The sequence below is a fragment of the Podarcis erhardii genome, assembly GCF_964252035.2.
Source record: "Podarcis erhardii genome assembly, chromosome: 7".
In the NCBI taxonomy this organism is placed as follows: Eukaryota; Metazoa; Chordata; class Lepidosauria; order Squamata; family Lacertidae; genus Podarcis; species Podarcis erhardii.
This window is the reverse complement of record NC_138511.1, coordinates 86,702,152-86,904,696: the sequence shown is the minus strand read 5'-3', so window position 1 is coordinate 86,904,696 and position 202,545 is coordinate 86,702,152. Positions and strand designations below refer to the sequence as shown.

At 49.1% G+C, this 202,545-nt stretch overlaps 3 protein-coding genes across 6 annotated transcripts; 1 reads left to right on the top strand and 2 right to left on the bottom strand.

Annotated features, from left to right (window-relative positions):
* The first annotated feature begins 14,339 nt into the window (after positions 1-14,339).
* ACTN4 (actinin alpha 4) lies at positions 14,340-150,274 on the top strand. 4 transcript variants are annotated; one of them, XM_081868792.1, is made up of 21 exons: positions 14,340-14,582; positions 85,949-86,063; positions 88,271-88,390; positions 99,141-99,227; positions 101,186-101,273; positions 103,892-103,970; positions 106,489-106,570; positions 110,436-110,521; positions 120,751-120,843; positions 121,809-122,039; positions 123,609-123,756; positions 133,552-133,702; positions 136,733-136,841; positions 136,952-137,092; positions 138,977-139,159; positions 139,321-139,455; positions 140,853-141,032; positions 142,432-142,578; positions 144,756-144,821; positions 146,376-146,534; positions 147,739-150,274. In XM_081868792.1, the coding sequence occupies exons 1-21, from the start codon at positions 14,442-14,444 to the stop codon at positions 147,895-147,897; spliced, it is 2,700 nt and encodes an 899-aa protein (XP_081724918.1). In that variant the 5' UTR covers positions 14,340-14,441; the 3' UTR covers positions 147,898-150,274. The 4 variants fall into 4 exon arrangements, with proteins under 4 accessions (XP_081724918.1, XP_081724917.1, XP_081724916.1 ...); XM_081868790.1 differs by lacking the exon at positions 144,756-144,821 and adding an exon at positions 144,302-144,382 and having other exon boundaries at positions 14,341-14,582; XM_081868789.1 differs by lacking the exons at positions 110,436-110,521; positions 144,756-144,821 and adding exons at positions 109,461-109,546; positions 144,302-144,382 and having other exon boundaries at positions 14,341-14,582.
* Positions 150,275-153,639: 3,365 nt separating this feature from the next.
* On the bottom strand, positions 153,640-168,746 carry LOC309346120 (galectin-7-like). The gene is made up of 4 exons (XM_081869823.1): positions 168,614-168,746; positions 158,678-158,766; positions 156,058-156,271; positions 153,640-153,926 (listed from the first exon to the last, which is right to left on the bottom strand). Exons 1-4 carry the CDS (start codon positions 168,635-168,637, stop codon positions 153,747-153,749), a joined length of 507 nt encoding a protein of 168 aa, XP_081725949.1. The 5' UTR covers positions 168,638-168,746; the 3' UTR covers positions 153,640-153,746.
* A 9,281-nt stretch (positions 168,747-178,027) lies between these two features.
* LOC309346176 (galectin-4-like) lies at positions 178,028-195,427 on the bottom strand. The gene is made up of 10 exons (XM_081869911.1): positions 195,310-195,427; positions 191,654-191,742; positions 189,603-189,804; positions 187,905-188,045; positions 187,137-187,193; positions 185,102-185,137; positions 183,751-183,780; positions 182,898-182,986; positions 181,150-181,309; positions 178,028-178,307 (listed from the first exon to the last, which is right to left on the bottom strand). The coding sequence occupies exons 1-10, from the start codon at positions 195,352-195,354 to the stop codon at positions 178,161-178,163; spliced, it is 996 nt and encodes a 331-aa protein (XP_081726037.1). The 5' UTR covers positions 195,355-195,427; the 3' UTR covers positions 178,028-178,160.
* Positions 195,428-202,545: the final 7,118 nt, after the last annotated feature.

Below are 202,545 nucleotides of genomic sequence, written 5' to 3'. Positions count from 1 at the left end.
AACCTACAAAGGACTCTATAAGGGCTCTTGTGTCCCCCATAAGGGAATAAAGGCAGATTTTGGTTTATTACATTCTGTACATAAACAATGGTCTTATATCTTTTCTGATTTCCGCTGACACTATTCCTACGAGAAAGGTCTTTTTTCTGAATGTAATAACTGTAAATTAACACACACACACCCTTAAACATTTTGTTTTAAAAAAAACCAACGTCAATTGCATTTTGTAATCTGTCTTGATTCCCGTCTGGGAACTCTACCGAATAAAGCTTCTCTCTGGCTGGCCGTGCTACTGGGAACTGGGCCCAAAACTTCAGGAATCCCTCCAGGAATAGGGAAGAAAGACCTCACTGTTCCCTGTAAGCTGACTCTACCTGAGTTGACGTGGGAGAGAAAATCAAGGCCCCCACTCTTCTCCACCTCCCCAGGCAAGACTTGCTGAGAATCGCCCATGCCGGTTTTATGGGTGCGGCTCAGAACCTGCCCAGGAAAAGTCATCTGGCATGAAACAAGTTGTCACCTTCCTGCTCTGCTATTGATATTTCAGTAATGCGGTTGTCAGGAGAGAGAGAGACTGCGGATTTCTCTACGCTCGCTGCAAGCCTCTTTGTATCTGGCACTATTGTCGTCATTCTTTCTTTAAAACTTTTTTTTGGGTGGATTATTCCTTATAAAGGGGTACAGTCATACCTCGGGTTCAGACGCTTCGGTTTGCGTGATTTCAGGTTGCGCCGAACTTGGTAGTGCAGAGTGTTAGGTATGATACTACGTCCAGTCTGGTATGGTTTGCCGGTGTGATAGGAATTTTGAGGTCTTAGATTTATGTTAAATGTTCATAAGTGTCCCAACCAAGCATGTACATAGATCAGCACAGGAAGACCAACCTGAAACCCTTTTGGATTCCCAAATGTTTTCTCTGCAAGGTCAAAGGAAAATGGAAAAGCCTCCCCATTGTCTTTTCCTTCGCAAATCCTGTCTTAAGGGCACATTTAAGATAAGAATAGGGTGTGAGCCTGTGACATGGCTCAGGAACTAAGTATTTATCATTACAAAAGACTGGCCCGGCTCCCCAGGGTATCCAATCAAGTGAGCATTAACAGATAACCTGCCAGACAGGAGGTAATCAACTCAGCACTCAGATTTCTGTTGTAGACCACCCCTTTTGTGATGTAGGTGTGATGTGTCTGGGGGCTGGTCTTGAGCTACACCCCTTCTGTGATGTATGTATGATGTTTCTAGGGATGGCCTTGGACTCCAGGGTGGGAAATTTAAAATGTCTATATAAGGGCGGGCACACCTGAGTTCTGGGTCCTCTTCCTTCTCCTGCGTGTGAGGGGAGCACCCTGTTGCAACAGTTCAATAAAGATCAGGCTTATGAGCTGCTTTGCTTCTCAATATTCTCTGGTTGGCCTCTGTTCTTTTCTCCGACCAATGGAGAACCTGCAAAGGAGTCTATAAGGGCTCTTGTGTCCCCCATAAGGGAATAAGAGCAGATTTCTGTTTATTGCACCAGGCTATAAAGGCAGGCCTGAGCTAAGCTCTGATGCCTCCCATAAATTACACTCTGGATTCTGTGACCTGAATGATTTTTCAAGTCTTGGGGGTGTTTGGGTGGGGAGCTGCCTCTCTGCCTGGTCCCTGTTTACTGAAGATGAGATGTTGGCATCTTAATGGTCTGGTTTAGTCTGGTCCCAATCCTGTGTGGACAGAGCATGATCTTTGTTTGGGTGGCTGGTTTTGATCGCCTGCATTCCACAGTGCCGTTCCCCTGAGCTTCATCACTCTCTGGGTAACACCCACCCATTCTGTCTGCTGACTGATCAACCCAGGAGCCTCCCTTTTCGAAGAGAGGTTAAGATGGTACAAAATGCCAACCCAGTGACACACCATTGTAGGTAACAACCCCCAGTCCTTTGTTTCGTTTACGTTACCCGCCTTCATTCCATCATTCCGCCCCAAGTAGCGCCAAAGGCAAGAGTCGACACAACCAGGTTGGGTTGTTTCAACCTGAGACAATACAGCACAGGTCACAAGCATCCCATTCAGAGTTTCGCCTTCGTGACGGATGCGAGAGGTGAGCAGCGGATGAAGGAAGAGAGTTTGGCCACAGCCTGCCTGATATGAGCAACCACTTTGGCCAACCCTTCATCCTCCCTCCCTCTAGATGGGTGTTGAGCGTTAGGAATTGGGATCCCACGAAACTCAGAATCACGGCCAACTCCCTGTTTCTTGGTGATGCCGATTTAGGAGTAAAGCCTTGCCTTCTGCCCTGCTCGCAGGTGCTTTTAATGTTGTTGTTGTTTAGTCATTTAGTCATGTCCGACTCTTCGTGAACCCCTGGACCAGAGAACGCCAGGCACTCCTGTCTTCCACTGCCTCCCACAGTTTGGTCAAACTCATGCTGGTAGCTTCGAGAACACTGTCCAACCATCTCGTCCTCTGTCGTCCCCTTCTCCTTGTGCCCTCCATCTTTCCCAACATCAGGGTCTTTTCCAGGGAGTCTTCTCTTCTCATGAGCTGGCCAAAGTAGTGGAGCCTCAGCTTCAGGATCTGTCCTTCCAGTGAGCACTCAGGGCTGATTTCCTTCAGAATGGAGAGGTTTGATCTTCCTGCAGTCCATGGGCCTCTCAAGAGTCTCCTCCAGCACCAGAATTCAAAAGCATCCATTCTTCGGCGATCAGCCTTCTTTATGGTCCAGCTCTCACTTCCATAAATCACTACTGGGAAAACCATAGCTTTAACTATACGGGCCTTTGTTGGCAAGGTGATGTCTCTGCTTTTAAGATGCTGTCTAGGTTTATCATCGCTTTTCTCCCTTTTACTGGGAGAAAAGCAAACAATCTACCTGCCAATATTTCTCTGATGAAAATATGGATGTCCTGTTCCATAATAATAATAATAATAATAATAATAATAATAATAATAATAATAATTTCATTGTTTATACTCCGCCCATCTGACTGGGTTGCCTGAGCCGCTCTGGGCAGCTTCCAACATATATAAAAACATAATAATAATAATAATATCTTTATTGTCATTGCCCCCTCTCAGGGACAACGAAAATTACTTGGCTACTCCATCCACCCAGGTAGGGCACTAGCAAAAGCATTAAAGAAAACTTGCCTATACAGAGCTGCCTTCAGATGTCATCTAAGGTTGTATTGTTACCTATCTCCTTGGCTTTGAGGCCGCATAGCTCCAACATTTCTCCAATGAAAATAGAGATGTCCTAAGGAAAAGCGAGACATTCCGGGAACAAATCAGAAACCGGGACGGCTTTTGTAAATCTGGGACTGTCCCTGGAAAATAGGGACACTTGGAGGGTCTGCAACAGAAATGGGTTTTTAAAATAATAATAAAATAAAATAAACCTAAGTGACCTGCACTCTAGAGCAGTGTTTCCCAACCTTGGGCTTCCAGCTGTTTTTTAACTACAATTCCCATCATCCCTGACCACTGGTCTTGCTAGCTAGGGATGATGGGAGTTGTAGTCCAAAAACAGCTGGAGGCCCAAGGTTGGGAAACACTGCTCTAGAGCAGTGTTTCCCAACCTTTTTTGGGCAAAGGCACACTTGTTTCATGAAAAAAATCTCGAGGCACACCACCATTAGAAAATGTTTAAAAAATTAACTCTGTGCCTATATTGACTATATATAAAGTAACTCTCTTTAATAGGAACCAAATAAACACAAAGAAAGTATTTTATAATTACTTTATTATGAAATAGTAAGTACCGTATTTTTCGTCCCATAGGACGCTCCGTCCCATAGGACGCACCTACTTTTTTGAGGGGGGAAATAAAGGAAAAATTTTTTTCCTTTATTTCCCCCCCAAAAAACCAGGTCGGGGAACAGTGGGATGGCGGTGCTGCGCCTCCCCGCTGTCCCCCGAGCTTGTGGGGCTGGCCCATGTCTGCCTGGCGCGAGGGGCGCTCTGCTTCAGGGCGCCCCGCGCGTCCGGCGGCAGGCTACAGTCCGCAGCATGGGGAACCCTCTGTTTCAGGGCGCCCCATGCGCCCCCCGGGTGCGCAAGGCTTGCCAACACGAGCGCGGAGCACAGGGCGTCCTCCGAAGGGCGCCCCGTGCTCCGCGCTGCCAGCTGCCACCCGCAAGCCTTGCGCTCCTGGGGGGAGATCCCCCGGGTGCGCAAGGCTGGCCAACACCAGCGCGGAGCATGGGGCGTCCTCCGAAGGGTGCCCCGTGCTCCGCGCTGCCAGCTGCCGCCCGCAAGCCTTGCGCTCCCGGGGGGAGATCCCCCGGGTGCGCAAGGCTGGCCAACACCAGCGCGGAGCACGGGGCGTCCTCTGGAGGGCGCCCCGTGCTCCGTGCTGCAGGCTGCTGCCCGCAAGCCTTGCGCTCCCGGGGGGAGATCCCCCGGTGCGCAAGACTTGCCAACACCAGCGCGGAGCACGGGGTGGCCTCCGAAGGGCGCCCTGTGCTCCGCGCTGCCAGCTGACGCCCGCAAGCCTTGCGCTCCCGGGGGGAGATCCCCCGGGTGCGCAAGGCTTGCGGACACCTGCGTGGTGCACGGGGCGTCCTCTGAAGGGCGCCCCGTGCTCCGCGCTGCCAGCTGACGCCCGCAAGCCTTGCGCTCCCGGGGAGAGATCCCCCGGGTGCGCAAGGCTGGCCGACACCAGCGCGGAGCACGGGGCGCCCTCCGAAGGGCGCCCCGTGCTCCGCGCTGCCAGTTGACGCCCGCAAGCCTTGCGCTCCCAGGGAGAGATACCCCGGGTGCGCAAGGCTTGCGGACACCTGCGTGGAGCACGGGGCGTCCTCTGGAGGGCGCCCCGTGCTCCGCGCTGCAGGCTGCTGCCCGCAAGCCTTGCGCTCCCGGGGGGAGATCCCCTGGGTGCGCAAGGCTTGCGGACACCTGCGTGGAGCACGGGGCGTCCTCCGAAGGGCGCCCCGTGCTCCGCGCTGCCAGCTGACGCCCGCAAGCCTTGCGCTCCCGGGGAGAGATCCCCCGGGTGCGCAAGGCTGGCCGACACCAGCGCGGAGCACGGGGCGTCCTCCGAAGGGCGCCCCGTGCTCCGCGCTGCCAGCTGACGCCCGCAAGCCTTGCGCTCCCGGGGAGAGATCCCCCGGGTGCGCAAGGCTTGCGGACACCTGCGTGGAGCACGGGGCGTCCTCTGGAGGGCGCCCCGTGCTCCGCGCTGCAGGCTGCTGCCCGCAAGCCTTGCGCTCCCGGGGGGAGATCCCCCGGGTGCGCAAGGCTTGCGGACACCAGCGCGGAGCACGGGGCGTCCTCCGGAGGGCGCCCCGTGCTCCGCGCTGCAGGCTGCTGCCCGCAAGCCTTGCGCTCCCGGGGGGGAGATCCCCCGGGTGCGCAAGGCTTGCGGACACCAGCGCGGAGCACAGGGCGATGGGATGTGGGAGGGAGCTCGCTCCCCGCCCCGCGTGTGCTCGCCGCCGCCGCCCCGCCTCTCGCCGCCCGACTCGCCCGCCTCCCTCCCATGGCACACCAGCCGACGTCCCGCGGCACACTAGTGTGCCGCGGAACACCGGTTGGGAAACACTGCTCTAGAGTATGATCCTCTTATCAGCCTCAGGGCCACTCTGCAGATAAGAAGATGTGGAAAGGGCAAGCAAATCAGTATTTCTCAAACTTGAGTCTCCAGCTGTTTTTGACTACAACTCCCATCATTCCTTACCACTGCTGCTGCTAGCTAGGGATGATGGGAGTTGTAGTCCAAAAAAACAGCTGGAAAAAATTTAAGGACTATCTACAAAAACATTATAAGTTGTATGAATGCTAAGAAAATGCACCTTTTAGGAAATCTTAGCCCCAGCAATAGCAATTAGGTGAAATGAAAATTAAGGTACAAGAAATTTGAGGTGGAATTAGGAAATAATTTTATTGTGTTTTAATTAAAATATATAAGAATTGGTGTACAATATTTGGAATTTGATAACATGATAATTTGAAAGATACAATAAGTTATGAAATAAGATGACAAATTGCTGAAGTCTGTATTATAAATAATGCAAGGTCTGGAGGATGTGGGGAAGTCCAGTAGATTTGATAAAAGGATTACGGAAATTTGAAACTTTTATATTCTTTTTCTTTTATCTGTTTTTCTTTTCTGTATCTCTGTATCCTGTAAAATTAATAAAAATATTTCAAAAACAAAAAAAAACAAAAAAACAAAAAAACAGCTGGAAACCCAGGTTTGGGAAACGCTGGTAGCTAGAGCATTCGAAAGCCACTGCTCCAACCACTCAACTCCACTTCTGTAGAAGCTGGCTCCTGCCCCCAGGGGGAGAAATAAAAAAGTCTGAGAACCCCCTGCATTGATGGATTGAGAAATCCCAACCAACATCTAAACACACACACACACACAAAAACACACACAAACACACACACACACACACACACACACACACACACCCCTCTGGAATGTTTAGCATCTTGGCTGACAGGAAAGGCGAGGGCTTGACCCTGGCTGGACCACTAAGTGGAAAACAAAACGGGGAGGGAGGGGGAGAAGAATAGCCAAGAAAAAATGTTGGAATTGCAAACAGCAAGGATTTGCCGCTGGGGGTGGGGGCGGGGAGGGGGAGAATCCACAGCCAAGTTTGGAACAGCCCGAAATGTGTTCATTTGGTCAGCGGCCAAATCCCCAGTCCCTCCTGGAGAATCTCCACATCTGGAGACGGCCTTTATATGGCCGCCTAATGGAAGCCGCCTTCCCCCTTTTCGCAAGCTGCAGAAATCGCAGCCGCGCCAACACGCCAGACAGTCTTGGCCTGCGTAAAACAGGCGGTGGGGTTGGGGAAACAGCTATGTGTGATCTGCAGCCATCTGGCTGTCGGCAGCGAGTGACTTTCCAGACAGGCTGCGCTCACACAGATCCAGGTGAGACCACCTGAGCTTTGGGTGCAATGGCCTCCAAACCGAGCGCTAGATCCTGCATGCAAGGGGATCCCACGGAGGTAGCCTAGTGGGTCTCTTGCCTGTCTTTTTACCCCATCAACGCTTGGAAGAACTTCCCCCCTTTTTTTTTTGCACCCCTAAAGGTAAAGGTAAAGGTAAAGGACCCTTGACCGTTAAGTCCAGTCGCAAACGACTCTGGGGTTGCAGCACTCATCTCGCTTTACTGGCCAAGGGAGCCAACGTTTGTCCGCAGACAGTTTTCCTAGCATGTGGCCAACATGACTAAGCTGCTTCTGGCAAACCAGAGCAGCGCACAGAAACACCGTTTACCTTCCCGCCGGAGTGGTACCTATTTATCTACTTGCACTTTTTGGCGTGCTTTTGAACTGCTCGGTTGGCAGGAGCAGGGACTGAGCAACGGTAGCTCACCCCGTCGCGGGGATTCGAACCACCGACCTTCCGAACGGCAAGCCCTAGGCTCTGTGGTTTAGACCACAGTGCCACCCACGCCCCATAACCACCCCCAAAAGAATAGCGCAGAATACGAGGGGTTCCTCAGTTTTAGCCTCACAACAACAACCCTATGAGGAAGGTCGTCCTGACATATAGTTACTTGCCAAAAGTCACCCGCTGACTTCCTTTTTCCTTTTCCTTTTGGATAATTGTTGTATTAAATTCTTAAAAAGTATAAACATGTAACAAAAAGCAATTTCGAATCCAAATATAGAGTTTACACTGAATCTCCTGGCTCCCCCCCCCCCAGCATAACTTCCATGGGTCCTAATGATAGTATTTACAACTGCATATCAATACTTTTCCAAATTTTTATCCTTCCAAGTACTTTCTGTTACTTTACAAGTGTGGTTAAAATCTTGCCAATGTTTTAACCTGCTTACAGTGGTCTCATAAATAAATTATAAACTTTCCCCATTCTTTCTTAAAGTTCTTGTCTTCTTGATTTCTGAGCTTCCCAGTTAATTTTGCCATTTCGGAATAGTCCATCAACTTGGTTTGCCTTTCTTCTCTGGTTGGGGTTGTTGTCTCTTCCTTCCACCTCTGAGCTAATAGCATCCGTGCGGCTGTTGTGGCATACATAAACAATCTTTTCTGCTCCTTTGGTATCTCAATACCTATAATTCCTAATAAAAATGCTTCTGATTTTTTAGCAAAAGTTATTTTAAACATTTTTTTTATTTCATTATATATCATCTCCCAGAATTTTTTTGTTTCTTAACATGTCCACCACATATGATAAAAGGTACCAACTGCTGAGAGGGATGCGGGTGACGCTGTGGTTTAAACCATAGAACCTAGGGATTGCCGATCAGAAGGTCGGCGGTTCGAATCCCCGCGACAGGGTGAACTCCCGTTGCTCAGTCCCTGCTCCTGCCAACCTAGCAGTTCGAAAGCACGTGAAAGTGCAAGTAGATAAATAGGTACCGCTCTGGCGGGAAAGTAAACGGCGTTTCCGTGTGCTGCTCTGGTTCGCCAGAAGCGGCTTAGTCATGCTGGCCACATGACCTGGAAGCTGTACGCTGGCTCCCTCGGCCAGTAAAGCGAGATGAGCGCCGCAACCCCAGAGTCGTCCGTGACTAGACCTAGTGGTCAGGGGTCCCTTTACCTTTTACACACAACACTGCATGTTGTACATACACACCTTAACTTTGGCACACAATCTGTGTTACTCTGAGATGATGTCCTTTTCATGATGAGGCTGCTCCAATCCCCCCTGACCCGGGAACGCTGCAAAGAAGGTTTCTAATGCAGGTTTAATTTGTCCAGGTCTGAGCTGCTTGCTGCTCCTTGCAGATGTGATCACGACCGCTAGACGCCTGGGTCCCTGGGCAGCTATCCCTGTGCTCCCTTGCGGGTCTGTCCAAGGGATTGTGTGACTACGCAAAATGGAATGCACAGCGAAGGAATGTGCTGCTGAAGGCCTGAACTTCTGTGCAGGTGGACGGAACTAATTGGTTCCTATTGCGGGACTTTCTGCACCGGCTTCCTATTTTGGAATGTCTCCCGGGGGCACTCAGCTTACTGCTGGATGTGTCAGTGGTAGTTTAGAATCGTTTCCGCACATATTTAGAGCAGAACATGTGCAAACGTTCTCTGGATAAAGCTAGCTGGCATTTCCAGAAATCAGGCAGAGAAATGCTTTGTGTGTATTTTCTTTTTTGACCTCTCTCATAAAACTGGAAGTTGGGACAATCTGACGAAGCTGAATGTTGAAGGATTCAGTGCCGATGAAATAAAGCGAACCTTTTTCGGAAGCCGAACATCTAACGTGGCTTCAGCTTGAGTGCAGCCAATCGGAAGCTGCACCTTGGTTTTTGAACCGTTTCGGGAGTTGAACGGACTCCTGGAACAGATTAAGTTCGAGAACCAAGGTACCGCTGTATATGAATGTATGGTGATGTAACAGTGGAGGGACGTGGGTGGCGCTGTGTTCTAAACCTCAGAGCCTAGGGCTTGCTGATCTGAAGGTCGGCGGTTCAAATCCCCGCGACGGGGTGAGCTCCCATTGCTTGGTCCCTGCTCCTGCCAACCTAGTAGTTCGAAAGCACGTCAAAGTGCAAGTAGATAAATAGGTACCACTCCGGTGGGAAGGTAAACAACGTTTCCATTCACTGCTCTGGTTCGCCAGAAGCGGCTTAGTCATGCTGACCACATGACCCAGAAGCTGTATGCCGGCTCCCTTGGCCAGTAAAGCGAGATGAGCGCCGCAACCCCAGAGTCGTCAACGACTGGACCTGATGGTCAGGGGTCCCTTTACCTTTAATGTAGCAGTACTTTTTATCTCCATTCTCACTCACTTTTGTCTTCCTTTCCCCCCTCACTCTAACTTTTTATAAATGAAAAATTTCTAATAGAATATTTATAATATTATAGGTAAAAGAGCGGTGTCAGAATAAAAAGCTGTCCATGGCTCTCATCCTGGATTGTCATGATCAGTCATGCTGGTGGATAGAGGATTCGACCACATCCTTTCGTGGCATAAAACTGAGGTTACAGTTTAGGGAACCTAGCATAGACACAGATACTGAGGTTACAGTTTTAGGGAACCTGTGGTTAAAAAACCCCTGCTTTTTTCTGCTGGTGACCTGTTGCTTCTTCTGCTGCTGCTGCCTAGAACTTGTTGGGACGAGACGCTTTTCTTGTGCAAAGGGCAGCTAATTTCTCTTTCCAAACCGAGGACCACAGGATCTACTCGGGTGGTTGGAGACAAGAACGTCATTGATGCAAGAAGGGTTTGCCTCCAAGTAGCCTTTTTATTTCAAGTAACGCAGGCCATGCATATTCATACAAAGGAAACATCTTTCTATCAAATCAGACTGTCTAACTCAGAGTTGTATTGGGTGGCGAACCTTTTCCCGACTGGAAAATGTTTCCTTCTAGGGAACCTTCTGGGAACCACATTCCCGTTGGCTGGGTTGTGTCAAAAGTGGGCAGAGCAACAAACATGCAGCCTAGGACCCACGTATCTATGTGACCGCCTCTCCTGGTATGCCCTGTGGAGGACCTTAAGGTCTACAAATGACAACATTTTGGAGGTCCCAGGTCACAAGGTGGTTAGATTGGTCTCAACTAGGTTAGATTGGTCTCAACTATTTTCAGTACTGGCCCCGACTTGGCGGAACGCTCTGTCACAAGAGACCAGGGCCCTGCGGGACTTGACATATTTCCGCAGGGCCTGCAAGACAGAGCTGTTCCGCCTTCCGCCTGGCCTTTGGTTTGGACTCAGGCTGACCCTTAGGTCTTCCCTCCCCTTGTGGTCTTGATTTATCGGCTACTTTAAAATGAGACTGCATTTTAAATTGCATTTTAACCTGTATTTTAAATTGCCCCCCCCCCCCGAGAGACAGCATGCTGTAGTGGTTAAGAGCGGTAGTCTCGTAATCTGGTGAACCGGGTTCGCGTCTCCGCTCCTCCACATGCAGCTGCTGGGTGACCCTGGGCCAGTCACACTTCTTTGAAGTCTCTCAGCCCCACTCACCTCACAGAGTGTTTGTTGTGGGGGAGGAAGGGAAAGGAGAATGTTAGCTGCTTTGAGATTCCTTCGGGTAGAGGTAAAGCGGGATATCAAATCCAAACTCCTCCTCCTCCTCTTCTTCTTCTTCTTCTCTTTTTCCCCTATTATGTTTTTCCTGTGATTTTATTGGTGTTAGCTGCCCTGAGCCTGGCTCTGGCCGGGGAGGGCGGGGTATAAATAAAATTTATTATTATTAAACATAAATTTTACTTTTGCACTGTAGGCTAGTTTCTGCAAATGCTTTTTTTAAAAAAATAATATTTATTAAAGTTTCAAAAATGTTACAGAGGTAACAAAGAAAAAGAAAAGAAAAAAAGCAAAAAGATACAAAGTACAGAAAAATAAAAACAATTAAAAACACTTCAATCTTTCCATGTTTCTGCAAATGCTCACATGCCCCTGTCTCTTCTACGTCCAGACAAGCAGGAGGCATGATCAGGGTTCAAGGGCACATTCCAGCCAGGCGAAAAACACTTGGGGTGCAAAGGAGGTCCTTTAGGAGGAGTTTCAAGGGCCACATAAAGAGAGATGGGGGCCACATAGCCCCCCAGGCCCAAGACTCCCTGACCCTTATCTATTCTCACTGGCAGTGGCTTTCCAGGGTCTCCAGGTTCTTTCCTATCACTTTCATAGAATTGTAGAGATGGGAGTCCAACTTGGTACCTGGTTGTTTTTAAACTGGGTGTTATGTACTGAGTTGAATAGGATCCAAAATGCAGCAGTCTGATTGGTCCTAGAACAATAGGATTCAGAATGCAGCAGTCGGATTGGTCCTAGAACAATGCAGCAGTATGATTGGTCTGCAGGAGCCACCCAATCCAGCTCCAGGTGGAAGTGAATCCACAACCTGATTGGCCTACAGGAGAATAACGGAATCAGCCAATCACGTGCAGCCCATTCTGTAAATAATGTATATAAAGCAGATACTTTGGGAAACTTTCATTCCTCCTCACTACTATAAGCTGAATAAAGAGCATGAAATCCACTCTCGACTCTGAGTATATTTCACTGGGGATCCAGCTGGATTAAATTTTAGACCTTCCCTCATGCAAAGCACAGGCTCTGCCCCAGTTACGTTTCCTTCTGAGGCCATCATCCACACCATACATTTAAAGCGCTATGATACCGCTTTAAACAGCCATGGCTTCCCCCAAAGAATGATGGGAGATGTAGTTCATTAAGGGTGCTGAGGGCTGTTAGGAGACCCCTCATCTCCCTTCACAAAACTATAATTCCCAGAGCACTTTAACCATCAGTCCCTCTTTGCAGGGACCTCTGGGAATTGTAGCTTGTTGAGGGGAATAGGGGGTCTCCTAACAACTCTCAGCGCCCTCCACAAACTACAGCTCCCAGAATTCTTTGGGTGGAAGACAGCTGAAAAGTGTTTTCATAGCGGTTTCAATTTATGTTATGTACATATATTATTTTCAATGCAAGTTGGCATTACTGAGATGCAGGAAAACCGAGTCTCCAAGCTGGGTGTTCATCAGTATGCGGATGATACCCAGCTCTACCTCTCTTTTAAATCAGAACCAGTGAAGGCGGTGAAGGTCCTGTGTGAGTGTCTGGAAGCGGTTGGAGGATGGATGGTGGCTAACAGATTGAGGTTGAATCCTGACAAGACAGAAGTACTGTTTTGGGGGGACAGGAGGCGGGCAGGTGTGGGGGATTCCCTGGTCCTGAATGGGGTAACAGTGCCCCTGAAGGACCAGGTGCGCAGCCTGGGAGTCATTTTGGACTCACAGCTGTCCATGGAGGCGCAGGTTAAATCCGTGTCCAGGGCAGCTGTGTACCAGCTCCATCTGGTACGCAGGCTGAGACCCTATCTGCCTGCAGACTGTCTTGCCAGAGTGGTGCATGCTCTGGTTATCTCCTGCTTGGACTACTGCAATGCACACTCCGTGGGGCTACCTTTGAAGGTGACCCGGAAACTACAACTAATCCAGAATGCGGCAGCTAGACTGGTGACTGGGAGCGGCCGCCGAGACCACATAACACTGGTCTTGAAAGACCTACATTGGCTCCCAGTATGTTTCCGAGCACAATTCACAGTGTTGGTGCTGACCTTTAAAGCCCTAATCAGCCTCGGTCCAGTATACCTGAAGGAGCGTCTCCACCCCCATCGTTCTGCCCGGACACTGAGGTCCAGCGCCGAGGGCCTTCTGGCGGTTCCCTCGTTGCAAGAAGCAAAGTTACAGGGAACCAGGCAGAGGGCCTTCTCGGTGGTGGCACCCGCCCTGTGGAATGCCCTTCCAGCAGATGTCAAAGCGATAAACAACCACCTGACATTCAGAAGACATCTTAAGGCAGCCTGTGGAACACCCTCCCACCAGATGTCAAAGAGAAGAACAGCTGCTAGACGTTTATAAGACATCTGAAAGCAGCCCTGTTCAGGGAAGTTTTTAACGTATGATATTTTACTGTATTTTTGGTTTTTATGGAAGCCGCCCAGAGTGGCTGGGGAGGCCCAGCCAGATGGGCGGGGTATAAATAATAAATTATTATTATTATTATTATTATTATTATTATTATTATAACTTATCTGCAGGAAAAGAAAGTGCCCTCCTGCCTCCTCAAGAGCCCAAACTAGGATGTTAAAATAAATCACTATTGAGATTATTTGTGCAAGGTGCGGCTGTTTGCAGGGAAAACACATTTAAAATTCGATTATATTGATATTTGAGTGCGGGCAACGGTTTTCCAGCCAATGTGGTGTGGATATTATAGATTTACTGATAACATGTTATCTAGTTGCTGTGTTGGACAACATTAATAGGTACTAATTTCATACCCACGACATGGGATGTTAATTAAGCTCACTTCATGAATATTAACAATCCCGTGGTGATTAAACGTTATCTGTTTATAATTAACGTCTTTAATTTAGAATGCTTTTCATGAGGCGCTGCCGCTATTGCGGGGAAAAAAAGTCGTATTAATCATACAGAACAACACGTATGATATAATAAAACCGCCCATGAACGTAAGAGGCGGATTTGGGCGCGATTTCCCTGAGGTGAGGGAAGGTGGGGCCGAGCCCACCCGCGCATGCGCGCCGAGATCAACACCCAACCCTTGCCGCTCCTCTGAGCGACAGAAGCGCGAGGGCCGAGCAGAGGCGGAGCGTAGAAGAGCCAATCGGGCGGCTGGGCGGGTGTGGCCACCCCCGCGCGTGCGCAAAAGCCCTCCTGTTAGCGGCCGCTCTTTTAAAGAAGAAAGGAGTGGGCGGGTCCCGCTTTTTGTTTTTGTTGTGATTGTGGGCGGGTCCTCGCTGGGTTTGCCGCCGCCCCGCCCTCTTCCTTCCCTCGCTAAAAAAAAATAAAAAATCCTTGCAGGAATGCGCATGCGTCCCGCGGTCGAGGGGGGCGTGTCCGAGAGGGCGGCCGTGCGCAGGCGCAGCGGCTCCTCTGGGCAGCGGCGGCGCCCGCGCGTCGTCAGTTGGGTCAGTGCCGCCGCCTCGCACGGAGCTGGGCGCTCCTTCTCCCTCCGACGGAAGCCGCTCGCTCCGCGCCGAAGCTCCCGCGCCCTAGCGGATAGCATGGTGGATTACCACGCCGCCGGGCAACCCTCTTATCAGTACGGCGGCAACGGGCCGGGCATCGGCGACTACATGGCTCAAGAGGACGACTGGGACCGGGACCTCCTGCTCGACCCAGCCTGGGAGAAGCAGCAGCGCAAGGTGAGGCTGCGGAGAAACAGCCTTAAAAACGAATAAAGAGACAGGGGCGAGGGGTCCTCTGGGCATGGGCAGAGTGCTGCTCCCTTCGCCCCTTCTCTCCTTCTCTAACTCAGGGCTGGGGGGAGAAACAGCCTTAAAAACAAATAAAGAGGGGCGAGGGGTCCTCTGGGCATGGGCAGAGTGCTGCTCCCTTGGCCCCTTCTCTCTCTCTCTTGCCTCAGGGCTGGGGGGAGAACCTTAAAAACCAAAAGAGAGGGGCGAGGGGTCCTCTGGGCATGGGCAGAGTGCTGCTCCCTTGGCCCCTTCTCTCTCTCTCTTGCCTCAGGACTGGGGGGAGAACCTTAAAAACCAAAAGAGAGGGGCGAGGGGTCCTCTGGGCATGGGCAGAGTGCTGCTCCCTTGGCCCCTTCTCTCTCTCTCTTGCCTCAGGACTGGGGGGAGAAACAGCCTTAAAAACAAAAAGAGAGGGGCGAGGGGTCCTCTGGGCATGGGCAGAGTGCTGCTCCCTTGGCCCCTTCTCTCTCTCTCTTGCCTCAGGGCTGGGGGGAGAAACAGCCTTAAAAACAAAAAGAGAGAGGCGAGGGGTCCTCTGGGCATGGGCAGAGTGCTGCTCCCTTGGCCCCTTCTCTCTCTCTCTTGCCTCAGGGCTGGGGGGAGAAACAGCCTTAAAAACAAAAAGAGAGGGGCGAGGGGTCCTCTGGGCATGGGCAGAGTGCTGCTCCCTTGGCCCCTTCTCTCTCTCTCTTGCCTCAGGACTGGGGGGAGAACCTTAAAAACAAAAAGAGAGGGGTGAGGGGTCCTCTGGGCATGAGCAGAGTGCTGAGCCCTTGGGCCTCTTCTCTCTCCTTTACCTTAGGACTGGAATTATTATTATTATTATTAGGTGGTCTCATGCACTCCTTCGTCGTCCCCGGGGGCTCGTGCGCGTGCGTGCGTGTCTGTGTGAATCGTGCAAGTTTAATTTTTTTTTAAACGGGAGAAAACTAAAGCTCCAGAAAAGGAGGTCGCGGGGGTGGGTTGGGGAGAGAAGCTTGCAAGTCTTGAGTTAGGAGAACGTGGCGCGATCCTGAGTGGGGTTTTTCCCGTAGGTGGTGGTTCTTCCCCGCATTGGGCGAGCAAAAAATAAAATAAAATGTTTCCGAGGGTGGGGTAGGAATGGGCATCGGGAAAGAGGCTTCCACGGCCTGGCCTGGAGCAGCGATCTTCAGCCTTTGCAGACACCAGGAGATCCGCCTTGAACCCGAGCGTGCATTTTGGGGAGCCATTTCTCCACCTTCCTTGACATACCTTTGCATGGTGGCGGCGCTCCTGTTGTGACCACCAGTGGCTTAGAGAAGGTAGAAGTGTGGTTTGTGGGGGGAGTCCGAGGTAAGAGATTGGGGGGACCAGTGGGTTTTGATGGGGTGTACTGGGATCAGCGGTGGAGGCAGCAGCAGATTACACACTGGAGGGCATCTATATAATAACGCCAATAGTAATTATTATTTGTGGCTTACCACTTTGCTTTGGCCTTGAGGAACTTACCTTTCTCCACCTTTCCCTTCTGTTCCTCCCCTGCCTGTCTTCCTTTTTAGTTTGTGTAGCCCTGGCGATAGGGCCTGTCTGGTGTGTGTGTGTTTTTTAATTGCCCTGAGCTGCTTTGGGAGACAATGGCTGTCTGCGTGTTATTTATTGTAATCTCGCTTTCCAAAGTGCACCAGGTGTTGTACAGATAATAAAAAAAATGCGCTTACCTCTGAGTCCTGTGTGAGCTTTTGGCTGCTTGTGCCCTAAAGGGAGAGGCGTTCCTTTGCGGGTGGGGGGGGGATAATATGGTGGGGAGAGGGGTTTTCAGTGCCTGGGTGTGTGATAATGTTGTGATGTGAGGATTGGAGGAGGCAGAGAAATGGGGCATGTGGGGTTTTTTCCATAGAGGGGTGCAGGGGTTCCTTGCCAGTGGGGTGATGGGTGGACAAAGGGCAGCCCAGGGTGGGTATAGGAGCCCCAACGTAGACTGTTATAGGGATACAGAGAGCCCATGTGTACTCTGGTCTGCCAAATAGTGGTTCTGAATCTGGATTCACGGTGTGTGGGGGTGTTCAGTGGATCCTGGGAGTGGAAATGAAATTGCATGATCTAGGAATATGACAAAGCACACCAAAGGTAAGGTGTAAGGGGAAGCTAGAGGGCCTGTTTTGCCCTGGGCAGCCTTAGATGTGTCTAGTTCTGTGCAGGTCTACTCGGAAGCAATCCATTGAGACTTTCCCCCTGGATAGGTGCTGTTGCAGGACTGCAATTGCCTTCTATGAGCAGCATGTGGAGGATTGTGGGTGGCAGATAGGTGTTACGGGACCGAGACTTCTGGGTATGGGGTTTGTTGGCTTAGGGGGCTGGCAGTGTGCTTCGCGAGGTGTGGGTTCTGGACAGGAGAAAGCCAGGCGCTGCATTTTGGGGGCATAAACCAGAAGGGGCAAAGAGTTGGCTAGGGACTGGAAATGAATAGGGCACTAGCACGTGCTGATCCTGGTTTTGATGACGCGGAGGACGTTATTTCGCGGGGATACCTTTCTATTTCATGTTGGGGTGGCAGTGGCAGAGTTCTTAGGAGGAGAGCAGGGAGCAAAACGTTGGCCGGGGTGGTGGTGAGGTCTGTGGGGGTGCTGCTTTCTAGGTGCTGCTGCCAGCGATGGAGAGTTGGGAGGGCAGGTGTGGGCCTAGAGAAGAGAGGGCACACAGGATGCAGCTTAGTCACTGTTCAAGGTGGCTGGAGTTTGCTTATGGAAATGTTGATGGAGGTGGGGGGGGGGTGAGCAGGGAGTGGTAGGAAGAGGAGGAGAGGCAGTGCTGGGTGGGGCAGCTTAACTTGCCTGGTGAAGAGCACGTGTTGCCAGCCATCCCTCTCCCAGCATTCTCCCTTGATTGATTCATCCTGCAGAGGGGGATGGGGAAGAGCCGCTGGAAGGAATGACTGCTGCTTCCCGCCTCCCCCCCCCCCAATCCCTCTTCCCTCCTCAGCTGCTGGGGAAGCGTTTTTTAATTACAAACTGGCTCACCACAGAAAACCCCCCTGGGAGATCTGGGCTGCTCAGTAGTTAGCATCCCCATACATCACACACCATTTTTATGGGTGATGTGTATGTTCTCTTCCCTGGGAGCAGTTCTCTCCCCACACCCCAGACTGGGGTGGCTTGGCCATTAAATGCTGAGAAAGAAGGGGAAGTTCTACCTCATATATACGGGTTTTCCACCCACTGCCCCCTTTCTCTGCCCCCCCCACTCCCCGCCTCCATCCTAATGTGTCTGGACTCTATTAGATTGGAAGCCTGCGGCCAAGGACTGTTCTTTTCCAAAAAATGTGCAGCATTTAGACATTTTAGGAGCTTCATAAATTAATGACAATAGTGCAAACATTTGCTGCCTCGGGCATTGCTCATAGATGATTGGTAAATTTAATTCCCCTGCCCCCCTGTAGTTAAAAGCCACTTCATTGCGTGGTTTTATTGGACAAGTCCAACAAGTCCAGCCCTTGAAAGCCGGGCCTTCAGTTTCCCCTGCTGTTGTTAGCCAGCTCCCTGAGGTCAGCTGTCATGTCCAGTAGCACTGACTTGCATTGATTGTGCCTGCCCCCCCCCCCCCGTCATACTGGGCTGCCAGGGTTTCTGCTCTCATATCTGCGGCTTGTGATGTGGAAATAGTCGTAGGGGCAGACTGAATTCCCCAGCTGCCTGTGCTGTTTAACTGTAGCAAATCCCTCTGCAGTTTGCTCAGTGTTAAAGCCATGTGCTTTGTGTGTGGCAAAGGCTTACATTAACAGACAGCCTCGTTTATTGCTTTACGTATCCTCCCCACCACCACCTTGTGCCTCTCAGATCTGAGAAGCGCATGTGTGTGTATGTACAATGTCTACAACCTCTGTCAATTGCATAGTACAGTATGGGTGTTTCAGTCGCAGGAGTAGCTAACGTGTCTCCAGACCACTGGCCATGCTGGCTGGAGTTGAAAGAAGTCTGTTGTCTTTCAGCGTAGTCGCTCCTGTTCTAGAGGAAAAGGTCTGCTGCATCTGGGAGACGAGAGTTGGGAATTTGGGTGTGTTTGGTTCTGCTGTTTCCACGATGATCTTGCCCTAGCACCCCCTCCTTTTACAACACTAACCTACCTTACAGGGTCGTTGTAAGCATTGCTAGAACGAATGTGTGCTAATACTCCAGCAGCACTTTACTGTATATAATATCATTTAGTGTTACAATTATTGGGAGGGAATACACAAGGGTGCTTTCTAAAAAGCCGTATCTTTATACCGATCAATAGCAGCTGTGTGGCGATTTCATCTTCCAATAACCTCTTTTTTTTTTTACCGGACTTAACCCTCAAGCTTCTGGTCCAGCTTTCCTCCTTCCAATCTGCAGAGGCCAACGTTCCTCACTTTTGTCTTCAACCTCAAGTCATGTAGAATTTCTATTATAAAATCCCAGTTACCTTGCTGAGTGCTAGGAGGGGCAAATCTCCCCCTCTTTCCCCGCCAGTCCCCAGCGCCTGCGAAATTTCTCCAAGACTTTGGAAGAATATCCTGGCTGTTGCGGACGTTGCGTTTGTATCGTCCAGCAGAGCATTTGTGCTCTGGATTTGAATGGCAAGCGGTGGTGGGCCATCTGCTATTTAGTTTAATTATCTTAATTGCACGCTGTCTTAAGGCTCAGCTAAGAACAGCGGAGCCAAATTCAAGGAGGCATGGGACTCTGTACAGGCTCTGAGTTGGCAGGAGGAAAGTCCTTGCGGGAATATTTTTTTTCTGAATAGAATGAGCATGTGTTGCTCAAATACATGTAACAAGCCTCAAACTTTCAAGACCCTCCCTGCATGCTCAGCTCCTCGGCCTCCCCTCCCCTCAAAAATATCTGGGCTGAAATCAAGATACCAGAGAGTAGTAGCCACTAGACTTAATGGCACGGCTTGCTGTGTGAGAGCCAAGCTCAGTGCTCCTAATGACTTTCCCATGTTCTCTAGCATACTTGCGGCCTGGAGGGAATGTATATGTGTCTTTCCGAAAGCCTGTTCACGTAACAGTTGCTGGGGAAGGGAAAGGTGCGGCCTCTTAAACGCTGAACGGTAGCATCGTGCTCCTCCCGCTACACCTGGCGACACAGGCTTTGAATCAACCTTGTCACTGTGACGTTGCACCTGAGCTATTTTTATGGGGCAGGCGCAGCCAAGAGCAAAGCATGCCAGGCAGCATATGGCCTCCATGCCAGAGGAAGGGCTTTCAAGGTGTCGTCGCACAGATGATCTATTCCTTTCTCCGCCTTCTTCTCCCCCCCCCGCCCCCAGAATGGAAAACTTGGGTTGAAACTTGCACATGTTCAGCAGTACACACTTGGCAAGTGAAAAAAGAAAGCTGAAAAATAAAATAAAATGGAGGCAGAAAAGGGGTGGGTGTCTGGGAATTCCCCCCCGCCCCGCTATCCCACCTGCCAATGGGTTTTGATCATAAAGGATTTGGGCGTTAGGTGTGATCCCTGGAATATAACCCCCGTGTCAGTTGCAGGTTTATTGTAATTTCTTCCTCTGTGGTACCATTTCAGGCTGAAAATTGATGGGTTGAGTTCATGTTGGAATGCTTGTTCGCAGAAAATTCCCCCTTGCACTTTTTTTTTTTTTAAATGCATGTAGAGGTGTTGTACGGAGGTTTGGCTATGAAAACTTCATATGTTTGTTTGCTCCATGCAAGGCCTTTCAGACATGTGTCCCCACCCTTTACCCGCCTGCAGCCTAAAGTGCTGCACTGCAGCATTTTGATAGTTGTATAAATGAGCTCTCTTCCCCCCCCCTCCGATAAGCTGGTGCCCTGAACTACAACTCCCACCTGCTGTGCTGCCTGGTGCTACTGGTAGCAGTTGTTGTCCGGAACATCAGGACACCAGGTATGAACCGGGGGAAACTGACATGAGCTGCTCCTCTCTTTGTTTTTCCGAGGAAATTCTTAACAAGCAACTGAGCCATAATAGCCGTCTCCCTCCCATCCTTGGTCTGGGACAGATAAAAGAAAAAGGGGTGTGTTGGTCTGTTGCCACATTCAGGCCATGCTCAGAGCTTGGAATGTCAGTGAGGAGCCCAAGCCATAACTTGGCATTTGCATAGGAGTTTGTTTATTACCCTGATATTGCAGGTTGGAGGAGCAGGGTGGAGGTTTGTCTAAGACCCTGCAGGGAGGTACAAGCTGGGATGGGCTTTGAACTGGAGAGATCCTGACTCCTAGTCCCTCTGTGGCTTTCCGTTCGCCTCTCCTGAGCCTTTCCGCCCGGCCGAGGCTCCTCAGCGACTTCCTGAATTGCCCTGATGTGAGCAAACCGAGCCTTCCCTTTGTGAACCGGATGTGCAGTTAGGTAGCCATCTGGAATCGATTGTCCATAGCCATTTCAGTCCTGCTGGGCTGTAGCTCTGCACCATGTTGCTCCCGGGCCCCGAACTCTTGTTCAAACATTGTTATGGCAAAAGTGTTTGGCCAGAGAGACTCCTACTGCTTCTGTGCTGATCGCACTTTGATAAACATCCTTTAAGTCACATTCTCAACCAAAGCTCCGATTTCTTCTATTAAAAAAAACAACAGCAACCAAAACTGCTCTGGTTGTGTGCTTGGAAGTGGAAAATCTGACTTTCTTTCCTCACGTGGCTGAAAGATGGGGGAACGTCAAGCTTGTAATGGTCATTTTTACCCCAAATGCTGAGGAAACTGGTTATTCCACCCCCCCGCACAAGATGACAATTTTCCTTTCTTTTTTTTTTACAGGTCCCAAACTTAGAGGTTTAGCTATATTTGAGATTTGGAGCTTGCTTTGGAAGCAAAAGGTGCATGATGTGTTCTGCTGCAAATTCTGGGTTATGTTGCTTTTTAAAGTGACAAATGGGCACCTTTCTTAGGGCAGCATGAAAGAGCGATCTGGGAATGCTGAGTCCACAAAGGTCAAGGGAGGGTGTGTGTCGCCACCCTATCAATTTCTGTACGTCAAACACTAGTGCCAATATTTGAACAGCGGGTGACATTCCTGTGTCGTGTGGCTTCCTGTTGCTTGTGGTTAGGCACGCAATATCTTCAAGTGTATATGAGTCATTAGTTTAAGGTGTGCTGGATTGGGACAATTCACCCCTGTTTCTCTGTCTTGATTGCTTCGTATTGACAAAGGTAGCTACTGTCTGAAAGGGTTGGACAAGGCCTGCAGCCCTTTTACGTGATCCAGAAACGATCTTAATGTGGTTTGCAGATTTATTACATACCAAAGAACGGTGCAAAGTTTCTTGTCCTCAAAAGGTGCGGAGGGAGAACGGCTGTTGATGAAGAAGGTTCAGAAACATTTGTTTAAAAACCGTCGCTGATTTCAAAACTTGTGAGACGATTTGAAGGGCTGATTGGTGGTCTTTAACCAGCCTTGTATGGGGCATGGGTGGCACTGTGGGTTAAACCACAGAGCCTAGGACTTGCCGATCAGAAGGTCGGCGGTTCGAATCCCCACGACGGTGTGAGCTCCTGTTGCTCGGTCCCTGCTCCTGCCAACCTAACAGTTCGAAAACACATCAAAGTGTAAGTAGATAAATAGGTACCGCTCCGGCGGGAAGGTAAACGGCGTTTCCGTGCGCTGCTCTGGTTTGCCAGAAGCGGCTTAGTCATGCTGGCCACATGACCCGGAAGCTGTACGCCAGCTCCCTCGGCCAGTAAAGCGAGATGAGTGCCGCAACCCCAGAGTCGGCCACAACTGGACCTAATGGTCAGGGGTCCCTTTACCTTTACCTAACCAGCCTTGTAAATTTGCCTCCCAAGGTTACTACCTGCTAGTAGCTGATAGAGGAGGGATGGAGGAGACCTGCATTGCTAAGGTGTGTGTGTGAAGGAGGGTTTTGTATCTCTGTCTCTGCAGCAGCCCGCTTGGTTTCTGTGTTGAGCTGAGAGGAGGGATGGAGTTCTGCATCTCAGCCATGCCAGCCCACTCGCCCAACTGCATGCCTGTGGCCGCCTGGCAGGTCCTTAGATACTTCTGATTGTTGTGTTTAATTTCTGAAGAGGTTGTTAGTTCTTGAGAATGGAGGATTCCTTCTCCCCTCTGCCTTGGACGTTGCAAAACACAGCAGGCAGACATTGTAACACTTCCCAACACTGAATTATTGCTGAGTTGATATGAAACAGTTTCTGGTGCAGTTTAGCGGCAGCAACACGCCACATTGTAGAGAGGAGAAATGCAAGTTTGTATCTCCTTTGGCACACAACTTGGGGAAATCCGCTGCCATTTACTTGGCAAAAGTAAAGGGTGTTAATTCTGTTTGGAAATCTGGCAAAGGTGCAATCAGGTTGTGCCTTGTGAGCAATCCTGGGGTGTTGGTGTTTGCCTACCCTTCTGTTCCCATTTGCTTGAGCTTTTCAAGGCCACAGGAAGGCAGAGCTGGTGCTGCTGATGCCAGTGTTCAAAATCGGCGTTTTGCTGCTGGCGTGGGTCCAGTTGCGCCTACCGTATTTTTTCGCCCTATAGGACGTACTTTTCCCCCTCCAAAAATGAAGGGGAAATACGTGTGCGTCCTGTGGGGCGAATGCAGGCTTTCGCTGAAGCCTGGAGAGTGAGAGGGGTCGGTGTGCACTGACCCCTCTCGCTCTCCAGGCTTCAGGAAGCTATCCGCAAGCCTGGAGAGCCCGGCGGGAGTTCTGGGGGCTGGGGAATTTCCCCCCCTTTATTTTCTTTATTTCCCCCCCAAAAAACTAGGTGCGCCCTATGGCCCTATAGGGTGAAAAATACTACATGGAGATTTACGTGTGCTAAGTTGGCAACCGCGATTTAAAAACCCTCTGCCTTAGTCCATCGTTAATTCCATTTCCGCTGTGTGTGCTTCCCTTTCTTGCGCTGGGACAAGTGAATTGTTGTAAGAGCTATCTACAGTCGAGAAATGTGGCTGAGATATTAGAACCACAGAATTGTAGCATTGGAAGGGACGCCAAGGGTCATTTAGTCCAACCCCCTGGTGAATAGATATTCCATTGTGGCGACCGACCGCAACCTAGATTCAAGGTGCCATTTTAGCTTATATACCCAAGTTTAACCCTGCCTGTTGCTATTCCTGGCTTACATGTTGCCATCCCAGGTTTCAGTTCAGGGGGTGAAGTCCTCTGGATGTTGGACTCCATCTCCCATCATCCAGCATGGAATTATCAGAGACCACTAACACTTGGAGGGCCACACCACAGGTTCCCCATCACTCCCGATTTGAGTTCAGTGGGCCAGGCACGCTGGGTTTGTTCTGGTGGAAACAGACTGGTTGGGGGGCCAGTTGCCATTCACCCACGAGGCAGAGGTGGGTAGCAAATGGCACATCTGTGTATACCAGGGATGTCCCTTGCCTTTAACCCCCCCTCATGGAACTCCCCCCCCCCAAGATTATCAACCCCTAAAAAAACTGGGCTCTTCTCCCTTAAAAAAGCCCAACAACTTTGAGCTGAACCCCAAATAGCAGTTCTTGGTCCCAGGACTTTTTAACCAGCTTCTGGCAAGCTCTGTGAAGCCAGTGACCCTTTTAAATGGTTCAGTCTTCTCCTGAAACATAAAAGGGTGCGATGTCTTGAAGGATCTCCCCCAGGTAATGGTTTAAACTTGCTCATGGTATCTTCTGGAGTGGGGGGGGGGGCAGTGAGGTGCTGGAGTTCTGAAAATGGCCGTGTAAAGTCACTTTGGGAAGTTGTGTGACCACTTGTGAGGTTTGCAAGCTGTGTGTGGCTGTTACGTGTCTGGTTCTCAGGGAAAGTGCGGGGGGGGGGGAGTGGGTCTGTGCTGGAATGTGAGCTATGCACAGTTTCAATAGCATTGTGTGACTGTTTGCATCTCCTGTGTTGTCCTACCGAGACTGTTGCAAATAAACAAAAGCCGGTCTGCATTCCAGCTTTGTGTTTTCACGAACTTCCCAATCTTGGAAGCTTTTCTGTAAGGAAAGGGGACAAAACGAGCGACTGCTGGCTGGTTGTACCTTGCTAGGAAAAACGCTGGCTTCTCAAGCGTACTAACCTTTCTCCTTCCATCCCACCCTTCCTCTTGCGAGGCAACGGTCGTAAATTGTCCTTGTACGTCGGAGGATCTGCTTCCAACTTTCTGGTGGTTTGGAAGCCATAGCCAAGCACTGCATGAAAAGCTTTTCTTTTTCCCTGAGCTGGTTGGACGGGCTGGCAGATGAATCATCTCTTATTAGCTTGCCTATGTAACAAATCATGATTTAAATTTCACTCGATTGGAGCATATCCAGAAAGCCAAGTTGTCCCGACTGAGGCGAGTTGCATATGAGCGTCTCTTGGGCCGCCAAGTTACAATACTTGGCCCTAGAGCTCCCGGTCGAAGAGGTCTGTGGTTAAATAGCTGCCTTGTCTAACAGTTTGAGAGTCGGCTCTCTGTCGCTTACCCCTTTGCTGCATGCTGACAAGCCACATTAAAGCGTTTTGCCAGATGACGATGCGTGTGCGTGCAGGATTTCTGCAAGAATAGATTAAAGGGATGTAAACAACTGGTTCCAAGGGAACTGGATCTTGCACAAAGAGAAGACTTACCGGAGCTATGAGTTTATGGCCTTGTTGACAGTAAAAAATCACTAGCCTTTTTGATCACTTGTTACTTAGCTGCAGTGTTAGAAATTAGCCAGGTGCCAGGTGCATTTTGCGACTAGATCGGGTTCCATTGCGACCAGGTTGGCGATGGACGTCTCCATCTGGCTGGCTCTTCTTCCAGCTTTCTTCAGCAGGTCAGCAGAAGAGCTTATATCAGGGGTCAGCAACCCGTGGCTCCGGAGCCGCATGTGGCTCTTTTACACCTTTGCCGCGGCTCCGGGGCGGATACTAGCGAGGGGAGGAGGCGCATTGTGTGCCCCAACACTCCCCACTGTTTTAAATGTTGCAATGGTTTTGCGGCTCCCAGTTGTTGTTTTTCTTTGGTCCAAGTGGCTCTTTTTGTCTTAAAGGTTGCAGACCCCTGGCTTATATACAGTGGTGCCTCACAAGACAAAATTAATTCATTCCGTGAGTCTCTTCGTCTTGCGTTTTTTTTGTCTTGCGAAGCACGGCTATTAGTGGCTTAGCGGATTAGCGCGCTTAGCGGCTTAGAAAAAGAAAAAAAAAGGAAGCAAATTCGCAAGGCGTTTCGTCTTGCGAAGCAAGCCCATAGGGAAATTCGTCTTGTGAAGCACCTCAAAAGATGGAAAACTCTTTCGTCTAGCAAGTTTTTCGTCTTGCGAGGCATTTGTCTTGCGGGGCACCACTGTACTGCATTTATATCCCACCTTTTTCTCCAAGAAGTTCACCCCCCTCCTCAGTTAATCCCGACAACGGCCCTGCAAGGTAGGTGAGGAGGCTGTGACGGACTCCGAGGTCGCCCAGTGAGCTTCGTGACCGAGTGGGGATTCGAACCCTTATCTCCCAGGTCCTAGTCTGGCACTCTAACCATTACACCGCACTGGCTTCCTAGAGCCCTTCTGCTATGGAGCAGCTCTGTAAATTAAGCAGTTAAATAAATATGGGGGACACAAGATGTCACCTAGAGAAGGAACTGAAATATTTTCCCTTTTTTATTTATTCTGGATTGTTTTTGTTTGATGTTTTAATGTGCTGTGAACTGCTTTGCACATCACAGCCTTGCTTTTTGGAGAGCCTGCTTCTCCTTGGCGACATCTCATTGTGCACATGCAATGTTGAAAGGTCTGGAAACCTGTGGGTGGGGCCTGCGCTGTGGGTCTCTCCCTGCCCTCCTGAATTGGCACCATTATGATTGGCTTCACCCATGTTCCTTTGAGGGCCTTTTTACATTACAGCCATACCATGGGCTGAACCCACGGAAAACAACAAGTGCTGTCGCACGGAAAAAGGGGGGCTAAATTGTGGTGGGACCCAATTGGAACACATCAAGTTTTGCCTGATTATTCTAACTCCACCCCGGCCAGGGGCTGTTCACATGCCAGGACAAACAAATTCAGCAGGTGCAGAAGAGAAAGCAATTAATCCAAATGGTCTAATAGAAATGCCAGTGGATTTGGAGTAATTAGGCCTTCATTGGCGAAATCTGTTGCAATTTCTTAAATGACTGGTTCCAGTAACCTACTGACTTTAATAAGGGCAACTGTCCTTTATGGTCCTGCACCCTAGTCCATGGGGAGGGGGAGGCAACACTTGCAAACCTGAAGTTATACGACAAGGGTAGGCAAACAAAGGCCCAGGGGCTGGATCCGGACCAATCGCCTTCTCAATCCGGCCTGTGGATGGTCCGGGAATCAGCGTGCTTTTACATGAGTAGAATGTGTCCTTTTATTTAAAATGCATCTCTGGGTTATTTGTGGAGCCTGCCTGGTGTTTTTACATGAGTAGAATGTGTGCTTTCATTTAAAATGCATCTCTGGGGCATAGGAATTTGTTCTCCCCCCCCCCAAAATGTAGGGACAGTGAGGGACAGTGGACTAGCCCCCTGCTGAAAAAGTTAGCTGACCCCTGTTAATCGAGATCCAGTGCAGTGTAGTGGTTAGGTGGTCAGACACGGATCTGGGTTCAAATCCCCACATGACCATGAAGTTTACTGGGGCTTACCTTGGGGGCTACCTCACAGGGTTGCTGTGGAGGATTAAATGTGAAGGAGGAGGGGGAAATCCCGTGTTGTATTTTGAGGTCCTTGGAGAAGAAGGTGAGCTATAAATGCCGGTACTACAAATAAATAAAAGCAGAGGTTGGATGGCCATCTGTCATGGATACTTCAGCTGAGATTCCTGCATTGCAGGGGGTTTGGACTGGATGACCCCTGAGTCCCTGATCTGGTTGTATGATTCTATGAAAATCAGGATTGTTTTAGGACTGTTGCAGAGAAGTCTAGCTACCCTTCCTCTCATCCTTTGCAACATGCCAAACTCTTGGAAGTTGCAAACTGGGATACCTACTGGCTAGACCAATATTTCCGATAAGTCTGCAGAATTGACTAGCCTTATTTTCTTGAATTTCCCCTTTTTAAAAGAATTTCTGGCCTGAAACCAGAGCCAGCTTTCTCTCCCCCCCCCCTTTTGACAAAAAGGGCTTCCTTCCCTGAAATGATTAACCCCCACCGCAGGCGAGTGGGTTACTCCCAAGGCTACTTGTGACCAGGGCTCACCCTCGGAGAAAGTAGTAGAAATCGTTGAAGGATTACACAAGTTTTCCATCCTGCCCCCCCCCCCCGGAGGAGGCTGCTGTGAGTGGGCTGTCCCAGCGCAGCCGCCCTCTTTAGTCATCTCCTTAATTTCAATGGCATTCCGCATTTTCCAGCGTGACTTCAAAAGAGCCCTTCTCTCTGAGTTTCTCCCTAGCTCCTTGCTTCATACTGGTGCGCTGCTTCGCCGTAGTAATTCGAGAGGTGCCAGAAGATATACAGCTGCCACATACATTGGGAGTGGAAAGTGCCCCTCCTCCTGCTCAACTTCTCTCCCCCCCCCTTTTTTTCTTTTCTTTGGCTCTTTCAGTTGGATGCCTGCTTCCTCTCCATATAAGGAGAGGGCTGCGAACATGAAAAGCCACATTCGTTCACAAGACAGGTAGAGCAACTTCTTACACAAAGATCAGATATATCGCTTTTTGAATACTCCCTCTGTTCCGAGAGCCTTTTTTTTTTTTTTTTTTTAAAGTTCTCATCTCCTTTGCCTCATATTCAGATATCTTGTTGCAGCGGGGGAAGAAAGCCAAAACCCAAAAGTTGAAGCGTGTGTGTGTGTGTGTGTGTGTAGTGGACAATTGCCAACAAACCAGAGTGACCCAATCAGTCTGCTTCTCTTCCCGCAGCCCCACAGTTAGGAACTTGGTTCTCCAGGCTTGACGATTCAGTTTCACAGCCTTAAGAACATAGGAAGAGTCTTCTGGAAGAGGCCAATGGCCCATTAGTTCAGCACCCTCTTCTCCCAGTGGCCAACCAAGATGCCTGTTGAAAACCTGCCAGCAGGATCTGAGCACAGGAGCAACTCTCCACTCCTGTGGATCCCAGCAACTGGTACTCAGAGAACCATTGTTGTGGATCATAGCCATCCTGGCTAATAGCCATTGATAGTCTCCTCTTCCTCCGTGAATTTGTCCAATCCTCGTTTTTTCCTTTTTTTATTATTTCATAGTTTATAGTTTTTATTTCATTTTAATACACCCCATACAAAAAGAAAACATGAAGATACACAAATATCCATCACCTCCCAACAACTAAAGAAGAAGAAAATAAAAATAAACAACAACAACACCAATACATTGAATATTACTCATAATGCATTGTAACGAGAGCCAGTGTGGTGTAGTGGTTAAGAGCGGTGGACTCGTAATCTGGTGAACCGGGTTCGCTTCCCCGCTCCTCCACAGGCAGCTGCTGGGTGGCCTTGGGCCAGTCACACTTCTCTGAAGTCTCTCAGCCCCACTCACCTCACAGAGTGTTTATTCTTGGGGAGGAAGGGAAAGGAGAATGTTAGCCGCTTTGGGACTCCTTAGGACAGTGATAAAGCGGGATCTCAAATCCAAATTCTTCTTCTTCTAATGTAATGTAATGTCCAATCCTATTTTAAAGCCCACCCCAAGTTGGTAGCCATCCATGTCTTCTGTTCGAAGGAAGCAGTGCTCGGAAATAAAATAATTTGTGAAGCAGACTTTGACCCCGTTGTTTGCGCCAAGGGTGCAACCTAGAAGCATGCGAAGAATCAGGAAGTACAAGATCTGCCAGATCCGGGACCAGCGAGACTCGGCCTTTAGGCCTTATTTGGTTAGATGGATGGATACTGCTTACTGGAAGAGTTGTGGGAAGTGAATCACTGGCTCAAGTATACCCTTGCTCTGTTCTTCCTTCTGGTTAGGTGGGATGCTTCAGTCATCTGTATCCCAGATACCCCTGAAGCCAATTCATTTTGGGGTGGACAACAGGGGGTGGGGCAGTCCCAGCCACAGATGAACATGATAATCATTCCTTTTTTTATTATTATTATAGAATATTTATTAAAGTTTTCAAAAAATAATACAGTGCAGAATAAAAAGAAAAAATAACAAAAATACAAACAATACAAAATAAAAACAATTAAAAACACATAGAATTTCCATTACTTATTTTCTTTTGACTTATTTTCCAGACCTCCTCGTACCTCCCTTTTTTGTATTCCAATTCAAATTGTTAGTTCAGCAAATCCTCACCATTAGTTTTTACTTATTTCTAAACCTTTTTTTTCATATTCTCTTAAGCATTACAGCTGGAAACCACTTAATTTCTGTCCAACATCATTCTAACATTCCTTAATCTTACAATATTTCTGTAAATAGTCTTTAAATTTATTCCAGTCTTCTTCCGCTGACTCTTTTCCCTGGTCTCGGATTCTGCCAGTCCCATATAGTCCATCACCTTCATCTGCCATTCTTCCAGAGTGGGAAGATCTTGTGTCTTCCAGTATTTTGCAATAAGTATTCTTGCTGCTGTTGTGGCATACATAAAAAAAGTTCTGTCCTTCTTTGGCACCAATTGGCCGACCATGCCCAGGAGAAAGGCCTCTGGTTTCTTCAGAAAGGTATATTTAAATACCTTTTTCATTTCATTATAGATCATTTCCCAGAAAGCCTTGATCCTTGGGCACGTCCACCATAGGTGAAAGAATGTTCCTTCAATCTCTTTGCATTTCCAACATTTGTTATCGGGCAAATGATAATTTTTTGCAAGCTTGACTGGGGTCATGTACCACCTGTATATCATTTTCATAATATTCTCTCTTAGGGCATTACATGCCGTAAATTTCATACCTGTGGTCCACAACTGTTCCCAGTCAGCAAACATAATATTATGTCCAACATCTTGTGCCCATTTAATCATAACAGACTTCACCGTTTCATCCTGAGTGTTCCATTTCAACAGCAAGTTATACATCCTTGACAAAATCTTAGTTTTGGGTTCTAACAATTCTGTTTCTAATTTTGATTTTTCCACCTGGAATCCAGAACATGATAATCATTCCTTGGCCCTCACCTGGCGGGCAAAGTCATCTGTGAGCCTAAGACTGCAACTGCCCATGAAAATGGCATCTGTGTGCCTCATTCTTTCCTCTCTCTCCCCTGCACAACATTTATTGCAACCTGCCCTGTGTCTTAATGATGTGCACCCCCCCCACATTATCCAGCGATGTGGGTGCTGCTGAAATAGTGTTGTGATTCTGTTAAGCGCATGCACTTGCCATTTTGGTGTTAGCTGCCTCTTTCCAACCTCAGACCCGCCTCCTTTCATCCCAGGCTCATATCCCAGGTTCAGATGAGCCTGTATTTGGCCCCATGTCCAGATGTTGTGTCCCTGCAGCATCTCTGCAACTTTCCCTTTGTCCCTCGGGCGGCTTCAGAGATGAGGGCTGTGGGGCAACAACACAGACGGCAGGTGATCAGGCTGGGGAAATATCCAGCCAGCAGAGGCTCGCTGTGTTATTACATTTTTTATCTTGATCTTCCCCTGGGGAGTATATCGTTCTCTCCTCCCATGTTATCCTCACTTAACACCTTGTGACGGAGATTAACCCCTTTCCCCAGGATGATTAAACAGGCTATCCTTGCATTTTCTATATCTAGATGTGAATGGACTCGTGTTCAGTTTTAAATGGTTTGTGTGTTCTCCGCCCCTCTAGTTTGACATGGTACATTGCAGGCTAAGCCAGGATCCAGAGTCCTGCCTACTATTCCATGCTTGCAGCCCTTTGCACACCCTGAAAGCTGCTCCTGAGACCCCAGGAGACCCTCCAGAGAGGGTTACCTCCAGCAGAACAACTGAAGGCAGCCTTCACCAGCCCTGGTGCGTGCCCGACGAGTGCTTCAGACTAAATCTCCCATCAGCCCCGGCCAGCACAGCTAAATCAGTAGCTGCGGTTGGTGACTTCTGTATTTTACCCTGTGAACCGTCCTAAGATCTTACAGTGAAGGGCGGCATATAAATCTTAACAAATTAAATAAATAAAAAAATCTAAAAGCTTCATTCTGTATGTCGTTAAATCAGCGGTGGGCTCATGCAGGTGCCTGGGATAAGGTTTTTGCCTCCCTGTCTCCTATAACCCAGCGGCAGAGCAGTCCCACAGCCACTTGCAGGCTCTTTGTTGTGTGGGCCCACTCATAGCGGAAGAGGGATGCCGACCCTGAATCACTATGATGGGGAAAGAGTGGGTTCTTAGAGCAGAAGCTCTCTTGGGCTTGCAACACTGGCCTTTCTTCAGCGTGGGGCTTAGAAGGCTTCTGTGGTCATGGAAGGAGATGGGGAAAGAGAGTCTGGGGCAGGGGTCAGCAGACCTTTTCAGCAGGGGGCCGGTCCACTGTCCCTCAGACCTTGTGGGGGGGCTGGACTACATTTTGAAGGGAAAAAAATAACAAATTCCTGTGCCCCACAAATAACCCAGAGATGCATTTTAAATAAAAGCACACATTCTACTCATGTAAAAACACGCTGATTCCCGGACCGTCCGCGGGCTGGATTTAGGTGGTGATTGGGCCGGATCTGGCCCCCGGGCCTTAGTTTGCCTACCCATGGTCTAGGGCAGTGTTTCCCAACCTTGGGCCTCCAGCTGTTTTTGGACTACAATTCCCATCATCCCTTGCCACTGGTCTTGCTAGTCAGGGATGATGGGAGTTGTAGTTCAAAAACAGCTGGAGGCACAAGGTTGGGAAACACTGGTCTAGGGCATAGGTGGGCAACCTGCTACCCCTGTCTGCCAATAATGATGATGATGATGATGATGATGATGATGATGGTGATGATGATGATACACATGGCCCCCAGTGCCTCCTGAAGCTGCCCCAGTCTTCTATCATTTCTGTTTGTTTCTTTATTTTTCTTGGCTTTTAAAGGTGTATTCCACTTATTTGATAAAATTATATACACACAAACATATGGTTCCCCCTCTCTCCCCCCCCCCCACGCCTGGCCGGGGGGGTGGGAGGAGGAGGCTTTTTTCCTTACCTGTCTGAGAACCAATTGCATACACAGCGTAGAAAGTCAGAAAGGAATCGCTTCCACTTGCTTTCCAAAACAAGTAGCTGTCCTGGTCTGTTGCACTAAAGCACTCCTCCCTTGTGAGTAGACCTGCATCGGGTTGGGTGTTCTAATCTGAAGTAGTGCCGTTTGTGTTCTAGGTTGGTTAGTTTTGGAAACGGTTGGGCTCTGCCCACTGCTGGCATGCAGCCTCCAAGGGAATAGCGTCCTCAGCAGAGAAAAAAAGAAAAAGCTTGCCCAATCCTGACCTAAGAGTTGATCTCCTCTTACATACAGCGTTGAAACGGGAGAGGTCTGCCCAAGCACCTGCATGAATGTGGCCCGATGCATCCCAGGGCCAGTGCACAGTTTGTGCGGTGCCATATGATCATTGCAGGAAACTTAAGGAATTGCTTCCTGTTGTGCGTTGGGGCTGCAGCGGAATAGAAAAGAGAGTGAAATAGCATTCTGTGAGTGTCACGTGTCTGTTCTGCTCATGCATGGATAGCATTGAATGCAGCCCCTAACTTAGAACGGTAGCAGAATTCAGTCTATAGAATTTGGGTTACTGTGGCACAGCGTTTCGACGCTATTTTTAAGCACAGAGTGTTAGCGGCTCTGTCTTCGCTGACTCCCCTGCTTAGGCGGCTCGTCCTCACTCCGGACATGGAAAAGGCTGCCTTATATCCTGAGTCAGTATTCTAGCTCTCCAGGGCTTCAGCACAGCTTCCCCTCGAGAGGCCGGGCCCGGAGCCTGGGAATTCCTGCATGCAAAGTGGTTCTTTCCAGCTTTCGGATCGTGGTGGAACGGGTGCCATTCCTGCAAGGCTTGCACACGCAGTTATCCCGACTACTGGGAATTTCACCCCTTCTCTTTCAACCTGATACTCCCTCAAATGTCCTTCATAAAAGAGGGTCAGGTACGGACGAAGCGATGGAACAGTAAGCGGAGGAATTTCCTTCTTGTCTTCTCTCCCCCCGCACCCCCCCCCGCCATTCTGAGTTGCAAATTCCGCTGGGATTTAATTTTCCTCCAGCAGGACAATGCATCTGTGGCTTCCCTTGGCAGCCTGTGGAAATAAGGTCACTTAACTCTAGTCTGTTGGCCTTTCCTGTTCAGGCTTCAGATGGTTTCGTGTGCTTGTCAAATACTGCAAGGCGACGCCAGAGTACATGCACACACAGAGAATGGCAGCTACCCCACTTTCCCTACCCGGCCGCAAACCAACAAAGATCCCTCTCCTTTCTTCCTCCTGCTACAGGGCTTCATCTCTTCTTAACAGACGCCAGTAAATGGCTCATGGCAAGTCAGTTTCTGCCGAATACGACATTTTGTGTGTGTTGTGTTTTGATTTCCCCCGAGTTCTCCTGGCTGCCGCTCCCCCTTTTTGTTTCAGAAGGACATGCCAGTAGAGGATGAACTGTTATCTACTAAAACTTTCATAGCTGGATTTATAATTCAAAGCGTTGCTTCTGTACGGGGCTCTGTAACCTAAATCCGGTTGTGCGTTCATTCCCTTCCCCGTCACTCTCTGCTCCTTTTTAAACACTCTTTCGCTTCCTCTCTTCCCTCCCCCCCCCCAAGCCACAATCTCCTGGCAAGCGGAGAGAATTACCGCTTGATTTCCCATGATGTTACCCTGCAAATATTGTTAAATTATATTTAGATCTGGAAATCTGCAGCTTGGGAAGAAAGGAAAGATCCTTGTTCTGCCCGGGGTGGTGGTGGAGGAATCCTGAGAATGTTGAAAGTGCAAACTGGGAAAAAAAGGAAAAGAAACGAAAAATCCCAACAGTCTCAAACCAGCTGTGACTGTTGCCTTTCTTGAAATGCAACCAGCAGTTAAGGCATCAAAGTGCAGAGCAAAATATAACCCCAGCTGAAAAGAGGGCAATTAGCTCTGATGGTGGTTCTTCCTTAATTGAACATATTGCGTATCACAGACCTCCCCCCACCACCGACATGTCAGCAGGAATGCCACCTACAGGGCTCCCCCAGCTTTGTATACAAAGCAAACCGAACATGAGAGATTTGGTGTTGCGCAGGATGCCACAGTGGGGCGGGGATTGTGCTGAAACAACCCCAGTTCTGGATTGCTTGATGAGAAAGATGCTTCATTGCAACCTAATGTCCTCTGTCTTGCCTTTTTGCGCTTGCAGGAAGGGTTTCCATAGAGGCAGGGGGCGGGGGAAGGGTTTTTAATCCTCCCCATCTCGACTGCCCCTTGGCTAAGCAGCACGCTTGCAAAATGCTTTGCCCATTGCAATTCCTACATTTATCTTCGGCAAGGAGGCTCATCTGTATACAGTGGTACAGTGGTGCCCCGCAAGACGAATGCCTCGCAAGACGAAAAACCCACTAGACGAAAGGGTTTTCCGTTTTGGAGGTGCTTCGCAAAACAAATTTCCTATGGGCTTGCTTCGCAAAAAGCCGCTAAGCCGCTAATAGCGCTAAGCCGCTAAGCCGTCAATGGGCTTGCCTCGCAAGACGAAAAAACCGCTAGACGAAGAGAATCGCGGAACGGATTCTTTTCGTCTTGCGAGGCACCACTGTACCTCGGGTTACATATGCTTCAGGTTACAGACGCCCCTAACTCAGTAATAGTGCTTCAGGTTAAGAACTTTGCTTCAGGATGAGAACAGAAATCGTGCTCCGGCGGCACAGCAGCAAAATAAGCACAGGGAACCTGCAGGGAAAGCAGCTACCTTATACAGTGGTACCTCGGGTTACATACGCTTCAGGTTACAGACTCCACTAACCCAGAAATAGTGCTTCAGGTTAAGAACTTTGCTTCAGGATAAGAACAGAAATCGTGCTCCGGCGGTGCAGCAGCAGCAGGAGGCCCCATTTGCTAAAGTGGTGCTTCAGGTTAAGAACAGTTTCAGGTTAAGAACAGACCTCCGGAATGAATTAAGTACTTAACCCGAGGTACCACTGTAGTTGGATCCAGTAGCTGTGCATGAGGGTTATTTGTGAATTTTGGGGGGAAGCATGTGTGTGATTAAGGGTTATATTGAGCCCGATGGGCAGAGTGGATCATGTCTCAAAATACGCATGCGGAGGCGAAAGGGCGTGCACAACCTCTTACAAGCGTGGCTACAAAAAACAGCTAGCTCACCAAACATCGTACGAGCCCCACCTGTCGCTGCACAAACATCGGTTGTCAGCGGCTGCAGGTGAAAACACGTGCACAAAACCTCTTTCCCCCATTTACGGAAACTGTGGGCCAAAATTACTCTCTACTGATGAGTAGCCAAGTGACTTAGAATCGTAGTGGCAAAGATTTGGCCTTCTGTGCAGTGGACGGCAGAGATGGAAGCCGCGGGGAGTGGCAGGGCCTTTCAAAGACACCGAAATTGCCTCCTGGGCATGAGTGCTGGAAACATAAATTGAATCCAGCAGGAAGCCCAGCGTTGTGCTCCACATTCTGGGTAAACTGAAACAGCTTCAATTTTACAGTGGAGCTCAAAAGGCACTTAAGTAGTAGAGGCAGAGCTTTTTAGTCTCCTGCAACAATTTCTGTGGTCCCTTTATGTGGGACTGATAGGTGTATGCAGGTGAACACACCCACACCTGACAGGTCCACCCACAAGGCTGGTCAAAACCAGCAGTGCCACCCAGTAGGGTGGACCAACCCATTTCAGGCTGTACCACAGCGGGAGTGGGAGCAATGGATAAAAACAGGAACCGGTGCCTGAATGGCTCTGCAAGACTTTTTTGAAGCGTTGGCCCTGGCTGTGAGGGTGGGGTGCCATTTGGGCTCCATAGCAAACAGCAAAATTTCCTGGGCCGGCGCTGAGCTTGATGGATTTGCCAGAGCGGCAATGACATGTCTGGAGGAAGGAGTTGGCTTCCTTGCAACGGGCAGCAGGGACTGCCAGAGAGGCAGAGGTTGATGGAAACAGTATCAGAAATAGAGCAGAGGTGCAGGATGAGGCTGGGCTAGAGAGCACGGTCTTGCTGCTAGCACAAAGGAAGCTTTGACCGCAGACATGCCACTCTGGAAAAATATTGTGCTGTGTGGGCATGCCTCTAGTGTGCGTTGTGGGGTTTCCCCCTTTACTTCAAAAGCAAGCCGGCTTCCGGAGCTACTCAGGTGTAACCCAGCTGCCGTGTTGCCACGGCTGCCATGCTGCTGGTCTTGGCCCAAGGGGACACCGCTGAGCCAAGCGTGATTTCTTCAAGCCGGCCCTGGCATGAGGTGCGGTGGTTTGCCTCGGGCGGCAGATGTTGCCCACCAGCAGATTAAAAGGCTCACAGGTCTGACAGCTGTGGCCTAGCCCACTGGGAGGTTCCTGCCCAGCTCAACGGGGCTTGTGCAGGAGAACCTCCCAGTGGCTTGGGCCTCCTGGTGATTGGCAGGTGCAATGTGGATTTTCTGCTTCCTCCTGCACCCCACCATCTTAAACTGGATACTGTATCTTTAAACCTTTTTTTTAAAAATGAAGAAAATTGCTAAGTAAAAACCCTGCTCTGCAATGAATGCTGAGCATTACAGGCCTTTTCCTGTTTTGCATGCTTGGCACCCTTAAATGCCTCTCCTGGCAGAAGTGCCAGCCTGTTCAACTGGGCTCCTTCCACGCTTCCAGATCTCCCCTTTCCCCCTCTTCCATGAGGAAAAGGCGGAGGAGGCAGCCTTCCGACAAGTGGCACTTCACATGAGCCTGACGCTAGTGCAAACTGGCTGAAGTGCCTTGGCCGGCGCTGCTAAGTGCTACTGTGTGGGAGGCTTCAAGCTTGCCATTTGAATTTCTCCAAGGCCAAAGGCCGGGCGACTGGCCATCTTGTGGCAGGGAGGGGGCACGGGGAGCAAATACGCTTTGCCAGTGAAATGGTGGCTAGGAGTAATCTTTAGCATTCGCAGTGCGTTTTGAGGGTTCGGAGCCCTCGCCGCAATTTTGAAATCTCCCGGAGCCGAATTTCAGCACGTTGTACGGCAGTACCTTGGGTTAAGTACTTAATTCGTTCTGGAGGTCTGTTCTTAACCTGAAGCACCACTTTAGCTAATGGGGCCTCCTGCTGCTGCTGCCGTGTCGCCGGAGCACGATTTCTGTTCTCATCCTGAAGCAAAGCTCTTAACCCGAGGTTCTATTTCTGGGTTAGTGGAGTCTGTAACCTGAAGCGTATGTAACCTGAAGCGTATGTAACCCGAGGTACCACTGTATAAGGTAGCTGCTTTCCCTGCAGGTTCCCTGTGCTTATTTTGCGCTGGAGCGGTGAGGTAGGTTCGCTTTCATTGGGAAGGGTGCGCCCGACTTCAGAAAGCCGGAGCCTCCCTTCGGAGACTCCTGCGCTCTTAAAAGGGAATGGCGAGCACACCTGTTGCAAACTCTCTGGTGCTGCGGCACAATGGCGGGGCTGGGAAGTGATTCACCCCAGCGCAGCTTCTGTTTCAGCGCTCTCTGCCTCTCCCTTTGCAGCTACCCTTTGTCTCCCACAAAAGCAGTTTCCTGCCGCCGTTCCTCGGCTAAATATCGCAAAAGTAGACTCAGGCTGCAGCCTAATAAGGCAAAGGAATGATGGGAATCCTCTGTGTCTCGCCTTCCCCTTGAACTCTTCTCTGTGGCTTCAAATGTGGGGAGGTGGGGGCATTTTTTTTTTTAAGGGAACAGAAGTATGCCAATGAAATTTCTGCGGTGAAACTCCCCAGGATAATCCCTTAGGCAGCTGTTGCATTTATTTTCTGCTGGGGTGCACAATTTATTTTATACACACACACACACACACACCATATTTTTTGCTCTATAAGACTCACTTTTTCCCTCCTAAAAAGTAAGGGGAAATGTGTGTGCGTCTTATGAAGCGAATGCAGCTATCCCAGAAGCCAGAACAGCAAGAGGGATTGCTGCTTTTACTGCGCAGCGATCCCTCTTGCTGTTCTGGCTTCTGAGATTCAGATTTTTTTTTCCTCTTGTTTTCCTGCTCCAAAAACTAGGTGCGTCTTGTGGTCTGGTGCGTCTTATAGAACGAAAAATACAGTATGTATAGAGGGGGGGGAGGGGGAAGCCGTTTATAGGAAGTTTCAGAAGCTACCTGCAGTCCACGTGCTAAAGAGGTACCATTTGCTGCCAGTCCAAAGCGGGCTGGTGAGGGACAGGGCAGAGCTACCACCATGCCACAGGAAGTGCCCTTTTTATGAGCTGCTTCCTGTTTCCTGTCCTGTCTCCCACAGAGCAGTGCACACATCATGCCTTGATCCCTGGCTAAGGGTCCTGGGTCTGTATCTGGAGCAGAATGAGGGGGTAGAATGCGCTGTACCACTCCAGAGCTTGGGCAGGGGATTCCATTTTTCAACGCTAACCCCCCCCCTCGAAGCTTCCTCACCAACAAAAGCATCTATATTTGCTGTTTTTATTTTATTTTATTGCACAGGGCGCTTTTACTGAAGGACGGTGTAGGAATGCAGATAACAATAAAGGGGGAAACTCCCGGGAAATGGGAAACTACCTGAATGTTGGCTTCTGTATACATTCAGAAGTATGTAGGATTTCTGCGCACCTGACTGCCTTTCACACCAGTGTGTTGCTGTGGTTGGAGTGTTGGATGAGAACCTGGGAGACTAGGGGGCAGATCTTTACCTAGCCACGAAGCCCACTGGATCACTTTGGGCCAGTCACTGCCTCTCAGCCTAACCTACCTCACAGCTATGTAGTGGGGGGGGGGACACGGGGGGGGACCATGTACGCCACCTTGAGCTCCTTGGAGGAAAAAGGAGACATTATTTTTATTATTATTTATTGAATTTATATACCGCCTTATACCCGGGGGTCTCAGGGTGGTTCACAGAATTAAAATCAAGATATAAAACCACAAAATACATAATAAAAATAAAAACAACAACCCAATAGCCCCCCCAAAAAAAACACATTTTAAAAGGGCGTAGGATGTAAATCAGATCAATCAAAGGCCTGGTTTAAAAAGGAATGTTTTTGCCTGGGGCCTAAAGGTGTATAATGAAGGCGCCTGGCGAACATCCCTGGGGAGAGCATCCCACAGATGGGGAGCCACTGCAGAGAAGGCCCCGTTCTTGTGTTGCCACCCTCTGGACCTTTCGAGGAGGAGGCACACGAAGGAGGGCCTCAGAAGAAGATCTCAGGGTCCGGGTAGGTTCATATGGAAAGAGGCGGTCCTTGAGGTATTGCGGTCCTGAGATATAAATGCAATAAGTATATATAATAAGTAAGCAGTCTGTTCTGCCACCACATTCTGCTGCATGTCTCGGTGGAACGGACTCCCCTGAGAGACGGTGGACTCTCCTTCCTTGGAGGTTTGTACGCAGAGGTTGAATGGCCGCCTGTCATCTGTGATCTACTTGGGATTCCTGCATTGCGGGGGGGGGGGGGGGTTTGGACCTGATGACCTCTGGGGCCCCACCCAACTCAACAATTCTATGTCGGCTTCTCTTTCTGGTAGCATAGGCTAAGCAGCTGTTTGGACAGCGTTTCGTAGAGGACTGCCATGAAAAGCTTGCCTACTCCTATTCCCCCTTCCCCATGTTCAATATAAAACATAAGTTGATCTTCTGTGTATGATTCCAAACGGGCAGCGTGTTTTCTCACGGTGCATTAACTCCCGCTTCTGCGGTGACATGGCTCTGCTGGCTTGGATGCAGGGGGGGGGGGCTGACTGCAAAGGTCCTGCATGAAATGAGCTGCGGATGCAAACATCTCGCTGCCATCGCCCACCCAGCTCTATCAGTCTCCTGCAAATGCCGCTCATCAAAGCAGATCCAGAGATCTGGCTGCCTCTTTAGCTAGGGAGCTCATTAAGGCTTGATGGAGATGGAGCCTGGGCAACCTGTCACAGACTAGGCTCTCTGGCCTCTGTTTGCACCCAGTCAAGCTGGCGTAACAGCTTTGCCCTTTTCCGAGCACTTCCATCTCTTTCCAAATGAGCTGCAAACATCTTATAACAGCTTTGCAAACAACCTTCTGGGCAATGGGGCAGTTGCTTAGAATTGTAGACTTGGAAGGGGCTCTACAGAGAGTCCGACCCCCTGCAATGCAGGGATCTCAGCCTAAAGCATCTAAAGCTTAACTGTGGCTTTCCAATTTGGGAGTCTCCTGTGCGCTCGGCTAAATAGAGCCTCCAGCTACAAATGCACTATATCTTTTGAGTACAGTGGTGCCCCGCAAGTCGAATGCCTCGCAAGACGGAAAACCCGCTAGACGAAAGGGTTTTCCGTTTTGGAGGTGCTTCGCAAAACAAATTTCCTATGGGCTTGCTTCGCAAGACGGAAATGTCTTGCGAGTTCCTGCGGGTTCCCCCCCTTTTTTCTAAGTCGCTAAGCCGCTTATCAGCTGATCCGCAAAGCCGCTTAACAGCTGATCTGCTAAGCAGCTTATCAGCTGATCCGCCAAGCCGCTTATCAGCTGATCCGCTAAGCCGCTTATCAGCTGATCTGCTAATCCGTTAATAGCGCTAATCCGCTAAGCCGCTAATGGGCTTGCTTCGCAAGACGAAAAAACCGCAAGACGAAGAGACTCACAGAACGGATTCTTTTCGTCTTGCGAGGCACCACTGTACCAGATTCCGAGAGCTAATGAAAGAAAGCAATTGATTTCACTTCCTGCTTGTGAACTTCCAGTGTCAAACTGTTGGCTTTTGGAAACTTTAGGTGGACTTTTGGGACCAATGAGGACATCAGTCACCCATGATTGGTTGTGATGGGAACAGAGAGCCTTAGCATGCTTCTCCCCTTCTCTGGCATAATCTGAGGGCCAGAAGTTTTCCTGATTGACTGCAGTTCAGCATGTTGTCCGAACCCTAAGCTGTGGCTGGCCTTAACTATGGTTTGCTTAAAACAAGTCTGCTTCATAACCCATGGTTTGGAATTGGCTTATTTCAAACAAGCGGGTAGTAAATATACTGTGACTTGCTTCAAACAAGTTTTAGTTAAGGTTAACCACAATCTGTTAGGTTCGGACAAATTGGCAGCCTGCTGTTAATCAAAAACGGAAGCAAAAGCTTCTGATCTCTTTGTGGCTGCGCTGGAGGAAGCTGAGCTTGGTTGTGCAGAAGCCCAAAACTCACTGTGGCTTCATCCTGTCACAGTGAGCCACACAGGCTGTTATCAGGCATAAAATTCCTAGATCAGATCACCCATGCCCTCTTAGGAGTATTGTGGCATGGTTGTGTTAGGCTTTAAAATGTTTTAATATTCTTTTAATACTCCGTTGGTTCTGATTGTAGCTTTGGACGGGCATTTGCCCAGAAAAATAAATAGGTGAGGGGGTATATTGACACCTTTTAGCACAGCCACTGGTGAAGCAGCATCCAAAATTCACCAGGTGCCAATCGCATTTTGCGCCTGGAAGCGGGTGGCGCTGTGGGTTAAACCACAGAGCCTAGGGCTTGCCGATCAGAAGGTCGGCAGTTCGAATCCCCACGACGGGGTGAGCTCCTGTTGCTCGGTCCCAGCTCCTGCCAACCTAGCAGTTCAAAAGCACATCAAAATTCAAGTAGATAAATAGGTACCGCTCTGGCGGGAAGGTAAATGTCGTTTCTGTGCGCTGCTCTGGTTTGCCAGAAGTGGCTTAGTCATGCTGGCCACATGACCCGGAAGCTGTACGCTGGCTCCCTCGGTCAGTAAAGCGAGATGAGCGCCGCAACCCCAGAGTCGATCACGACTGGACCTTATGGCCAGGGGTCCCTTTACCTTTACCTGTCAGCCTCTTGCGACTGAGTGAAGATGCCCGGGTGCCAGGATGGCACCTGACATCTTCACCAACTGGAGGTGTATGCCTGGGGATCCTTGGATCTTGCCTGTTTTCGCACATTAACATCCTGTAGAATTCTGTCCATTATATTTTATCTGCACAAATCAGATTGAATTTCAGGAACCCCAAAGGTCCTCTTGAAAAATGCAACTTCCGAGCCGTCTGGCCCCAAATTGGCAACTGGGCATTCCGTTTGGGTGACTGTAACCCTGGTTTAAGGAGCCGTTTGGCACCTAGATATATGAGTTTCTAACACTGTGCTGAAGATAGCCTGCAAGTTGAGAGGCCATGAAATACGACTGCAGTCTTTTACGTGGAAAAGGACTCTTGAACCGACGCTCTTAAAGCAGGAGAAAGGAGCCGCTGCCTCGTCCCACACCAGTCTTTAGCAAGCCTTCATCGCTTCCCCACAAGTGGCCTGTAAACACAGGGGTGGGGAGCCTTTTTGCAGCTGGGGCTGCATTTCCTCCTGGGCCACCTGCCAGTGGTAAGCAGCTCCAGAGGCAAAAGCGGGTGGAGCAAGAAATACACCTTTTACCTTCATAGAGGAGGCTAGTCCCTACACTCACTCGCACAACCCTTTCTGCCCTCCATGCCCAGAAGCCAGCCAAAAACACCCAAGGCCAAAGCGAAGCAGGACCACTGGGGTCTCGACTGAGAAGAGGGGGCTTAGCTGTGCAGGGGATGCGGCGTGGCAGATTTCTGAGGGCCAGGTAGTGAGGCTTGGAAGGGCCACACCCTACCCCTTGGCCTGAGGTTCCGCACCCATGTGTAAAATGTCTCACACCTGTTCAGTTTAAGGGGCATTTGGGACAACGCCTTGCCTCTTTTCCACTGAAGCTTTTGTTCTTAGGCTTGCTGAGGCACCGGACAGCAAAAGCAGCTTCCTGCCTCTGGAGGCCTTCAGAAGAAGTTCCCTAAAAGACAACTTAATGGTCCTGTAAAATGGAAGTAAGGGGAGCAGAGCGGAGGTGGACCTTTTGGTACCTGGGGCAGAAAAATCCGTTGATTGAGATGGCCGCCTCTGAGCACGCGCCAGAAGAGGTTCACCGTGTTTTAACGGCAACAACGAAACCTTTCCCCGCTTTTCAGTTCATGCCAATCTTTTTAAATCACCGATTTAAAGCCTCCTTATTCTAAACCTTTTGCACTCACTTTCTTTTCACAAATCTGTAACGGTACCCGTACCTCCAAACCTTGACCCCACACCCTGTTTTTGTCTTCGCCATCTCCAGTTGAGCACCATGCGACTTAACCTTTGCAGAAACCATGCCGCCCGGCCCTCTGTTCAGTAATCTGATTACTGTGCAGCAAATCTTCTGCATGTGCCCCCCCTTCCCTTGATAACTTCACCATTGGGCTGCCTTTTAGAAATGCAGAACTCAGAGCCTCCACCTGCGCTGAGATTGAGTGGCAGGTTCCGATGTCTTTGTTGAATCGGGGAAATATCCAGCGTTTGTGGTCAAATGAGCCTTAGTCATGAATTTTCCGGCAAGGGGGGGGGCGCAGAATCCTTCTCATCCAGCAACTAAAAATAACAGTAAATAACTCGTGCCACGAGGTCAGCTGCTTCTCGGCTGCATAACTGCAGGGATAGCTGCATAATGAGTCAAAACTTTCCTTAACCTCCCCGTTCCGCAGGGTGCGAGATGGATCAGCTTCATGAACCTCCACCTACGGAGCAGGCCTGAAACAGCAGCCTCTCCTAATATTCAGGGGTATCGTGTCTCTGGCAGTAGAGCCTTCATGCCTAGTGGCCTGGGATAGCTCAGTTGGCAAAGCATGAGACTCTTAATCTCAAGGTTGTGGGTTCGAGCCCTGTGTTGGAGAAAGGATTCCTGCATTGCAGGGGGGTTGGACTAGATGACTCTAGTGGTCCGTTCCAACTCTACAGTTCTATGATTCTAACGCTGTTGTAGGGCTGGGGGGGGGGACCAGTTCATGTTCCCGAACTTTCATGCTGATGATGTCTCTCATGTTGGAGCCACCCAGGGGGGCTGGCGCCACCCAGTCTGACGCGTGGCATATAAATAATAAAATTATAACAATAAAAATAATAATGAACCACCTGGTAGAATGGCTATTGCTGGATAAGGTTCCTGGAGGGTGGGTGCCAAATGGCAGCCGGTCGGTTTTTAAAACTTATTTCACTCAACTTTTTCGTTCCCATTTCGAAAGCAGTTTGCAAAATGAACCCCAACAAAAGAGCTCTCAAAGGCAAAAGCAAACAGCACAGCAAGAAAATGAGTTAACAGGTGGGAAGCTGTAAGGTCTCTCTGGTTTACGGAGTTTCACAAGACAGAGAAGACCTTGTAGTGCAGACTTGCCACTTCCTAGGAAGGCCCTTGGAGCAGGGCTTAGTCAGACCATCTTACATGCTGGCGGGGGCTTCTGTGGGAGAAGGTATTCCTTATGATGCATCAGGTCCCACTATTCTGGCCTGACCAAGATGGAATGCTTTGGATAGGAGCAAGGAGTGTTCTGCAGCGGCTGGTGTCACTAGGGTCACCAAAATGTCCCCAACCGCACCCATATTTACTTTTCCCCAAATAAAAGTAGCCTTGAAGTCACTTTGCCAAGTACGTTGTATATACATTAACTCAGTATTTCCCAACCTTGGGCCTCCAACTGTTTTTGAACTACAATTCCCATCATCCCTGACCACTGGTCTTGCTAGCTAGGGATGATGGGAGTTGTAGTCCAAAAACAGCTGGAGGCCCAAGGTTGGGAAACACTTAACTAATAAGTGAAGAGCCATTCATCCATTCTTTGCTATGGGGGTAGGTGATAATTTGCCCATAATTTGTGTGTGTAATATATCCATGTGCATAAAAAGCAATATATGGTTCCTCTCCTGTTATAATACCGACAACATGCATTTTTGCTCATCAAGTACATCTGAAACTCTGTCCCCTGGATTATGTCGCTGTCTAGGAACGAAATGATGCTCTGGATGGGGAGAGCTCCTAGCTGCTGTCTGCAGTTTATTTTTATTGTGCTCATCTGTGGGATTTGCCCAAAGAAGCACAACATGCTTGTGGTTTTCCTGACAGTCAGAAAGAGCAGAAAATATACACTTTGTCATCTCAGGAGTTTTGCAGGTTGTGGTTGTAGGTGGGTTGGGGGTTTGTTAGTTTTTTGGATTCCAGTTTCAAAAAAAGTTTATCTAGAATCCTGTACTACCGTGGCAGAGCTGGTCCAACCAGCCTTGAAGTCCAGTTTGTCCTGCGTTTCCCTTGGTAACTGTTCCCTGAGGACCTAAAGCCCAGGGGTTGCAAAAGGGCATATTTCACAGGCAAGGATGGTGGAGCAAAAAACAAAGCAAACGAGCCCGCTCTGGAAAGATTCCCTTGTGACAGCATTTACTTGAGGCTCTTGATCTTCCACTGTCTTATCTATTGCTCTGATCATAGCATTGCAAATCATCATCATCATCTTTTTATTAGTATGCTTCCTTTCCATAGTTGAAACTATGCTCAAGGCGGCTTACGACATGACAAGATTTCCATAATTACAAACATAGCAGAAGTCATAATACAGTGGTGCCTCGCAAGACGAAATTAATCCGTTCCGCGAGTCTCTTCGTCTTGCGGTTTTTTCGTCTTGCGAAGCACGGCTATTAGCGGCTTAGCGGCTATTAACGGCTTAGTGGCTTTAAGAAAAAGGAAGCAAATTCGCAAGAACTCGCAAGACGTTTCGTCTTGCGAAGCAAGCCCATAGGGAAATTCGTCTTGCGAAGCACCTCAAAAAACGGAAAACTCTTTCTTCTAGCGAGTTTTTCGTCTTGAGAGGCATTCGTCTTGCAGGGCACCACTGTAAATAAAACACATCAAAACGTACACAACCAAATGGAAACCATTTCCACGTAAATCATAGGATCTAAGACTAAAGATGCAACAATAATATCAATAACAGCAACAAGCTCTCTCAACACCCCGTAATCAATACTCCAGCCCAAGAATCTGTTCAACAGCTTTTGTAGCTGGAGTCAGTCCGCAGTCCATGCCTTCCAGGCCAGATGGGAAAGGGCCAGTAAGGCAGGGTGCAGGACTTCCAGGGCTCACAGCCAAGATGGTCTCATTTAAAACAACATGCATAAAAATTAAAAGCAATTTAAAAGCAGCTGCAGTCCTTGTGAAGCCTGTCAAGCCCCGCCCCAATCCAGGTGGAAAGAGGCAAGGGCAGGCCTCTTGTACATAGCTGCGTCAAAATCGGGAATGCTATGAGAGGGGAGCTAGGCCTCCCTATGTCGTCGAACTGTAGCAAGATGCCCTATGAGTGGCAGTGTTTAACCCGGGAGCTGGCCACTGGACGCTGAAAGCAGCCCTTTGCCAGCCAACCCACCCAGCTGCTGACTCAGAAGCAAGAGAAGTTGAGGTTAGCTGAGATTCCTGCATTGCAGCGGGTTGGACTAGATGACCCATGGGTCCCTCCCAGCTCTAAGATTCTAAGTGTGTGACAGGGTGGCAGGCAGGTGGACTGCTCTGGGGAAGGTGAGGCGGGGCTGGCCCTGCAAAAGCCAGTTGCCAACCGGTAATCTAGCATTTGGCGTTTGGAGTGAAGTGAAAGATTGTGTAGGAATGTGACACTCCTGTTCTGGCTACAGCAGTACGTGATTTTCTAAGGTGTTCTACAAAAGCCCTTCGTTTCAAAATCTGTGCATGCTTCCTGGTTGCAACCATGGTAGAAGGTGCATTATTTCGGCTTTGTGCAGAAAGGAGGAAGCAAGTGGTATGGATTTGCCAGCGGAAGATCTCAGGTTCATCCCATGCAGGTGGCAACGCCCAGTTTGATCTAGACAAACGTTAGCTCCCTGCTAAGAATTCACCGCTAGAGCAAAGGGGTTAAACTGAGCCTGGTCTGATAGACTACTAACTGAGCCTTTCAAAAAAGATAAGAAAAGTTGCTCGCCAGCCTGTCCACGCGTAAATTTCCATGCTGCTGGTGGGTTTTCCCCTCTGTAAATTCTTGCAGATCTTCCACTTCCTGGTTGTCTGGAATTACCTGAACAAGTGGCTGTCCCCAACAATTGCTGGAGAGTCTTGCTCATCCACACACAATCCTGTGAGATAGGTCACCATCCCCGAGGTCGGTCCGGATCCCTGTATTGCAAGATAAGAGAACTGAAGCTGAGTCCATGTTTGAGAATGAGCTTTGAACCAAGGTCCACGGATAATATTGTTCTGGTAGTGGCGACGAAGGCCTTAGCAGGTTGGCTAAGCGGCCCCAATGTCACAGAGAGCATGGGCCAGACAGGAGGGCCACTATCCGCCCTTTGCTGCGACACTCTAGGAAAGGAAACTGGACCTGAGGAAAGGAAGAGTAGACACAGGGTAGCCAGCATGGTGTGGCTCTGTATGTTTTTGGACTCCAGTTCCCATCATCTAGCATGGTTCTGGATTATGGGAGTTGGAGTCTGAATGGCTGCCTCAGTAATAGGCAGTGTTAGAAACTCAGACCTACAGTGGTACCTCGGGTTACATATGCTTCATGTTACATACGCTTCAGGTTACAGACTCTGCTAACCCAGAAATAGTGCTTCAGGTTAAGAACTTTGCTTCAGGATGAGAACAGAAATTGCGCTCTGGTGGCGCGGCGGCAGCAGGAGGCCCCATTAGCTAAAGTGGTGCTTCAGGTTAAGAACAGTTTCAGGTTAAGAACGGACCTCCGGAACAAATTAAGTACTTAACCCGAGGTACCACTATATAAGCTAGGTGCCAAATGGCTCCTTAAACCAGGGTTACAGTCGCAAAATGGAATGCCTAGTTTTTGATCTTGTTATTTCCAGCACACACCTGTACATTAGTCCAAACTAAGCTCTAATTAACAGGAGAACCTCTGCTTCTTAATGGTGGCGTAGGAGGGTAAAAGTCGTCTTTTTCAGTAGTTCCTGAAATTCATTCTGATGGTACAGATGAAAAATCATGAACAGAATGCTAAAGGATGTGCTGTTAGTATGCAAACAGGTAAGGTCCAAGCATCCTTAGGCATTCACTTCCAGGATTCGTCAGACGCAGTCCTGGCACCCTGAGTATCTTCGCTCGGTTGCAAGTGGCCAATAGCCAGGTGCAAAATGTGCCTGGTGAATTTTGAATGCTGATAGTGGAGGAAGCAGAAACCTTGGCAAGGAGGAAGAAGGGATAGTGGGCCTGTGGCTGAAGGGAGCAAGGTTGGAAGGAAGAGAAACTAGGGAACAAATGGTCAGATGAGAGGCAGCCATGGCCAGGACTGAAGACTGGACAGGTGCATGGTGATCTTAAATTAACCAGCCAATTTTTTTTGGCCGCAGGCCTTTAGCTAATATTGGAAGGTGAAGGCAAATGCCCCCGTTTTAACCCATCGTTAAAAACCCGTCCTTCATTCTGCATGTTTATTTTTATTGAGTAATCTAAATTTCCACGGAGCTGAATTAAACCAAGCATCTTTTTTTATATTTAGAATATTCCAATAAGGGTTGGGGATGGGGAAGAACAATATTCTCTCCTCTGCATTCCCCACCCCATGTCTGCCCAGTGCCATCTGTCTCTGTTTATGGAATCCTCCAGACTGGAGTTTAAAACTTGGCAAGTGTGCCTGCACTGTGGTGTCTGACCTTCTTGATAATTGATGCTTGTAGCAAAACAGTCAGAGAGCTGGCAAAAAAAGAGAGAGGCCCGCATTGCTTGCTTTGGGAATATGGTGGGGGGGTGGATACCATTTTTGGGTGGTGGGTTAGTCTTTATCTGCTAGTTCAGCAGAGTTTGCAGTAGACCTAAATAATGTCAGCCACCTGTGCGAAAAAGGAAAGGGGTGTGAAAATTGTGATGCAATTCACTATTCAGACAGGTAGCTTGTCATGTGCATGTAGGAGAAATCTAAGGAGGAAATCTAAGGAGTGGAGAGCCAGTGTGGTGTAGTGGTTAAGAGCGGTAGTCTCGTAATCTGGTGAACTGGGTTCGCTTCCCCGCTCCTCCACATGCAGCTGCTGGGTGGCCTTGGGCCAGTCACACTTCTCTGAAGTCTCTCAGCCCCACTCACCTCACAGAGTGTTTGTTGTGGGGCAGGAAGGGAAAGGAGAATGTTAGCCGCTTTGAGACTCCTGAAGGGGAGTGAATGGCGGGATATCAAATCCAAACTCTTCTTCTTCTTCTTCTAACCAAGTTTGAGTTCTTGGCAAGATGCTGATTCGAGTCCACCTCTGCTGGAGATTACCGTATTTTTTGCTCTATAAAACTCACTTTTTCCCTCCTAAAAAGTAAGGGGAGATGTGTGTGCGTCTTATGGAGCGAATGCAGGCTGCGCAGCTATCCCAGAAGCCAGAACAGCAAGAGGGATTGCTGCTTTCACTGCGCAGCGATCCCTCTTGCTGTTCTGGCTTCTGAGATTCAGAATATATTTTTTCTTGTTTTCCTCCTCCAAAAACTAGGTGCGTCTTGTGGCCTGGTGCGTCTTATAGAGCGAAAATACGGTGATTTCAACTCCATGCAAGTGTCTTCATGCTTCCCAAATGGAAAGGGATGCTTACCTTTAAGGAAGCCCATTGGGAGCCATTGTGGGGCTGCTAAGGCTGCTTTTTCAAATTGTTAGTAGACCTACCTTTTCCGCTCATGCTAAGGAGGGTCACTTGTGGATTAAAAGGGGACAAAGACTTCCCTCTGGTCCCCTCAAAGAGATATTTATTGTCCATAGGCGGCAAGGGGAAGATGTGTTTGCACACCTGCAGTTAAGGGTTCAGCTTCCCCGGATTTTGCCCAGCGCCTATCCGGAGAACTAGATCAAAGTGGAGGAGCAACAGTCACTAGTCCTGTTCTGCGCATGCAACAGCCTTTATTGCATCTCCTTCTCTCTTTTCTCCCCGTCTCTCTCCTCCTCCCAAAACATTCTTCTTTGCCAGGAAATGTTGCCATGCAAAGGCATCGGATGTAAAGGTTTGGTGCAGCTTTTATTTTATTTCTGTATACAGTGGTGCCTCGCAAGACGAAAATAATCCGTTCCGCGATTCTCTTCGTCTAGCGGTTTTTTCGTCTTGCGAAGCATCCCTATTAGTGGATTAGCGCTATTAGCGGCTTAGCGGATAAGCAGATTAGCGGCTTAGAAAAAAGGGGGGGGGGAGTCGGAAAAACTTGCAAGACATTTTCGTCTTGCGAAGCAAGCCCATAGGAAATTCGTTTTGCGAAGCGCCTCCAAAACGGAAAACCCTTTCGTCTAGCGGGTTTTTCGTCTTGCGAGGCATTCGTCTTGCGGGGCACCACTGTACAAGAATTATGTTTCCTTGGCTCAGACACCCCCCCAGTATAGAGCACAGTACAGCTCTAGTTAGAAACTGTGACGGTCACTGTGGTTGTGCTAGCCAATCTCCACGGAATTGCTCTTCATCATCCAGAGGTGGAGAAAAATCCAAAACTGCTCCCTTGACTGCCATAAGAACTTAAGAAGTGCCTTGTTTGATCAGACCAGCAATGTCCTACCTAATTCAGCATCTCCTGGTCCATGAATAGGCGCGAGCAAGGGGCATTCCATTAGGCACTATAGCAGGCAAGAGAACTTCCCAGAGGACTTTGCCCATGGACCAGATCCTGTCTCTGTTTTTGATACCCAGAGATCCACCCTCTGATTCAGGTGTCTCATCAGTACAGCTGCTTGGGCCCAGTTCTCAATGCGTATTTATGGATTAAATTGGGCATTGCAGGGGCCTTCTACGTTATCTTCCAGGCAAGCATCTATCTACTAAATTGTTGAATAAAAGGTAAAGGGACCCCTGACCATTAGGTCCAGTTGTGGCCGACTCTGGGGTTGCGGTGCTCATCTCGCTTTATTGGCCGAGGGAGCCGGCGTACAGCTTCCGGGTCATGTGGCCAGCATGACTAAGCCGCTTCTGGCGAACCAGAGCAGTGCACGGAAATGCCGTTTACCTTCCCGCTGGAGCGGTACCTATTTATCTACTTGCACTCTGAGGTGTTTTCGAACTGCTAGGTTGGCAGGAGCAGGGACCGAGCAACGGGAGCTCACCCCATCGCTGGGATTCGAACCGCCAACCTTCTGATCGGCAAGCCCTAGGCTCTGTGGTTTAACCCACAGCGCCACCCGCGTCCCTTAAATTGTTGAATAGGCAAGGCTTATTTCTAGCTCCTTTACCAGTTAAATGCCCTGCCTCCGCTTCTCTTCTCTTTTTTGGCTTAAAATAATATCCAAACATTTTGAACACAGAATTCAAGAGAATAAAATTTGTCTGGCTGGACGAAGACTGTCGTAAGGGCTGGAGACTAAAAGAAAGTAAGCAAAAATTCTCAGGCAGCTGAACTGCTCCAAGTGCCCTGTTCTTTGCTTCTGTGCAGTGTTTCATAGCATGCCATTAAACAGTGCTAGAAATCTGAGAGCTGAATGGCTGGCTGTGGATTTTTTAGTAACCTTTCTAAAGTTGTAAATCATTTTGAAATCTAGAAGAACAGGACATTGGGTCACACAGTGGCCCAAGAAAAGTGCCGCTAGTATATTGTCAACGTTCTCTTTTTTTAAGGCAGTACAAAATGGCTTTTTCTCTGCAGGGTTTGGAATAGCGTGCTCACGGAACGGGTCTGCTAAATGACTGGCGGCTCCTAGCCCCCGGATGCACCCCACAAGCTGCAGCGAGGGGTGGAGCATTTAGCTCAGGGGTCAGCAACCTTTTTCAGCCGTGGGCCGGTCCGCCATCCCTCAGACCATGTGGTGGGCCAGAATATATTTTGTTTTTTTTAAAAAAAATATTTATTAAAGTTTCAAAAATGTTACAAAAATGAAAAAGAAAAAGAAAGTAAGAAAAATACAAAATACAGAAAAATAAAAACAATTAAAAACATTTCAATCTTTCCATGTCTTGTCTTTCATTTACTTGTTTCCCTGACCTCCTCACACCTCCCTTTTTTGTATTCTAATTCAATTAGCAGTTTCAGCAAATCCGTTCCATTTTTGCTTTTATCTTAATAATTTGTCTTAATATATTGTAACTTTACATTCTCACCTATTCATAATCCAATTTTACCTAATTCTATAACATTACTGCTAAAACCACATAACTTCATTCCCGCATCCTTCTAACATTCCTTAATTTTGCAGTGTTTCTGTAAATAGTCTTTAAATTTCTTCCAATCTTCTTCTACCAACTCTTCTCCCTGGTCTCGGATTCTGCCAGACATTTCCGCCAGGGCCAGACTATATTTTGATTGGGGGGAAAGAACGAATTCCTATGCCCCACAGATAACCCAGAGATGCATTTTAAATAAAAGCACACATTCTACTCTCGTAAAAACACCAGGCAGACCCTACAAATAACCCAGAGATGCATTTTAAATAAAAGGGCACATTCTACTCATGTAAAAACACGCTGATTCCCAGACAGTCCGCGGGCTGGATTGAGAAGGCCTTAGGTGCCTACCCCTGATTTAGCTGTCCAAATCTAACCAGTAAAGTGAGAAACAAGTCTTTTGAATTAGACTTTTGTGTTCTCCGAAGGACACGATGGAGCTGTGCAATGATAATGTACCTGAAAAGTGCACACAGGTTCGTTGTGTCTGTTCCTTTTGTGGGGTGCTGACTGGCCACCCCCAGGTTTGCTTGGGGCTGATTTGAATGCCAGTGCTGTTCTCCACCCACCCCTTTGATCTGGACTGGAATGGGTCTTCTGTTCAGAGGTAGTTTGCCTCAGAATCCCAGTTGTGGGGATGTACACTGAGTAGATGGGAGAGATACAGCCCTCATTTCCTTTTTGCAGACCTCCTGTGAGGTTGGCCAAAATGGATATTTGGGTCTGATTCAGCAGTGCTGGGCTTGCCAGCAGGTAGACTGAACATCTGAATGAGTCCTTTTTTCTCGCTGCTCATTCCTCCTTTTGACTGCAGGGCAGTTAAACACCACATAAGAATCTTTTTTTAATTCAGCATTATAGTGGTATGACACTTATATAGCTTTGCTGCTGCTTTTAAAAAACAATAAAATCCTATTTGCAGCTGTGCTCAGACCTTTGTGCAGCCCAGAATGTCTAAACCAGATTAGCCGGGAATGGCTTTAAACTGGTTTGGCAAAGATGAGGTGAATCTCATCCTTTGCAGAAAAATACAGGACCTCCCTCCTCCATATGGTCGGCTGGTAGCCAGAATGGCCGGTCTTTCATTCTAAAATTCAGCTCTGGGGTTTCAATCTCCAATCTCAGCAGACGCACGCTCATTAAGGTGAATGGAAGAAGCGCCTTCTGAACCTGTGATGTTAATTGGGCAGGCTTATGGGTAATTTAGAAGAAGAAGAAGAAGAGTTTGGATTTGATATCCCGCTTTATCACTACCCGAAGGAGTCTCAAAGCGGCTAACATTCTCCTTCCTCCCCCACAACAAACACTCTGTGAGGTGAGTGGGGCTGAGAGACTTCAGAGAAGTGTGACTGGCCCAGGGTCACCCAGCAGCTGCATGTGGAGGAGCGGGGAATCGAACCCGGTTCCCCAGATTACGAGTCCACCGCTCTTAACCACTACACCACACTGGCTCTCCAATTTATACACCCCTCGCCCTAAATCCAAATTCCTTTGCTTCTAAGCCTACATTCTGTCCTTGGAATAGTGCCAATCTTGCTCAGGGAGTAGCAGAGTGCTGGACTTTGAACTTGGACTTGCTTCAAACACCATGTTCTTCCTGTCGCCTTATGAGGCTTCAAACTTTCCAGAAGTGAAGGACCCACCTCTCAGCGAGCCTACCTTTTGGAGAGCCAGATTTTAGTGTTTGTTTGTAGGGTGAAGTGCTGCTGTTGCAGCAACTCATTTTACGACATGGTCCCAGCCGACCATTTGAAGACCAGCAGTGGAGCTCTCCCCTTGTCTCCTTCCTGCTCACCCCCTCTAGATCTGTTCCAGGGGTTCCCCCAACTCCTTGGAGCGCACTTGTGGAGGAAAGAGGGGGAAAGCCCCATTGCACTTGTGGGAATCCCTTGCACTGATTTGATGGGTCCTGTTAGTTGAATTCCACCCCAGTGTTTTGATCAGCCATCGCAACATCCCTGCAGTTCCCACAATCCCCAGACATTGGCCATTCTGGCCGGGGCTGATGGGACTTGGGGAGTCCAATGGCATTTGGCATGCAGCAGGCTGAGCCGTGCTGCTCCAGAAGGCCTACCTGCCGTCTTGGTTCTCCTGTCTGTAAAACGGGAGCAGTAGCCTTTGGGCAGATTGTGAGTGTGGACAAATCGTCCAGACAAGTAGGTCATGCCATACGCTTCAGGGACCGACGATTGTTGTCAGCGCACAAACACAACCCCAGTTTGGATGAGAGGAGAGCGCCTTCTCAGCTTCATGTATATTCCTTTTTTTAAAAAAAGTTTTTTATTAGTTATTTTCACATAACAAATTATTCAGCAATTGTATTTTTCCCCCATTTACCCCCCCATGACTTCCCTCAGTTCCTCTTTCTGATTTATTTTCATATATTGTTCTCTGCATTATACAAAAGTGTAAAAATCTCTAAATTTTCTATCTATTATGTTAACAAATAAATTCTGCATGTTTATTCAAAACCTGCCAAGGAGTCCAACTCATTGTGTTGGTTTTTTAGGTACTTTGTAAAAGGTTCCTTTAAAGGTTTCCTCTTTAAAGTCACAGTTGTCCTTACAGTTGTCCGTTTAGCCAATTCAGCATAATCCATCAATTTCTCTTGCCACTGTTCTTCTGTCGGGGTTTCTTCATTCTTCCATCTTTGTGCTATTAAGACCCTTGCCGCCGTTGTCGCATACATAAATATGTTTTTCATTTTTCTTGGCGGGTCTTTCCCCACAATCCCTAACAGAAACGCTTCTGGATTTTTTACAAATGTTAATCTAAACATTTTCTTCAACTCATTATATATCATTTCCCAGAATTTTTTTATTTCTCTACAATCCCACCACATATGATCAAAGGTCCCTTCTTTTTCCTTACATTTCCAACATATATTTGAACCTGTTTTATACATTCTTGCTATCTGTACTGGTGTTATATACCATCTATACATCATGTATGGGGATGCGGGTGGCGCTGTGGGTTAAACCCCAGAGCCTAGGACTTGCTCATCAGAAGGTCGGCGGTTCAAATCCCTGCGACGGGGTGAGTTCTCATTGCTCGGTCCCTGCTCCTACCAACCTAGCAGTTTGAAAGCACCTCAAAGTGCAAGTAGATAAATAGGTACCACTCTGGCGGGAAGGTAAACGGCGTTTCCGTGCGCTGCTCTGGTTTGCCAGAAGTGGCTTAGTCATGCTGGCCACATGACCCGGAAGCTGTATGCCGGCTCCCTCGGCCAATAAAGCGAGATGAGCACTGCAACCCCAGAGTCAGCCACGACTGGACCTAATGGTCAGGGGTCCCTCTACCTTTATACATCACGTATATCCCTTAAGACCTAACTTTTTACCAGGGCGGGGGGGAGCAGAGCTGCTTGAGCAACCGTCTCCCCAGCTTCAGGCTCCCAGAGATCCCATTTATTCCAGTGGCTCATTCGGCACTTGTAGCTGCGAGAGGAAGTTCACTAACTTCCGGCTAGTCTCTCTGGCAGGCCTGCGGTTTCTGCAGGTAGACAGACATACTGTTTTAAAGCTTTCGGAGGAAGTCGCACAGTCACTGCAGCTTCCTCACCCCCCCCCCCACCTCCAAAAGATGAAAGAGGCTGCTGCGAACGTAGGGCTTCCGGGCTCGTGTTTTGGCCAAAGAAGACTCGTTTTATCTTTGTACATCCTGCTGTACAAACCGCGGGGAGTCCAAAGTACTTTTGCAAGGACGCATTATCTGCCCACCCGTAGGAAGCTTCGTGGCACTGGCTTTGACCAGGAGGAACACCTCTGAGCATATTGCAGATGAGGCTGGGTTGCCAAAGGCCATCTAATGAAGTTCAGGGCAGAGGCAACGTTTATACAGTGGTGCCCCGCAAGACGAACGCCTCGCAAGACGGAAAACCCGCTAGACAAAAGGGTTTTCCGTTTTGGAGGCGCTTCGCAAAACGAATTTCCCTATGGGCTTGCTTCGCAAGACGAAATGTCTTGTGAGTTTTTCTGACTTTTTCCCCTCCCCCCCCTTTTCTTAAGCCGCTAAGCTGCTTATCAGCTGATCCGCTAAGCCGATTTGCCGCTAAAAGCCGCTAAGCCGCCAATAGAGCTAATCCAGTGTTCCACAGGGCGGATGCCACTACCAAAAAGGCCCTCTGCCTGGTTCCCTGTAACTTGGCTTCTCACAATGAGGGAACCGCCAGAAGGCCCTCAGCACTGGACCTCAGTGTCCCGGCAGAATGATGGGGGTGGAGACGCTCCTTCAGGTCTACTGGGCCTTTGAGGCCATTTAGGGCTTTAAAGATCAACATCTTGACATTTCTGCTTGCTTCTTTAGTTATTATATTTATTTATCCTACCTTCCCTCCAAGGTCCTTGAGGCAATACATTGCTGTCAAATTTCTTACCTCCACCAGCTGGCAAGAAAGGCGGGTCGTGAAAACGAGTGTCAAAATCCAGGGCAAATAGGGGGCAGCTTCAGCATTTGCTGAAAGCTGTATTGCCGTGTTTCTCAAACTTGGTTCTCCAGCATTTTTTGACTACAACTCTCATCATCCTTAACCGTTGGTCCTGCCTGCTAGCTAGGGATGATGGGAGATGTAGTCCCAAAACATCTAGAGGGCCGAATTTGGGAAACACTGCGTATTGTGAAGGTGCCAGGGAATTGCAGAACTTTGGCGCTGCCACAGAAAACGCCCTTTCCTGGGCCACTCCCCAAAAACTTATTCAGGTGGCAGAACTACCTAGGGTCCTCTTTGCACAGTACTTCCCTTCTCATTTTATCACACCAACCCTTGGAGGTCGGTTCCAGTTGCTCCCAGCGTCCGGCTGCTTTGGACTACAACTCCCATCAGCCCCAGCCGGCCTGGCCAGGGGTCAGGGATGATGGGAATCATAGTCCCCAAATATCAGGAGGTCCCCTGGTGGTGGAAAACTAGTAGGCTTGAGAGAGCATCCGGCCCAAGTGGATCAAGTTGTCTTCATGGCTGAGCATGCATTAGAAGTAGAGTTGCCAGAGTCCAACCCTAGGCCTTAGGGAATCCTGACCATTTATTGGCCATGCTGGCTGTGACTGATGGGAATTAGACTCTGGGACTCTGGGAACATTTGGAGGCTCACAAGTGCCCCCCCTTGCCATGGGCCAATACCGTATTTTTTGCTCTATAAGACTCACTTTTTGCCTCCTAAAAAGTAAGGGGAAATGTGTGTGCGTCTTATGGAGCGAATGCAGGCTGCGCAGCTATCCCAGAAGCCAGAACAGCAAGAGGGATTGCTGCTTTCACTGCGCAGAGATCCCTCTTGCTGTTCTGGCTTCTGAGATTCAGAGTATTTTTTTTCTTGTTTTCCTCCTCCAAAAACTAGGTGCGTCTTAAGGTCTGGGGCGTCTTATAGAGCGAAAAATACGGTATCTTTCTCTGCCCCCACACCCTTTCTGTGTTGAATTCTGTCCTACATGGTGGGCATTATATAGTGCAACCCTGTGAAATGCTTTGCACGCTCTCAAAAGTGCTATATGAATATATCTGTGATGGTGCTGATCGACTTATCACGTCTCGAATAGCGGCAGATTTCAGGAGGAGTGTGGGCAGCATCTGACAAGGGGGTTTGGCCTTGACCTAAATAAAGCTCTCCTCCCCTCCAGATACGGCTTGGGTTAGAGGTAGGTTTGTGTTGTGTGTGCGTTTTTGTATGGTTTTTTTTTTTTTTTGGCCATTGCTCACTAGATGGAACAGACTGCAGGCTTACCCTCCCCGCCCCCCATTCCCCATCGCTCACGCTCCTTATCTCTCTCCCCGTCACCATCCATTATCAAGGTAACTGCTCTACCGGCTTTCTCCGCTTTTTAATCTGGCTGATCCAGGCCAGGGAACCTGTCACAAGATGGTGTGTGTGGCATTTGTCACCCTCCTGCTGGCTGGCTGGGACTCCAGGCCCTTCGCCACACGCCCCTGGCAGCCTGCCTCCCCTCCATCGTGGAACGAGATTTCGTCTGTCTGCTCCTTCTCGTTCCACAATGGAGGGATCTCTATATACCATCTTGGCAGTTTCCTGAGCACAAAAGGGACCGGCACCCTTGCCAATGGAAGCTTGGACTTGGGTTTGGGGAACGACATGCACAGAGGAAGGAGCTATTCTCTATGCAGGTAGTCCCAAATGTCTCCACCTTGCCCCCCCCCCTTTTCGTATGGCCAGGAAGTTCTGTAAATTTCCACCAAGCTATCCCATGTAAGCAACTTCGAAATTTAAAATTCTGCATTTTGAACCCTTCAGATTTCCATGTTTGTTCTCCCGCAGCTGGTCAAGCCAGCCTAGCCTTGGCTCTTATCCATTCATTGTGTGCTCGGAAATGGTGGCAGTTACAGAATAAAATTTCCAGTAACTGGGGGGGAAGGGCAGCCTTTGTTCTCCTTCCCTGTTGATTTGCAGAGTAAATTTTGGGAAAAGAAATCAAGGGAGCTTGCTTGGTTTATGATTTCTGCCCCCACTGTTATTCCACGCTTCCACCCAGAAGCTCAGAACAAGTGACATACAGATTTCTTGCATTATCTTTTTTTAAAAAACAACAACCCACACAACAACACCTCAACAGCCCTGTGTGGTAGGTTAATAATAATAATAATAATTAATACATTTTATTTGTACCCCGCCCTCCCTGGCCAGAGCCGGGCTTAGGGCGGCTAACACCAATAAAATCACAGTGAAAACATAATAGGGGAAAAGGGGGCGGGGGAGAGAAGAAAAAAACCCAATTTAAAATACAGTGGTACCTCGGGTTACATACGCTTCAGGTTACAGACTCTGCTAACCCAGAAATAGTGCTTCAGGTTAAGAACTTTGCTTCAGGGTGAGAACAGAAATCGGGCAGCAGGAGGCCCCATTAGATAAAGTGGTGCTTCAGGTTAAGAACAGTTTCAGGTTAAGAACGGACCTCCGGAACGAATTAAGTACTTAACCCGAGGTACCACTGTATAGGTTAAAATGCAATTTAAAATGTTAGACTCCGAGTGACTGGCCTAGGCTTGTCAAATGAGTCTTGTGGCTAAGTGGGGTTCTGAAACGTGGGGCTCCCTGGCTCTAGTCCAGGGTTTCCCAAATTTGGGTCTCCAGTTCATTTTGGACTACAACTCCCATCATCCCAGTGGTCAGGGATGATGGGAATTGTAGTCCAAAAGCAGCTAGAGACCTAAGCTTGGGAAAGTTTTCTCTACTCCACTACATAATGCTGGCCTACAGAATTCATGCTTCAGGATCCCACTTTTCTTTTTGCAGAAGAAGCAGTTCTCTAAGAGTGGGGTAGATGGAGAGAATAATGCGGCAGGGACAGCGTTCAAAATGCGCCGGGCGCCAGGTTGCAACTAGACATTCCTGTTTGGCCACTGTTAACCCTGGTTTAAAGAGCCATTTGGCGTCTAGCTTATATAGATCTGCGGGGGCGCGGGTGGCGCTGTGGGTAAAACCTCAGCGCCTAGGACTTGCCGATCGTATGGTCGGCGGTTCGAATCCCCGCGGCGGGGTGAGCTCCCGTCATTCGGTCCCTGCCCACCTAGCAGTTTGAAAGCACCCTTAAGTGCAAGTAGATAAATAGGTACTGCTTTATAGCAGGAAGGTAAACGGCGTTTCCGTGTGCTGCGCTGGTGCTGGCTTGACAGAGCAGCTTCGTCACGCTGGCCACGTGACCCGGAAGTGTCTTCGGACAGCGCTGGCCCCCGGCCTCTTAAGCGAGATGGGCGCGCAACCCCAGAGTTGTTCACGACTGGCCCGTACGGGCAGGGGTACCTTTACCTTTACCTTATATAGATTTAAGTTTCTAATAACACTGGGCCGCGGGGAGAATTGCTGTAAAGGAATGCAAGAAGGCCGTCCAGAATTTACACAGCACTTTGCGAGTGTCCAGAAAGCTTCGCCCATGTGATTTCGGCAGGGTGAGAGAGCCATGACTTGCCTGAAGCCGCGTTAAAAAAAGGGAGGAAACCAGGTTCAGATCTGTAGCCTTGCACCCCACCAGCTCTCCGTAGACCTGGTCGGGCTTATGCCAAGTGTGCTTTGCATGGATGAATCCAGAGCAAAACGGTTGACCCTTTGCCATGGCAATGAAGATTATGCATGCTCACGAAAGCGAGCTGGCAGTTTCCATGGCTGTTCCGTAGCGAGGCATGTCAGGCAGGGAGTGGGGTGGGGGCCTTTGCTGCTCTCGGGAAAATGGCAGGGCCCCCGGGCGGAAGAGCGATTCAAACAGTGCCCAAGAGGTGCAGACAGGCAAGGAGTCGGCATTTTCCCTCACCCCACAGCAACTGAGCCTCACTGTTCCTTGGAACCGGGAGCTAGTCTAACATAAAAGGCAGCCAGCCATCTCTCATGGAAGGAGTCTCCCGGATGATGCAGCTGGTAGATCTCCACAGAGCAGCTGGTAGATCTCCACAGAGTGGGGTTTCTGGATTTGCAAGCACGGGAGGGAGAGGAGGGGGTGTTGGACTGGCTGGCAAGTTAAACCTAAAAAGCTTTGTCCTCCCAAATGCGTTTGACAGATCTTCCCGTCTCTCTCAAGTTAGGTATGAATCATCCCTCGCCTCTCCTTTTTCCAGGCAGTGGGGCAAGTACAGGCAGGTTGTCTCTTGGCAGACGAAATTTAGGTGTGTGGACCATTCTTTTCCCCACCAATCCACTGCCCGGCTCCACAAATTGCCCTTGCAGTCTCTCTCTCTCTGGTGTGGCAGTGCGGTTCATTTAGCTCAGGGGTAGGCACCCTAAGGCCCGTGGTCCAGATGTGGCCCAATCGCCTTCTCAATCTGGCCCGCGGATGGTCCGGGAATCAGCGTGTTTTTACATGAGTAGAATGTGTCCTTTTATTTAAAATGCATCTCTGGGTTATTTGTGGGGCCTGCCTGGTGTTTTTACATGAGTAGAACGTGTCCTTTTATTTAAAATGCATCTCTGGGTTATTTGTGGGGCATAGGAATTCGTTTATTATTTTTTTTCAAAATACAGTGGTACCTCGGGTTAAGTACTTAATTTGTTCCGGAGGTCCGTTCTTAACCTGAAACTGTTCTTAACCTGAAGCACCACTTTAGCTAATGGGGCCTCCTGCTGCCGCCGCGCCGCCGGAGCACGATTTCTGTTCTCATCCTGAAGCAAAGTTCTTAACCCGAGGTACTATTTCTGGGTTAGCGGAGTCCGTAACCTGAAGCGTATGTAACCCGAGGTACCACTGTATAGTCTGGCCGACCACATGGTCTGAGGGACGGTGGACCAGCCCATGTCTGAAAAAGGTTGCTGACCCCTGATTAGCTGCAGGCTGGCATGCCCAAGTTTCTTCCGGCCATATGACCAAGGCTGGCTACTTTGAGGGACCTGGGGCACTTATCCCAGCCTTCCAAATAAGTCCTGAAAAGTTTCATGTGCGTAGGCAGGCTGGCAAGTCATTTGTGCCGTGTCAGCGATCTAAGAAGAGTGGGTCGGGAGTCACACGTAGTACAGCGCCTTGACTGGGTGCCCAGGTAGAATTCTTGCTTATCACAGGGTTTAGAAGCCTGCCCTGTCTTGAATTGCATTCTAGGCTGTACACATCACTTCTCCTTGAAATGCGTTTGCCTGCCCTTATTTGTGCCCAGAGAGTGCGTAATCCAGTCATGTGCTTGCACAACTACAGTGTGGAGGTAGTAATGAAAAATTAGCAACCAGCTGTGTTCTGAGTGCTTTCTGCCGCGCCGCACGCTTAGGCACCCCAAGTCAGCTCTGATCGCGGTGTGTCCGTTTTGTGCTTTCTAGGTTTTTGCCTTTGTACAGTGGAAGTGTGGATATGAGAGAGAAAGATGCATGAGTTTCCAAACACAGGCCTGACCCCATAATTCACAAAAGCAGGAGTCCTCTTGATGCAAGGAGAAGCAGTGTGAGAACTGACCCTCCGGTCGCCCAGATTGATCCACTGAATTCCACCCAGCGGAGCTGTGAATATGAACGGCTCTGTGCTTCCCAACCTCAGACCTGATCTCCCCTTCTCATGCCGTATTCTTCTCCTGCCTCCTTGGGTTATTTTAGATCTGCTTGTGAGGAACCGCTTGCCTCCTCCTGAAATAGTAGTGGGCCTTCAAAATGGTCCCCCGTAGCCTCTCGAAAGCAGCCCAAGGAGGCTGGTGATGTTGGTGTGGCAGCAGGAATGCTGGGGCGAGGAGGCTGCTGGGGTGTAGTTTGCTTCCTGGCCCGTTTCGAAGGTAGGAGCTAATCACAGGGCTTAGCGGTGTTGGGTTTCAGCATGTTCAAATGAGCAACAACTGGTTATTCCTCCTCCCTCCCTCGGGGGTTTGCATGTGATCCTACAGGGAGGTCTCTCCGTGCCTCCAGTTGCAGAATCCTTCTGTCAGAGCGGAAAGATTTGGGTGGGATACAAGGGTAGGGGCCCGGGGTGCGGGAAGGCCAAATTAGGGTCCGAGAGGCTGACACCCATCCCGTGCCACACCCCTAACATTACATTACCCAGAGGGGGTTCCACCCAGATGTGTCACATCAGGGCAGTTTTGGGGAGGTTCCCCCCCTTCCTCACTTTCTGGGTTTTCCGTGGCTAAGCAAGCCAATCTCTGGCTCCAGTGTCCTGAGGAGGACCTGGCGAGCTGGTGTCCAGGGGACGTAATAATCCTGGAAGCAAGCCTTTGAGTCAGATGGGGCTCTATTCCGAAGGGACTTAGCACATCTTGTGGGGGGTTTTATTAGCCACATAGGCCATAGGTAAAGGGACCCCTGACCATTAGGTCCAGTCGTGGCCGACTCTGAGGTTGCGGCGTTCTTCTCGCTTTATTGGCCAAGGGAGCCGGCTTCCAGGTCATGTGGCCAGCATGACTAAGCCACTTCTGGTGAACCAGAGCAGCGCACGGAAACACTGTTTGCCTTCCCGTCAGAGTGGTACCTATTTATCTACTTGCACTTTGATGTGCTTTCAAACTGCTAGGTTGGCAGGAGCTGGGACCGAGCCACGGGAGCTCACCCCGTCATGGGGATTCGAACCGCCGACCTTCTGATCAGCAAGTCCGCCGACCTTCTGATCAGCAAGTCCTAGGCTTTAACCCACAGCGCCACCGCGTCCCTTACATAGGCCATACGCAATGACAAATAAAACGGAAGTTTAAAAACAGATTTCGGTTGTGTGAAGCAGAGAGGTAGAAAAGGCAGCTTATAAAAGGTGGCTGCTTTGTGCAGCGGAGCCCCTCGCCTGTCAGCTTTCAGCATGGCCATTCTTTGAATGGGGGGGGGGCAATGAGTTTGGCTACACCTGTGGGACCTCCCTGAGCTGCATTAGCCCTTGAACAGCAACGGAGGCTATGGCAGACTCTGACTCCTTCCCCTTTAAGGCAGATCAGCTGCTTATTCTGAGATGCAGGTACATCTGTGGCTGGCTGAGGTGCCCTGTGCCAAGGGGTCCTTTGCTTTGCTGAGGGGGGGGGGTCCTAAATCTCGCTTGTGCAGGAGAGAATGGCTAAGCATGATGCAGCAGAGTGACAGACGGCGGTCTGCATTTTGCTCCTCGAGTCTGACGGGGAGATGGCTCAAGGGGCCTTTGTCCGGCTGAGCTCAGGTGCAGAATAAGGGACTAGTGCTGGGGCCCAGATGCAAAACCGCAGGGGCTAAATTTAGTTACAGGTCTGTCAGTGGCCTCCCAGATGTGCCACACTTTCTAAACAGGAAGCTGTTTGCTTTTTTCCCCAGCGACTATTTCCAGTGTAGGTGCTTCCTGCTTCCCCTTTGGCTTCTGCGAAGTTTCCGCCGCTTTCCATTTTGGGCCCTTTTTGATGGGCGACTTCAGCTTTGCTGCCCACACGGAGCTCTGAACCCAAGCCGTAGCTGTCCATTTCTGGGTATTTCTGGACGGAGCATGGAGCAAATTAAGCTGCCCTCTCCCCCGAACGCCAACCCACGCTTGCTGTGTGCTCGTGACCCAGGTCACACTTTAAACCGACCCTTAAAAATGCAACAAGATCCGTCTCCTCTTTGCCCGCCCCTGTTCCTGCTGAACCTCTTTCCTAAAATACCAGGGTTCTTGCTCAAAACCAGCACTTGCCAGGAAGCTGGGTTAAAAGAGGGAAGGCTTGCAAAGCCACTTCCACCCTCCCAGTCCTAAGATAGTTCCAGTTACAGATAGGTAGCCGTGTTGGTCTGCCATAGTTGAAACAAAATAAAAAATAATTCCTTCCATTAGCACCGTAGAGACCAACTAAGTTAGTTATTGGTATGAGCTTTCGTGTGCATGCACACTTCTTCAGATACTCATACCAATAACTACCGTATTTTTTGCTCTATAAGCCTCACTTTTCCCCTCCTAAAAAGTAAGGGGAAATGTGTGTGCGTCTTATGGAGTGAATGCAGGCTGCACAGCTATCCCAGAAGCCAGAACAGCAAGAGGGATTGCTGCTTTCACTGCACAGCGATTCCTCTTGATGTTCTGGCTTCTGAGATTCAGAATATTTTTTTTCTTGTTTTCCTCCTCCAAAAACTAGGTGCGCCTTGTGGTCTGGTGCGTCTTATAGAGCGAAAAATACGGTAACTTAGTTGGTCTCTAAGGTGCTACTGGAAGGAATTTTTTTTTTTAAGTCCTAAAATAGTTCTGCAATCTGGCATGGAAAGCTGGGGTAGAAGCTCCAGCCCCTTTTCCAGGTACACAGGTTTTGCTCCCTGGGTTTTTTTGGAGCCCAGGTCCCAGAGAGGCAGAACTGGGCTCTGCAGTCGCCGCCTCGGGAACTGCGTGTCCTGGAAGAGTCAGAAGTTGCCGGGCAACGCGAGCAGATTATCTGCAGGTCCTTTCGCTGACCTTTCCGGGTTAACGGCACAGCCACGCTTGCGCAAAGCTGCCTTTTGCAGAGGACGTGGGGATTTGTGAACTTTTTGCTCCACCTCTCCTCTCATAAAAAGGTCCAGTCGTGACCAACTCTGTGGTTGCGCGCTCATCTCGCTCTATAGGCCAAGGGAGCCGGCGTACAGCTTCCAGGTCATGTGGCCAGCAGGACTAAGCTGCTTCTGGCGAACCAGAGCAGCGCACGGAAATGCCATTTACCTTCCCACCGGAGCGGTACCTATTTATCTACTTGCACTTTGACATGCTTTCGAACTGCTAGGTTGGCAGGAGCAGGGACCAAGCAACGGGAGCTCACCCCATCACGGGGATTTGAACCCGCCAACCTTCTGATCGGCAAGTCCCAGGCTCTGTGGTTTAACCCACAGCACCACCCGTGTCCCTCCTCTCATACCCCACCCTTAAAGCACTGCCACCAAGACCCTGCTCATTCCTCTAAGTCCAGATTGGAGGCGGATAACTCAATTTGACTGAGCAAACCTCCCAGAAAGCTGCCTTATAGCACATCAGATCATTTGGCCCATCTAATTAAGTTTTGTCTACACCAGGGCTTCCCAAACTTGGGTCTCCAGCTGTTGTTGGACTACAACCCCCATCATTCCTAGCTAGCCGGACCAGTGGTCGGGGATGATGGGAGTTGTAGTCCAACAACAGGTGGAGACCCACATTTGGGAAACCCTGGTCTACACTGACTTTCCAGAGGCTTCCTGGGATTTCAGACGGGACATTCCCGGCTCTTCCTGGAGATTTCATGGATTGAACTTGAGATCGCAGATATTCCTTCCCCTGGGCTGTGGCCATTCCTTAATCTCCCGCGGTTCAGTAGGTGACACAGTTTGGGGCCTGTCATCTTTAGAGCTGCATAAGCCTGCTGCAGTTTAGTAAGCCATCTTTTAAATCCCAGGTGTGAGAGGACAGTATATGCTAGACTCTTGTGACAAGGAGGCCCTGGCTTCAGATCTCCCCAGCCCTGAGGCTCGCTAGGCAGTCTTTGGCTTTTGGTGACATGGAAAGCTGCCTCATTGTAGCTCAAGCTGTTTGTCCATATGGCCTGGTCCTGTCTCTTCCTCTGCCCAGGCTGGCTGCAACTCTGGGAGGGTCTCTGGCAGCGAGAAGTCTCTCCCATTACCTGCCGGTTGAAATCCGCCTAGCTGGAGAACCTGAGACCTTTCTGCATGCAGAGCGCCTGCTCTACTATTTGTTGTTTGTTTATTGTTATTATTATTAAATTTATTATTTTACTTATTAAATCCCAATCCCACCCTTCCTCCCGAAGGAGCCCAGGCTGGCTAGCAACAATGCAGCAAGCAATAGAATTAAAAAATGAACTTGAAAACACCTGCAATATCCTAACCGCTGCTAATTTCTGGGCTGCCAGGAAGAGCCAGTGTGGTACAGTGGTTAGAGTCTCTACAGCAGCCTTTCTCAACCTGTGGGCCCCCAGATGTTGTTGAACTACAACTCCCATCATCCCTAGCTAGCAAGGCCAGAGCTCAGGGATGATGGGAGTTGTAGTCCAGCAACATCTGGGGACCCACAGGTTGAGGACCGCTGCTCTCCAGTGTTGGATTTGAAATGAGGGTTCAAATCCCCACTTGGCCATAAATCAGCTCACTAGGTGACCTCAGGCCAGTCAGTCAGCCTCGCAGCCAAACCTACCTCACAAGGTTGTTGTGGGGGCTGAAATGAGGAGGGAAGGACCACGTAGGCCATCCTTGGAGGAGAAGGTGGGGAATCAGTGCAGAAAACCAAACAAACTAATCTTTCAGCCATCACCTAAGAATACATTGCACAAATAGGGGGCCGCCACCGAGCAGGCCCCGCCATTTTCATTTCATGTCACTTTTGTGCACCGCCGTTCTGTATTACTGTACGGATCCTGCCGAGCTGTACCGTGTAACTGTGGGGATGTAACAGGACACCCCTGGTGTAAACTGACAGGAAGCACCTTGCGGGAAGGGCGGGGTGCAGGCATGGCAAGATAACACCGGAGCCGGCTTGGTGAGTTTGAGCAAGGGAGGGGCCCCTTAAGACTTCCAGCTTGCGGTTTCCTTATCAGCTCCTTTTATTTCTTCAGCCTGTCCAATGGATGAAAAATTCCAGGGAGGAAATGCCCGGGTAGGGCACAGATTGATGGTTTTCCTCCCTTCCTCCCCCCACCCCACCCCGAACAGCTCCAGGTCTGAAATGGAGAATTGGAACTCAACAGAGAAATCTGCTAGGAAATATTTTCTTCCAGAGCAGTGAGCGAAGCACGGCTCAAAAATTTAATAGCACCGCAGGCAAACGCGCACAGCTACAAATCAAAGGTCCGAGATTCAAAGGTCGGAATGTAGCCGATAAAAAAAAGTGCTGCTGTGTTCGGCTTATGAAACAAGTTGCACTCCTAGGCGCTTGGGTGTGGGTGGGTTCGGGGTGATCTATCCGAAGGTTACGGAACATCTTCCGGTATGTGGCCCAGAAGTGCAATCTGGGAGCCTTGCCAGCCCCTTCGCTCCTGATTTATGCGGCTCCGAAGCCTCCGAAGCTTTCGGCCCCTGGATTGCCTAAGATACACCCACCTTCCTTGTCGGGGGAATAAAACGGATTAATGTTTGACGAAGCACACATACAAATGACATTGCAAAGGTTTTTGTGTTGTTGTTTTTTTAAAAAAAACACCTTTAAAATTCATGCAGACCTTCCATTTTCTGAAGCCCGCGAAACATTACTGGGAGCCTGCAAAGTTTTAATTCCGTAGCCAAAACATATTGCTGCTCTTTACCTACCTTTTAGGTCTATTAATTTTCTGAGCCTTTTTTTTTTTATCTGAAAGTTGCGGTTTCTTCTTTTTCTGAACGATAAAAGTGGAGCTCTGCTGTTTCTAAGCCCAGATAATAAAAACTTTACCCTTCCCCATTTTTTTTAACCATTTGATCATTTCAGTTTTCAGCTTTTGAAACATGCCCCTCCCATTCTTTTCCAGCTGGCAGAAAGAATCCTCTGTCTACATTTCCCTGGATGCTAAAAAGCAAAAAGACAACATTAAATCATGTGTAATGTTTATGGAAATACCGTATTTTTTTGCTCTATAAGACTCACTTTTTCTCTCCTAAAAAGTAAGGGGAAATGTGTGTGCGTCTTATGGAGCGAATGCAGGCTGCACAGCTATCCCAGAAGCCAGAACAGCAAGAGGGATTGCTGCTTTCACTGCGCAGAGATCCCTCTTGCTGTTCTGGCTTCTGAGATTCAGAGTATTTTTTTTCTTGTTTTCCTCCTCCAAAAACTAGGTGCGTCTTATAGAGCGAAAAATACGGTAATTATTATTGTAACCAGAGTATTTATACTTTCAAATTTCGGAGGTGTGTGAAACAGTATGGCTATGTGTTCCAAGATAGACATTATACCTGAACTCTGCCACCCAAAAACCCTCACAGGGGGTGTAAGTCAGATCTCCCCCCTCTGACCCCCACAATTAATAATAATAATAATAATAATAATAATAATAATAATAATAACCCCGCCCATTCTCTAGGCTGTCCCTGATAAGTGTCCTGGAGTAATTCAGATTATTCAGTGCAAATTTTGTTTTTGTTTTTTATAAATATTTATTAAGATTTTGCATAGTAAAACAAGTATCACAATCAGACAAAACAGAAGAAAAAGACAATCAAAAACAACACAATCCTACAAGTACAATAAAACACAATAAAAAGCATAGGCGAAAAAAAAAGAAAAAATAGTAAGAAAGAACTAAAAACAGAGAAAAAATAAAAATCTAGTTTTTTGCTTATTGTCTTTATAACCTTCTTTCCTGACTTCCTCACATCTCCCTTTTCTGTGTTCCCCTTTACACAATCAAATTCAGCAGTTCCTTACCCTCTTTCCAGTCTTATTCAATATTATACATTTCAACCCATTATGTCTTCGATTTTCCTTTCCTTTTAAATCCATTTATCACATGTTCTTTATAACTTAATCCCTTATATCATTTGTTTAGTTTCGACATAATTTTACTCTGGTCTTTTCACCCTTTTTTCTTAAAACATTTTTATTCAGTGCAAATTTTGGTAAATTAATTTATCAAGTCCACAATGATAAGTTGCTAGCCTCCCAGTTATTTGTACCTAAGTCTCCCCTCCCTCCCTCAAACTTTAGTAACACTTCTCTGTGAATTACCTGGAGCCAGTGATTGCTCACCTTAGTTTAATCAGAAGCTTGGATCAAAATATGAAGGACCAGGCTGTTTGGTTTATGAGCATGGCTACTGGTATGCAAGCTTGACTCCATGGCCAAACCCTTAATTTGTGGCTGTCACATTCCCAATAACTGCAGCTTCCTGCAGGGAATGCTCATCCAATTTGCAGATGACACCAAACTGGGAGGGGTGGGCAATGCCGCAGAAAACTGGGTTGAGGTTCCAGATGGCCTTCAATGATTGGAGAACAGGGCCAGAACTACCAAATGAATTTCAGTAGTAGGGACAAATGCCAGGTTCTGCACTTCGGCAGGAAGAACCAGATGCACGTATATAGGATGGGGGACGCCTGGCTTACTAGCAGTCCATGTGAAAAGGCTCTAGGGGTCTTGGTGGACCACAAGCTGAACATGAGTCAACAGTGTGATGCAGCAGCAAAAATAGCTAATGCTATTCTAGGCTGCATCAACATATACAATCAGATCCCGCAGTGCCCTGGTCTCATGAGGCAGAGTGTTCCACCAGGCCGGGGCCAGTGTTGAAAAGGCCCTGGCTCTGGTTGAGGCTAATCTGACTTCCTTAGGGCCCGGGACCTCTAGGGTGTTGCTATTTATGGACCTTGAGGCTCTCCATGGGGCATACCGAGAGAGGCGGTCCCGTAGGTACGAGGGTCCTAGGCTGTGAAGGGCTTTAAAGGTCAAAACCAGCACCTTAAATTAACCCAATTCAATGCAGAAATTTCAACTAAAGCATCCATGACAGATGCCTGTCCAACCTCTGCTTAAAAACCTCCAAGGAAGGAGTCCATCACCTCCCGAGCGTGTCTCTTCCACTGCTAAACGGCCCTTACTGTCAAAGGGTGTTGAGGACCCTCGTACCTACGGGACCGCCTCTCCCGGTATGCCCCACGGAGGACCTTAAGGTCCATAAATAGCAACACCCTAGAGGTCCCGGGAGAGCAAGACTATCCCGGCTTCAGCAGAGAGGGAGAGCTGCGCAGCGCCCATTCAGCGAAGCGGGAGGGGAAATGGAAGGGGCTCCATTTCTCCTGCCACTTCGCTGAAGGGGCGCCGAGCAGAGAGGGGGAGATTTTCCCCCCTTGTTCTCCCCCTCTAAAACAAGGTGCATCCTATGGTCGGGTGCGTCCTATAGAGCAAAAAATACGGTAATTCTTGCATTGTGAACAGAATATGAAGCTGGAACATTGATGGTGGCTGTTTCAGACACCCTGAGGTCCCACCTTGAAAAAAGTTGTGTAAGGCCCAGAAATTGAGTTTTACAGCTCCGGACTGTGGACGGGGTTTGTAGAAGAGAGTGGGACTTGCCAGATCTGGGCCCGGCCGACACCAGGCTTGCTTAATCAGCTCCTTCATTCCCCCCCGCCGATGCCATGCCACACCCAGTTTCAAAATAGCATGTTTAAATTCTTAGTCATTTTGGAACATTCCAGCGCCACCTGCAGTTTGACCTTAAGGCACGGCTGGCGTGAAAGAGAGAGAGCGCAGAAGAACTGCTGCAAAGGGATTTTTTTTTTTTTAAAAAAAATTGCACTTAGAACTTGCGTCCAAGCAGCCGTTCATAACTAGGCAATGTTTAATCTGGCCCCTCCCCAGTCACGAGCCACAAATCGTCACCTGTACGGTTCAGATGGCAAGCAATGCATGCTGGGTAATGGATAAAGCTTTGCCTCTACCGCAGTAAGGTATTCCCAGTGTTGGACTATCACTCCTGTCATCCCCAACTGTTGGTCATACTCACTCGGGCGGATGAGAGTTGTTAACTACACCTGAAGGAGCATGCATTAGCTCTACAATTTCCACATGCGTTGCGCATGTCTTTTGTGGTGGTATTATTACTATTACCGAATTTTTCGCTTTATAAGACGCACCAGACCATAAGACTGCACCTAGTTTTTAGAGGAGGAAAACAAGAAAAAAAATATTCTGAATCCCAGAAGCCAGAACAGCAAGAGGGATCTGGCTTCTGCGAAGCCTCTTCAGGGCAGCGGGATGAAGGCTCCCCCAAGAGCCGCGCTCCCTTTAAAGAGTGCACGGAGCGTGTGTGCGGCTCTTTAAAGGGAGCGCTGAGCAGAGCCTCCCACCTGCATTCGCTCCATAAGACGCACACACATTTCCCCTTACTTTTTAGGAGGGGGAAAGTGCATCTTATAGAGCGAAAAATACAGTAGTTCTATTTATGTACTACCCTTTATCAAAAGATCTCAGGCCTGTGTACAACATTAGGAACACATTACGAAACATCGGTGATAAAAGCATAGTAAAAACTTAGTAATAAGCATACTGACAGCCTAATAGTAAAATCATCATCATAATAACAGTTCTCTCCCCCACACTTTCACAGGCCAGAGATTATATAATAGCCATAGGCCTTGCTTTTTGCCTGGCATCTAAAGACACGCAGTGATGGTGCCAGGCGAGTCTCTCTGGGGAGGGCATTCCACAGTCAGGGGGCCACCACAGAAAAGACCCGTTCACTTGTTGCCACCCTCCAAACCTCTCTGGAAGGCAGGTCATAGCGAAGGGGCTCAGATGACAAGTGCAGGTTCCGGGGTGGTTTGTATGGGGAGGGACGGTCCTTAAGGCATTGAGATCCTGAGCTGTGTAAAAGCTTTATAGGTCAACACTAGCAGTTTGAATTGGACCCGGATTCTAATTGGGAGGCAGCGCAGTTGTGCCAGGATTGGTTCTATATGCTCAGACCGTTTTAATCATCATGGGATCTAGAAAACTTGTAGCTAAGAATCCAGTCTGACTTTGGCCACAGACTCGTTAGGTGGCCTTGGGGCCTGCCCCCTTTATTTGCAGCGTTTGCTGTGCTTACCGTATTTTTCGCTCTATAAGATGCACCAGACCACAAGACGCACCTAGTTTTTGGAGGAGGAAAACAAGAAAAAAAATATTCTGAATCTCAGAAGCCAGAACAGCACGAGGGATCGCTGCGCAGTGAAAGCAGCAATCCCTCTTGCTGTTCTGGCTTCTGGGATAGCTGCGCAGCCTGCATTCACTCCATAAGACGCGCACACATTTCCCCTTACTTTTTAGGAGGGAAAAAGTTAGTCTTATAGAGCAAAAAATATGGTATTTTACACGGGGTTAGAACATGAGAGTCTGCCACATAGAGTTGTATTATTGATCAGTCTTTTGTCTGTTTAGCCACTCTTATCTACATGGAGTGGCTCTCCTATGATTGATGGCAGGGTCATTCTGCCTGCCAATCAGATGCTCTGCCATTGAGCTCCAGTCCTTCCCAAAAGGGATTTCCGAGAGAGTGTAGGAAATTTCTCCGAACATTTGAAATGCTATGCAAATGCTGAGTTCTGGGTTTCGTGCCAGAGATGCTGTTTGCCGCTCACCTGGAATGAGCAGTAAGGGTGCTCTAAGCTGAAAATAAACCCTGTTCCTCCTCCTGTCTCAGCCTGGAAAATGATTCCACAAAAGTTACTGGGTCGTAGAGCTTGCCTGCCCACTCCTACCCAAATTAGTTGTTTGTTTGCACATGCACAACTTGCAAGGCAGAAATGGTGGGGGGGTGGGGGGGGAGGAGTTCTTATTGCCTTTCAGTTTCCAAAAACATCACTGCCTGGTCGCCCTGGGGTGGTGATTACTCACCAGAGGCAACCATGCAAGCGACTATTTACAGACCTGCTCCACCTCTGTTGCCCCTGTGTCATGAATTGAAAGTCTGAAGCTGAGATAATACAGTGCATCTGTAGCTGAGGTGAAATTTGACCAGGGGATTTCCTCTCCTACCTCTGCATCCACCTGCAGCACTGTGGACAGTTTTAAGGCTCCTGTATCTGGCGCTGTGGGTTAAACCACAGAGCCTAGGACTTGCCGATCAGAAGGTCGGCAGTTCAAATCCCCGCAACAGGGTGAGCTCCCATTGCTCAGACCCAGCTCCTGCCAACCTAGCAGTTCGAAAGCACGTCAAAGTGCAAGTAGATAAATAGGTACCGCTCCGGTGGAAATGTAAATGGCGTTTCTGTGCACTGCTCTGGTTCGCCATGCTGGCCACATGACCCGGAAGCTGTACGCTGGCTCCCTCGGCCAATAAAGCGAGATGAGCGCCGCAACCCCAGAGTCGGCCACGACTGGACCTAATGGTCAGGGTTCCCTTTACCTTTACCTTTATCTTTTGATTGATGCATACCTGAGCAGAACAAACACCTATGTATTACATATGCTAATTATTGCCTTCGGTTCTCAAGTGGTTATCAGGATCGCTTGGTTCTGCAGTAAGCATGTAGCTCTGTGAGCTGGTTCACACACAACACCATGGTTTGGCACTATGCTTTTGCCCTTCCTGCCCTCACACCCCTCTTCATTTGTCACCTCCTGCTTGACCACGGTTTGCCTTGCAAATCAGCTCTGAACTGTGGTTTGCAGTCTGCTTTGAACAGCAAGCAGAACCCGTTAGTCTGTTGAATATACTTGAGAAAGGGAAATTTCGTGCAACGTCGAGCCAACAGCTCGGTGCTACCTCTGCATGAGACCCAACGCGAGCTTTCAAAATGCGGCACATCTCTCCATATGTTGTTTAGAAGGGGTTTTGCTCTTGCCTGTCTGCCCAGAGAGCAGAGGCTTGTCCCGCAAGGAGGAATAATTAAAGTCGACATTTGCACTTGATTGTGAGAAGTTGGGCTCATTCGGTGCAAAGCACACAAATGTACAAATCAGAGGTTTCTGGTTGGAATAGCGAGCGCTGGGGCCTCTGGAGTCTGCATAGATCTATCATTAACTATGGAAACTGTAGCAAGGCTTTCATTGACCGGAGGGAAATGCCTGCATTCCAGGAATGGGAGTGGGGGGGGAAGGGGGGGGTTAATGGCTTTAAAATCTGTGCAGGGACTCAGACAGAAAACCATTTCCCTGCTGCTGATGAACCTGTGCTGTTTGGAATAGCCACCCAGCACCAGTACTTGTGTGAAATGGGGCAAGCAGGTGTTGGTTGCCATTATTTCTGAATCACAAGCCTCGTGACGGCAGCACCTTTGCACCTCGTGCTCCTGGTTGGGGCCTGTAAATAGCCACTTGCCGGTGACATGTAGGATTTGGCTCCAAGCCACCGCAGAAGGACACCTCCAGCTAGAAGACAGTTTGCTCTTTGTGTTCCTTTTAGGCGTTGGATCACGGCACTTACCAGGTCAGCATCTTTGCCTCTGTGCCGCCCCCGTAGTTCAAGGGATGCGGGTGGCGCTAAACCACTGAGCCTCTTGGGCTTGCTGAACAGAAGGTTGGCGGGTCGAATCCCCGCGACGGAGTGAGCTCCCGTTGCTCTGTCCCAGCTCCTGCCAACCTAGCAGTTCGAAAGCACGGCAGTGCAAGTAGATAAATAGGTACCGCTCCAGCGGGAAGGTAAACAGCATTTCCATGCGCTCTGGTTTCTGTCACAGTGTCCCGTTGCGCCAGAAGCAGTTTATTCCTGCTGGCCACATGACCCGGAAAGCTGTCTGTGGACAAATGCCGGCTCCCTTGGCCTGAAAGCGAGATGAGTGCCACAACCCCATAGTCACCTTTGACTGGACTTAACCGTCCAGGGGTCTTTTACCTTTTTACCTTTACTTCAAGGGTATGGGAGGAGGAGTCACAGTGAGCCCCGAATCCTTGCCTTGTCTCCTCCTACTTCCAGGCTGAATTCCACAAGGCTGTATTTCAACCTAGCCCAGTGTGTGTTGAGAATGCTCTAAGCATCAAATTGGGTCCTGAAGGATGTGCAGAGATACATTTTGAGAGCCTGCCCCAGAATAGGAACTTCCTCCCTGCAAGCCTTGCCAAATTTTCATCCTGTATCTCTTTGGAAGTGGTGCAAGATAAGTTTTACTGAAATTGGCTTCTTATGATTGGAGATAGGGTACGATAATCGCTGCCTGTGGTCAAAAGAGCTAGGCAAAGAGTTCCATTTAACCAGCGGGGCTTTGGACTTGCCAGTGTGGCAAATGACTTGGAAACTGAAGGGGCTTTCAGAAGCAATTTGATATGGTCTTGTGTCCTCCTGTGTCTCTGCCTGCTGTTTTAGAATCAAGGCCACACCGGGAATATCTGAGTGAAGTAGCATTTCACTTGGCACCCTAAACGGGATGTGTTAGCCTCGGCCAACCTAGTGCCCACTGGTTGGGGCTGATGGGAGTTGTAGTCCAAAAAGAATCTGGAGGGCACCAGGTTGGCCGAAACTGGCACATATGTTACCCCACCCTGAGTCAATTGACTTGCCGAAAATCCAGGATTTCATTAAAGATTGAATCATAGAATCATAGAGTTGGAAGAGACCACAAGGGCCATCGAGTCCAACCCCCTGCCAAGCAGGAAACACCATCAGAGCACTCCTGACATATGGTTGTCAAGCCTCTGCTTAAAGACCTCCAAAGAAGGAGACTCCACCACACTCCTTGGCAGCAAATTCCACTGTCGAACAGCTCTTACTGTCAGGAAGTTCTTCCTAATGTTTAGGTGGAATCTTCTTTCTTGTAGTTTGGAACCATTGCTCCGTGTCCGCTTCTCTGGAGCAGCAGAAAACAACCTTTCTCCCTCCTCTATGTGACATCCTTTTATATATTTGAACATGGCTATCATATCACCCCTTAACCTCCTCTTCTCCAGGCTAAACATGCCCAGCTCCCTCAGCCGTTCCTCATAAGGCATCGTTTCCAGGCCTTTGACCATTTTGGTTGCCCTCCTCTGGACACGTTCCAGTTTGTCAGTGTCCTTCTTGAACTGTGGTGCCCAGAACTGGACACAGTACTCCAGGTGAGGTCTGACCAGAGCAGAATACAGTGGCACTATCACTTCCCTTGATCTAGATGCTATACTCCTATTGATGCAGCCCAGAATTGCATTGGCTTTTTTAGCTGCCGCGTCACACTGTTGGCTCATGTCAAGTTTGTGGTCAACCAAGACTCCTAGATCCTTTTCACATGTACTGCTCTCAAGCCAGGTGTCACCCATCTTGTATTTGTGCCTCTCATTGCATGGTCATCTGCCTGAAGATTCTTGAACCATGATTCCTGCATCGTGGGGGTTTGGACTAGATGGCCTTTGGGGTACCTTCAGTACAGTTCTGTGTTTCTGAGTGCTGTTTCCTGTATGGGTCTTAATATGTTGGGATGGGGTGGCTGCGTCTGCAGCTGTGGAGCCTAAGAAAGCTTTGTTCACTCCAGTCCGTAAAGACGAACATGCTCTTTCCTACAACGAGCATTGATTTGCTGAGAGAATCCTCCCGTTGTAGGTGCAGAGGATGAATTGTAGCCTTGTCTTAGGCAGGTGTGGAAGGAAAGTGGGGGTGATGCCTCCTTTGGGGGGGGGCAACATGTTGGTGCACTATTGATCTTGCGCCTCCTTACCGATTACCGTATTTTTCGCTCTATAACACGCACCAGACCATAACACGCACGTAGTTTTTAGAGGAGGAAAACAAGAAAAAAAATATTCTAAATGAAATAGTGGATATATGTTTTTTGTGGTTCATGCTGTGGCCACAGACATGTGATCTGACGGTGAGTTTGGAGCAGCCCTATGCAGAAATCCTGAGGATCCATGTGGATCCATGCTTTGTAACCACGGAGGAGGGAAGGAAGGGGAACCATGGGTCCTCTGCTCACGACTGCAGCAGATCCCCACCACCACCCGCAGGCATTCGCTCCATAACACGCACAGACATTTCCCCTTACTTTCTAGGAGGAAAAAAGTGAGTGTTATGGTGCAAAAAATACGGCATATTTGAGTGAGCTGAATTTGCAAGGGGGAGGCGATGTCGAAAGGTAAACGGAGGCAGAAACTCTGCAAGGAGCAACAGACAGTCTGTGCTTTTTCCTTCTGTTCTGGTGGTGTTGGGGTGAGTGCGTGTTGCTCCTTTACATCTGGTGTGGATCAGTAAAGCCCCTTCTCTTTAATTTTTCCAAACATGCAGCGCTAGTCCCTTTCCGAGCAAAATATTTACCCAGAGTTAGCTCAGCGCGTAGAGACAAAGTGTCCCAAACTTGGGCCCTTTTAATGACAAACATTACGTTTAAGAATGAAGCTAAAAGGTTCCCCCCCCTTTTTTTCTTTTGTTTTCTCCCCTGGACGCAAAGCTTTATTCATTCCTTGTGCAAGGGTAACTTTTCTTCCTGTCGAGGTGGAATCGAAGTTTCCTGACAATAAGGCTGCTTTTCAACACGCCCGTCACGGCGAGGGGAGGTCAGGAGCAGGCGCTGCACATTTCTTCCGAAAATTGTCTGAAGTTTTGACGCCAGCCCGAGCGGGAAGATCTCTGAGGTTACTTTAGGAGCTGTTAAAAGAAAGAGGCAGCTTCAGATCCCCTTGTTCTTGTTTTTCAGAGCCTTTCCCCGCCACCCCTCCTTGTCAGATGAATGGTTCATTAGAAGCTGTCAAAAGCGACATTCCTGGTTGCTTAGCTCACCGGAGCCTGCCCAGATTGGCCGATTCGTTGGGGTGGGGGGGGCGGTTTGGAAGTGAGACAACACAGAATACGGCCTGTTCATTCACCCAGCTGGGCTTCCTGGTGCCACCCGGCAGAGGGAGAAGGGGGCTCTTGCAGCGTGACGTGGGCCGTTTTCTGGTTCCCAGCCCCCTTCAGGCCACCAGGGTGGGGTCTCCTCGGAGCGTGGGAATGAACGCGCCCGCAGTGGTAAAGGGGCGAGGCTGCAAGGCCCAGCCCTCCTGCCCCGGGCCAACTCATCTTTCCTACCTCTGCTCCTGGGAATTAAAAAAAAAAAAAGTTCTCTTTGACGGATGTAATTATTTTTAATTCTGCAATTTATTTGCCATCTGAAAGAGCTGGGGGCCGTTTGCAACAATGCTTGTGCAATACTATAATAATGCATGGCGTTTATAGCACCTCTCAAAGAGTTCAAAGCGCTTCATTCATCCTCACAGTGCCCTGCACGGTAGGCTATGCCGTCCTACACATTGCTGGCGGGGCACCGGCAAAGACTTGCTCGAAGTCATCTAGGAGGTTCGGGGCAGAGAAGTGACTTGAACTTTGTTCTTTTGCAAATACGTTAAGCAGAACGATGGCTGAGCTGCGTGTAACCTCAGCAGACAGCATGGCCTCTGTCACATTCCCAGAAAACCAAGCAAAGCAACAGAGCCCTTTGCAAGAGTCTGGGTGGCAGACTTACAGTGATGCCCTCTCCTGGGTGGGCAGACAGTTGTGTATGGTGGGGGCTTGCCTTGGCTCCAGGGGCTGCCCCAGTAGCACTTTGTGGGGGGGGGGGGAGAGCATCACCCCTGTCTTTCAAGCCAGGTATTGTCAACCAATTTCCTTAAGAATGGATAGATTTGATGAAACCTCTCCATTCTTAAGGAAATCAGCCCTGAGAGCTCACTGGAAGGACAGATCCTGAAGCTGAGGCTCCAAGACTTTGGCCACCTCATGAGAAGAGAAGACTCCCTGGAAAAGACCCTGATGTTGGGAAAGATGGAGGGCACAAGGAGAAGGGGACGACAGAGGACAAGATGGTGGGACAGTGTTCTCGAAGCTACCAGCATGAGTTTGACCAAACTGCGGGAGGCAGTGGAAGACAGGAAGGCCTGGCGTGCTGTGGTCCAGGGGGTCATGAAGAGTCGGACACGACTAAATGACTAAACAACAACAAATTGTCAGCCTTTTCAGACCCAAGACCCACTTCTAACTCAAACATGCTTTTGGGGACTTGCTCTTAATCTCTTGCCATAGGTTTGCCTAGTGATAGCACTTTTGCTGCAGCCCACCCCCGAATCAGGCTGCCCACCCGTCCCACCACTCGAAGGCCATTAGACGGCACCTCTGCCACTAGTGGGAGCCGGTGTGGCGTAATGGTTAGAATGTCGGACAACAACAACAACAACAACAACAACAATAATAATTTATTATTTATACCCCGCCCATCTGGCTGGGCCTCCCCAGCCACTCTGGGCGGCTTCCATAGAAACCAAAAATACAGTAAAATATCACACGTTAAAAACTTCCCTGAACAGGGCTGCCTTAAGATGTCTTCTGAATGTTTATCGCTTTGACATCTGATGGGAGGGCATTCCACAGGGCAGGCGCCACTACCGAGAAGGCCCTCTGTCTGGTTCCCTGTAGCTTTGCTTCTCGCAATGAGGGAACTGCCAGAAGGCCCTCGGCACTGGACCTCAGCATCCGGGCAGAACGATGGGGGTGGAGACGCTCCTTCAGGTATACTGGAGCGAGGCCGTTTAGGGCTTTAAAGGTCAGCACCAACACTTTGAATTGTGCTCGGAAACGTACTGGGACTAGGACCTGGGAGAGCAGGTTTCGAATCCCCCACTCGGCTATGAAGCTCACTGGATGACTCAATCACCCAGCCTCCATCCAGGGTTGTTGCAAGGATGAAATGGGGAGGAGGAGAGCCACATACACCGTCTTGAGATCCTTGGAAGATAAAGGTGGCACGACATCGACGGAATAAATAAACAACTGGAGCAGCGGGTGAGGCCTTGCTGCCTTAGAATCTGCAGCACCATGCCAGCAAGCAGCGCCACGCCAGACAAACCCTTGCTACACAAAGATCCAGCCCAACACGACTCATAGGGAGCTGCCTTTACACTGAGCCAGTCCATTGGGTCCATCTAGTTCAGCATTCCCTGCACTGACTGGCAGCAGCTGCCCAGGGTTTCCAAGCAAGGTTATCTCCTACCTGGAGATGCCAAGGATAGGAACCTGGGACCTTCTGCATGCAAAGCCAGCTTTTGGCTCGCCCCTCTTGCTCTTCTTCCCCGTATGCATTGGGTCTGCTGCTGGCCTTGAGAAGAGCAGAGGAGCGTTTTCTCCACCGCCACCCAACTGCCCCTTTCAGATTCTTTCCAATGCCCATCCCTTTCTGCTGCAGCTGAGCTTTCACCTGAGCCACCTCCTCGTCTTCCTCCACTCTTGCAGAGTAGAGAGAGACCTTCTGTCAAGCTACTGGTCTCTCCGTTGCCAGAGAGCACTTGAGTCAGTTTCCACTTCAAGTGGGATACATCTGTCAGATGGTGAGGGGGTGGGTGGTGGCACAACATCTCCAGGAGCTCTCAAAGCCAGCATGCCCGGCTCCTTGTCTGGCTTAGCCCAGCCATATTGGCGCTCCCTCCGATAGCTTGTGTGTGGCGTTGCTGCTCAATTAATCAGCCGCTGCCTCTTGAGTTTCTGAATGAATGGGGTTAGTAACAGTTGTCAAAACAAGCTTTGCGCTGCCGGAAGCTCTCCGGCTTGCCGTTCTTTTGGTGCTCATCAGGCAGCGTCAGTGCCCCCCAGCGAGGATATGTGTAGGGTGGGGTGGGGGGCATGTTTGGAGCTGGGGTGTTGCAAAGGTTGCTTGATGCAGAGTGACAGGCCCTATTCATGGCTCAAAGCTCCCTGCTTCTGAGTAACAGGAATGCAATGTTGCTCGTTCCAGAAAAGTAATAATAGTAGCAGCCGCACCTGCGGTCTATACGGGTGTGGATTTCTTCGCAATTTGAAAGGGCAAGTGGGGCTGGGGGCGGCTTTAACAGTATTGCAGCATCTTCAGGGAGGGGGGGAGTGAGCATTACAATGGAGGGAGATCATAGGTCTACACAGTCATGTTTTATTGCAAAGGGTGGGGTTTGCTTAAGGTAAGGCTTGCAAACAGCTGCAGTCACCTGTGGCAAGCAAAAATTTACTGCAGGCCAGTGGTTCCCAAACTCGCCGCCCCCCCCATCCCAAAGGGGGCACTTGAAAATTGCAGAGGGTCTTGGTGGACCACTTAATGCAGCGTTTCTCAAACTTGGATCTCCGGCTGTTGTTGGACTACAACTCCCATCATCCCTAGCTAGCAGGACCAGTGGACAAGGGTGATGGAAGTTGTAGTCCAGTAACAGGTGGAGACCCAAGTTTGAGAAACACGGACTTAATGTTTTTTCTGCCGGTTGAAGCAATTGTAATGCCGCGTTCCTAGATGCTGTATGGTTTTTTTTAAAAAAAGAAATATTTTTATTGCTTGGTTTCATTTCTTTCGTGTTGTATTAAAATTTAAATTCCATAGAATCCATATTCTCGGACTGGAGCGTTTGTCATAAGAACTTCAGTCCTATTGGATCAGATCACAGGTTCAGCAGCCTTTCCCCACAAGTAGCCAATAAGATGCCACCAGAAAGCCCATCATCAACAACTGTAGAAGGCAAAAACCATCACTGGCAACCCATATTCACCGGGGTGGGGGGGTACATTGACTCTGAACAAGGAGGTTCAGTCTAACCATCTTGGGTATTAGCTATTGTTGGACCTCCTCTGTGACTCATTCAAAACCCGTTTTAGTGTCATCCCAGCCGTGGCTTTTGCCACATCTCAGTCGGTGGTGATTTCTGCAGATTCTGTGGCGTGAAGAAGCCCTTCCTTTTGGCCTCTCCGAAATCTATAGCCTGTATGTTTCCTTGGATAGTGTGTAAGAGAGAAACTTCTGCTTTCTTCTTGCTTTCCCCACATTGTGCATAATTTGAGACATGCCCCTTAGTCATCTCTCACAACCCCAAACTATTGCTGGGAGTCTCCTTCCAGGAGACAGGCTTGATGGCCCCTGAGCAAGCCTGCGCATGCAATTTCGGAATCGCCCAGAGCCCCATTGACTTGCTTCCCTTTCGCAAAGGAACCTCAGGAAGCTCACGTAGGGCCACGTCGGGCGCCACCCCCTCACTGCTCCCTTGTTAACCACACCGGTGTCGCCATGTGCAGAACCCACCCATCCCTACACATGCATGTACAGGAAGCCTTGTAAATCCCATGTGCTTGTCCCCTGGACTAAGTGAGGCTGAACAGAAAGGGGTCCATGGTAACAAAACCTCCGGACCACGTTCCTGCGGTCAGTGAATTGACATGGGCGCAGGCATTTCCAAAGCTTCAAAGCTTTGCCATGCATGCATATGCACACACATGCACACCAGCCCCTCTGTGACCCAGAAATTGCTTCTCCTACCTGCCACCCTCCTCTCAGCTTTGTGGAAGCGGGATTTCCTTTCCCCCACCTGCTGATGCCGGCAAGGAGAGCACCTGCTCTCCAAATGATGATCGCAGCGTTCAGAGGGTGGCGTGTGTCAGTTTGAGTGAGCCAGCGAGTCTTTCCCCTGCCACACACTGCTGGCAGCATCCAGAAGAGGCGATCATTCAAAGCGTATCCCGCTTTGTTCCCGATACCTTTGCACTGTGATATCGGTAAGAAGGGGGGCAGGTTGACATACCTGGTTGGAATATGCATGATTTGTGCAGGGGTTGGAAGGAGAGAGTGCATTTGCATCAGATTTGGGGGGGGGGTTCCTCTTGCATTTAGTGGTGAGCTGCAATTCTGTGCTGGGCCCGGGGGTAACCCATGAAACGTAGTCCAGGACCGGTCCAGAATCCAAAGGTTCTGCTAGGAGTCAATCTGACAGGGCTAAGGCAAGACGCGAGGCAGGAAACCTGGCAAGGATAAGTACAGGATCTCAGGCAGGATCTGGCATACAGTAATGTTGCTCCCGCAACCTGGGGCGGGGGTCCGACAGTCTTTTATATTTATCGGGGTAGCGGCCGGTCCTGATCCCCCAGTGACTCACCTCCCTGTTTCGACCAAAGATGAGCACTCCTCCTGCGAGTCTCTCCTTCTCTCAGACCTGAGTCTCTGCAGCTTGGGAGATGTCGGTGGGTTACTAGACCCAGAGGCCGCCTCAGCCTCCCCTGACCCAACTGGTAGAGGAGCAGCTGTAAGTGATGGCCCAGCTGAAGGCAACAAGGTCATCCCCGCATCTGGAGCCAGGGCAGCCTCAGGCCCCTGACTTGGCCCAGCTGGTGTTTGTTGCCGGGGAACCTGTGCAGACTGGGACTCTTCAGGATCAGGCCCCAGACTTGGTTCAGGTGATGCCTGAGGCAAAGGATCTGGTGCAGACTGAGTCTCCTCTGTTTCTGACTCTGAGCCCAAGTCCCAGGCCATCACAAATTCCTCACTGATGCCTCCCACCATTGGAGATTCCTTGATGGCGCATCCAAGCTGGGTTTTTAGAAAGCAGGGCCGATTAGCAAGCTAGCAAGTGCTTTGGGGTTGCTTATCTCTGCACGGTGTCGAGGGACTGCTTTGGCTCAGCAGCTCCCCGCAGTTGATAATGCTGGTTCAGCTTCTCCTTATCCATTTGCTCCCTCTTGGTCCATAAAGTTGCACACATCTAAAGTGTGAGAGAGAGGAAGTGGGAGAGATGGCGATGAGGGAAAGATTCCTCATCGCAGGGATAATTTGCTTCCTAGGTTTGTTATGGACTGGAATGTGTGTGACTCCAAAGGAGTATATAGTGTAGTTGTACATACAGGATTATGTGACCTCCCAATGTACCGTATCTCTGTTTTCTTTTGAAAAACAAGCTTGTAGTCCACATGGTGGCAAAGATTTGTGGGCAATACCTCCTGGAACCTGAAGAGATGGCTCTGAGCCCGGCTTTGGCTGGGGAGGGTGGGATATAAATAAAATATTATTATTATTATTATTATTATTATTATTATTATTATTATTAAATACTTCCCTTGGCTTTTTGGTGTCTTCTGCCTCTCTTCCCCCTTGTCAGAACCAGAATAAATAATTTGCCGTAGCTAAAAATGGTGGATTGAGTCCTACAAAATAGTTCAGCGTCCGTACTTCATACTAATAGCAGAATCCAGCTTTTCTGGGTGAACCATTTGGATTTCCTGGGTGCAAACATTCACCTGTTTAGCGTGGGTGTTTGGAATCCATATTGTGACATTGTTTTCATGATTTTTCGATCTGGCAATATATCACAAATCATGATGTGTGCACGCACACAAGAATCACAATGTGGGGGAAACCGCGAAGCCAGACAATACCTCTCCGTAGCTCCATCCTTAATTCAGAAATTGTGATATATCAGTATATTGTGATGTTTAGCTGGTGACATATTGTGGTGTTGAAAACCAGATATCGACCAGCCCCATCAGAATTTTCTTTCTCCTTCAAGTTTTGGTCCTTTTGCGGCTCAGTTGCTTCTTGCCGCTGCAACCAAGGGCCCACACCCAAAGCCAGACGTTATCAGTTTGCAGAAACAAGTTTCCTAACTCAAAGCTGCTCTTTGGGGGAGTGCAATAATATAGACTGTGTGCGGTGGAGGGCAGGAATCGGCTCTCCTCCTGGGGGGCAGGCAGTCCACACCTGTCCCTTTTCTTGAGGGAGGGTCTGATACTGTGAGGGGCATTTGGCTGAAGCCCACCATGTAAGATGGGGGCAAGAATTATGTTGGCCAGACCCTGTGCACCCTTCCACTCAGGACCTGCAAGATTTTGGATTCTGTTCGAAAATGAAGTCCAACTTCCAAACTGGAAATAGAACCTTTTATTTCAAAAGTTTCCAAAAGGATGGGAGCAGGAACTTGGAAAGTCAAGTTTCTTCTTAAATATCTGAAGGCCAGGCCTTGGACTGTGTTTTATATATATATATATATATATATATATATATATATATATATATATATATTCAAATACAAAACAAAATTATACACTCCATACATCTTAGTTACATCTTATTTCTCTTTTTTCGACTTCCCTCAACTTGTCTGCAAATCCTTCATATTTTAACTTTAAACACATTTCTGTTGTTTATATTATATTATTTCTGTAAAACTTCACCCCCTTTTAATACTTATTTCCCATCACAATGCTTCATTAAAACTTACAAACGTAATCTGATTATCACTTAGTTTTTGCAAATATTCAATAAATTTTTCCCAATCTTCTGTGAATCTTTGATCTTGTCGGTTTCGGATCCTTCCTGTCATTCTGTCCAATTCTGCGTAGTCTATCATTTTTGTTTTCCATTCTTCTAACATAGGTAGCTCCTCTTGTTTCCATTTCTGGGCCATCAATATTCTTGCTGCTGTCACTGCATATAAAAATAACTTCTTTTCTTTCTTATTTATCTCATTACCTGTAATGCCTAATAAAAATGCTTCTGGTTTCTTAACAAAAGTATATTTCAACATTTTCTTCAGTTCATTATAAATCATTTCCCAAAAGCTTTTTACTTTCTTACATTCCCACCACATATGGTAAAAAGTACCTTCTTTTTCTTTACATTTCCAACATTTGTTACTTGTCTTATACATTTTTGCTAATTTTACCGGAGTTACATACCATACATTGGGCTGTGTTTAAAGGGGCAAAAAGTTGCCAGGCTGCTTCTGAACCTGAGGACTAGAAACCTGCGGCTTTTCAAGTGTTGCAGTAGCAACCAGGCTCCATGTCTTTAGGCCAGATTCTGTGCCTTGTGTGATGAGGATTCATGGAAGGCCAGACTGCAGCCCTGCTCAATTTTGGAACAAAGTCATAACTATTTGAAGTCAGAACCTGGGTGGGTGGAGGACAGAGAGCTGAACCTCCTTGCGTGTTTCCTTCCTGAGCCAAAAAAACAAGTTAGCCTGTGTTTGTCTTGGATCTCATATTGCCTTGAAGGAGCCAGATGGGCTGCCACAGTACCAGTCTGCAGTGCTTTTGAGTCTATAAGGGTCCATAAGACATCTGAAGGCAGCCCTGTTTAGGGAAGCTTTTAATGTTTAATAGATCATTGTATTTTAATATTCTGTTGGAAGCCGCCCAAAGTGGCTGGGGAAACCCAGCTAAATGGGTGGGGTATAAAAAATTAATAATAATAATAATTATTATTCCAGAGCCTTACGTTTCCTCTTTTTCTCCCATCCAGACTTTCACAGCATGGTGCAATTCTCACCTGCGGAAAGCCGGCACGCAGATTGAGAACATCGACGAAGATTTCCGTGATGGCCTGAAGCTCATGTTGCTGCTGGAGGTCATTTCAGGTGAGAAGAAGAAGAAGAGGAGGAGTTTGGATTTGATATCCCGCCTTTCACTCCCTTTAAGGAGTCTCAAAGCGGCTAACATTCTCCTTTCCCTTCCTCCCCCACCACAAACACTCTGTGAGGTGAGTGGGGCTGAGAGACTTCAGAGAAGTGTGACTGGCCCAGGGTCACCAAGCAGCTGCATGTGGAGGAGCGGAGACGCGAACCCGGTTCCCCAGATTACGAGACTACCGCTCTTAACCACTACACCACACTGGCTGCAAGGGCTGTTGATTGGCACTTTTCAGGACCACGTTTTCACTCTGCGGCAAGTTTGAGTTTTGAGCAGTCATCCTCGACCATCCTAAGACAGGGGTCAGCAAACTTTTTCAGCTGGGGGCCGGTCCACTATCCCTCAGAACTTGTGGGGGCCCCACAAATAACCCAGAGATGCATTTTAAATAAAAGGGCCCATTCCGCTCATGGAAAAACACCAGGCAGGCCCCACAAATAATCCAGAGATGCATTTTAAATAAAAGCACACATTCTACTCATGGAAAAACACACTGATTCCCAGACTGTCCGCGGGCTGGATATAGAAGGCGATTGGGCCGGATCCGGCCCCTGGGCCTTAGTTTGCCTATTCATGTCCTAAGATGGTGGGAGGTGATGCATCTGCCCTGGGATCATAGCAGTGGCCCCCACAGCCTGTTTGTTGTTGGCATCCGTCTGTCTCAGGAGACAAGGGACTGGTGCACCTTTGTGGGTGAAGTCAGACCACTGGGGAATTACAGCTCCTGCTGGCAGTGCAGAGACCGATGCGGGAGAGCCATGTTTTGTTGCAGCTGGGGCAGAGGAAGGCGTCCGGTTGTGCTGCTGCAGACACACCTTGCCGTTTCTTCTCTCTGCGCTCATTCTGGTTCTTCCTCCTCTGGTCGCTGCTGCGGATACACAACCTGTCTTGCCAGTCTCCAGGCACTGTGGTTGTCTGCAAGGGCAAGGCTGATGTTGCCAGCCGTCATGTCGTGTTTGCAGACATCTTTGTAACGCACAGCTGGTCTGCCAACGGGCCTGCTGCCTGAAGGCGGCGCCCCGTAGAGCAGGCATAGGCAAACCCGGCCCTCCAGATGTTTTGGGACTACAATTCCCACCATCCCTAGCTAACAGGACCAGTGGCAAGGGATGATGGGAGTTGTAGTCCCAAAACATCTGGAGGGCCAAGTTTGTCTACATAGCCTGCTGTAGAGCATGTCTTTGGGGAGCTTGCAATCCTTGTACAGTGGTACCTCGGGTTAAGTACTTAATTGGTTCCAGAGGTCCGTTCTTAACCTGAAACTGTTCTTAACCTGAAGCACCACATTAGCTAATGGGACCTCCTGCTGCCGCCGTGCCGCTGGAGCATAATTTCTGTTCTCATCCTGGGGACTGAGACTGGGGAGTCCGAAGGGGGGAAGCCGAAATAAAAAAAAAAAAAAAAATTCCGTTCTCATCCTGAAGCAAAGTTCTTAACCTGAAGCACTATTTCTGGGTTAGCGGAGTCTGTAACCTGAAGCGTATGTAACCTGAAGTGTATGTAGCCCGAGGTACCACTGTAATTCACAAGTCAGTTGCTGTTCCAGGGGCCTGGTTGGAAGAACATGGCTTTCCACTGGTGTCTGATACCACAAAGAAATGGGGACAACAAATAGACAAGGCATAGTGTACTCTTTCCATACCCACCCCCCCAACTGTCCAGTTCTTAACTCTGAATTAGCCATGCAAACCTTGTTAATCTGAATAATTTCACAGTTTGAGTTTAAACTGATTTTGGGGGTGGCTGAAGGCTGATGGGCCATCTGGCGCCTTGTTAACCCCATTTTGACCCCATTCGCACCAGCTCCCTCTCGACAATCCCCCCCCCCCCCGTTGGTTCAATATCTTTGCCTCACTCCGGTGCTTGAATAGGCTTACAGCCTGGGAAATCTGACCCAAATGTCAGCTTCTTCTCCCTTTGGAGAGACGGATGACTGCTAAAGAGAATTCAACCTGGAGTAACTTAGGAAACCAAAAGAAAAAGAAAAATCTGTTCCTCTTTGGACAAGAAAGGTGTTTGTCCTGCAGGAGCCACAGACTTCCTTTGTGTCTTGCTGAGCTTGCATCTGATGCTAGAAGGAAGCTCACTTTTGTGCTCTTTCAATCCCATCTCCTCCTTCAACCAGCCAACCCCTCTCTTCTTTCTGCTTCCCCAGGGGAGCGGTTACCGAAACCGGAGAGAGGAAAGATGAGGGTACATAAGATCAACAACGTGAACAAAGCTCTCGATTTCATCGCAAGCAAAGGAGTCAAGCTGGTTTCCATAGGAGCTGAAGGTGAGATTACGTGGGTTGGGGTGCTGTTCTTTCAAGACTCTCCTGGCAATAACGTCGTGCCCGTTTTACAAAACGCCGCAAGCTATTTATTGTGAGTGCCTGTGATTGGAGGCCTCTCGGGGCAGGGACCTCCTCCCTTGTACTTTCTAAAAACATCTCCCCACCCCAATAATATTTATTATTTTCAGTAAATAAGCATAATACAAAAGAATTAACAGTAACAAAAACAAACAAAAAATAAATCAAAAAAAAAAGAAAAAATGAAAAAAATAAAAACATACAATACAGCATAATGCCACTTACCGTATTTTTCGCTCTATAAGACGCACCAGAACATAAGACGCACCTAGTTTTTGGAGGAGGAAAACAAGAAAAATATATATTCTGAATCCCAGAAGCCAGAACAGCAAGAGGGATCGCTGTGCAGTGAAAGCAGCAATCCCTCTTGCTGTTCTGGCTTCTGGGATAGCTGCATTCGCTTCATAAGACGCACACACATTTCCCCTTACTTTTTAGGAGGGAAAAAGTGAGCCTTATAGAGCAAAAAATACAGTAATTAATTACAATTAAGCACCATCCATCTTGACTGTGATTTGGTTTTTTGAAATATTGATATTGGAAACTGCTACAGATAATTACTAAGAAATTCAGACGAAAGAGACTCGGGGAAGTCAAATACTATGTTTAAAAACATCTTGCGCCTTGACGGCGCTCTATAAAACAATGACACGATGAATCTTGCTTTCGCTTCCCCTGCCCTCCCTAGCGCAGTGCCATTGATTCGGACTGGCAGTGGTTCTCAGAGGGCCTTTTGCAGCCTTGCAACCAGATCTCCTCTAGCTAGGGAGGCCAAGCATTCATCCTAGAAACTGCAGTTACTCTTCCGCCCCTCTAGTGGTCAGCGGCTGCTTCTGGCCCTTCCCTCTCTGCCCTTGGGACAAGGAAAGGACCCGAAGCCCTAGGGGAAGGAACAATGCAGTGCCCCAGTGCAACAGCAGGTGTCAGAAGTGGGCAGAAGGAGCCCCAGAGTTGTATCCACCTGTTTTGTGGAAAGGCACCTTGGGAATCTTCCTGGATCAAAATTTAATCAGTCTGGGTAAATCTGCATGCAAAGGACATAGTCTGCCCCTCCTGGACTGAGTGTGAGAGACCCAGGAAGAAGCCAGATTATGCGCGGAGGAAATGTAAATTCTGCCATTGAGAACTCTGCAGCTTGCTGCATCAGTAGCCGCACCTACAAGGAAAATAATAATAATTATCATTATTTATACCCTGCCTATTCTGGGCAGCTTCCAACAAAATATTTTAAAATACAATAAAACATCAAACATTAAAAGCTTGACTTTCACCTATCAAATGTGCTCTGTTGATCTGTTTGGAGAGACAGTGTGGCATAAGAGAGATATTGTGCTTGGGTCAAACAAAACTGACTTCAAATCCTTATAAAGGTCGAATGGGCCAAGTCGTGTACACACACACAACACACATAATCACAGTCTTTCCCAACACTTCACATGGTGGTTGTGCAGAATAAAATGCAAAGAAAGAAAATGGCAAAGGCCGGGACCTGCATTTTTATGTAAACTGTGCTATTTTTACTGTTGTTAGCCTGGCTTTGGCTGGGGAGGGTATTAGTATTATTATTATTAGACAGAACAGGGGGCTAGAAACCTGCAGCCCTTCAGATGCTGTTGTATTGCAACTCCTGCCTCATCCACCCTGCGGAATCAGGGATGATGAAGGGAGTTGGAGAGTCAGTTTCCCCCAGCTCTGGGGCAGCTGGATCTCCTGCTAAGAGATTTCCATCTGCTGGAATACAGGTGGAGGCGGACTGCAGGTTGGGAAAGGGCTGTTGCGCTCAGATCCCGCTTGCAGACTTTTCATAGGCACCTGGTTTGACCATTGTGGGAATAGGAGGCTGGACCATGTGGGCCTTTGGGGCTTCTTATCTTTCGAGACGCTTAAAAATGTGCAGGCCACATCTCGGAAGTCGAGAGGAGCTGCTGAGTAATGTTTCCTGTGCCCTGTGCCCTCCCTGCCCTTCCCCGTGACTTGCGAAACCGGAATGCATGATGCAGAGATGCTGGACAATGTCCCAATTTATACAAATCACAGAGCCGAATTCTGTGCCCACAGAGCCCGCGGTTCATTTCCTTGGTGTGTGTAGCCCTAAACAGAGCAGCTTTGGTGTAATCTTCCACGGTGCATGTAAGTCTGATTGGCTGCAGCTGCAGGTCGTGAACAAGCTCTCTGGAAAGAGAACAGTATCCTCCGATCTCCCTGCTGTCTCTGTGTCTGCAGATATCGTCAAGGGAAATTGAAAAGTAGTTTGGGAGGTGGAAAGAGCAATGCGCGTGCGCACACACACACACACACACACACGGAGAGAGCCATCAGGGCAGCCATGGAGCCATTTGCCCAGGGCAAGATTCATTTTCCTGCAGCTGGTCAGCTGGGAGCACACGGCTGGCTCTTCTGAACTTAATTCCATCCAGTGATGCAACGCCCCCCCCCATCCAAATACTTGCCGTTATTGTTCTGAGCTTCTGTGACCGCTATTCCTTTGAGCCTTGCCAGATTTATACGCTGGCAATAAATACGTTACACGCTTTGAAAGAAGCAAACAAAAATCCCCCAAATTCTTTGCTGCTGGATTTTTTTTTTCCCCCACCCACCCTCAGCTCTGCAGTTCCTTCTTCCAGGCAGGCTCCCTGCCCTGGATGTGGCTTGCACTAGGAAAAAGACCTCTCCTCAAACTGTGCCGGGGTGTCTTACAGATCACAGACAAACCAGTGAGAGCCAGTGTGGTGTAGTGGTTAAGAGCGGTAGTCTCGTAATCTGGTGAACTGGGTTCGCTTCCCCGCTCCTCCACATGCAGCTGCTGGGTGACCTTGGGCCAGTCACACTTCTTGAAGTCTCTCAGCCCCACTCACCTCACAGAGTGTTTGTTGTGGGGGAAGAAGGGAAAGGAGAATGTTAGCCGCTTTGAGACTCCTTCGGGTTGTGATAAAGCGGGATATCAAATCCAAACTCCTCCTACTACTCCTCCTCCTCCTCCTCCTCCTCTTCTTCTTCTTCTTCTTCTTCTTCTTCTTCTTCTTCAAACACAAGGTCCTAGTGGGTTTTCAAACACTGCATGCGCCCCAGTCGGGATTTAGACAAAAGAGGGGGCGTTCTTTTGCTCGAATCCAGCTTGTTGGTTTGTCATCGAGGCATCTGGCCTGGCCTCTGTGAGAACAGGATGCTGGACTAGATGGGCCTGATCCAGCAGGCTCTTCGTAAAGGTAAAGGGACCCCTGACCATTAGGTCCAGTCATGAGTGACTCTGGGATTGCAGTGCTCATCTCGCTTTATTGGCCGAGGGAGCCGGCGTACAGCTTCCGGGTCATGTGGCCAGCATGACTAAGCCGCTTCTGGCGAACCAGAGCAGCTCACGGAAACACCGTTTACCTTTCCGCCGGAGCAGTACCTATTTATCTACTTGGACTGGCATGCTTTCGAACTGCTAGGTTGGCAGGAGCAGGGACCAAGCAACGGGAGCTCACTCCGTCGCAGGGATTCGAACCGCTGACCTTCTGATCGGCAAGTCCTAGGCTCTGTCGTTTAACCCACAGCGCCACCTGCGTCCCAGGCTCTTCTTACTTTTTTAAAATTAAAAAGGGATGAGAGACAACAAAAACCTATCAGCCGCTCTTACAACTATATCAGGGATGGGGAATCTCAAGTGTGGGGTCTGAGTGCAGCCCTCGAGACCCCTCTGCCTCTGGCCCGTGGGACTCTCCAGAGGCCACACCCCTCCTTGGCCACACCCCCTCTGTGGCCCTCCTTTGCACCCTGTTTGTGTAGAGCAGAGTTTCCCAAACCTGGGTCGCCAGCTGTTTTTTTGGACTACAATTCCCAACATCGCTGACCACTGGTCTTGCTAGCTAGGGATGATGGGAGTTGTAGTCCAAAAGACCCAAGTTTGGTAAATACTGGTGAAGAGGATAAGACTTGTCAATGGCTGCTAGCCAGGATGGCTATTCTCTATCTGTAATGCTTCTGAACCCCAGTTGGTGGAAACAGGAAGAGGGGAAGGGAGATCTTGGGCTTGAATTCTGCTTGATGCAACAGCTACCGCCTTTCATCTTGCAACAAGTCATCTAGAGAAACCGGAGAACTATGTTTCTCTATTTATTTCTCTATTTTGTTGTTGTTGTCGTGTCCGACTCTTTGTGACCCCCTGGACCAGAGCATGCCAGGCTCTCCTGTCTTCCACTGCCTCCCGCAGCTTGGTCAAACTCATGCTGGTAGCTTCGAGAACACTGTCCCACCATCTCATCCTCTGTCGTCCCCTTCTCCTTGTGCCCTCCATCCTTCCCAACGTCACGGTCTTTTCTGGGGAGTCTTCTCTTCTCATGAAGCGGCCAAAGTCTTGGAGTCTCAGCTTCAGGATCTGTCCTTCCAGTGAGCACTCAGGGCTGATTTCCTTCAGAATGGAGAGGTTTGATCTTCTTGCAGTCCATGGGACTCTCAAGAGTCTCCTCCAGCACCAGAATTCAAAAGCATCCATTCTTCGGCGATCAGCCTTCTTTATGGTCCAGTGACAATAAAGTATTTCAGTTTCAACTTTTGATGCAGGTTTCCCACTGTCAGCCACTGTGAGATCAGGATGCTGGACTTAGAATCATAGAATCATAGAGTTGGAAAAGACCACAAGGGCCATCGAGTCCAACCCCCTGCCAAGCAGGAAACACCAGTTTCCAGGCCTTTGACCATTTTGGTTGCCCTCCTCTGGACACGTTCCAGTTTGTCAGTGTCCTTCTTGAACTGTGGTGCCCAGAACTGGACACAGTACTCCAGGTGAGGTCTGACCAGAGCAGAATACAGTGGCACTATTACTTCCCTTCATCTAGATGCTATACTCCTATTGATGCAGCCCAGAATTGCATTGGCCATTGGCCTCATCCAGCAGACTCTTCAAATGTTTTGAAACTAAATGCAAGCTACTTGTTCGGGGACAGTGTCCTGGTAGCTGGAGATTAGTTGGAAAGGCCATCCATCCTCATGATCTTTTGCTGAACTCCCCGAAGGCACTCTAGCTGGCTTCCGTCTGAATGTTGGCTTGGACCAGATTACCCTAATCCTATTGTGGAATTGTAGAGTTGCAAGGGACCCTGAGGGTCATCCAGTCCAAGCCCTTGCAACGCAGGGATCTCAGCTGAAGCCTCCATGGCAGGTGGCCCTCCAACCTCTGCTTAAAAACCTCCGAGAAAGGAGAGGCCACAACCTCCTGGGGCAGACCCACTGTCAAACATCTCTAAGAAACTGCTGAGCGCTGCAACATACCCATTTTACAGAAGAAAGACTGAGGCAGAAAATTCCCCCGAAACAGGCAACCCTCTTTCAACCAAAATATTCAGCTCCCCGGAGCAAAAACCCTTAATATTATTTAAAAATGGCCCCTTTGGTACCCAGCTTCTCCTAAATGGGGGTGCTGCGTTCAATGAGCACCAGTGACCCCTGATCTGATCCAGCAAGCTTGTGTCCTCAGGCTCTTCTTTGCCAGCTGCAGATGCAAGGCCCCCCACCCACCTCCAGTTATTTATCCAAGGGGGGGCGATTGCTTCAGGGTTTGCACCCGTGGCAAATCTCTCTTCGATGTCATCGTGTCCTTTCTGGAAGCACTAGACCAGGCGAGCTGAATGCAGCTCTCCAGAGCTTCCCCAGCGCTCCGGCATCGCCTCCCCTGCCTTCGGGGACCTAACCTGGAAAAGGGAGCTGTCCTTGAAACCAGCGCATGTTCTGACAAGTGCCCTCTTGGCGCATCGGGTGTGGCCTCTCCGGTTACAGAAAAGGAGGCTCATCAAGCCCGGCGCCCTCTCTGCTCCTTCACACACCCCTCCCCAGATCAACACCCTTTGGCGTCTCTGCTCAGCACCTTCTTTGCTGTTTCGACTTCTGAGCGCTTGCAAATTCTGCACTGCTGGAGGGAGATTGCTGTGTCTTGCCGGGGAGATCCAGAACATTGCTCATCTTTTGCACAATTTTAGAATAATAATAATAATAATAATAATAATAATAATAATAATAATAATTTATTATTTGTACCCCGCCCATCTGGCTGGGTTTCCCCAGCCACTCTGTTCGGCTTCCACAAAGACCAAAAATACACTAAGATGTCACACATTAAAAACTTCCCTAAACAGGGCTGCCTTAAGATGTCTTCTGAATGTCAGGTAGTTGTTTATCTCTTTGACATCTGATGGGAGGGCGTTCCACAGGGCGGGCGCCACCACCGAGAAGGCCCTCTGCCTGGTTCCTTGTAGCTTTGCTTCTCGCAGTGAGGGAACCGCCAGAAGGCCCTCGGCGCTGGACCTCAGCGTCGGGGCAGAACGATGGAGGTGGAGACGCTCCTTCAGGTATACTGGTCCGAGGCCGTTTGGGGCTTTAAAGGTCAACACCAATACTTTGAATTGTGCTCGGAAACGTACTGGGAGCCAGTGTAGGTCTTTCAAGACCAGTGTTATGTGGTCTCGGCGGCCGCCCCCAGTCACCAGTCTAGCTGCCGCATTCGGGATCAGTTGTAGTTTCTGGGTCACCTTCAAAGGCAGCCCCACATAGAGTGCGTTGCAGTAGTCCAAGCGGGAGATGACCAGAGCATGCACCACTCTGGGAAGACAGTCCGCAGGCAGATAGGGTCTCAGCCTGCGTACCAGATGGAGCTGGTAGACAGCCGCCCTGGACTCAGAATTGACCTGCGCCTCCATGGACAGCTGTGAGTCCAAAATGACTCCCAGGCTGCGCACCTGGTCCTTCAGCATGTTAAGATTAGGGGACCAAATTTTAACGCTTGCAGTTTTCCCCCTTTTTTTGCGAGGGGAGGAATATTTTCAGGGTTTTCCCCATGGAATCCACAAATAAGCACAATACAGTCAAAAGCAGAGTACAGTAAGTCGCAGATATATAGGCCATTATGAGCTTAGCCATGATTTGATTTGTGCTGGTTAAGAGAGCAAAGGAATTAACTCTTGCTTCCGGGCGGCCTGGTGGCAAATAAAGGAATCCGAATTGGGAATTCTGCGCTCTGCTTCTCCCAGGGACCGCAAGCAACACTTGCCTTCGCCTGCTGCATCTCTTGTTAATCTTCTTGGTGGCCGGGGTGGGGAGGAATCCAGTCTCCCCCTCCATTGTGTCTGCTGGCGGAAGGCAAAAAAGGCACAGATTGCAACGGAGGACCAGTCAGAAAGGCTTCCTGGGTGGTTCAAGAGTACAAAGCCGGTCTGTAGCTTGTGCTCCAGCAACGCGACACAAAACAGTTCGGTGCCCCAGCAAACCTGCAGCTTGCCCAAATCATGCAAACGGAGCAGATTTTGCACAGTTGCTCTCTGTTTGCATAATTCTGCAGTTCCTGCTCCTTTGCATCATTTATGCAGCCGCTTCCCCCTTTGGGAGCAGCCAGGACCTACACACAGCACCAAGGCCCTGCCTGCAGCCGCTGGAAACGTTAATCAGCCCACCGCCTGACTTCAGAGAACTCAGGCTACATTGCCCCTGTGCTACCAAATGTATATTTCGCACCATAAGGCCTAGAAACTTGCTTTTGAAAAGCAAACCAGTATAGTGCTACTTCGGGTTACAGACACTTCAGGTTACAGATGCTTCAGGTTACAGACTCCGCTAACCCAGAAATAGTACTTTGCTTCAGGATGAGAACAGAAATCTCATGGTGGTGGTGCGACGGCAGCAGGAGGCCCCATTAGCTAAAGTGGTGCTTCAGGTTATTAATTTTTTAAAATAATTTTTATTAATTTTAACGTATAAGTTTTAATACGTACCACAAAACTTTGTCACTTATACAGTCATTTTGGACTTCCATCAGCACCTCTGATGATCCACCGTTTTAACCACTTCTTATGCATTTCTTAAATTTATATTACTTTTAAATAGCTTAACTAATCATCCTCCCCCTTATCCATTTTTGCAATAATTCCAACAATACTGTTCACAAAGCTTCTTGCAAACCTACAAACATCGTCTGATCTTCACAAATACTTTTCAAATAATCCATAAATTTACTCCAGTCTTCTGTGAATTTCTGGTCCCGCCGATTTCGAATCCTTCCTGTTAGTTCATCCAGTTCTGCATAGTCCATTAATTTCATCCTCCATTCTTCTTTCGTCAGTAGTGGTGCTTCAGGTTAAGAACAGTTTCAGGTTAAGAATGGACCTCCGGAACGAATTAAGTACTTAACCCGAGGTACCACTGTACAGTGCAACCTCGGTTTTCGAACGTAATCCATTCCAGAAGACTGTTCGACTTCCGAAACGTTCAAAAACCGAAGTATGCATTTCCAGAAGCGTTTACATCCAGAAAACTCAATATGGAAGCTGTGTGGCACGTTTTTAATTTCCGAAAAGTGTTCAAAAACTGAAGCAGTTACTTCCAGGTTTTCTGCATTTGAAAGCCGAAACGTTCGACTTCCAAGATGCTCGAAAACCGAGGTACCACTGTACTAAGATTCGCAGAACAGGGAGGAACCTGGGGAGCTTCCTTAGTCAGAGTTGAACAATGAGCCCGTCCAGATCAGTGTTGTCTATGTCAGGGGTTCCCAGATTTTCCTCTTCAAAGCCCCCTTGGTTCCACAAACTCATCCCCAGTGCCCCCCCCCCCCGTGAAAAGCATTATTCAGAATAGCAGTTTGCACAATGAAATTCAAAACGGTAACAATGAATTGTGCATTCATTCAAAATCCAATTAAAGCTATTTAGTTTAATTCAACAAAATTGATGAAATTGACCCAGTGATGCCAGCTTTTCAAAGTCTGATAGTCGTTTATCCTTCCCTGTATGTTGTTGGGCTCCAACCCCTACCCCTGAGGCTGATGGGAGCTGGGCTACTATAACATCAGAGGACTCTCTAGGGATTCAGGCAGCAGTCTTTGCAAGAGATTGAGACCTGGAAAATGCAGTGCACACACGCACCACTGAGCTACAGCCCTTCTGAGTGCTGATCTCTATGCCCATACAGTGAGGGGAGAAAGTATTTGATCCCCTCCTAAATTTTCCCCTTTGCCCTCTGACGAAGAAATGACCAGTCCATAATTTTAATGGTAGGTTTATCGTACCTGTGAGAGACAGAATAGCAACAGGAAAACCCCCAGAAACACAGAAGACAAAAGTCAGAGATTGATGTGCATTGTAGTGAGTGAAACAAGTATTTGATCCCCTATCAACCAGCCAAATGTCAGGCTACCTGGTACAGTATCTTCACCGTATGTAACAAGGTGTTACAGTACCTGTACAAAAGACACCTGTCGACAGGAGCACTCAGTCCAGCAGATTCCAAACTAGCCACCAGGACCAGGACCAAAGAGCTGTCCAAGGATGTCAGGGATAAGATTGTAGATCGGGACAAGGTTGGACTGGGCTACAAGACTATTGCCAAGCAGATTGGGGAGAAGGTGACACCAATTGGTGCAATAATTCGCAAATGGAAGAAACATGAAAGGCTGACTCAAAGTGGCAAGTGTGTTCAACCATATATACCGTATTTTTTGCTCCACAACACTCACTTTTTTCCTCCTAGAGAGTAAGGGGAAATGTCTGTGTGTGTTATGGAGCAAATGCCTACGGATGGCGGGGGGGATCTGCTGCAGTCGTGAGCAGAGGATCCATGGTTCCCCTTCCTTCCCTCCTCCATAGTTCGCTTTGCTCGCTTTGAAACAGCAAAGCGGGAGAAGAGCCGCTTAGTGGGGAGAAGAGAGGGACAGAGAGCCTGGTTACAAAGCACGGATCCACATGGATCCTCAGGATTTTTGCATTGGGCTACTCCAAACTCACCGACAGATCACATGTCTGTAGCAACAGCATGAACCACAAAAATCATACATCCACTGTTTCGTTTAGAATATTTTTTTTTCTTGTTTTCCTCCTCTAAAAACTATGTGCGTGTTATGGTCGGGTGCATGTTATAGAGCGAAAAATATGGTATATAGTAGAGGCCCAAATTTATTTGTTTCATAAAATGTACTGTATATACTGCTTGGTTGTAAAAAAAACCTTTAAAAAACCCCCACCACTCTAAAAGTATGAAACAATGAAATTGCCAGTAAAAACAGCTAAAGTCAGCTACTTAATTAAAATAAACGATAAGCTAAAAATCTGATTAAAACACATTGAAACGTATCTGAACAGGCACCAGTATTTTCGGCAGGCACCTTGGATCCTGAACGCCTTGCAAGTCGAACATTTTGGCTCCTAAATGCCGCAAACCTGGAAGTGAGTGTTCCGGTTTGCGAACGTTCTTTGGAACCCGAACGTCCGACGCGGCTTCCGATAGGCCGCAGGAGCTTCCTGCAGCCAATCGGATGTTATGCCTTGGTTTCTGAACGTTTTGCAAGTCGAACAGGCTATCCCTGTACAATGAACTGGTGGTACCTGCCTGGTATCGGCAGGCAGGGCGTTTCAAACGGTGGGTGTTGCGTCACGGGACACACACACTGCCAGACCACTAGGGGTGTGCAGTGGGAACGCATCACAGTGCCACAACTCCTTGGCACGTGTTATCTCCTTGGCACGTGTGTCCTTTCTGCTCCGTATATCATGGAGTTGGAAAGACCTTGGGGGGGTCAAACCACCAACCTTGGCATAATCAGCACTACTCTCTGACCAACTGAGCTATGCAAGTTGCCCGCTTTCTGGCCGAAGCGTGAGCTGATCCAGAACAGAACCGGCCTCCCTCTCTTAACGCCCTTCCCGTCTGCTTCCAGAAATCGTCGACGGCAATGCAAAGATGACCCTCGGCATGATCTGGACCATCATCCTCAGATTCGCCATCCAGGACATCTCCGTAGAAGGTGAGCGCCCAAGTTCCCGCAGCCCGCGCGCCAGCCTGCCCTCTCTGCACCTTCCTCCTGGCGTGTCGGCACCAGCTGTACGTCTGGCACATTTAAATAGACGGGAGAGGAAGCTGGCAAAGCCCGTGCGGCAATGCACCGCGGACTTGCGGTGATCCACGACGGTGCCCATGCCTTCAACCGCTTCCTCTTTCCCGCTAGACCAGTGACAATTAATCATGCACTGTGCAGCTGCTCAAGTCGGTTGCAATAACCCTCGCTGACTTTATTGAGCGTGTGGCTCAGGCTCCTTGGCAAATACCTGCCTTGGGAATGCCTGCCAAGCAGGCATTAGGCAGTCAGAGGCCTTTTTTTGGGGGGGGGAGCCCAATACTCCCCCCCCCCGGGGCTTTCTGCCTGGCCCCCAGTATCTAAGAACTCAAATTCGCACCCACCTGATCTTATGCACCTCAGCTGTTTTATTCCCAGCTCAGGCACAAGCAAGAGCGCTTTTTCTTTCTTTCTTTTTTACCAAACATGCCATATTTTGGGGGGTGGGTGTGAGCTCACCTTCCTATCCCACTTACTACTTCTTCTCCCCTGCAGATACCCCACTCACAACAGCCACCCCCGTTCCCTTCTGCACAAGTGACAACAAACACGGGTTAAGGGTTCAGGGCACCTGGCGGCGTTTTTCTTAGCAAAAACTCAAACGGGCCTGTAACTTTTCAGGGTAATAAGTTTTGCAAGCGCTTTGTTGCAGCCGCCCCCAAGCTGGTGCCCTCTGGGTGTTTTGGACACTGCTTCCCATCATCCAAAACACTCAGAGGGCGCCAGCTTGGGGGGGGCTGCTTTATAGGAAAGGGTCATTTCCCCCAAGACCGTTCACCGCTTGGATCTTTCCCTGGGCAGATTGCAACAACAGGCAGCTCCCAACTTGTGGGGGGGTTACGTTTTGGGCCCCCACGCACATAGGTGACATTGTACAAAGTTGGGAGCACCCTCTAAACACCCTTAAGACACCGTCTCTGTCACTCTCTCTTCAACTCATACTGTATCCAGAAATATCCACAACTAGAACTGAAGCTCTGGGGCTGGCGGAGGCTGGAGGACGCATGAAAGACTGATGCTGCGCTACCTAGCGCATCAGCTGCCAGGCAGGGAGACTGAGCAGCGTAAACAAAGCCCTGCTGTGCCTCCAGTCTCTTCGGGGCTTCCTCTGGCCCTTGCACATGTCCTCTTTGGGCTCCAGGGAGGGTCTCCTGAATAATAATATTATTATAATATTTTATTATCTATACCCCGCCCATCTGGCTGGGTTTCCTCAGCCACTCTGGGCGGCTTCCAACAAAATATTAAAATGCAGTAATCTATTAAACATTAAAAGCTTCCCTAAAGAGGGCTGCCTTCAGATGTCTTCTAAAAGTCTGGTAGTTGTTCTTCTCTTTGACATCTGGTGGGAGGGCATTCCACAGGGTGGGCGCCACCACCAAGAAGTCCCTCTGCCTGGTTCCCTGTAACTTGGCTTCTCGCAGGGAGGGAACCGCCAGAAGGCCCTCAGTACTGGACCTCAGTGCCTTGCGAGCCACGGGGACTCCCCAGCTCTCTCCTGCCATTTCCCAGTTTGAATTGAATTATTGGGTTGCTTCCCAGTTCCATGCACAAGCGGGAGGATGCCTGGATGAAAATGCAATGTTGAATTTTGTTTATGACAGTTACCACTGTTTTGGGGAGACCGTGTGCACAAAGTGCCTGAAATGCATCTCTCAGGGCATTCTGCACACCTTTTTTTTCCCCATGGAAGAGCCCAAGAGCCTTGTGCAACGTTGGCCTTCGACCCTTAGGTTTGGAGATGTTGTCTTGGCTCTGTCCCATTCCTGTTGCTGTCTTAGCTTCAGCCCCCCCAACGCCAGGGGACCCATCCTGCCAAGGACGGCGCCATCACCTCCTCTCTCTTCTTTCTCCCCTTCGTCCTGCAGAGACTTCGGCCAAGGAAGGCCTGTTGCTCTGGTGCCAGAGGAAGACTGCGCCCTACAAGAACGTCAACGTACAGAACTTCCACATAAGGTAACCTTGGGGAGCCGAGATGATCGAGGGCCTGGAAACCAACCTTTAGGAGGGACGGTTGAGGAAGCTGGGCATGTTTAGGCTGGAAAGGAGGAGAGTGAGAAGAGATAGAATGGCGCTGTGGGTTAAACCACAGAGCCTAGGACTTCCCGATCAGAAGGTCGGCGGTTCAAATCCCCACGACGGGGTGAGCTCCCGTTGCTCAGTCCCTGCTCCTCCCAACCTAGCAGTTCGAAAGTGTGTTCTTCTGCTCTAGAGGGTAAGTTGCAAACCGTGAAAGAATCTTAGAGTTGGGAGGGACCACAAGGGGCATCTAGTCCAACCCCCTGCAATGCAGGAATATTTTGCCCAACGCGGGGCTCAAACCCCTGACCCTGAGATTCAGAGCTCCATGTTCTGCCGGCTGGGCTATCCCACCTAAGAACCAATGGATTCCAAGTGCGATAAAGGAGATTCCAACTAAACACAAGCTGTTCTGACAGTGGAACACGCTCCTTTGAAAAGTGGAAATTCGTCAGCTGCTATCCCTGTATTTCAGGGGGTTGGGCTGGTTGACCCCATGGGGTCCCTTTCAACTCTACGATTCTGGCCAGTCAGGCACAGCCATTCTGCGAGGCACTGGGCCTTGCCTTTCCCAAACACAGAGGCAGCATTTCCACTCTCCGGCCAGAAAGCCTTGCTGTGTCTCGAAGGCTGCGAGAAATGGCTTCAGGAGGACGGCTCCCGATTAAAAATCCAGCAGACCAGCCCATCAAATAGCAGAGGCCTTTGTGCTTCCTGCCTGAGCCAGAGACCTGGGAGTAGCTCGCTGGGAATCTTTAAGAGACTGGCAGGTTATCTTGTGCGGACGAGAGGCCGCGGCTAGATGGATATTTGAGGAATAATGGGTGTTGGGGAGGAGAGTGGTGAGCAGAGGCTGGTGGAATGATATGTGCTGGGTGAAAAGTGAATCTCCCACTGAAATAAATGGGCAGTAGATTCTGGGCAGCGGAAGGCAAATCTGCCACCCAGGGCATGGAACTGAATCAAGAGAGTTCTCTGGCGAAAGGGTAGCAATCCAAGGAACACCTCTCATCAACACAAGGATTTCCACTTGTGAAATGGGGACACCGTCTCCCCCACTCCATGCATGCCCTGTAGGGATGGTGCTGCGGTCTAAACCACTGAGCCTCTTGGGCTTGCCAATCAGAAGGTCGGTAGTTCAAATTCCCACGATGGGGTGAGCTCCTGTTGCTCTGCCCCAGCTCCTGCCAACCTAGCAGTTCGAAAGCACGCCAGCACAAGTAGATAAACAGGTACCACTGCAGCAGGAAAGTAAACGGTGTTTCTATGAGCTCTGGTTTCCATCACTGTGTTCCATTGCACCAGAAGCAGTTTTGTCCTGCTGGCCACATGACCCGGAAAGCTGTCTGCGGACAAACGCTGGCTCCCTTGGCCTGAAGGCGGGATGAGCGCTGCAACCCCATAGTCACCTTTGACTGGACTTAACCATCCAGGGGTCCTTTACCTTTACCTTGCATGCCCCACATCTGCTCCGGAGGGTTGGGGGAATCCTTAGAACAGATTTAGCACCGGGCGAGGGGGCGGGGAGTCCATATACTTGGGATGCAAACCCCATAATGTTTTGGTTGCTTAGATGCCTTTGAGAAGGAGAACAGGAAAATCCTCGAAGGAGGTTGCAGGGGGGCGGGTTGTCTGTGGTTGCGATGGCTGTGTGGCACCCCCACATTGAAGGGAAGTAGGCAGGAACAGGCTGTGGGCTTCAGGCCCTGCGTGTTGGCGTCCCAGTGGCTTGGCCACTGGTCTGAACAAACCAGTGTAGTCCAGCAGGGCTCTTGCATTCTTACTTTTTAGCGACTCTTTTGAAGTTTGCGTGGTTCTGCCCTTTCTTTGCTACCTTTTTGTGAAAATAATAATAATAATACAGTGGTACCTCAGGTTAAATACGCTTCAGGTTACATATGCTTCAGGTTACAGACTCCGCTAACCCAGAAATAGTACCTCTGGTTAAGAACTTTGCTTCAGGATGAGAAAAGAAATTGTGTTCTGGCAGCGCGGTGGCAGCGGGAGACCCCATTAGCTAAAGTGGTGCTTCAGGTTAAGAACAGTTTCAGGTTAAGAACGGACCTCTGGAACGAATTAATTACTTAACCCGAGATACAATAATAATAATAATAATAATAATAATAATAATAATAATAATAATTTTTTATTTATACCCCGCCCAGTGGCGTAGCGTGGGGGGCGCAGGGGGGGCCGGCCGCACCGGGCGCAACATCTGGGGTTAGGGCAAATCCACGGGTTAGGGGGCGCAAATCCACGGGTTAGGGGGCGCAAATCCACGGGTTAGGGGGCGCAAATTACTTGCCTTGCCCCGGGTGCTCACAACCCACGCTACGCCACTGACCCAGCCACTCTGGGCGCCAGTTTCCCCAGCCACTCTGGGCAGCTCCCAATCAAGTGTTTAAAACAGTACAGCATTACTGTACTGAAAAGCACCCTCCTGTCCGAAAGGGGGGGGCGGGCCTCGCAGTTTTGAGGAATGCTGCCCCGAAGCCGCAGTTTCCCCTCTTGGACAGCCAAGCAATCTAACTGTATCCTTGGGCTTCTTTTTACAGCTGGAAAGACGGCCTTGCTTTTAATGCCTTGATCCACAGACACAGACCAGAACTCATTGAGTATGACAAGCTCAGAAAGGTATGTTGGCAACAGCAGCTCTTTCCTTCCTCCCTCATTTAGGACTCGAAATTGAGTGTTAGTAGTAGTAGCATTGCTATTTGTGTTTTTAGCTGTGTCCTACATGCTGTCCCCAGAATCCAGTCCAGAAATGAGCATAAGCCACTGGCTTGAGTGAGATCACAGGATTGTAAGCTGGAAGGGACCCAGGACGGTCATTTAGTCCAACCCTTGCAATGCAGGAATTCTCCCCGCAGCTATCTCTGAGTGGGCTTGAACCACCAGCCTTCTGCTTAACAGCCAGATGCACTGAGCATTGCACCACCTGAGAGCTCAGGTTCAAATCCCACTTCAGCCAGGATCTCCCTGGGCAATCTGGGGCGAGTCGCGATCTCCTCGTCCGTAACGTGAGAATGGCAGCGACCAGCCTCAGGGTTAAACGTGGCAAAGCATACCGTATTTTTTGCTCTATAAGACTCACTTTTTCCCTCCTAAGAAGTAAGGGGAAATGTGTGTGCATCTTATGGAGCAAATGCAGGCTGCGCAGCTATCCCAGAAGCCAGAACAGCAAGAGGGATCGCTGCGCTCGCTGCGCAGCGATCCCTCTTGCTGTTCTGGCTTCTGAGATTCAGAATATATTTTTTTCTTGTTTTCCTCCTCCAAAAACTAGGTGCGTCTTGTGGTCTGGTGCGTCTTATAGAGCGAACAATACGGTATTATTTTTTTCTGAGCTAAAATGCTATGGAGGTAAAGTGGTAGTCGGGCAGGTGTATGTAATGTCCTAACACTCACACTAGGCTGCAGGGCTCTTTTGTGGAATTAAAGGGCACATTCGCACCATCCATTTAAAAGCATGATGACATTTGTACAGTCCTGGCTTCCCCCAAAGAATTCTGGGAACTGTAGTTTGTGAAGGGTGCCGAGTGTTGTTAAGAAGTCTCCTTCTCTCCCCAGTCCCCACACCAAGCTACAGTTCCAAGAGTTCCACGTAAAGAATTGAATGCTAAAGCCCTGCAGGAGCTGTAACTCTGGGAGGGGAAGAGGAGCCTCCTAAATTCTCCCATCACCCTCAAACTACACCTTCCGGGATCCCAAGTCATACATTAGTTCCCAGTACATTTCCGAGCACAAAGGTGCTGACCTTTAAAGCCCTCAACGGCCTCAAAGGCCCAGTATACCTGAAGGAGCGTCTCCACCCCCATTGTTCAGACCGGACACCTCCCGGTGGTTCCCTCCCTGCGAGAAGTGAGGTTACAGGGAATGAGGCAGAGGGCCTTCTCAGTGGTGGCGCCCGCCCTGTGGAACGCCCTCCCACCAAATGTCAAGGAAATAAACAACTATCTGACTTTTAGAAGACATCTGAAGGCAGCCTTGTTTAGGGAAGTTTTTAATGTCTGATGTTTTATCATGTTTTTAATATTCTATTGGGAGCTGGCCAGAGTGGCTGGGGAAACCCAGCCAGATGGGCAAGGTATATATAAAAAATTATTATTATTACAGTGGATGCTATTTATATATATATATGTGTGTGTGTGTGTGTGTGTGTGTGTGTGTGTGTGTGTATCTCCTGCCCATCTGGCTGGGCCTCCCCAGCCACTCTGGGCGGCTTCCAACAGAACACTAAATTAAAATAACCTATTAAACATTAAAAGCTTCCCTAAACAGAGCTGCCTTCAGATGTCTTCTAAAAGTCTGGTAGTTGTTTTTCTCTTTGACATCTGGTGGGAGGGAGTTCCACAGGGCAAGTGCCACCACCAAGAAGGCCCTCTGCCTGGCTCCCTGTAACTTGGCTTCTCGCAGGGAGGAAAACGCCAGAAGGCCCTCAGCGCTGGACTTCAGTGTCCGGGCAGAATGATGTGGGTGGAGATGCTCCTTCAGGTATACTGGACCGAGGCTGTTGAGGGCTTTAAAGGTCAGCACCAACACTGTGAATTGTGCTCAGAAACATACTGGGAGCCAATGTAGGTCTTTCAAGACCGGCGTTATATGGTCTCGGCGGCCGCTCCCAGTCAGCAGTCTAGCTGCTGCATTCTGGATTAATTGCAGTTTCTGGGTCACCTTCAAAGGTAGCCCCACATAGAGTGTATTGCAGTAGTCCAAGCGAGAGATAACCAGAGCATGCACCAGTCTGGCAAGACAGTCTGTGGGCAGGTAGGGTCTCAGCCTGCGTACCAGATGGAGCTGGGAGACAGCTGCCCTGGGTACAGAATTAACCTGCGACTCCATGGACAGCTGTGAGTCCAAAATGACTCCCAGGCTGCGCACCTGGTCCTTCAGGGGCACAGTTACCCCATTCAGGACTCGCCCGCCTCCTGTCCCCCCAAAACAGTACTTCTGTCTTGTCAGGATTCAACCTCAATCTGTTGGCCGCCATCCATGTAGTATCTGCTTGTAGGGGGGCAGGGGGAGGCAGAGAAACACTTTTCTCCTTTGAATGTTCCTTCTCAGCTGGCAGGGCAGGCTTGCGATTCGGCTTTGGGACAGCACCAGTTCTAATAGCTGTGGCTCTCTGACACGCCCCCCCCCCCCTTCTCCCCAGGATGATCCAGTCACGAATCTGAACAACGCTTTTGAGGTCGCTGAGAAATACCTCGACATTCCCAAGATGTTGGATGCAGAAGGTAAGCTGGAGGCTGCTCTCGGAGCGTGGGCTCGGGTGTTCGGTTCCAAGAAGCAAATTTCGTAACAGCGTTGCAGTGCAACCGATTCCCAGAGGAAGATGTTCTTGGCGCTGAAGTACCTTTCATAGAATCATAGAATCATAGAGTTGGAAGAGACCGCAAGGGCCATCGAGTCCAACCCCCTGCCAAGCAGGAAACACCATCAGAGCACTCCTGACATATGGTTGTCAAGCCTCTGCTTAAAGACCTCCAAAGAAGGAGACTCCACCACACGCCTTGGCAGCAAATTCCACTGTCGAACAGCTCTCACTGTCAGGAAGTTCTTCCTAATGTTTAGGTGGAATCTTCTTTCTTGTAGTTTGGAACCATTGCTCCATGTCCGCTTCTCTGGAGCAGCAGAAAACAACCTTTCTCCCTCCTCTATGTGACATCCTTTTATATATTTGAACATGGCTATCATATCACCCCTTAACCTCCTCTTCTCCAGGCTAAACATGCCCAGCTCCCTTAGCCGTTCTTCATAAGGCATCGTTTCCAGGCCTTTGACCATTTTGGTTGCCCTCCTCTGGACACGTTCCAGTTTGTCAGTGTCCTTCTTGAACTGTGGTGCCCAGAACTGGACACAGTACTCCAGGTGAGGTCTGACCTCCATCCTGCAGTTCCCTTAGTAGGGCTGGGCTGCGGAAGCCCAAAAGAGCTGTCAAGCACTGCCTTGGGTTTGCTGCCTTGCTGAGAGTTACTGAAGCTCCCTCCGTCGGGCTGACTTGCACTTAGCTGCCCAGATCCTCCACACACACCCCCCAAATTGCAAAGCCCAAATTCCTCTGGGTCAAAGTAACTTGCCCGATCAGATCTGCCGCACTCCCAACACAGAAATCGTAGGCGGCGGAGTCCTGAGGCAGAAGCGACTATACCGCTTAAGGCTGCAATTGGTGTGGTCGCATTTCAGACATTCCCCTTCTTCGCGACTTCCTGAAAGTCGAAAACTTGGGGAGAGGTTTTATCCAGCTGCCTTCGTCCTTCATGTACTGTGGAGGGTTTGTGCGTGGAGAGTTTTGTTTTTACATGGAGTATCGAAAGAACGAGTCTCCTCCAAGCAAAATGGTACAGTCTCTTTGCTCAGGACTCTGCCACCTTATAATAATAATAATAATAATAATAATAATAATAATAAATTATTTATATCCCGCCCTCCCCAGCCGAAGCCGGGCTCAGAGCGGCTAACAACAGTAAAAGTGACACAGTTTACATAAAATTACAATCAATTAATTGAAATACATTCTAAAATCAATTCATTCTAAAATCAATTCAGAATCAAATTAATGGCAACCATTGGGCTAGAGTTCTGTGGGGATTACCAAAGGAGGGGGTCAGACTATGCCTTGGCCAAAGGCCTGGTGGAACAGCTCTGTCGTGCAGGCCCTGCGGAAAGATGTCAAGTCCCGCAGGGCCCTAGTCTCTTGGGACAGAGCGTTCCACCAGATCAGGGCCATGGTGGAAAAAGCCCTGGCTCTGGTTGAGGCCAGCCTAACCTCCCTGTAGCCCAGGATCTCCAAGATGCTTTTATTTGAAGACCGTAAGGTCCTCCGTGGGACATACCAGGAGAGGCGGTCCCATAGGTAAAAGGGTCCTAGGCCGTATAGGGCTTTAAAGGTTAAAACCAGCACCTTGAACCTGATCCTGTACTCCACCGGGATCCAGTGCAGCTGGTATGGCACCGGGTGAATGTGATCTCGCAGTGAAGACCCCATAAGGAGTCTCGCCGCGGCATTCTGCACCTGCTGGAGTTTCTGGGTCAGCTTCAAGGGCAGCCCCGCGTAGAGCGAGTTACAATAATCAAGTCTGGATGTGACCGTCATGTGGATCACAGTGGCTAGGTCAGGGCGAGAGAGGTAAGGAGCCAAATGTGGCTGTATTTGTCTGCAGACAGATTTCCCCGTTCCAGGGACGCGGGGAACCTGGCTCACAACTCAGTCTGACTGATCTTACTCAGGTTCTAGATCATGGGGGGTGGAGAAGACACCTTTTGCTCTCTGGATATTGCTAAACTATGCCTCCCATCAGTTCAAGCAACCGTGGTCAATGGCAAGGCATGATGGGAGTTGAAGTTTAGCAACCTCTGGAAGGCCAAAGTTTCCCCACCCCTGCTATGGATGGTGAATCCCACCCCTGGTTTCTGAAGTGAGCCACAGACCCTCGTAAGGAGCCATGGGAGAAATTCTGCCCAGCTCCTCCAAGCTCATACTTTGCTTGTGATTTGGTGGAGCCAAGGGGGAGGACCAGCTTGCTGCTGGCCAATCAGACGCTAGTGTGGCCTTCAGTTCACGGGACTGACAGCTAGTGGAGCAAACCCCTGTTGTCGCTGTTTCGTTCGGCTTCCTTAGCATTCCTTTCTAAGGGGCTTTCCTCCCTGAAGCCCTGCGATGAGGGCAGGAAAAATAACGCAGCGAGGGAGCCACACCCCGAAACAAACCAGGAGCGCTCGGATTCCAGTGGGTGTCCGCAGAGTTTTATTAGATGTGCTTGGCACAATCTCTGCATTCAAAGTTCTTTTTTGGAGGAAAGGGCAAGCGAGAAGCCGCTGCAAAGTCGTAAAAAAACTCTTCAGCCTTTAATAGGCCTTCACATCAGTTGTGTGTGCAGCCTTGAGCTCTGGCAGTATAAATCTCAGATCCTTGGCTTCAGTTCCAAGCTGGACAAGTTAACTTCCAGTTCTGGCTCACTTGGTAACTTGTAACATTGACTTCTTGGGCCCTGGGCTCAATCTTTGCCTACAGGTGGACAGCAGAGCTGTGGCAGATTTTGCTAGAACCAGCAGATCATCAAGGAACAGGGGACGGGGGAGAGTTTTGCCTCCTGGTATCTTTAATGCTTCTTGTTCACTTTTCAGACATTGTCAACACGGCCCGGCCCGATGAGAAGGCCATTATGACCTATGTTTCCAGCTTCTACCATGCCTTCTCGGGCGCTCAGAAGGTACCAGATGTGGCTGAGCCTCTACTGTTAACAGCTCCTCTTCCTTCCAGCACCCTGTTGCTCTCCTGACTTCTCGTGCTGAGGGCAGCTACTTGCAGAACATTGGGAACCCAAACCTCAGCTAGCTCAGGGTCTGACATCCAGGGTTCAACACGAGATCATAATGAGCCAGAAATCTCTTTGCTTTCAAATATTATTTGGGAGACTCCCAACGGTTGGAGTTGAAACCACTTGGTCTGCCGGGTTTCAGGAACGGCTGCCAAGCAATCAGCATTTTCATGGATTAATTATCCACCTCCTTACAAATTATATGTGCAAATTATATTCAGATGTATTTGTTTTCCTGTACTTCTAGAATATATTTGCAAAGCCTCACTTCAGATGCCCTTTTGAGAGGCTGAAGGAAGTGCAAGAACTTGTTATTACAGTAACACGCCGGAACCAAAATAGCTTCTCAAAATAAGCAAGGGAACCTGTGAACTCTAAGCCCAACCATTTAAAATTGGGCAGCCCCACCGATGCATCAACCGAGGCTTTGGTTGATCGTAAATACACTCCCTAGGGTGTAAGCCCCGTTGAACACACCAGCGTTTCCTTTTGAGTAAAGAGGCACCGAGTTGCGCAGCGAACCAGTTGTCTTGCAGTCCTAAGAGCTCTTAGGAGCAGAGCAGAGAGTCCTTTGGAGTTATCTTGGAGAGTTTACAGGGCTGCCCGAATCAAGGGCGACGTTTATTTCCGCAGAGCCCTGTCCCAGCTGAGGTTTGGGTCCCTGTCCGGAGCGAAGGCTTGCCCCCCCCCCCCTCTGCTGCATGCCAGAGGGGGAGCCGGGACGATCTTGGATTGTGCCCATAACTTTGCTTCCCTTTTTTCTCTCTTTCCTCCTGCGCAGATATTGTAGGCACGCTCAGGCCCGATGAGAAGGCCATCATGACCTACGTCTCCTGCTTCTATCACGCTTTCTCTGGGGCTCAGAAGGTGAGCTTTGCCTGGGCGGGGCTGTCTGCTGCTGCTGCTTTTACCTGGCTAGTCTAAACCGCCCCTAACATGTTCCTCACCCACTTTCCGGAGCGCAGGGTTTACATTTGCATGAAAGGGCATGCCTGCGGAGGGTCAACTAGGCTGGGAGGCGGAGTGGCTTTGAATTTTTGTTTCGTTAAAAATCCAGGCAGTAAGCTAGGAATGCATCAAGCCTCCTGCGAGACTGAAACCCTTCTGGCTCCCCGCAAAAATTCTCCAGGCGAGGAGCAGCTTCTAGATTTGCTTTAAACGTCACCTCTGCCAGAATACGGTGCAACTCTGTTCCTAGCTGTATGCAAGCAGTGGAGTTCCCAGGGCGTGGCATTGGCTTTCTGGAGAGACCTCCAGAAAAGTCTTCCTTGAAATAATCACCTTCTGGTTGAAAAAAGGCCATATAGGCTTGGCTGTTGGGTCTCCTCCCTATCCAGGGCTTGTTCTATAGCTAGGAGCAAAACCTGGTTGATAACCTCAGTCATCAGTACCCTTTGCCAACCTGCCGCCCTGTTGGACCACAACTCCCGCCAGTGCCAGGCAGCAGTTTGGCAAAGGCTGCTCTGAAGTTTCTGGTTTAGCCACGGGTGCTCTTGCAATAATTCGCATATTCTGGGACTGAACTGGTAACGGCCCCTGAGCTGAGTTCTGAACCAGGTAGGTAGCTCCTCCGAATGTGTTGTGTGCCCCACTGCAGCCTTTCCCCCAGCCTCATGCTTTCCTGGTGTTTTGGACTACAATTCCCATCTGCCCCAGCCGGCGGGGTCACGGATGATGGGAGTTGTAGTCAAAAACATCCGACGGTCACTGGCTGTTCTACGGCAATGAACGGCGTTCGTCTGCAGTGATACTCAAGAGTTGTTCAGTGCAGTTTCTGATGTCTCCATCCTAATATGAAAGGGCAGGATAGGGGGACTGAGTGCGAACTGTAACACCCCGAGAGCCTTAGCTCTTTTTAAAAAAATCCTAACAGAAGCAAGCTCCTAGTCCTTAGTGTTTTGAAGGCTTGGCTCTGTTTGGGGAATCCCTGGCAAAAAAAAAAAAACTTGCCATCCTCTGACTTCTGGGTGGATTTGCAAGTCCACATTGCCTGCAGTCCTGTGCTTCTCTTGACTGACAGACACCGAGTAAATGGTGAAAAATCTACCATATTTTCACGTATATAACACGCCCCTGTGTATAACACGCCCCCTGTTTGGGGGGACTCGAAATACAGAAGTCCCCCATATGCACTATCCGTGCATAAGACGACCCCCAATTTTAAACTTGAAAATATAGTCATATATGGAAAAATGGGGTACTTAAGGAATGTCAGTTTGCCTGCTTTGCATATTTTATGCAGGTTGCAGAAGTTCCAATTTTCGGGTGTAGAATTCTGATCTAGCTTTCCCCCTTTTTGTGCAGTGAGTGTGTACCCCTCTTCTGCATCCCAGCCCAATCCCGTCTCTCCTCCCTCCCCTCTGCTCTGGATTATAAACAAGCCTATTGCCACCATTGCACAGAGCTGGGAAGATGGCAGATCTGTCTTCCAAGCCAGCGTCTGCAGGGGTCTCCCTGCCTCTCAGGCTACGCAGAACTCCTCGCCTTAGGCACCACCACTGACAGGTTCTCCCTGCCCTTCCCACCTACGCTTCTGGCTTTTATCTTCCTTCATTCCTGTCCCCCTGGACAGATTTCTGGGCTTCTCGGTTGACATTTTACTTCTGGGAAGAATAAATAAAAACAATTCTTTAAAAAAGATAGTTTAAAGAAGACTCTTCTTAAAAACCTAAAAACTCCTTTAAAAGAATCAGGTCTTCAAAAAAGTTAAAGAAAGTCTTTAAAAGAATCCTTCCAAAAGAATTTAAAAATTATAATATAGCACCTTGGAGACCAGCAGAGCAGTTTTATGGGAAGGTTAACCTTCGTCCTTCCGTATCAAGTGCCTTCTTGCATTTCTGCAAGATGCACCGCCTTTGGCTCGTGTGTCAGGCTGCCAATGTTTAATTTCCTGAAAGCATTCCCGGTCTTTGGCGGTGGCTCCCTCCGTTTTTTTAAAAAAAATCCTCTCTGCAGGCCAGGTTAAGAGGTGGCGGCTGCCAGTTATTTTCATAGCTTAGGTAAAGGGTAAAGGGACCCCTGACCATTAGGTGCAGTCGTGACCCACTCTGGGGTTGCGGCGCTCATCTCGCTTTATTGGCCGAGGGAGCTGGCGTACAGCTTCCGGGTCATGTGGCCAGCATGACTAAGCCGCTTCTGGCAAACCAGAGCAGTGCACGGAAACACCGTTTACCTTCCCGCCGGAGTGGTACCTATTGATCTACTTGCACATTGATGTGCTCTTGAACTGCTAGGTCGGCAGGAGCAGGGACCGAGCAACGGGAGCTCACCCCCTTGCGGGGATTCAAACCACCGACCTTCTGATCGGCAAGTCCTAGCTCTGCGCCACCCGTGTCCCCTTTCATAGCTTAGCAGGGACATAAACCTGGGTCTCCCTGGTCTAAGTCCAGTACTCTAACCCAGCCTGGGGAATCTGTGGTGCTAGACTACAACTCCCATCACCCCTAACCAACGGCTGAACTGTCTGGGGCTGATAGGAGTTGGAGTCCAACGACCCATGTTCCTCACCGCTGCTCTAGCCATTATACTACTCTGCCCATTGTTGTTGTTTTTCTCTCTCTTTAAAAGCCATCGTTCTTGCTTTTCCTTCACCCTGCCCTCTGAAAGGTATCCTACTCAGAGCTCTCATAAAAGCAAAATTCCCAAGGGGTTAAATATTCTGCTTCTGTCTTCTGACCTCAGATCCGAACGGGCAAATATTGTGTTGTGGCCTTCATCTGTGAAACTTCCTTTCAGTGCCTCGGTCAGGATCCTGCCCTCATAGTCCATAATAGTTCATCTGGAATAGCCTGGAGACCCCCTGCGGCCTTGTTCTCACAAACCACAGATGCTTTCTCCTTTCTCCCCACATTCATTGAAACAAATTTGGGGGGGTAGGGAAGTACAGACTTCAGCTGACTTGATTGCCTGACTGATTTGAAGGCATTTAGGGTTAATTCTCCTGCCAACCTAGCAGTTTGAAAGCACACCAGTGCAAGTAGATAGATAGGTACCACTCCGGCAGGAAGGTAAACGGCGTTTCCGTGCGCTGCTCTGGTTCGCCAGAAGTGGCTCAGTCATGCTGGCCACATGACCCGGAAGCTGTACGCCAGCTCCCTCGGCCAATAAAGCGAGATGAGCGCCGCAACCCCAGAGTCGGCCACGACTGGACCTAATGGTCAGGGGTCCCTTTACCTTTACCTTAGGGTTAATTCACCCATATTAAGTGAATTTCCCCATCAGTCTGTGTGGAATCGGCAAACTAACCCAATCCTGTAATTACCGTATTTTTCCGTGTATAAGATGCCCCCATGTATAACACACACCCTATTTTGGGGGATTCCAAATTAAGAAGACAGCCCTCAGCACTACCCGTGTATAAGACGAGCCCCAATTTTAAACCTAATATTTTGGTTAAATAAACCCTAGTCTTATATACGTAAAAATACGGTAATCCATTTTCCCCAAATTAGTGACAGGTCAGCGAAGCCCCTGGTTTGTAAGGCTCGAAGCAAGCAAAGCTCAAACCTGCACTCAGAGGAGTCTGGCGGTCTCTGATGGCTGCAGACCCCGGCAAACATCCATTTGTATTTTTTATTAATGCAGTTTGTAGGCTGCCTTATCGCTAATGTTCTCTGGATATATATATATATTAATCCTTTAAAAAAAAAGGATGCAACCAGTAACACAATATTAAAATCGCAAATCACTTCAAAACAGAGGAAAGGAAATATTGCCGCGGCAAATCTATTTAAAATAAAGGGCAGAGGAATTAAAAACAGAGCCAGAACGCTAGAAGGCTGTGGATGTTGTCAGATGAGCGTCTTCGGTGGGTGGGTGAATACAGCTGGATCCTTCTGGATCCTTTGACCGTCCAGCAAAAAAGTAATCGGGCTTTTGCCGGCAGCTCTGGACAGACTCTCAGGTTGCACGAGGGAGCTAGCTTGCAGGAAACGTCTCTGTGTTAAAAAGAAAAGAAAAGAAGTTTTCACTGCCTGCCTCTGGCCGCCAGCGAAAGCTGGAAGCTTCGCTCAGCATGGAAGGCAAAAAAGAGCCATGCCTAACGCGGGGAGAGAAATGACCTCACCCAAACACTCTGATGGATGCTTTTGAAAAGGCGTTCTTGTCTTATGTGTGGGTTTTTCTGGTCCCCCCCCCCAACCTTAAGCATGTTAGATCTGCCACCGAACTTCAGCCAAGTGTTTTCCATTAAAGCTTGGCGTTAATTTATTGGCTCCGAACGTGTAAATCCTTTATAGGCAGGAAGCGGAGCCCCCTTTCTCTGGCCGAGCAAATCGTCCTGTATATTCCAGCTGGAGACGAGGGTCAGACTCCTCCCTCCCCTATAAAAGCCTGAACTTGATTGCACCCGGGGTGCTATGTTTGCAAGCGTGCCCTCCCCTTGGTGTGTGTGTGTGTGTGTGTGTGTGTTTGCTGGGGTGCGAGGAGCTGGACTGTGTGAATTTATAGCCTTGCCAATCTTTTTTTTTTATGATTGTCCTTTGTGTCTGATCCCAGGCTTTGGAGCTCAGCTGGCATGTTCTCCCCATCAGCTGGGATTGATTATTCGCCTTGTAACTGCTTTCTCTCCAGCATGCCTCTGTGTGTGTGTGTGTGTGTGTGTGTTCATGGACTCCAAGTTGTTTGGAAAGCCTGTCTGGAAGCATGCTGAATTAGTGGACCGAGGAGCCCAGGCTGAGCCGCTGCACCCCATATTTTTTGGAAACCAACCAACAAAAAACCTGTGCTTTTTTAAATCAGACTGTGAGGTCAGGTCAACCCTGCTGCAGAAGCCAGCTCAAAACACTCTACAGTGGCACCTCGGGTTAAGTACCGTATTTTTCGCTCCATAAGGTGCACCAGACCATAAGGCGCACCTAGTTTTTAGAGGGGGAAATCAAGAGAAAAAAAATTATCCATCCCCCCCAGCACCAAAGAGAGGCTGGGAGAGGCTGCGTGCAGCTATGGCAATTCCCCCACCTCCTGCAAAAGCCCACAGGAGCCGCGCACCCTTTAAGGAGCGCACGGCTCCTGCGGGCTTTTCTACAAGGAGGGAGAAGGGACTGACTGGCTGCGTCAGTCCGTTCTCCCTCCTGGGGAAAAGCCCGCAAGAGCCGCATGGAGCTTGTGTGCGGCTCTTGGGGGGCCTTTCCCGCCTGCATTCGCTCCATAAGACGCACACACATTTCCCCTTACTTTTTAGAAGGGAAAAAGTGCATCTTATGAAGCGAAAAATACAGTCCTTAATTCGTTCCGGAGGTCTGTTCTTAACCTGAAGCACCACTTTAGCTCATGGGGCCTCCTGCTGCTGCCGCGCTGCCAGAGCACGATTTCTGTTCTCATCCTGCAGCAAAGTTCTTAATCCGAGGTACTATTTCTGGGTTAGCGGAGTCTCTAACCTGAAGCGTCTGTAACCCAAGGTACCACTGTACTGTGCAGCCTTTTCCCCGCCCCAACCCAGCATCTTCCAGATGTTTGGGGAAACACCTCCCGTCTGCACTGCTTTCGGGGAACACCGGTTTATGGGGGGGGGGGACACGGTAGGACAGGATTGCCAGTTGATTTGCCGCAGATCACCAATTAGCAAGAGTTTCTGACTCCCAATAATAATAATAATAAATTTTTATTTATGGCCCGCCCCGCCCTTCCCGGTTCAGAAAACCAGGCTCAGGGCAGCTAACAACAAATTTAAAACACTTAATTGATGCAACAAAAAAACAGCATAAAACGTGAATAAATTCAGAATTCAAAAATCAATTTGGGGGGGGGGGAAATCCATCCAATAAACATTAGATGATCACCAGGGCTAGCTGGCTAAGTTAGTCCTATTTGGGCCAGCGAGGAGACCAGGGGAGAATTAGCTGTGGGATCCCAGAGCGGGTAATCTTCATAAAAATGGGAGGGGGGGGAAAGAAGGGGAACAAAAGATCAGGCTAAGTTCAAATTGAAAGCCAGGCGGAATAGCTCTGTCTTACATAGTAAAATGCAGAGGGAGAAAAGCGTTGTGTCTCCATCCTCCCCCAACTGAATTAGACTGCTAGAATTCCTGATCTGGTAGTAACTCACATTTTTTTTAAAAAAATGTGCTTATTTATTTGTTGCATTTGTGATCCCACCTTTTTCCCTCTCCGATCTCACAACAACCTTGCGAGATAGGTTAGGCAGTGACTGCACCAAGGTCACCCAGTGAGTTTCGTGGCTGAGTCGGGATTCGAACCCTCGTCTCTGCCCTCTGGCCATTGTGCCGCAGGTTTTGCCAGCGTCTGGTTCCATCAGTACGAAGCAGACTCTGTGCCCCCCATTTTTGAACTTGCCTCCAGCTGGTCGGCATCAGGGTTCTGGTGAGAAGGCCAAGCGAATCTTCTTCCAAGCCTGCAGTTTGTGCCTTGTTTGCGGCACACGGGCACAGCTGCGCAGGGATGTGTTTGAGGTTCCTGGTGACCTCCAGCGCTTGATTCCTAAGAGACAACATCCCCCCAAATTCCCCGTCACCTGCGATCATTTGTCAGGCAGGCTGAGGCTGATGACGGCAAGGTGGTCCAAAACAGCTGGAGCTGGGCAAGGCTTCTGTACAATATTGTAAAATTAAGGATTGTTAGAAAGATGTTGGAAAAAGGAAATTAGGTGGTTTTGGTAGAAATGATATAAAGGATTAAGTAAAAATGAATTGATGAAGGAGAGAACGTAAAATTGCAAGATATTAAATCAAATTATTAAGATAAAAACAAGGTTGGAAGGATTTGCTGAAATAACAACTTGAACTAGAATACAAATACGGGAAGTGTGAGGAGGTCAAGGAATTAAGTAAAGGAAGAAAGTTATGTAAAGGTTTAATCTGTTCTTTTTCTTTTTTAAATGATTGTATTTTTTCTGTCTTTTTTATTTTTCTTTTATCTTTTTGTAATTTTCAAAAATTGAATAAATATATATATATATATTTAAAAGGCTTCTGTACAATATTATAGACCCCGGATGCCTTAAATTTTCAGGGAACCAGAGTAAAGTTACAGGGAACCAGGCAGAGGGCCTTCTCGGCGGTGGCGCCCTCCCTGCGAAACGCCCTCCCACACGATGCCGGGGAGATAAAGAATTACAGTGGTACCTCGGGTTAAGTATTTAATTCGTTCCAGAGGTCCGTACTTAACCTGAAACTGTTCTTAACCTGAAGCACCACTTTAGCTAATGGGGCCTCCTTCTGCTGCCGCGCCGCCAGAGCACGATTTCTGTTCTCATCCTGAAGCAAAGTTCTTAGCCTGAAGTTAGCGGGTTAGCGGAGTCTGTAACCTGAAGCGTATGTAACCTGAAGCGCATGTAACCCGAGGTACCACTGTACACAACTTTTAGGAGGCAGTCCTGTTCAGGGAAGTTTTTAATGTCTGACATTTTATTATTTTTTATATTTTCCTGGAAGCTGCCCAGAGTGGCCGGGGAAACCCAGCCAGGTGGGCGGGGTCTAAACAATAAAATTATTATTATTATTATTATTATTATTATTATTATTATTACTCATGCTGTTCTCCCCCCCCCCCCCACTGCATCTCAAAGTCCTCCTAGAATTGTGACTTTACGACAGCACCAGTGGGAAGCACCACTTCTTAACTGTGGTGTGGTTAAATAAGAGAATTCTCCCCTATACAGAGTATTTCACCTTCTGCCACTTCCTCTGATGGACCTATTGCCATTTTGGTTCAAACTTCCATTTAAAAATAGAATACATTGCAGCGGCATTGTAGTTAAGCAATAGTCTGGAGGGCCAAAGGTTCCCCATCGAATGTGTGGCTTATCCTCTTTTTCTCTCTCTCTCTCCTAGTAGAGCAAATATATATATTTTTATTTTCCTCTGAATATCCTATTCTGTTGGCAACTCATTTCTTCCATGGCTCTCTCCCTCTGCCCGTCCTTCTGTAGACCCTCTCCACCCTTTCTCTTGATGTCTGGCTTCCATCTCCTCCCCTTGGACTCTCTCTGCTCCTTGCAAGGTACTCAATCTCTTGACTTCCCCCCATCCCATGGCTTCTTGTTACCCCTTTCCCCCCCTCCTGCTTTCTAATAAGATAGGGCCACCCCTGCTTGTTCCAGAGGCTGTGTGTGTGTGTAACTGATTTTCTAAAAATATTTTACCACTGCTGTTACGCTTTCTTTTTCCTTTAAAGAAAAACATTTCTGTAACTGTCACTTCTCTCTGTTTTTTGTTTTTGTTTTACCTGGTTGCGTTTTTTTGGGTTGATGTAAGCTGGTCTGAGCGCTCTCTTTTATCAGAAAGGCAGGATAGAAAACATTCAATAGTACTGAATAAGGATAGACTGGGCTGTGCTGTTTAGGAAAGCCTATTGTCGATTGAAATGAAATGTTGAGGATGTTGAGGAGAGCCAGTGTGGTGTAGTGGTTAAGAGCGATAGACTCGTAATCTGGGGAACCGGGTTCGCGTCTCCGCTCCTCCACCTGCAGCTGCTGGGTGACCTTGGGCCAGTCACACTTCTCTGAAGTCTCTCAGCCCCACTCACCTCACAGAGTGTTTGTTGTGGGGCAGGAAGGGAAAGGAGAATGTTAGCCGCTTTGAGACTCCTTAAAGGGAGTGAAAGGCGGGATATCAAATCCAAACTCTTCTTCTTCTTCGGGGAGATAAGAGCTCCCCAAAACCAAGCCGCTGAAAATCTGTGGAGCACATCGCAAAGAAATGAAAGACAGGGAAACCAGGACTAAACATAATAGACATAACTTTACTGAAACCTAAACTGTAGTAAAGACGAGCGGTAGATCTGAACCTCTTCCGTAGATGCCAAATCCTAGATAAGAACGTGACGATCTGGTTCAGACGTACCTCTCTTGGCTTATTAAGCTGAGGTACGTGTGTCCCTTTGCACCCATGTGCTCTGTCCTTTCTCCTCTCCTTCCCTCCCTCCCTCCCTCCACTGCAATTTGCTGCTTCCCGGTTTAATTTAACCATGGTTTCCCCATTCATCCTGAACCAGGAAACCATGGTTACCCGGATTGGAACCAAGTTCCAAACATCCCCTCCGTATCCCAATCATTATTTTTTTCTATATTTTTCGGCTCAGACTTAATGGGAGACCATAGCTAATTAGTTCAGGATGCGCTGTCGTTGCTGCGCACAGGGAACGGAGAAGGGAAGGACATAGTCTTGGCTTGGCTTGGCACGCTGAGATGCTCACATCCAAACCGGGCGACCATCATCTGCGGAGTGCGGAATGCAACGGAAGAGCCCACTTGCTCTTAGCTCCAAGAGAGGTTGGCTAGGTTATCCCTTTCCGTGGGAACTTCAACTGTACTCAAAAGCACAGAAGTCTGACGGGTCTGCAAACCTCGGGCCTAACTCGTAACTTGCACCAGTAGCAGCAGGGCTAGAGTGTTAGCTGCCTTGTCCATAAATACCGTATTTTTTGCTCTATAGGATGCACCCGACCATAGGACGCACCTTGTTTTAGAGGGGGAGAACAAGAAAAAAAAATCTCCCCCTCTCTGCTCAGCGCCCCTTCAGCGAAGCGGCAGGATAAACAGAGCCCCTTCCATTTCTCCTCCCGCTTGGCTGAAGGGGCGCTGCGCAGCTCTCCCTCTCTGCTGAAGCCGGGAGAGTCTTGGAAAAGGGACCCGAAGCCTCCGGAGTGCAGCAGGAACTCGCGGAGGGAGCGCTCCTTCTGCGCTTCGGACGCTTCGTGTTGCTATCGCTGAAGCCAAGGAGCCTGCATTCGCTCCATAGGACGCACACACATTTCCGCTTACTTTTTGGAGGGGAAATAGTGCGTCCTATAGAGCGAAAAATACGGTAAGTTGTTATCCTGGGGGTTACGGAAGGGTGGGTTACGAATGGGGACGAGACCCGTGCAGCCTCCAGGCGATGCTTGGGTACGCCACGAGAGTCTCTCCACCCACCTTGGCTTCTCTTCGAAACCACGCTCTGTCTGCTTGCGGCTGCACCCGGTGGGCTCTGCAGGGCTGCTCTGTCTCGCCACCTCCTTTCCACGCTGTGCCTCGGCTCCAGGCCGTGCTGTCGCCGCTGTCGTTTTCATGTGTTTGATTTGCCTGCTTGTTTCTCGTACCACCATTTCCTCCATGTTGGTTTTCCCTCCTCTCCCCCCATCCCCCCAAACCCCCCGCAGGCTGAGACGGCTGCAAACCGGATTTGCAAAGTGTTGGCCGTGAACCAGGAGAATGAGCACCTGATGGAAGACTACGAGAAGCTGGCTTCCGACGTAAGTGTGGGCAGGGCCCCTCCCCTTGCGAGTCCCATGGGGCAAGCGCCGAGGCTGCCAGACCTCCCTAAAGATTGTGGCATCCAGATTTGGGGGAGGGGGGTAAGGCTGCCAATGGCTGCCCGCCATGTGCCTCCAGGGTCAGATGCTCCAGCCATGCTGGAAACCACCGGCTGGAGAGACTGGTCATGCTCTGGCCCTGCTTCAAGGTTTCCCGCAGGGTTTCCCACGTACCTACGGGACTGCCTCTCCTGGTATGCCCCGCGGAGGACCTTAAGGTCCACAACACCATGGAGGTCCCAAGTCGCAAGGTGGTTAGATTGGTCTCAACTAGGGCCCAGGGCCTTTTCAGTACTGGCCCCGACTTGGTGGAACGCTCTGTCACAAAAGACCAGGGCCCTGCGGGACTTGACATCTTTCCGCAGGGCCTGCAAGACAGAGCTGTTACACCTGGCCTTTGGTTTGGACTCAGTCTGACCTTTACGTCTTCCCTCCCCTTACGGTTTTGATTTATGGGCTACTTTTGAAATGAGGCTGCTTTTTAAATTGCATTTTAAATTGGTCCCCCCCCCATTATGTTTCCATTGTAATTTTACTGGTGTTAGCTGCCCTGAGCCCAGCTTTGGCCGGGGAGGGCGGGGTATAAATTATTATTATTATTATTATTATTATTATTATGCTGGTCACTGTGAGAACAGGATGCTGGCCTGTGATTGCCACTCAGCTGTCCTTAATGTTCTTATGTGGGAGCTGTTTTGTGGAGCAGTTTTGTCCCACTTGGGCCACCGTAAATGGAATTCTGGTTGCCATAACTGGCTGAGCAGAGTGCAGGAACTGGGCCTGTCGCAGGTGGTCCCTGGGCTTTGCGGAGGGTGGTGGCGAGGAGCCACTATATCCCTGGGGCTGTTGCCCTTGCTGTCGTTGACCTCCGCCTCTCTCCTCCACCCCGCCAATCCGATCCTCAGCTGCTGGAGTGGATTCAGCGCACCATCCCCTGGCTGGAGAACCGCGTCCCGCAGAAGACCATACAGGAGATGCAGCAGAAGCTGGAGGATTTCCGTGACTACCGGCGGGTTCACAAGCCCCCCAAGGTGCAGGAGAAGTGCCAGCTGGAGATCAACTTCAACACCTTGCAGACCAAGCTGCGGCTAAGCAACCGGCCGGCCTTCATGCCCTCTGAGGGGAAGATGGTCTCGGTGAGTGTGCCCGCTTAAAAAAGCAGAAGGGAGCCGATAGGGTGGCAGAGTGGAGCTCCAGGTGGTGTTGGGTGGGTGCCCTGCACCTCCAGAGTCAGAATTGGTTCAGCTTTGGGCCAACAGAGCAATTAAAGGTAGCCTAACTTCTGCCGCCTATGCTCTGGTAACCTCTAGGTTAGATTACTACAGGTCAGGGGGGAAAACAATGCTGTCCAGGGTTGTAAAGACTGCAGAGAGAATAATTGGGTGCACTCTCCCTAAGGGAAAGGTAAAGGGACCCCTGACCATTAGGTCCAGTCGTGGCCGACTCTGGGGTTGCGGCGTTCTTCTCGCTTTATTGGCCGAGGGAGCCGGCGTACAGCTTCTGGGTCATGTGGCCAGCAGGACTAAGCCGCTTCTGGCGAACCAGAGCAGCGCACGGAAACGCCGTTTACCTTCCCGCTGGAGCGGTACCTATTTATCTACTTGCACTTTGAGGTGCTTTCGAACTGCTAGGTTGGCAGGAGCAGGGACCGAGCAACGGGAGCTCACCCCGTCGTGGGGATTTGAACCGCCGACCTTCTGATTGGCAAGTCCTAGGCTCTGTGGTTTAACCCACAGCGCCACCCGCGTCCCAACAGAGCAATTGGGTTGGAGTTAATGTCAAATCTCAATTTGGCTGCAAATGCACCATAGAGCCAGAATCACTGGGTGTTTCCCCCATCCTTGTGTCCCTTTAATCTGCAATATGCAGATGCTGGCCTATATTCCAAGGCTGTCGTTAAGGTTGCTGTGACAATGTATTACTGAATCAACAAGAACTCAATGACATGTACAGTCAGGTTCCTCTTCCAGTGTCTCTAAACGGCAGAGCAGCCTTTTCCCTAACCTGCTGCCCTCCAGCTCTTCCTGGCTCCATCGGGCCCAGCCAGCTTGGAGTCCAAAACAGCCGGAAGGCACCAGCTTGTCGGGAGCAGTGGGTGGTCATCCCTTAGCTACGTACAGCCCCTTTCTCTATGTTTACGAGCGTGTGTGCCTGCAAGATTAAGGGAGAGCCCAGCGGACCCCCAGATAGGACAGGCAGAAGTCCTAAGAGGAAGCGATGCTCAGACTGCATCTCTTCCCCAACTCACCTGCCTTCTGTTCCCTAGTCAATCCCAATGGGTTTGCAACGAAGGCAATTAGAACAATTTCAGAAATGCTATTAGAAGCTATTAAGCGGAACTGATGTGTTTGTCTTGCTGTGTTTCACTTCTCGTTTGCTTAGGGTGGTTTATATATACAGTTGTACCTTGGTTCTTGAACGGAATCCGATCCAGAAGTCCGTTCGACTTCCGAAAGCGTTCGAAAACCAAGGCGCAGTTTCCAGTTGGCTGCAGGAGTGCTCATGGTGCTCTTGCATCATTCCCCCCCCAAAAAAATATAGTCTGGCCCCCCACAAGCTCTGAGGGACCGTGGACTGTCCCCCTGCTGAAAAGGTTTGCTGACCCCTGGTCTACAGCCACCTGGGGGAGAGGGTTAGCATGAGATGCAAGTGCAGAAGTGTTACGATGCTGAACGTTTCCCTCTCCCCCCCAAAAACCTCCCCAGGACATCAATAATGGCTGGCAGCACTTGGAGCAGGCGGAGAAAGGCTACGAAGAGTGGCTGCTGAATGAGATCCGAAGGATGGAGAGGCTGGACCACTTGGCCGAGAAGTTCAGGCAGAAGGCGTCGATCCATGAAAGCTGGACCGAAGGTGAGCTTAAGGATGCAGGATGCTGCCTTGTGCCAAGCGAGGCAACTGGCTCATCTGTCATCTGCGCTGACTGGCAGGGTCCAGAATTTGAACCCGGGGCATTCTCTGAATGCAAAACACAGCTTTTTCCCGTGCATGTAGGACACACAAATAACACACCCAACGTCTGCGACTAGCAACAGACAGCCTTTCCCGCTACTGCTGTCCAGGTACAGCAATGGGGCCCGCCTAATGTCAATAGGCAGGGAGTTCCAAAGCACAAAGGGAATGACTCTTAAAAAAAATAAAACGCAGGGCAGTAATTATTATTATTATTATTATTAATTATTATTTATACCCCGCCCATTTGGCTGGGCTTCCCCAGCCACTCTGGGCGGCTTCCAAAAAGATATTAAAATACTGTAATACATCAAACTTTTAAAAGCTTCCCTAAACGGGGCTGCCTTCAGATGTCTTCTAAAAGTTTGGTACTTGTTTTTCTCTTTGACATCTGGTGGGAGGGTGTTCCACAGGGCAAGTGCCACCACCGAGAAGGCCCTCTGCCTGGTTCCCTGTAACTTGGCTTCTCGCAGTGAGGGAACTGCCAGAAGGCCCTCGGTGCTGGACCTCAGTGTCTGGGTAGAACAATGGGGGTGGAGACGCTCCTTCAGAAATACTGGGCCGAGGCCGTTTAGGACTTTCAAGGTCAGCATCAACACTTTGAATTGTGCTCGGAAACGTACTGGGAGCCAATGTAGGTCTTTCAAGACCGATGTTATATGGTCTCGACGGCCGCTCCCAGTCACCAGTCTAGCTGCCTCATTCTGGATTAGTTGTAGTTTCCGGGTCACCTTCAAAGGTAGCCCCACGTAGAGCGCATTGCAGTACTCCAAGCGGGAGATAACCAGAGCTTGCACCACTCTGGCGAGACAGTCCGCAGGCAGATAGGGTCTCAGCCTACGTACCAGATGGAGCTGGTAAACAGCTGCCCTGGACACGGATTTGACCTGTGCCTCCATGGACAGCTGTGAGTCTAGAATGACTCCCAGGCTGCACACCTGATCCTTCAGGGGCACAGTTACCCCATTCAGGACCAGGGAGTCTTCCATACCCGCCCACCTCCTGTCCCCCAAAAACAGTACTTCTGTCTTGTCAGGATTCAATCTCAATCTGTTAGCCTCCGTCCATCCTCCAACCGCCTCCAGACACTCACACAGATACTGCATGGAGTTCAAATCCTGCAGGTCAAAGGCATGGAGTGAATTAGTGGAGTCCTGCCATGCCCCCTTCCACTACGTTCTACCCAAGTGCCCCCCGTGATGGTGCTGGTGGCTGTGTGTTTCCAGGAGAGAGGTTGGCTTCCCTGGGGGGGTACTGCTGCCCTTTTATTAAACGCCTAGCCTCCGGCCTCTTCCAGTCTGGCCAGATGTCAAGGCGCGAGGGCTGAACCTTCCAACATGGCAGCTGCGGGTCTCGCCCCGTAGAGAAATGCCATAATCTCCCCTTCTGGAAGGAATGTGCTGGGTGGAATGTTGTTCTCATAGGGTTGGGGGAAAGAACATTGCCGGGTTGGGGGGGTGTAAACATAATTTAGCTTGCGCAAGTGTGTGGAAGGGGGGGCGGAGGGCGCTTACAGCTGCGCAGAAGCGATCTGTTTCTGCTTTTCCATGGGTTTTGGCAGCGACGGAAATAATTGAAAGAAGAAAAGGGAGCTGAGTGGCCGTCTGGTTTTTCTTTGGTTGGGGGGCGGGGAGCCAATGAACCAATGAAATTTGCCTTACCCAGAGCCCAGACATGTAGACCCCTAGCCTGGTGGTGTTTTCTGAGTGCCAGCAACTCGGCAACACAGCCTGGGTTTTCTGAGCTCTCCCACTGCGTACGTACCCGCCCCCTTAACCCAGGCTGCTGAATGGGATCACATTCGCACCCGGCTCTCCCCGCAAGGCAGCTCACAAAATAGCTCGAGGGTCTTCCTGGGAGCCACTGCTCCCTTCCTCACGTGTGACCTTGTCGCATAGACTGAACGCGAAATGCGCTAGCAGCTCGGACACCGGGCAGAGAGCGTCTTCTTCTAACCAGGTGCCTGTGAAGCCTGAAGAACTCATTGCCACAGGGGTGGCGGCCGCCTGCAAGGGCAGCTTTTATTAGAAGAAAGGGGAACAAAAGGAGGGAGATGGAGACTCTTCCTCCGCCTCGTCCTCCTCATGAGATTCCCCAGGGAACGATTGGCTAACTGCTGCCGGAGACAGAGCGCTGGGTTAGGCCAGTGTTGACTCAGATCCAACGTGACATGTCCTGTTTTATTTTTCATGCCTGGAGGGAATTCAGGGGGAGTAGCTGCTGTTAAATAGCTGCTCTTAGAGCATTGGGGTATGCATATGCTTATATATCTATCTATCTATCTATCTATCTATCTATCTATCTATCTATATATATCACCGGTGCAAGACGGTCTGGGCACGTGATACCAATCCTGGCCTGACTTCACAGGCTACCAATTAGTTTGCAGGCTCAGTTAAAAATGCAGGTTTTGGAACTTTAAAGCCTTAAACTGCTTAGGACCCGTACGAACCAACCCGGACCCTGCCATCATCATCTGAGGCCCTTCTTCATGTGTGTCCTCCACAAGAAGTCTGGAGGGCAGCAAGACGAGATTGGGCCTTCTCAGTGGTGGCTCCCTATTTGCTCTACCCAGGGAGGCTCTTCTGACACCTTCATCGCATATCTGTAAGCGCCAGGCAAGGCAAAAACATTACTTTTTAACCAGGCCTTCTACTTTTAACTTATCTATGGCCTCTTTTTTTTGGCAATGGGATGGTTTAATGCAACAGGGTGTTTATGCTGGTTTTAATGTATATACAGTGGTGCCCCGCAAGACGAACGCCTCAGAAAACGAAAAACTCGCTAGACGAAGGAGTTTTTCGTTTTCTTAGCAGCTTCGCAAGACGCATCTCCCTATGGGCTTGCTTCGCAAAACGATGCTTGCCCCGCAAGCTCCGGGGATGGCGGGGAAGCGCAGCGCGTCTTCCCCACTGTCCCCGGACCTCTTTTGAAGCAAGGGGCGGCGGGGAGAAGATTGCTTCTCCCTGTTGCCAGCCCCGCAATCTCCGGGGACAGAGGGGAAGCACCGCACGCCTTCCCCTCTGTTCCCGGACCCCTTTTGAACCAAGGGGCGGCAACGGGGAGAAGCAATCTTCTCCCCGCTGCCCCTTCCCTTGCTTTAAAACAGGTCCGGGGACAGAGGGGAAGGCGTGTGGCGCTTCCCCTCTGTCCCCGGACGGTCTCCATAGGAACGCATTGATTGATTTTCAATGCATTCCTATGGGAAACCGTGCTTAGCAAGACGAAAAACTCGCAAGAAGAAAAAACTTGCGGAACGAATTAATTTCGTCTTGCGAGGCACCACTGTATATGTTTATTTGTTCCGCTTAAAATATTATAAGTCTCTCTTGAGTTGCCATGGGAAAAGAGCAACCAATAAAATTAATTAATTAAAGGTAATAAAATATTCCCGTTTGACCTTGAGCACCAGAGGCCCTGCCCTCCATCCTGCCGTCACACGAATCAAGGTAGCTGCAAAAGGAGCTCACAGATGAGCTGAGATTTAAGAAGGGCACATTTAAGAAACAAGAAAGGGGAAATCGCAAAGGAAGAATACACACGAGTAGTCAACAGTTGCAGGGAGAAGGTCAGGCTTGCCAAAGCTCAGAATGAACTCGGGCTCGCAAGACAGGTTGCAAATATTTTTCTTCTTCCTCTGCAACCGCACCAGTTTCTTCAGGTTCCTCCCACCTATATTTCTTGTTGGTCTGCCTTTGTGCTTTCAATATTTTGCTTTTAAGAAGCTCCCATCCAACTTGGACTCCTCTTGGAGTATTTCTGACCTTGGGACTTTCACCCAGTGGTTCTTTGGGCTTTTTGAAACCAGCCTCCTTAAAGTCCAGAGTGTGTTTTCTGACTACACTCCGCTTTCCCTTCTTGCCTGAGTTTGATATAACCTAAGAGGACTTGGTACAGTAGCTTCCTTCCAAGGTTTCCTGTACTTCGAGCTCTGCAGTTCTGGGATTCTGTGAAATAATGGCAGGCAGGGAAGAACAATGACTGACCTACGCAGTGCTTGGGCTTCCTGAGAATCTTAGTTTTTGTTTGGGTGGTTGGCCAGTATCTACTCCTTGACCCTCTTTCTGCCTCTCTGCTTGATAAGTTGGAAAGGCATTGCTGGCCATGTCAAACCCATACCCTCCAACATTTCTCGCTGAAAAGAGGGACTTCCTAAGGAAAAGCGGGACATTCTGGAATCAAATCAGAAACTGGGGCGGCTTCTGTAAACCCGGGACTGTCCCTCTGTTATAAACAAAATTTGCCCTTTTTTCCCTTATGGGGTATCCAAGAGCCCATATAGAGTCCTTACGTAGGATCCCTATTGGTAGGAGAGAATAACAGAGGCCAACCAGAGAATATTGAGAAGCAAAGCAGCTAGTAAGCCTGGTCTTTATTGATCTGTTGCAACAGGGTGCTCCCCTCACATGCAGGAAAGGAGGAGGACCCAGAAAAATGGCGCGCAAGGCCTATATAGACAGTTTAAATTCCCTGCCCTGGAGCTCAAGACCACCCCTCCATACATCATACATACATTACAGAAGGGGTGTAACCTAAGACCACCCCCCAGATACATCAGACCTACATCACAGAAAAGGCAGCAGAAATCTGAGTGACTTGTTTACCTTTTGTCTGCCAGGTTACCTGTTTAATGGTCACTTGATTGGATTGCCTGGGGAGCCTGGCCAGTCTTTTGTAATGATAAAGACTTAGTTCCTGAGCCAGGTCACAGGCACACACCCTATTCATATCTTAAATGTGCCCTTAAGACAGGATTTGTGAAGGAAAAGACAATGGGGAGGCTTTTCCATTTTCTTTTGACCTTGCAGAGAAAACATTTCAGTTTGGGAATCAAAAATGGTTTCGGGTCAGTCTTCCTGTGCTGATCTATGTACATGCTTGGTTGGGACACTTATGAACATTTAACATATATCTAAGATCTTAAAGGGATGCGGGTGGCGCTGTGGGTAAAACCTCAGCGCCTAGGACTTGCCGATCGCATGGTCGGCGGTTCGAATCCCCGCGGTGGGGTGAGCTCCCGTTGCTCGGTCCCAGCGCCTGCCAACCTAGCAGTTCGAAAGCACCCCCGGGTGCAAGTAGATAAATAGGGACCGCTTACCAGCGGGAAGGTAAACGGCGTTCCGTGTGTTGCGCTGGCTCGCCAGATGCAGCTTCGTCACGCTGGCCACGTGACCCGGAAGTGTGTGCGGACAGCGCTGGCCCCCGGCCTCTAGAGTGAGATGAGCGCACAACCCTAGAGTCTGGCAAGACTGGCCCGAACGGGCAGGGGTACCTTTACCTTTACCTTTGAGACCTTAAAATTCCTATCACAACAGCAAACCATACCAGACTGGACTTAGCATCATACCTAACACTTTGCAGTGCCAGCCTGACTCCAGTAGGAGTTGCCCAGCCTTTTGTGTGTGTGTTTTGTTTAAGAAGCTACTACACCCTTCCAACGAGGAGGAGCCTGCAGGCCCAGAGAGCTCTGCTAGGTCTCCTGAAAGCCCAAGACCAGTTGTTTATCTCCTTGGGTTCTGGCTGCAGTCCTTTTGTTTCCCCGCTCTATTCTTAGCTGAGCCTGGGAAGGGTAGAAGTGTTATCAGCCTCCCTGCAGCTTCCTGTTGGGCTTGGTCAATCACATGGCAAATTCCTTTCTCCTTGCAGCAAAGGGGAGGAGCCCCGCCCATCCAACCACCTCCCTCCCTCCCCCCCCCCAACTTGGCTCATCCATCAAAGTGGGGAGTCGGTTGCTATAGGAGGCCCAGTGTGGCCCCAGACTGTTCCTTAGTGGTGATGTGGGGAGGGGAGAAACTGGAAGAAGGAACTCATTTGGTGCTAAGAAACGCCAAAGAGTCCTACCTAGGCAGCCGCAGGCAGAGCAGGAAGGTAGCCAAAGCTCTGTTTCTCAGCCAGTTGACGTGCGATCTCCTGAGGCAGTTCTAGCTGTGCTTGGTTCTCTTTTGCACTTATTAAAGGTAAAGGGACCCCTGACCGTTAGGTCCAGTCATGGCCGACTCTGGGGTTGCGGCGCTCATCTCGCTTTATTGGCCGAGGGAGCTGGCGTACAGCTTCCGGGTCATGTGGCCAGCATGACTAAGCCGCTTCTGGCGAACCAGAGCAGCGCACGGAAACGCCGTTTACCTTCCCGCTGGAGCGGTACCTATTTATCTACTTGCACTTTGACGTGCTTCCGAACTGCTAGGTTGGCAGGAGCAGGGACCGAGCAACGGTAGCTCACCCTGTCACAGGGATTTGAACCGCCGACCTTCTGATCGGCAAGTCCTAGGCTCTGTGGTTTAACCCACAGCGCCACCCGCGTCCCTTTGCACTTATTATGAATTATCTATTTTATTACGTTTCCATCCCGCAGTTTCTCCCAAGGAGCTCAAGGTGACGTGTGCAGTTGTGCTTGCTCCCCCCCCCCCTTTTATCTGCAAAACAACCCTGTGAGGTAGGGCCCAGGAGCCTCGTGCTCGTCCTCCTGAGAGGTCCCAAGAGACGAGAGTTCGAATCTCCACTCGGCTGCAAAACTCGCCGTGGGCGACCTCAGGCCAGTCACAGCCTCTCAGCCTCGCTTACCTTCCAGGGTTTGTTTTGAGGATGAAATGGAGAAAGGAGGAGGGCCACCACGTACGCCACCTTAAGTTCCATGGAGGAAAAGGGATGTAAATTTTTATTTATTTTCTTAAAATGCTTTATTGGTTTTAAAACGGAGTAACATAAGTAATCAATAGAAATCAAGGACAAAAAGGAAATAAGCAAACATTCATTCCATGGTTGATGCACATTGTAAGAAACGATTTGCAGTTAAATTCAGCATCACCTCCAATATAAATTTGTCAAGAGAGAAAGAACTGGAGGGCAGACATTTCTAAATAAACTTTTCGGCTGCACTCGCAAAATGCAGCCCCCAGGCCTCAGGGTGTGTGTGGGTGTGGGTGTGCCTCTACCTCCTTAGCTCAAACCCCTGGTGGGGGCTGAAATAAAAAAAATTAAGGTCTTATATATATAATAAATGTACCAAGCAAACAGGTACATAAATAAATAAACCACATGTCTGAAGCAGCTCAGGAAAACAACCATGAAACCATTTTGGCTCCCAAACTGACCAAATGTTTTCTCTGCAAAGTCAAAGGAAAATGGAAAAGCCTCCCCATTGTCTTTTCCTTCACAAATCCTGTCCTAAGGATATGTCTGTGTATGAATAGGGTGAGCCTGTGACCTGGCTCAGGAACTAAGTATTTGTCATTACAAAAGACTGGCCAGGCTCCCCAGGGTATCCAAACAAGTGGCCATTAACAGGTAACCTGCCAGACAGGAGGTAAACAAGGCATTCAGATTTCTGTTGTTGACCGCCCTTTTTGTGATGTAGGTATGATGTTTCTGGGGGGGTGGTCTTGGAATCCAGGGCGGGCAATTTGAAATGCCTATATAAGGGCGGGCACACCTTGGTTCGGAGTCCTCCTCCTTTCCTTTCCTGTGTTAATTTCTCCAACCAATGGAGAACCTACAAAGGACTCTATGAGTGCTCTTGTGTCCCCCATAAGGGAATAAGGGCAGATTTTTGTTTATTACAGAGCCTTGCTTTCAACTCGAAAGTTTTTAAAGGCACCAGGACCATCAGCCCACATTCTCATTGATGCTACCAAGGCGGAATCTGGGGCTCCCTTGCCCACAGCACCCTGAAACTCCCGCCTGCTCCTCCCACCCTCTCGAAGAGGGTCCCAGACACAGGAAGCCGGCTCTGGGCTTCCTCCGGCTGCGCAGGAAACGAGAGAACTGCGAGCCGCTGACATTCCTGAGCTCCGGAGCCTTTTCCTCGGGCTCCTGCTTCCTCTCGGCTCATCCCTCTGGTTTGGGCTTCCTTTTCCCAGCCCCGGCCTGGGGGCCGAGGCGAAAGCTGCCTCTGCTCTCAACCTGGCAACATTAGCCGGAGCCCTCTGCGCTAATTCGAAAACTATTTGAGTCGGGAGCGGAAAAGCAGCTTGAGTTTTTTTGAAAAGCGCTCTTCTGTTTCAGTCAGCTGTTCCCCGGGACATGCTTAGCTTTGAAAATTCTCCCTTGGCTGCCGGCCAGACAGAAATCCAGACAAACTGGGAGTTGTGGTGGAGAGATGATGGGGCAGTGGGGGAACGGGACAGTTTCTGAGCTGGCTGAATGCAAGCGGCCGAGGCAGAGAGACTTTGATCTCCCCCTCTGTACCTCACCCCATCTCCCCCCCCTAAACTTGTGAGCCACAAGGGCTTGAAAAACCACCTGTGTCCCCCTCCAGGTGTGGAGACCCTGGGCAAGCACTGAATTCCCTTCAGCCAATGAGGGATCGGTGATGTCATCCCAAGGAGAGGATACCTTGGGGATTCCCAGAGCTGGCCTGCGCAGCTGACAAGTGTGGGGGAATCCTTGAAGCACCAGCCATGTCCGGAAAGCAAGACCCACCCACCCCTCCAGACACCGAACCCCTGCCCTGACCAGGACAGGACAGCAGGGGGCGCTATTAATCTCAAGTGATACTCTGACCCCTTAACCTCCGCTGCCATGCGTAATATCGTCGGGAGAGGAAAAGGAGTAAACTACACAAATCCAGAGCGGAGTCCCTAAGGCGGTTGGATGGCACCTTGTACACCACCTTCCAGCCAAGCTGGTGCCAAACGTCTTGGTCTGCTTTCTTTTGCACCACATCAGCAAGGCCAAAAAAGAGGTCTTGTCTTCTGGGCTGCCCAAGATCTTCATGCACACTGCCCAAGCTTGCGCCCCAAGGAGGTCACTCCTCCACCCCCCCTGTGATCCTACAGGGAGGTCTCCCCGTGCCTCCAGTTGTCAGAGCAGAAAGATTTGGGTGGGATACAAGGGTAGGGGCCCGGGATGGGGGGAGGCCAAATTAGGGTGGGAGAGGCTGACACCGATCCAGCGCCACACCCCTAACGTTACATTACCCAGAGGGGGTTCCACCCAGATGTGTCACATCAGGGCAGTTTGGGGGAAGTTTTCCCCCTTCCTCACTTTCTGGGTTTTCCGTGGCTAAGCAAGCCAATCTCTGGCTCCAGTGTCCTGAGCAGGACCTGGTGCCCTGGGACGTAATAATCCTGGAAGCAAGCCTTTGAGTCAGATGGGGCTCTATTCCGAAGGGACTTAGCACATCTTGGGGGGGGGGGTTTAGCCACATAGGCCATAGGTAAAGTTAAAGGGACCCCTGACCATTAGGTCCAGTCATGGCCGACTCTGGGGTTGCGGCGCTCATCTCGCTTTATTGGCCGAGGGAGCCGGCGTACAGCTTCTGGGTCATTTGGCCAGCATGACTAAGCCGCTTCTGGCGAACCAGAGCAGTGCACGGAAACACCGTTTACCTTCCTGCCAGAGTGGTACCTATTTATCTACTTGCACTTTGACGTGCTTTCGAACTGCTAGGTTGGCAGGAGCAGGGCCCGAGCAACGGGAGCTCACCCTGTCACGGGGATTCGAACCTCTGACCTTCTGAGCGACAAATCCTAGGCTCTGTGGTTTACCCCACAGCGCCACCCGCGTCCCTTTACATACCATACATCCCTGCATATTTTACCTGAACTAAACCATTCAGTAATCCATTGTTGCATCCATCAAAACATATTTACACTGTTGAATTTATCTTAATACTTTTTTATTGTCTTGCGATTGGTGGGGGGGGCTCCTCGACAGCTTTTGACCAGTCCCTTCCATCTTCTCTCCCAACAACCCCAGGTAAAGAGACCATGCTGCGGCAGAAGGACTACGAGACGGCCACCCTGTCGGATATCAAGGCCCTGATCCGGAAGCACGAGGCTTTTGAGAGCGATCTGGCGGCTCACCAGGATCGTGTGGAGCAGATAGCGGCCATCGCACAGGAGCTCAAGTACGCTGTTCCCCAGACGTCCCCCGGCCCCGTCCCCCCCGGCAAAAGCAGCTCTCTTTCTGGTGGCACCTCCACCCAGGCTGTGCCCATGAGCACACATAATATTGCGACTGGGGGCGCCGTTGCACCCATGACCGGCTTCTGGGCTTCTTCCCATTGGGGCATCTGTTCGGCCACTGTGAGAACAGGAATACTGGGCTGAATGAGCCCTTGGCCTGGTCCACCCGCCAGGTTCTTCTGTTCTGAACTTGGCCTTGAATTCCAGCCAGTTAAATAAAATTTTATTTATACCCTGCCCTTCCCAGTTCAAAAACCAGGCTAAGGGCGGCTAACAACAAATTTAAAACATGTACCGTATTTTTCGCTCTATAAGACGCACCCGACCATAAGACGCACCTAGTTTTAGAGGAGGAGAACAAGGAAAAAAATATTCTCTTCCTCTCTGCGCAGTGCCCCTTCAGCGAAGCAGGGGGAGAAATGGAAGGGGCTCCGTTTCTCCTCCTGCTTCACTGAAGGGGCGTTGCGCAGAGAGGGAAAGCTGCACAGCGCCTCTACAGCGAAGCGAAGCCAGGAAAGCAAGAGGGATTGGTGCGCACCGATCCCTCTTGCTCTTCTGGCTTCTGCAAAACCTGTGCAGCCTGCATTCGCTCCATAAGACGCACACACACATTTCCTCTTACTTTTTAGGAGGGGGAAAGTGCGTCTTATAGAGCGAAAAATACGGTAATTGTAAAAGCAGCATAAAACACAGTATTAAAAATACAGTTCTAGGGCAGGTGTTCTTCAAACTCAGGCCCCAGGCCAGGAAGAACTTCCTGGCGCTAAGAGCTGTCGGGCAGTGAAACGGACCACTTTGGAAGATGGCACTGCCCTTCGTTAGAGGTTTATTACACAAGAGTTTGGACGGACATCTGTCAGGGATTCTTTACCTGCAGTTCCCGCATTGCTGGGGGTTCGACTAGACACTGGGGTCCTTTCCAGCTCTGTGGTTCTGCATCAGTGGACTACAACTCCCATCATCCACGGCCATCTTAGATCAGAGACGAAGGATGGTGGGAGTTGCCGTCCACTCATATCTGGGAACCCGAAGCTGAATGAAACCACGACGCTCGGAGCAGCCTCCTTGCTGACACTATCAGACTGCCGCTCTAAAGCCAGGACACTTGTGGCTTCCTCCTGAGCCAGTCCTCTGGCCTCCTCGAGCCCAGACAGTCAAAATCCCAATTTCAGTCACTCTGGGCTGTGTGTGTGTGTGCGCGCTTGTGTTTATGCCGTAAGATTTTCCTGCATCCTGTGTAAAGGAAACATCAGCAGCCTCCAGGCCCTTTAGAAAGCTTCCCAGCCGCCATTCCATCACACCGCCCAGCCCACTTTGTGTGTGTGTGTGTGTGTGTGTGTGTGTGTGTGACTCGAACCGTCTTGCAGCAAGGGGGCCGACACAAAGAGACACTGTGTGATATTTCTGGCAGGTCCAAAATAGCAACCTCGCCGCCCCTTTTCCTTTCCGTTTGTCACTGAGAATCCCTTTCCAATGCGTCTTTGGCTCCTGCACAGAAACAGCTGGGATCACCTCTCCTTTTGGAAAGAGTTCCTAAAAGAGTGTTCTCTTCCACTTGCGCACACACACATACACACACACATGAGATACACAGTGCCCCTATTGTTCTCCTTCCCTCCTCCCTTTGTGTCACACCAGAATGTGCTTATTGTAAGAGTTTGCTGCAAACTTCTTCGTCCTGCCCCCCCCAAACTCGGATAAACTCGCGCACAATTAGTACACACACAGGCGAGAGCCATGAATAGCGGCTCTTATTCCCGTGGCTGGGAATGGCAGGGAACTTGGAAACATGGATGTGTGTGGCCCTGCGGCATGGCTTCGTGGGGGAGAGAACACACATAGAAACGCCTCTTGCAAAAAAAAGAAAAGCCTTGAAATAGGGAAAGCGCCATTTGAAGGCCGCTGAAGCCTTTTCACCCTGCATCTGTTGCTTCGGGAGTCGCTAGGCAATAAATACCCTTCTCTCCCACCCCCTCGTCATGAGTTAGACACGGATCTGAGGTTAGGGGTGTTCTGCCTGAAACCAGGCACCCTGTTATCCCCGCATGTCTTGTTGCTGTGGCTCCGCTGGCCCCCTCCCAAGGTATTTCGCTTGGCAAGCCTCCCGGCTTTTCTTTCTCCATCCCAAACGTGTAGCTACACGCAGCTTTCCAGAGGAGCTCTGCTAAAAACTTTGCATTCGGGCCGGGGGGGGAGGTGTTGGCTGGGAGCGTGCCACTGTTGGGGCTGGGCTCACCAAGCTGGGCCACCCCGCACCCCAGAGACTTTGGGGGAGAGTTCCCAACCCGTCCGCCTGGTGGGCAGAGAGCCTTGAAAGGGGGGAACAGCACCCTCTGGTGCCCGAGAGCTGCCACTGTGTTGGTTGCACAGCAGCCGGGCTCAGGGAGGAAATAGATGCATGGCGTCTCTCGCACCCGGTTGCTGTTTTCCTGCATATTTCTGTGGCTCAAACCCACAATCCTGAGATTGAGAATCTCATGCTCTGCTAACGGAGCTATTTGTTCCAATAATTAAAAGACCACAGGTGTGCTCTAAGCAGAGATCATGACCTCTGCAACAAGAGAGCCTTAAGAATATACCGTATTTTTCGCTCTATAAGACGTACCAGACCACAAGACGCACCAGACCACCTAGTTTTTGGAGGAGGAAAACAAGAAGAAAAAAAATTCTGAATCTCAGAAGTCAGAACAGCAAGAGGGATCGCTGTGCAGTGAAAGCAGAAATCCCTCTTGCTGTTCTGGCTTCTGTGATAGCTGCGCAGCCTGCATTCGCTCCATAAGACGCACACACATTTCCCCTTAATTTTTAAGGGGGGGAAAAGTGAGTCTTATAGAGCAAAAAATGCGGTAATTTCTCCTTCTTTTCTCCCAAGGTGTTTGGCCCATTGTGGTTGTATGAAGGCCATGGGGGGAAGAGAGCGTAGCCCCACTGGCCTGGCCCCAAATAATGCCCCCTTTCTCTCTGCCCCGCAGCGAGTTGGACTACTACGACTCGCCCAGTGTCAACACCCGGTGCCAGAAGATCTGCGACCAGTGGGACTCGCTAGGATCCTTGACCCACACACGGAGGGAAGCCTTGGAGGTGAGCTGGGATGCTCCTGCAGCTTGCCTTGACCTTCAGCCAGGGGCGCAGGGGAGAGTCGGCACTGTGTCATGTGACCCGATCACCTGACCCATTTCTCTCCTGCACAGAAAACAGAGAAGCAGCTGGAGACCATTGACCAGCTCCACCTGGAATATGCCAAGCGGGCAGCGCCCTTCAACAACTGGATGGAGAGTGCCATGGAGGACCTGCAGGACATGTTCATCGTCCACACCATCGAGGAGATCGAGGTAGGAGGAGGGGGTGGAAGGTCACTGGGCACAATTCAGTTGCCCCAGGAATGTGCCAGTCAGTCATCAAAGAGAGAGCTAACTCCTTGTTAGCAAAACACGATCCCTGCAGGCTTTGTTGACTGCGTGAAAATCAGTTGCCGAGACTGAAAGGCCCTGCCTCTCACCAGGGCTTTTCCCCAAGCAATTGGAGACTGTGCCTCTTGTTGTTGTTGTTGTCGTTTAGTCGTTTAGTTGTGTCCGACTCTTCGTGACCCCATGAACCAGAGCACACCAGGCACTCCTATCTTCCACTGCCTCCCGCAGTTTGGTCAAACTCATGCTGGTAGCTTCGAGAACACTGTCCAACCATCTTGTCCTCTGTCGTCTCCTTCTCCTTGTGCCCTCCATCTTTCCCAGCGTCAGGGTCTTTTCCAGGGAGTCTTCTCTTCTCATGAGGTGGCCAAAGTATTGGAGCCTCAGCTTCAGGATCTGTCCTTCCAGTGAGCACTCAGGGCTGATTTCCTTCAGAATGGAGAGGTTTGATCTTCTTGCAGTCCATGGGACTCTCAAGAGTCTCTTCCAGCACCAGAATTCAAAAGCATCAATTCTTTGGCAATCAGCCTTCTTCATGGTCCAGCTCTCACTACTAGTAAAACCATAGCTTTAACTATATGAACCTTTGCTGGCAAGGTGATGTTTCTGCTTTTTAAGATGCTGTCTACTGTGCCTACATGCAGCCAACCTCTCCTCCGCCCTTTTCACGCCTCTCCTGGTTCTGGGAATCGGGAGAAGGGGAGCTTGTCACAGCAGCAGGAGGACTTACCAGGCTGACTCATCTCGGCCTCTTGGCCTCCCTCCTCTCCAGCCTCTTGATTCTGAACTTCTTTCTGCCACAGACTCTCCCTGCTCACTAAGTCCTGTCACCCCTTTGGGCTCTGACACCTCCTCTTCCTGGTCTTCTCCCTCTGACCACTTGTCGTCGTCCCACCACCCCTCCCCAGGCTCTGACCTCCTTCCTCCTTTCCCAACTGGTTCCTCCCACCACTCCTCAGTCCAACTGCTCCATGACCCCAGCTCAGAGAATCTTGGGTCCCCAGGACTGGGGAAAATCACCTGAGGCTTGGAGGACCCATCACCTTAAGGCAGCTTCCTGCATCCTGACTTGGTATAAGACAGGTTCATATGCCTGTACAAGTGGTACCTCGGGTTACATACGCTTCAGGTTACATACACTTCAGGTTACAGACTCTGCTAACCCAGAAATAGTACCTCAGGTTAAGAACTTTGCTTCAGGATGAGAACAGAAATCATACAGCGGCAGCGGGAGGCCCCATTAGCTAAAGTGGTGCTTCTGGTTAAGAACAGTTTCAGGTTAAGAATGGACCCCCGGAACAAATTAAGTACTTAACCCGAAGTACCACTGTACATGAAGCTGCTTTCACATGGCTTTATTATTTTTTTTATAATAATATTTTATTAAGTTTTAACAATAAAGAAATTCCAAAACAACAAACAGAGAAAAGAAAAAACACAAGAAAGTATAAAAACACAAAAATACAAAGTTACAAAATACAAAAATACAAACATTTAACATAAAAAAGAAAAAGGGGGGGGAAAGCACACAAAAATAATACAAAAATCCCTCTTTTTTAATTTCTCATCTTTGATTAACTTATTTTCCTGACTTCCTCACGCCTCCCTTTTTTGTACCCCTTTTAAAAATTGGTTCAGCAAATTCACATCCTGCTTTCACATGGCTTTAAAAGCCAAACAGAACTTGACAGGCGGCGTTCTGCCTCCTGGGTCACAGCATTGTAGAGCTGGAAGGGACCCGAAGATTTTCATCTAGTCCAACGCCCTGCAAGGCGGGAATCGCAACTAACAAACCCCTTTTCCTCCCAGGGATTGATTGCAGCCCACGATCAGTTCAAGTCCACCCTTCCCGACGCGGACAAGGAGCGTGAGGCCATCCTGGGTATCCAGAGCGAAGCGCAGAAGATTGCAGACTACAACAACATAAAACTCTCCGGAAACAACCCGTACACTTCGGTCACTCCGCAGATCATCAACTCCAAGTGGGAAAGGGTGCGTGGAGATGTCCAGACCGTGTCACGAATCCAGGCAGAGTCCTGGAGGGAGATGGGGGGGCGAGAGAAGCCAGCCAGCTGAAGTGGTCCACGGCCAGTTCGGCTGGTGGAAGACTTGGGGGGCTGATGACCCAACTCTTTTTGTTTTCGTTGGATCAGGTCCAGCAGCTGGTGCCAAAGAGGGACCACGCCCTGCAAGACGAACAGAGCAAGCAGCAGTCCAATGAACATCTGCGCCGGCAGTTTGCTAGCCAGGCCAACATTGTGGGGCCTTGGATCCAGACCAAAATGGAGGTGAGGGGGCTCTGCCCGTTGCTCCCCGCTTGCCCCACAGGAGAATTTGGAGAGGTGCAGAGAGGTTTCCGTTTCATTTCATTTTCACTATCAATTCAGATACCGCCTTTCTTGTAAACACAAGGGAGGTTAGGAGCCTGCAAGATAGACAGCAAAGATCACACGCCTAATAGCAATCTTATCCAGTTCTTTAAAAAGTCGTAATAAAAGCATAAGTTAAAAATAAACAACTTGAATAAAGCAATATTCATTAGGCCATTAGAATACAGTGGTACCTCTGGTTGCAAATGGGATCCATTCCAAAGGCCCGTTCGCAACCTGAAAGGAATGAAACCCGTGTCTGCGCGTGTGAGGGTGGTGATTCGCCACTTCTGCGCATGTGCATGACGTCATTTTGGGCCTCTGTGCAATGCACGAGCGGAGAAACCCGGAAGTAACCCTTTCCAGTACTTCTGGGTCGCCGCGGGCCACAACCTGAAGCAAACATAACATGAGGTGTGACTGTATAACAGTAAACAGTTAACTTAAATACCAGCAAATAATAATTAAACATTTTACACTTATCAGTTAGAATAAAGAATTATTAAGGTGTAACCACAGAGCCTAGGGCTTGACGATCAGAAGGTCGGCGGTCTGGGTGAGCTCCCATTGCTCGGTCCCTGCTCCTGCCAACCTAGCAGTTTAAAAGCACACCAGTGCAAGTAGATAAACAGGTACCACTCTGGTGGGAAGGTAAACGGCGTTTCCATGTGCTGCTCTGCTTTGCCAGAAGCGGCTTAGTCATGCTGGCCACATGACCTGGAAGCTGTACAGCGGCTCCATCGGCTAATAAAGCGAGATGAGCACCGCAACCCCAGAGTTGGCCACAACTAGACCTAATGTTCAGGGGTCCCTTTACCTTTACCTTTTAACCACTAAAAATAACGGCAGGACACAATGCATAAAATAACCATGAAACCAGCATCAAATTGAGAAGCGAGGGCACACAGATGACAAAATTGTTTTTTGAAAATATCCCTGAACTACTCCTCCTCTCTTCCCAGCTGCTTTTACTGTTCTCATAGTCACGGTCTGGGAAAGGCTCTCAGGTTCTGGAGGGTGGGGCAAGGCAGGTGGGAAAAGCTGGAGCTCTGGAGCATTGGTACAGCGTAAGAGCCAACAGTGAGACATGTGAGCCAGGAATCGCCCGTCTCTCACCATGGTCTCTGCTGCTCTGAGAGCCTTTTGGGCTGGTGTAGCAGACTTACAGTATAATACTAGCCATGTCCCCTGCTTGACTTAGGGGCAGTGCCTTCCAGGTCTAAAAGCCAGGCGGTCAAGCTAGTTGTGGGCAGGATCTCTGCCTGCCCGGCCTGTTTGCCCTGACACGGCTCCACCTTCTCTCCCCCCTCCGCCAGGAAATCGGGCGCATCTCCATCGAGATGAACGGGACCCTGGAGGACCAGCTGGACCACCTGAAGCTGTATGAGCAGAGCATCGTGGATTACAAGCCCAACATCGACATCTTGGAGCAGCAGCACCAGCTCATCCAAGAAGCGCTCATCTTCGACAACAAGCACACCAACTTCACCATGGAGGTGAGGGCAGCCTGGGGACGCTCTCGGCCAGCTTGCCACACAACCGGCGACTTGTGTTTTTTTCTGGCGTTTTGCATGCTGGGGAAATGGGAGTCAGGGAACAGGCCTTGCAAAACTGATACAGTGGTACCTCGGTCCTCGGAACGTCTCTGTTGACGAAAGTTTCGGAACCCGAACGCAACAAAAACCCGGAAGCAGATGCTTCCGTCTTCGAACGCGCCTTGGAAGTCAAACAGCTTCCTCTGCGTGCTTTTCAATTTTCTCAACTGAATCTGCAGACAGCCCTTTGTGCCTCGGTTTTCGAATGTTTCAGAACTTGAACGGTCTTCCGGAACGGATTTACGTTCGAGAACCGAGCTACCACTGTAGCTGCTTTTTTCAAAGAAGTAACTCACTTTACGTGGGGCTGACCCAGAAACTCCAGCGGGTGCAGAATGCCGCGGCGAGACTCCTTACGGGGTCCTCGCCATGGGATCACATTCACCCGGTGCTATACCAGCTGCACTGGCTCCCGGTGGAGCACAGGATCAGGTTTAAGGTGCTGGTTTTAACCTTTAAAGCCCTATACGGCCTAGGACCCTCATAGCTACAGGACTGCCTCTCCTGGTATGTCCCACTGAGGACCTTACGGTCTTCAAACAAAAACATCTTGGAGGTCCCGGGCCACAGGGAGTTAGGCTGGCCTCAACCAGAGCCAGGGCTTTTTCGCCCGTGGCCCCGATCTGGTGGAACGCTCTGTCACAAGAGACTAGGGCCCTGCGGGTCTTGACATCTTTCCGCAGGGTCTGCAAGACAGAGCTGTTCCACCAGGCCTTTGGCCAAGGCACAGCCTGACCCCCTCTCTCCTTCTTTAATCCTCATAGAACTCTAGCCCAATGGTTGCCACTAATTTGATTTTTGAATTGATTTTAAAATGAATTGATTTTAGAATGCTGTGTTACTTTTATTGTTGTTAGCCGCTCTGAGCCCAGCTTCAGCTGGGGAGGGCGGGATATAAATAAAATTTTATTATTATTATTATTCAAAGAATAAATGGCACAGACAACAATGATAAAGTACTTCAGTCGAAGCCATTTGGAAACCTTTAGGAAGGCAGCATCTCAAGCCCAGGGAGAGTTTTCAGGGCTGGCTGCTGGTTTTAGGGTTTCGGGCTTACACCAGCCGGGCTCGTCTTCCTAGGCCCTTTTGCTGAATGGGGAAGGCTTTGATTTGGGGGTTTCTGCCTAGTTCTTTACAAAGCAACCCTTGTTGGGCTGGGGGAACCCTCTGCCCTCTACCAGATCTTAGCCCCTGATAGGTCCCAGGTGCAGATTTCGGCTTTCAAGAAGGCAGTACACCAAAGCGAGTGAGTTATTCAGCCTTGCCTCTTCCCCTCCCGCCCCAAACTCTTCGTTCCCAGCATATCCGTGTCGGGTGGGAACAACTCCTCACCACCACAGCCCGGACCAGCAACGAGGTGGAGAACCAAATCTTGACCCGGGACGCCAAGGGGATTAGCCAGGAGCAGATGCAGGAGTTCCGGGCCTCCTTCAACCACTTCGATAAGGTAACCTGAGTTTGGCGCAGGGCTGGGGCCTCGCCGTGGAGCAGCCGGAAAGTCATTTTTGGATGCAGAAGAGTCTGCTCTGTGTGTGTGTGTGTGTGCGCGCGCGCGTGTTTGTTTGTGTGTGTGCGTGTGACTTTCCTGCCTCTGATCACTAAAATAAAGAATGAAAGAGAGGAAACTCCTGCCCACAGAAAAGGGTTCGTTCCTCGGATTGAAAAATGCCAGAGGCTGGCACCAGTTGGAGGGTCCTCTGAGCTCAGCCTTGTAGCGCTGCCATGAGTGCTTTTGTTGACCTTAATTTCCAGGCCATGCTCGTTCTTCATGATTTATATTTTTATTCCACCCCTTCTTTGAAAAGGCTAGGGGTAGTTGCGTTCCCCTCCCTGCATTTTATCACCACCAACCCTGTGAGGTAGGCCTGACTGAGACAGTAGCTGCCAACTCTCAGGGTGACCCTGCTTTGTCACTCTTGGCAGAATTTTTTAAAAAGGGTTGAACGGTTTGGCGCGCAAGGTTCCAGCCGCGCAAATCAGACTTGTTCAATTTGTGTCCAGAGGAAACTGGACAGTTGGCATATGACTGTCTTGAGAGACAATGGAGTTTGCTTCCAGGGGTGAAGTCAAACCACTGCGTTAGTAGCACCAAAGTAGCCTCCCCGGGGCGCAAGCCTGTGTGGTGTGTCTCGAGGTCCTGGGCGACAAGACACACACCCACACCCCTGGCTCACTGATGTGGTCCCAAAGAAAGCAGAGCAAGACGTTTGGCACAGCTTGGCTACAGGAGTTGCTGGAAGGAGGCATAGAAAGCGCCATCCAACCGTCTTAGGGACTCCGCTCTGGATTTGTGCAGGGTTTCCTCCCAAGCCTTCATCCCAGAACGTTTGCAAGCACAATTCAAAGTGTTGGTGCTGACCTTTAAAGCCCTAAATGGCCTCGGTCCAGTATATCTGAAGGAGCGTCTCCACTCCCATCGTTCAGCCTGGACACTGAGATCCAGCGCCGAGGGCCTTCTGATAGTTCCCTCACTGCGAGAAGCCAAGTTACAGGGAACCAGGCAGAGGGCCTTCTCGGTGGTGGCACCCGCCCTGTGGAACACCCCCCCCCATCAGATGTCAAAGAGAACAACAACTACCAAACTTTTAGAAGACATCTGAAGGCATCTCTGTTTAGGGAAGCTTTTCATATTTGATGTATTACTGCATTTTAATGTTTAGTTGGGGGCCGCTTTAGATGAGCCGTTTAGATGAGCGGGGTATAAATGGTAAATTATTATTATTATTATTATTATTTTCTCCCCAAGATGTCCTGCAAAGCAGCAGAGGTTTAAGCTCAGAGTTTTCCTTCTCCTAGTTGGGCTCCCTTCCCAGGTTGACAATCCCCCATAGAAGCCAGTGTTCATTTTTTTAATGGCTTGTTGCTGCACGTCTGATCAGAACAGGTGGTGTTGTGAAAGTCCTGTCTCTTTTGAGCCCCGCAGCCAGGTCCTTGAAGCAGGAATCCCAAAGGCTCTTATTCTTCTTCCCCTCCTCCTCTGCCCACTTCCTGGGCCTGCGGGCTGGAGCTCCCCCCGAGAGCATCCACGAGAGTGTTGGAACTAACGCCGTGTCTTTTCCCCTTCCCCCCTCCCTTGTCGTGTGCACGTGGGCTCTCCCGCCCTCCTCCCCACCCCCCTCAAATGTGCATGCCGCGCCCTCCGCCCCTCCCTGCGCGTGGCCCGGCGGCAGGACCACGGCGGCTCCCTGGGACCCGAAGAGTTCAAAGCCTGCCTCATCAGCTTGGGATACGATGTGGAGAATGACCGACAGGTACCCGATGCCCGTTAAAAACCGCGCAGCCGCTTCGCGATCTTGCAATTAACCTGATCTCCTTTCTCTCTTCCTTCACCACGTTCGTTTCTCCCCACCATCAAACACCCACTCTTCTTCTTCCTCCTCCTCCCGCCACCTTGTCGTTGCCGTGTTTCGTGTATCCGATTTGTGCGCCTGTGTCTTCCCCCACTTCCTCTTGTCGTCTGTTTACGTGGCATCTCTATGGCTTCCCCTGACTGATGTTCTCTCTCTCTGTGTCTCTTTCCTCCGTGGGGCTTTGTGGCCTTCTCCTCCCTTTCCATCTTTGCATGCCTCCTCCATCTGCGTTCTCTCCCTCTCCCTCCCTTCGCCTGTCGGCCTCTGGGAATAGAAGCGCACAGGCAGCATGGACACAGACGACTACCGAGCCCTGCTTATCTCCACGGGATACAGCCTGGTACGCTCTGCTCTCTGCTTTCCTCTCCTCTTCCTCGCTCTGTCCTCCATGCCGACGGTAGCAGCTGGCAACAGCCAAAATGCTGCACCTGTCCGTTGCGTGGCCGGCCCTCCCATTGGGCAGTGTCCTTCTGCCTTGGGCACCCAGTCCTCGCTGAACTCCAGCTCCCATCATCCCCTGCCAGCTTAGCCGGGGATTATGGGAGTTGTGGTCCAGGCTGAAGAACACGGGCCTAGGGTGTGAGTCGGAACGTGATGTCAAGTCGGGTCAGGGGTCGGGGCTGTGCTTATGGCCAAGTGGTTTGCAGGAAAAGGCGGGTGAGAAATTCAGGGTTACTGGTGGGTGGGCATTTGCTAGGGCTGCTGGGAGTCACAGGTGGGGAGAGGGTGCTGTTGCTTGTGGGCTTCCCATTGGGGGTGCTTGTTTGGCCGCTATGGGACAGGTTGCTAGATTAGATGATCTTGCAGACTATTTCTACTATGAATCGGCAGGGTGGGGGGAGTTCCCTTTGGCTGAGTGGGGATGGCTGTAGAGGGATGACTTTGTATAAAATAAACATGGGGGGCGGGTCAGAAATCAGGCAGGCACCACCCCTACTAAGTTTCAGGTGCCTGGTTAAGATGGTTTTATTCCAGGAGGCCTTTGTCCCTCACAAATGCTGCTCCGATGTTTCATTCTCCAACATTTTAAATTTCGGGCACAGCTGTGCCGTACATTTGAAGCATGTGGCGTCCACCAAAGGATGCTGGGAAGTGTAGTTTGGCCTCCGCAGAGCCACGCTCCCCAGTACCCTTAACAAACTACAGTTCCCACAGTTCTTTGGGGGAAAGCCGTGTGCTTTGAATGTGCTTCAGGTAAACATGACAGCGTTGGTGTATGGTACGTTTTTATTCTCCGATGGCCACTTTGAGACCCATATAAAGTGAAAAGTGGGGTATAGATTTCCAATAAGTAGTGTAGAGGAAGCTGCTTTTGTGCCAGTTTTGACTTGTTTACCCACCTAGCTCTGCCTTCTCCAACGTGGTGCCCTCCTTCATCGCTGGCCCTCTGGAGGGCGTTAGGTTGGGGTCGGCTGATTGAGCCCAGCATTGCCTGCCAAGGCTGCCAGCCACTCTCCCAAGATCTGAGACAGAGAGAAGTTCTTCCTCATTTCCTGCTATCTGGTCTTTTTTCTTTTTAACTGGAGATGGGAGGGACCAGAGACCTTCTACATGCCAAGCAGGTGACCTGCTGTCCTGCTATGGCTCCTCCCTAGTATAACGCTGCAATCACAGGAGATTCAAATGGAAATTAAGCCTAGAAAACCTTAAGCAAGAAAGGTTTGGGCCAAGATCGTCTGGGTGTAGTTCCGAACTTCACAGAAATCCCACCAGTCCAAATTCGGACAGCCACTTTGACACGGAATGGGGGGGGGACTTCTTTAAAGCTTGAGGCCGCAGCTGAGTTTTCCAGCAAACGTGTCAGTGCCGTCAAACGGACTCAGCTGTTTCGCTGCCATTTTGCCAGGAGACTCAAATGACCTCCTTTCTCTCACCCCCACCTCTGCCTCGCCAGGGAGATGCAGAATTCAACCGGATCATGAGTGTCGTGGACCCCAACAACAGCGGTGTGGTGACTTTCCAAGCCTTCATCGATTTCATGTCCCGGGAGACTACGGACACGGATACGGCCGACCAGGTCATTGCCTCCTTCAAGGTCCTGGCCGGAGACAAGGTGAGTTCAACAAGGGAGGGGAAAGACTTTAAAGAAATGAGCAAAAAAACCAACCACATTTCTAGTTGTTGAGGCTGAAAAGACATTGCTGAGAGTGCTCGAATCTCAGAAGCCAGAGGAAGAACTGAGTCGGTTTTCTAGCATTTGGGGCTGGGGTCTTCAGGAACTCCTTAGCCCCCTCAAGTAGGCCAAGTAAGGGAGATCATGCAGATTTGTGCAAGCTTTTGCCTGATTTCAGGACAGAATATGACTTCTCTCGGTGCAGAATTTAGAAAACTTTTTGAAAGTTCAGAGAGCGTGGTCTTCCAAGACATTTTTTTCCTTGAGATGAGTTTCGGGGACAGATCTGCTCGTACGTTTCAAGCACATTCAGCACCGCATTAGAAGCACACAACGTTCCCCCATGCCTGCCCAAGAATCTGGGAACTCACAGCTAAAATAAGCAATCAGAAAGACAAAATATCTGCGGAAGAACGGAGACCCTTTTTAGTTTATATAGGAACACAATACAGCGAAATAAAATTTCATACAGGTTTTGCCTTGTGCGCAATGGAAAGAAAATAGAAAAGATTGCAATATAGGATTTAGGTGAATGGATAAGGTTAATAGGTTAATAGCAGAGCTACAACTCCCAGCACCCTTAAACTACAGTTCCCAGGATTCTGCGGGGAGGGGAAGCCATGTGCTTTAAATCAATGTGCTGCAAATCAATGGTAAAGGTAAAGGGACCCCTGACTGTTAGGTCCAGTCGTGACCAACTCTTGGGTTGCGGCGCTCATCTCGCTTTATTGGCCGAGGGAGCCGGCGTCCAGCTTCCGGGTCATGTGCCCAGCATGACTAAGCCGCTTCTGGCGAACCAGAGCAGCGCACGGAAGCTCCGTTTACCTTTCCACCGGAGCGGTACCTATTTATCTACTTGCACTTTGACGTGCTTTCGAACTGCTAGGTTGGCAGGAGCTGGGACCGAGCAACGGGAGCTCACGCCGTCGCGGGGATTCAAACCGCCGACCTTCTGATCGGCAATCCCTAGGCTCTGTGGTTTAGACCACAGCGCCACCCGCGTCCCGCAAATCGGTGGAGTTTGCTACAAATATTGGCTTGGGACCCCAAAAAATCCCTTTGTGTTATTCCAATGTTCCTGATCCTCCACTCGGTGGGCGCAACCTCACAGAGGCCTCTCCTCTTCTCTCCATCCCTGACGCAGAACTACATCACGGCAGAGGAGCTTCGGCGAGAGCTCCCCCCCGACCAGGCTGAGTACTGCATCGCTCGCATGGCACCTTACCAGGGTCCCGACGCCATCCCCGGCGCCCTCGACTACAAGTCCTTCTCCACGGCGCTTTACGGCGAGAGCGACCTGTGAGGCTAGAGCCGGAGGCAGCGGCGGCAACAGCAAGCGCTGGCGCTTTTGGGGGAGGGAGGGGGGGCGACGCTTTTGATTTTCCCCCATTCACACAAACACACACACACACAAACACAGCAATGGGAACGTTGTCTTTCTCTTTCCTTCTCTCTCTCTTTCCGAGGACAGAAAGCTGCCTCCATGCTGGGCGACCCTGGGAGCTGGCCTGGGCCACCCCCTCCCCACTCCCTTCTCCCCCTTCTTCCCCACCCCATCCCCACTGCGCACTCGACGGACACTATGCAACAGTTCTTTCCCCCCAAACTCTGAGCAGCGGATATGTCGAATATGTCGACTGGCATATTCAGGGCCCTCCTCCATCTCTTCTCGGGCACTGCCTTTTAATTTATGTGTCTGGGGTGCCCCCAAGCCGCCCTCGGTCTGCCTTCGGGATCCGGAGGGGCTGCCGAGACCCGCTTCCTTGCTTTCCTCTCTCTCTCTCTGACACAGAACCTAGATACCTCATTCCGGACCTTTCCGCTCGCTGCGCTAGGCAGTTTTTGGGCCTAGCCTGTGCCTCTCGCCCCCCAACCCCAGCGTCGCACCTCCGACTGGCTCTTTCCCCCCGTTAGGGGCGAGAGGAGGAGGAGGATAGGGACCCCCTTCAGGTGTCCAGGTCCAAACTCGCGGTTTCTGCCCAGGCTGTTAGCTTTGACTGGGAAGGAGGGTTGGGTCCATACAGCCAGTCCTAGGCAGCTCTTTTAAGCGGTGCCCTCGTTCACGGCCACCCACGCTCCCCGTGGCACATGCTGCTTAGTCTGACGTCCGTGGTTTGCCCTTCACCTGCTTGAAAAAATAGGTTGCCTTCCCATTCGGGGCTAGTTGGGAGGGCTTGTGCCTGGCAAGGGCGTATTGGCCCTTTCCCATTCCGCAGACTGAGCACGCGAGTGTTCAAAGAGGCAGTGCCTCTCTCCTCAAATCCGTCGCAGCTCCTCAAATCCGTCGCTCGCAGGAGAAGCAAAACCTTTGCGGAACGGATATCCCCACCCCAGTCGGGCCCTTTTGCCTCTTTTCTCCCACCCTAGTCTCCGGTTTTATAAATCCACCCATCCTTCTCTGCCCTATGCCATCAGGTCGCGGCAACACCCCCCCCCCCAGCCGCTTTTGTAACAGAGTTTGGAAATAACACAATCTCAGCAATACCGGCGCCCGTCTTTGAGGACGAAACGCAAAAACGGTTCGTTTTCTCGCGCGAAGTGCGCCCAGAGGTGTCGCGAGGAGGGGCTTTTAACTTTCTCTGGGAGGGGGGAGAGGTGCTAGGAGCCAAGCATCAGTCTTAAAAAGCAGGCCGATCCGGAACGGATTTGTCTCGTTTCCCCCTTTCTCGACACCCCTTGTTTCACACCCGAGGGTGGTTTTTTTGGGTGAGGGTGAGAAAAGTGAAATTGTGGGTAGATGACCCCCAAGGCGAGGGGCAGGGGGAAATTGCAAATAACTACAGGTGCTTTCGGAGGGAACTTTTGAGGGGTGTCTGAGAAGGAGGAGGGAGCCCCAAAACCATTCTTCCCAGCATCCTCTGGGGGTGATCCTTGCAAGGTTGTGTCAAGGTAGCGAAACAGACTCCGCTGCAGGCAAAACAGTTCTTTGGGCACCTCGCAAACTGTTTGGCTGCTCCCTCTTCTCCCCCCGCAGGGCAGGAGCGACTTCCTCACTTAGTCTTCCTCTCTTCTCTCTCGCCTCGCTCTGAACAACCCATTAAAAAAATAAAAAATCCATTGCTTCACGCTTATATATATATATATATTATATATATATCTATTTTTTTGTAATTTCTTCATCGTGGTGCAGGGTTTTCTGAGGACCAAATCTAAAACGAAAGAGAACCGTGCAGAGATCTTTTTTTTAAAAAAGAGAGAAATTAAAAACACAGCAAACTGTTGCAATTTAATAACGTCCAGATTTATTATTATTAAATATATATATACATCTAGCATCGTATATTGCCGAAGGGTGTGTTTGGGTTTGTTTGTTTGTTTGTTCGGTTGTTTTTTTTTTTGTCTTTGTCTTTTTCCTTCATCATGTAATTAAAAAGTTATGGCTGACCGTAGCACTGGGGGCGGGCGTGGGGAACCAGTAACATTCCTACACCTTTTTTATTTTTTTGGTCACCCATCTTTTTCGTTTTGGTTCTCTTCTTCTTTCTTTTTGTCGCCGGAGAAGGTTTAGCTTATTTTATTGTGTTTGCTCCTGAATGCCTGTCCTCTGCAGGGTTCGGGCAGTTCAGCCAATAGGGAGTAGCTGGCTTCTGTCTGCCTCTGTTCTGCAAACTTCCGAGCTTTCCGGGGAAAACCAACCCTCCTCCCACTGGGAACAAGACAATAAAATGTAATATTTTTAAGGATGATTTCTCTGTTGTCGTTCTTTCCAGTACTTTTCCGAGCACAATTCAAAGTGTTGGTGCTGACCTTTATAGCCCTGAACAGCCTCAAAGGTACAGTGGTGCCTCGCAAGACGAAAAGAATCCGTTCTGCGAGTCTCTTCGTCTAGCGGTTTTTTCGTCTTGCGAAGCAAGCCCATTGACGGCCTAGCAGATTGGCGCTATTAGAGGTTTAGCGGCTTAGAAAAAGGGGGGGGGAGAAACCCGCAGGAACTCGCAAGACATTTTCGTCTTGCGAAGCAAGCCCATAGGAAATTCATTTTGCGAAGCACCTCCAAAACGGAAAACTCTTTCGTCTAGCGAGTTTTCCGTCTTGCGAGGCATTCGTCTTGCGGGGCACCACTGTATACCTGAAGGAGCGTCTCCACCCCCATTGTTCTACCCGGACACTGAGGTCCAGCGTTGAGGGCCTTCTGGCGGTTCCCTCACTGTGAGAAGTGAGGTTACAGAGAACCAGACAGAGGGCCTTCTCGGTAGTGGCGCCCACCCTGTGGAACACCCTCCCTTCAGATGTGAAGGGAATAAGTAGCTGTCCTATTTTTAAAAGACATCTGAAGGCAGCCCTGTTCAGGGAAGTTTTAAATATTTAACGCTGTATTGTTTTTAATACTTGATTAGGAGCCGCCCAGAGTGGCTGGGGAAACTCAGCCAGATGGGCGGGGTATAAATAAATTATTATTATTATTATTATTATTATTATTATTATTATTATTATTATTCCCACCGCTTCCCTCCTTTACTCATTTGCCTCCCCATCCCTGTTCCTTTACCACCGTTAGCAAATTCACACAAAGCTGCCTGGTGCAATTGGAAGACTTGGCACATTACGGGGGTCCTGGCCCAACCGTTAGCATTTATATGCCGCAAAAGATTGGGGTAGAGTCACACAAAATCCTTTAAAAGCAATGCAGGAGAGCCGTTAAAATGGCTGGCTGCTCTGAGGAAATTTCCAGGAAAAAAGCACACCAAGAACTCAGGTCAATATAAGTTTCAGTAGTGGGAATGGTTCCTACTCGCAAATCAGTAGTCAATTGTAACAAAAAGTAATCCATTCAAAAGTATGTATTCTGAGAAGGATTACAAACTCAAATAGAGATTACAGACTCAAACTCTTAAGGATATGTATAACACAATGATTCGTTACAGTATTAAAGATAAGAGTTTATGAGTAGAGATAAGTTCATGTTAGTCCATAGTAAGATTTGACGTGAAGATCTTAGTTTCAATCGTTGAGCAGAAGTCAGAAGTCAATTATGGATCAGAAACCAGGAGAGGGCGATTGAAACTTAGATCTTCACATCAAATCTTACCATGGAGTAACACGAACTTATCACTTTTCGCTGTCTCTGCCACATGATCACCCACAAATAAGGACTTTGGAGACAAAATCCAGTTTTAGCCTCAACTTAAGGCATTTGAAGGTCAGTGACTGGAAAAGAAATTCCACAGCTAGTATAAACTGTTGTCAAGGAGGCAGTGATTTCCGTCCCTGTATGTCACAAACCATTTCCCCCTCTGCTGGAGAAGTATTGGATCTGTTAAACTTTCTCTCCAGCTCAACACATTCTCTGAAACACTAAAAAGGCAAGCATTAGGTGCTTTGTGTGCGTGTGTGCTTTGCAGCCTAGGATAATGATAAATCTTGCTGTTTATGAATGTTGTTTTCCTACAAGAAAGTTGCAACCATTGCGTGGTTCATCTCTGGCCGGGAGCCGTCTCTAACCCCTTCCTGGCAAAGAGAAGAGGTACAGTGGTGCCTCGCAAGACGAAAAGAATCCGTTCCGCGAGTCTCTTCGTCTAGCGGTTTTTTCGTCTTGCGAAGCAAGCCCATTGACGGCTTAGCGGATTAGCGCTATTAGCGGTTTAGCGGCTTTTAGCGGCTTAGCGGATTAGTGGCTTAGAAAAAGGGGGAAAGGGGGGGGGAATCCGCAGGAACTCGCAAGACATTTTCGTTTTGCGAAGCAAGCCCATAGGAAATTCATTTTGCGAAGCACCTCCAAAACGGAAAACTCTTTCGTCTAGCAAGTTTTCCGTCTTGCGAGGCATTCGTCTTGCGGGGCACCACTGTACAATGAGGATTTTGTGAGGTTTCTTAACATTTTGGTTTTCCAGATGCATATTTTGCAGGTTTCTGGTACTGAACCAATAGCAGCCCCCAACGCAGCAGAGCAATGGGAATGTGAGTTGTGGAGAATTGGCAACCCACATTTTGGCAAAGAAGTCAGAAGGGATTAGGACTTGACCTAAAATGGTTACTTTTTTGGGCGGCGGGATTTGAGGCAAGAAAAAAAATCCAAACACTACCCATTCCTGCAATGTGGAAATCAAAGACGTAACAGAGAATTGGCTGTACAGCAGATGTACGAAAAGAGCATCTTTGACACAAAAACAGTTTTGCGGCAGCTTTTGTGATCTAGAAATAATGTGGCCTCTTTGTTTTGCTGCTGTTCCTTCCTGGTTCTTGGGATCCTGGACCTCCCAAGCATCCCATTTTATCTCCCTCACGGTAAGGACATCTCTGGGCGATAGGAAGACATTGATATCATGGCACAAGATCTCATGGTTTCTGTTTCCCGTAGTCCACAAAGCATCACACAAACCCCATTCTGTTCTCTGTATCAGAGAAGAGAGAAGTTTGTCTCCCTCTCACATAATACAACTCGGGAACGTGCAATGGAGCTGAATGTTGGAAGATTTGGAACAGACAAAAGAAAGCCACCAGAGCAGATTACTTTAAACGAGGGTGAGAAATTAATGGAGGACTACAGCTATGGTTAGGGACGCTGGTGGCACTGTGGGTTCAACCACAGAGCCTAGGACTTGCCGATCAGAAGGTCGGCGGTTCGAATCCCCGCGACGGGGTGAGCTCCCATTGTTCGGTCCCTGCTCCTGCCAACCTAGCAGTTCGAAAGCACGTCAGAGTGCAAGTAGCTAAATAGGTACCACTCCAGCGGGAAGGTAAACGGCGTTTCTGTGTGCTGCTCTGGCTTGCCAGAAGCGGCTTAGTCATGCTGGCCACATGACCCGGAAGCTGTACGCCGGCTCCCTCGGCCAGTAAAGTGAGATGAGCGCCGCAACCCCAGAGTCTGCCACGACTGGACCTAATGGTCGGGGGTCCCTTTACCCTTTACAGCTATGGTTCTTGCTTGCAGGCTTCCAGTAGTATAACGCCACCAGTTTGGCCATGCTGAGAATGTGATGCTGGATTAGATGGGCCTTTGGCTACTCTTCCGTTCTCCCTTTCCTCTGCTCCTTGCTCAAGTAATTTCATATTTTTTTGCACCTGTAGAAAAAGAAAACTTTGCAAAACACAACAGAAGCCCCACTTGGTTTGCATAATTTATTCTTGCCCCGGGATAGCCTCCTGCTCACATCAAGGTGTGCCCCTTTATTTTTGGGAAGGCTCAGCACTCCCCCTGCACTCGGCGCCCTCCTAACGTGCGTAGCGGCCCATGCCCAATGTTGGCAGGATGCGGCCCCTTGGTGCTCTGTTGCCCTCCCAGCTGACAGCCACGTTCTGGAGCTTGACTTCCCCATCGACCTCCAGGAAGCGAATGCTCTTTGGTGAGAGGCGATGGCGGAACTCACAAAGGGAAATGTCTTTCTCCAGGATCTGGCAAAAAAACGGGAAAAGGCATGTCAAGAAGGTTGGAAGATAAACCTCCCAACTCCAACAGACATGAGAATCCCATGTGGTTTGATGAGTGGCAGCTCTCCTGTTTAGATATTTGGGAACCTCAATACTCCGCTAGCTACATAGGCTTCTGTTAAAGGCTTTGGAGCTTGTTCGCTCTGGTTTACCATTGCTCTTCCAACCAGTTCTCTGCAAGATTTCACTGTTCATTCCTAGTTAAAGGTAGACTGCACCCACCCCTGGGAGGCTCCATTGAACTCAGGTATAAGGAACCTGTGGCCTTCCGGATATTGTGGGACTCTTAATACCCCTGCTGGCTGTGCTGCCTAGGGCTGATGTGATTTAAAGCCCAACAACCTGAGCAGAGCCAGAGATTCCTCACCCATGTCTTCTAAACATGCCTTTGATTGACAAACCCACTCATTTTTCTAATTGCTTTTAAAGGGCACTTAAGTGAGTTCCATGGGGAGGCGGGTGGCGCTGTGGGTTCAACCACAGAGCCTAGGACTTTCTGATCAGAAGGTTGGCAGTTTGAATCCCTGCGACGGCGTGAGCTCCCGTTGCTCGGTCCCAGCTCCTGCCAACCTAGCAGTTCGAAAGCACATCAAAGTGCAAGTAGATAAATAGATACCACTCCAGCGGGAAGGTAAACAGCATTTCCGTGCGCTGTTCTGGTTTGCCAGAAGCGGCTTAGTCATGCTGGCCACATGACCCGGAAGCTGTACGCCGGCTCCCTCGGCCAATAAAGTGAGATGAGAGCCGCAACCCCAGAGTCATCCACAACCTTTACCTAAGTTAGTTCCACAAGTTTCTCACACTTGCCTTGGAGAAATATCGGCTTTTTTCGCCTACCCTAAATGTACTCAAGTGGACCTTAGGGGAGTTAACCGTCTAGTAACTCTGAAAGAGGAAGGGTGCCATGATCTCTCTGCTATGTCCACATTGATTGATTGATTGATTGATTGATTGATTGATTGAAACTCTTAGTTTTGGTGCTTTTTATTTAGTGGGACATCTTTATCTACGTGGGGCTGCCCTTGAGACTGACCCAGAAACTCCAACAGGTGCAGAATGCCGCAGCGAGACTCCTTACAGGGTCCTCGCCGCGGGATCACATTCACCCAGTGCTATACCAGCTGCACTGGCTCCCGGTGGAGTACAGGATCAGGTTTAAGGTGCTGGTTTTAACCTTTAAAGCCCTTCACGGCCTAGGACCCTCGTACCTACGGGACCGCCTCTCCTGGTATGTCCCATGGAGGACCTTACGGTCTTCAAACAAAAACATCTTGGAGGTCCTGGGCCACAGGGAAGTTAGGCTGGCCACAACCAGAGCCAGGGCTTTTTCGGCCGTGGCCCCAATCTGGTGGAACGCTCAGTCACAAGAGACTAGGGCCCTGCGGGACTTGACATTTTTCCACAGGGACTGCAAGACAGAGCTGTTCCACCTGGCCTTTGGCCAAGGCACAGTCTGACCCCCTCCTTCTGTAATCCCTATAGAACTCTAGCCCAATGGTTGCCATTAATTTGACTCTGAATTGATTTTAGAATGTATTTCAATTAATTGACTGTGATTTTATGTAAACTGTGCTATTTTTACTGTTGTTAGCCACTCTGAGCCCGGCTTTGGCTGGGGAAGGCGGGATATAAATAAAAATTTATTATTGTTATTATTATTAAAAGTGGAAGGAGTGAGTTTCAAGTCTGTCGGTGAGCAAAGCAATCTGTTCACAGAGAGCGATGAGGAAGGAGCAATCTGAGAGCAACAACTAGGGAGGAAAATGAAGGGATGCGGGACATTCTTTTTGAGATAACAATATCGAACCTTAGAATTTCCGGTCCTTTAGCCCTGCTTACTTGGAAGCAAGTGCCAATGAATTCAATGGGACCCCTGGGCAGACATAAGATCTTGCTGTTCTCTTCCTATACCTACCCCCGCTGTCCTATACCATACCTACTTTTGGGCTCCCAGCAGCCTTCTGCCCTCCCAGCCCCCATGCAGCCTCCATCGCGCCTCACCCAGCCCCCATTTTGGGGGGGATGGTGTGTGTGTGTGTGTGTGTGTGTCCCGATTCCCCTTCCCCGCTGAGGACCCCTCAGTTGCTACCCTGACCTTGTAGCCCATCCGGGTGACGATGATTTGAATCCTGAACTCTTGGCCTCGCCGGAAAGGGGCCATCACCGTCAGACCCTCCCCCCACTGCTGGTCCGCGAAGCTGTTGAGGGTCACCCAGCCAGGAGAAGACGGGGGTCCCTCAAAGATGACCGTCAGCCTCAGTGGCTTGTTCCCCTCCTCGACTTGTCTGGAAGAAAAGTCCACATAGAACCTGAGAAAAGAGGTGAGAGAGATCAGGTTACCTGGGTCACACATCCTGCCATACGTCCCGCCCCCCCCCCAGGTAAGAATTAGCTGAACAATGATTGCCCTGCTGCCAACTTCTTTCCTGTATCCTTGCTCCTCTGCTGTCCTTTGTTTATTTATATGTATTTTTTATATACCGTATTTTTTGCTCCACAAGACGCACTTTTTTCTTCCTAAAAAGTAAGGGGAAATGTCTGTGTGTCTTATGGAGCGAATGCGTGTTCCCTGGAGCTGAATTGTCCAGGAGAGAAAAACAGATCATGCTCTTTTTTTTGAAAGAGGGAAGGGTGTGTTGAAACAAAGCTGCTGATCGTTTGCCGATGGGGGAGAGAGATAAGGGACTCTAGAGATAAAGGAGGCTGCCTGGGAGGGGGGAGGTAAAGACAGCAAAGTTGCAGAGGGGGAAAACAGGAAGACTAAAGCAATAAGGAGAGAAATTAGAAGAAAAGGAGGAGCAAAAAACTGCTCCAGCTAAGGAAAAGACACTAAGGCAAACAAGAGGGAAGGGAGTGTTGAAAGGAAACAGCTGATCGGTGGGATCGGATGAGAGATAAGGGACACTAGCGGAGGCTGCCTGGGAGAGGGGAGGTAAAAGCCCATGGATCCTCAGGATTTTTGCATTGGGTCACCCCAAATTCACCACCAGATCACATAGCATGTCCATGGCTACAGCCTGCACCAAAAAAATCATGCACCCACTGTTGCGTGGGGCCGCAATGGTGCAAAAATGTGGTTACAAAGTACGGATCCACATGGATCCTCAGGATTTTTGCATTGGCTCACCTCAAATTCACCATCAGATCACATGTCTGTGGCCACAGCATGAACCACAAAAAAACATACATCCACTGTTTCGTTCAGAATTTTTTTTTTCTTGTTTTCCTCCTTTAAAAACTAGGTGCGTCTTATGGAGCGAAAAATACGGTATTTATGCTGCCTTCTTCCAACGAGCTCTAGTACATGGTTCCCCTCCTCCCATTTCATCTTCACAACATCCCTGTGAGGTTGGTCAGGCCTTGAGAGGCAGCGACTGGCTCCGGAGTCACCCAGCGAGCTTCACAGCTGAGCAGGGATTCAAACTCTGGTCTCCCAGGTCCTAGTCTAGCACCCTCACCTAGTTCAAGGCAGACTGTGACCCTGCAGAGGTTGCTGGACTCAGAACTTCCGTGGCCCCCAGCCAGCATGCCCAGTGGTTAGGTATAATGAGAGTTGTAGACATAAGAACATAGGGAAAGCCTGCTGGGTCAGACCAGTGACCCCCACCTGGTCAGTCCAGCATCCTGTTCTCACAGTGGCCAATCAGATGCCTGTGGGAAGCCTGAAAACAGGATCCGAGCAAAAGCGAACTCTCCCCTTCTGTGGTTTCCAGCAACCCTGCCTGGCAGAATCTCAGCTATCAAAATGAAACTACTTTCCAGGATGCTGTTTTTATTCCAATCAGTACTAGTTGTAAATAACTTTGGCTGCTTCAAAGAATGGAAGAAGGATATTTCTAAATTATTATTTTTTTTGGAGGGGGGGGACATAAAATTTCGTTAGACAAAAAGAAAGAGGAGGTTTTGCCTTGCCAGACCTGCAAATCTATTATGAGGCAGCCTGCTTGTGCTGGTTAAAAGAATGGTCCTGATTTGAAGTTTGGCTGGCATACATGTCCCTGCTATGGGAAGGTGAAAATTTATAAACGTTTTATAAACCATATTCTAAGAAAGACTTTGTGTAGAGTTTGGGAGAAATATAAAAATCTGCTGGAAAGGGAAACACCTTTATGGCTATCTCCTATTGAGGCTATTACAATTAAGAGAGTTAATATGGATAGGGAGTTGCTGCACTTTACAAAGGGGGAACCTAAACTCTTTTAAACAAGTTTCTTCTCCCTTGGTCTACTCCACATAGGAATAAGGGGAGCCACGGTTGGTCCATTTAGCTTAGCATTGTCTACACTGGTTGGCAGCAGTGCTTCTCCAGGGGTTCAGATGGGACATTCCCAGGCTTACCAGGAGAGGCTGTCAGGACTCGAACCTGGGACCTTCTGCATCCAAAGCAGATGCCCTACCAACTGAGCTATGGGCGTTCCTTGTAACATAAGAGACCCCTTATTTCTTCACCTGACTTGCGCAGTTAAATCACTAAAAAGCTGGGACCGGGTGTGGCTTAGATCTCCCCTGGTGTCAGTTATGGGAGGTTTGGCTGCCGTGCCTCAGAGCAGAAGGAAAGGCACTCTGCACATGCCTAGGCCCAGTCTTTCTCTGTAATATTCCACAAGTCCTAGCATTAAGTCCTGGCCAAGAATTGCGACTTGCCTCCTCTGCTTGCATCACGAATTCTGGATGCCAAATCCATTCTTGGGAGGATAATATCAGTACTGAGTTACCTTTTGCCCTGTGGTGGAATGATACCTTCCAGCAGCACCCATGACTCTGGTTCCAGGCCTTGCGGGATAGCCCGGTAAAATGGTATATTCTGCAAGGGAGGAAAGAAGAAAAGGAGGCATGAACAGTCTTGAATCTCTGAATAGGTCTCTAGTCCTCTTCATGGTGGGGCAGGAAACTGAGTCTCTCACGCCCCCCACCCAACAGGTTGCCAGGGGTATCCAAGAGCCCATATAGAGTCCTTACATAGGTTCCCTATTGGTGGGAGAAAATAACAGAGGCCAACCAGAGAATATTGAGAAGCAAAGCAGCTAGTAAGCCTGATCTTTATTGATCTGTTGCAACAGGGTGCTCCCCTCATCCGCAGGAGAGAGGAGGGACCCTGAAAAATGGTGTGCAAGGCCTTATAAAGACTTTTGAAATTGCCACCCCACCCTGTAGATCAAGACCACCCCCAGAAAAATCATACATACATAACAGAAGAGGTGTGACCTAAGACCACCCCTCCGATACATCACACCTACATCACAAAAAAGGCGGTCTAAAACGGAAATTTTGAATGTTGTTTTTCTCCTGTTGTTGTTTATCTCCTGTCTGGCAGGCTACTTGACTGGATTGCCTGGGAAGCCTGGCCAGTCTTTTGTAGTGATAAATACTTAGTTCCTGGGCCAGGTCACAGGCTTACACCTTATTCATATCTTAAATGTGTCCTTAAGACAGGATTTGTGAGGAAAGAGACAATGGGGAGGTTTCCCACTTTGACCTTGCAGAGAAAACATTTGCTCAGTTCAGGAATCAAAATGGTTCCAGGTCGGTCTTCCTGTGCTGATCCATGTATGTGCTTGGTTGGTACATTTATGAACATTACCATATATCTAAGACCTCAAAATTCCTATCACACCATCCAGTCTGTGAGATGATTGGCTTGGTTTCTTCTTTTAATAAGGTTTTATTGAAGCTTTTTCCAAATACAATAAGATAAAAGAAACTAAATAAAAACAAAAACAGAGAGAAAAGAAAACACACAGTCCTCTTGAAGGTAGCACTTAACTCTTGTCTCACACAGAAAGTGGTGCACCCTCCAAACTCTCACCTGAGAGCTTTCTTTAAAAAAAATATTTTTTATTTTCAAATTTTATAATCGCAATAGTTTATAACTTCAACACTTTCTCAAGGATACAGTATAGACTACCCCCCGCCCCTGCCCTGGATTCCATTTTTCTCCCCTCTAATTTATTGCATCTTATTTTATTTCTCCAAACTTTGTTCTCCATCTAATTTATCCTATTTCCAATTATATAACTGAGAGCTTTCGACTTGTTCTCAAACAGTCTCTTATCTTTCTACAACCACACAAAAAACCAGCCAGGCAGGGAAGAGAGAAAGAAAGAGTCTGGGCGAAGGTCACCTACAAATTGTGACTGTGTGAGAATCTGAACCCAGGCCTCAGTCTGAACAAAATGCTGCTTTGAATATTCCCTCTTCATTTAGAAGAACAGAGTTGTTGTCGTCTCCTCCTCCTCCTCCTCCTCCTCCTCCTCCTCCTCACTCGTTGTTTTTTTAAAAAATATTTTATTAAGGGTTTTCTTGTTTTACAGTGTAAGTGTAATGCCTCGTATTTCCCCCCCCCCATGTAACATTTTTACAAATCCATTTCATTTGTTGAGGCTCACACCCAAAAAGAACTCACGAAGGTCACCAAAATAAAACTCTGCCACACCAAGTTCAGATACCTAGGGGTACACATAACCAGAAACCTCAATAAATTGTACCTCCACAACTACAAGCCCCTGTGGCGACAAATTAACAAAGACCTAAAGAGATGGAATAACACGAATTTCACTCTCTCAGACAAAATAGCCATGATCAAAATGATCACACTCCCAAAACTAACCTACCTATTCCAAACCCTCCCAATCTGGATCCCCTCAACCCAACTCCGCAGTTGGCAGAGAAAACTACACCTACTCCTCCTCACTCGTAGGCCAATGTCCTATCTAGTCCAGCATCCTAATCTCACAGCGGCCATCCAGTTCTTTCTTTGCTATTTAAGCCCATTTCCTCAGATAACCGACTTCCTTCTTTCTTAAAACTGCTTGTCATCCTGTGAACTTCTTGCCCCTTCTTCAACCTCTTCTGTCAGGCAGATCTAATCTATATTTTCCGAGGCTTTAATCCGTAGTTCCTCTTATCAAGGAACTCCCACCAGAGTTCAAGCCTTGAAAAAGTCAGAGGTTTGGTACCTGGGAAAATGAGTCACAGGATGTGAAGCCCATTTCACGCAATGCAGAATTGGCCCATAATTTGTCCCTTTCGCCCCTTGAAATTGCATGATGCTACACGACACTTTGCGGTTTCAGAAAGGTGTGGCGTACAAAGGATCCTAGCACGGTACCGATGAGTTTTATTTTGCTTTTAAAAATTCCTGTGAATTATTGAGACACCCTCAGCTGGTTTCGGTTCCTCCTTGCTACAGTGGGGAAATCGAGGAACTGTCCCAATGATCAGAGGAAGAAAGGAGACAACTTGAGAAAGCAGCTGCTTTCATGTTGGAAAATTACTACCTGTAGCCACAACTTTTCCTACAATAAACACAAACCCTTGTGTTGCAAAATGTGGCAATCTACAAAAATGCAAACGCAACACGCTGGCTAATGTTGTTGTTTAGTCATTTAGTCATGTCCAACTCTTCGTGGACCAGAGCACGCCAGGCACTCCTGTCTTCCACTGCCTCCCGCAGTTTGGTCAAACTCATGTTAGTAGCATTGAGAACACTGTCCCACCATCTCGTCCTCTGTCGTCCCCTTCTCCTTGTGCCCTCCATCTTTCCCAACATCAGGGTCTTTTCCAGGGAGTCTCCTCTTCTCATGAGGTGGCCAAAGTCTTGGAGCCTCAGCTTCAGGATCTGTCCTTCCAGTGAGCTCTCAGGGCTGATTTCCTTAAGAATGGATAGGTTTGATCTTCTTGCAGTCCATGGGACTCTCAAGAGTCTCCTCCAACACCATAATTCAAAAGCATCCATTATTCGGCGATCAGCCTTCTTTATGGTCCAGCTTTCACTTCCATACATCACTACTGGGAAAACCATAGCTTTAACTATACGGACCTTCGCTGGCTAATAACTGTTAGTAAATATATAATCGGAATGATGTCATTCAAAATATACAAATAAGCGACTTCAAAATAATATATATATATCATAAAATACATCTCACAAAATGTACAAGTAACTGCAAGATGTTACATGTATCAAACAATCAAAGGTTCAAACAACCAATGAATAGTGAAGAACGCCAAACTGTCTCTCAAAGGAAGATGTCTCGCAAAAGTCTCAAAAGGACACTGCAATCCGGAATAGTTCAACTGTTTCGGAATAAAGTCTTCATGAGCTAGAAGTGGAATCGCAAGCAATGAATGACAACAAAACAGCAACCTCCAGCTACATTATCCAGTGAGCACTGATCCACTAGTATAAATCTTCACTAGTACAGTGGATGCTCGGGTTGCAAATGTGATCTGTGTCTGCACATGTGTAGGTTGTGATTCGGCACTTCTGCGCATGTGCAAAGCGCAATTTAGCACTTCTGCACATGTGCGACCACCGAATCCTGGAAGTAACCCATTCTGGTACTTCTGGGTTACGGCGGTCCGCAACATGAAAAAAACGCGACCAGAAGCGGCTGTAACCCAAGGTATGACTGTATGTATATTTCATTGATAATTATTCAGTATGTACCTCTTTATATAGGGACATGGGTGGCGCTGTGGGTTAAACCACAGAGCCTAGGGCTTGCCGATCAGAAGGTTGGTGGTTCGGATCCCCACGACGGGGTGAGCTCCCGTTACTCGGTCCCTGCTCCTGCCAACCTAGCAGTTCGAAAGCACGTCAAAGTGCAAGTAGATAAATAGGTACCGCTCTGGCGGGAAGGTAAACAGTGTTTCCGTGCGCTGCTCTGGTTCGCCAGAAGCGGCTTAGTCATGCTGGCCACACGACCCAGAAGCTGTACGCCTGCTCCCTCGGCCAGTAAAGCGAGATGAGCTCCGCAACCCCAGAGTTGGCCATGACTGGACCTAATGGTCAGGGGTCCCTTTACCTTTACCTCTTTACCTTTACCTTTGAAGGTAACCCGGAAACTACAATTAATCCAGAATTGCGGCAGCTAGACTGGTGACTGGGAGCGGCCGCCGAGACCATATAACACCGGTCTTGAAAGACCTACATTGGCTCCCAGTACATTTCCGAGCACAATTCAAAGTGTTGGTGCTGACCTTTAAAGCCCTAAACGGCCTCGGTCCAGTATACCTGAAGGAGCATCTCCACCTCCATTATTCTGCCCGGACACTGAGGTCCAGTGCCGAGGGCCTTCTGGCGGTTCCCTCACTGCGAGAAGCAAAGCTACAGGGAAGCAGGCAGAGGGCCTTCTTGGTGGTGGCACCCGCCCTGTGGAATGCCCTCCCACCAGATGTCAAAGAGATAAACAACTATCTGACATTTAGAAAACATCTGAAGGCAGCCCTATTCAGGGAAGTTTTTAATGTGTTACATTTTAATGTATATTTAATCTTTGTTGGAAACTGCCCAGAGTGGCTGGGGAAACCCAGCCAGATGGGCGGGGAACAAATAATAATAATAATAATAATAATAATAATAAATTTTATTTATATCCTGCCCTCCCCAGCCGAAGCCGGGCTCAGGGCGGCTAACAACAATAAAACAGTACAAAAGTACAGCATAAACAACACTCTAAAATCATTCATTATAACGTTAATTAAATAATTTATTAAATAATAAATATAAATCATCATCATCATCATCATCCAAGTTGGTAGCCATCACTCCCCTTGTGGGAAGGAGTTCCACAGATTAACCAGGGACCGTGTGAAAGAGCTTAATCGCCGAGATGATCAAGGGTCTGGAAACAGCCTTACGAGGGGCGCTTGAAGGAGCCATCTCCAAATATCTTAAGGGCTGTCACATGGAAGAGGGAACAGGCTTGTTTTCTCCTGCTCCGGAGGGCAGGACTCGAACCCATGGCTTCAAGCTACAAGAAAGGAGGCTGCGGTTAAACAGCAGGAGAAACTTTCTGACAGCTGTTCGGCAGGGGAACAGACTCCCACAAAAGGTGGTGGGTTCTCCTTCCGTGGAGCTTTTGAAGCAGATGTCAGATGGCCATCTGTTATGGATGCTTTAGCTGAGATTCCCCAGGTCCCTTCCCACTCTTAAGATTCCACCATTCTTTTCTCTGTCCCTGACATTCAGCTTCCTGAGATGCCCACCTAATTCCAGTGTTAGGAGAGAGAGAGAGAAAGGTTTCTCAGTCCACATTCTCCACTCCAGGGATTATTTTATAAACTCCTCTTGCGTTGCCATTTGCTCGCGTTTTCCCTACGAAGTCCCCAAAACTTTCATGGAATTGTTGAATTGGAAGGGACCTTTGAGGGTCATCTAGTCCAACCCCCTGCAATGCAGGAATCTTTTTACCCAACGCGGATCTCAAACCCCCAGCCCTGAAATTCAGAGTGTCGAGCTTTACCAACTGAGCTCTCCCTTGAAGCGGAGTCAGGCTACCTGCCTGATCATTTCAGTTTCCCTTTTCTGGACCTTGAAGTTTTACTCGAAGTAGACCCATTTAAATGAATGGACCTAAGTTTGCCATAGAGATGCGGGTGGCACTGTGGGTTAAACCACAGAGCCTAGGACTTGCTGATCAGAAGGTCGGCGGTTCGAATCCCCGCAATGAGGTGAGCTCCCATTGTTCGGTCCCTGCTGCTGCCAACCTAGCAGTTCGAAAGCACAGCAAAGTGCAAGTAGATAAATAGGTACCACTCCAGCGGGAAGGTAAACAGCGTTTCCGTGTGCTGCTCTGGTTTCGCCAGAAGCGGCTTAGTCATGCTGGCCACATGACCCAAAAGCTGTCTGCAGACAAACACTGGCTCCCTCGGCCTATAGAGCGAGATGAGCGTCGCAACCCCAGAGTCGTTCGCGACTGGACCTAATGGTCAGGGGTCCCTTTACCTTTACCTTTAAGTTCGCCATGTCCATGAATTCCAATATGTCTCCTTCATGCAGGATTTTATCCACACATGTCTAACAGGGAGGGACACGTACCGTATTTCTCGCTCTATTGGACGCAGTTTTCCCCCTCCAAAAATTGAGGGGAAATGTGTGTGCGTCCTATGGAGCGAATGCAGGCTTCTCCAGCAGGGAGAGGCTGCACGGGGCTATGGATTCTTTAGCCCCACGCAGCCTCTCCCTCCCATGAGAGGCTGCACGGGGCTAAAGGGGAAGCCAAAGCAGTGAGCGGGATCCATCCTGCTTGCTGCCTTGCCTTCTTCCATAGCTGCGCGCAACCTCTCCGCAAGGAGAGGCTGCACGGGGCTATGGCTTCTTTAACCCTGCTGCGCAGCGTCTCCCGGCAAGGAGAGGCTGCACGGGGCTAAAGGGGAAGCCAAAGCAGCGAGCGGGATCCATCCCGCTCGCTGCCTTGCCTTCTTCCATAGCTGCGCGCAACCTCTTCGGCAAGGAGAGTTTGTGTGCAGCCTGTACGCTGCTCTTTGGGGCTGGGGGGGGGAAATATTTTTTTCCTTGATTTCCCCCCCTAAAAACTGGGTGCGCCCTATGGTCCGGTGCGCCCTATGGTGCGAAAAATACGGTAATTCATATATAAAATTTTAAAAAATGTTGTTTAGGGCAATGTTTGGTTTTTTTCAAAAATGGATTTTATTAAAGTTTTTGGGGGGAATACAAAAGTTAGAATCAAGTGGCCAATATCTCTTTATCAAAGTTTTTTTAAAAAACTAATCTAAATGAAAATTCAAAGCAAAAGGAAGAAAAGACAGAGGGGAAAGAAAGGAGGTGGGGGGAGAACTTCTTATTCTTAATTGTAATAATAATAATAATTTATTATCTGTACCCCGCCCATCTGGCTGGGTTTTCCCAGCCACTCTGGGCGTCTTCCAACATCTGTCAGCTAAATACAGAATTATTGTTCCAAACACCCATTGCAATATAACACACAACAATCCCATTTTCTTCAGTCCTCAAACCCAGATATCGTAAGTTGGTTTTCTTTTTCACGCCATAAATCTGCACTGCGATGGATTTCGAAGCCTACTGACAAAGGAACTCTGGGAAATGTAGTTCTGGGAGGCAAGTGGGGATTTTGCTCTGTGCTCTTCCAAAACGCAGACTTCCTTGCTGAAGGTGCATGGACAAACTGGTTCCCAAACTGGTTTATCGTTGCAGCGCAGGTGTGAAACGAGCGCTCAGCATAAGGGCACAGGCAGGGTTGGAAAGGTGGCCAGTTCAGCTGACGTAAGGAGGGAAAACCCAGGCTGACAAAATGACATTTAAAGGCAGTGGATGAGCAAAACACTGCCTTCAAGCACCCGCTCAGCCCAAGGATCTATGACTCACTTGGAGTAAGGTAGGGATATCTCAGTCGGGAGAGCATGAGACTCTTAAATCTCAAGGTCATGGGTTCGAAACCTGTGTTGGGCAAAAGATTCCTGCATTGCAGGGGGTTGGGCTAGATGACCGCCAGGTTCCCTTCCAACTCTGCAGTTCTGTGCTTCAAGAAGAAGGCTGCTGGATCAAGCCATCATGACCCATCTGGTCCAGCATCCTGTTCCCACAGGGTCCAACCAGATGTCTCAATTTCTCTCCTGCAGTTTGCAGAAACTGGTGTTCAGAAACATCGCTGCCTCTGACCGCGGTCGCAAAGGATAGCCATCATAGCTAGCAGACATCAATAGCCTTCCCCTCCATTAATCTGTCTAACAATCGACACCTGTGGCCATCGCTACCCTCCAGTGGCGGTGAGTTCCAAAGTTTCACTATGTGCTATAAAAGGAAGCCGCTTCTGTAACTGGCCAGACCCCTGGGTCCATCTAGCTGGAAAACTATTTAATTACAAATACAAAAAAAACCTTGTGGAATAGTTCAGTCGGTAGAGCACCAAACTTTTAATCTCAGGGTTGTGGGTTCGAACCCTACCTTGGGTGAAAAAATTGCTGCATTGCACTGAGTTCTAACTCTACAATTCTATGTTTCTAACGGAGCTCAACGTTTGGAAAGTTTGTTCCAGGCAAAAGAAAGCATTTCTGTATTTGGCGCATAGCAGAAGTGCAGAAAGTATGTCTACGGGACTTTGCGATGGCCGCTGGCTTGAATGGCTTTCAGACAGGTTGCACAAATTCAGGGAGGAAAATAATAATAATAATAATTTATTATTTATACCCTGCCCATCTGGCTGGGTCCCCCCAGCCACTCTGGGCAGCTTCCAAAAAAAAAACACTAAAATACAATAACCTATTAAACATTAAAAGCTTCCCTAAACAGGGCTGCCTTCAGATGTCTTCTAAGGCTCCATCAGCAGCTACTAGCCATGAATGTTCTGCTGTGGGAGCCAGTACAACTCTGGAGAGCAGCTGCCTGGGTATCATGAACAGGGAGAATTGTACTTGAACTCAGATCCTGTTTGCTGGAATCTGGCTGGTAAAAAAAGGGTAAAGTTGTGGGCTTCCGGTGTGGTGCGCTCTGTAACGGGTCGAGGGAAGTGATCCGATACAGTGGATCATGCCCAATCTCTGTAAAAGGGGCAAGGGGAGAAAGAGGGCGACTTAGACTCCCACGGGGAAAAGCCGGAGAAGAGGTCTCCGGCCGACAAAGCACCAAGCGGCGCCAGAAGAGACTCTCTATGCCCTGGCACAAAAAAAGGTAAAGGTAAAGGACCCCTGGATGGTTAAGTCCAGACAAAGGTGACTATAGGGTTGTGGCACTCATCTCACTTTCAGGCCGAGGGAGCTGGTGTTTGTCCGCAGACAGCTTTCCGGGTCATATGGCCAGCATGACTAAATTGCTTCTGGCGCAACAGAACACCATGACGGAAAGCAGAGCGCACAGAAACGCCGTATACCTTCCCGCTGCAGCGGTACCTATTTATCTACTTGCACTGGTGTGCTTTCAAACTGCTAGGTTGGCAGGAGCAGGGACAGAGCAACAGGAGCTCACCCCGTTGCAGGGATTCGAACCACCAACCTTCTGATCGGCAAGCCCAAGAGGCTCAGTGGTTTAGACCACAGCGCCACCCGTGTCCAGTGTGGGAACAGAAGGCTGGACTGTATGGGCTTTATGTTTTGGTCTGTTTTAAAAGAAAATAAGATGGGGAGAAAGGGAGACAGGCTGGCGTAACACTGTCAAAACATTGCACTTGATCAAAGGTGGCTTCCAGGTCTGGAAAGGTTAAAGACAGGGGTGCCACCTGGGATTTTAAAAAAATGGGGGGGTCCAAATAAGCCCCACCCCGAATAATCAATCACATGGCATGCACACACCATTTAAATGGCAATGCCCATTAACTTTGAGCGGAGGCCCCCTCAATTATTTTATTTCAGTCTCTAGGAGTTGGCTCCTGTGGCAACCGCTATCGTACTCACAACAGCAAGGCTCCCCCAGTTTACGGAGTTGTGCAGAAGAGGGAATTTGGGCCAATGCACCTTCTCAGGTGAGCACCTTCCGCAATACCTGTTCAGTGGTACGAGAGCCCCGTCCTTTGCAGCGGATTATTCTACGGTTCTTCACGGCACCTCAGCCCGTTTCTCCTCCTGGCGAACAGATTTCATGGCATCACTGAGTTGCAAGGGACCCCTGGCGATGCAGGAGTCGCAGAAGAAGAATCCCTGACGGACCTCTGTTGAAATGCCTCTGAGGGAGGAGAACCCACTACCTGGCTGGCGCGAATAATGATGCCTCTCCTCGCTGGTTTTTGTTCCAGGGCCGTAGCAAAATGTGCCGGGTTCAATTGCCAGCAACACCCGCAGGTAGGAACCGGCAGGGAATCCCCGCCCGAAGGTGCAGACAAACGAGGAACCTCCTCTACATTCTCGCCACCACCACCAACCAGAAAAAGGAAAGGCTCTTGGTTGTTTTTACTCACAAAATTATCAGGCACTATTGCCATCTCTGCCGCCTCTTGGCTGGAGACTTTTTGCAAGCATCAAAGACCGGCCTCCAATCATCAGGCGACTCTCCTTAACAGTGGCAATCTCATCTCCTTCGGGGCAGATTTTGAAGAGGCGCCTCCTCCCACAGCTGATGATTTTGTGCTTAGTCACACTTCCCCATGAGGGCGAAGTCACAGCTTGATCCATGAGCTGGAGCCTGAGAGGGAGACACCGTCGCTTTTGGCCTGGCCTTGGGTGCTCTCAGCTCCATCCTGACACCACCGTGGCTTAGAGCTCTGCCTGGTCCTTTGTGAGGAGGGAAAGGAGCCGTCCCTGAAGCTTGCAAAAGAGAAAACCTGGATTCTAGAAGCAGAAAGTACAGTGGTACCTCGGGTTACATACGCTTCAGGTTATGGACGCTTCAGGTTACACCACTAAGCCAGAAATAGTGCTTCAGGTTAAGAACTTTGCTTCAGGATAAGAACAGAAATTGGGCTCTGGCGGCACGGCGGCAGCAGGAGGCCCCATTAGCTAAAGCGGTGCTTCAGGTTAAGAACAGTTTCAGGTTAAGAACGGACCTCTGGAATGAATTAAGTACTTAACCCGAGGTACCACTGTAGTATGGAGGGGGCTTTTTCGGGCTTCTTGTGTGTTATAAGAATTTTAAGGTCTTATACAGTCATACCTCGGGTTGAATTTGCTTCAGGTTGCGCTCTGTGGTGACCCGGAAGTAACGGAACACATTCCTTCCGGGTTTCGCTGCTCACACATGCGCGGACGGTCAAAATGGTGTAATGCGCATGCGCAGAAGCGGCGAATTGCGACCCGCGCACGTGCAGACGCGCAGTCGCGGGTTGCGTTCGCTTCAGGATGTGAACGGGGCTCCAGAACGGATCCCGTTCACATCCTGAGACACCACTGTATATATAAAGTAAATGTTCATAAATGTACAGTGGTACCTCGGGTTACAGACCCTTCAGGTTACATACGCTTCAGGTGGCAGACTCCGCTAACCCAGAAATAGTACTTCAGGTTAAGAACTTTGCTTCAGGTTGAGAACAGAAATCGGGCGGCGGCGGCACAGCAGCAGCAGTAGGAGGCCCCATTAGCTAAAGTGGTGCTTCAGGTTAAGAACAGTTTCAGGTTAAGAATGGACCACCAGAACGAAGTAAGTTCTTAACCTGAGGTACCACTTTACCAAGCAAGAATATACATAAATGTATAGGCCACATGTCTGAGACCAACAGAAAAAGTCCTGAAATCATTTTGTCTCTCCCAAATGACCTCAAATATTTCTCTGCAAGGTCGAAGGAAATGGGGAGCTGACCCCATTGTCTCTTTGCTCACAGATCCTGTCTCAAGGGCACATTTAAGATATGAATAGGGTGAGCCTGTGACCTGGATTCAGGAATTAAGTACTTACCATCACAAAAGAATAGCCAGGTAAACCCTGTTACCGGAAAAATCCGAGGGCTCCCTTGGACAAAAAGTAAAGACACCAACCAGAGTAAATTGGAGCAAATCAGCAGCCTGTAGGCTTGGCCTTTATTGACTGTTGCAACAGGGTGTTCCCCTCACTTGCAGGTGAGAGGAAAGACCCAGAAAAATGGTGTGCAAGACCTTATAAAAACTTTTGAAATTCCCCTCCTCTAGGTCAAGACCACCCCCAGAAACATCATGCATACATTACAGAAAGGAGGGGTTGAGGGAGAAGTTGCGGTGGTAACCTGAGTGTCCTGTCACCTGGCTGGTTCCCCCTTTCCCCCTCCCCATGAGTCACTTCCAGGAGACAAAGGGGAGTTGGCAGTTTCCTGCCCCCTGAGGGAATTGCTGATCATTGTCCTTTGTTCCAGTCCGTGCTGAATCCACTCCCATATGCAAGTTCTTTGTGATCTTGATTGTCTTCTGTCTAGGACCATCAGGGTTGGCATAGCAACTGGGCAGGGCTCCTGTGGATGTGCTGGGATGGTGAAGGGATTATGGCTGGCCTGTATCAAACCTTCCCCATTTTGTAGTCCTTCCTTCATGGAGTAAAATAAAAGTGGAACAGTGCAAAACCGATGTGTGGTTGATTTTCTATGAATTTATAACAGAAGCGTAGCGTATGTCGTGTGTGAGTGTGTGTGAAGTTTGTACAAACTGAATGATTGGGGTGGGGGGTTCCTGCTACAACCCATCAACAGGTTTCCTGCCAGCCAGGAGAAAAACGCCCCTTCTGTGATATATGTATGATGTTTCTGGGGGTGGTCTTGGGGTCCAGGGTGGGCCATTTCAAATGTCTATATAAGGGATTGCACACTTTTGTCCTGTGATCTCCTCTTCTCTCCTGCATGTCAGGGGAGCACCCTGTTGCAATACCTTTAATAAAGATCAGGCTTATAGCCGCTTTCCTTTCTAATACTACTACTACCACTAATAATTTATAATTTGTACCCTGCCCATCTGGCTGGATTTCCCCAGCCACTCTGGGCGGCTTCCAACAAATATTTAAAATACATCAAAATGCCTTCAGATGTTTTCTAAATGTCAGGTAGTTGTTTATCTCTTTGACATCTGATGGGAGGGCGTTCCACAGGGCGGGCGCCACTACCGAGAAGGCCCTGTGCCTGGTTCCTTGTAACTCACAGTGTAACTCCCTCTCACAGTGAGGGAACCACCAGAAGGCCCTCGGAGCTGGATCTCATTGTCTGGGCTGAATGATGGGGGTGGAGACGCTCCTTCAGGTATACTGGGCCTTTGAGGCCGTTTAGGGCTTTAAAGGTCAGCACCAACACTTTGAATTGTGCTCAGAAACGTACTGGGAGCCAGTGTAGGTCTTTCAAGACCGGTGTTATATGGTCTCGGCGGCCGCTCCCAGTCACCAGTCTAGCTGCCAGAATTCTGGATTAGTTGTAGTCTCCGGGTCACCTTCAAAGGTAGCCCCACATAGAGCGCATTGCGGTAGTCCAAATATATCCTGTAGTATATCCTGGTCTGGTCTCTGTTCATATCCTGACCGGTTTGAGCCTTAAAAGGTGGGCTCTCTCCGAAGGTCCAGTCTTCCTTAAGATGCGAGACCCCATGAAGGGACCACTCAATATTCTTATTTCAGTGTTTGTCTGTTCTTGCTCCCAATGAGTGAGCGAGGTTCTGACCTACCATGCAAAGCACAGGTCTGTCTGCCAAACCACAAGATTTTTAAACTCAATGGATGACTCCCACCCCATTGTTTATGGGTGCTCTAACCAGCAGGTGAACTCGTGGGCTGGACAAGTCACAGGCCTGGAAACGATGCCTTATGAGGAACAGCTAAGGGAGCTGGGCATGTTTAGCCTGGAGAAGAGGAGGTTAAGGGGTGATATGATAGCCATGTTCAACTATATAAAAGGATGTCACATAGAGGAGGGAGAAAGGTTGTTTTCTGCTGCTCCAGAGAAGCGGACACGGAGCAATGGCTCCAAACTACAAGAAAAAAGATTCCACCTAAACATTAGGAAGAACTTCCTGACAGTAAGAGCTGTTTGACAGTGGAATTTGCTGCCAAGGAGTGTGGTGGAGTCTCCTTCTTTGGAGGTCTTTAAGCAGAGGCTTGACAACCATATGTCAGGAGTGCTCTGATGGTGTTTCCTGCTTGGCAGGGGGTTGGACTCGATGGCCCTTGTGGTCTCTTCCAACTCTATGATTCTATGAAGTGCAAATTGCGACGGGGCCACATGCCCCAGGGGGTGTCCTTGAGCAAGCTTCATCAGCAAAGGTGGCGTTTTCTTAAAAATGAAAATACAATGTGTTATTACGTTTATCGCCTTCCTCGAAGGGAGCTCAAGGTGACATACATCTCCCTTGCCTCATTTGAGTATTATTATTATTTATTTATACACCACCTTTCCCCCTGAAGGTGGCTTATTCTAAAAAGTACCATGGAAACTACCTCTGATGGCGGGCTTTGAAAAAACTGATATTGCAGGATCAATTAATTTGTTGAATTAATTGAACTGAATAGTTTTCGTTGGATTTGCAATTAATTGTCACGTCTTCAAATTTTATCGTGTTAATGATCTTGCTTAGTGGGCTGTGCAAACCACTGCTCTGAATAAATAATAAAAAATAAAAAATTGTCCTGTAGCACCTTAGGTAAAGGTAAAGGGACCCCTGACCATTAGGTCCAGTCGTGGTCGAATCTGGGGTTGCGGCGCTCATCTCGCTTTACTGGCCGAGAGAGCCGGCATACAGCTTCCGGGTCATGTGGCCAGCATGACTAAGCCGCTTCTGATGAACCAGAGCAGCACACGGAAACGCCGTTTACCTTCCTGCCAGAGCGGTACCTATTTATCTACTTGCACTTTGACGTGCTTCCAAACTGCTAGGTTGGCAGGAGCAGGGACCGAGCAACAGGAGCTCACCCCGTCGCGGGGATTTGAACCGCCGACATTCTGATCGGCAAGTCCTAGGCTCTGTGGTTTAACCCACAGTGCCACCCGCGTCCCTGTGCATGCTCACAAAAGCTTATACCCAGAACAAACTTAGTTGGTCTCTAAAGTATTTTGACTGCGTCAGACCAACACAGCTACCTACCTGAATCTAGAACCACTGCTCTGAATAATGTTTTTTATAGGGTTGGGGGCACAGGGTGGGTGGGTGTATGGAACCTAAGGACCAGTAGGCCAAAAAAGGTTAGGAAACCACTGCTCTAACCACTACACCACCTAGTCTCCTTTTCAGGCTTTCGGTGAGGATTATTGATGTCCTGTGGGTGACACACCTGGAACACTCAGATTGAGGACGTTGTAAATCCACTGGGATTTGATTGCCACTGTGCAATAACGGGCAGCAGATTCAGTGAGCAGATTTTAAGGCGTTAGCTTTCCTGGGTAATTCTGTGTCAGAAGATGCTTCAGGCAACACACTAATTTTTTTTGGAGCTGGTGTAACACAGGAACTGAAAATGGGAGCTTTGTAGCAGGAAGTCGACTGTCATTCAGGGATGACGTCAGCAGGGTGGTTTAGGCAAACCTTGGTTTCCCCACTTGCGTTGCTTATTAGTGGATAAAACACACATTGCAAAACTGCTGTGCTGGCTAGAAACTCCTACCCAAAAAATCTACAGCACACCAGGTTGAGTAGTGTTAGCAGAGTTATTTCAGCAAAGCAAACATATCAAGTCTGGAGAGAAAATAAACCCTGAGAACATTTTCCCCAAAGAAAAGCTGGACAAAACGATCTATAACCTGAAGAGAAATGCAAATCCGTTCCTTTCTTACTTCAGGCCTTCTACATGGCAAGGTTAGAGTCAGCAGTCACGAAATTAAAAGACGCCTGCTTCTTGGGAGAAAAGCAATGACAAACCTAGACAGCGTCTTAAAAAGCAGAGACATCACCTTGCCAACAAAGGTCCATATAGTTAAAGCTATGGTTTTCCCAGTAGTGATGTATGGAAGTGAGAGCTGGACCATAAAGAAGGCTGATCGCCAAAGAATTGATGCTTTTGAATTCTGGTGCTGGAGGAGACTCTTGAGAGGCCCATGGACTGCAAGAAGATCAAACCTCTCCATTCTGAAGGAAATCAGCCCTGAGTGCTCACTGGAAGGACAGATCCTGAAGCTGAGGCTCCACTACTTTGGCCACCTCATGAGAAGAGAAGACTCCCTGGAAAAGACCCTGATGTTGGGAAAGATGGAGGGCACAAGGAGAAGGGGATGACAGAGGAAGAGATGGTGGGACAGTGTTCTCGAAGATATGAACATGAGTTTGACCAAACTGTGGGAGGCAGTGGAAGACAGGAGTGCCTGGCGTGCTCTGGTCCTGGGGGTCACGAAGAGTCGGACACGACTAAACGACTAAACAACAAAGCGAGGAACCCTGTTTTGGTTTGTCCTTTTTAAAGAGATATGTTTTAATGGGATAGGAATTGTTCTTGGAAAACGTCAGCTTCTACCAAATCAAGACGTCAGGCTGATTCACCTGTAGTTTCCTGGATGTTTCTCTTCACGCCCTTTTCTGACAGGGCTCCAGCCCAGTGACAGCACCTCAACACTTCTCTGCAATTCATCAAAGATGACAGGCAGAGAGGTTCAGAGCAGGTTCTTCCTTTCGCACTCTCTGGTACATTTCACCGGAAACTTGAGCCTTCCATTTTTCCTTCCTGTTTGGAATTGTTTGCCTTTGAACCTCCCAGTAACAGCTCTGGCAAGGGAGGCTTCACAGCGGACCGGATTCCCTTGGAAGATGGCGGCCTCGCCTTCCCTGGAGTTTTTTTAAACAGAGTTTGGGTGGCCATTCTTTAGCTGGGATTCCCTCAGGGTCCCTTCCAATTCTGGGATTCAACCATTCTACTCATCTTTTGCTCCCTGCAGAGAATTGCATTTACAGTGGTACCTCGGGTTAAGAACTTAATTCGTTCCAGAGGTCCATTCTTAACCTGAAACTGTTCTTAACCTGAGGTACCACTTTAGCTAACGGGACCTCCCGCTGCTGCCGCACTGCCAGAGCACAATTTCTGTTCTCATCCTGAAGCAAAGTTCTTAACCCGAGGTAATATTTCTGGGTTAGCAGAGTCTGTAACCTGAAGCGTCTGTAACCCGAGGTACTACTGTATTTACTTTTATATCACACCGTTTCCCACCCCCCTCCAAGGAGCTCCACATGGTTGTCCCCCAACACTCTCTACTTTTATCCTCACAACAACCCTGTGGAGTAGGTTGAGAGACAGCGATTGTCTGTGTAAATGGCAGTTTGTCTTTGTGTGTTTATGTATTTTCTCTGTGTGCTTTTGTATTCTTTTTATGCACGGTTAATAAAAAAAGTTGGACACGGGTGGCACTGTGGGTTAAACCACAGAGCTTAGGATTTGCCGAATCAGAAGGTCAGCGGTTTGAATCCCCATGACGGGGCAGGCTCCCGTTGCTCAGTCCCTGCTCCTGCCAACCTAGCAGTTCGAAAGCACGTCAAAGTGCAAGTAGATAAATAGGTACCGCTCCAGTGGGAAGGTAAACGGCGTTTCCGTGCGCTGCTCTGGTTCGTCAGAAGCGGCTTAGTCATGCTGGCCACATGACCTGGAAAAACTGTCTGCGGATAAACGCCAGCTCCCTCGGCCAGTAAAGCAAGATGAGCGCCGCAACCCCAGAGTCAGCCACGACTGGACCTAATGGTCAGGGGTCCCTTACCTTTTTTTTTAATAAAAAAGTTAAAATTTAAGAAAGAGAGAGAGAGATTGGCCCATGATCACCCAGCAAGCTTCATTCACTGCCAGATTGAGGGATTTGAACCCTGGTCTGCCAGGGGTGCTCATGTCATGTGCCTGAGCTTGTTTGGAATCAGCTTCCTGCCCCCCCCTCCAATCCATCTTACCTGTTTGCCTGTCCTCACCTGTAGCTTCACAGATATCCTCCAGGGGGCGCTAATGCTCAAATAGCGCATTTCCTCAAAGGAAAACAACACAACAACTCCCTCCAGTGGCTTCTAGAAGTTTTGCCGGACTCTGGAGGTTGAAATCTGGAGCTGTAGAGGTTCAGTAAAAAGTTAAAGGTACCCCTGACCGTTAGGTCCAGTTGCGAATGACTCTGGGGTTGCGGCGCTCATCTCGCTTTACTGGCGGAGGGAGCCGACATTTGTCCGCAGACAGTTTTTGCAGGTCATGTGGCCAGCATGACTAAGCCACTTCTGGCGAGCCAGAGCAGCGCACGGAAACGCCGTTTACCTTCCCGCTGGAGTGGTACCTATTTATCTACTTGCAATTGGTTGTGCTTTTGAACTGCTAGGTTGGCAGGAGCAGGGACCGAGCAACGGGAGCTCACCCCATTGTGGGGATTCGAACTGCCGACCTTCCGATCGGCAAGCCCAAGAGGTTCAGTGGTTTAGACCACAGCGCCACCCGAGCTAAGAGGGGTTGCCACACTTGCCTGGCTGGAGAAGAAAGCAAGTGTGGCAGGAAGATTCAAGGAAAGGGAAACATTTAAACATTTCAGTGTGGCTCACATCTCTCTCTGAGTTTGCATAATGCTTAAGGTAGGTATGTAAGAGGCTTGTTTGTCATTGTGTTTTGGAAATGTTCCCTGTAGCGGCATTTTATTATACTTTCTGGATGTCCCATTATCATATTATAATGTGTTCTATGTTATAAATGAAGCGCTGCTAGGAGTTATTTCTTTACATTTCCCCATGCGTTCCTAAATTCGGTGTGGCACGCGCAAATTTTTATTTGCGTCCCAGAGAAAAAGGCTTAAGAACCGCTGCTGTAAAGAAATCTGGGTGAATGTTCAACTCAGTCGGCAGAGAACGAGACTCTTAATCTCAGGGTCGTGGGTGCAAGTTCCATGTTGGACGAAACGATTTGTGCCTTGCAGGGGGTTGGTCTAGATGACCCTTGGAGTACCTTCCAATTAATAATAATAATAATAATAATAATAGTAATAATAATAATAATAACAACAACAATAATAATAAAATTATTTATACCCCGCCCATCTGGCTAGGTTTCCCCAGCCGCTCTGGGCGGCTCACAACAAAAGATTAAAAATACATTAAAACATCAGTCATTAAAAACTTCGCTAAACAGGCTGCCTTCAGATGTCTTCTAAATGTCAGAAAGTTGTTTATTTCTTTGACATCTGGTGGGAGGGCGTTCCACAGGGCGGGCGCCACCACCGAGAAGGCCCTCTGCTAGTTCCCTGTATCCTCACTTCTCGCAGGCAGGGAACCGCCAGAGCTGGACCTCAGTGTCTGGGCTGAACGATGGGGGTGGAGATGCTCCTTCAGGTATACTGGGCCTTTGAGGCCATTTAGGGCTTTCAAGGTCAGCAGCAACATTTTGAATTGTGCTCGGAAACATACTGGGAGCCAATGTAGGTCTTTCAAGACCAATTCTATGAAATGGGCCGTCTGCAAGCACCCTTAGTGTTATGTACTGAGTTGAATAGGATCCAAATGCAGCGGTCTGATTGGTCCTAGAACAATAGGATTCAGAATGCAGCAGTCTGATTGGTCCTAGAACAATAGGGTCTAGAATGCAGAAGTCTGATTGGTCCTAGAACAATGCAGCAGTATGATTGGTCCGCAGGAGCCACCCAATCCAGCTGCAGGTGGAAGTGAATCTGCAACCTGATTGGCCTACAGGAGAATCCGGGAATTAGCCAATCATGTGTGACCCATTGTGTAAATAATGTATATAAAGCAGATACTTTGGGGAAACTTTTCATTCCTCACTACTATGAGCTGAATAAAGAACATGAAATCCACACTCGACTCCGAGTATATTTCACTTAGTCTCTGTTATTTGCCTTTAGGTCTCAGAGTGAAATGAGCAGCTAAGAAGTACCAGAGCCCAAACTCCCCAACTTCCAGCCTGGCTCCCAAGATGTGGCTATTACCATCTTACCGAAAGGAATTCGGGTCTTGCCCTGTTTGTGCAAAGAAGCAGGCACGCAACACACTCCTTCAAAACAAGACGCTTTATTGCAGCTGCCAATTAGAAATTCCATTTCTTCCTTGAGCCAAAGGAGCTGGGTGTTGCATAGAAAATACAGCTGGCTGCTGGGTGCTTCCGACTCTGTCCCCCTCCTTCTTGGCTCAGTACTGAATGTATGAAAGCTCCACATCTCCGTCGATCTCGAGCGTGTCGATGCGCTGGAAGTTCTGGTAGCGATGGTTGTAGTTGAAGAGCGGTTGGCCGTTGGCAAACACCTTGAAGCGCTGGTTGCCGCAGCGGATGGAAAGCTGTTTCGACGTGGGGAGAAGGAGAGCGTCAGAAAAGGCCTGTCGGATCGGGCCCACGGCCCACCCAGTCCCTGTTCTCACAGGGGCCAAACCAGATCCCTGTGGGGGAACCTGTGTCGAAGCCCATGAGTGCTGTCCCTTCTGCCACAGAGCAAGGCTGGCCCCAACTTAGCTCAATATTTTATTGAGGATCTGTCAATTATTCTGTATGGTTTCTGCTCATAGCTGTCAACTTACAGATATGAAAATAAGGGACCAGCAGCCTCGAAAATCAGGGATCAGCAGCCAAAATAAGGGATTTTCCAAGCACAGGTATGTTCAATGTCTGAGCCCCTCCAAGCCAAAGGCAGAAAGCCCAGCCAGCAGCCAAACGAAGCCTCAAGCGGTGGTTCCCACAGCGCAGCAACCCGGCAAAGGGGATGCAGCAAGGAAAACCACCGTCCCCTCTCCGCTGGGAAGCGCTGAGCAAAGGCGAGTCCCCAGGCAATGTGGCCGATTTGACTGGCACAAGGCCTGCAAGCTCCACCCCCCAGTCGTTCTCAGACTCCTTATTGGGTGAGCAACACAGCCAAGCAACACAGTTGGAGCCTCCCTCCTCCCTGGCCGGCAGAGAGGGAGGGAGGGAGGGAGGGAGGGGAGCTGCTTCCTTTGAAACCCGGGAAATTTAAGGGACATCATCAATAAGGGACAGCAGCAGGACACGGCGCTGGGGTAAGGGACTTTCCCGCCAAATAAGGGACGGTTGACAGCTATGTTTCTGCTGCGTTCGTGATGTTCTGCTCTGTTATACGAGGAAGGAGATCCCGACTGAACGTCAAGATGAACTTTCTGACAGGGAGAGCAGTTCGACAGGGGAATGGCCTCCCTCAGAAAGCCGTGAGCTCTCCTGCCTCAGAGGTTTTTAAGCCGAGGTTGGAGGGAGATCAGCCATGGATGCTTTTAGCTGAGATTCCTGCATTGGACTTGGGTCCCTTCCAACTCCACAATTCTATTAATGGTTGTAAGCCGCTTTGCGATTCGCACGAATGAAAAGCAGGATTCAATTTTGGACCCTGAGGCAGACCACAAAAAGGCGGTGCCCCCCCAACAGGAGTGGAGACCTACACTGGGAGCAAGAGGGGAATAAAAGTCGAGAACAACTCCCATCTCTTGCAGGGGTGCAATTAGTGCCAGCACCGTCCGTTAAGAGTTTGGGTGTAATCTTTGACACCTCCCTTTCCATGGAGATGCAGATTGCAGCTATAAAAAAGGCGGCATTTTTTCATCTCCGCCAAGCTAAGCAGTTGGCTCCTTACCTCTCTCGCCCTGACCTAGCCACTGTGATCCACGCGACGGTCACCTCCAGCCTTGATTATTGTAACTCGTTCTACGTGGGGCTGCCCTTGAGACTGACCCAGAAACTCCAGCGGGTGCAGAATGCCGTGGCGAGACTCCTTATGGGGTCCTCGCCGCGGGATCATATTCATCCAGTGCTATACCAGCTGCACTGGCTCCCGGTGGAGTACAGGATCAGGTTTAAGGTGCTGGTTTTAACCTTTAAAGCCCTATACGGCCTAGGACCCTCGTACCTACGGGACCGCCTCTCCTGGTATGTCCCACGGAGGACCTTACAGTCTTCAAACAAAAACATCTTGGAGGTCCTGGGCCACAGGTAGGTTAGGCTGGCCTCAACCAGAGCCAGGGCTTTTTCCGCCATGGCCCTGATCTGGTGGAACGCTCTGTCCCAAGAGACTAGGGCCCTGTGGGACTTGACATCTTTCCGCAGGGCCTGCAAGATGGAGCTGTTCCACCAGGCCTTTGGCCAAGGCGCAGTCTGACCCCATCCTTTGGGGTCATAGAACTCTAGCCCAATGGTTGCCATTAATTTGATTCTGAATTGATTTTAAAATGAGTTGATTTTAGAATGTTCTGTTACTTTTATTGTTATTAGCCGCTCTGAGCCCGGCTTTGGCTGGGGAGGGCTGGATATAAATAAATTATTATTATTATTATTATTATTATTATTATTATTATTATTATTATTATTATCTGAGGAGATCCTCAGCATCTGCCTTCGCCAAGAGGACACAGTGGGGGTGCCAAGGAAGGGGCAGATCTGGTCTCCGAGCAGCGTGCCGCAGTTGCCGCTGCCATTCTTTGGGGTTAGGATCTGCTGCCCTTATGGACCATAAAGGTAAAGGTAAAGGGACCCCTGACCATTAGGTCCAGTCGTGACCGACTCTGGGGTTACGACGCTCATCTCGCTTTATTGGCCGAGGGAGCCGGCGTACAGCTTCCGGGTCATGTGGCCAGCGTGACTAAGCCGCTTCTGGCGAACCAGAGCAGCGCATGGAAACGCCGTTTACCTTCCCGCCGGAGCGGTACCTATTTATCTACTTACACTTTGATGTGCTTTCAAACTGCTAGGTTGGCAGGAGCAGGGACCAAGCAACGGGAGCTCACCCTGTCATGGGGATTCAAACCGCCGACCTTCTGATCGGCAAATCCTAGGCTCTGTGGTTTAACCCACAGCACCACCCACATCCCCTTTTGGACCATAGACTCATAGAATTGTAGAGGTGGAAGGGACCCCAAGATTCATCTAGTCCAACCCACTGCAATGCAGGAATCTTTTTCCTGAAGCAGGAATCTTTTGTCCAAACAACTGCCACGGAGCGATAACCCTCTTCCCTGGATTTTGGCTTTTTTTTTTTTTTTTGCAGCGAGAAACATCACCAACTAAGCACGTTCCCTCCTTCCCGTGCCACAGAGTCTAAAGTTATTTAACTGCGCCGTTTCTCCCCAACCCCACCATCCCATCCTGGCTGGGGCAGATCTCAGCTCTGGGCAAATGAACACTCACGTCAAAGTATTGCCCGGCTTGGAAGGGGTTGACAGACAGCTCCCGCTCCTCACGTCCCCATTGGCCATTCAGGAAGCTGTTCCTGACCACAGCACGCTCATTCATGCGGGGGTTGATGTGCAGAACCGTATCCGGGCCAGCTTTGAAGTTGATCCGAAATCTGGAAGAGGAGGAGGAAGGAAAGGATTTGTAAGAAATTGTGTGCTGGTCCCGGGGGAAGGTTACCGTTGGCGTAGTCAAAGTCCGGTCCTGGGTCACTAGCCTGGAAACAGTTCCGAAGGAGCGGGGCGAGGTCCGAAGCAGGAAGCCGGGCGGGGACAGGAACACTGGAGGAACAGGACTGGATGCTGGCCGAAACAGCTCTTCAACGACGTTGCTCCCGCAACCTGGGACCGGGCTGACTGGCCTTTATCTTCTCTGAGGCCAGGGGCGGTCCCGGCCCCCAGGAGACCCGCCTCTCCTGGCCTTAAGGTGAGCCCTCCTCCTGGGAGAAACCAGTTCCCTTCGCCTCCCTGCCCTGAGCCTCTGCAGTTCAGGAGAGGCTAAAGGGTTACTGGGCCCAGGGGGAGACTCACCTGCAGGCACTGAGTCCTCAACCACCTCTGGAGCCAGAGTGGGATCACCTGGTGCCTGCTCCTGAGGATCCGACACATCAAGGATCAAGGCCCTGCCCCAATTCAGCCGGCCCTGGAGGTGGGGACTCCTGTGCAGGCTGGGATTCCTCTGGTTCAGCCTCTGAATCGGATTCCCAGGCCATCACAAATTGATCTTTTAGCGCTGCGGCACTTTGGAACTCCCTGCCTTATGGACACCAGGCAGGCGCCACCACTCGACTCGGTCAAAAGCTATTTTTGTTTTGATGGGTGTTTAGAATGGTGGCATGCTTTTAGTTTACTAAGTTTTTTTTTTAATTTTCTGGGCACTTTAACCGTTTTCACTAATAATCTTACCGTTCTGTTTGTTTTGCAAACTGCTTTGAGGTTTTCTGCAACTGTATATCGATTTTATGGCACGAATGAATAAATAAATGAATAAAATAAAAATATCCTTGCTGGGTCAAATCAAAGGCCTCCTGTTTCCTATAGCAGCCCTGCTGGACAACTCTGGGGAGCCCACAAATCAGGGCACAAAGGAAACAGACCCCCACACCCTTGTTAATTTGCCTACAATTTTTGTTATTCAGAGGTAGAATGCCTCTGACCATGGGGGCTCTCCGTAGCAAGCACGGCTTATTGCAGCTGGCAGGGCTGCCCCCTTTTGCAAATCATTCTAAGTCAATTCTTAAAGCCACCTTTGGGCGATGGCGCCTGTGTCTTGTCGCAAGTGAATGCCATGTGCTAACTTTTCACAGAAGGAAGGAATCCTTTTGTGTGGCATAACCTGAACCCGTTGCCTGTCAGTTTTCATGGAACAACATCTGGGGAACCTGAGGCCATGCAGAAGCTGCCAAACTACAGCTGGAAGGTTGCAGGTTCCTCATTCTCTTGCACAGCGCATGAAAAGCCCCATTTTGTTATCACTCTCAGCCTCTAATAGCTCTGGGATTCAGCAAGATGAAACCCAAACTCAGGACTCCTAATTGGGCTGAAGAGCAGTGGGGATCTGAGGCTCCAAGGAGAATCAGGTGGAAAGTGGGTCTAATTGCTGTGAGGGAGTAGTGCACAATGTGTGCATTAATGCCATTCCCTGGTCTAAAAGAAAAGGGCTGTCACTTATTCACGGAAACAGGCAGAAACAGGACGGCTTACTGTTTAGCGTGTGCTGGAATGAATCCTCTCAGCACGATGGTCTTCTTGGATCCCAGCCCTCCGGCGAGGTTTCCTCGGTATGGCACTTGCTGAAACATAAGTTTATAGAGATATATGACTGCGGGAGTTGAAAAGCATATTCATTGCAGGGGGCTGGACTAGATGACCCTTGGGTCCCTTCCAAGTAACACTAAGATTCTATTATTCAAGGCAATATGCAATATCTTCTCAAGCTACCAGTGTGTCTGGAACACCGGGATGTTTGCCGTTCAGGGGCTAAGAGAGGCATGCTGGGGAAAATGTGGCCCAAGCTTAGGAGGACATCAGAGCAACCCTATACCTGGATCAGGCCCCAAGGCAGATGCCCATAGGGCATGGTTAAGCAAACTAAGGCCTGGGGGCCGGGGCCGGCCCAATCGCCTTCTCAATCCGACCCGCGGACAGTCCAAGAATCAGCGAGTTTTTACATGAGTAGAATGTGTCCTTCTATTTAAAATTCTTCTCTGGGTTATTTGAGGGGCATAGGAATTCATTCATCCCTCCAAAAAAATAGTCCGGCCCCCCACAAGGTCTGAGGGACAGTGGACCGGCCCCCTGCTGAAAAGGTTTGCTGACCCCTGGCATAGGAGAAGCCTGCAAGCAGGAACTGAGCGCAGCAACACTTTTTCCTATTCCAAGCAATTTAACCTTTCCAGCAGCAAGCCAGCAATAAATCACACTGTGAAAGTTGGAGTTAACTCTTTATTAGCCAAAAACAGAGCAGGGCCTCAGATGAAGATTGCAGGCTCTGGACTGGCTGAGAATCAGCAAGGAGAGAGAAAGGAAGATCTCAGCAAATCCCGCTAAGACTTACCGGGTGGTAGGAAGCAGGGGCATTCATCACCTGTGAGGGAAGAAACCCCAAAGAGGTCATTTACCTGTTCAGCATCCCCTCAGAGACTCCCAACCTGAATCCCATGAGCACCGGGAAGAAAAAGCCGCTGAACCAGCCTTTCTCCTTTTGTTATTTTCATTTATTTATTGCGTTTCTTTCTCATCTTTTCCTCCGGGCAGCCGAAGGTGGCATACACAGTATAGTCCCCTTCTTCCTTTAATCCTCACAACAACCCTGTGAGGGAGGCGAAGCTGAGAGGCAGCCCAGCGGGGATTCGAACTGTGGTCTCCCAGGTCTAACACTTTAATCGCTTTAAGACAGCTGTTAGCAAAAAAAAACCTGGAAGTCTCAATAAATTCCAAGGGTGGAAGAATGGCAGATGAAGATGTTGGACTTTTTGGAGCTAGCCGACCTGACTGGAAGAATCTGCGACTAGAAAGAGGAGGACTATCAAGGCGATTGGAAGAAATTTAAGGACTATTTGAATAAATAAAGGTAAAGGTAAAGGGACCCCTGAACATTAGGTCCAGTCGTGACCAACTTTGGGGTTGCGGCGCTCATCTCGCTTTATTGGCCAAGGGAGCCGGCATACAGCTTCTGGGTCATGTGGCCAGCATGACTAAGCTGCTTCTGGCGAACCAGAGCAGCGCACAGAAACGCCGTCTACCTTCCCGCCAGAGTGATACCTATTTATCTACTTGCACTTTGACGTGCTTTCGAACTGCTAGGTTGGCAGGAGCAGGGACTGAGCAATGGGAGCTCACTCCATTGCGGGGATTCGAACCGCCGACCTTCTGATTGGCAAGTCTTAGGCTCTGTGGTTTAACCCACAGCACCACCCGCGTCCCATATTTGAAAAAATATTGTAACATAAAAAACTAGAAATCACTTGAAAGTACCAAATAGGCCTAGGATTTAATTAGGATTTAATTAAATAAATGGGATTCAGAACAGTAAGAAAAGTGAATAAATTAGATAAGAGCTGGAATGATATTGGAAAGCTCTTACATGCAGATACAAAGAAATTCAGAAGGGAGGGATTTGAGGAAGTCAATTAACAATGCAAATAAAATTTGGGTTTTAAGGGATAGGGGATAAAGATTATGTTTTTTATTGTTGTGGGGGGTTTTGTATGTTTTTTTGTTGTTGTTTCTTCTTTTTGTTATGTTGTTTTTGTTATAATTGTGAAAATCTTTTATATATATATATATATATATATATATATATATATATATATATATATGAATGAAATTAATCAAACTGGTCAGCTCTAAGCAAGTCAGCTGGGAAAGTTTTATGCTTCTTCCCCCTGTCTATTCGCAGTACTTACGGGAAGGTTGGGAGACGGGTATGCTGGCATCATGCCCTTAAGAGAGAGAGAGAGAGAGAGAGAGAGAAATTATAAAGCGGGGACTAAATTCTGTGCCAGCGTCAAGAGGTTGGCACAATCGGGCATCTGCCTGGTGCCCCAAACCCAAAACAAATTCAATACCTTGCGACGCAAATACAGTTATCACAATACCCAAAGCGCAACAGGCTGAACAATAATAGCTGTGAACATTTTATTGGTTATTTCCTAACGTAAAGGTCTAGCCCAGTATGTACAACATATACTGTTCATATATACAGTGTATAACCTATGATAATACATTTATTCTTTTCTTTTTTAATATACATTTTTATTAGTCTTTACATATATTTTCCAAACAGGACATCTCATCTTATACAACATTTTGGCTATTTTAGCCTGAGACTTCCATCAACCGCCTCTAATGATTTTCAAACCTCATCTCTTAATCTTACATTTGTTATCCTAACTGTTACTTTTAATAACCCATAACTTAAAATCCATTCCCATCTTTTCTGCAATATTTCATATAGTTCTCCTTACAAAACTTCTTGTAGTCCTACACGCAAAGTCAGTTGGTTACAATTGTCTTTCAAATAACTTGTATATTTACTCCAATCTTCCAAGAGTTTCTGGTTCCAATACATTTCTTCTTTTCTTTTCTTCTCTTTTCTTATTGTTTATTCTTGTAAGTTCCTGTATAACACAATCCTTGTGCCAGCAGTCTACATCAGCTGTGTTGTTCTTGTTACCTTGAGGACTTTTCTAGTTTTACCTAAGAATTGTGTTCTACAGGAACTCACAACCAATAAAATGTTCACAGTTATTACCGTATTTTTCACTCCATAGGACGCACTTTTTCCCTCTTAAAAACTAAGGGGGAAAGTCTGTTCATCCTATGGAGCGAATGCAGGGGGGAGGCAGGCAGGAAAAGCCCCCAAGAGCCGCACACACGCTCCGCGCGGCTCTTGCGGGCTTTTCCCCAGGAGGGAGAATGGACTGACATGGCCAGTCAGTCCTTTCTCCCTCCTCGTAGAAATGCCCGCAGGAACCACACACTGCTTAAAGGGTGCGCGGCTCCTGTGGGCTTTTGCAGGAGGTGGGGGAATTGCCATAGCCGCGCGCAGCCTCTCTAGCCGGGAGAGGCTGCGCAAGGCTAAAGAGGAAGCCAAGGCAGCGAGCGGGATGGATCGCGCTCGCTGCATTGGCTTCTTTAGCCATGCTTCTTTAGCCATGCTGGAGAGGTTTAGCTCCTGGCTGGAGAGGTTTCGCGGCTATGGCAGAAGCCAATACAGCCAGTGGGATGGATCCAGCTTGCTGTCTTGGCTTCTTTGCTCTTTGGGGGCGGGGGGGGGGCCTGGGCTTCCCCCGCAGCCCTGAGAAGCTCTGGGGCCTGGGGGGGAAATAATAGTTTTTTTCTTGATTTCCCCCTCTAAAAACTAGGTGTGTCTTGTGTGTCCTATAGAGCGAAAAATACGCCTGTTGTGCTTTGCGTATTGTGGTGCCCCAAACCCATTTGTAGAGAATTTGAAAGCAATTGCTGCTGCCTCAACGAGCAAGAGATCAGAACACGGGAGAATAAATTTTGCAAAAGTGATTTTAAAAAGTGTGGCCTATACAGACCATTCAACTGAGGTTGTGGTGCGGCAGACTTTATCAGACCTGCACAGAACTCTCCATTTGGCTTCCCGAGACATAGATACCTATTTGTTCATGTATATCGGCTCCACCTTTTCCTCCAAGTTGCTCAAGGAGGTGTGCGAGGTCCTCCACCCCCCCCCCAGTTTATCCTCACAACAACCCTGTGAGGTAGGCTGGGCCCAAGGTCACTCAGTGCGCTTCATGAATGTGTGAGGATTCAAACCCTGGTCGCCTCGCTCACAGCCCGGCGCTCTAACCACTGCGCCACACTGCCTCTCATCCCATCTCCCCAGCACCACACACACCACCCAAACACAACCTGTGCCCTGCCCAGTCCCCGCCCCCTTGAAATTCCCCGCCTCCTTGTAGTACTTACAGGCATCCCCATTTGTGGATACTGCTGCCCTGGCATCCCTGGCATCCCTGGCATCCCTGGCATTCCCTGCACCGGAAAGAGAAGCAAGGAAGATTGAGGCAATTAACCCTCATGAAAACTCGCCAGCATCTTAGTGCAAATTTCTCCTAGCGAGCACTATTTAATATGCAGTTTTGGCTAACCCATTTTGGAAGCTGTTTTTCCCTTATATGCCATCTACTCTATTGCGTTAACTCTTATTCGCTCTTGCATGCATTTTGTGAAATGCTGGATGTTTGGAGAACCACCCTGCAAAATTCAGGGTAGTGTGAATTTTGCAGAAGGGCTGTGTTTCGCTTTTCGTATTGTTTTGGATTTGCCATCAAATGGAAATGGAATCAAAGTCCACCCCCATTTCTACTTAGGAGTGGGAGACCTCAGGCCTGGGGGCCAAATGTGGGCCTTGAGAACTCTTTATCTGGCCTCTAGCACTCTCCCCAAGCCCTGACCCCTCTCCTTAGGCCACTCCCACACAGACCACACCCCTATCTACAATTCCTGCTTTGCAACCTCCTTTTTGCCTTCCTGGAATGTGTCTTTGAACTCTGATAAAGATTCTCGCTTGCCTGATTGGATGATAGGGAGGGTGTGTTTCCGCATGAGAGTAAACTAGCATCCATTGCTCCACCCACTTTTGCTTCTGACCCCTCCCACTGCTGCCACATGGCGCCCTGGAAACTTGTTCAGAAGGGTGAAAATGGTCCCCCTTCCACGATCTCGGATGCTCACCCCGCCTCCCATCATGGCGGCTCCTCCTCCGATGGTGGTCACTGACTGCAGCTCCAGGTCGCCATTGGCCTGCACAGCCTGGACTCGCTCGGGAGGGATCCTGTGGCCGAAGGTGCAGAAGGGGTTCCTGTTCACAAGGATCTGCCAGGACACAAATGAGGAGGAGGTGCAAGTGAGCCCCTTTGCAGCCCACCGAGACTCTTCCCCCCATCATTTCAGCCGCTCCATTCCATTCCTACCAATAGCTGTCAACCGTCCCTTATTTGGCGGGAAAGTCCCTTATCCCAGCGCCGTGTCCCACTGTTGTCCTTTATTGATGATATCCCTTAAATTTCCTGGGTTTCAAAGGAAGCAGCTCCTCTCCCTCCCTCCCTGCCGGCTAGGGAGGAGGGAGGCTCCAACTGTGTTGCTTGGCTGTGTTGCTCACCCAATAAGGAGTCTAAGAATGACTGGGGGTGGAGCTTGCATGCCTTGTGCTGATCAAATCGGCCGCGTTGCCTGGGGACTCGCCTTTGCTCAGCGCTTCCCAGCGGAGAGGGGACGGTGGTTTTCCTTGCTGCATCCCCTTTGCCGGGTTGCTGCGCTGTGGGAACCACCGCCTGAGGCTTCGTTTGGCTGCTGGCTGGGCTTTCTGCCTTTGGCTTAGAGGGGCTCAGAAGTTTAACATACCTGTGCCCCTTGGAAAATCCCTTATTTTGTCTGCTGATCCCTTATTTTAAAGGCTGCTGGTCCCTTATTTTCAAATCTGTAAGTTGACAGCTATGTTCCTACCCCATCTCCCACTTTTCTTCACACCCAGCAACCCTACTGAAGAGCGAGCCAGCAATAAATCACACTGAGAAAGTTGGAGCGAACTATTAGCAAAGACACAGGGATGTCAGGCCTAACGGGCACAGCAGCTTGTCTCCAGTCGGTCTTGCCACTATGAAGCGGTTGCTGAGACCAAAGGTCCCAGCCTCCCCACAGATGCTTACGTCCCCTTGTCTCAAGGGTCCCCCCCCCCAAGCAATTGGAGACTGTGCCTGCATGAAGCCAACCTCTCCTACGCCCTGTTCATGCCTCTTCTGGATCTGGGAGAAAAGCTTATTGCAGCAGGAGGCTGTAGAATGGCAATTTATATTGGTCTCATCATGGTATGTTTGCACTAGTTTGCACATTTTGTATAATTACACGGATGTCAAATATTGTTGAACATTCCATGGCATCAGATTAGAAGGCTGCTATTTAACCTATTAGGATGTGGGTGGCGCTGTGGGTTAAGCCACAGAGCCTAGGGCTTGCCGATCAGAAGGTCAGCGGTTCAAATCCCCGCAACGGGGTGAGCTGCCGTTGCTCGGTCCCTGCTCCTGCCAACCTAGCAGTTTGAAAGCACCTCAAAGTGCAAGTAGATAAATAGGTACCATTCCGGCGGGAAGGTAAACGGCGTTTCCGTACGCTGCTCTGGTTTGCCAGAAGCGGCTTAGTCATGCTGGCCACATGACCCGGAGGCTGTACGCCGGCTCCCTCGGCCAATAAAGCGAGATGAGTGCCGCAACGCCAGTCGGCCACAACCGGACCTAATGGTCAGGGGTCCCTTTACTTATTTAACCTATTGTGTACAGACATCAGCATCTCCTGCATTCAGGCTGAACGGACGGCGAACTCTGGGACCCGCACAGGGAATCGGTGAGTCTGACACCCTTGGGTGCTCACACAAACCTGGTATCCGTCGGGGTTGACTATGATGATGACCTCGAAGTGTGAACCCTTTTGGAGGGGCATGCTATGGTGTTCCTCCTTGCCCCACTTGCCCCCTTGGAAGGTGTTCAAGACAACCTTGTCCTTGCCATCAAAGCGAGGGTTGAAGTGCAGTGCAATGTCGGCCCCGTCATTCATGCCACAGACAAAGTTCAGGCTGAATCTGGAAATCATGGATGGAAATAAACGGGAAAAACAATAAAATGTAGTCAGAGGGCAACCTGTTTGCTGTTATATTGTGATGCCCATATTTTCCACCCCACTTCCCACAAGACTTGATTCACACTGAATTTGGCATCCTTCAGAGGGTGGCTTCCGTTTAAATAACAATAGGCAAGTTACTAGCCCTCATTGCTCATATATATATATATATAGAGAGAGAGAGAGAGAGAGCAAGTTACTAGTTCTTGCTTTGGAATATGATTCAAAACATGCAAGGAGCAAGTTCTAAAGCTAAAATGTGCACATTTTGGAAAACTGCTTTGAGGTTTTATTAAAGCCCTAAACAGCCTCGGTCCTGTATACCTGAAGGAGCGTCTCCACCCCCATCGTTCACCCCGGACACTGAGATCCAGCGCCGAGGGCCTTCTGGCGGTTCCCTCATTGTGAGAAGTGAGGTTACAGGGAACCAGGCAGAGGGCCTTCTCGGTAGTGGCACCCGCCCTGTGGAATGCCCTCCCTTCAGATGTGAAGGAAATAAGCAGCTATCTTCTTTTTAAAAGACATCTGAAGGCAGCCCTGTTTAGGGAAGTTTTTAATATTTAATGCTGTACTGTTTTTAACACTTGATTGGAAGCCGCCCAGAGTGGCTGGGGAAACTCAGCCAGATGGGCGGGGTATGAATAATAATATATTATTATTATTATTATTATTATTATTATTATTATTATTATTATTAACAGTCAAGAGTTACAGTATATGAATGTCGTGAAATCAATCAATATAGTCCATGGAGAATAAAGTTCTTTTGTGTCCAATGGGGCTTCCTTTCAGGTAAGTGAGTACAAAACTGTAGCCTAAATGAGGATTTATAGCAGCCAAGAAGCAATGACGTAGCTTCTAGTTCTGCCCAATGGCTAGGAGAATAAAAAGAATAATCAGATCTGCTCTCTCGTTTTTTGCCACGTTTGCACAAAACTACATTAATGTGGAAGTTTCTTGGTAGAGGATGTGGGCTTTTGCAGAATATGCAGCGTTAAAGAGAGAGGATATATTATCACACTTTTTTTTAAAAAAATATCTATTAGATAAAATGTATATACCACTTGAGGGACGCGGGTGGCACTGTGGGTTAAAAGCCTAGGGCTTGCCGATCAGAAGGTCAGTGGTTCGAATCCTCGGTGACAGGGTGAGCTCCCATTGCTCGGCCCCTGCTCCTGCCAACCTAGCACGTCAAAGTGCAAGTAGATAAATAGGTACCACTCTGGCGGTAAACGGCCACATGACCTGGAAGTTGGATGCCGGCTCCCTCGGCCAGTAAAGCGAGATGAGCGCCGCAACCCCACAGCCGTCCACGACTGGACCTAATGGTCAGGGGTCCCTTTACCTTTACCTTTACTATTTACCACTTGAGTGTAAAAAACCCCACCTCAAAGCAGTTCCCAAACATAATAAAAGAATAAAACTCTCAATAAGAGCAGTTTGTAAACGTTCGAAAAACAATTAAAATCGACGATAAGCTGAAAAAAGATTAGAACACATGTCCAACATTCTACATGTCTGGATAGACTTGCCTTTTTTAAAAAAAGAAGATGTTTTGTAGCATTTGCTACAAAAGAGTAAACTGAAGGTGTCAATAGGCGGAGAGTTCCAAAGTGCATGTGCTGCCACACTAAAATATTTCATACGAATGTGGAAAGGGGTGTTTTGTGGCACTTGTAAGGATGCCAGTTCTGCAGATCAAAAGCGGTCGAGATGGGATGGAAGGCTCAGGTGATCTCGCAGGTAAGCTGGTCCGAGGTGGTCAGTCCTAGTTCTGTGGCCACCCCTCCTACCCAGAAAGGACCCCTTACCTCTTGGTATGTTGTGGCACCATCCCTGCCACATATATGGACATGCCAGGGCGAAGTCCACCGGGGACTGGTTGGGTATGAGGGAGGGGCTGAAAGACAAGAGGTTTGGGGGTGTGAGAGATGCAATATATATGGTTACCAGAATCTTTTCAATGAATCCGGGGACACTTAAAAAAAAAAAATTACATGCAGAGACATCACCTTGCCAACAAAGGACCGTATAGTTAAAGCTATGTTTTTTCCAGTACAGTGGTACCTCGGGTTAAAAACTTAATTCATTCTGGAGGTCCGTTCTTAACCTGAAACTGTTCTTAACCTGAAGCACCACTTTATTCTTATGTATATCAGGACAAAAAGGTCCTATCTGGGGAACCCTGCACTCAAAGCCCTGAGCGTTTTCCCCGATAACCTTTTCTTTATTTTTATTTCAAAACAGGTTCAGAAATTGTGGAGGATTGTACTTAAGACTGGAAAACCGAGAACTCGGAATGGCCTGAGCTGCCAGCTCATCCTTTGCTTTGCAAGATCGGTTGGGAATCTGCAGAAAGCGCCGTGTTAATTATTAAGCCATCCAGCTATGAAACGGACTCGCTTAGGGTGGAGCAGGCTGGCTGAGGTCCAAGCTGCAAATGAGTTCTGCTTTTATCCACAGGATCTGAACTTGGGAAAGGTGCGTTGAGGAAGAGGTCGGGTGGATGGCTGGCTGGCCAAGTACCCTTATCAGATCTTTGCACGCACAAAACTAAAACGAAGAAAACCAAGGAAGGGGAACATTTCCGCCAGCTGGGTCGGACTGGCGAGATCAGGATCCAGGATGGGCACCATTGATTGAAGTGCCTTCCCCACCCCCATATGAAGGAAGGCATAGGCCTTGTTGTGTTAACCCAATGGCCCCCCTAGCCGTGCATTAGGGAGCCGGGCTCAAACACTATGCTAGTGTAGGAAGAACACATTGATTAAACAAAATTGACCAAACGCTTCAAATTCCTGGCTAAAAGGGAAATTGGAACAGGTGCATTATATACCTGGCAAAGTCTCCATCAGGAAAAGCAGCACTGGAGCAAACCAGGCAGAGGGCCTTCTTGGTGGTGGCACCCGCCCTGTGGAATGCCCTCCCACCAGATGTCAAAGAAAAAAAACAACTACCAGACTTTTAGAAAACATCTGAAGGCAGCCCTGTATAGGGAAGCTTTTAATATCTGAAGGACTATATAATATTTTGTTGGAAGCTGCCCAGAGTGGGGTGTAAATAATGGGTGGGGTATAAATAAAAAAATATTATTACAGTCATACCTCGGGTTAAATATGCTTCAAGTTGAGCGTTTTCAGGTTACACTCCACCGTGACCCGGAACTAACGGAACGTATTATTTCCAGGTTTCGTCACCCACGCATGCGCAGACACTCAAAATGACATCACGCGCATGCGCGGAAGTGGCGAAACGTGACCTGCGCATGCTCAGACGCATGTTACATTCTACTCAGGATGCGAATGGGGCTCCGGAACGGATCCTGTTCGCATCCAAAGGTACCACTGTATTATTATTATTATGTTAAAAAGGTAAAGGTAAAGGACCCCTCCCTGACAGATAAGTCCAGTCGCGAACGACTCTGGGGTTGTGGCGCTCATCTCACTTTACAGGCCAAGGGAGCCGACATTTGTCCACAGACAGTTTTTCCAGGTCATGTGGCCAGCATGACTGAACTGCTTCTGGCGAAACCAGAGCAGCGCACGGAAACGCGTTTAGGACCTTGAAAAATGCTCAGTTTGCTGCGTTGAGTAAATTGACCGGTTTTTAGGACTTTTCTTCCTCTCCTTGACAAATCAGCTTGTCTCCTGGGGGAAATCTCTGTGCATTGCAAAGGATTCTGGGACATAGTCTGGGACGCTGCCCAGGTCAGAGTCAGGAGTCAACCTTACTGGCACATCCCGAGGTCTACGCCAAAGTTGGCTTCCCGACTTTGAACTCCTTTGGGGGGGGGTCAGTCCTTGTCCTGTTTTTCTTTCCCCTGGTTCTTACCATCTGCTCACCTGCCCCCCCCCCCACAAGTGAGCAAGCAAGCAAGGAGTGGAGATAGGCAGAGGAGCAGGAACTCAGAAATAGTGGAAGCGGTGGCAACCGAAGGATTTCTAGAGGGGCATTACCCAGCGTTTTGCATTTGACTTGTGCCGTTTTTAAACTATATTGAGTTTAAACTATATTGAGGCCTGGCATTATTTATATTGTGTGGACGCGGGTGGCGCTGTGGGTTAAACCACAGAGCCTAGGACTTGCTGATCAGAAGGTCGGTGGTTCGAATCCCCGCGACGGGGTGAGCTCCCGTTGCTCGGTCCCTGCTCCTGCCAACCTAGCAGTTCGAAAGCACGTCTAAGTGCAAGTAGATAAATAGGTACCGCTCCGGCGGGAAGGTAAATGGCATTTCCATGCGCTGCTCTGGTTCGCCAGAAACGGCTTAGTCATACTGGCCACAGGATCTTGAAGCTGTATGCTGGCTCCCTCGGCCAATAAAGCGAGATGAGCGCTGCAACCCCAGAGTTGGTAACGAATGGACCTAATGGTCAGGGGTCCCTTTACCTTTACTGATTTTAATAAAAGTGCAACCAAGGGAGTGGGGAGGACACGCAGGTACGTCTGTGGAGTGCGTTCTGTGTCACAATTGCCGTGACTTCCGGCACCCTTAATAAAATAGACAGCAGGTCACCGGTGTCAAAGCCATTTGCTAGGACAGTTCAATGGCCTAAAATCCCAGGCACCAGTTGCGGCGAGTGCTTTCTAAAGGAACTGTGCACACTTTCGTTCATGGTGCCCTGGCAGTTCTTAGACTGGGGGAATGGGGAGATTTGGAGGGGCTTGTTCTCAGATGGAGTGCTTGAACCGAACTCCAGGCAGCGCAAGCTTCAGAAACACACAGAACTCTTAGATAAAACAGTAGCAAATTCTTCTCCAGAGAGAGAATGTGTGTGAATCGGGCAAGGTTACTTATCAATACAAATCTACAGTAACCTCAGATAGGAAAACCTGTTTGTGATACAAATTGAAATGAAATTTAAAGGCACCTTAGAGGCCGCTCTGCCAAATGCTTCTGTTTGATTTAAATAAATAAATAAATGAGGGCTGATCCACACTTCCCTCTGAGCTTTAAAGTTCTGTGTCCAAGCGCTCTCTCTCTTTTGCTCTGGAGTTTTCCCCACAATAACCTGATCTTTAAATGTGAATTGGAGCCAACTGCAATTCGCAGAAGACGCGATTTATCGTTCGTGGCGCTTCAACTTTAAAGAGCTGGGTTGTTGTTTTTTGAGGGGGGGGGGAGCTCTGGGCCAAAAGAGAGAGACAGAGAGCTCAAACACAGAGCTATAAAAGCATGAACCTGTGCCTGGATAGAGCAGGGCAAAAGGTGGCTATTATTATTATTATTATTATTATTATTATTATTATTATTATTAGCACCCTGCCCATTTGACTGGGTAAGTGCGAATGAGCTATAAGTTAAACAGTACAATTGCATTTTTAAAATCCCAGAGCAGGTCTTGGGGGGGTGGGGGGGGGGAGAAAGGGAATGGAATACTCAGGTTAAGTGACGGCAAATTTTATTCTTTTCTTGCAGAGAATACGGGAGCACAGATTGCGCAGGGAGAGATGGAGGCGGAAGGCTTACCGGATTGTAGGTGGGCATGTAACCGGGTGCTGGAACGAAAGCCATGGTGCCGCAGTCTGACTTCTGCTCAGATGTGGATCAAGACCGGCTGCAGGAAAACCACCCAGAGCCACCAGGAATACTTTTATAGCACGTGGCTCAAAAGGGGTGGAGCAGCCAGGAGGTCTGCCCAGGACCCACCCATCTCAACAGGTGAGGAGCTCACCTGTCTTATCCTCAGCCCAGACTGAGGACGCAGTTGGGGAGGGGGGGAACCTCGTTGGCTGTTCCGCAATGGAAAATTCGGGGGTTTTGCTCCTATTTTGGACTGCCTAGTGGTTGCAGCAAGGAAATAAGTGGTCACCAGGGTTTAGTGCTGCAGAGAGAGATTTGTCAATCCGCCTGGGCTGCTCTGGTGCTTTTAACAGCCCAGCAGGCAGAAATCTCACAGGCCAAGCTTTCCATTTTGCTTTCCTCCGTGCCTGGAAAACGGTTTCACCCGTGAAACGTCTGTATCTCAGTAGCTCACCTGGAATAAATTTTGCAGGGGGCTGGGGAAATGATTTGCCTAGCTGCAGAGGAGATCTATTGGATTCAGGGCAAGTAGAACGAGAGCTGTTGGCCACTGTCTATTTGCTAAGAGCCAATCAGCTCTGAAGAATACGCAATACTAGTTATCCTTAAAAGTTTGTGGTCGTGTGAGTGGGACACAGGCGCTCAGAGAGTTAGGGCACCTCACAAAATTCCCACAAGGGCAGTTTCAGACATCAGAAAGGTGCCAGAGCAGATATGGGTGTTTTAGAGCTTGGGTAATTTTAGCCCCCAAACTCATCACATCCTACATTTCTCCCAAGCACCCAGGAAAAAATGGGACACCCTGTTTTCTCACATGACAGCACAGCAGTCATTTGGGGTGTCGAGATCTTGTGCAATTCCACACTGATATCTTACCCTTTTAAAAAAGCACATTTTCTGGGCTGTGATGTCATGCAATGCCCTAAAACATGCATTTTTGGGGGCAGTGCAAACACATCCACCCAAAAATCATATCTTTGGGTCTCTGTGACTTGTGTAGGAGCACGGGCAGGAAGGTGTGCGTCTCAAGATGTGGACTCAAGATGTTGGTCGATCGGGTTCTGTCCATGTGCAGAGATCACCTCTCGCCGCTGAGTAATACCACGAAAGCGGCTTGAATGAAACAAATGCAAAGCAGGAGTGAAACTGGGGTGATCATCCCGGCAGGGAAAGTTTCAAAGGTATGTGAGCAGGCGGAAAGATCCACAGGCAGACAGTAAGGTAAAGGTAAAGGGACCCCTGACCATTAGGTCCAGTTGTGGCCGACTCTGGGGTTGCGGTGCTCATCTCGCTTTATTGGCCGAGGGAGCCAGCGTACAGCTTCCGGGTCATGTGGCCAGAATGACTAAGCCGCTTCTGGCAAACCAGAGCAGCACACGGAAACACCGTTTACCTTCCCGCTGGAGTGGTACCTATTTATCTACTTGCACTTTTGACGTGCTTTCGAACTGCTAGGTTGGCAGGAGCAGGGACCGAGCAACGGGAGCTCACCCCGTTGCGGGGATTCGAACCGCCGACCTTCTGATCGGCAAGTCCTAGGCTCTGTGGTTTAACCCACAGCGTCACCCGCGACCTCCTCCGCAAAAATGCTTGGGTTTGCCACCTGAGTGCCGGCGGTGAACCTGTTTCCTGGAGTTACTCAAAACATTTAAAGCTCTATGGTGCCACTTCAAATTGATATGGCTCCCCCCCCCCCAAGAATTATATAAGACTATATGAAACTTGCCGAACTGACTGGGAGACTCCGAGACCAGAGAGAAGAGACGGTGGAAGAAGATTGGGAGAAGTTTAAAGAAAATCTGAAAAAAATATGTTAATATTTAAATCCTAGAATCGCTCTGGAAGTGGATATAGGCTGTAGGGTTAGAAGTAGAAGATAGTGTATTTTAAAATAGTATTATTTGTAAGTGATAAAATGTGAAGATTTCTATGGTAAAGGTAAGCGTGATTAAAAAAAATGGCTAGAAATTATGATATCTGTAAACTGCTAAAGTTGAGGTAAAATGAAAATCAGATGGGGGGGACTTGTGGAAGCTCACCTAACGATGTTTAGAAAAAATAAGGATAAGACAATAATTTGTTTGGGGGTTTTTTGTGTGTGTTGTTCGGTTGTGTTATAAAATGAATAAATTTTTTTTGGGGGGGAAGAATTCTGGGAGCTGTAGTTTGTTATGGGTGCTGAGAGTAGTTAGGGGATTCCTTATTCCTCTCCCGCAACTACAGTTCCCAGAGTGACTTAACAGCCAATCCCTCTTCCCAGGGAAGTCTGGGAATTGTAGTTCTGTGAGGGGAGTCTCCTAACCAATCATCAAACTATAGCCCCCAGGATATATATATACATATATATTTGGAGGGGGGAGCTGCAGCTCTTTAAAGTGGCACAAAGGTGGCATTGAGGAAATTTGAGGGCATCATACCTTCCTGACTCGGGCCCTGGCTTCAAGCCCAGCCGTTGACATTCTCCTCACCCGAGACCTCTGCCCCTTTCTCCTTTCTTTATCTTGGCTAGCAAATCTTTGAAACGCCCTCCCTGCGGAGCGGGTTGCATCGGGAACTGGCGTGAACACCCTGGGAGGAAGCAGCTACAATAAACCCCCAATACTGTTGTCCCTGGGAAACCAATATTGGTCATTAACAGGTGGGTGCGCTGTTTGCTGTGGCTGGGCTGGGCAGAGGGAATGAATTGACAGCAAACATTCCCAGAGCCTTGCTTGTGGAAAGGGAGGGTGGGTGAGACTGGGTGAAGTGGCAGGTCTTGGCAGGAACCACCTGGGAGTGGCGAAGGATGGGCTGGGACCAGGGAAGGGGGCACTGTGGGGAGGGCACAGATGAACCTCATAAATGGAGGCAACGCCCCACCGGTTGGACTCTGGACTTTGGCAGCCAGCTGGAAGACGGAACAACGGGATGGGCACCCGGGCACCCAAGAGGCGACTCCCAGGTTGCCAGCCCACTCGAACAGATGTAAACCAAGGCCGAACGGAGACTTTTTGCCGCCCAAGGCAAAGGGCAAGGAGGTGGTTTCCTCATACAGGCGCTGAGTGGGTTGGCATTTGCATGGCACTCCTATAGCAACAGGGGCGCGGGTGGCGCTGTGGTCTAAACCAGTGTTCCCCAACCTTGGGTCTCCAGCTGTTTTTGGACTACAACTCCCATCATCCCTTGCTAACAAGACCAGTGGTCAGGGATGATGGGAATTGCAGTCCGAAAACAGCTGGAGACCCAACGTTGGAGAACACTGGTCTAAACCACAGAGCCTAGGGCTTGCTGATTGGAAGGTCGGTGGTTCGAATCCCCATGATGGGGTGAGCTCCCGTTGCTCGGTCCCTGCTCCTGCCAACCTAGCAGTTCGAAAGCACACCAGTGCAAGTAGATAAATAGGTACCACTCCGGCGGGAAGGTAAACGGTGTTTTCGTGTGCTGCTCTGGTTCGCCAGAGGTGGCTTAGTCATCTGGCCACATGTCCTGGAAAGTATATGGCGGCTCCCTCGGCCAATAAAGCGAGATGAGCGCTGCAACCCGAGTCGGCCACGACTGGACCTATGGTCAGTGGTCCCTTTACCTTTACCTTACGTATAGCAACGAGGCGATGATATGCACGTTCAGCAAAGGGCTATCTCGCAAGGGGACAACCACAAGGGCCTTATCCTTCCTAATAATAATATTTTTTTATTTGTACCCCGCGCATCTGGCTGGGTTTCCCCAGCCACTCTGAGCGGCTTCCAACAAAGATTTAAAAATACATTAAAATGTCACACATTAAAAACTTCCCTGAATAGGGCTGCCTTCAGATGTCTTCTGAATGTCAAGTAGTTGTTTATCTCTTTGGCATCTGATGGGAGGGAATTCCACAGGGCAGGGGCCACCACCAAGAAGGCCCTCTGCCTGGTTCCCTGTAGCCGGAGGCCTGTGGGAAAACAGTAAGCAGAATTTGTGTACAAGGATAGTGCTCTGTCATCCTGGGTTTCCAGCGATTGGTCTTTGGGAAACCCAGTCAGATGGGCAGCATATATATATAAAGGGTAAAGGGACCCCTGACCATTAGGTCCAGTCATGGCCGACTCTGGGGTTGCGGTGCTCATCTTGCTTTACTGGACGAGGGAACCGGCGTTTGTCCGCAGACAGTTTTTCCGGGTCATGTGGTCAGCATGACTAAGCCGTTTCTGGCAAACCAGAGCAGCGCACAGAAACGCCGTTTACCTTCCTGCCGGTGCGGTACCTATTTATCTACTTGCACTTTGATGTGCTTTCGAACTGCTAGCTGGGCAGGAGCAGGGACCGAGCAACGGGAGCTCACCCCGTCACATGGATTCAAACCGCCAAACTTTTGATCGGCAAGTCCTAGGCTCTGTGGTTTAACCCACACCGTATAAAAGATTATTATCATTATTTATCTGTCCCAAATCTTCTAATATCCGTCGACAGTGTCCACAAACTCTGCTATGATGAGGGAGAGAAAAAATTTCAGTTTTCCCTACACTGACCGGCTGCAACTCTCCAGGGGTTTTTCCCCAGTTTTTGCCCAGAGATTTAGCCAGGGTCTGAACTTGGGATCTATTCTATATGCTCATCCGTTGAGCTATATAGACCTTCCCCTTGAACTAACCTTTAGCCTTTATTGCTTGTTTGCTAAGCCTGAGTTATCAGCCGCCCACAAATGCAGATTTCAATCTGCCAGAGGCCCAGGGGTGCGGCGCCAGCAGAACAGAACCTCTAAAATCCATGATCGAGGGTTATTTTTGAAGGTTCAGGCACTAACCTGTCAATGATGGGTACAGAGATTGCAAGATTGTGGAGATATAACCGTCCCGGTTCAGGGAGCAGGACTGGCCGATGAACGATGAATTTTGAGATGGCCCTCCCTAATATTTTAGGTCTCAGTTCTATTCAAAGACCCGTTTCCTGGACTCTTGCAGAGTTGGTTCAGAATCTCGAAAATGCCTTGGAAGCTGTTGCAGAATCAGGCCATTGGTTTGGCCTAGCTCACTATAGTCCACTCTGAACAGGAGTAGCTTTTCAAGGTTACAGCTGCTTTGAGATTCAGCCTTGAAGTTCGAAATTCCCATGGCTGAACCTTGTACAAGAACCAGCAAGGGGGAAAGTGGTTAAGGCAGTGGCTCGCAAGACTTTTCTTTCTGGGCCATACTTTCAGAACAAATATTGGCTCGCACCACACTGGATTTTTTTATTGGTAAGAAATACATTGGAAAACAAGAACCAGCTTATTGGTAGCACAGAACACAACTGCTTTATAATATGATCATGGGACACCCGGAAAGTATAAAACAACGCAGCTACATAAGAATAGGACTCATTCCCAAAACATAATGATAAACGAGCCTCTTATCTATGTACCTAGTATGCATACAAACTCAGTGTGAAGTGTGGGCTTGCTTTGTGCTGGGTAATCTCATCTGTATTAGGTCTAATTTGAGACAAGCAGGAAGACACAAGATCTACCCACCCGGGAAGAATGGCAGATGAAGGTGATGGACTATATGGAACTGGCGGAAATGACTGGCAGAATACGAGACCTGGGAGAAGGGTTGGTGGAAGAAGATTGGAAGAAATTTAAAGTTTATCTACAGAAACATTGTAAAATTAAGGAATGTTAGAAGGATGTTGGAATGAAGTAATGTGGTTTTAGCAGAAATGATATAAAGGATTAAGTAAAAATGGATTGTTAATTGGTGAAAGAAGAGAATGTAAAATTACAGTTTATTAAGATAAATTATTAGGATAAAAACAAAGTTGGAAAGGATTTGCTGAAATATCTAACTGAATTAGAATACAAAAAAGGGAGGTGTGAGGAGGTCAAGGAAATAAGCAAAGGAAAGAAAGTTATGTAAAGGTTTGATTTGGTTTTTTTTTTAATTGTCTATCTTTTTTTCTTTTTGTTTTTTGTGATGATGTTTGTTCTTATGTATTGTTCTGATTTCTTACTTTTCTTGTTTAAATTGATATTTTTTCTATTTTTCTTTTTGTAACCTTTAAAATCTTAATAAAAATCTATTAAAAAAAAAAATTGAGACAAGCAAACTCCCATCTCCTCATTGACCCAAAGAAGGCCCTCTCTTTTTCTGATATTCCACATTTTGTCAGTTGAAAACCGACTTCCATATTTGTCAGTTGAAAATTCCTGTTCGCAGCAATATGTCGTGGAGAAGAGCTCTTGCTCTCATTTTGAAGATACCGATCCACATTCCACAAACAGAAAAATTAATTCTGATCCCACGGGCAACCACCCATTGACACACGTCCAATTGGCGCAGGACCCAGAAGTGGCTGGAAAAGGGGGCATCACACGCAAATTGGGGGTTGCTGTATACTACGCTGAAATTTTTCTTTGATTGTCCTTGAATCTTCCCGCCTCTCACACCCTTTGAGAACCACTTGATTAAGGAGTGAGGGGAAGAGAGCCACTGTCTCTCCGGGTATTATTGGACTCCAATTCTCTTCAACCCCAGCCCCCAATAGCCAAGGGTGATGGGAGATTGCATCCAAAAACAAGTGGGAGAGTCAAAGGTTCCTTGCCACTTACTGGATTTCTCCGGCACACAAAAGGTCCCAAATCCCAAATTTGAAATGAATTCAGCTTTTCTCCCTGTTGTGGGAGCAAACTTCTTTTTGTGTACCGCTTCCTGAAGACCAGCATGCAACGCTGCTTCCCGTTCTTTCAGAATTCCACAGCTACCAAAGAGGGCAGGGAAGACTTTGGGGCAGTTTGGGGTGCCTTCTTCGATTCTGGACCAGGGTAAGGCGGTCTGGGGAATGCTATGCGTTCTGCCAAGGGCTGCATTCCCGCAGGGGCACTGTACACAAGGGCTGCAGGTGTGCAAAATTTGGCGCAGGGTGTGCACGACTCAGCATCCTACTAAGCATGCCGCCAAACTTCTAGTTCTCATGGATGCAAAAACAGGATTAGGTTGAGAGGTTGCAAAATAAATACAGTGGTGCCTTGCAAGACGAAAAGAATCCGTTCCGCGAGTCTCTTCGTCTTGCGGTTTTTTCGTCTTGCGAAGCAAGCCCATTAGCGGATTAGCGCTATTAGCGGCTTAGAAAAAGGGGGGAAGGGGAAAAAACTCGCAATACGTTTCCGTCTTGCGAAGCAAGCCCATAGGAAATTCGTTTTGCGAAGCACCTCCAAAACAGAAAACTCTTTCGTCTAGCGAGTTTTTCGTC

What these genes read in the sequence shown, in the direction of transcription:
- LOC309346120 (XM_081869823.1), bottom strand. Translation starts at nt 168,637, where the DNA reads ATGGCAATAGTGCCTGATAATTTT. An exon ending in ATTCCACCACAGGGCAAAAG is followed by an intron (nt 156,272 to 158,677) that starts GTAACTCAGTAC and finishes CTCTTTTCTCAG; the next exon opens with GTTCTATGTGGACTTTTCTT. An exon ending in TCACCCGGATGGGCTACAAG is followed by an intron (nt 153,927 to 156,057) that starts GTCAGGGTAGCA and finishes TTTTTTTGCCAG; the next exon opens with ATCCTGGAGAAAGACATTTC.
- ACTN4 (XM_081868790.1), top strand. Translation starts at nt 14,442, where the DNA reads ATGGTGGATTACCACGCCGCCGGGCAACCCTCTTATCAGTACGGCGGC. An exon ending in GTACAGAACTTCCACATAAG is followed by an intron (nt 101,274 to 103,891) that starts GTAACCTTGGGG and finishes TTCTTTTTACAG; the next exon opens with CTGGAAAGACGGCCTTGCTT. An exon ending in CTGAGGGGAAGATGGTCTCG is followed by an intron (nt 122,040 to 123,608) that starts GTGAGTGTGCCC and finishes AAACCTCCCCAG; the next exon opens with GACATCAATAATGGCTGGCA.
- LOC309346176 (XM_081869911.1), bottom strand. Translation starts at nt 195,354, where the DNA reads ATGGCTTTCGTTCCAGCACCCGGTTACATGCCCACCTACAATCCG. An exon ending in GTGCCACAACATACCAAGAG is followed by an intron (nt 189,805 to 191,653) that starts GTAAGGGGTCCT and finishes CATGATTTCCAG; the next exon opens with ATTCAGCCTGAACTTTGTCT. An exon ending in AAGCCGGGCAATACTTTGAC is followed by an intron (nt 178,308 to 181,149) that starts GTGAGTGTTCAT and finishes ACGTCGAAACAG; the next exon opens with CTTTCCATCCGCTGCGGCAA.